We start from the raw sequence: 243931 nt of genomic DNA on the forward strand, positions 1-243931 counted from the left end.
ACCTGGCTGCACAAACCAGACGTTTACATTCACATGCTTTGTGTGGTCGCCACTTCCACCATTCTGTGTTTCAGAAATCTCCCACTGTGTATCAAGTGTCTGACATGTGGAGACCTCAAGTAATGGCTGAAGCTGTCATAAACAGAGGAAGCTGAGAGACAGACTGGCGGACAGCTGACAACGAATCCCTACACTAAGAATCTCAGTCAAGTGTAACCACTTTCATTTCCTTCCATCATATTGGCAAGTTACAAAAAATGACCACTGTGCTAGAGTCCTACAACGGTACCCTGCCGGTTGCGGGTAGAAGTTCAGGGTGTGGGTATAGACGTGGGTCGGCTGTTCTGCGGGTTTGTGGGTTGCGGGTCGCGCCGCTGGTCTTCTCAATATCAATTTTTACTCCTTTTTTTCTAATCACACCTACTTCTGTTGATGTCATTTCAGAAAACAAAGCGAGAAGGCACATAAACAGGCTGCCGTAGACATGGGATCCATAAGCCAAAATGGTTAAAAGTTCAAATTTTATTCAAAAATGTTGCAACAAAAACATAGTGCAAACACGAATACGTTGCAGGCAGGGTGAGAGCATGGTTTGACGCGTTTCGTGACTCAAACTAGTCACTTCCTCAAGAAGTCCTCTATGCCTTCTGGGTTTCTAGGCCACATCCCTTCTGGGTGTGGGTGAAGTGGCCCTTTTACAAGTCCGAATATAGAACTTTTATTTTACACTTATTAAACCTAGCAGAGCATCCCCTCAAAATATAGAAGGAATCATCCAGAAGCCCTTTGCCAGTCTAGTCTCAACATTTATAATTCATCCTTTCAATTCCTTTAATTGCTTTAAATAGTTAAAGGTTGTTACCCCCACTTTGGAGCGTGCAAGTCATTTATTGATCATAATCAACCCACGTGACATATACATAATCTATTGATGTGATTTATCGGCTAGATAATCGTGTGCATAGGCTGAGGGTGTACCTGATGGTCTGTTTGACATCCTATAGTTCTAAAGACACATCTCCATCAGCAACCACTGCTTGCACTGGGATCATCCTTACTGCGTGAGATGCTCTTCTCCCGACTAGATACAGATGGTGCCTTGGTTCTCGTCTTCTCTTTCCTTTGCTGCTGCTTTTCCAGCTTTTTAGGTTTCCAAGAAGACAAAGATAAAGATACACAAAGCGAGGTTAGAACACAGCAGCACAAGAATATGAAAACGAAAAAGTATTACCATGAATGAATATATACGGTCACGGAATGCCAGATATCAATTTGTCAAGGTGGAACATAAATATTCAGCAAAAATGCAGGTGCTTCTCACAATGTGCTTTTTTTTGTGATGCGACTAAGTAAAAACAATGTCATAAGTTAAAATGATATATAGGTGCAGTTGTTAACACATGTAATGGTAAATGAGACACGAGATGTGCTTAATATAGTATTGTTCAGAATATTTTGCATTACTGCTGCACAGAAGCACTTTTTCAAGGCTACATTGTCTTTGTACTGGGGGTGTTACAGTTCTTGAATAATCAGAGCTAAAATTGTAAATGGTTCCATAGCTAAGGACTGTTCAACTCAAGGGCCCACAGGAGGAATCTGCCCTCCAAGGGATTTTAGCAGCCTCCAGTCTGCTCTAGGGCTCCCTCAATTTACGTTACTTGTATGACACCATCATTGTAATGTAATAAATTACCTAAAAAAAATCTGGAAACCCATTATCTAGAAAGCTCAGAAATTATGGGAAGGCCATACCCCATAGAGTCAGTTTTAAAAGAAATTATTAAAAATTTTTTTAAAAAAAATGATTTCCTTTATTCTCTGCAATAATAAAGCAGTACCTTGCACTTGAACCCAACTAAGATATCATTAATACTTGGAGGCAAAACAATCCTATTCGGTTTTATTCATGTTTAAATGATTTTAGTAGATTTAGGGACAAATTTACTAGGGCGAAGTGACTAACGTTAGCAAAAATTCGCCAGCGTGACGTCATTTCGTTACTTCACCGATTTACTAACGGGTGCAGGCGTAACTTAGCTAGCCAAGGAGATAGACTCTAGCAGTAACTTCGCTTTGCTTGCCGCAGTAATGCTAGTGCAACTTCGTGTTTGGCGCCCTGGACGCAACTTCGGATTAACATTGTCCTGTCGAATCGGAGGTAAGTAAATTTGCCCCTTAAGGTACAGAGACCTAAATTACAGAAAACCTAAACATTCTGTATAACAACTACCATACCTGTACAGTAAATTACACAACAATGACTTCCAGCCAGCAGTCAACATCTCATTTTGAACTACAGGAGCACATGAACCTTCCTTGAATAAGACAGGATTCTTGTTTACATGGTGTCACAATGATAGAGCTCAGCCATCTTTATTCAGAAGCTATTGTATCTCTAGAAGATGATTGTCCTTTTGTGTTCTTTTATGTGCATATTCAGCTATAAAATTCTAAGCAGACAGAGATGATACTATGGGGTGAATATGGTGAAACAAAAAAAATAAAATAAAGTGGGAAAAATGCACACTTTTGCCTCTTGGAAATATAATTTACTTTATATGGATAAACCAGAGCAAAAAGAAATTTGGAAGCGTTCTGCTCCTTTTTGTGTAAGACCTGTTTACTGCTTGAGTTCAAAGCAAGCTGCTTTCTCTAATCTAAAGCAAAAACCCCTGCGTTCTATAAACATGTGGGCACAGCTACAGAATAACTGTAGAAATAAGATCTTCATCCTGTACATATAAAGAATGTTTATTTTAGCAGTGGCAATGCCTTTGAACAAAAAGACAGTTTTATGGCACTATTTTCCATTACTCGTTTTTTTCATCTGCTTTTTTTTATGCACACAAATTAAATTAAAAGCCAAAGCACATTGATTTATGAAATGATCCTAGTAACATGCTTTTATTATGTGTTTAAGTAATTACAATATTCATCAGCACTTTCCCTTCTGTACCGTCAACTGGAAAACATGGTGATATTTTAAACAAATATTTAAATCTCTAAAAGCATTTTAATTCAGCTAAATAAACATCTTGTTCAGCACATAAACATCTCCTGTATGAAACTAAAGCTAGACACACATTATAAGATCCACTCATCTTCCCATTATAGACCCTTGGTCAGCCAAATGAGTGGATTTTTCCCTCCATATGGCCAACTCGGGCTTATCTGATCAATGGCCCTAAGGCCAAACGATTGAATTAGAATAACATATACAAGCCATTGGAGCAATGACTGCATAAAACGTGGGTGAGCCTACTGGAGGGCCCCATACACTGGCAGAGAATATGGTGAATCGGTGTAAAGGGCTCAAACAGACAGTTTATATCTGCCTGTGTATGGCCACATTAAGAGCTAAACTACACTGGAGATTTTAAAGGATGTTTCAAATTGACTGACTGCATTCTTCAAGTCAGATGTAGTTATAGGAGTCAAACTATCATGGATAAAATAAGCAGATTTGTAAAATACATGATCCTACATAATCTGCCCGTTGAAAGGGAGCACTGAACACTGCGTCTGCATCTTATTCTTCATTAGGGATGTAGCGAACGGCGGAAAAAATGTTCGCGAACATATTCGCGAACTTGCGTCAAAAATGCGAACGGTTCGCGAACGTCGTGAACCCCATAGACTTCAATGGGAAGGCGAATTTTAAAAGCTAGAAAAGACATTTCTGGCCAGAAAAATGATTTTAAAGTTGTTTAAAGGGTGCAACGACCTGGACAGTGGCATGCCAGAGGGGGATCAAGGGCAAAAATGTATCTGAAAAATACATTGTTGACACAGCGCTGCGTTTTGTGCTGTAAAGGGCAGAAATCACACTACGTCACTCAGGTGATGTTTCTGGAAACGGAATGTGAAAAAGCTCACACAGCTAGGTGGCACTTGGTTAAAGACTGGGCAAACAATGCCTGCAAGGGCAACGTATACAGTAGTGGATACGGAATATATTATTGCTGCTGTAAAAACATCACTCAGGTGATGTTTACGGACACGGAATTATTATTGTTATTTAGACAGAATGTGAAAAAGCTCACACAGCTAGGTGGCACTTGCATACCTCCCAACTGTCCCTCTTTTGACCACTCAACCCCCTGTCCCTCTTTTGTACTGGAAAGTCCCTCTTTTCTCTGCACTGAACAGCCAGAAAAAAAACAGTTTCTAACTTAATTAGCTTTTGGCAGAGAGCTCAGAACAGCTAACAGGTGCAAATAAGATACTTTGTAACAATTTTGACTCTGGTTGGTGCTGGTAGTGGTGAACTACTAGGAGGAGCAGCACACCAGTCCCTCTTTTCTCTGAACTGAACAGCCAGAAAAAAAACAGTATATAACTTAATTAGCTTTTGGCAGAGAGCTCAGAACAGCTAACAGGTGCAAATAAGATACTTTGTAACAATTTTGACTCTGGTTGGTGCTGGTGGTGGTGAACTACTAGGAGGAGCAGCACACCAGTCCCACTCCCCAACACAGCTAGACTAATAGCACTGGGCTCTTACAGTAGCAAAGTAAAAAAAAACAAAAAAGAAAATAAAAGCAGTCCTTACAAGGACTATTGGGTTACAGGCAGCAGTCAGCAGATGAGAGATCAGCAGCAGGACAGCTGCCCACAGCAGCTACATACAGAGCACTGCAGTAGAAGGTAGATTACTAGTCAGCAAAGCTAACTAACCTAAACTCACTGTCCCTCAAATCCCTGCAGAGTTCTGTCCCTACAATACAGAGCAGTATCAAGTAGATTACTAGCCAGCAAAGTTACTATCAACTGTCCCTCAAATCACTAAACAGCTCTCTCCCTACACTAGCTCTTCCAAGCACACACAGGCAGAATGAAAAAACGCTGCAGGGCTTCAGTTTATATATGGAAGGGGAGTGGTCCAGGGGGTGTGGGGGTGGTCCAGGAGGGAGAGCTTCCTGATTGGCTGCCATGTATCTGCTGGTCTGGGGTGAGAGGTCAAAAATAAGCGCCAGCTAAGGCGAACCCAAATTGGCAAACGTCGCGCGACGTTCGCGAACATTCGGCGGACGCGAACAGCCGATGTTCGCGCGAATTAGTTCGCGGGCGAACAGTCCGCGACATCCCTATTCTTCATATTAAAATGTAAGCCTGGCATTAATTCCAGGGTTACACCTGTCCAGTTTTGAACCGGACAGTAAGGTTTTTACACCTGCTGGTTCGAAAAATACCTGCCCGGTTTTCAGAAGTCTGAAAACCGGGCAAGCTTGATACCTGCTTCCCGGGTGTTGTGGCCAATCACAGACTGCCATGTCACAGGCCCACCCCTTCACATCACCGGCCCGCCCCTTCACGTTACTGACCCCGCCTCTGACATCACGGGTACTGCCCCCTGCACAGATTCCAAAAGTAGGAAAGGTGGAACCCTAGGTTACATCCATGGATGCAACTGACTTGCATCATGTAAACTGGACACATCATTTTTAACACCATGGAAGAAGAGATAACACCCCCAACGCATCTGCTTTTTGGTTGCTGGGTGTTGCTGAACCCGGTATCCAGTGGCATCCTAATTTGTATATGGCAACTAATTCTAGTCCCACAATATGCAAAATATCAATGCCTGAACTTCACTAATGTGGAAGGGAATACAACTGAGATTAGCATGTGTGACATACAGTAAATCGTGCAATAATAACAAAAATAATCCACCAAAGATTTGAATGATCTACACAATCTGTCTCAGTGCAGTCATTTATAATTTAACAGATACAGAGTTATGTAATTCCAGCAAGATATTGGCCATAAATCACTAGATAGCTATAAAATGTAAGAAATGACAGAGAAGCCTTATTTGGAGAGGCAGAAGAAAGGAGAAGTGCAGAGAAAGATAAGCAGCCAGTGGATGAGAGATTTAATAAGGCTCTGATAAGATAAGTTGTATTTAGACTGAATCCTACTCATTTGTGAGAAACAGAAGAAAGATGTGTAATAAATCCCCATTAGTGGCTGAGAGATGGCAGACAAGATTCTTGCAAAGGAAGGTGTAGATGCAGTAGACCCATTACACCAGACCCTCACACTGTGATATGTTTCCCATATGTACAGATAGATCAGCAATGGAACAATCAAATTGCCAGCAAGCTTGGTTATAGTGAGAGAGAGCGTCCTCAGTTAAAAACATCTATGTATGTTCTATGTCATTTTTAATGTTCTGCACAGAGTAGGACACCTATTTGATGGGAAGTTCACCTCTCAAATTCTCTGCCATATTTGTCAGAAGAAACAGCCAATCACAAGACAGGACCCCTTTTATAACTATTTATGGCAATTTATGATGACAGATCTAGTGATGTGCGTGTCGACAAAACCCACCGGCGTCCAACATGTTCCCAACCCTAACCATCTCGGCACTTCTACTTATAGACCCATGCCCAAACTCCCCATCTCTTAGGTCACAAAAGGGGGCAGGCATGGGCCTATAAATACACATGTTGGTAGAAGAAGCCAGCACAGGAAGGTCGCAGGAAGTGGAAGGAAGAGCTCAACCTGAATTCGCCTGCAAACTGTGTGTGGAAGTCATCCAGAACCCGCTCAACCTTGGGCTCCTGTGACAGCCTGCACATCAGTTTAAAAGGGATCTAGTTTGTTACTGGCTAGTGTGAGAAGCTGATTGCCTGTACATGCAATTTTTGGGGAAAATTAGCGATGGTAGACAGGAAAGCATAGTATAAGGAGCATAAAGACAGGGACACCGGGTCTTCAGGCAAGAACACAGGTTTATTTTAGCAAACTCTTTCCAACATAATGGTAGAAGGAACACAGTTCATTGGCTTTTCAACAGCAGCATTCACAACTTTTCCCCACAATGGGGTTCTCACCATACAGGATGGCTTCAACACTCTCGAATATTCTGGGTTTCTCACTAAAGGTCGCCATACACGGGCAGATAAAGCTGCCGATATCAGTCGTTTGGACCGATTTGACAGCTTATCTGCCCGTGTATGGGGGCTTCCGACGGGTCTTCCCGATCGATATCTGGCCACGATATCGAGGAAGGTTTGATTTTTAACCGACTGACCCTTCGGAGCCCCTTGGCGCATTGTAATTCGAACGTTCGGCCATAAGCCGAACGTTTGAATTACCCCCGATATAGCCATGCCGTTAGTGGCATATCGGGGAAAGGTCCGCTAGTTTGGCGATGTCGCCAAACGAGCGGATCTTTGAGTCTATGGCCACCTTAAGCCCTGCTGACTGTCCCCTCCAGGGATACAAATTCCCCAGCCTCTAACCTGGCTCACCTTTTGGCTTTCCTCAACCACTTTAGAGTCAGTCACATGGTCACGTTTCCCTCTGCTCCTTGCAGTGCCAGGCAGCACCCGCAGGTATCCTTCCTGTTCTGTGCCCTGGTCAGAGAGACCTTCCTAACACTCTCATTAGAATTAAATACCATTTCACAGGACAGTCTTTCTGTGGAAAGTGAGCTCCAACATGTAAACTAGACCACGGAATGGATTATATGGCTCACCTGTCCCTTCCAGAACACTACAGCTTCCAGGTCCAGTCACATCTCCCTTGCAGCTTACACCTTCCACTTTGGAGAAATTAAAGGCAAAACACAGCTTTTTACACATTTCGGAACACGGTACATGGTCGGCTCTACCAAGTGCGACTGGGAGCATAGACCCATACTGTTCAGTTATAGTACTTACTGTGTAAGGGTGTCCTTTTATAGGGAGCATTCTGTACATGTCCCCTGGACTGAATAAGAGCTCAAACTAAAAGGGAGCACACTATAGTCACACACTGTACAAAAACACAGCACTGTAACCCCATCAGTAGGAGAAAATGTCAGAGAGCACACTTATCAGGGCTCAACCAATTGAAGTAGTACTGAATGCTTAATTCTGCCTTGACATGTTATGCCAACGTTTTCCACCTGGGAGCACTCTACAAGAGGGCTCAAATAGGGAAGAGAGCTGTAAAATGTATTAGTAGCAGGAGAAAAGAGAGTTGCAGTATCCTAGGTAGGAAAAACTGAAAAGTGGTGGAAGACTCTGGGAAGGAAGGAGATTGGAGAAGTTGAGCAACTCAATCCACAGTCGACCTACACTGACCTGTAGAGCCTCCATAGAAATATCATTCCATAAAGCATACTATTAAAAAATGTGTTACTATATGGTTAGTCATAGTGTTCAGGCAAGAGTCAAAGGGTTCAGGCAAGAGTCAAAGTCCAGGAATACAATCAGGAACACTCAGAAACCAAGGTAGCAATTCCTATAATCGGGCATTGAACCCCTGACCTGGAAGTCCTTGTATTTTCAATTTTTGCACCGGCCGCATGAGATCATCACGCCAGTGTTGGCCCATGTGGGTCATGGGCCTGCCATTTTGGAAGCGGTGCCGCCGGAGACGGGACCACCATTGTGTGCTCCTGACAGCTTTCTCACTATCACTCCATAAGCTGCTTAATGGCCCATGATAATGTTTAACATAATAATTACATGCCACTTTTTATCCGACATTCTCTTGTCTACTTAAACAATTGCTTAAGGAAAGAAGAATAAGAGCATTAGATTGCTTTTCATACATATTTGGTATTTTGCCATTATAACTTCAGCATTGGTAGAAATGGAAATAATACAAAGGACTAACAGGTATCTATCGTCCCAAATGTGAAGTCATAACACAGCACCATAGCTATAAACTAGTTTTCAGGAATATTGTTATCTATCCATGATTAATTTTCCTGCTTTTAAGAAGTAAAGTTTCTTATGGAGCAGTAGCAAACATAGAGCAGTGCAGGGGGGGCTTAGCCCAAAAGCCTATTAGGTTGAAATTTGGGTATAATAGTTATTTGTGCCCCTAGACACACCTGAAATCCAAATATTGTTGGAACAGGGCTTCATCATTGGTGTGTCATTTTCAAGGTTTATAATGGTATAACAGCTATAAACTTACCAGGCCAACCTCCATATCCAAGATTGTTTCAGGGCTGTAAGCAAAGCAAAATATATATACACCAAAGGATTTTTGTCTGTAATGGCTCTTACACACTAGCATTTTTGTGAATCTAAAAATACATATTACAACCATAAGTTTGTGGCACTGTCCCCCCTCCCAAAAAATCTATTTATCACTTGGGAGCAATCAAAAGGGTATCTATACTTAACAGTTCCCAAAAAGGAGGCACAATAGGTTTGTCCAGGGCCAAAGTGCTTAATTTTAAAGTAGAATTGTTGAGAGGCATGGGTATCAACTGGGTATCTGTGGCTGGAACACAGCACACCATGAACGGTTGTGGGTCCAAAGCTCAGAGTACTGAATAGTACACATTGGCAGATACCAGCTCCTACCTCTGCTTCTGCTTTAATCCAGGGATTTTGTTGTACAATAATACACAGCATGCGGCACATTTGTCAGGTCCCAAGACAATTATAACGCCGCTGGGAGAACAAACAACAGATGAAGAGGGAAAAATAAATAGTGTAAAATGAGCATCTTTAATTACTTGGATCTGTACATCTAATGCCATTCTCTGGTAAATCAATATTTACTAGCCTTTAATGATAATAACTGACATTCAGGGATGTCCAGCAGTGACTGTTGATGATGCTTTGCAGCATTTGTTCCTCTCTGTGTTTGAGTCATAAAACCCTGAGCAAATACAAGTTCCTGTAATGTATATTAAAGGGTTAGTTGATTTTCCTTTTATATGCAAAAGAACTCAAAATAATGCAGAGTCCCCAATCTTTTTTACTTGTGAGCCACATTTAGATGTAAAAAGACATGGAGAGCAACAGAAGCATGAAAAAGTCCATGGGGTGCCAAAATATAAGGCTGTCATTGGCTGTTTGGTAGCCTCTATATGGACTGGCAGTCTACAGGAGGCTCTGTTTGGCAGTACATCTGGTTTTTATACAACCAAAACTTGCCTCTAAGCCAGGAATTCAAAAATAAACACCTGCTTTGAGGCCACTGGGAGCAACATCCAAAGTGTTGGTGAGCAACATGCTGCTCGCAAGTTACTGATTGGAGACCACTGCTATAGAGCATCTCATCCGGCAACGCTGCTGATGATCTACAGTTCCTTTTCCTCTGGAGTGTCTTCACTCTGATACCATGTCCATTCAGAGACATACCTGAGATCTGACAATCTGTAAAGCTGGCCACAGACGCAAAGATCCGATCGTACGAATCAATGTATGATCGGCTTTCCCATCTCCCGACCTGCCACTAACCATTCAGATCAAAGTCTTACCATTCCGATCAAATAAAGCAGTTAAAGAACAGATTAGCCGATGTTCTGCCCATGACAGCAATCGTACGATAGTTATGTCTGATAAAGCTAGTGACAGTCTCCCACTGAAAATCGTACGATCGGCAATACATGCAGAGATATTATCGGCAGCCGACAGAAATTTTCTAACCTGTCCGATCGACCAAACGACCGATCTCCACCAGACAAAATTTCCGGGACTCTCCACAGACGTTACGAAAATCGCACGAATCTTCGATTCGTACGATGAGATCTTTGCGTCTATGGCCAGCTTAAAGGGGAAGGAAACCTCCTCGGCGCTAACCCCCCACCCCCCCTCCCGTGTATTGCCCCCCCTCCCTCCTCCCCCCTGGCCTACCCCTCCCGCTGGGCAAATGCCCCTAACTTGTTACTTACCCTTCTGCGCAGGTCCAGTCCAGGGAGTTCACAGACGACATCTTCTTCCACGCGATCTTCTTCCTGCTTTGAACGGCGCATGCGCAGTAGAATCATTTCGCCGGTACGATCTACTGCGCATGCGCGTGACTTTTGGCACATGCGCAGTAGATCCGTACCGGCGAAATGCTCCTACTGCGCATGCGCCAAAACGCCGGTTGGTTGCTATTGGACTGGCAGCCTACAGGAGGCTCTGTTTGGCAGGACCCCTGGTTTTTATACAACCAAAGCTTGCCTCCAAGCCAGGAATTCAAAAATAAGCACCTGATTTGAGGCCACTGGGAGCAACATCGAAGGGGTTGGGGAGCAACATGTTGCTCACAAGCTACTGGTTGGGGATCACTGATGTAGAGAATGATATTCTAAGACAATTTGCAAATGGCTTTTATGTTTTAGTATTTTTGGTTTTCAAGTTATTAAGCTTTTTATTCATCAACTCTCTAATTTTTTAACAATATGAACTCGAGAGGCCCTAAATAGACAGATGAGTAATGAAAATAGATGTGTAGCCTTACAGAACATTTGGTTTTTAGATGGGGGTCAGTGGCCCCCATTTGAAAGCTGGAAAGATCCAGAAGAAGGCAAAAAAAATAAAAAAAAGCTATTAAAAAATGAAGACCAACTGAAAAGCTGCTTAGAATTAGCCATTCTATAAAATAATAAAAGTTGACTTGAACGTGAGCCACCGAATTTCTTAGGCATCTCCAAGTGATTATAAAGTTAACCTCTGGCCTTGGACTGGTGGAGGTACGCTTAAGCTATTATAATTACTAAGGTGTGCCAAACAATTTGGCATTTTCATTGATTCAGCCTTTCCTTGTCTTTTAATTTCTTTAAAAAATAGCATTTAAAACAAAGAACAATGAATCAAATATTGACAGAGCTGTAAGGATTCTCATTGGGGAAGGAGGACACACACAACAATTTGACTATGCATTGTTGCTTTAAGAATAACTTTCGTTGTTGGACTACAGCTTCCAATGATGATAATATGCTGAAGAATTCTGGGAATTGTAGTCCATCAGGTTTTCTGGAGCAGGTCTACTGAGGATGTACATGTCCCCTGTAAGTATCTTCTTTTTAGGAGTTCTTGTGCAGGCAAAATGTGTCATTTAGTTCACACGAGGAGATTCAGGGAGATTTTGTCGCCTGGCGACTAATCGCCTCATCTTCCGAGCGACAATCTCCCTGAACTGCCTCAGCGTGTTTTCCCATAGGCTATAATTAAAAGTCGGCAACTTTGGGCGACTTCAGAAAACGTATCGCTGCGTGTGAACTAACCCTAACTGTCCCCTGTATCTAGAAGGCAAAATGGACCCTACTGCCCAGCTTGCGCTGCAATATGCTAAAGATTAGACATGTGTGAATAAACTCTGTTGGTTTATTTCCACAGATGGCAAAAATCTTCGTTATCCGAAGCTAAGCACCCCCTAAAACTGTCTTGTTAAAATGTTAATGTATTGGCGCTGGCTGACAGTCTGCAAGGGAAAGTAAAGTATGCAAAACTGAAAGAGCAGATTGAAACATCAAAGTACATTAGGTAGAGGATTTGTAAGTCAAGTCTCACTGCTTTGATAATATCAGTGTAAAATGTATATGTGCGACGAATTACATAAAGTAAAGGGCAAGTGACTAACGCTAACGAAAATTCACCAGCGTGACGTCATTTGCCCTAACGGGTGCAGGTGTAACTTCGCTAGCGCTCTATTGCCAGGTGAATTTTTGCTCTGGCGAAGGGACATAACTCTGCAAATTCAGAATGCGTATTTTACTGAACGATACCTCTTGTGCCAGAATTGCCTTCGCCATCTCAGATCAGACGAAGTGCAATGGAGTGGATAGGACTTCCTCAATTTTTTGTTGAAAATTTTTGTAAGTCCCAAAAAACACTGGCGTCTTTTACTTTTTTCAGGGTAATAGCCTGCAAAAGACCGTAAATTTTTTTTTGGGTACCCGGGTTCCCCCCTACATTTCCTAACATATGGCAGATATACACTATACACTGGTCTCATGTATAGGGCATTATAATAACTCTATTTTATTTTATTAAGGTTCCCTGGGCTTCTGTAATGTAATGTATTTGCTGCAACATAAACATCCATTAAACTTTTACTAAACACCGTATGCAAATCAGCCAATGCTAGCACAACTTCGCTTTGCTTGCCGAAGTAACGCTAGCGCAACTTCACCAGCATTCGGTACCCTGGCTAACGCTAGCGACTTTTCTCCAGGGTTACCATCCACAGTGACATTCACTAACAGGCAGGTGCCAATTCACTAGCGAAAGAGACTGTCCCTAGCGTTCGTTTGCACCTTTTTGCTCTGGCGAAAGGTCGTTACTCCGCAAATAAAAGTAAAGTGCAGATTTTACTGAACGTTACCTCTTTTGCCAGAGTTGACTTTGCCACCTCAGTCCAGGCAAAGTGCTAAAAAGAAGCTACATCTTCCTCAAGCTTCTGTCACTTACATCATATCCTGTGAGCTGACAATGCATTAAAGTGGAAAAAAACGCTGGTGACTTTTCATTTTTTTAAGCGGAATTGCCTGCAAAAGTCCTAGCTTAACCTTTTTTTGGGCAACCGGTTTTCTCCAGACATTTCATAACATATGGAACATTCATTTTACAGTGGGCTCATGTTTAGGGCATTATACGAACTCTCTTGTCTTTATTAAAGGGCATGTAAAGTCTAAAATAGAATAAGGCTAGAAATGATGTATTTTGTATACTAAATATAAACATGAACTTACTGCACCACAAGCCTATACAAATAATTTATGGTTTCAAAGTTGGCTACAGGGGGTCACCATCTTGTAACTTTGTGATACATCATTGCAAGACTAAGACTGTGCACATGCTCAGTGTGGTCTGGGCTGCTTAGGGATCGTCATAAACAAAGCTGCTTGAGTTTTGCATGGCTGGGAAGCAAGGCGGGGGCTCCCCCTGCTGTTTCACTGCTCAGCAGTTAGGGACCGTCTCACAATTCATATCCACAGCAGTAAATGAAGGGAGAATTTCACTGCATACAGTCAGGTTTCTTATAAAAACGGTACACATTTTTTAATTAAAGTATATTGGAGATAGGGTTCTTTTTCATCAAAGAAAGTGAAAATGGGATTTTATTTTTTTGCCTTTACATGCCCTTTAAGGTTCCCTGGACATTTATAATAAAAAGTGGTAACTTCAAGCATTTGCACCAAAATTTGTAATAAAGACCTCCAAACAACTTTAAATTACCCGCCATATGCAAATTGACCTAAGCGCAATTTTCAATAGGCACAAACGAACGCTAGTGCATCTTCGTTATGAAATGCTCGCAGTGCCGAAGTAATGCCAGCGAAAAGTCGTCAACGTTCGGCGCCTGCAAATTAGTGTAGTGGTAGCAAATTTGCACCTGGAAAAGTGGTGCGATGTGTGCGAAGCTGTTGCAGGCGACAATTGGCCCTTTAGTAAATCTGCCCCTAAGGCTGCAAGGTCCTAGCAACTGCAGCAAATATTTTAAAATGCTTAAAGAAAACCACTGCACATAAAAAAATTTGCTTTTAAAAAAATAAATTACCAGTGTTATAGCCACTTACAAAAAGATAACACAGCAGAAACAAGATGGTTGTGTGTGCATTTATTATACTTGAGTAAACATTGTCTTAAAAGAGCACTGAGATATAAAGGGGACATCCTGATGCATTTTCCTTAGCAAGATAAATGGAACACAGCTGCTGCAAATAAGGATCATTAGCGGTCAGGGGTATCCTGCAGAGCTAGTAAATATGTGGATGTAATGTAATGCATCCCAGAAATGCTTTCTAGCATCTTGCTGTGCATTAAACATACAGTAAGCCTGCTCCATCAATAATACATGTGCTATCAACCTGATGAGAGCAATGAAGAACAAAGTTTAAGCAGCAACAGAAACACATCACTGTGACCGGAACTTGGACACAAGGACAAATGAATTATAAAGCACAGACCGAAAATTATAAAATATTCACTGGTCGCATATGTGCTGAGCTAAATGTAATAGCAATCCCAGCTACTAGGAAATAATATTAAAGCACAGTTGTTTCCTAAATATAGTTGCATACACCGGGTTACCGTAGGTAAACCAAAATGCAGATCACAACAGGGCTAGGCCATCCGGCAACAGAGTGCGGCTTAGAGCAGGTAGGACTGGAGGAGTCAAGGGCCAGGACTAGGGGTATACAGGCAAGAGGTACATGCCCCGTGCCCCCTCCCCCCAGCGTTGTGCCTCTTCTGTCTACCTCTAGTTCCGGCCCTGGATCAGAGATGGGTCCAGGAGAAGTCAATTGTACAGCTGCAGAATATGTTGGCACATTAGAAAAACACTTTTTAACTTTTTAAATAATAATAAATGACCCCTAACTATGATGTAGATAATGAATCAGTTACAGTTTATTACCATTATTATTCATTTTTAATTTCCCTGTGGACTTGACTTGTAAAATGCAATCTGGTTGTCAGCAACAACAAAAAATAACAAATTCCAGGACTTCATTTTTTATTATTTAATAAGCCTGTCTCTGTTTATTTAAATTAATATGCTCTCCTATTCATCTTACAGTTTGCCAACCTGCCAAGTTGCAATGGTACTTGGGACCATAGCTATATAAATCCCAAACAGGGGAGATGCAGAACAAGTAGTTAACTATGTCAACTACTCGAAGAAGAAAATTCTACTGAAAAAAAACTACTGTCCAAACCACTGCAAAAGTTAATTTCATGATGAACTGTCTTTTAACAATATAGTATGTACTTTCCCTTTAAATTATAGTTTTTTATTTCATGATAAAATACTCTAAAAATTAAAGTACATTACCAGTGTAATATTTCAACAAAATAACCAGGAATCCAGACAATTGGGGCTATATTTATAAAACTGTTTAAATATGTTAAAGGGATACTGTCATGGGAAAAAAAAAATTCAAAATGAATCAGTTAATAGTGCTGCTCCAGCAGAATTCTGCACTGAAATCCATTTCTCAAAAGAGCAAACAGATTTTTTTATATTCAATTTTGAAATCTGACATGGGGCTAGACATTTTGTCAATTTCCCAGCTGCCCCTGGTCATGTGACTTGTGCCTGCACTTCAGGAGAGAAATGCTTTCTGGCAGGCTGCTGTTTTTCCTTCTCAATGTAACTGAATGTGTCTCAGTGGGACATGGGTTTTTACTATTGAGTGTTGTTCTTAGATCTACCAGGCAGCTGTTATCTTGTGTTAGGGAGCTGTTATCTGGTTACCTTCCCATTGTTCTGTTGTTTGGCTGCTGGGGAAGGAAAGGGAGAGGGTGATATCACTCCAACTTGCAGTACAGCAGTAAAGAGTTATTGAAGTTTATCAGAGCACAAGTCACATGACTTGGGGCAGCTGGGAAATTGACAATATGTCTAGCCCCATGTCAGATTTCAAAATTGAATATAAAAAAATCTGTTTGCTCTTTTGAGAAATGGATTTCAGTGCAGAATTCTGCTGGACTAGCACTATTAACTGATTCATTTTGAAAAAAAATGTTTTTTCCCATGACAGTATCCCTTTAATGGGAAAAAGGTGTGAAAGCTGTAATTATATGGCATGGTTGCACAGCTCTGTGGTATGCTTTGTAATCATGCAATATGCTTTGTAACCAACCCTTAAACAGAGTTCAAGAGGTGTTCTTAAAAAAAAAAAAAAAGTATTATTACCCCCAACTGGAGTGGGAAAGATTTTCAGGGGACAGGTGCTGATACAGTAGAACCCCCAATTTATGTTTTTCAGGGGACAAGAAAAAAAATGGTGTTAAATCCAGTAAAATGTAAAATCAGGGAAATGTATTATGCATAATATATAGGTGGAACCACAAAACAACAATATAAAATGAGGGAAAACTTGAAATCAGAGGATGTAATTTTTTTTTTTTGTTTGTAACTTTACTTGACTTGCAGTACACATGACCCACCTCCACCTTACTGACTTGATGCTCATGTACCAGAGCACTCTAGAAATATAACTAAACTGAACCATATACAGGTATGGGACCTGTTATCCAGAATGCTCAGGACCTGGGTTTGTCTGGATAACGGATCTTTATGTAATTTGGATCTTCATACCTTAAGTCTACTAGAAAATCATGAAAATATGAAATAATAACCTTTAAAAACAATAGGCTGGCTTTGCTTGAAATAAGGATTAATTATATCTTAGTTGGGATCAAGTGCAAGCTACTGGTTCATTATTATTATTACAGAGAAAAAGGAAATTATTTTTAAAAATTTGGATTATTTGGATAAAATGGAGTCTATGGAAGATGGATAAAGGATCCTATACCTGTACTAGCAACAAGGACAGGCGGCAATACAACTAGGCATAGGCCATCTAATAATAATAAAAGGCCTATTTCACAGCACATAAAAACCTCACTATAGGGTAGGACTCCACGAGCATTTTTCGGCGCAATCCGACGAGCTGTGACAAAACGCATGCGACAAAAATAAGGTAAGTAATAGAATTGTTGCATGGCATCGCAGCATTGATCTGACGCGACGCGACTGTCGGATGCAAACGCAGCGTCTGCATCCTACAGTAGTGCCGCGTCGGATCAACGCTGCGACACCATGCAACAATTCTATTACTTACCTTAGCTTTGACGCAGCGCGTTGTATCGCGCCGGAATCGTTCATGTAGTCCTACCCTTAAACTTACAATGTGACCTCCATGATTTAGGTTACACATAAATTATACATTTAGGCATATTATTTTAATTTCTAAGGATAGGGCCACACAATACAGATCTTGGACTGCAGAGAAATGCAGACAGATAATCCTGCTGCCCCACTGCTCCTCTTCTGCTGCGCTGCTTGGGTGCAGGAAAATTCAGTGGATTTTGTAACTGACATGCAACATTTTGCACCTTAATCCACCTTGCCTGAAAAAGAGAAGGGGAGCAGTGAGGCAGTGGATTTTCCACCTGCAGAGTAAAGTACATTGTCATAATAGTCCCAAAGTATATTTAGGTTTAGTACCCATAGCAAACAGCAGATCGTATTTACTTGTCATCAGATTAAAAGTAGAAGTCTGGTTGTTGTGGGTTACTAATCCTAGCACAAATATTGTATTATATTACCATAATAAGTTAGAGTCTCTAGAGTGCTAGAGGAATCAGATTTTTATCAGAAATGAAAACACTCCCAATAAAAGGAAAAATGCTAAGAGTAGATTAACATGACAAATTTTATAGCTCAATCAGAATGTTTTATGTCTGAACAGAGAATACTTGAGCTAATGTTTTCTGGCAAGTGTGGATGCTGTTTTATGTTTCCTTTCCCCAAATGTTTAGAACATGGTAATCTGGTGCTTAGCAATCATATTACTAACATAAATCCTCTTCATGATGTTTGTGTACTAATGGGATTGCTTGCTTGTATCCTCTGTGCCCATGATCTAGTAAAACGAGTGTTGCACGTGGCTGCAGAACTATTCCCATAGATACAGTAAATCTTTTTCTTTTTAATCCCTTCATTACATAGGAGGTAGATTTCACTGCATTTAGAGAAGGTTATTTTTAACCACTGTAGAAATGAGCACACACTCCTGAGGCACACCGATATGGTAAAACTCGATTTTATTCCATGAATTAAAACAACCTTGTCCTAATGTGCCTATGATTAGGTATCTCTAGATACGAACGCATTAGGACGAGGTTGTTTTAATTCATGGAATAAGTTTTTCCATATCGGTGTGCCTCAGGAGTGCATGCTCATTTCTACAGTTGTCTGCATCTTCACCCCAAGCTACGGGTTCAGGGCGGTGCACCCAAGACACCATTTGATACCGGTGAGTGAGAATCACACATAGTTACATAGTTAAATTGGGTTGAAAAAAGACAAAAGAAACTGATTAGAGTCAGCTCAAATAAACCCTGAATTTTCCAAAAACAGGTGCACGTACCATCAGTGGTCCATCATCCACCAGGAGCAGCCAAACAAAGAAATCTTCGTACAGCACCTTATCGTTAAAAATACCTTTATTCAAAATTTCATGGAAAACCTGGTCAGCAAACCTGCTGACCAGGTTTGCCATGAAATTTTGAATAAAGGTATTTTTAACGATAAGGTGCTGTACGAAGATTTCTTTGAAAAAAGACAAAGTCCATCAAGTTCAACCCCTCCAAATGAAAACCCAGCATCCATACACACACCCCTCCCTACTTTTAATTAAATTCTATATACCCATACCTATACTAACTATAGAGCTTAGTATCAGAATAGCCTTTGATATTATGTCTGTCCAAGAAATCATCCAAGCCATTCTTATAGTCATTAACTGAATCAGCCATCACAACATCACCCAGCAGTGCATTCCACAACCTCACTGTCCTGACTGTGAAGAACCCTCTACGTTGCTTCAAATGAAAGTTCTTTTCTTCTAGTCTAAAGGGGAGGCCTCTGGCACATGTTTCACTTTTTTTTGTGCCCAAAGGAGATGGACCTGGGGGTTATGCCGGTCAAAAATTTGCCAGCGTCAAAAAAAATGGACACCGGCATCCGATTTTTGGACGCCGGTGCATTTTCGCCAGCGTCAAAAACGAGATGCCGGCGCTGTGTCGCGAATTCGCCCATCACTAGAAGCTGTAGCTTGTTGCTCTGCAATTTCATACCCGCTCAAATATGGTCAAAAGTAATAAAAATCAACATGATTTTAGCACATTTTTTAATATTCAGATTTTAGGTGCAAAAATTACTTTTTCAAACTGTCCTTGTCAATTAAACGACTAGTTACACAATAATGTACATTTATTGATGTAACTGGATATATTTTTTTATATCCTGGGTAGGTATTTGATTGAAATGCTCTCAAAAACAGCACACCATTGAGCCCATAACCTGCCTGCTCCCAAATATATCAAAATCAACTCCAAAATAGTTTTTCTGGATTTAGGAATAGGCTGTCCATGTCCCTTCCCATTGTGAGAGGAGGAAAGTTTCAAAACTCTGGCCTGATAGGTCAACACTTTTCTAAAACACATTCTAATAATATTGTGAAAACCTCTTTTGAGACAAGTTGTAGGTCCTGAAGATCTCCACTAAGAGGTCTCATGTCCATACCTCCAAACATTTTGGGAATTGAAAGAGGGACAAAAAAAAATTGCCATGCAGAGTTCTGCAAATTTCCGTGGCCAGACCCTATTTACCATGTTCATTTTACACATTTTGGCAGGTTATGAAAGTTTGAACACATTTCTGCGGTTGTTATGTGTTGTTACAGTTTTGCTAATAAAGGTGAATTGCCCTTTAAAGGAGAATTCAATCTGTAGGAAAAAACCCCAAACCCTCCACCCCAGGTAGACCACCACCCTCCTCCCCCCAGGCTAACTACCACCTCGGTAAGCTGACTGGGAGATCTGCAATTTCTGTGTAATTCTGAGGGGTAAGTATAACATAGTAACATAGTAACATAGTAAGTAAGGTTGAAAAAAGACACATGTCCATCGAGTTCAACCTTTTTTTTTTTTTTTTTGTTTATTAACTACCTATCTGCCAGTTGATCCAGAGGAAGGCAAAAAAAACCCATCTGAAGCCTCTCCACTTTGCCTTAGAGGGGGACAAATTCCTTCCTGACTCCAAAATGGCAATCGGACTAGTCCCTGGATCAACTTGGACTGTGAGCTATTTCCCATAACCCTGTATTCCCTTACTTGCTAAAAAGCCATCCAACCCCTTCTTAAAGCTATCTAATGTATCAGCCTGTACAACTGATTCAGGGAGAGAATTCCACATCTTCACAGCTCTCACTGTAAAAAACCCCTTCCGAATATTTAGGCGGAACCTCTTTTCTTCTAATCGGAATGGGTGACCTTGTGTCAGCTGGAAAGACCTACTGGTAAATAAAGCATTAGAGAGATTGTTATATGATCCCCTTATATATTTATACATAGTCGTCATATCACCCCTTAAGCGCCTCTTCTCCAGCGTGAACATCTCCAATTTGGCCAGTCTTTCCTCATAGCTAAGATTTTCAATACCTTTTACCAGCTTAGTTGCCCTTCTCTGTACCCTCTCTAATACAATAATGTCCTGTTTGAGTGATGGAGACCAAAACTGTACGGCATATTCTAGATGGGGCCTTACAAGTGCTCTATACAGTGGAAGAATGACCCCCTCCTCCCGTGACTCTATGCCCCTTTTAATACAGCTCAAGACCTTATTTGCCCTTGATGCTGCTGACTGGCATTGCTTGCTACAGCCAAGTTTATCATCAACAAGGACTCCAAGGTCCTTTTCCATAATGGATTTGCCTAGTGCAGTCCCATTAAGGGTATAAGTGGCTTGGATATTTTTACATCCCAGGTGCATGACTTTACATTTATCAACATTGAATCTCATTTGCCACTTAGCTGCCCAGATTGCCAGTTTGTCAAGATCCTGTTGCAAGGATGCCACATCCTGGATGGAATTAATTGGGCTGGATAATTTTGTGTCATCTGCAAACACTGATACATTACTTACAACACCCTCCCCTAAGTCATTAATGAACAAGTTAAATAAAAGTAGACCCAATACTGAGCCCTGGGGGACCCCACTAAGAACCTTACTCCAAGTAGAGAATGTCCCATTAACAACCACCCTCTGTACCCGATCCTGTAGCCAGTTTCCTATCCACGTGCAAACGACTTCATTAAGCCCAACAGACCTTAGTTTAGAAAGCAGTCGTTTGTGGGGCACAGTATCAAACGCTTTGGCAAAATCCAAATAGATCACATCTACTGCCCCCCCACTATCCAGAATCTTACTTACCACATCATAAAATGCAATCAAATTCGTCTGACATGACCTATCCTTCATAAAGCCATGCTGATTGTTGCTCATAATGCCATTCATTAGGACAAAATTTTGAATGTGATCCCTTAACAAGCCTTCAAATAATTTGCCCACCACAGATGTCAAGCTTACTGGCCTATAATTGCCAAGCTGAGATCGTAATCCCTTTTTAAATATTGGAATAACATCAGCTTTTCTCCAATCCATAGGCACCATACCAGATGACAGTGAATCTGAGAAAATCAGAAATAAGGGCTGGTCTAAAACTGAACTAAGCTCTCTTAGAACCCGGGGGTGTATGCCATCAGGCCCTGGAGCCTTGTTTACATTAATTTGTATTAAAGCTTTTTGAATCATATCCTGAGTCAGCCACTGACTAGATTGAGCTGAACCATTCGTGCAGTTATTAAGTGAGCCTGTGAACCCAGACTCCTCTATTGTATACACTGAAGAAAAGAACTGATTTAACACATTTGCCTTATCTGTATCTGTTACAACCATACTGGTACCATTATTTAATGGAGCAACACTCTCAACCTGCATCTTTTTACTATTAATATATTTAAAAAACTTTTTAGGGTTAGTTTTCACCTCCACCGCAATTAACTCTTCATTTCTTTTTTTAGCCTTCCGGATTGCTGATTTACAACATTTATTACAGTGTTTATATTCATTAAATGCAGCTTCTGTCCCTACAGATTTGTAGTTTTTAAATGCCTTTCTCTTCTTTCCCATTAACATCTTTACCTCTGTATTAAGCCACACAGGATGATTCTTAGAGCTTCTACGTTTAGTCCTTAAGGGAATAAATTGAGAACAGTAACGATTTAATATCATTTTAAAGGACAACCATTTCTGTTCTGTGTTTTTAGCTGAAAACCTAATGCCCCAATCAATGCTCTGTAGGGCAGCCCTCAAGGCACTAAAATTAGCTTTGGCAAAATTCATGGTTTTTGTTGCCCCAGTATATTTTTGTTTTTTGCACCAGACATTAAATGATATAACATTATGGTCACTATTACCCAGAGGTTCAATGACTTGCACATTTGCTATAAGTTCTGGGTCATTTGAGATCACTAAATCAAGAATAGCATTTTTTCTGGTAGGCTCCTCAACAACCTGTGCTAAAAAATTGTCGTGCAATAAGTTTATAAACTTGTTCCCATTAACTGATCTAGCAGTACCGTTGCTCCAGTCAATATCTGGGTAATTAAAATCCCCCATTATCATTACTCTACCTAAACTAGCAGCCTTTTCTATTTGCATTAGGAGCTTTGTCTCTTCCTCCTCACTTACATTAGGGGGTCTATATAGTCTATATAAAGTGTGGGGCATTTCCCCCGGGGGGGCGTTAGTCTGGGGGAGGAGGGGGGTCTACCTGGGGTGGGGGGGTATGGGTTTTTTTCCCACAGGTTGAATTCTCCTTTAAGCTACAAGTCACAGTTTCCCCAAGAGACCTGCTTATCTTAAATAGTTACAAATATTTCTTTGCTTATCTTAAATTGTTATTTATCAATGCTAGAATTTATGTGATTTTTTTTCTCTCATAAATTTGAATGTAATCCCAACTCAAATGGGAGGTTATTAATGAAAGAACTGGAACGTCTAATATTCGGTCAAATTCAAATCGAGTTTTCCTCCAAAAAAATGTCCAGAATGTCAGGAAGGCAAATAACATATTCAAATGGTTCAGCAGACCTTTGCCATTGACTTGGAAATGAACTCGGCAGGTTTTAGGTGGAGAATATTCGAGTTAGAACTGTTTACATGGTCATCAAGATGTGATAAATCTCACATTCGAAATTGCTGCTTTTAAATTCAAAAAAATCGAAGGATTTTAATACATCGATCAAACGATTTTCCTTCGATCTCAAATTGGCTAGAAAGCCTATGGGGACCTTCCCCATAGGCTTACATTGATGCTCTGTAGGTTTTAGGTGGCCAAGTAGGTGTTCGAAGTTTTTTTTAAAGAGACAGAACTTCGACTATGGAATGGTCGAATATTCGAGCGATTTTTAGTTCGAATCGTTCGATTAGAAGTCGAAGTCGTAGTCAAAGGTCGAAGTAGCCAATTCGATGGTCGAAGTAGCCAAAAAAAACTTTGATTTTCAAAGTATTTTTTATTCTATTCCTTCACTCGAGCTAAGTAAATGTGCCCCCAAAAGTTCGAATTTCTGTGACAAAACATATGCTAAAGGTTTAGTATGATTATTCAAAATCAGCACATTTGTGAGCTTACTAACATTTAAAAATTGTGTCTTACAACCATAGTCTTGACAAAAGAGCCCATTGGTTTTGTTCTTTGCTTGCTTAATCAATTAAAAAAACTTGTAAATTTTTATAGTTTGGTAGTTAAAAAGCAGTTAAGCATGGTGCAGCTGGTCTTTGCACGCAAACTGAAGCTGCTTCTGCTATATAATAAAGGAAAATCCAACAAGCGTATTTCCTCCACTATTTATACCAAGGACCTTGGCAGAGAGAACCAACAGAACATAATCATGTGCTATTGTGCAAAACCATCTCAGAAATATTCATACAGCATGCTTCTCAAATACATACTGTGTACTCCAAATTATTGCTTATAAATGTAGATCCTGAGATAATAGTCATATATCTTACAGTATACGTCACTATATTTGGGCTTTTTTAAACTACAGCTAGGCTAAATATCAACCCTGGTAGTTCAAGCCAAGGATAACATGGGACTTCCATACCTTCGAATATCGAAGTTGAAGGATTTACCGCAAATGGTTCGATCGAACGATCAAACGAAAAATCGTTCGATCGAACGATTAAATCCTTAGAATCGTACGTTTCGAAGGATTTTAACCCATCGATCGAACAATTTTTCTTCAACCTAAAAATTGTTAGAAAGCCTATGGGGACCTTCCCCCTAGGCTAACATTGCACCTCGGTAGGTTTTAGGTGGCGAAGTAGGGAGTCAAAGTTTTTTTTAAAGAGACAGTACTTCAATTATCGAATGATCGAATATTGGAACGATCGTTTTGAAGTCGAAGTCGTAGTCGAAGGCCGAAGTAGCCAATTCGATGGTCGAAGTAGCCAAAAAAAAACATTCGAAATTCAACGTTTTTTTTATTCTATTCCTTCATCGAACTAAGTAAATGGGCCCCTTAGTGATAACTGTTAATACAGCTCCCAACTATACAAGTTAGTCCTTTCTCCTGCCAGAGGGCTTCAGGCTCGACAAGTTAAATTTCAATACTTAGTTACATAGATACATAGTTAAATTGGGTTGAAAAAAGACAAAGTCCATCAAGTCCAACCCCTCCAAATGAAAACCCAGCAGCCATACACACACCCCTCACTACTTTTAATTAAATTCTATATACCCATACCTATACTAACTATAGAGTTTATTATCACAATAGCCTTTGATATTATGTCTGTCCAAAAAATCATCCAAGCCATTCTTAAAGTCATTAACTGAATCAGCATCACAACATCACCCGGCAGTGCATTCCACAACCTCACTGTCCTGACTGTGAAGAACCACCTACGTTGCTTCAAATACTTGACATCCCCCTGCATTTCATTATGTTGCTAGATCTCTTTTCCATTTCTAGTCTAAGGATGCCAGGCTTATGACTTCTTTGGCCTTGTTTTAGATAATCAATAATGCATAGTTATTGCTCCTTTTTCTGTGAAATTACAAAATGGGATCCTTTAAAGTCAACCTGAAATCTTTGTTTAGGTAAAAGAATATATTGAGTGGTATTACGAACATAATGAGATATAGTGCCAAAAGGTCATTAACCATTGTGCAGTTACCAACTAAAACTAATGGGATCTTTTGCGCTCTTGAGAATGGGGTTGTTAATTGAGGTTGCTGAGTGGTCATAAATGCTGCATTCACAATTTATTCTTGTAGTGCAAACAAATTAATATCTGGTGCACAGCTAAATTAAACTATGTCTATTTTTTAAGTCTTTAACCGCTACCTACAAACACTTAGGGGGTTATTTATCAAAAATCAAATTTATCTCATTATTTTCTGAAATATAATCTGACCAATTCCGCACCGGTTATTTCCCCTTATTTATCAATACATTTTCTGGAAAAATTCTAGTTCTGGAAAAAATTGTGGAAAATTCGGATTTTTGGCCAAAACCAGGAAATCTTTGAATTAGTGCACGAAACCTAGCGCAGATCAGAATATCTTTGGAACTTCTCCCACTGACTTTTATAAAACCTTGGCAGGTCTGAGATTCCAGATTTTCAGATTAAGACTTTTTCCATCCTCAGGGTATAATAAATCCCAAAAAATGTGGATTTTATATTATTTTTTTTTTGGCATTTGGACCTTAATAAATATCCCCCTTAAAATCACTCCAAATGTTTTTCTGAACGTGGAAAAAAACACAGAACCCTGCAACCTAGAATTCTGACTTCAGCACAGTTGCATAGGGTCCCCTGTCCTTACTCCAATTGCATCCCATTTGGTTTCTAGCTCCCTGGTTGCAATTGGAAGCTTATCTGTACCTGGCTTCTAGTGTCAGTGGCTTCCTGGTCAGTGGTTATTGTATAATGACTTCCTGTCACATTTCACAGCAGAAAGGGTTTCAAAGCATTCTTCCAAAAAAAATTTTATGTTATTGGTGATGGACATTATAATAAAGAAATCATTTAGTTGCGACATTTTTATTCTGAGGGTCGGACTGGGCTGACGGGACAAAACACAGTGGGCTCCTCCGCCCCAAACCCAATCCTCGCCTGCCCTCTCCTGCCCCTTCCTGATGCCCTGCCTTCCCCAATCGCTGTATAAGTAAGCATAAAGTGCATACAGGGAATGGGGAAGGGGCTGGCAGTGGGTGAGTCCACCAGTCCAACCCTGTTACCATTATATTTTAGTTACATTAGTTGCACTTATTTCCAGTCCATGGTAGCAAATTACTTCCTATTGTTCACTCATGTTTCTTTTAATTGGGCCATCCAAAATACTAATATTAAGTGACCTTTTTGCTTCATATTATAAAAGGCATAAAACATGTAAAGGCAAGATTTGGCATTTCGAAGGTCTGGGTTTAGAGGGCAATAAAGTCCTTGCAAAAAGAGTAGAGTGCTTCATATGACATTTGCAAATCCAAAGAATCTTAGAGCTTAGATATTTAAAAAAAAATGGCCAGTAATTGCTTGATGTCAAAGTCTGAACATTCTGAGTTGCTTAACATGGTCTCAACTGTCTAGGTTGCATTTGCCCTTTGTCTATGTAAAGCGTTGAGACGGAAAAAGAGATGTTATACTTGAGAAAGGCATGTATTCGATTCTCAGCATAGCAGTAGTAAAAACTATTTTTACAGTGACCTAATGCTATCAAACAAGGTAATAAAAGCCTTTTCTTCATACCCCCATGATGTTCTATTTCATGTGACTATATCTGTAACTGCTGCTATAGAATTCAGTCTCCACAACGACTTCAACCTTGTCAAATACAATAAAATCTACCAAGTGGGTATTTCACCATCTGGCTGTGGTTATTTCCATACTTCACTGTCTACAAAGACATTTCATTTTCATCTCAACATCTGGTATAATCGATCTGATTTTTACATGAGACAACCTAGTCTGGCGAGGGAATTCTGTAAATAGTCCAAATCAAAAAACTTTTTTGCACAAAACATGGGGAATCTTTGTAGAATAACTCACTACGATAAACCAGTGGCCCAGGTGCTCCTGCCCCAGGCCTTCAGCTCAAGGGAGAGGACAATCCGTGTGCAAGCAAACAAGTATAGGTGCAAGGCACTCTGGTAAACCACCTGTAGATCAGACCAAAAATCGATGGATAAAAATGGATAACCTTTATTTATACAAACATCTCTCGCCTAACGCATTTCGTGTCAGTGGGACACTGGGGGGCAGATTTACTAAGGGTCGAATATCGAGGGTTAATTAACCCTCGATATTCGACCAGGAACTAAAATCGTTCGACTTCGAATATCGAAGTCGAACGATTTAGCGCAAATCCTGCGATCGAACGATCGAAGGATTTTAATACAACGATCGAAGGAATATCCTTCGATCAAAAAATCACAGGCAAGCCTATGGGGACCTTCCCCATAGGCTAACATTGAGTTCGGTAGCTTTTAGCTGCCGAACTAGGGGGTCGAAGTTCTTCTTAAAGAGACAGTACTTCAATTATCGAATGGTCGAATAGTCGAACGATTTTTAGTTCGAATCGTTCGATTCGTAGTCGAAGTCGTAGTCGAAGGTCGAAGTAGCCCATTCGATGGTCGAAGTAGCCAAAAAAACACTTCGAAATTCGAAGTTTTTTTAATTCGAATCCTTCACTCGAGCTTTGTAAATGTGCCCCTTAGTCATAGGCTTGGACACATACAAAGGAGAGTCACTATAACCAAGAATTTTGTGTTTAGCAATACAGTTTCTCAGTATGTTCTAAACTAACAATGGTACATTCATCTCTCCTTGGTATATAATTTTCTTCAGAATACTGATGGTTGAGATAAACATCTGGAGGGACATTCATGATTTTTTTTGTGAAATTCCCATTAAACTGGATTGTGAGGGAGCAAATACTGCAAAATAGAGGTGGCAACCCAAAAAATGTCTTTTACAGGTATGGGATCAGGAAGCTCATCTCCCACAGACTGAATTTTAATGAAATAATTCAGAATTTGGAAATATATTTTACTTTACTTTAATAATAAAACAGTAACTTGTACTTAATCCCAATTTAGATATAATTAATCCTTATTGGAGGCAAACCAATTCCATTGGGTTTATTTAAATGTTTAAACAATTTTTCTGTAGAATTAGAGGCTTATTTGTAAAATTCTCATTTTAGTGGTCTTAGAGGTTTTTGAAACTAAGACTAAATTTACTTTCTCTAAAACCACAAATGTCATGAAATATAATAAAAGATCTCAATTTTATAAACACAAAAAAAACAATCCGAAAAACATTGAAAAACCTATATAAATCTGAATTGATTTAAATATCCAATAAGATCAGCACAGCTCTTATTGACTTCTATAGGAGCTCAACAACTTCTACTTGGTGAATCTTTGTTATACAGGTTTACACTTAATAAATCTGGACATTTTAGGGATTTTTAGAAATATTAAAAATGCACAAATTTTTCAAGATTTGTGGAAAAAATAGAAATTAGCTTTTTGGTAAATTGGCCCCCTTTATGTGTGGAGATCCAAATCACGGAAAGACTCCGTCTATTGAAAACCCCAGGTCCAAAGCATTCTGGAAACCACGTCCCATACCTGTTCTCCCATAAATAAAAGTTTTATCTGCAAGACAAGTTGAACAAGTTCCCCAATCTATAGAGCTGTAGGGATAATCAAAAATCACCGAAATTATTTTCCCCCACCCAAATGCTAATCAGTTTTCTGAACCCCCAGTTTATAGTTTTTTGGGGGCTCTACAGTTATAAATGGTATTAATGACGTTCCACAAAATGCAGTGCATTTTATGACATTTTATGACATTAGAAAACATACATTTTCTTCTGACATGGATTCATCAAATAGCTTCAATTTCTCAAACACTGACAAAAGTTATGTCCCACAAAAAGATGGAGCATGTATGGTTGGACCTTTGAAACAAAGTGCAAATGTGATAACATATAATATATTTGATGTATGACATAATTGCCATACACATCTGCCCATACAGGCAAGTGTTCCTTCCAAAGTAAAGGTGGCCATACACGGGCCGATAAAAGCTGCCGACAGACTGAGTCGGCAGCTTATTGGCCCATGTATGGGGCCCTCCGACGGGCTTCCTCGATCGAGATCTGGCCGATAGTCGGGCAGATATCGATCGGACGGGACTAAAAATCCAGTCGGATCGAGACCGCATCTGTTCGTTGATGCAGTCCCGCGATCCACCCGTTAGCCATCATTAGGATCCAATCGTTGGGCCCTAGGGCCCACGATCGGATCAGCCCGATATTGCCCACCTCAAGGTGGGCATATCGGGGAGAGATCCGCTCATTTGTCGACAATGCCAAACGAGCGGATCTCTCCGTGTATGGCCACCTTAACAGTAGCTAAATCAACGTGGAAGAATATGGTCAACTCTAATTTTGAGTGAAGAAGGCAGTGCTAAAATGTTCTTATTCCCAGGTCATTCATTAACAATATAATGTCTTGGATTTTATCTTAACATTCATTAAGACATTCCACAAATTACTGAATGCACCAAGATATATTAATTTGGAGTTAGTCAACTGACTTGACAAGGAGGATGACAGTCAGAAATCAAAGCCGTTTTAATAGCTTTATAAGGATGAAGAGAAATCCTTGCATACCTAAAAGCTGACAAAGTGATAAACTAACACTGTAAGAGAATGGCTCATTATTAATAAGCAGGCTCTGATGCTTGTTACATTAATATCAAGAACTGAGTGTTCCAAAAGTAAAAGGTGAGTCAGTAGTTCAAATAAACCAGTGAGGCTTCAAGTTGCTTTCCAGATGAACATTAGGCCAGAGCTATGATGGAGTAATGAGGTTAGTCATTACATCTAAGTTATTTAAAGCACCCACTTTGTCTCGTTCAGCTATGAAAGCGCTGTAAGCAGTGTCTTAATTTGTCTGTCACAGCAGAAAAGTAATAAAGCACTAACACAGGCGGAACTTTGCCAGACATAAAGCACAAATAAATGCACTGGCTGACAAGTACAATACGGTTAGATTTATTTTGATGGCCTCCTTGGAAAATGACACTTCCAGCCCTCCATCCAAACACAGTGCTGGGATTGTTCAGGAAACACAATTAACTCTGAAGCGGAGTATCTTGTTGCTAAATTCAATAATTAATTGGATTATGATAACATTGACCATTAGAGTAACAGGGACCATACTCCAGAATTGTCTTCAACTTTACATACCATTGTGCAGAAAAGAAAATTGAGCAACTTTGCTGACTCAAATGTGGGAAAATGATCTACTTAACTATTTGCCTATTAAAATTATTTTTGTTTTAAATTAACATAACTCCCATAACATAACTAAAGTGCAATGCAACAAATTTTTCTAATGATATCCAGCATTATTCATCTAATTGTAAGAGTCCATTGTAGCATTATTTTTTGTCATTGCAAGGTTTTTGGTGCTCATTTAGGCCATCTGAATAATCTGCTATAAATCTTATGGATTTATTTTAGCACCATTGCGTACGGAGAGCGCACTAATGAACAGTTTATATAAAATATTAATTATTAGTCATTTCTGAAAGTATCTTATATTGTAATTATGGTCAGCGGATTAAAATCAGAATGAATTATGTTTAAAGTATGTTAAATATCATCAATATATTCACTTTTATTAAATATTTAAGTATTATTCTTTCTTTACTATTGTCACTGCTTGTTTTGGTAACAAAATATATATATATATATATCTCACATCTCACCTACTATAACATATCTTGTTTTTCCACATAACACTGCTCTCCAGGTGGTGAAAAGATTTGTAAAAAAAATCTGTCTCTAGTTTTTAGCAAACCATGTAAAATAGCTTATGTAGCATGAGATAAGTTAAAACATTTATCAAAAAAAATCTACAATGACAGAAGTGATCTTAAATTCAAATTTCAAAAACCTCGAATGTATGCTGATTTATGAAAAAACTTGAATATAAAAACTTGATCAAATAAAAATTCAAAAAAAATCAAATGCAGCAAATTTGTATTCTACTCATCATATCCGAAAACTCAAATTGAAAACAAACTGCTTAAATTTTCATTCCCAGTTGATTCTACATGAACTTACCAGCTTTTAGCTGACAAATTGTTAAATTTAAGGTTTTTTTGCGGTTTGTATATCACAAAATTCATGAAAAATAGCTTAAATAGTGTGGATGAGATAATAGCCAATAACATATACTTGATATACGTATGGAATCCAATATATGAAAATCCATTATCCATAAAGTTCCACAAAACGGACATAGACTCCATTTTATCCAAATATGTAAAAATGATTTACTTTTTCTTCTGTAATAAAAAAAAACAGAACCTTGTACTTGACCCAAATTAAGATATAATTAATCTTTATTGGAAGCAAAACCAGCCTATTGGGTTTATATAAGGTGTACATGATTTTCTAGTAGACTAAGGGGGTTATTTACTAAACTCTGAATGCAAAAATCCCGAAAAATTTGATGTTTTTTTTCTAAAATCAAGCTTTAAAAAAATCACAAATTTTTCATAATTTATTACCCAGAAGATGGAAAAGTCTGAATCAGAAACTCCGGCATCTCAGACCTGTCGAGGTTGCATATAAGTCGATGGCAGAAGTCCCAATGATTTTTTTTTTTTTTAACTTCTTTATTGTTATCAATCAAATATGTTTACAGCAACACAGAATGTAGTATTGTACAGACATTGTACCTTTTACACTATAATCAAGGTCACCATAGTAGCTGAACGAAGCATTCTGTCAAACAGCATTTTCAAGAATAAACATGTGCAATAACACATATCCGAAATACAGCCAAACTGTAAGAAGGAGAAACAGAGAAAGAAAAAAACAAACATACGGAAGGTTTCCCAAGAAAAAAAAACAAAAAAGGGGGGGGGAAGGGAAAGGGATCAACCACACCATGTAGTTGAATCTGCTTCAACTTTATGTGAGATTCTTGTTATGATGCAAGTTGAGAGAGAGGGCCATAAAAAAGCAAATAGAAAAGTGTCCAGACTGTGGGTCCTCCAAGCCTATTGAGTACTTTTTCCTCTGTAAGTTACCCACGGTTCCCAATGATTTTTTGATGTGCAATACCCCGAAGTTTTCAGAATTTTCGGACAAAAAAGAATGAGAAATCGGAGTTTTCGGGTGAAAAATCTGAAAAAAATCATGAAAATCAAATTTTTCCCCACAAAGCAAATTTTCAGGGAAAATGTAATAATAATAAGTGCAAAAAATCCGAGCAGATTTGATCAGAGTTTTGTAGCAGAGTTTGTAAAATTGCAACTTTGTGCGACTGCAACATGAAACTTGATAAAATTGATGGTGCCAAATATCAGGAATGTTAAAGGAAAACTATACCTCCAAAATGAACACTTAAGTAACAGATAGTTCATATCATATTAAGTGGCATATTAAAGAATCTTACCAAACTGGAATATATATTTAAGTAAATATTGCCCTTTTACATCTCTTGCCTTGAGCCACCATTTCGTGATGGTCTGTGTACTGCCTCAGAGATCACCTGACCAGAAATACTTCAACTTTAACTGTAACAGGAAGAAGTGAGGAAGCAAAAGACACAACTCTGTCTGTTAATTGGCTCATGTGACCTAACATGTATGGTTTGTTGGTATGTTTCTGAGTACAGTGAATCGTACGATCCCAGGGGGCGGCCCTTATTTTTTAAAATGGCAATTTTCTATTTATGATTACCCAATGGCACATACTACTATAAAAGTATATTATTATGAAAATGGTTTATTTACATGAAGCAGGATTTTACATATGAGCTGTTTTATGCAATATCTTTTTATAGAGACCTATATTGTTTGGGGGGGTATAGTTTTCCTTTAAGTCGTTTATCCATCATGACTGCAACCTGATTGCCCCAAACACATCAAGTGAAGGCAACTACGGTTCCTCTAGTGTAAGATTTCCTGTATTTGCCAAGTTTTCATGATTTATAATTTCCCCCTTGACTGATAAAATAATTTAGCAATTCATGTGAACTATGCACCAGTTATTTCGACACAGACTAGTTGACCTTTTTGAAACTCTGAGTTGCTTTGAAAATTCTTCCATCAAATGCCGATTGTCAGACCTCTTATAGCTGACACACACTGCTAATTGGCAATCAGCCCAATATGATTCACTACTTTTGTAGTTGCAATTTACGTACTTGAATTCTTTTTGGCATTAAAACTTTCAGTATGATTTTATACGAGCTTTATGGCTCTTAAACTCCAGTTAATGGACCCCATTCTTTTCTATAGGACCATTCCCGTGAATTGTTACATCTGCATTCAAAATGTCAGTGTTCTCCTGTGGGTACAGTCACCGGAGGGAAGAATTAGGTCAATTAAGTTTCACATTCAGTAAAATTCACAAGAAAGCCACCACACAGGAAATTGTCATAAAAAGTTAGACTGACGTTTTTAATGACTTGTATGTCTGTATGAAGGTAAAATAATATTGATTTCCAGTGACCTATAGAAATAAATATTTGGAAAGCAACCTTTATCATTTTCACAACAATCCCTTTTCAAGCAACAGACAGCAAATGTCCTTTGCTAGAAATCATTGATGTGGCTTTCAAAATATTTGTTTCTTCCTAGGCACCATAAGAAAAAAAAAACACACAAGACAATGCCATCTAATGTTGCATGCTTCAAAGAACAGCAATCTTCTGTTATATAGAGTTTGGCAATGTTCAGTTGGCTAGAGAAGGCTAGTGAAAAGTGTCAGAAGCCATTTATGACGAAAAAATCACCAACTACATTGGGAGGCCTGAAATTTGAATTTGTGAACAGTAACGTAACTAGAGCAAGCCACGGCCCGCACCCTGAGGAGGTGCGGGCCGTGGCCCAATCGCACCCCCTGCTCATGCGGTAGTTACGCCACTGTTTGTGAATTTTTTTTTTACATTTTAATGAGCTCGGAAATTTACCAAACTCGAATGTGTGCTTATTCAAGAATAAACTTGAGTAGAAAAAACTTGACTAAATAAATACGTAAAAGAAAAATTAAATGCAGTGAATGAGTAGCCTACTAATCATTTTTAATATATCTACCAACTCCCACTGACATTTACATGAACTCGGCAGCTTTTGTGTTTTTTTGCATTTGCAGCATCTCTTTATTTTGTTTTTGTTTTTTAATGCTAATTCATTAATGAGTTTTAGCTTAAAAAAACGTAAGAATAAAAACTCAAATTTGAATGTTTATAAATGTGCCCCAGTTTATTGCCAATAGACAATAGTGCAAGCTAGAAAGCTATATTCATTCTGTAGAATGCTTTACCATACCTGAGTAAACAGCTCTAGAAGCTCTCCATTTGTTTAGGAAAGCAGCTGCCATATTAGCTTGATGTGGCATAATTTCCTGCCTATGTCTCTCCCTGCTGCTCATAGATCTGGGCTCAGATTACAGCAGAGAGGGGAGGAGGGGGAAATGGAGGGGGAGAAGGAGAGATGGTCAAGCCCGTACCCTGGAAGTTTAAAGAGTTGAAAGAAGGAAGTCTGATACAGAAGCCCATGAGTACACAATAGAAGGAAAGAAATGCTGTGTTTCTTTTGACATAGAACTCAGAGCAACATTACTTTGAGGGTATTTAGATCTTTCTGATAAAGTTTACATTTACTTCTCCTTTAACTTCTACTTAAGACTGCTCCTTACAGTCAACAATGGAGACTGGCACCACATCAATTACATTACAGCAACAATCAAGCTCCCAGGGTATATTCTACCTGCAGTATTCACAAGGGAAAGTCTGTGCTGCCCCTTACTGGTCCTTTTAACTGAGTGGTAAGAGGAGGTCCAATCGAGAATTTTAAAACCTGAAAGTTACTTATCTCCTCACAATCTACAGTTAATTAATACTTTAGTGTTTACTGAAATATGTGGTATTTAAATAAAAAAAATAGTAATTCAAAAGTTTGGTGTAACATTCTAAAATATGTCACAAATGATTCAGCATGCTAAACAGCACTGTGAGGCTTGTTCCCTTAAACAGTTGTGTCCCTTAGCTGAGAAGGGATTAAAATAGAATATCATTTATTTCCGACTGGACAGTAATGGAATAGATGGTAACACAGAGATCAGTTCAATCTTCCATTACAGAAGGCCCATTAAACATTAAAGCCGCTCTGTTCCTTTCTGTGATAGAAATATTAAGCATTCCCATTACACATCAAATGTAAAATCCCCATCATTATCTATAATGCTTTCAGAGGTTTTTAATTATTTATTTCCCCATTAGTACCCACTACCCTGTATTCGTTGCTGCAGTGGCTTCTGTTATTGTCTTCTGGGATGCTGCTGAATTTTGATCTTCAACTGGTGCCTCCTCCACTTGTGTTTTGGAAGATAATGGAGTTGCAGTGGAAGCAACAGCAATCAGTGGACATACACTTTCACAGTCCTTATTACATAGCAATAGGGGTGACAGTCCGGTTTTGTGGGGGCCACGAGTGTTAGGGACCCATTGGGGTCCGGACTGATGTACAGTTTAAATGTACTGTCCCAAAGTTTTTTAGGGGCTGTAACTGTGGGGCCCAGCAATTTTATGTTATTCCAATCTTTTACCCCTTTGCCTAATGATTTTTTTAAAGGGGATCTCTACCCAAAAAACGTTTTAGAAAAATTAATGAAAATTGAATTCTAAGCAATAATATGCATTTCCAATGTTTTAAAAACTATTTTTGTAACATGTAAATATTTATTATTGCCCATAGTCTTCTCTGGATTTGGCCACTCCTTCCTTTCAGGGTCTTTTGGAATTTTTAGTAGGTTTGGACAATGCTAATTAGCAATTTTTTATCAATTTAATCAAACTGGCCATTTAGTTCATTATACGTGATTGTCCAGTTGAAGAAAAAGATGAAAAGGCTGGGGATCAAATAGGAAACTGTCAGAATTCATAATTAGATCATTAATTAATCTACTGCTATGTTTTTTTTAAATACATTTATGGGACCTGTTATCTAAAATGCTTGGGACCTGGAAGTTTCGGAAACCAGGCTTTCTATAATTTGGATCTCCATACCTTAAGTCTGCTAAAAATAATTTAAACATTAAATAAACACAAAAGGATTGGTTTGCTTTAATAAGCAGTAATGATATGTTAGTTGGAGGAATGGTGTACAACAGTGATCCCCAGCCTGTGTCTCGTGAGTAACATGTTGCTCACCAACCTCTTGGATCTTCCTTTCAGTGGCCTCGGAACAGGTTCTTGTTTTTGGATTATTGATTTGAGGGCAAGTTTTTGTTGCATAAACCTATGTGTATTGCCAAACAGAGCCATCTTTTGTGGTACCCAGGAATTTTTTCCATGCTTGTGTTGCTCCCCAGCTCCTTTTACATTTGAATGTGGCTCACATGTAAAAAAGGCTGGGGACCCCTGGTGTACAAGGTATGGTCTTATTTTTACAGAGAAAAAGGGAAAAAAATTTAGTGATGGCCTTCCTGTAATTCAGAGTTTTCTGGATTTCTAAATAACAGATCCCATACCTGTAACAGCTAAAAACATTACCCATTACCTTATTTATTTGGTTCATTCTCAATACAAATTATACTGCTTCTTTAATGAGACCTAATCATAGGGAGTTAATGTAAAAGTATTGTCTTTCCAGCTAATGGAATTGGTAAAGGAATGGTAAAAATCTATATGTCATGCATGTCTATTATTTGACCCCCTTTTCTTAGAATTTGAAATGTGATAATGTTAAAAAGGTATGGAGACAGTAGAACAAGTGAATTACAACGACTAATTACAATACTATTTAGAAGCAGATAAATGTGCGACCTCCATTAAATATATCCTTGACCCCCCCTAGGGAGTCTTGGCCCACCGAGACATTGCCCTACCACGTCATCCATTGAGAATATCTGTAATTAACCTTCATTTGTTAGTATCATCCCCCCCCCTTCAGTATGAGATCTGATGAACATGCCATTGCTGCATTTAAGATGGGGAAATGGTTTCATAGGATATACAGTATGGGCAGTTTTGTTACTAGAGAACAAAAGAAGTTTCAGAGGCCAAAAAATAGAAAATGCTGCAGTCTGAGATTAGCATGCCAATTATAGAACATAAATATATATATACACCAGTCCCCTGAAGGTAGAACCCCATGTCCTGAGAACAATGTTTTGGCCCCTGGTTCCTGATTATGTTATGTCTTCGGTCTCCTTAAAGTGGACCTGTCACCCAGACACACAAATCTGTATAATAAAAGTCCTTTTCAAATTAAACATGAAATCCAAATTCTATTTTTATTAAAGCATTGATAGCTGTTCATTTAAACATTTCAGCTGTCAATCAAATATTGCTTGCCCCTCCTCTATGCCTTAGGCATAGGGGCGGGGCAGACAATTACTTTCACTTTCCATTCAGCACTTCCTAGATGTCACTGCTCTCCACACATTCCCTGTTCTCTTCACAGTTTAATTGTGTAACCAGTGCATCAGGTCCCCCATTCTGGTGCACAAACAAGATTTTGAGATGATGCAAGTCTTGCCTTAATAACAGTGTCCACAAAATGGCCGCTGCTTGTTTGCTATAATTATGAATTCCCAGACTGAAGGAAACAAGATTCAAATAATGTATGTAGTGTAATTAAAGTTCATTTCACTTGACTAATGTGATAAAATAGGATTTTGAATATTTTTTTTTTGGGTGACGGGTCCCCTTTAATTCCAGAGCAAATTATAAGATTAGGCTGCTGTATGGGTGTTTTTGCTTTCTTCAAGAAAACTAAGATGCAGGATTGAGATATATGTCCTGTTGCTAACTTGTTCTTCAAAACAACGTTTAAAACTTGTTTGGAGATTTTGCTGTTCAGAAAAAGATGTAAAACTTTGGTTGTGGCTACTTTCTATAAGACATCTTGTTGTTTGTGTGAAATACTAAATGGGCAACTGTGAAGTGATCTAAACCTAAGTTGTCTCTGAGCTGTGCAAGTGCAGATAATTGCTAGCAACCCAACTCACTGTAAAGTGCATAAAATGTGCAAGCATAATTAACTAAATAGATGATTGGCTGGGCTGTATTCTAATCCTATGTTACAATTACTTAAAATGTGTGCTATATGTGATACAACTGAATGTTACATTCACAAGTAGCTATTTATTAACTCGGGTATATTTATGTGGGTCAAAACAGTCTGTAAAGTACAAAAATAGACTGTAGCCATTGGATTTATCTTTATCACCCCTGACACCATGTCAGCAACCGGATTCCACTCTCATAATTCATCAGTGACATGTGAGGAGAAGCTCATTACATATCCGGCCGGTATCTCACCAGTGTCCTGTTCTGTGTCCAAATTACTTAAGTCCTATGGGCATAGAGTATGTACTAGGGCAACAATGGAAAATGAATAGGACAAAAATTTCTTAAGATAAAAAAGAAAATTATTCGATAAACCCTTGCAATCAATGAAATAAGTTTACTCTTTCTTATAGGCACTTGTGCAGAAGAATAGCAATGCTGCTGTGAAACACAAGAGAAAATTCTTTGTATGTAATTTCCGTGCTTTATTTATACCTAGCTTGTAACAAAAAGAAAAAAGTCATATCACAGAAGCAAGATCCAAGCCAGTATGTATGTGCAATCATTTAGTGTGGTGCAGGTAGAGAGGGCTAGACATATTAAGAAATAAGCAGGTATAAATAATACTGAATAATGATTTATAGAGTGGTAGATGTACACACACATAGGGACCTATTTAGAACATTTTTATAGTCGAGTTTTAAAGGGGAAAAACTCAAATTTTTAAAGGAACAAAACTCATATTTTTCAAGGGAAAAAACTAAAATTTTTAGAGATTTATCATGCTCCAAAGGTGATAAAAATCCAAGTCCGAAAATACTCCGGCTAAAACCTGTCAGAATCATGTAAAAGCCAATGGCAGATGTCTCTAACTATTTGAAGATGTTTCTTGCCTTCATGGTCTTCGGAGGGTTTCGGGCTTTTTTTCGTTCAATAATCCAAAAAAGTTGCAATTTTTCCAGCCTCAAATCGAAAAAATTGAGTTTTTGAGAATCAAATAAAAAAAGCCACAGGATTCCATTTGATGCACAATTTTGTTGCAACTTTAAATAATGTGCCCTGGACAAGCCTTAAGTGAATAGATTGCAACACATGAGAATGTGCATTTGTTTCTTGAGTTTGGGTGCCAGTCAACACAACTTGCTGCCTCCTGTGATAGTATTTTGGTATTTTGGGAAAGCAGATAAGAATGGCTTGGTAAGTTACAGGTTAATCATGATATGCACTTCCTAACTTTTTTTAATACAAAATCAGATCTTTCTTATACCACTCTCAAAAAAACATATAACGCAAGCATTCTATGTAGGTCAATAGAAATAAGATGTTATATGCAGCTGACAAAAACACCCAGGAGACTGCTATGACCTTATAGTAAATATTTTGGTAAATACCTAATAACAAAGCCACAGAACATATTGAGTTACTAAGGTAGCTGTTTACTTACTATATAGCAAAATCAATTTTATAGTACTCACACAAGTACCAGGAACACATACAAACTCCTTGTAGATAGGGCAGTGGCTGGAATAGAACCTAGGACCCCAGTACTGCATGGCAGCAATGCTTACCACTGTGCCTCTGTACTGTCCATTACATTATTTTTTTGCAAAGGCAAAATAACATGAATACGTACACTATTTTCTTTTCTTTTAACTGCTGCTAAAACAGCTAAAGATAAAACAACATTTAGTAGAAATTTTAGGAAAGAAAACTTGCCACAGTTTAACATTGTTCATAGCCTATTACACTGTGAGTTTTTACTGTGCAGATAGGGTTTCCACCTTCCCCATCCCCCGACGAACTCCGGGGGAGGCAGGGCTGTGATGCAGTGGGGGTGGGTCATGAGATAAAGGGGCGAGACCGTGCCATGGTGTGGCGGGACTGTGACGTTGGTGGCGGTTGGCCGATCACATTGTCAATCTCATGAAATCCTTCAAAAAAACGGGCTGTCCAGGTGGCAACCCTATGTGCAGAGCCCTACTTGTCGTTTATCTATGCAGCAGGCTACCCATAAACCACAGCCCCTTCTATTGTGTTAAAATTGCCTTCAAGGATTCACAGTAGTTAAATAATTGTTTCCCCTTAATTATCAAAACTTTCCAGGAAGTCAGCAAATTTTATAACAAAACAGCACCATTATCAAAGCTGATAAATGTGTCAGTCCAGCAGAATATGTTCCACTGCTCTATGTTAGTGCTCAGTGCACCTCAGCAGTAGTGCCAAGCACTAATACCCATCCAAATCCTTAATTGCATGCGGGAGAAAAAATTCTAACAACTATCATATCTTTATTATTATAGTTTTTTTCTCTGACTATACCCACAAAAGTATCCTTTAGCTGTAAGAGTTATGAAAGCAAAATTCTGGTTGGTTTTAGGATCCTACTACTTTGCTAGAAGTGACCTTTGGAGTACATTTAATACTTTTATAAAGTGTATGTATTGCTCAGTTCTGTGCAACCTCTCCAAATTTTGTGGATTTACCATAATCTTTTCAGCTGTGGTTAAAGGAGAAGGAAAGGTCTTTTTACTAAGGGGTGTCAAAAGTTAGGCACCCCCAAGTGATAGCATGTACTTACCTGAAATCCCAGGCCGGTGCACTTATTGGGAGAAAACTACACCGGCCTGGGATTCTTCCAGCGAGCACCACGGAACTGTTGTCATCCGGCCTCTCGTAGCTTCAAATTTCCTGGGGCAGACAAATGCACAGTAGAATGAAATAGAAAGCCTTTTGTTCAACTTTGGCGTTTCACTTGACTGTGCATGCGCAGCCGCGAGAAAAAAGAAGAAGCCAGAAGACGATCACTCCGTGATGCTTGCTGGAAGAATCCCAGGCTGGTGCAGTTTTCTCCAAATAGATGCACCGGGTCGGGAGTTTTAGGTAGGGATGCACCGAATCCACTATTTTGGATTCGGCCAAACCCACGAGTCCTTCGTGAAAGATTTGGATGAATATGCATATTTGCATATGCAAATTAAGGGTTGGAAGGGGAAAATATTTTTTCTTCCTTGTTTTGTGACAAAAAGTCACGCGATTTCCTACCCTGACCCTAATTTGCATATGCAAATTAGGATTCCGTTCGGCCGGGCAGAAGGATTTGGCCTAATCCGAATTCTGCTGAAAAAGACATCCCTAGTTTGAGGTAAGTACATGCGATCACTTAGGGGTGCCTAATTTTTGGCAACCCCAAGCAAAAAAGTCCTTTACTTCTCATTTAAACTACAGCTACCTGCATCTACCATCAGTCAACATCCCTGATGTTACTTTTCCCACTCCTGGACAGAAATGTAAAGGCCTGAGAAACCAGTTCCAGGACTGCAATGTAAAAAAACATCTGCATTGGTTTGGTTTCTATTCATTGATTTAGTGTAAAATTCAGCAATATTTGGTTCCTCAAAGCGAATTTCCTCTGCACAGTAAGTATAATTATTTTAACAAGATAATTAATACTGAGGCAGTATTAAAAAGCAAGAGGTAATACATTTTTTTGTCTGTACGTAGCACAGAGGAAAGTAGGTCGTGACAAGCCTGCAATTTAGGTTTAGAGAAAAAAGGGGGAGCATTCAGCCTGGCAGTGTAATCATCTCTAAGGATAAAACTGAACAGCTGGGACATTTGGGGAAAAAGAAGTATAATCCTGCCAGTTTCTATACCAATAACTTGGCACAGATATAATGCACTGCCGTCCCCTGCGAATGTCAGAGAAATGACTCTCTAAAGGTCCCCTTATGTTACAATCTGGGGGTCTGCTTTAGTGTTCTGCTGTATATTTTGAAATTCTATATTCATTTCTTTGAGTATCTTTGGCATGTTTTTATTAAACAGAGATTACATGGATTGTTCATCTTTACATCTCTAAATATCTTTGGAAATTGCTAATCTATTTGAAATGATGATGATGATGATGAAATCGCCTACAATAATTCTTGTTTTTCCCCCCATTGATATCCTACAAATCTAAATAAGGAAACCAACACTGTAAATGTAACTATATACACTGTAAAAAAAAACATGTAGAGTATCCCCAGTGTCAGAATAGTGATTAACCACTAAAGGATAAGTAAACCTTTAAAATAAGTGAATGTAAAATTGACAAGGGTGCTGTTCTAAGCACTTTTGCAATGTACATTCATTATTTATTTTTTTTAAATTCCAAGATATTAAAAGATTCATGTACTGTTAAAGGGATACTGTCATGGGGAAAAAAAAATCAAAATGAATTAGTTAATAGTGCTGCTCCAGCAGAATTCTGCACTGAAATCCATTTCTCAAAAGAGCAAACAGATTTTTTATATTCAATTTTGAAATCTGACATGGAGCTAGACATATTGTCAATTTCCCAGCTGCCCCAAGTCATGTGACTTGTGCTCTGATAAACTTCAATCACTCTTTACTGCTGTACTGCAAGTTGGAGTGATATCATCCCCTCCCTTCCCCCCCCCCCAGCAGCCAAACAAAAGAACAATGGGAAGGTAACCAGATAACAGCTCCCTAACACAAGATAACAGCTGCCTGGTAGATCTAAGAACAACACTCAATAGTAAAAACCCATGTCTCACTGAGACACATTCAGTTACATTGAGAAGAAAAAAACAACAGCCTGCCAGAAAGCATTTCTCTCCTAAAGTGCAGAGCACAAGTCACATGACCAGGGGCAGCTGGGAAATTGACAAAATGTCTAGCCCCATGTCAGATTTCAAAACTTAATATAAAAAAATCTGTTTGCTCTTTTGAGAAATGGATTTCAGTGCAGAATTCTGCTGGAGTAGCACTATTAACTGATGCGTTTTGAAAAAAACATGTTTTCAGGATCAGGATCCCTTTAAGATATGAAGATCCAAATTATGGAAAGATCCTTTATCCAGAAAACCCCAGGTCCAGAGCATTCTGGATAACAGGTCCCATACCTGTACTTATGTACCAGTCTGTGGCATACAGGCTTCTGCACAGCAACAAGCTGTATATACAGGACTCTCAGCAATTTCCAAGTGTGGGAATGGCGAAGGTACCTGGATTGTGTTCTTTGGTATGCTAAACATATTTTGGATAGAAATACATTATTGGTAATCCTGGATACTGCTCTTATATTTACCCAAAATACTAATCCGTGAAATTCTCATTTCCTTCGCTTTTTTTGTGCATTTACAAGTGACAAAGCCGTTACGTTACTAAATATGTAGCAATTTGTTAACGACTGCTGCCGTTGACTTCTACATAACCTCGGCGGCTTCTAGATGGTGCATGTTGCAGTTTGTTGTGGTTTATTCGCTTAATAAATAGCAAAAATGTTTTTAAAATCATTCTTCACATGCAATTCGAATTTGGGGGAAAAAATGCAAACGCTAATACATTGGCCCCTTATAGTCCCTTTCCCACTGGAAATACAATGTAAAGTGCTGGGTTCATTTGGATATACAGAAACCTCTTTATTGCAAGACACACAGGGGTCTAAAAGGAGCAATCCACTGCCTTCTCCCTTCCCCATCTCACTCTTTTATTATTCAGTCATTTGTTCTCCCTTGTGCTTTTTCCTTTTAGAAATGTAATAACAAACACGAACTGTTGGATTTGAAGTAATCATGTTACATAAGCAGCATACATGAGTATAACACTATGTGACAATCTTTATTATACATGCGCTGCTGCTGAACATGACAGTGTTCAACTACATAACAATCCATATGCTAGAACAGTTAAGATCCTGCTGTTAACCGCTAAAAATGTAACAAAGCATTTAAATAAAGAAACACAGATACTACACTTGATACTATGGGTATGCAATCCGTTATCTGGAAACCTGTTATCTAGCCCACAATTACGGTAAGCCTATCTCCCATAAACTCCATTTTTTCCAAATAATAATAACCTTTTTCTCTGTAATAATAAAACAATACCTTGTTATTGATCCCAACTAAGATATAATTAATCCTTACTGGAAGCAAAACCAGTTTATTGGGTTTATTTTATGTTTACATGATTTTCTAGTATCCGTTATCTGGAAAACTCCAGGTCCCGAGTATTTTGGATAACATGTCCCATACTTGTAATATCATTTTTGACCTTGAAGAAATTATCTTTAAAAAATGGAGAAGTGGGTCTATGATCCAGTTTTTTTTTAATACAATTTGCTTGTATAAGGTAGTGTCTTATTACATGGATCCCATACTTCAGGTATATAAATTACAAATAGATATACATTAACAATAAAATAAAAACTGTAGTGATGTACTAAATGCCTATGGGAGCTACAGGCACTCGCTTAGACAGATGGATAAATCAGCAGTTCAGTCACTCAGATACTGTAAATTATAGGACTCAATAAGCTCAGTAAATCATTATTAAAAAAGTGCCTGATTAGGACCAACAATGAGGACCTCTCACCTGATCAGAAAGTGATTGATGATCCCCTAATTTTAGGTTTCCTTATCATGACTACGAAGAAGAACCCTTTGATGTGTGGGGGATATACAGTATAAGTGGCATGTCATCATTTAAAGGAGAAATACCAGTCACTTTTAGCAAAAAGGTAAATTTTTTAAGGCATGTTCCTCTAAGTGTGTTGTGTACCGATTAAATGTTGCTCCTAGACCTTCTATGGAAGAGATATAAAATGCTTTTATATATCTAACAGTTTTTGGAATTACCATCTGAATATTAAATATTGCAACATCTGCTTTCTTCTTTTTTTTTATCAAAGAGAGTTTGCATATAGAATACATCTGAAGAGCCAAAGGGAAAACAAAACAATAAGAACAAAAAAAACAAAATCTGCTGCACATTTTTAATCTCCAGATATTGTTCATGCGAATGCTTCTGTTTTATCAATCTTGAAAATGTTAGCAAGTAGGCTTTTCTAAATCAAAATGTATTGTAGCGTGATTAGGAAATAATTTTTTTTTTTTCAATCTAGCACATGTATTTTATGCATCAGAACACACAAAGAACTCGTTTAGTGCCTTACTCAGCCTGTTCATAGCAGTCATACGGAATCCGAGTAAGATAAGGACAGCAAGCTGCTTCAAAACTGGGAAGATAAAAGGCACCTGTAATGAAATGGAAAACCTTCAATTTTTCACACCAAATTTGTTAGATGACAACACCTTAGGTTCATCGAATTTGCCCCTTAAAGAGATTCTGACATCAGAAAATAACCTTTTTTATTATCTATCATAACATGTCTTTAAATGCTATTTATAATTTTGGCATAAAAGTATTTGCCTGATGCTTTTACATTTTCTGTTGATGTATGGCCACAAGCAATCGACTCTGTCTCTCTCTAGTGACGGGCGAATTTGCGCCATTTCGCTTCACCGAAAAATTCACGAATTTCCTGCAAAATTTGCAAAACGGCGATAAATTTGCGAAGCAGCGCTGGCGTCTCATTTTTGACAACAGCGTAAGTTTTTTGACGCCGGTGTCAGTTTTTTACGACAGCATCCGTTTTTTTGGATGCCTGGCACATTTTTTTTTTTGACAACGGCGAATTTTCACGGCCATTTCGCGAATCACCCAAATTCGCGCCTGGCGAATAAATTTGCCCATCACTATCTCTCTCTATATTCATGTGTGTGTTTTTATTTGCTCTGTGAGTTTGCATGGCTGCACTTTAGCAGTCTTAGTGGATTTCTTTTCCCTATTTGTACATTTTATTGGTAGTATATATTTAGGGCAGAGACATGTGTAGATTTGGGGAGATTTAGTCGCCCGTCGACAAATCGCCTCTTCTTCGGGCGACTAATCTCTCCGAACTGCCTTCCCGCTGGCTAGAATAGAAAATCGCCGGAGGAATGGCACTTGGAATGCTTAGTTTTCCGGGGGCGACTTCAGAAAACGAAGCAATCCGAGTGCCATCCTGCCATCGATTTAGATTCGTGCATGCGGGAAGGCAGTTCGGGGATTCCTATGATTACGTATGTTAGCACACGAAACGCGTTAGGACGAGATATGTTTGTGTAATAAAGTAAAGTGAATTTTACCGCTGCATGGAGTCCTGCTGAGTGCGTACCAAACTGCCGATTTCAAGATTTATCGCCGGGCGACTAAATCTCCCCGAATCTCCACGTGTGTCTTTGCTCTAAAGGTTGAAGACTCATGAATTGTTAGTGTATCAATATTACATGCTTTGGTCAATGTAGAAAATTGCCAGTGAACCAAATAATTCAGCTCATATAACAATTCATGTTGCACCACCTTCATTATTGTCCCCATGTGAGATCAGTCAGGATAGCTTTGACGTCTCAGATCACATATCTACATGTTTATTAACTTTATTAAGGCACACATCAATTATAACTAGGGAATTAGTATGACCTATTAGCTTTGTCTGAGAAATAAAGGGATTGTTCCAGACATACAATAAATGATACTGTGTGTTCTGCACTATAACTGTTTCTGCTTACAGTATTGTTGTGTGTATGCAAGTGGCAGGAATATACTGGCAGGAACACGTGGCTTGACCTATATTACACTGGATGATTTAGCAGATTCATTTCTAGCCACCAATGACACAGTACCTAGTATATAAGCCTCCTAGATAGATTACCAGCTCATTGAACAGCAGATGGCAGCTAAGCAGTCACTGGGTCTGTGAAGGCTTCTTGTGAGTCTAATGACTGCAGGCCATCCAGCTGAAAATTTTCAAGAAAGCGGGAATATTTCAGCACTACCTCTGTCAAAAATGCAAAAATAAGCAAAAACACTACATCAACGTTCAGCTCTTTCCAGCTGTGGGACCCAGTTTATATCCTCTACTCTACTTTATCTGGCATAAAGGAGTCATAAATCCAACAAATGCCAAAAGTTAAAATTCAAGAGTTGCCATAATCAATGAGAACTTTTAGCTGACTTTTCTTGGTTTTCCATGGGAGTGGAGAATAACCTACAAATGATTATGTCCGTGTTTTGGGTCTGACATCCCGTGAGATTGGTTGGCTGGTAATGACTATGTACATTTATTTTAAAAAATTATTGGATAATATTAAACTACAGTGGACATTTAAAAAAAAATGGTCTTCAGAACTTTGGTACATGTCCCCATTTGCAGTTCAACATTTTTCAGGCCTCCTTCATTTCATAATAAAGTCTAATAAAGACTAATAAAGTCACTTGGGGGGACAGACTCAAGGTTACCTTACTGGTGCTGACCTAGGGTATGTTTAGATTTTTTTACCCATCACAGGTTACAACTTGAACTTTGCATAAGCTGAATAGGGATTTAGAATAATGGATAAGAAACAATCCTACAACCTGTAATAATGATAAACAAAGGTATATTCCGGAATAGTGGAGGGACACCACAGTATCAATACATATGTACACTAGGGGGCAGATTTATCAAGGGTCAAAATGAATTAGAGGGAATTTTCAAAGTAAAAAAGTTCTAAATTCAAAGTAAATTTTTTGATACTTCGACCATCGAATAGGATACTACGACTTCGAATTTACTTTGATTCAAAGTAAAAATAGTTCGAATATTTGACCATTCGATAATCGAAGTACTGTCTCTTTAAAAAAACTTTGACTTCAATACTTCGCCAAATTAAACCTGCTAGTGTCTATGTTAGCCGATGGGGACCTTCTACAACCATTTTTTAAGTCTTCACACATCGAAGTAAAACCGATCGATCGTACACTAAAATTGTTCGAATCGCTCGATCCGAACAATTTAATCGTTTGATCGAACGATTTTACTTAGATCGTTCGATGGCCAAATTCGGTGAAAAATACTTCGACTTCGATATTCGAAGTCGAAGTATTTCAATTCGAGGGTTGAATTTCGAACCCTTGATAAATCTGCCCCTATGCATTCAACTGACCAGATTCATCTCTCAGTGACTAGTAGATGAACATTGCAGTTTCTTTCCAATTAATTATATTTAAGCCAACCAGATGCTTGTCATTCCTACATCTAAAGCTCTTTGCAGAAATATCTCATCTACAAGCAGCCGAGTACAGAGCAAATGCATTTATTAATAAATCTTACTGACGATTAGCATAATGGCAATACAAATACTGACATTTTCAGGAATCCACCATAATTATTTTCATTACACAAAGTAGCAGGCAGGAGCTTTTAGCTAAAAATACACATGTAAACACAGTTTGCCTATGGAAATTGCTCAGAAGATCGTCACATACATAGACAGGTTTCAGAATTCTGTCACACTGGAAGAAACAAACATCTTAATGATCAAGATGCCGGAAACATGGGGTAATATCTTGTATACAAAACAACCACAATGTTCCAGTCACTAACTAGGGCAGTACAAAACAAGTAAGGCTTTTCAAGTGGCAGACCCACTGCATCAGATTCACTTCAGACAAAATGGTTAATTTCGTAAAATTCAACATAAATATAGGATTTTTTCCAGATTAAATTGAATCTGTCTGTTTATCAAACAAAAGGAATGAATAGGCAATGCCAGAATTCTTGTTCTTCTTGATCTCTCCATTATTATTTTACAACACATTGGTGTCTGTTTACTAAAGTTCAGAGAATTTGTCTGTAAAGCAGGCCATAGACTCATGTCGCCAAACGAGCGGATCTTTCCCCGATATGCCACTAACAGCATGGCTATATCGGGGGTAATCCAAACATTCGGCCATATGGTCGAACTATAGGATCACAATACGTCAAGGGGCTCCGATGGGTCGGTCGAGTAAAAATCAAACCTTCCCGATCGATATCGTGGCCAGATATCGATCAGGAAGACCCATCGGAAGCCCCCATACACGGGCAGATTAGCTGTCAAATTGGTCTAAACAACGAAAATAGTAATTACAGGTGTGGGGTCTATTAAACAGATTAAGGGTTTCCAGATAAGGGGGAAGATGTGTATAAAGCAAACACAACTGTAGTCAGCAGAATTACAAAATAATTAACAGAATTGGTACCCAAAGTAGTGCATAAGAGAATATATCCCAACAGAAATAAAGAAATATTAAATTCCAAAAACATGTCACCCACAACCGATATTTAAAAGATCCCATTGCAATTAAAACACTGCAACACAATTTACTTCAAGTAATAATTTTTCATCAAATATTAATAATATTTATATATTTATATAATATTAATAAAAATTTTTATCAAATATTTACAAAAACTCATATCAACACAAAAGTAAGATATGCAGCAATATATTTCCCATATACTCTTGGGTATATCGGGAGTCTTGCAAGATTCCTAACCATTCAATCTTCAATGGATTTTTGATACAATCATTCAAATTAGCCTACAGATTTTAATCCATTCAATCAACGGGTATATGTAAACCTTAAGGGTTAGGCCACACTGGGCATTTTGGGGAGATATGGTCGACTGGTGACTAATTGCCTCGTCTTTGCGGCGACTAATCTCCACAAATGCCTTCCCTCACTCTGCGACGGCTAAAATAATAAAATGGCGGCACTAATCACACGCGGCGATTGGAAACTTCAGGCTACTTTGGAAAACGAATCGCCGCGTGTGATTAGTGTCGGCGTTTTTTCATTTTAGCCGGCGCAGTGTCAGGGAAGGCGTTTGGGGAGATTGGTCGCTGCAAAGACGAGGCGATTAGTCGCCAGGCGACCAAATCTTCCCAAAACGCTCAGTGTGGCCTTACCCTAAAGGAAGGAAACTTCTAAACTGATAATGCAGATTTGTAGGATACAAAAATGTGACTTTTAGAATTCAGAAAATTGACTGAAATTTTGCAATTAAAGCTGGCAATAGACGCAAAGATCTGATCATACGAATCCAGGATCCGTAAGATTTTTGGATCCGTACGATTTTCGGACCGTGTGTGGAGAGTCCCGACATTTTTCGTCTGGCGGAGATCAGTCGTTTGGTCGATCGGACAGGTTAAAAGATTTCTGTCGGCTGCCGATAATATCTCTGCGTGTATTGCCGATCGTACGATTTTCAGAGGGAGACTGTCACTAGCTTTGGTCGGACATAACTTTTGTATGATTGCTGTCAGGGGCAGAACATCAGCTGATCTGTTCTTTTCTACTTTATTTGGTTAGTGGCAGGTCGGGAGATAGGGGAGATTCGTACGATCGGATCTTTGCGTCTATGGCCAGCTTTACAGCATTTTACCTACCACATTCTCAAAAAAAAAAAGGAAAACATCAAAAATAATAGTACACTATGTGGATAAAATACCCCTATCAGTAAGGTAACCCCATAATATCATATATTGGTTTTTTTTTTAGAAAACACAGCTTGTGAACAATTCACCATGACTGAATAAGTCTTAATACGCAAGAATACTGAACGCTAAGTGATTTTGACAACTTTTTGCAAAGTTGCAAAGAAGCGGCCTTTCCGTAATTCTGAGCTTTCTGGATAACGGATACCAAACCTGTATTTAAATTGCTGTATTTACACATTTTTCCACCATGACAACTGCCAGATGCTTTATTTTGTAACATTCCAACACACACACAGGTTTTTGCTATTTGAAGATACTGTTTAAAAAAGTAGACCTATATTAAAAAAAATGATCCTTAGTATGACATTTTGTTTATCTGTGTTTGAATAACAAATGAAAATATTTAAAAAGCAATAAACATAAAAGAAAAACAAGCAATCTAGATTTGTGTGTCATACACACTTGTTTAAAGTCCTTGTTACCATGTATTGGAGTTTTGCTTGCCAAATGGCCGGTATTTTATCGGCCTGGCCGGTAAAAATGATGGCTGATCCCAATGTTATTAATAGGGAAAAAAGATAAATATATAGGAAAGCCGGTATTTTTTTCCAGAAAAGGTAGCAACCCAAATTGGAGTGGAGTTTTGGGTGTATTTATATTTACTCTTGAGGGTCACCGAAAAGATCCCCTTGGCACCTTAAGCCGTGGCTTTTTGTGTGTCTTGAGTAGAAGACTATTATCCCACTACTGGAACCATTCTCCATAACACATTACTGTCATTTGTTCCTGCTGCTCAGGATCAGCGTCTGAACTTCTAAAGTCTCTTGGTTGTTTCATTATTTATGTCATTGACAGATGACTGCTAAAGCAGCAGCAAACCTGACAAAGTATCTTCTGTCCATGAAATATGTCAACCAGCTCTATCAAAAAGCCTGGGGCATTGTGGGTAAATATCTGTTCTGCCCCAACACCTACATATTGAGTTTCTGAAATGTATGTCCATAGTTGACATATTAGGTACAGCTTTCAGAATCAATAATAAGAAGGAATAAGATGTTGTGAAACTAATTTCATTTTTTATTGTAAAATAAACAACAGTATCGTCCCTTCAAACTTTCTATATGCACATAATATGGAATGTTGTACAAATAATTTTTTTTGCTAATACAGTACTTTTGCATATATTGAAAGTGCCTTCCTCTATGTAGGTGGGCATCTACCTGAAAGAAAAAGATAGAGAAAAATCTATGAATGTTTATTATTTGTACTGTATGTCTGATCAATAAAAAAATGTTGAAAAGATGTTGTGAAACTGTCAAACACAAGGAAGAAAATGGTAAAGCAGAGCAGAAATCTCCTATAATGAGCCCTGGGTGCTTTACTTCTTACCTCTACTAAATCCTTCCCAGTTCTTCTCTATTTTCCTTGCAATTGCTCATCCAAAAATTAAAAAAGCAGGAAGAAAAAAAACATTCATTGGACGCAGGCAGGTTTAAGGTGGTGAAGTGTCAAAGTTTTTTAAAGAGACGGTACTTCGAATTTCGAATGGTCGAATTTGTGAAGTTTTTTCAATTCGAAACGAATTTTGGCCTATTCGATGGTTGAAGTACCCAAAAATTACTTTGAAATTTTGAGTTTTTGCATTCGAAAATTCACTTTGACCATTATTAAATGGGCCCCCTATAGTCAAGAAGAAACTTAAAGGTATTATTTAGCTATATTATCAGTACATCTCACACAAATCCTATGTATAAGGTGTGTGGGGGAAGAACTGCAAACAGGCTGCACATACTTTGCATTTGGGGGGATGGTCTGGAATGTGGGACTCCAGGTCACCCCTGTCTAATCCCTCACTGCATTATATAATCCCTAGTTGATCAAATGGAAGGCCGAAGTGCCCATAATCCATGGGGAACAGCCTGCCATTAACTGCTATTGGGTTTTACATTAATTAACCCTCGATATTCGACTGGGAATTAAAATCCTTCGAATTCGAATATTGAAGTTGAAGGATTTTAGCGCAAATAGTGCGATCGAACGATCGAAGGATTATTCCTTCGATCGAACGATAAAATCCTTCAAATCGAACGATTCGAAGGATTTTAATCCAATGATCGAAGGAATATCCTTCGATCAAAGGCTAACATTGACTTCGGTATCTTTTAGATGGCGAACTAGGGGGTCAAAGTTTTTTCTTAAAGAGACAGTACTTCGACTATCGAATGGTTGAATGGTCGAACGATTTTTAGTTCGAATAGTTCGATTCGAAGTCGTAGTCGAAGGTCGTAGTAGCCCATTCAATGGTCGAAGTATCCCAAAAAACACTTCGAAATTCGAAGTTTTTTTAATTAGAATCCTTCACTCGAAGTTATTGAATCGGCCCCCAAATGTTATTGCCTGTTTATTCCTATAAATTTTGTTTTACTGTAGTGTCTAAACAAAAAAGGATTGGCCTGACTGCACACACAGCTAATAGAAATAATGGACTCTTTTACTGAAGTCCGGTGCATGCTAAATGATGTTTTGAGATTGGGCCTCTGACATATAAATAATAGTAACCTTTCCAGAGCAGTCTTGAGGCAAAATGCTATATGTAAATGGGAAAGAAAGATTTACGGCTTTCTGGCATTTATTACAGAAGCCCCTTTGGTATAAGTGCTTTGGTAGGCTGTAATGACACAATTTTGATTTCTCAATGAGTTTAACTCCCGTTCCTAAGAGGCCTATATGCAAAGGAGTTGTAAGGCCCCCGTTCAGCTCAATGGCTCCATAGACTGTTTGTATGACATCATCATCACAAATATAATCCAGCCCTCATTCAGTATAATATTTGGCCTACTACATGCAAAGGGGTGGCAAGTACAATCCCACAGATACACAGTTAAAAAGTTCATTGTTTATTAAAGCCAATAAGGATTACACTATACAATAACTAGAAATTTTGTTTTACCATGGTAGGGAATTCAGTAAGTATGTTAAAGGGCATGTAAAGGCAAAAAAATAAAATCCAATTTTTACTTTCTTTAATGAAAAAGAAACCTGTCTCTAATATACTTTAATTAAACAATGTGTACTGTTTTTATAAGAAACCTGACTGTATGCAGTGAAATTCTCCCTTCATTTACTGCTGGGGATAGGAATTGTCAGACGGTCCCTAACTGCTGAACAGGGAAACAATCATACTTATGAACAGCAGGGAGAGCCCCCGCCTTGCTTCCCAGCCATGCAGAACTCAAGCAGCTTTGTTTATGATGATCCCTAAGCAGCCCAGACCACACTGAGCATGTGCACAGTCTTAGTCTTGCAAAGATATTTAACAAAGGTACAAGATGGTGACCCCCTGTAGCCAACTTTGAAACCATAAATTATTTGTTTGATTAGGCTTGTGGTGCAGTAAGTTCATGTTTATATTTAGTATACAAAATACAGCATTTCTAGCCTTATTCTATTTTAGACTTTACATGCCCTTTAAGTATGATTACATGGTCATAATATAGTAAAAGTAAGCTACGTGTTTATTAAGATAAAACCGGGGTACTGCTCCAATGAGGTGAGTTGGCAGCAAAAATGCAGCTACTGAAAACTTTAGGACCTGAATTGTCGGCGCAATTGTGCTTCTCAGCACTAGCATTGTGGACCTCCTCCGGAACAAAAAAGGTGATCGCAAGGGGGAGGGGTGTGGCAGCAGCAAGCCATCTCAGGGTAGCAGAGGGGACAGGATCACCCCTGGATAAAACAAATGTTACAAAGCATTGTGGGGATAAAAATTTACGCAAACAAGAATAGTCAGCACAACCTTGTTAAATCTTCTTACTTTTCTTTAGATGGGTGCAGGTTCTCCAGTGGCCACTCTCCACCAGCAAATGTAGTCAAAGTATGATATGAACAGCACCACAAATTGTATTTGAAGTTTAAAATCCCTTTATTGCTCAAGTGACGGGCATTACCGCAACGTTTCAGGCCTCATTTGGCCCTTTTTCAAGCTAAACTGACAACCATTACACCAGTATTTAAACATTTAGTGCCCTCTAGTGGACAATTAGCAACAAATTACAATCATGTGAAACACATTGTTACATTCAATAAAAATAGGTAACATTACATAAAAAGTATCCATCCGGTGAGCAGTGCAACAAGTATAGGTGAAGAAAGTTCATTTGTAATAATACTGCAGGAAACCTGCAAGAATACAAGATAAAAACAGTATATAAGAAAAAAGTTTTTTTATAAGAAGGGAAATATTTTTAATTTAAAATAGTTTTATCTAAAAATAGGCTTGAGATCATACTCTTTATTCAAACCCAATGGACATAATGTCTCCAGTCTCCTGATCCAGAAGGCCTCTCGGTATAGGAGTGTTTTAATCCTATTCCCCCCTCGGCGTTTTGGGGTAACCACTTCAATCACCTGGAATCTTAACTGGTTGACATTATGTCCTGCTTCAATAAAATGTCCTGCAACTGCTTGCTCCTTCTTACCAGTTTTAATGGCTGACTTATGTTCACGGATACGTTCTCGGACGGTTCTCGACGTCTGCCCCACATATGCTAAGCCACAAGGGCATTTGATGACATACACAGCATAGGAGGAAATACATGAGAACCGTCCGAAAATCCGTATGGGTGTCCCTTTTCTGGGATGGTATAAAAATTCACCCCGTTGAATGTTGGAGCAGCAGTTGCAGTTTAAACAAGGAAAAGTACCATTTTTACCTTTTTCTTTTAACCTTACACTATTTGCCCCTATATCTGTCTTCACTAGGGTTGAACCAATAGTTTTTCCTTTTTTGTAGGCAATCATGGGGGGTCTTTCAAATGCTTTAATATTCGGTAAGTTGTCTTTTACTAGAGCCCAATGGGATTTCAATATTTTTGTAATATGTTTACTTAAAACATTATATTGGGTAACAAAAGTAACATGTTCACCAGATTTTTTCTCTTTTTTCTCCAGTAGCATTGTTCTCTCTTTTGTTCTCAATTCATTATTCTGCCTATGTAGTAAACCTTCTGGATAACCCCTTGCCTGAAATTTGTCACACATTTCAGTCAATCTCACTTCCGCAACCTCATCCGAGGCAACTATACGTTTCACTCTCATTAATTGAGACTTAGGCAATGCCCTTTTTAGTTGGGGTGGGTGAAATGACTGAAAGTGTAAAAGTGTATTACGATCAGTTGGCTTTATGTATAAATCAGTTAACAATCTGTCGCCTTGTTTATACACCCTGGTGTCCAGAAATGCAATATCGGAAAAACTATAGTTCAAAGTAAAGCGAATATAGGGGAGTGCACCATTAATTTCCTGAACAAATGCCTCAAGGGTCTCCTGTGGCCCCGTCCATAACGCAAATACATCATCGATATAGCGAATCCACTTGTTGCAATATCTTAAATATAGATCATTAGTGTAAATAATGTTTTTTTCAAAGTAGTTCATAAAAATATTTGCGTATGATGGGGCCACATTTGACCCCATTGCTGTGCCCCTGATTTGCATAAAATATTCGTCTTGGAACTGAAAGTAACTATTGTACAGTAAAAATGTAAGGCACTGCACAATAAACTTTTTTTGGGTACCATCCATAGAACCATCCTCGAGCACCTCCGACGTGACTGCCTCCACACCCCCATCATGAGGGATGGAGGTGTAGAGGCTCTCAACGTCAAGAGTAACCAGAATCCAATTTTCAACATTGTCAGATATTTCATTCAGTTTAGTCAAAAAATCACTTGTATCTTGTATATACGATTGGTGTGTTTCCACATACGGTCTAATTATTTTGTCTACAAAAATAGCAATAGGGGAAAAAACTGAATCTACATTTGAGACAATCGGTCTGCCTGGAGGATGTTGAAGATTTTTGTGGATTTTAGGTAAAACATAAAAAAGTGGGGTTAAAGGACACAGTTGTTGTAGATAAAGAGCCAACTTGCTATCAATTACCTTTAAATTAAGAGCCTCGTCAACGAGCTCCTTTATTTGTTTTTGTATCCTAAACAAAGGATTACTATTCAATTTTTGGTATGTGGATGTATCAGCAAGTTGGCGTTTTACCTCAGCAATATAATCAACTTTATTCATCACCACCAACGCACCGCCCTTATCGGCAGATTTAATAATTATGTCTGGATTTTTTACCAAATTATTCAGTGTTTGTAATTCAGCCTTGGACATATTGTTGGGAATGAGATGTGTGTCACCCCTGCGGAATTTCTCTTCCAATTGCTTTACCTCTCTAACAACATGTCCAATATAGGCCTCCACAAATACATTATCACATTTTGGCATAAATTCACTAACAGGTTTTAGTCCCAATGTGTCCCCACAAAAATATTGCTGTAGACATTTCGTTGTTCAACATTTATGGTGTTAGCAAATTGTGCTTTAAGTCTCAATGTTCTAAATAATCTGAACAGTTCCAAATCCAATGTGAAAAAATCAGGATTTTTAACAAGACCAAATGATAAGCCTTTATGCAATACCTGTAACTCCATGTGAGAGAGGATGGTGCTGGAGATGTTTACCACCGCATCCGGCGCCGCTTGGTTTGTTTCTGTGCTTTGTTTCCTCTTGTGCTTACGTCCCCCTCGTTTCCTTCGTCTGGGGCTAGTGATCCCTGTGATCCACTTAAAAAAGCCAGTGAGGAATCCTGTGAGTCGGAGCGTTCTGTCGACGTGCGGGTCTTGGCAGTTGCCGCATCCTTGTGTCCCCATTCCTTCGGACCGCGACCTCCTTTCGGTCTTTGGAACCTCTGTGGAGTGATCCAGGTGTAGACTGTGCCATTAGCGTAGTCCGAAGCATCGCGCTGAAACTTACTGCGCTTCCGTGCCTGTATCTCTGAGCGGAAGTGCTGGAGGTGTTCCGTCAGCTTCTTCCCTCCCTCAGAAACAACCGCTGTAGTAGCATGGTTCCGGAGTCCCGCTTCCAATGCCTCACTCTCCCGCTGGAATACAGGTAATTCTTTATGTATTTCCTCCACTATCGCCACCATTAGATCCAATGAGCACTTATTTAGTATTGCTTCCCATTTTTGACAGAAGCTCTCATTCTTGGCGAACATTGTGGGTCTCAAGTGGGAACGAAGGCCACGTGGAATGCGGTTACATTTTATGTATTCTCCCAATGTTTGTTGATGCAATTCATAAGCAACACATTTACGTTTGAGCTTTCCCAGCTCCTTAAATTCGGTCGCAGCATCGGGCATGCTCAGGAAATTATCCGTTTGTTTAATCATGCCAGTAATTCTAGTAATGTCCGCTTCAGAGTATACAAAAGTCATTATGATATGGTTGTGCACGACTTACGTGGAAAAACAGTATGCAAACAAGAATAGTCAGCACAACCTTGTTAAATCTTCTTACTTTTCTTTAGATGGGTGCAGGTTCTCCAGTGGCCACTCTCCACCAGCAAATGTAGTCAAAGTATGATATGAACAGCACCACAAATTGTATTTGAAGTTTAAAATGCCTTTATTGCTCAAGTGACGGGCATTACCGCAACGTTTCAGGCCTCATTTGGCCCTTTTTCAAGCTAAACTGACAACCATTACACCAGTATTTAAACATTTAGTGCCCTCTAGTGGACAATTAGCAACAAATTACAATCATGTGAAACACATTGTTACATTCAATAAAAATAGGTAACATTACATAAAAAGTATCCATCCGGTGAGCAGTGCAACAAGTATAGGTGAAGAAAGTTCATTTGTAATAATACTGCAGGAAACCTGCAAGAATACAAGATAAATGCCCTTGTGGCTTAGCATATGTGGGGCAGACGTCGAGAACCGTCCGAGAACGTATCCGTGAACATAAGTCAGCCATTAAAACTGGTAAGAAGGAGCAAGCAGTTGCAGGACATTTTATTGAAGCAGGACATAATGTCAACCAGTTAAGATTCCAGGTGATTGAAGTGGTTACCCCAAAACGCCGAGGGGGGAATAGGATTAAAACACTCCTATACCGAGAGGCCTTCTGGATCAGGAGACTGGAGACATTATGTCCATTGGGTTTGAATAAAGAGTATGATCTCAAGCCTATTTTTAGATAAAACTATTTTAAATTAAAAATATTTCCCTTCTTATAAAAAAACTTTTTTCTTATATACTGTTTTTATCTTGTATTCTTGCAGGTTTCCTGCAGTATTATTACAAATGAACTTTCTTCACCTATACTTGTTGCACTGCTCACCGGATGGATACTTTTTATGTAATGTTACCTATTTTTATTGAATGTAACAATGTGTTTCACATGATTGTAATTTGTTGCTAATTGTCCACTAGAGGGCACTAAATGTTTAAATACTGGTGTAATGGTTGTCAGTTTAGCTTGAAAAGGGCCAAATGAGGCCTGAAACGTTGCGGTAATGCCCGTCACTTGAGCAATAAAGGGATTTTAAACTTCAAATACAATTTGTGGTGCTGTTCATATCATACTTTGACTACATTTGCTGGTGGAGAGTGGCCACTGGAGAACCTGCACCCATCTAAAGAAAAGTAAGAAGATTTAACAAGGTTGTGCTGACTATTCTTGTTTGCATACTGTTTTTCCACGTAAGTCGTGCACAACCATATCATAATGACTTTTGTATACTCTGAAGCGGACATTACTAGAATTACTGGCATGATTAAACAAACGGATAATTTCCTGAGCATGCCCGATGCTGCGACCGAATTTAAGGAGCTGGGAAAGCTCAAACGTAAATGTGTTGCTTATGAATTGCATCAACAAACATTGGGAGAATACATAAAATGTAACCGCATTCCACGTGGCCTTCGTTCCCACTTGAGACCCACAATGTTCGCCAAGAATGAGAGCTTCTGTCAAAAATGGGAAGCAATACTAAATAAGTGCTCATTGGATCTAATGGTGGCGATAGTGGAGGAAATACATAAAGAATTACCTGTATTCCAGCGGGAGAGTGAGGCATTGGAAGCGGGACTCCGGAACCATGCTACTACAGCGGTTGTTTCTGAGGGAGGGAAGAAGCTGACGGAACACCTCCAGCACTTCCGCTCAGAGATACAGGCACGGAAGCGCAGTAAGTTTCAGCGCGATGCTTCGGACTACGCTAATGGCACAGTCTACACCTGGATCACTCCACAGAGGTTCCAAAGACCGAAAGGAGGTCGCGGTCCGAAGGAATGGGGACACAAGGATGCGGCAACTGCCAAGACCCGCACGTCGACAGAACGCTCCGACTCACAGGATTCCTCACTGGCTTTTTTAAGTGGATCACAGGGATCACTAGCCCCAGACGAAGGAAACGAGGGGGACGTAAGCACAAGAGGAAACAAAGCACAGAAACAAACCAAGCGGCGCCGGATGCGGTGGTAAACATCTCCAGCACCATCCTCTCTCACATGGAGTTACAGGTATTGCATAAAGGCTTATCATTTGGTCTTGTTAAAAATCCTGATTTTTTCACATTGGATTTGGAACTGTTCAGATTATTTAGAACATTGAGACTTAAAGCACAATTTGCTAACACCATAAATGTTGAACAACGAAATGTCTACAGCAATATTTTTTGTGGGGACACATTGGGACTAAAACCTGTTAGTGAATTTATGCCAAAATGTGATAATGTATTTGTGGAGGCCTATATTGGACATGTTGTTAGAGAGGTAAAGCAATTGGAAGAGAAATTCCGCAGGGGTGACACACATCTCATTCCCAACAATATGCCCAAGGCTGAATTACAAACACTGAATAATTTGGTAAAAAATCCAGACATAATTATTAAATCTGCCGATAAGGGCGGTGCGTTGGTGGTGATGAATAAAGTTGATTATATTGCTGAGGTAAAACGCCAACTTGCTGATACATCCACATACCAAAAATTGAATAGTAATCCTTTGTTTAGGATACAAAAACAAATAAAGGAGCTCGTTGACGAGGCTCTTAATTTAAAGGTAATTGATAGCAAGTTGGCTCTTTATCTACAACAACTGTGTCCTTTAACCCACTTTTTTATGTTTTACCTAAAATCCACAAAAATCTTCAACATCCTCCAGGCAGACCGATTGTCTCAAATGTAGATTCAGTTTTTTCCCCTATTGCTATTTTTGTAGACAAAATAATTAGACCGTATGTGGAAACACACCAATCGTATATACAAGATACAAGTGATTTTTTGACTAAACTGAATGAAATATCTGACAATGTTGAAAATTGGATTCTGGTTACTCTTGACGTTGAGAGCCTCTACACCTCCATCCCTCATGATGGGGGTGTGGAGGCAGTCACGTCGGAGGTGCTCGAGGATGGTTCTATGGATGGTACCCAAAAAAAGTTTATTGTGCAGTGCCTTACATTTTTACTGTACAATAGTTACTTTCAGTTCCAAGACGAATATTTTATGCAAATCAGGGGCACAGCAATGGGGTCAAATGTGGCCCCATCATACGCAAATATTTTTATGAACTACTTTGAAAAAAACATTATTTACACTAATGATCTATATTTAAGATATTGCAACAAGTGGATTCGCTATATCGATGATGTATTTGCGTTATGGACGGGGCCACAGGAGACCCTTGAGGCATTTGTTCAGGAAATTAATGGTGCACTCCCCTATATTCGCTTTACTTTGAACTATAGTTTTTCCGATATTGCATTTCTGGACACCAGGGTGTATAAACAAGGCGACAGATTGTTAACTGATTTATACATAAAGCCAACTGATCGTAATACACTTTTACACTTTCAGTCATTTCACCCACCCCAACTAAAAAGGGCATTGCCTAAGTCTCAATTAATGAGAGTGAAACGTATAGTTGCCTCGGATGAGGTTGCGGAAGTGAGATTGACTGAAATGTGTGACAAATTTCAGGCAAGGGGTTATCCAGAAGGTTTACTACATAGGCAGAATAATGAATTGAGAACAAAAGAGAGAACAATGCTACTGGAGAAAAAAGAGAAAAAATCTGGTGAACATGTTACTTTTGTTACCCAATATAATGTTTTAAGTAAACATATTACAAAAATATTGAAATCCCATTGGGCTCTAGTAAAAGACAACTTACCGAATATTAAAGCATTTGAAAGACCCCCCATGATTGCCTACAAAAAAGGAAAAAACTATTGGTTCAACCCTAGTGAAGACAGATATAGGGGCAAATAGTGTAAGGTTAAAAGAAAAAGGTAAAAATGGTACTTTTCCTTGTTTAAACTGCAACTGCTGCTCCAACATTCAACGGGGTGAATTTTTATACCATCCCAGAAAAGGGACACCCATACGGATTTTCGGACGGTTCTCATGTATTTCCTCCTATGCTGTGTATGTCATCAAATGCCCTTGTGGCTTAGCATATGTGGGGCAGACGTCGAGAACCGTCCGAGAACGTATCCGTGAACATAAGTCAGCCATTAAAACTGGTAAGAAGGAGCAAGCAGTTGCAGGACATTTTATTGAAGCAGGACATAATGTCAACCAGTTAAGATTCCAGGTGATTGAAGTGGTTACCCCAAAACGCCGAGGGGGGAATAGGATTAAAACACTCCTATACCGAGAGGCCTTCTGGATCAGGAGACTGGAGACATTATGTCCATTGGGTTTGAATAAAGAGTATGATCTCAAGCCTATTTTTAGATAAAACTATTTTAAATTAAAAATATTTCCCTTCTTATAAAAAAACTTTTTTCTTATATACTGTTTTTATCTTGTATTCTTGCAGGTTTCCTGCAGTATTATTACAAATGAACTTTCTTCACCTATACTTGTTGCACTGCTCACCGGATGGATACTTTTTATGTAATGTTACCTATTTTTATTGAATGTAACAATGTGTTTCACATGATTGTAATTTGTTGCTAATTGTCCACTAGAGGGCACTAAATGTTTAAATACTGGTGTAATGGTTGTCAGTTTAGCTTGAAAAAGGGCCAAATGAGGCCTGAAACGTTGCGGTAATGCCCGTCACTTGAGCAATAAAGGCATTTTAAACTTCAAATACAATTTGTGGTGCTGTTCATATCATACTTGGGATAAAAATTTACAAAAGCTTTTATTAAATGGGACCTGTACCCAAACATAAAAAGCTGTAGAATAAAAGTCCTTTTCAAATTAGACATGAAAACCAAAATCGTTTGTTTTTATTAAAACACCCATAAAGGCATTTAATATACTTAGCTGTCAATCATACAATACCTGCTCCACCTCTATGCCTCAGGCTCTAAATAATTGATAGCATTTTGGTCAATGGATAATATTACTTAAACATTATATTGATTTATGGGAAAAGTTATATTGCTATATTGAGGAAACAGCAATTTCTTATGTAACCTTAACAGAATAAATATCTGAATGAAAAAAATTAAACAGGAGGGTGATTTAGTCAAGCCATTTGTTGACAGTGTATTGAGATCTACTGATCACCAGCTAAAGGTCTACTGGCAGATCCCGATTTGGCACCCCTGATGTAGCCTGTGTAAGAGTGTGGGCATCAGGTGCTCCATTCTGGCGCATAAACAAGATAGTGTTGGTAAAGTTTATTTTGCTTAACAAGCACAATAGAAAAGATTTGAAATTATTTCCTAGAGTGACAGATCAAGTGCTTTTGTCTACTAGCACACTTTACTATCATCCTAAGCCAGTTGCTCCTACATCGGTGCATAAAGCATAACAGAAACCTTTACCAAAACCTGCCTTGATGTTGCAATTGCTGAATTGAATGCAACTAAAACCCGATTATGTCTGCACTCTGCCCGTACCATGCCGAGACATGAAAATTTACTAGCTGGTGTTAATCTTTAAGCACAATTGCTGGGAAAGAATAATTTATTGTAAAAAAAACAAAAACAAAAAAAAAACAGTGAATTACATATGTTTTTGTACATTGCTGCTGATTAAAAAACAAGGGCCTATAATGTTGTGGCACCTTTTAACAGGGACGATCCTAGATTCTCATGGACTTTAGTGTGAATTTCCATATACCGCATTGAGACAAAGAAGCCAAACCTGCAGAGAGTGTGCCAGCATTTCCGAGCAACCACTTTACCTTATTACTTACATGTCAGACACGTGTGCATACCATCAGTATCATGCCAGATGTTGATTACTATGCTCTTGGAGGATAACTGCCTACTGATATAAAGGTTCAAGATAGACGGGTTCCTTCCCATGCAAATAAAGTCAAGTGCCTTCATGTTTTTATACAGGTATTGAAACGGTTATCCAGAATGCTCGGGATATGGGGTTTCCCAGATAAAGGATCTTTCCTTAATTTGGAACTTCATACCTTCAGTCTATTTGGAAAATCATTTAAACATTAAATCAACCAAATAGGCTGGTTTTGCTTCCAATAAGGATTAATTATATCTTAGTTTGAATCAAGTACAATGTTCTTTTGTATTATTACAGAAAAAATTAAAATAATTCTTTGACCTGTTCTACCTATATGTATTGAACTTGTACATGAATTAGGGCCTCCTGGCCCCCCCTGCAGCCGCAGGCTCTGCTTCCTCTGCAGTTATGCCCCTGCATTGCTCCTTGATATGAAATTAAAGTGAGCAGCAGTTTGCCTGAAGGTATGGTGATCCAAATTACAGAAACATCCATGAACCAGGTTCCCTTCAGGTGAATGACATTGTACTCACAACTGGTCATGAGCCTTGTGGATACTAGATCCCATGCCTGTTTTCAGTGGCCAGCAATAGATATTAATGTAGGTACAGAAAGGATTAAATTGTGCAGTGCAACTGTTTCATGCAGCCTAATACTTTGTATAGATCAAAAATTGTAATTGTAAAATTGTATTAAGACTTGGTGATTGCAGGTTTCTCATTCCTTCCTCCATTACTAGGCCAATGGCATGCTGAGAAGTGAATCCAAGAAAAAAATTGCCAATACCTGTGCTTGCTTTCAAAAGGGGTGCTCCCACATTTATTCAAGGTGCTTCCAGACACTTTACAATTGATCAAAAAAAAATTTGATCAATTGTAAAGTGTCTGGAAGCACCTTGAATAAATGTGGGAGCACCCCTTTTGAAAGCAAGCACAGGTATTGGCAATTTTTTTCTTGGATTTGCTACTGGCGAGTGGCTAGGCCAGAGCCATATATACCTGTATCCCCTGCATCGTTGTTTCATGCTGAGAAGTGAAGATTAGCAAGGGTTGTCATCCTTGAACTGTAGAGTTGAACTTGGACCCAATGAAAAAGAAATATTCTTCATCATTATGGAACAGTTAAGCAGCATCCTTCAGATGCACGGGCTGTCATGCAACCGTGTGCCAAACCCCACTGCAGCTGGAACTACAGTCATTTTTATTTAATATGAGTCAAATCGATTGCTTTACAGCAGCAGGGGAAACAAATAAAGCACACAGAGAAATCCCTTCATTATTTATCTTAATATTTCAGAGAACTTGGCTGCTTAGCCATTCTCAATTTATAGGAAGTGGGGAAGACATCTTTATTTTGACTTGCAGCTGCACATAAAAGTAGAAGCTCTGTATGTGTGTATAAATCAACATTGCAGTGAAAAACTCAAGGCAGCTGGGAGAGTTATTTTAAGTACAATGCATTACTTATATCACACAGTGTCGGCACAAGCCAACATAGCGTGAAACACCGGATTGGTGATCACCAAATTCACCGTAACATTAATAGGCTGCGGCAAACTGCACTGTAACTGTAAATAGCAGCCTTTGAGTAGCTGAATACAATTCAATGCAAGCAGGTGATTAAGGGTAGGACTACACAGAAGTTTTAGGCGCAATCCGACGTGCTGCGACAAAACGCCTGCGACAAAATGGTGCGTCTGCATCCGACAGTTGTGTCGCCTCGGATCTCTTACCTTGTTTCCGCCGCATGTGATTTGTCTCAGACGTTTTGTCGCAGCGCTTCCAATTGCGCCGAAAACGTCCTTGTAGTCCTACCCTTATGTTACTGCATTGGAACCTATAAAATCATATATTATATTCTCTCTTTCTCTTCTTAATACATCCATTCTAGAAACCCAAAATTCCACTTGTTGCAGACCCCAGAAAGTTAAAGTGATAGCAGTTCTCTTAATATTGTTTCCATCTATCAGTTTGAAGATCATGTTTTGTTCTGAGCAAATTGCCATAAATACAATGCTATCTCCTGAGTATTACAGATATGGGACCTGTTATCCAGAAAGCTCAGGACCTGTGGTTTTCCGGACAAGGGATCTTCAATAATTCAGATCACCATACCTTAAGTCTACTAAAAAAAAATTAAACATTAATTAAACCCAATAGGATTCTTTTGCCAACATTAAAGATTAATTATATCATAGTTTGGTATTAAGCAGAAAGTACTGTAATTACAGAGACAAGGGAAACAGTTTTTAAAACTTGAATTATTTGAATTAAGCGGAGTCTATGGGTGATGAGCTAATTCTGAGCTTTCTGAATAAAGTGTCTCATATCCCATACCTGCATCAGCGTACATTATTTGAACACACACATACGATGGTGTATGGAAAACTCTTATACAGGTATGGGATCCGTTATCTGGTAAACCATTATCCAGAAAGCTCTGAATTACAGAAAGGCTGTCTCCTATTGACTCCATTATAATCAAATAATCCATATTTTTAAAATTGATTACCTTTTTCTCTGTATTAATAAAACCGAAGGTTCTTCTTAATCCCAACTAAGATATGATTGATCCTTATTAGAAGCAGAACCAGCCTGGTGGGTTTATTTAATGTTTACATGACTTTCTGGTAGATTTGAGGTATAAAGATCCAAATTGCAGAAAGATCCATTATCGGAATACCTCAGGTCCCAAGCATTCTGGATAACAGCTCTTTTACCTCTACAAAGAGATCTGATATGCGTTTAAAGCTGTGCATTTTTTCTGGTACCACAACACAATATGCATTCTGAAAGGATATTTAAATGCTGTCATTTCACAGTGTTCCCTTATATATACAGTGCCCAGTGGCATCATGACAGCATAAATCTTGTCAAGGATGGAAACCCTGATCATGAGGCAGATGGGCCAAATACCAAAGCACATTAATAAGGAGATTATGCAAAACTCATGGAGCTGCAGAACATGTTTGTGACCAGACACATTCCTATTCTCTGGTTACACAAATGCTATGCAGGTATGGGACCTGTTATCCAGAATGCTCTGGACCTGGGGTTTTCTGGATAACGGGTCTTTCCATAATTTGGATCTTCATACTTTAAGGGGCAGATTTATCATAGGTCGAGGTGAATTTTGAAATGAAAAAAATTAGAATTTCAAGCTATTTTTTGTGTACTTCGACTAGGGCAGGGGTGCCCAAAAGGTCTACCAGTAGACCTTTAGCTGTGATCAGTAGATCTCAAGACACTGTCAACAAAAAGCTTGTCGAAATCACCCTCCTGTTTCATGCTTTTCATTCAGATATTTATTACGTTAAGATTACATTACATTACAAAAATAGCAATATAAATCAATATAATATTTAAGTAATATTTTCCATGGAATATAATGCTAACAATGCTTTTCTGGATGTAGATCATAATGGGACAATATCACTAAAAGTAGATCTTTCATTAGTAAAGTATGGGCACTCCTGGACTAGGGAATAGTCCAAATTTTATTCGAATTTTAAAAAAATTGAAAATTCGAATTGACTTCAACCATTCGCCATCTAAAACCTGCTGAATTGCTGTTTTAGCCTATGGGGAACCTCCTAGAACTTATTTGGAGTCAATTGGTGGACTTTGAAAAATCAAAGTTTTCCCAAATTTGGCTGAATACGAACCTATTCGATCGAAAACGGACCTATTCGACCCAAAAAAACCTTTGACTTAATTTCGGTTGGTCTTTTTGAATCCGAATTTTGAAGTTTTTTCAAATCGAAATTCAACCCTTGATAAATATGCCCCTAAATCTACTAGAAAATCATGTAAACATTAAAGGGATTTTGTCATGATTTTTATGAAATAGTTTTTATGTCTAAGTTACAATGCAAATAATTCACTATACAATATAACATTTAATTACTTAACCAGAAAATGTATTATTTTTTAGTTGTTATTATTATTATTGGTGTGTAGGCAGCCATCTCAGGTCATTTTGCCTGGTCATGTGGTTTCAGAAAGAGCCAGCACTTTAGGATGGAACTGCTTTCTGGCAGTCTGTTATTTCTCCTACTCAATGTAACTGAATGTGTCGCAGTGGGATCTGGATTTTACTATTGAGTGCTGTTCTTATATCTGCTAAGAGGCTATCTGGTTACCTTCCCATTGTTCTGTTGTGCAGCTGGAGGGAAAGGGAGGAGTAATATCACTCCAACTTGCAGTAAAGAGTGACTGAATTTTATCAGAGCACAAGTCACATGACTGGGGACACCTGGGAAACAGACAATATGTCTAGCCCCAAAAGAGTCCTACCTGGATATTCAACTCTGGTTCCATTTATAGAAATGGGAAAATTATGTGGGAAATGGGAAAATTATGGGGACCTTCTACAAACTTTTTCTAAGTCTTAACACATCGAATAAAAATTGTTCGATCGATCTCTGAAATCGTTCTATTGAACGATTTTTATTCGATCGTAGGATTGCCAAATTCGGCGAAAAAACTTCGAATTCGATATTCGAAGTTTTTCAATTCGATGGTCGAATTTCAAAGTTTTTTGTACTTCAAAATTCGACCCTTGATAAATCTGCCCCCAAATTCAAGATCCTCGGCCTAACGCGTTTCGTCATTCGATCACTTCATTAAAGGCCTGCCTTACGTTACATACTGGGATATCCAAGGGACTGCTTAGGATACAAGTAAAACCGTCTTGGGGTTAAAGGGCATGTAAAGTCTAAAATAGAATAAGGCTAGAAATGCTGTATTTTGTATACTAAATATAAACATGGACTTACTGCACCACAAGCCTAATCAAACAAATAATTTATGCTTTCAAAATTGGCTACAGGGGGTCACCATCTTGTACCTTTGTTAAACATCTTTGCAAGACTAAGACTGTGGACATGCTCAGTGTGGTCTGGGCTGCTTAGGAATCATCATAAACAAAGCTGCTTGAGTTCTGCATGGCTGGGAAGAAAGGTGGGGGCTCCCCCTGCTGTTCATAAGTATAATTGTTTCCCTGCTCAGCAGTTAGAGACCATCTGACAATTCCTATCCACAGCAGTAAATGAAGGGAGAATTTCACTGCATACAGTCAGGTTTCTTTTAAAAACAGTAGACATTTTTAATTAAAGTATATTGGAGATAGGTTTCTTTTTCATTAAACAAAGTAAAAATGGGATTTAATTTTTTTGCCTTTACAGGCCCTTTTATGCAATTGTTGATGGTGGGATAGCGTTTATTGCAGGAAGCGCACACAAACCATACTGACTGACATAAATCACCAAAGGGCTGCAGTATGCAAATTTAGCATATAGAAATAATTTAACGCTGGACATTTTCTTTTCTACGAGGAACAGGCCATTTTCAGAACTATGACTACTCTTATCTGATTGTAAAAGTGCCAATGTCATTTACACAGCAAACAAGATTGGGTGTAGGCTGTTTTGTGCCTTTTTAAATTTCAAGGTGACAGCTTTCTAGTTATAAAACACTACACAATTGTATGTTAGACACACACTTCACATGTCCCATTATTATTTATAGCAGCGGAAGGGAAAGGAAATAACAGACGTGTTCCTCTGCTGCCTTCATGTGGCAGTCTACATCTCTGCCCTTCAGATGAGCATCAGTTATAATGTCTGTAGTTCATTTGTACAGCAAACAGAAGCGCAAGGCTGTTTACACAGTACAATATGAATAAATCAGGAGATAAATCCTATATGTTGCACATGAATAAACTATAATGTGTCTGGAACTGAATGAAAACATAAAGTGCTTTTCCAATATTATGTCAGTGCTCATTCACAAATTCATTTATTTTAAAATGTAAAGCTCAAGTTCCAGACTTTGTGCAGCCAAAAGGGCTTTGAATTCATTAATAATTATACAGATATGGGACCTGTTATCTAGAGTGCTCAGGACCTGGGGGTTTCCGGATAACAGATCTTTCCGTAATCTGGATCTTCATACATTAAGTCTAATAGAAAATCATTTAAATATTAAATAAACCCAATAGACTGGTTTTGTTTCCAATAATGATTAATTATATCTTAGTTTGGATCAAGTACAAGCTACTGTTTTATTATTTCTGAGAAAAAGGAAATTGATTCGAAAAATCTGGATTATTTGATTATAATGAAGTCTATGGGAGACGGCCTTTCCATAATTCTAAAATGGATAACAGATTTCCTGTTAACAGGTCCTGTAGTTATCGTGAACCTAACATTATTGTTTAAGACACTCTATTTCTATTAATAACACTCACTGCAGAAGTGGATGTTACCATGCCAAAGTTATATAGAGCTTTAGGATCTATACAGTATCTGTTATCTGGAAGCCTATTACACAGAAAGCTTCTAACAGACTCAATATTAAGCAAATAATCAACATTTTAAAAATGTATTTCCTTTTTCTCTGTAATAAGAAAGCAATACCTTGTCCTTGAGCCTAACTAAGATAAAATGAATCTTTAATGGAGATAAAACAATCCTATTGTGTTGGTTTAATGTTTCAATGATTTTTTTTAGTATACTTAAGGTGTGGAGATCTAGATTACGGAAAGATCTAGCATTCTGGATAACAAGTCCCATACCTGTACAATACAGTGCTTGAATCACAATTGACTCAAACTTTATTCATGGATATCAATATATAACAAAAAATACAATTTAAAAATGTTGCTATTAAAAATAGAACAGTTGATAAATCTTGTATAAGTACATCCTTGATCAAACCCAAGTATTACTGTCCCCTTAATTAGGGCCCAAACAAGTCTGCATGTAAAGTAACAAATTAACTAACGTTTAGCTTGTCTCTAAGGCTTGTGTTTGTAAGCAACCACAAAAAGTACAGGTATGGGACCCGTTATCCAAAATGCTCTGGACCTGGGGTTTTCCGGTCTTTCTACCTTAAGGGCTCTTACACATGAGCGTTCCGACCTGCGCTCCCCTGCGTTCGGTTTTTTGAAATGGGGCTGTACTCACTCAGGCGCGTGTAGGCGACGAACGCAGGAAAAATGCAGCATTTTGCGTCTGAACCTGCGTTCGGCGCGTACACGCGCCTGAGTGAGTACAGCCCCATTTCAAATAATGACTTGCGTCTATTCCTGCGCTCCCCTGCGGCTGAACGCCAAAAAACGGAACGCAGGGGAGAGCAGGTCGGAACGCTCATGTGTAAGAGCCCTTAGTCTACTAGAAAATCATTTAAACATTAAATAAACCAAAATAGGCTGGCTTTGCTTCCCATTAGGATTAATTATATGTTAGTCTGGATCAAGTACAAGGAACTGTTTTAACATTACAGAGAAAAATTAGTAATTCTGAGCTTTGTGGATAGCTGGTTTCCGGATAACAGACCCCATACCTTTAGCTTCCTGTGTGGCATTTGGCTGGGTCTTAGGAAAATAACTAGTGGGGAAAAAAATATAAATCACATATCATAGCCTCTCCAGGGCATTCAGGTTTCCAGAGTACTGTAACTGGCACACAGTATTGCCCTAACATATAAATAGCCAAAGCAATGTGCTGATGGTAACTTGTAATGCATTTAGATTTATTATTTCATTAAAGGGGTTGTTCATCTTTCAACACTTTTTTTTCAGTTCAGTTGGTTTCAGATAGTTCACCAGTAATAAGGACTTTTTCCAATAAATTTCTATTTTCGACGTGTGACCGTTTTTCTAATATTGAAGTGTAAAGTGTCATTTTTCACCTTCTAAATCAGGGGTGTCCAACCTTTTGGCTTCCCTGGGCCACATTGGAAGAAGAAAGATATTCTGGGGCCACACTCGAAATACACACAAACACTAACGCTAACTTTTCATTTATTTTATTGTAAAAGAAAAGAGGGCATCATAAACCTAGTGGGATTTTTGACATTGTGTTTGAGAAACGAATGTATCAATATCTGGTTGAATGGAAGTAGTTGCAATTCTCAGTGAATTCTCAAGGTGCTCATCAGATAATTTGGTTCTAATTCATTCTTGAAAAAAGTTGCTCACAAATGTAGGCGCTGCATATATCCCTAGCATAGCGGGCGATGCTGCTGAAGAATTATTACCTGCCTTTGTAAGTAACCGAATGCTCACTTGTTAACTGCTTTTCCCATTTGAAATAATTAAATGCGTCTATTCCTGCGCTCCCCTGCGGCTGAACGCCGAAAAACGGAACGCAGGGGAGTGCAGGTAAAAACGCTCATGTGTAAGAGCCCTTAGAAAGCACACACCGCACACCCATGTAAAATTTAAACCACACATGCACACAATTAGAGTCACAATTACCAATTTGCTGGATGCCTATTCCACAATGGCTTGGGTGCATCCTATCCAACCCCACAGCATACTGTGCATGCTTAAATGGGTTGTTCAACTTTTAGTATGATGTAGAGAGTGATATTCTGAGACAATTTGCAATTGGTTTTATTTAGCTTTTTATTCAGAAGCTCTTCAGTTGCCGTTTCAGCAATCTGGTTGCTAGGGTCCAAAGTACCCTAGCAACCATGCATCAATATAAAAGGCCTAAATGGAAAGATGAGTAATAAAAAGTAACAATACATTTGTAGCCTTACAGAACATTTGTTTTTTAGATGGGGTCAGCGACGCCCATTTGAAAGCCGGAAAGAGTCAGAAAAAGAAGGCAAATAATTCAAAAGCTGTAAAAATTAAATAATGAAGACCAATTGAAATGTTGCTTAGAATTGGACATTCTATAACATACTATAAGTTAACTTAAAGATGAACCACCCCTTTAGTACCTTCCCACTCAAGCGTAGAACTCAGTTGCCAGGTATCAACTGGTGTAGAATGAATACCTTAAATAGGAATGGAGAATACATTCATAGAAACAACTACCTTGTACAGGTTAAGAATTAAGAAATAATTTGTTTATGCAGAAGAAACAAAACCATGGTGTTGCAAAAGTAAATGTAACTATATAAAATGTATTTAAACACTGAAATGGAATTGTTGGAAAGAGGAATGCAAAGTATTTATTGAAAATCAGTGGCAGCAACATGGAATAAAAACCGAGGCTGGCGTGTGCAGTTATTAGTTTGTGCAATTACTGTGAATGATGGGAAGGTGATAGAATACGGACAGCAATTTGGTGAAGGGCCCTTACAGGGACAATCCATTCCATCCCTCAGGTAACAAGTGTTTTACAAGGAAGGAATGGGTTCCGCAACAGCAGTCACATAATGTATATCAGCCATGTAAGGGCTGTGATAACACAGATAGATTCTACTGAAAGAGAGGAATGTTATAAAATAATAAGAGAAAAAAAAAACCTCAGAAATATGACATGGGCTCTGTAAGGGGGTTATTTATCAAGGTCCAAATTTATCTCAATATCGGCTGCTACAAACTCCGATCTAACCCGCTCGGGTTTTTAACATTTATTTATTATTACATTTTCCCTAAAATTTGCTATGCGGGAAAAGCTCTGATTTTCGTGAATTTTCCTCCGAAATCGCAGAATTTTTCATAGTTTTCACCCGAAAGCTCTGAAAACATTTTGAAATTGCCCAAAACCCCCGACCCAAGCAAAAATCAATGGGACTGTTCCCATTGACTTTCATGCAACCTCGACAGGTTTGAGATGCCGTGTTTTTATATTCGGGCTTTTTAGCCCTCGGGGTTTAATAAATTCCGAAAAATTCATGATTTTTTTAAAAGTTCAATTTTATTTAAAAAAAATCACGAATTTTTCAGATTTCGGGTATTTGGAGCTTAGTAAATAACCCCCTCAGTGTATATGTCAAAATCATTATTGCTGAATACAAGTGTTAATTTCCCCTTTTAACCAAAAGAAATAACACTGATCAGCGGAGCAGCTCATTATAAACCATTACCATCAGCAATCACCTAGAAACGTTGGTATTCATTTCAACAGGAAAGAAGAAAAAAAATAACCGTGTTTGGTACAGATACAGCTCTCACCGAGAAAACAGCAATCAGTGAAGAACGAGATACAGCCGAGCAATATCATGATCTCTCAGAATTGAGTGCACTGGCTTTTGGATTGTGTCTGGAATCCGCGTAAGGAGAGATGTCATTAGAGCTAATCACCCTGTCTGTGTCTGAGGAAATCATTTAGAGAGCATCTAAAATGTAAGCTTTTTATTAAAATAAAAAAATGTTGGTGCGTCAGACTATGAGCCTACAATGCTCATCTGGATGGTCTCCGTTAAAGAGCCACATCTGGCCTGGCCAATATATTATATTGGACCACTACTGCCTGCTTTGCTTTGAGATGCCCACTTACACATATGTGCTGTCTATTGTTTATCCTCCTGTAACTCCCCTTGGGTAGTATATCATCACCAACTACTGTGCCCTTGTTACCATGATGGTGAATCCTATTGGGTACTATATATAGTGGTTGTGTCACATTTAAAAGAGAACTAAACCCTAAAAATTAATGTGGCTGAATTGCCATATTTTATATACTGAACTTATTGCACCAGCCTCAGCATCTCAATAGCAGCAATGATCCAGGACGTCTAACTTGTCACAGGGTGGGGTCACCATCTTGGAAAGTGTTTGTGACCCTCACATGCTCAGTGGGCTCTGAGCAGCTGCAAATTATAAATTTTAATGCTTATTGTGCTGGTTTCTGGTATTAATTACTAATCAGCCTTATATTTTGACATTTCTTTTCTATATGTACTTTACATTGTGAGTGGGTCCCTAAGCTCAGTAAGTGACAGCACAGAGCATGAGCAGTGAATCAGTAGAAAAGAAGATGGGGAGCTACTAGGGCATCTTTGGAGACACAGATCTTTACTGCTAAATGGCTGTGGTTGCCTTGGGCTGGTACAGAAGCCCAAAACATAATGTACATATCTAGCTACTTCTTTAGTTAAGCTTTAGTTCGCCTTTAAAGTTCAAAGGCATGTCTTTAAGGCCTGTGTGCCATTCATATATTCTGATGGAGGGTATGCAAGGCTAGCATTACCCTAGGTACAGGTATGGATCCCTTACCTGGAAACCCGTTATCCAGAAGGCTCCGAATTATGGGAAGGCTATCTCCAATCTCTAAATAATTCAAAATGTTAAAAATGTTTTTCTTTTTCTTTGTAATAATAAAATAGCGTTGAGGTTGAAAAGTCCTATCTAGATGATTTAATGTTTAATTATTTTTTTAAATAGATTTAAGGTATGAAGATCCAATTTATAGAAAGACCCCTTATCCAGAAAACCCCAGGTCCCGAGCATTCTGGATAATACATGCCATACCTGTATCATGACACACTCGTGACACTGTGTATATGGCAAAATCTGGTATGTCTCCCTGTACCCTCCACCTTTAGCCTCTGCATCTTTTGCAGACATGTAAAAACATAATTTTCCAGGAATCACCCTTTGGCCCCATCCCCTGGTCACAAATGGCCTAAAAACCATCTCCGCTACAAGTGGCATTGGGCAGAGCAGTTTATTTCAACATTGTGCCTTTATTTGGTCACTCTAAGGGGGTTTTACAGCAAGTTCAATTGTGAGAGCAATCACCCTGTTTTATCAATAATGTAGCATTTCCCCATGTTTCCACCATAACTGCAGTCATCAGGAGACATGCATCTGGCGCATCAAAACTGATAGTTGCACTTGCGCTGCAATGAAAAATTGGATGCAATTGTACTCATAGGGGTCATTATGTTGCTCTTACACACTTTAGTAAGTAGACTCCTTAAACTGTTGCATTATTTTCCTGTTACAAATGTGCTACAGTCTGTATCCCAATAAATCAGCGATTCTGCAACTGCTGTGAATTATTCAGCAATAGAAACAATGTCCTAGAAATGTAAAATATTGCTCCATTTTGCTGAAATGAAGTGTTCATTATCAGGAAGAATTTCTGCACACAAAATAGCAACTGACTTTTATTCCTGCTTTTCTGAGGAACTTTATTTTTATAGGCAGTATAACAGATGGGAGACCTTTACATCAGAGGAGAAACGGCACACATAAATCAACTGACTATTTTTATAGTAGGGCTGTTATAGATGAGGGAAAAAAACCTATAAAAGTACTCGGAGCTGACAGTTGACAAATAAGCTTTTAACGGATTAGTTCAGTGTAAAAATAAAAACTGGGTAAATAGATAGGATGTGCAAAATAAAAAATGTTTCTAACATAGTTAGTTAGCCAAAAATGTAATGTATAAAGGCTGGAGTGACTGGATGTCTAACAGAACAGAACACTACTTCCTGCTTTGCAGCTCTTTTGGTTATCACTGATTGGTTACCAGGCAGTAACCAATCAGTGACTTGAGGGGGGCACATAGGTCATAACCGTTTGCTTTTGAATCAAAATATATTAGAAACAAGCTTTATTTTGCACAGTTTTCTCTTCTATTCAGGCTCCAAATGCTCAAGCAGAAATGTCAGTATGGCTTAGCCTGGTGCAACCCAGGGGGTATCAGGTAAGTGAAAGTAGTCACTCGAGGGTGCCTAACTTTTGGCACCCCAAGTAGAAAATGGTATTCCTTCTCATTTAAGAACAGTATGCCACTAATCCAAGTGAATGGTACAAGGTTGATCATATATTATATGGCCCAAAGTATGTGGACAACATGCCACTCCAAAACCAAGCGTATTATTATATGAAGTTGGTCCTCTCCTTGCTGTTAAAACAGATTTGTAACCCCAACTCTTCTAGAAAGGCTTCTCACTTTGCTTCCATTTCATATGTAACACCTATTTGGGCCACTCGGGGTTAATTCACCAGCTAGAACACTAGAGCATGGGTTACACGCGACTTACACCCAGGGCAGGGCCTTCGCTAAGTGGAAGTGTTCCCTCTATGGTGTAGTGCAACTACATCCCCCCCAGGCTACTGTGCACACAAAAACAACTTGGGCGCCAGGAGGTTCTTAACAATCAGGAACAGTTTATTATGCCAAAAAGGGCAAATGACCACAGGTTTAATACTCACGCAGGAGTTGAGGAAAACAGCATATTGAGAGTTCACACAGATCAAAGGCAGGCTCACACAGAGAGTACACAGGCAATTGCAGTACAACCTTTCCCTCCTGGAAGTTGTCAGGAAAGCAGCTTCTACCCTACAGTCCCTCTTCACTGAGGTCCCTGACTGGAGGCAACACACAGTGCCTCTGGGAAGACCCAATTATCCAGAAAGCTCAGAATTACAGAAAAATCATCTCCCATTTTATCCAAATTTTTAAATATGTTAAATACTTTCTTTTTTCTGTAATAATAAAACAGTACCTTATACTAGATCCAAAATAAGATATCATTAATCCTTATTGGAAGCAAAACCAGCATATTGGGTTAATTTAATGCTTAATGGTTTTCTACAAGACTTAAAGGAGACATTTTGTGTAAAAAATAAGAATGTACCAGTGCATTATACTCATTTAGATATAGAAGAATTGTGCTTAAAAAAGTAGTGTTTCAGACTGATTTATTGAATATTTCTGCAAAAACCCTAATAATCCCTCCCTTCTCTTCCACTTCTTGCTCTCTGAATTCCCAGGCTGTACAGGGGAGCCGGCAGCTCTCAGCTCACTGTACTGTAGGACAGGAACCAATCAGCAGATAGCAGGACCTGATAGGGAACTGAAGCCTGTCTGTGCTTGTGTGACTGCATGGCTGTGATTGGCTGTCTCCCCCCTACTGTGCTTCTGGCAGGGACCGTTAGGACACACCCACCCCTCATTTGAAACACAAACAGGGACAAGAGAACATCTATAGGGAGCTCTAATAACGGGGCTATTTTTAAAGATAATATAAATTTTTAGCACCATGTAAAAGCAACACCATATATCACTCATAATTGCCTACAAAATAAGGTTTTTTTTCATTTATCCTATATGTCTCCTTTAAAGGGATACTGTCATGGGGAAAAAACTGTTTTTCAAAATGAATCAGTTAATAGTGCTGCTCCAGCAGAATTCTGCACTGAAATCCATTTCTCAAAAGAGCAAACAGATTTTTTTATATTCAATTTTGAAATCTGACATGGGGCTAGACATATTGTCAATTTCCCAGCTGCCCCAAGTCATGTGACTTGTGCTCTAATAAATTTCAGTCACTCTTTACTGCTGTACTGCAAGTTGGAGTGATATCACCCCCTCCCCCCCCCCCCAGCAGCCAAACAAAAGAACAATGGGAAGGTAACCAGATAGCAGCTCCCTAACACAAGATAACAGCTGCCTGGTAGATCTAAGAACACCACTCAATAATAAAAACCCATGTCCCACTGAGACACATTCAGTTACATTGAAAAGGAAAAACAGCAGCCTGCCAGAAAGCATTTCTCTCCTAAAGTGCAGGCACAAGTCACATGACTAGGGGCAGCTGGGAAATTTCTAGCCCCATGTCAGATTTAAAAATTAAATATAAAAAAAATCTGTTTGCTCTTTTGAGAAATGGATTTCTGTGCAGAATTCTGCTAGAGTAGCATTATTAACTGATGCATTTTGAAAAAAACATGTTTTCCAATGACAGGATCCCTTTAAGGTATGAAGATTCAAATTACGGAAAGATCCATTCCCCAAGTCCCTAGCATTCTGGTAAACAGGTCCCATATCTGTATATACAATATTTTTTATTTAATATTAATAGATAACACCCAACTACATGTTCTTTAAGAATATCAATGTCTACTGCATAATATTTAAAATAACATTTTCTTTCCTTACATAAACTGAGCTCAATCCTACATACGCTGAGGACCCAAATGTCCTATGTAGAACCCTGTGTGGTGGACATCCATTGTTCATATATGTGTGTTATGTATAAGGTTTATTACGGATGAGCAGATACTTGTCAAGACAACTCATTTACCAACCTCAACATTGTTTTTAACATATTGTCTTAATGTATTTTATTTTACATTTTGGCAAATGTTTTGTGCCTTTTATGTTTTAAAACCAATAATACATTACGTATAAAAAGTTACCTTCTCTTTAATGTAAGTAGTGTAGTGTGAGTAGATCTACTTCAAACCTAGATGTTTCTTAGTTGTATGGGTATGTTTGAGAGGTGTGGCCTTGCAGCAGTAAAGTATTACAAATAATTATCACCACACAGTTATGAAATGCAGGATAGTTTATTAAGGAGAGAGAATTTATTTAAATTTTGTTAAGAATATTGACTCACAACAGTCCCACATTTTCCCAAGTCCCACAATTTTTCCATAGACAGAGTAGTGTAAACTACAAGAAAGAACATGAGTTGGGCAGAGACATAAAGGCGTAACCAGGGCATCCTAAGAGTGATGTCACAAGCGTGTTTTGTCTCAGCAGCTTATAAGAAACAAACGTTCTGATTGTGTTTCCTTAGTTTGCTAAAAACCACACCTCAAAGTGCCGTCCAATTAGGAGAATTGGATCATGATAGATAGCTAATATGAAGAATGATCTATCAAAACCCTTGTGCTGGGAATTAAGTACTTCTGCCAGTTTTTTCGCATGTGCAGATCCATCACTGAAGTCAGTAAAAGTCCTGCAGAAAAGCATATTTTTTAATATCTTTTTTATATCTTGGTTGCACAAGAAAAACATTAGCTTTCTCTGCACATTCTCTATAGGTAATAGTACTTGTTCATCATGTAGCTCAGGGGTCCCCATCTTTTTATCCCTGTTAGCCACATTCAAATGTAAGAGTTGGGGAGAAATACAAGCATGAAAAATGTTCCTGGGGGTGCCAAATAAGGGCTGTGATTGGCTATTTGGTAGTCCCTATGTGGACTGGCAGCCTACAGGCTGTGTTTGGCAGTACACATGGTTTTTATGCAACTAAAACTTGCCTCAAAGCCAATGATTTAAAAAAAAAAGCACCTGCTTCGTGAGCACTGGTTGGGGATCACTGATGTAGCTCATAGTGCTGGCCAGGTCTGGACTAAATTTAAAAACAGGCCCTGAGCTCAAAATTGTTGGAGTGGAGATTGTGTCATTTTCAGTGCTTTGTATTAAAATGACATCTGCATATAATTCTTTAAGCATAAGTCCACTGTGCCAATGTATGTAGTCTGCAGTAGGAACCCTGTAATTACTACTCGCTTCAGGGTAGTGGTAGCTCAAGGGTTCTTTACATTAATAGGCACTCTTGTGCTCCATCCATTACACAGACTGGCCCGGGCACAATGAGCGCTTGATGCAAATACACTAAAGAGCAAGCAGCGAGTTCTGGAGCAAGTACCTTTAATGTACTGTGTCAATATTTGAAACAGTTGCATCTACTCTTTCACAACGGTACTTGCATCTGTGATTGTAATTGAGCCATAGAGAGAGGGAACAATCAGACCAATGGCGCACTTACCTAAGGTAAACAGATGTTGCTTTAAAGTTTTGAAATGAAATGTCAGCATCTGCGGGTGCCGGGGGATTCTCAATTTCCGTTGGCAGAAGGAACATCATGGTTCTATTGACAGGTGATTTACCGACTGGAATAATTACTAAGATAGGGACAGCCATCTCCATTAGGATTCCTTAAAGAACATATAATGTTTTAGAATTTGACATCTCTAAGTTCATAAATATATCTATAATAATCCGAATGAAATGGGATCTTTGGCTTTTAGTGTGAATTGAAGGTGGGACATCTCTATCCCCCAGTCTTATTATCTACAACTGCTGCTTAGTCCGGCCCAATATGTGTTTTTTTTTTTTTTGCCCACTCCCATAAGAGCAGCTCCAATCATATGCAGCCACAAAGAAATGGAAACCATTTGGTACTAAAAGTCCTTCATGTTACTCCAAATCATTGTGTTGATTTGTGGCACACCATACTCCACTCTACACATACTCCCCAAAACATGATTTGATGCTATTTTTGCTACTGCAGAGAAAATGCTCAGTGTAGACTTTATTGTTAATCTGCACTTTGCAGATTCTGTTTTCCACCTTTTTTATGTAGACCGATTTGTTGAGCATATTATTTTGTTTAGAAAAGCTTGGTCTTGGTCTCCCAGAGTGCTGGGAGTTGTGTCATGCAGAGTAAAGGGGGTGTTGTTCTCGCACTATGGATAGTCTTGGAAGCTGTACCCTGAAGATTAAAGAAAGCTTTGTGTGCTTGGCTGGAGGATTGAGTCAATGTGGATGCCTGACGCATTTGTGTGCGTTCCAGGTGAATGCTCCTGCAACCCCCCAATTGTATTGTAGCCTGAAGCTGTGGCTGAGCTTCATAAGTGGTTTGTAATAGCACCCCATACCCACCCCTTTGAACTAATGGCGCTCCTATGCTTTTAAAAATGGCCGTTGGTTTGGGCATTCTCTCCCTCACTGGTGGGGGATGATCTAGCCCTTAGACTGAAACCAAGAGACACTGATTACATGTAATGCTACTATGCAGAGAAGTAAAAGACTTTTTATACTATGACCAGAGGTAAACAGGTTAGGGACCACCGTATGGGGTTTACCTTGACCTTATGGTGGCTTTTCAACTTTATGATCATAACTTTGTAACTTAAAACCCCTGTTTTGTAAACACATGCACTTGCATTTATACTGAATTGCATATGAGATAGGGGACCAGGGAATGTGCATCAAAAAGTAGCACTTCCATTATACTTAAAGGAGAACTAAACCCTAAAAATGAATAATATATAATATTTATATAGTGAACTTATTGCACCAGCCGAAAGTTTCAGCTTCTCAATAGCAGCAATGATCCAGGACTTCAAACTTGTCACAGGGGGTCACCATCTTGGAAAGTGTCTGTGACACTCACATTCTCAGTGGACTCTGAGCAGCTGTTGAGAAGCTAAGCTTAGGGGTTGTGGCAAATTATCAAGCAGAAAATGAGTTTTGTATGTAATATAAGCTGATGTTACAAGGCTGATTATTAAATTCTGGTGCTAGTTGCACTTGTTTCTGTGCTGCCATGTAGTAATTATCAGTATTAATTACTAATCAGCCTTATATTGTGACATATATATGTGTACTGTATATTGTGAGTGGGTATCTAAGCTCAGTAAGTGACAGCAGCACAGAGCATATGCAGTGAATCAGCAGAAAAGAAGATGGGGAGCTACTGGGGCATCTTAGCTGCTAAATGACTGTGGGTGCCTTGGGCTGATACAGAAGTTCCAAACGTAATATACAACATTTCTACCCTACTTATTTAGTTAGGCTTTAGTTCTCCTTTAAATATACTTAAACTTAGCCTTTTGAGTGCTCCCACAACCCCCTTTTCGAGTTCCAGGTGAGTTGTGCCTGAGGGAGGGTAAAGGATCCAGCGTGTCCCCTGTTTGAGAACAGGCATTGTGCATGTGCCTGCAATGTGGGAGCAACTACCTCTGTCCAGCAGGAGAGGTATTTGGGCAGGTAGCACTACCTGGGGAAAGTTTAAGAGCTCTTGGGCGGGGAAGGGACTGTGCCAGGGTTGGACTGCCACACAGGTTCCCCAGGGTAGTGGGTTATTGATATGTAAGTTGCCTATTTGCTCTGTACTTTACATTAATATAAAGTTATATTTGTTTTACTGCAAATGCTGTGGTTATTCATTTATTCCTAGTGGTGCCACCCGTATCCCACTAGGTGGAGGCACTGCCATGAGAGGTAAATTCCCAGTACCCTTTCACTTAGCAAAGGGGATTCAGGACCTGTGAATGGTAATGTAATGACTCAACCTGGTGATCTAGTTGGGGTGCGACGGGGACTGCCACCGCATCCATCTCCTTCTGCACCATATCATAAATGCGCCTATTTAAAGGGCTCTCTGTGTTAAAGTCATTGCCCAATGTAAATGTCTATTTACTTAGTTCCTGGGTGCCATTTTCTAGTGATTCCTGTACTGTTTTGACTCTGCCTGTCTCTGATCTTATCCTGGCCCCTGCCTGCCCTGATTTTGCCTATGCCTTGACTATTCTGGATTCAGATTTTGTACTGTGTTTTGGTGTTTGACCTTGACTCCACTTTGTCTATGATTCTGTACTGCACTACCTGATTGGTAATGACCCAGCCTGTACCTTGACACGCTTCTAGTTCTCCACTTCAGTACCACGTTCGGTTCCCTTGTCTGCCTACAGCTTTTTCCCTGGTTCTCTCACATTAAGACCTGGCGGCACCAGAGTAGCGGAGGACTCCTCCTGAAGCCAAGGGTGGTTGCTAAAGGCGTGAGAGTGATGCGTGACCAGAACCTTGGAGTTTGCTCTAGGTTTGGGACTCCGTTCGTAACAGGTAAGATATTAATGGTGGATATCCTATGGCACAGGGGGGTGGCCAAGATAGGATTATTATATATACTTGTTTATTCCTATAAGGACATACTGGGAACTGTAGTTAAGAAATGCTGTTGGGGTATGTCTTACATATGTAGAAATATAGACAGAAGTGAAGAAGCACATCATACCGTCTGAATTGTTTCCATTCATGTACATAGTCAAGTGAAAAATACTGTTTAGAAAACCTTCATGAGTTTTATCTAAAGAAGTTGTCACCCAGCTTGTGGGTTGATAGGTACGCAATTCAAAATTCTGAAAAACAGCACAGAAAGATTAAGCATTAGACATATAAATGAACTAGTCTCCACTAATAAAATCACCTAATTGATTTTATATATATATATATATATATATATATATATATATATATATATATATATATATATATATATATATATACATTCTGCAAATATTGACAGCACTCCAAGGATATTCACAACTCATTGATAATCACAAGCAGGTGAAGGTTTATTGAAAAGCCAATGTTTCGGCTCCTTACTGGAACCTTAGTCAGGGATAAGGTTCCAGTACCGAGCCAAAACGTTGGATTTTCAATAAACCTTTACCTGCTTGTGATTATCAATGAGTTTTGAATATCCTTGGAGTGCTGTCAATATTTGCAGAATGTATTTCTATGTTTTGGACTAGCACCCAGGTTTTTTGTTTTCTCTTATGGTTGTGCAGGTTATGGATGTGTGTGTGTGTGTGTGGTCGTCAGGATGAACCGAAATGTGTTGATGTGGGTAGATTTTGTAAAAATTCAGTAAATTCACTTTATTATATCCGTGAGTGTTCCTGGTGCTCCTATTACATGTTCTTAATAAGGAGCACCCGGGAATTTTTTTTATTGTATGTACAACTGAAAATTCGATCTGGTTGTTTGGCTCGCTGACCCAGGCAATCAAAATACAGATTGATTGTGAGGCTTTAATAATTTCGCTATTCTTATTTTTTATTTGTCATTTTTCTATGCTGGCTGTTAATTTTCCTAACCGCTGCCTAGTTGCTAGGGTAGTTAATGCATAGCATCCACATGTAACATCCATAAAGTGAAATTCACAAGACAAAAAGACTCATTTACAAACACATGTGCAAAGAGCAAAACTGGGTGCTGTCTTGCTTACATGTATGTACTATTGACAAATATATTTGAGAGAAAGAAGGAGACGGGCATTTGAATGGGGGCCCTGATGTCACAAGGGGAGCCCTATAAATTACAGCCCCATTGGGCTCAGTAGACACCCTGTTGAAGTTCAAGGAGTTGTCCACAAGGTGTAAACGACAGGGAGACACATGCAATTAACTTGCATCTACTGAATCACAGACTAATGTCACTATTATACCTCCCAAAGTTCCCGCTTTTACTGTCCCAAATTGTCCTTTGAATGTCCTGCACTGCCTCTTCATGTCTTCTCTACTCCCTGCACCTCATAATCCAAAGTGGCCATATTGGACTTTTTCACAAGAGTTTAATACAGGCTGTGAGAGAGCCAAGCATTGTGGGAGTGCAAGGAAAGAAGAAAATATTGGTGTTGGTATTCTACTTGAGCAAGTGTAGGTGAGGGAATGCTTTCAATCAGTCAATTTCTGCCTTGTTCTTACTTGCATTGGCCATTTTTCTGTGATCTTACTGGCTTTTCTGGGGTTAATTGAGTTCTAAATGGTTATTTTTCAGTGATCTTACAGGCTTGCCTAGGGTTAATGAAGTGCTTATTTCTACATTGATTTTACTGACACAGCTGCTTTTCGGTAGTATTATACTGGCATGTCTAGAGTTAATATGCCCATTATCCATTTTATTTAGTGATTATATTGGAAATTCTAAGGTTAATATGCTTATTTTCTTTTTTATGTAGTAATTACTGTATACTGACACATCTATAATATGTCGTTATCCATTTTATTTAGTGATTATACTGGCACATCAGTGGTTAGTAGGCTCATTATCCATTGTTGCTGCACTTTGTGAACACACCCATAAATACCATACTCATTTAACCTAAACACACCCCATATGTGCCAGTTTCACTACTATTGAAAATGGACAACGAGCATATTAACCACAGACGAGCCAGTATCATCCCTAAATAAAATAGGCATTTTAACCCCAGTCGTGCCAGTATAATTACTACAATAAATGGACAATCTGCCCAAGACATGTTAGTATAATTTGTACAGAAAATTAAAAACAATCGGCATATTAATTTTGGATGTGTCAGTATAATTGCTACAAGAAATGGGTAATCTGCATATTAACCTGAGATGTGCTAGTATAATGATTGTAGAAATGGCCAATGAGCGCTCCATTAACTCCAGACATTATAGTAAAAGAAATGCATAAATGGGCATTCCCTCACATATACTTGCACAGGCAGAATACAAACAGCTATGTTCTTCTTTCCTGTTGCTCCCATGCTCGTCTCTGTCTCTCCTCCCTCTGCCAGGTTCATGTAAAAAATTCAATATGGCTGTGCATTCCACAGTGGAACACACAGCCATCCTGGATTTTTTTCTTGAGAAGCAGGATACTGAAAAGAAGACAAGCAGGTCAACATGGGACGTTAAAAAAGAGATCTAGGATAGCGAGGTGTGAGCTGTGAGGTATGCAAAATTCCAAGGGGGGGGTCAAGTGCATTCCCCCATTTGCCAATGCTACAAGCATCCTTCTGCCTCCCAAGTAGGGGTTTTTATGGGAGTGTGCATCTATTAGGTTGCTGGAAGCTGCTTATCCATACATCGTGTTTCTCATGATACATGAAACCCTGTAGAACATATGACAGCAGTAACTTCATTATAATTTCAGTTTAACTTAAGTGATGGAAATGTTTATTTTCAAGTATTAAGGGGTACTTGCATAGAAGAAGAGGCATACGACTGATAAGCTACAAAACCATTTAGCAAAGATAGTGGTCCCATAACAGCTGGTAATACTGAGACCCATGGGATACTGTAGCACACAGAAAGTATTACTTACTTTATTTTTTTCCACCAATGTATACTTTGGGCAGGTAATTCCTCGACAAAAAGCAGGAAGCTTGTCCTCATCACAATCACAGGCAGTTTGTTTTGCCTCCACCACATTTTCAAACAGGAAAAACCCGATCAGCATCATTCCCAGGAACCTCACGTTCATATTTGCACCAGAGATGCAAACACATTAAAAGATCTGGTTTATTTGTTTTATATATGTAGGAAGCACTAAGGGGCGTAACATTTTTAATGGTAGGTACTTACCAGGAGCAATGTTGATTAATATCAGTTAGCATTTTCTTGGCTCAAATGTCTTGTTCACAAAGGTCAATATTAGACAATAGTATCAGTTGTATTTGATAAGATTTTTCTTTAATCTGGTAAAGGGGTGAGGGCTACTTTGCACTTTTGCTGGAAAACATCTAGGTTATACTAAGAACCAGATTTTTTTCTAATTCTAGCTTAAGGGGATACTGTCATGAGAAAACATGTTTTATTCAAAATGCATCAGTCAATAGTCCTGCTCCAGCAGAATTCTGCACTGAAATCCATTTCTCAAAAGAGCAAAAATATTTTTTTATATTCAATTTTGAAATCTGACACGGGGCTAGACATATTGTCAGTTTACCAGCTGCCCCAGTCATGTGACTTGTGCAAACACTTTAGGATGGAACTACTTTCTGGCAGGCTGTTATATCTCCTACTTAATGTAACTGAATCAGTCTCAGTGGGACTTGGCTTTTACTATTGACTGCTGTTCTTATATCTACCAGGCAGCTGTTATCTTGTGTTAGGGAGCGGTTATCTGGTTACCTTCCCATTGTACTGTTGTTAGGCTACTGGGGGGGGAGGGAGGGAGGTTATATCACTCCAACTTGCAGTGCAGCAGTAAAGAGTGACTGAAGTTTATCAGAGCACAAGTCACATGACTGGAGGCAGCCGGGAAACTGACAATATGTCTAGCCCTATGTCAGATTTCAAAATTAAATATAAAAAAATCTGTTTGCTCTTTTGAAAAATGGATTCCAGTACAGAATTCTGCTGGAGCAGCACTATTAACGTGTGCTGAATTCTGCTGCATTACAAAAAAACAGTATCTGTTTTATTATCCAAAACCATAGCAATGTAGGAAACAGCAATTCATAAAAAGAGGGTCACCACTATTAGTGACATTAGTAAGTTAGGTTGAATACAGACACACGACCATCAAGTTAAACCTTTTATGTCTTTATAAAACCTGCCTAACTGCTAGCTGAAAAAGTGATACAGTGTGCCTTAGTAGGCCTAGCGAATTAAGGTGAGCACAGAATACAAATTCAAATTTCATTCATCATGTCACATCATATTAAGAATTCTGATAAAATGCACAAGAAAATGGACAGTAGTCAGATTAAAGCGCACCTGTCAAATTGTTTCCACAATAAAGCCAACACTCCAGTTGGGGGGATTTTTTTTTTTTTAATTGCCCCAACCGGGAGGGAGCTCCTAGTGCGGGTGGTCATTTGTAGCACAGAAATTTTGTGCTACAACTTTTGCTCTCTATGTCCATGCGTGTGATATCATGCACACAACAAGCTCGTTGGCAGAAGCTCTCAATATGTGTGCCATACAACAGGACCTTGTCCCTCTCATCTAAACTGCTCTTTTCAGACCCCTTTTATTTTGTTCTGCTGTCTTTTTTGTGTGTTAGTTAAGGTTGCTAATTGATCCAGGTTCTGGATCCAGGTTGTGGCTTTTGTGTATTATATCCTTATAAATGGTGCTTAGTGATGTCATCAGTTGTATTTGGTGCTTACTGATATAATTTGCATCACAGTTACATAGTTATATAGTTACATAATCAGGATGAAAAAAGTCCATCAAGTTCAGCCCCTCCAAATGAAAACCCAGCATCCATACAAACACCCCTCCCTACTTTCACATAAATTATATATACCCATATCTATACTAACTATAGATTTTAGTCATGGTTTACAGAAACTTGTATATTACAATAATGTACCTAATTAGGGGATACGGTTAGGTTAGCCATTCTTTGATGACGTAGATCCTGCCTGCAAGTCTCTAAATGCCTGTTTTTACTAATGGAGTAGGGGGGGTGAGATTGCAAGACTACAGAATGCTTTTTAGTAGGGCCGGAACTAGGGGTAGGCAGAAGAGGCATGTGCCTAGGGCGCAACAAAGTGGGGGCATCAAGCACGTACCTCTTCCTTCAACCTACAACTGGTCCAGACCCTTTCTCTCCAACCGGCACTGTCTTCCCCCTCCAGGCCTCCACAAATTTAAATATTGAGCGCAGATGCACACTCTAGGGCGCACGTGCATGCGCACTCCGGAACTGCGTACTCCGTGACTCGCGCACTCCCAGACACGCGCTTGCATGGCCACTCACAGACCTTTCCGTAATGTGGATCTTCATACATTAAGTCTACTAGAAATCATGTTAACATTAAATTAATCCAATGGGCTGGTTTTGCTTCCAATAAAGATTAATTATATCTTAATTTGGATCTACAAACTGCGGTTGTATTATTACAGGGGAAAAAGTAAATTCAAAGTTTTAGATTATTTGGATAAAATGAATTCTCTGAGAGAAGGCCTTTTCCATAATTCTGAGCTTTCTGGATAACGAGTAAATTAAAGGGCACCTGTCAAATTGTTTCCACAATAAAGCCAACACTCCAGTTGGGGGGATTTTTTTTTTTAATTGCCCCAACCGGGAGGGAGCTCCTAGTGCGGGTGGTCATTTGTAGCACAGAAATTTTGTGCTACAACTTTTGCTCTCTATGTCTATGCGTGTGATATCATGCACACAACAAGCTCGCTGGCAGAAGCTCTCAATATGTGTGCCATACAACATGACCTTGTCCCTCTCATCTAAACTGCCCTTTTCGGACCCCTTTTATTTTGTTCTGCTGTCTTTTTTGTGTGTTAGTTAAGGTTGCTAATTGATCCAGGTTATTGGTGCAGTTGATACCTGCTAGAAGTAGAAAAGCATGATCAGTTGAATAGTTGGCATATAAAAGAAATTCCTGCAACGTCACATCTCATCATGGCAAGTGTGTCTCATTTTTCGTACTGCCAGTCTTCTCCACCCTTACTTTCAATAAATCGTTGTGCCTCTTTCACTCTCTGTCACACAGAAAAAATTCCACAGAAAACTAATGCACCTGGACCAACAAAACTACTGGGAATTGTTGGAAAAGTTAATGCAGGCATAATGGGCCCTAGAATCAATAGCTCCTTGGCAAACGTCGCTTTTGCACTTTTATTAAAACGGCCCTGCTTGTATGAGTAGTGTCGGACTGGCCCACCACCGGGATACCAGCCAAGTGGGCCCACTTGCTTCAACGATTTAGCCTATTTTATGATCATTCCCTATTTCTTTATGGGAAAAAAATGCTTAATAGCGGAAGACTATAGTAAGTAGATATAAAAGACTAAGAGAATAAAGAGGTTGAGTGAGGAGAGGAGGAATAATAATTTGGAAAGTGGTCCCACATTCCAAAGTTTTCTGGTGGGCCCCTAGCATGCCAGTCCGACACTGTGTATTAGAGTCCTGCGCGGGTCCATTTTTCGGAACATGTACCTGCAAACCGCAACCCGATCCCGCAACCTGCATTCTTACCCACTTGGACCCGATACCCAAACAGCAAGTAGCTTATCCGCTACCCGCTGACCATCAAGAATCAGGAAGTGCTGTCATTGTAAACCGGACGTGACATCATTGGAAGTAGGCGTGATCAGGGGAAAAGCAGTAAAACAGGAAGTGCTGCCGTTGTAAAAAGGAAGTGACATCATCGGAAGTAGGTGTGATCAGAAAAAAAGAGTAAAGATCGATATTGAGAAGACCCGCGACCCGCAAATCCGCAGAACCGCTGACCCGCGTCTATACCCGCACCCGGAACTTCTACCCGCAGGGTACCGCAGGTTTTTGCGGATAACCTGCGGGTACCCGAACCGCTGCAGGACTTGTATTAGGGCTATAGCTACCTCTCATACTTACCCTTGTAAAACATGGCAGTGCTCAGGAAAACACGTCATTATGAATGAACACTAGGATCTTTGTTGATATCAGTACTAATACTGCTTTCAAACCTCAGCATTATCAACTGATAAGCACAGGAATAAAAACAACCCTGGTGTACATGTTTCTTTGTGCTTAGATTTGCTAAAATGTCATGCACTGTGTTAAAGGCATGAAGAAATGACAACCAAACAATTGTATTGATAATCCAATAATTGCAGCTCTGTGATTGCAAAAGGTTATTTCATTAAAGGGATACTGTCATGGGAAAAAAAATTTTTTCAAAATGAAGCAGTTAATAGTGCTGCTCCAGTAGAATTCTGCACAGAAATCCATTTCTCAAAAGAGCAAACAGATTTTCTTATATTCAATTTTGAAATCTGACATGGGGCTGGACATTTTGTCAATTTCCCAGCTGCCCCATGTCATGTGACTTGTGCCTGCACTTTAGGAGAGAAATGCTTTCTGGCAGGCTGCTGTTTTTCCTTCTCAATGTAACTGAATGTGTCTCAGTGGGACATGGGTTTTTACTATTGAGTGTTGTTCTTAGATCTACCAGGCAGCTGTTATCTTGTGTTAGGGAGCTGTTATCTGTTTACCTTCCCATTGTTCTTTTGTTTGGCTGCTGGGGGGAAAAGGGAGGAGGTGATATCACTCCAACTTGCAGAACAGCAGTAAAGAGTGATTGAAGTTTATCAGAGCACAAGTCACATGACTTGGGGCAGCTGGGAAATTGACAAAATGTCTAGCCCCAGCTCTTTTGAGAAATTAATTTCAGTGCAGAATTCTGCTGGAGCAGCACTATTAACTGATTAATTTTGAAAAAAATTTTTTTTCCCATGACAGTATCCCTTTAAGGCTATGGGCACACAGGCTGTTGTCTCTGGCTGTTGCCAGCCTGCATATTATATCAGGCAGATCTGCTCCGTGTCCCTGCTCCATTAATTTGAATCCGATTAGTCTGTGTATGCCATGGTCACACAGGCTAAGGTAAACCCAAAAACTGATCTCAGCTTTAGCTCAGCTGTGCATAACCGCACACAGGCTGATCAGACTCAAATCAATGGAGTAGTGGCACGGAGCAGATTTAGTGAGTCATGTGACAAAAATGACATCACTAAGCTCCGTTTATAACTGATGACATCACTAAGAGCCGTTTATAAGTATGTCATTTACAGGATATTTGTGGCTTTTGTGTATTATATCCTTATAAATGGTGCTTAGTGATGTCATCAGTTGTATTTGGTGCTTACTGATATAATTTGCATCACAGTTACATAGTTATATAGTTACATAATCAGGATGAAAAAAGTCCATCAAGTTCAACCCCTCCAAATGAAAACCCAGCATCCATACAAACACCCCTCCCTACTTTCACATAAATTATATATACCCATATCTATACTAACTATAGATTTTAGTCATGGTTTACAGAAACTTGTATATTACAATAATGTACCGAATTAGGGGATAAGGTTAGGTTAGCCATTCTTTGATGACGTAGATCCTGCCTGCAAGTCTCTAAATGCCTTTTTTACTAATGGAGTAGGGGGGGTGAGATTGCAAGACTACAGAATGCTTTTTAGTAGGGCCGGAACTAGGGGTAGGCAGAAGAGGCACGTGCCTAGGGCGCAACGAAGTGGGGGCATACAACTGGTCCAGACCCTTTCTCTCCAACCGGCACTGTCTTCCCCCTCCATGACTCCACAAATTTAAATATTGAGCGCAGATGCGCACTCCAGGGCGCACGTGCATGCACACTCCGGAACTGCGTACTCCGTGACTCGCGCACTCCCAGACACGCGCTTGCATGGCCACTCACAGACCTTTCCATAATGTGGATCTTCATACATTAAGTCTACTAGAAATCATGTTAACATTAAATTAATCCAATGGGTTGGTTTTGCTTCCAATAAAGATTAATTATATCTTAATTTGGATCTACAAACTGCGGTTGTATTATTACAGGGGAAAAAGTAAATTCAAAGTTTTAGATTATTTGGATAAAATGAATTCTCTGAGAGAAGGCCTTTTCCATAATTCTGAGCTTTCTGGATAACGAGTTTCCAGACAACACATCCCATACCTGTACCTTCATGGTGTGCATTAAGGGATTCTTAACATTGAAATATATTAAACAAAACCTATTTATATAACTTTGGCCCCTTCCACCCACCCCTTGAAATGTACCACACACTGCCCTTTTTGCCCTGTTAATACTATGCAGGGTTGGCTGCCATCATCTATGGCTGCTAGAAATCATTTCCCCAGCTGTCTGGAGCATGCCAGTGTTTGCCACCACTGAGCTGCAAAAATGACATCAAGCAGCCACAAATGGCAGCCACCAGACCCACAGTGCTACTCTTCATTTTATTGACAGATACAGGCAAACTGGGCAGTATTGGGTGTCATGTGTTGTGCAGAAGGGGGAGGGGAAGGAGGACACTGCAGGGAGCCCACTTGCTATTGATATTGTCGGTCCTTTTACAGATGCTCCTATAGACTGTAGATTTGCTATAACCTTGATAGACTATCAAAGTTAATGGCCCGAAATTGCATTTGTTTCTCATATAACATCAGCTACAGTTATAACATTTCTGTCTACAGCAGAGAAGGTAATCCAAAGGAGTTAATATCAGACAACGGACCACAGTTTGTCTCATATGAGTCTGAATCCTTTCTGAGAGAGAGGAATATTGTGCATAGGAAATCTTCAGTGTATTACCTACGAGCAAATGGAGAAATCGAGCGATTCAACAGAAGTCTGAAAGAAGCACTACAGACAGCAAATCTAACTGGGAAATCTTGGAAAGTATTTACAACAGAGTTCCTACATAACTACAGAGCAACGTGCCATGCAACAACCCAATCATCTCCAGCTGAATTATTACATGGCAGACAGATGCGTACTAAGTTACATGTTGCAGACATCAAAATTCCACAAAATACTGTGCCTACAAAATCATCTACTGCTGACTTTGTGAAACGTCACCAAGCCAAATGCAAGGCTTATACTGACAGAAAACATTCTGCCAGAGAAGTACACTTTCAGCCTGGATCTTTAGTCAGAATTAAGAAATCAGGAATACTGAAACAAGGACAATCTAAATTTACGACACCTCTTGAAGTGAGACGCCAGCGAGGACCATACACATATGAACTGTCTGATGGATGCATATGGAATGCAAGTCGTCTTGATCCTATTAGATATGACTTTGGAGAAGCTCCATTTGATGAACGACATTTTCCTACTCCTGATGTCAACTGCAATAGGCCTGAAGAAAGTGAACCTATAAGGCGTACTGAGAGAATCAGAAAACTACCTGCATGGACCAAGGACTTAATGATGTGAAGAATGTATATTATTGTTTTAAAATGCATACAGTTTAATTGTTGCTGTTTATTATAGTTGTCCAAATGCTTTCTTACTATAGGGAGAATATGTGGTGTTTATATAAATGGCCTGTAGATGTCACTGTGCTCAAGACTTATACTGTGTATACTTACTATACAGCTTGTGGTGTTAGAGTTGCTTCGTGTTGTGTAATGGCTACATGAGCCTGCTAATAAAGCACTGTGCTCTCTCCCTTTAGGGGCATTTTAGTTTACCTAGGAAAATTATACATTTTTTTCAGGAGAACCTGAGCTTTCTAAATCTGAGTCTGAGTTTTTGTGTATTTCCACTTCTGAACAAGATTTAGCACTATAAAAATGAATTGCTTTTTTTTCATGATATAGGGATTTATACCAGAAAAATATTTTATTTTATGCACAAAAATGTAACTGATTTGGAAAGCCTTATGTCTTTAAAATGTGTATACCAGATATGTATAGTTTAATGGAGATTTTTGACTTCTATGGATCAAAAAAGCAGTAAATTACCAAAATTTCAAATCACTACCAAGAACATGGAATACTTTAGATTCCAAATACAAAAACAGTAGATTTACCCCCAAGAAACCATATATTTTTTGAAAAGTAACCATTTTGCCAAATCTAAAAATGGGAAGCCACGTATATCTACTCAAAAATACCAATATCAAAGCTTTTCTGAACTTAGAGATTTCTATAAAAATTTATGAAAATTCAGAAAAATCTATTCAAACTTTCATTTCTGAAGTGCATATCTTCCACATAGCATTAGTAACCAAGAAAAAAACATCCTAAATATGAATGCCAGGGGTTACAATTATTGCATTTTCTGTGTGGTAATAGCACAAAAAAATACAACCCCCCCAAATCATGGGTGGGTGGCACCATTCAGATGGAGACAAGGCAAGTGTTAAGTACAGCAACAAAATATTTGGCTTTGATATGAACGACTGTGATGTTTTTAAGTGTAGAACTACACAGGCATTTTGTCATCCGATACCTTCCGTTCTGATGCAAAGAATCTCAGATGTCACGTCGAATGCGCCTGTCGGATGCAAACGCTGCTGTTGCGTCATGTCGGATGCACGCAGTGACGCAGCGACAACTTCCGACATTCCTATTACTTAACTTAGATTCGGCGCAGTGCGAAAACAAATATACATATAAAAACAGTGACAATGAAATTCTGCTATGTGAAATGTATAAAAAGTTAGGTGCTTTTTCCCCTTGTTCATAGCCATCAGCAGACGACTTTGGTGAATACCAGCTAGAATTCTAGAGTTCCAATGAAGAAGCCACTTTGAAGGATTTCTCTGAAGTGGATCCCAACTGGAATTGGCAGGAGTAAGGCATTACCTAACATGGGTTACCCTTCACATTCTGCCATCTATGGCAAGCTGCACCCAAGCAACCAACCCACTTGTATTGCCAAACCTCAACCATCTCATGTAATTGTCACCTGGTTCTACCATCAACACCAGCACCAGACAGGATCTCTGATTGTAACTTCCAAAGGATGGAAAATAAAAAGGGAACGCTGGTTATCATCTTGGATAAAGAGATTGCAAAATAAAAACCTCTTTACCCCCCCCCAAACTTATATCTATTTTCTATTCCCTACCTGAGATCCCCCCCCCCTTCTTAACCGCTACCCCACTCACCCCAAACTTCTTCCTTCCTCTTAATTCCTTACCATGATTAACCGATTTCCTAACCATCAACATAACTATGAAGGAAGCACACCTTGTGGCTGCAGGGGGCCTGGGTTTACTTCCTCTATACCTTCCCTCTATACCTGTTATTAACCTGTTTCCAAAGTGACCTACACCAGCAACATAACTATAAAGGAAACAGACCCTGAGGCCACGGGGGGCCCTGGTCTACTTTCTCTATATTGTTTCCCTTCTACTCCCTTACCCCTGATTCCCTCTTTCCTAATCACTACTCAACACCCCTAACTTCTGTCTTTCTCTCTCTTATTCCTTTACCTGTAATTAACCTGTTTCCAAAGTGATCTACACCAGCGACATAACTATAAAAGAAGCAGACCCAGTGTTCACCAGTATCAGGATATTTTTATATCCTGGTACTTTAGGAAATGAACTGTATGCCAATACTGAACCAACCCATACACTACTGTTATTAGTATAATGAGGCACCATTGATCCAGGGATTATACCGATTGCCATTATGGAGTCAGGCTTAAAAAAGCTGATCTGCTCCCATTTACTCCAGGGTATAAGTACACTGACAGACACAGAGACACATACTTATGCACTTTTGCACTCAAATCTGCTGTGTGGGTCAATGCCTTGCCTTCAGTGCACTTACAATATGGAGCAGATGGGAGCATAGCTGCTTTTTCACAGCCTGGTGTGACATTAACCTTACTAGTAAATTACTATGTCATTACAGATGAGACCATTAAGATCACTTTAGAATATCAATAAAACCATTGAAAAGAATATCCCTCAAAAAACAAGAGCTGGTAAAATTAATCAAATAGAAGGGGGTTCAGTGCTGGCTTTTTTAAGATGGCGATTGGCAACATAATAAAATAAGATTAGGGACTATTACAGCAAACCACAGCAATAATGTACAGTAAGGGGCACATTTCCTAAGGGTCGAACATCGAGGGTTAATAAACACTTGAATTCGACCCTCGAGGTAAAATCCTACGATCGAAGGAAAAATCATTTCCAACGATTCAAAGGATTTCAATTGATCGATCAAAGGATTTCCCTTCGATCACAAAAACCATAGAAAAGTGATGGGGAAGGTCCCCATAGGCTAACATTGTACCTCGGTGGGTTTAAACTGCTGAAGTATGTAGTTGAAGTATTTTTTAAAGAGACAGTACTTCGACTATCGAATGGTCGAATAGTCGAACGATTTTTAGTTCGAATCGTTCGAATCGAAGTTGTAGTCGAAGGTCGTAGTAGCCTATTCGATGGTTGAAGTACCCAAAAAAAACTTCGAAGTTTTTTTACTTCGAATCCTTCGCTCGAGCTTAGTAAATGTGCCCCTTAGTGTTCATATACCAATTGCTTACTATGTGATTGCCTCAATACATATGAATGATGTATGTCTATGTGTGAATGTGACAACAGACCACTTTGTAAAAATAAACCCAAAATAGCTCAGGAGAGGTTTGGCATAAAATGTAGGAACCCTTAGGGATTGCAGAGTTTGATTAACCAAAACACTACTTAGACAACCACCTGCTTCTTAACCCTCCAAGTTTATTTGATCAGCTAAATAGGGCCAATATTAGTAGTTTAGTGGTATTTATAATCTAAAAGCCTATCTGGTTAGGGGAGTACTGCAGCAAATCCTTTAGTTAGCCAAGTAGAAATCCAAAATATGCCAGGCTCTCAATGTGATTTGCTCAAACACAGTAAAATTGCCAGTGTATGTGTGAGTGAAAGTCTGTGCTATGTCTGAATATTTACCTAAAATCCCAATGAAGAGCATTAGGCTAAGGGCACATGGTAAGATTCAGGGAGATTCTAGCCAGTTGGAAGGCTTTTTGTGTGATTATTAGTCGCTGGACTACTAAATCTCCCCGAATCTTAGTGAGTGCCCTTACTCTTAGGGTGCAAATAGGGATTGAATGCAGCAAATCATATGGTTAACAAAACAGTGGGATTTAATCCTCCTTACTCCTATGATCACCAGCTGATTTGCTCCAATAAAATAAAACTAGCTAGCTATGTGTGAATGAAATGTAATTCTATGTGTGTGTATGAATGTTTAGCTCCTTGTACCTCTCAGTCATTACTGAAGAGGAAAGGTCCCATGACGGTTTGTCACTCAGTGCTGGACCAGCTAGGGAACTATTGCAGTAAATGAGAGGGTGAGCCATTTGCTGCAATAGGTGTGTGAATGGACAGTAACAAGAGTTGAAGCCTTGACGTGGCGTTACTGCTCATATGGGTAACCATGTGCCAATTCAACCATTTGTGACACTGGAATTGTGGAATGTCTGAGTGACTTGTAAATGTATTTAGACTCTTGAACTAGTCTCTCATTTTACTGAAAGACTAACCTTACATGTATATTCCATTTTCTCTCTGCTTATTTCCTTTTCAAACACTGAACCCCAAACTATCATCATTATTTATATATATAGCGCCAACAAGATACGCAATGCTTTACAAGCTATGTAGGAAAAAAATAAATGACTTGTTTTTATAAGTATTCTGTCCCCACGCTATAAAATTTTCTAAAAGGTAATCTGTTTCTTTTGTAAATGTTTTTGCTGATATTTTATCTCCACCTGTTGGCCAAAAATGTTATAACTTTTATTTCCTGTGGTTACATTGCCTGATACAAGTCATGAGCAATGCTACCGTTTGTTGCAAGGTTTACAGAGAAAAACAATACCGCATACATTTAAGAACATATCAAGTGTCAGCAGGGCCGCCATTAGAAATCACGGGGCCCTGTACAACAAAATTTTTGGGGCCCCCTGGGCCCCGCCCACACTGCCGCCCAAGCTCCACCCCATATATCGACAACTCCATATCGCAGTTAAAAGATCACACAGACATCAGCGCTAAAAAACTAACTCCCCCCACACAAGTTATAAAAAGCTATTGATGGTCAGGGCCCCCTTATAAAAAATTGGGGCCCCAATTTATATATTTAAAAAAACATTGGTGGCAGGGGCCCCCTTATAAGTTAAAAACAAATTGGGGCCCCAGAAAAAATTTAAAAAAAAAAACATTGGTGGCAGGGGCCCCCTTACTAGTTAAAAAAATTGGGGCTCCAAAAACAAAATTAATTTTTTTTTTTTTTTTTTAAAACATTGGTGGCAAGAGCCCCCTTACATGTTAAAAAAAATTGGGGCCCCAAAATATAATTTTTAAAAAAAGATTGGTAGTAGGGGCCTATAGAATATTAAAATAATACATTGGTGGCCAGGAGATTTAAAAAAAACAAAAAAACACACAAACTGGTGTTCAGGAGAATTGAGCTCATGGCTTCAGTACTTCAACTTCGCCTCCTTTCGTAACTTCGGGTCTTTTCACCGCTTCAGGACTTCAATTTCGGCTGTTTTCGTGACTTTGGGTCTTTGCGCTGCTTCAGGACTTTGGCTTCGGCTGTTTTCGTGACTTCGGGTCTTTTCGGCGCTTCGTGACTTTGGCTTTTTTCGTGACTTCGGGTCTTTTCGGCGCATCTGCTTCGACTTTTCGGCACTTCCGCATTCGGCAACACAGAAGCAAGACGTACGGCTCGGGCGCTCGGAAGGGGGGCCTGGATCTTCAAAAAATGCAGCGCTGCTGGGCCCCCCTTCATGCCCGGGCCTGGTACGCTTGTCCCCCCCTGATGGCGGCCCTGAGTGTCAGGATCAAACCCCAGACTGCAATTCGCTGAAAATGGCAATATATGCCAACACTGAACTTGATATTCTGATCCCAAAACCTCATCCCTGATACTGATCCTGATATCTGCAGTAAGTCATTATAACATGGCAAATTCATGTTGAAGATGTGTATAAGGATGTAGCACATACATTTATCAGCAATCTTGCTTGGTCACATTTATTTGCACACTCTCTCTCACACACACACTCCCTCTCACACACACACTCTCTCTCTCTCTCTCACACACACACACACACACACACTCTCTCTCTCACACACACACACACTCCCTCTCTCTCACACACACACACACACACTCTCTCACACACACACACACTCCCTCTCTCTCTCTCACACACACTCACACACATACTCCCTCTCTCACACACACACACTCTCACAAACACACACACACTCACACACATACTCCCTCTCTCACACACACACACTCTCACAAACACACACACGCACTTCATAATAGAGGATATTCTCTTGCCATATGTAAAAAAATGGACCAGAGAAATGGTGTAAAGTCAGTGAAATGTATTATGCATTAAATATTGGTGGGGCCACAAAAAGTTTTATACCATATGGAAATACTTAAAATGAAGGTAAGTAAAATGGAGGCTTCACTGTATGTATCTAGTTGTAACTAGAACTCTAGAGGGAATAACATTCTACAAACCTCTGGCTAGTAATTTTGTTAAGAAAGTAGAAATTGCCAAATGTTGTCCTGGCAAACAAGGAGTTTGTGTCACTAATGGAATGGAAATGCTATACATGTGCAACAGTTACTACTCTATATATTTATGGAAAAGCTGTTGTTAGGTTTGTGTGGAAACCAAAATATGGGTACAAGTAATTTGTATAATATATTTTCTTTCTTGCCCCAACCCTGGAAAATTTTCTGTGGACACCCATGTTGTGGGAGCACTCAAAGTAAAAATATATACAATGGAAGTACGACTGAACTGGCCAAATTAGCTATAAGCAAACAAAAGAGAGGAGATTGATCAATGCATATTCCCTGGTTCCCTGTTTTATATGTAATTTAGTGTCTATATAAGAGGGTGTATTTTCAAAAACAGGGGTTTTATACCAAATGTACTTGTAGTTGATACAAGTGATATTATAGGAGAACTAAACCCAAAATCTGTGGTGTCAATTTGTCAGGCACCCCCTAGTGACTATAATAATTATCCACCTATTGTACATCAGGCTGGCACTACTCTGCTTTCAAAAAAACATCACTGGTCCATAGGGATGTCGCGGACTGTTCGGCGGCGAACTTGTTCGCGCGAACATCGGCTGTTCGCGTCCGCCGCAAGTTCGCGAACGTCGCGCGACGTTCGCCAATAGGCGTTTGCGTCAAAATCGTTCGACAATTCGATCGCTAAAATCGAACGATTTTCGTTCGATTCGAACGAAAATCGTTCGATCGAACGATTAAAATCCTTCGATCGTTCAAATCGAACGATTTTCGGATGTTCGAAGTTCGCGAACTGTTTGCGAACTGTTCGCATTTTTTGCCGGTGTTCGCGAATGGCGTTCGCGAACACATTATCGGCGGTTCGCTACATCCCTACTGGTCCAGGGTACTTTAATGAAGGGATTGGCACTGTCTGCTCAAATCACTATCCCAGGCCTGGACTGACAATTTGTGGATTCTGGCAAATGCCAGAGGGGCTGCTATAAGATGTCATAGACAGTCACCATGTAGTGGGCTGGTTGGGTTGGGTGTTTATGTTTCTGTGTATGAAATGCCAGGACCTGTTCTGAATTCCAGTCCAGGCCTGTACTGTACTGTTTATACATCTTTGGGGTATATTTATCAAAAAGTGAAGTAAGAGATCACTACAGTCCGTGAAATACTGCCTCTCTCCATTCATTTCTATGGGATTTTTAAAAGTGTATTTATCAAAAGGTGAAAGTGAAAGTTCATCCTTTGATAAATTTGCCTTTAAAAATCCCATAGAAATCAATGGAGAGGCAGTATTTCACTTTAGCGGACTGCGGTGATCTCTAACTTCACTCTTTGATAAATATACCTCAAAGATGGGGATTCTCCAAGTTTAACATTAGCTTGAGTAAAATGACTTTGGCCTTGCCAGGAAAGTGTAAAGATACATTAGCACTGATCATGATTGAGACCAAACATTTTTGTGATTTATAATATGAAAACACATTAAATTCTGGGATGACTGACCACCAATAGTCACAATCGGAATACATATTATTTTGGACATTTTTCCAAAATATTGATACATGATCCACCTCTCCATCATATTACTGTTTATGCTGAGGTGTGATATATATTATAATTGTATTTCTACTAACGAACGTTGCACATGGACATTTTGTTTGCCAAAAACCAGCATGTGTCTCCTCATTTACATCGCCATGTACCAAACTTCATTGTGACGATTGAAAAAAGTTAGAGGATCATTGTAGCCTGCAGCTGTCCCATATGAATTATCAAAAGGCAGTTCCAGGGCCACCAGTTCCTTCACAAGTATTTTAGCTTGCTTCTCATACTCTGAGTTCAGAGCATAGCCACCAAATGACCTAGAAGGAAATGAAAGGGAAAAGGTTGTAATTCTGATAACTTCCCAAGGTGAAACAGAAATCAACAAAGATACCCGATATCCAGATAGTTCCGAGTTACGGAAAGGCCGTCTCCCATAGATTACATTTTATTCGAAGAATCCAAATTTGTAAAAATTATTTCCTTTTTCTCTGTAATAATAAAACAGTACCTTGTAATTGATCCCAACTAAGATATAATTAATCCTCATTGGAATCAAAACCAGCCTATTGGGTTTATTTTATGTTTTTATGATTTTCTAGTGGACTTATGGTATGAAGATCTAAAATATGGAAAGATCCGCTATCTGTAAAACCTCAGGTCCTGAGCATTCTGAATAACATACATGTAACACCTACTGTTTATTATGCCCATCTGGCTACAGTCAATTAAAACTAAATTTCTTGAGAAAAGGAACATCATGATGTTGCTCTGCTTACCAGAGAAACAACGTGTGACTTTTCTCTGCTCACTAACTTCATGTCCTAAGCAGAGTTGAAATGAACAGCAGGTAGAGACATTGGAGCAAATTTACTAAAGGGCGAAGCGATTACCGCGGTTAAGCGGGCGAACATTCACCAGCGTGATGTAATTTCGGTACTTCACCGATTTACTAACGGTCGCCAGCGTAACTTCGCTAGCGAAGGAGATAGACTCTAGCGGTACTTCGCTTCCTAATGCCTGCCGAATTTACGCTCTGGCGAATGGATGTAACTATGCACATTCACTAAGATGCGGATTTTACTGAACGTTACCTCTTGCACCAGACTTGCCTTCGCTACCTCAGACCAGGCGAAGTGCAATAGAGTAGATAGGACTTCCTCAAACATATAACTTCCTAACATATGGCACATAAACTATACACTGGGCTCATGTGTAGGGCAATATAATAACTTTATTTTATTAAGGTTTCCCGGGCTGTAATGTATTTGCTGCAACATATACGTTCATTGTACTTTAACTTCCTGCCATATGCAAATTAGGCATAGCCAGCACAACTTTGCTTCGCTTGACGCAGAAACACTAGTGCAACTTCGCCAGCGTTTGGCGCCCTGGACGCAACTTCGGATTTTAGTGAATTAGTGTTGTCCTGGCGAATCTATGCCTGGCAAAGTGAGAAAAGCCGTCGCCGGCATCAAGGCGGCAAGGACCCCTGAAACACCCCTGGATGTTTTTTCAGATTCATTATTGTTTTAAATTAATTATATTCGTTGATGAACACAATGTCATTGAATATTGGACACTAGAAAAATATTGCTAAAGTGCTTAGAAAGAGTGCTCTGGACAAGGTTATATATATATATATATATATATATATATATATATATATATATATATATATATATATATATATATATATATATATAAATTAAATAACATAGTAGCATAGTAACATAGTAAGTAAGGTTGAAAAAAGACATGTCCATCGAGTTCAACCTTTTAGTTTTTTTTATTTTTATTAACTACCTATCTGCCAGTTGATCCAGAGGAAGGCCAAAAACCCATCTGAAGCCTCTCCAATTTGCCTTAGAGAGGGAAAAATTCCTTCCTGACTCCAAAATGGCAATCGGACTAGTCCCTGGATCAACTTGTACTATGAGCTATTTCCCATAGCCCTGTATTCCCTCACTTGCTAAAAAGCCATCCAACCCCTTCTTAAAGCTATCTAATGTATCAGCCTGTACAACTGATTCAGGGAGAGAATTCCACATCTTCACAGCTCTCACTGTAAAAAACCCCTTCCCAATATTTAGGCGGAACCTCTTTTCTTCTAATCGGAATGGGTGACCTCGTGTCAGCTGGAAAGACCTACTGGTTAATAAAGCATTAGAGAGATTATTATATGATCCCCTTATATATTTATACATAGTCATCATATCACCCCTTAAGCGCCTCTTCTCCAGCGTGAACATCCCCAATTTGGCCAGTCTTTCCTCATAGCTAAGATTTTCAATACCTTTTACCAGCTTAGTTGCCCTTCTCTGTACCCTCTCTAATACAATAATGTCCTGTTTGAGCACTGGAGACCAAAACTGTACGGCATATTCTAGATGGGGCCTTACAAGTGCTCTATACAGTGGAAGAATGATCCCCTCCTCCAGTGACTCTATGCCCCTTTTAATACAGCTCAAGACCTTATTTGCCCTTGATGCTGCCAACTGGCATTGCTTGCTACAGCCAAGTTTATTATCTACAAGGACTCCAAGGTCCTTTTCCATAATGGATTTGCCTAGTGCAGTCCCTTTAAGGGTATAAGTGGCTTGGATATTTTTACATCCCAGGTGTATGACTTTACATTTATCAACATTGAATCTCATTTGCCACTTAGCTGCCCAGATTGCCAGTTTGTCAAGATCATGTTGCAAGGATGCCACATCCTGGATGGAATTAATTGGGCTGGATAATTTTGTGTCATCTGCAAACACTGATACATTACTTACAATACCCTCCCCTAAGTCATTAATGAACAAGTTAAATAAAAGTGGACCCAATACTGAGCCCTGGGGGACCCCACTAAGAACCTTACTCCAAGTAGAGAATGTCCCATTAACAACCACCCTCTGTACCCAACAGACCTTAGTTTAGGAAGCATTAGTTTGTGGGGCACAGTATCAAACGCTTTGGCAAAATCCAAATAGATCACATCTACTGCCCCCCCACTGTCCAGAATCTTACTTACCACATCATAAAATGCAATCAAATTCGTCTGACATGACCTATCCTTCATAAAGCCATGCTGATTGTTGCTCACAATGCCATTCATTAGGACAAAATTTTGAATGTGATCCCTTAACAAGCCTTCAAATAATTTGCCCACCACAGATGTCAAGCTTACTGGCCTATAATTGCCAGGCTGAGATTGTAATCCCTTTTAAAATATTGGAATAACATCAGCTTTTCTCCAATCCATAGGCACCGTACCAGATGACAGTGAATCTGAGAAAATCAGAAATAAGGGCTGGTCTAAAACTGAACTAAGCTCCCACTGACTAGATTGAGCTGAACCATTTGTGCAGTTATAAACTGAGCCTATAGATGCAACATATTTGAACTGTACTGTACTAGAAGGTTTAGTTCACAAGAGTCATATTAGTATTGTCAATACTGAACATAATGTTCCAATGGTGATGATTATTTATTAGGGATGTAGCGAACGTCGGAAAAAAAGTTCGCGAACATATTCGCGAACTTGCGCAAAAATGCGAGCGGTTCGCGAACGGTTCGCGAACCCCATAGACTTCAATGGGAAGGCGAACTTTAACATCTAGAAAAGACATTTCTGGCCAGAAAAATGATTTTAAAGTTGTTTAAAGGGTGCAACGACCTGGACAGTGGCATGCCAGAGGGGGATCAAGGGCAAAAATGTATCTGAAAAATCTGCCTGTGTGTGCTTGGAAGAGATAGTGTAGGGGGAGAGCTGTTAGTGATTTCAGGGACAGATGATAGTAAGTTTGCTGGCTAGTAATCTGCTTGATACTGCTCTGTATTGGAGGGACAGAAGTCTGCAGGGATTTGAGGGACATTTTAGCTTAGGTAGCTTTGCTGGCTAGTAATCTACTGTTCTCTTTAAACAACTGCCATACGTTGACCTTGTAGGCATTGTTTGCCCAGTTTTTTTGGACGCAGCCACTGAAGCACAGTTGCCAGAAAAAATATGCCATATAAATGCTGAAAATAGTCATTTTTCGCCATACGTTGACCTTGTAGACATTGTTTGCCCAGTTTTTTTGGACGCAGCCACTGAAGCACAGTTGCCAGAAAAAATATGCCATATAAATGCTGAAAATAGTAATTTTTCGCCATACGTTGACCTTGTAGACATTGTTTGCCCAGTTTTTTTGGTTGCAGCCACTGAAGCACAGTTGCCAGAAAAAATATGCCACATAAATGCTGAAAATAGTCATTTTTTTGCCATATACGTTGAGTCAACGTATGGCAAAAAAATGACTATTTTCAGCATTTATATGGCATATTTTTTCTGGCCTCTGTGCTTCAGTGGCTGTGGCCAAAAAAACTGGGCAAACAATGCCTACAAGGTCAACGTCGTTGACCTTGTAGGCATTGTTTGCCCAGTTTTTTTGGCCACAGCCACTGAAGCACAGAGGCCAGAAAAAATATGCCATATAAATGCTGAAAATAGTCATTTTTTTGGTCGCAGCCACTGAAGCACAGTTGCCAGAAAAATTATGCCATATAAATGCTGAAAATATAAATTTTTTTGGTTGCAGCCACTGAAGCACAGAGGCCAGAAAAATTATGCCATATAAATGCAGAAAATATGCATTTTTTTGGTCGCAGCCACTGAAGCACAGTTGACAGAAAAATTATGCCATATAAATGCTGAAAATATAAATTTTTTTGGTTGCAGCCACTGAAGCACAGAGGCCAGAAAAATTATGCCATATAAATGCAGAAAATATGCATTTTTTTGGTCGCAGCCACTGAAGCACAGTTGCCAGAAAAATTATGCCATATAAATGCTGAAAATAGTAATTTTTTTGGTTGCAGCCACTGAAGCACAGAGGCCAGAAAAATTATGCCATATAAATGCAGAAAATATGCATTTTTTTGGTCGCAGCCACTGAAGCACAGTTGACAGAAAAATTATGCCATATAAATGCTGAAAATATAAATTTTTTTGGTTGCAGCCACTGAAGCACAGAGGCCAGAAAAATTATGTCATATAAATGCAGAAAATAGGCATTTTTTTGGTCGCAGCCACTGAAGCACAGAGGCCAGAAAAATTAAACCAGTAGGGTTTGCACCCTAGTTTGTAACGGTGGCGGAGGGAGGAGGAGGACGCTAAAGGACAGCTGTGTGTGGAGTCATGAGGCTTGAAGAGAAGGACAGCTGCATAGAAGTCAGAACAAGTCTTCCGGCGTGCAGTAACCCTCCGAGATCCACCCCTCATTCATTTTAATAAAGGTCAGGTAATCGACACTTTTGTGACCTAGGCGAGTTCTCTTCTCAGTTACAATCCCTCCTGCTGCACTGAAGGTCCTTTCTGAGAGCACACTTGAGGCTGGGCAAGACAAGAGGTTCATGGCAAATTGTGACAGCTCTGGCCACAGATCAAGCCTGCGCACCCAGTAGTCCAGGGGTTCATCGCTCCTCAGAGTGTCGATATCTGCAGTTAATGCCAGGTAGTCCGCTACCTGCCGGTCGAGGCGTTCTTTGAGGGTGGATCCAGAAGGGTTGTGGCGCTGCCTTGGACAGAAAAACATTTGCATGTCTGACGTTACAGACTGGCCAAAGGGCTTTGTCCTTGCAGGTGTGCTCGTGGCAGGATTACTGGCACCTCTGCCCCTGGAATGTTGATGAGTTCCTGAAGTGACATCACCCTTAAAAGCATTGTACAACATGTTTTGCAGGCTGGTTTGTAAATGCCGCATCTTTTCGGACTTGTGGTATGTTGGTAACATTTCTGACACTTTATGCTTGTACCGAGGGTCTAGTAGCGTTGCGACCCAGTACAGGTCCTTCTCCTTAAGCCTCTTGATACGGGGGTCCTTCAACAGGCATGACAGCATGAAAGACCCCATTCTCACAAGGTTGGATGCAGAGCTATCCATCTCCGCTTCCTCATTATCAAGGACTGCATCATCCACGGTCTCCTCCCCCCAGCCACGTACAAGACCAGGGGTCCCCAAAAGGTCACCACTAGCCCCTGGGAAGCCTGCTCCTGTTGGTCCTCCTCCTCCTCCTCCACAAAGCCACCTTCCTCCTCTGACTCCACTTCTGGCACCTCTCCCTGCGTTGCAGCATGTGCCTGGGTTCGTTCTGGTGATTCCGACCAGAAATCGTGCGCTTCCAGCTCCTCGTCACGCTGGTCTACAGCCTCATCTGTCACTCGTCGCACGGCACGCTCCAGGAATAAAGCGAAGGGTATTAGGTCGCTGATGGTGCCTTCGGTGCGACTGACCATATTTGTCACCTCTTCAAAAGGTCGCATGAGCCTGCAGGCATCGCGCATAAGCACCCAGTAACGGGGGAAAAAAATCCCCAGCTGTGCAGATCCAGTCCTACCACCCAGTTCAAAAAGGTACTCGTTGACGGCCCTTTGTTGTTGCAGCAGACGTTCCAACATAAGGAGCGTTGAATTCCAGCGAGTCTGGCTGTCAGAAATCAAACGCCTGACTGGCATGTTGTAGCGCTGCTGAATGTCAGCAAGGCGTGCCATGGCTGTGTAGGAACGTCTGAAATGGGCCGACACCTTTCTGGACTGGGTGAGAACGTCCTGGAATCCTGGGTACTTGGAGACAAAACGTTGGACTATTAAATTTAACACATGTGCCATGCAGGGCACATGTGTTAAATTGCCTAGTCTCAACGCTGCCAACAGATTGCTTCCATTGTCACACACCACTTTTCCGATCTGCAGTTGGTGTGGGGTCAGCCACCGATCGGCCTGTGACTGCAGAGATGACAGGAGTACAGATCCGGTATGGTTTTTGCTTTCCAGGCACGTCATCCCCAAGACAGCGTGACAACGGCGTACCTGGCACGTCGAATAGCCTAGGGGGAGCTGGGGGTGCACAGGTGTGGAGGAGGAGAAGGAGGACCCAGCAGCAGAGTAAGAAGAAGAAGAAGACGAGGTAGAGAGCGATGGAGGAGTAGAGGTGGTGGCAGAACCGCGTGCAATCCGTGGCGGTGACACCAACTCCACTGTTGTTGTTGAGCTACCCATTCCCTGCTTCCCAGCCATTACCAAGTTCACCCAGTGGGCAGTGTAGGTGACATACCTGCCCTGACCATGCTTGGAGGACCATGCGTCAGTAGTCATATGGACCTTTGGCCCAACACTAAGTGACAGAGATGCGGTAACTTGGCTCTGCACATGTTGGTACAGGTGTGGTATTCCCTTTTTAGAAAAAAAATTGCGGCTGGGTACCTTCCACTGCGGTGTCCCAATTGCTACAAATTTGCGGAAGGCCTCAGAGTCCACCAGCTGGTATGGTAAAAGCTGGCGGGCTAAGAGTGCAGACAAGCCAGCTGTCAGACGCCGGGCAAGGGGGTGACAGTCAGACATTGGCTTCTTACGCTCAAACATGGCCTTCACAGAAACTTGGCTGGTGGCAGATGACTGGGAATGGGAACAGGTGGTCAAGGTGGAAGGCGGAGTGGAGGGTGGTTCAGACGGGTCAAGGAGAGCAGAGGTAGAGCAGTAAGATGCTGGACCAGAAGGAGTGTGGCTTTTAGTTTGCCTGTTGCCTTTGAGGTGTTGCTCCCAAAGTGCTTTGTGCTTGCCGCTCATGTGCCTTCGCATAGAAGTTGTACCTATGTGGCTGTTGGGCTTACCAAGGCTCAGTTTCTGACTGCACTCATTGCAAATTACAATGCTTTTGTCAGAGGCACACACATTAAAAAAATCCCACACTGCTGACTTTTTGGAAGTGTGCGATCTGGCGGTAACAGTAGAAGTTGGCGGAGTTGGCGGTATTGGCGGCAATGGCGGGTGCGTTGGCCGGCTGAACACAGGTGCCGATACATGTTGTTGCCCTACTGATCCCTGCGGGCTGTCCTCCCTGCTTCTTCTAAGTCTTATTCTCCTACTGCCTCTCTGACTCTCCGTCTCTCCATCTGAACTACCCTCCTCTTGCTCTCTTCTACTAGGCACCCACAAAACATCAATCTCCTCATCATCATTCTCCTCAGATGCATCAATTTCTTCTGACACATCACAGAAGGAAGCAGCAGCGGGGACCTCCTCCTCATCACTCATTATGTCCATCTCTATCGTGTTCTCTGCCAGAATTAAATCTGGTGTAAGGTCCTCATCTCCTTCATCTTCTTCTGGCAATAATGGTTGCGCATTACTCAGTTCAAGAAACTCATTGGAAAATAACTCCTCTGACCCAGTGAAGAAGGGGCACCGGTGGTGGAGGAAGTGTTACGTGGGGTGGCCATAGCAGTGGAGGATGAGGAGGATGTTGTGGTAAAGTTAGAAACGGTAGAGGATGGGGTGTGCTGTGTAAGCCAGTCAACTACCTCTTCAGCATTTTGGGAGTTCAGGGTCATTGGCTTTTTAAAACTGGGCAATTTGCTAGGGCCACAGGATTGCATAGCAGCACGGCCCCTAGCACGGCCTCTGCGTGGCGGCCTGCCTTTGCCTGGCATTATTTTTAAAAAACAACAACAACAACAACAAAACTCAGTTGGTTTTTCTGGAAACGATAATACACACAGCTAGATGGCGGGTTGAAGAAAACACTGTGCAAATAATGCCTACAAAGTCAACGTATACACTACTACAGCGGTGGATACGGATTACGTAAAATATATGAATGCTGCTTGAAAAAAAGTAACTCAAGTGGTTTTTCTAGAGACGATAATATTATCAATATTTAGACAAAATGTGAACAAGGTCACACAGCTCGATGGCGGGTTGAAGAAAACAGTGTGCAAATAATGCCTACAAGGTCAACGTATACACTACTACAGCGGTGGATACGGATTACGTAAAATATATGAATGCTGCTTGAAAAAAGTAACTCAAGTGGTTTTTCTAGAGACGATAATATTATCAATATTTAGACAAAATGTGAACAAGGTCACACAGCTCGATGGCGGGTTGAAGAAAACAGTGTGCAAATAATGCCTACAAGGTCAACGTATACACTACTACAGCGGTGGATACGGATTACGTAAAATATATGAATGCTGCTTGAAAAAAGTAACTCAAGTGGTTTTTCTAGAGACGATAATATTATCAATATTTAGACAAATGTGAACAAGCTCACACAGCTCGATGGCGGGTTGAAGAAAACACTGTGCAAATAATGCCTACAAGGTCAACGTATACACTACTACAGCGGTGGATACGGATTACGTAAAATATATGAATGCTGCTTGAAAAAAAGTAACTCAAGTGGTTTTTCTAGAGACGATAATATTATCAATATTTAGACAAAATGTGAACAAGCTCACACAGCTCGATGGCGGGTTGAAGAAAACACTGTGCAAATAATGCCTACAAGGTCAACGTATACACTACTACAGCGGTGGATACGGATTACGTAAAATATATGAATGCTGCTTGAAAAAAAGTAACTCAAGTGGTTTTTCTAGAGACGATAATATTATCAATATTTAGACAAAATGTGAACAAGGTCACACAGCTCGATGGCGGGTTGAAGAAAACAGTGTGCAAATAATGCCTACAAGGCCAACGTATACACTACTACAGCGGTGGATACGGATTACGTAAAATATATGAATGCTGCTTGAAAAAAGTGACTCCGGTGTTTTTTCTGGAGACGGTAATATTATGGATATTTAGACAGAATGTGAACAAGGTCACACAGCTCGATGGCGGGTTGAAGAAAACAGTGTGCAAATAATGCCTACAAGGCCAACGTATACACTACTACAGCGGTGGATACGGATTACGTAAAATATATGAATGCTGCTTGAAAAAAGTGACTCCGGTGTTTTTTCTGGAGACGGTAATATTATGGATATTTAGACAGAATGTGAACAAGGTCACACAGCTCGATGGCGGGTTGAAGAAAACAGTGTGCAAATAATGCCTACAAGGCCAACGTATACACTACTACAGCGGTGGATACGGATTACGTAAAATATATGAATGCTGCTTGAAAAAAGTGACTCCGGTGTTTTTTCTGGAGACGGTAATATTATGGATATTTAGACAGAATGGGAACAAGGTCACACAGCTCGATGGCGGGTTGAAGAAAACAGTGTGCAAATAATGCCTACAAGGCCAACGTATACACTACTACAGCGGTGGATACGGATTACGTAAAATATATTATGGCTGCTTGAAAAAAGTGACTCCGGTGTTTTTTCTGGAGACGGTAATATTATGGATATTTAGACAGAATGTGAACAAGGTCACACAGCTCGATGGCGGGTTGAAGAAAACAGTGTGCAAATAATGCCTACAAGGCCAACGTATACACTACTACAGCGGTGGATACGGATTACGTAAAATATATGAATGCTGCTTGAAAAAAGTGACTCCGGTGTTTTTTCTGGAGACGGTAATATTATGGATATTTAGACAGAATGGGAACAAGGTCACACAGCTCGATGGCGGGTTGAAGAAAACAGTGTGCAAATAATGCCTACAAGGCCAACGTATACACTACTACAGCGGTGGATACGGATTACGTAAAATATATTATGGCTGCTTGAAAAAAGTGACTCCGGTGTTTTTTCTGGAGACGGTAATATTATGGATATTTAGACAGAATGTGAACAAGGTCACACAGCTCGATGGCGGGTTGAAGAAAACAGTGTGCAAATAATGCCTACAAGGCCAACGTATACACTACTACAGCGGTGGATACGGATTACGTAAAATATATGAATGCTGCTTGAAAAAAGTGACTCCGGTGTTTTTTCTGGAGACGGTAATATTATGGATATTTAGACAGAATGTGAACAAGGTCACACAGCTCGATGGCGGGTTGAAGAAAACAGTGTGCAAATAATGCCTACAAGGCCAACGTATACACTACTACAGCGGTGGATACGGATTACGTAAAATATATGAATGCTGCTTGAAAAAAGTGACTCCGGTGTTTTTTCTGGAGACGGTAATATTATGGATATTTAGACAGAATGGGAACAAGGTCACACAGCTCGATGGCGGGTTGAAGAAAACAGTGTGCAAATAATGCCTACAAGGCCAACGTATACACTACTACAGCGGTGGATACGGATTACGTAAAATATATTATGGCTGCTTGAAAAAAGTGACTCCGGTGTTTTTTCTGGAGACGGTAATATTATGGATATTTAGACAGAATGTGAACAAGGTCACACAGCTCGATGGCGGGTTGAAGAAAACAGTGTGCAAATAATGCCTACAGGGCAAATAATGCCTAAAAGGTCAACTTATACACTACTACAGCGGTAGTAAAATAAAAAAAGTAAAATAAAAAAAAATGAATATTAAAAAAAAAAATTAAAGTTGGTGCTGCTGAACTACTAGGAGCAGCAGATTAGCACACCAGTCCCACTCCCCAACACTGCTAGACTAATAGCACTGGGCTCTTATAGTAGTAGTAGTAGTAGTAGTAGTAAAACAACAAAAAAATAAATAAAAGCAGTCCTTACAAGGACTACTGTTATTGCAGCAGTCAGCAGATGAGATCAGAAGCAGGACAGCTGCCCACTGGCAGCTACATACAGAGCACTGCAGTAGAAGGTAGATTACTAGCCAGCAAAGCTACCTAAGCTTAAATGTCCCTCAAACCCCTGCAGACTTCTGTCCCTCCAATAACAGAGCAGTATCAAAACGATTACTAGCCAGCAAACTTTCAACTGTCCCTGAAATCACTAACAGGCAGCAGCTCTCTCCCTACACTATCTCTTCAGCACACACAGGCAGAGTGAAAAAACGCTGCAGGGCTTCGGTTTTTATAGGGAAGGGGAGTGGTCCAGGGGAGAGCTTCCTGATTGGCTGCCATGTACCTGCTGGTCTGGGGTGAGAGGGCAAAAAAAAGCGCCAACAATGGCGAACCCAAAATGGCGAACGTCGCGCGACGTTCGCGAACTTCCGGCGAGCGCGAACACCCGATGTTCGCGCGAACAAGTTCGCCGGCGAACAGTTCGCGACATCTCTATTATTTATGTGAAAAAATGGATATACCTGTATAGATGTACTTGTACTATGTAAATTCACTGTGACATTGCCAAGCATGCGTGATCTTGGTCGAAAACACTGAGAATCCCAGGAGAAAAAAAACGTATTTCCCTATCTCCTCTCTTGTTACTAATGAGCAAAGTAGTATCCCTCACTATGGGGAATTAACTCTCACTATAGGGAAAGTCATGAGTAATTTCAGGATAAAACTGACCACAGTGTGCGTGTGTGAATGTGATTTTACATTACAAGCTCCACTGGGCCAGGGACTGATGTGATAATTTCTATAGCTATATAAGTAAAAGCTAACATTTCTTTTTGTTTGTAGAAATATACACACCTTAATCAGAGACTAGAAATTATATCTATGACCCAGTTAACCTGATAACTGAAGCTAATGCTGGCAGTAGTTTGGAGATCCATAGTACAAAACACATTCTGCAAATGAGTCTTGTTATATGTGAGGCCACTATTTCAACGTCAATGTGTATAATGCATGATATATTTTATGCTGCAAACATAATTTCCATTGCATAAATAAGGCCTCATTTACTGGTGCTAAATATCTACCAATACGCCATTAGGTTGGAGCAGTTTACTACAAGTTAGAAGATGAAAGGAAAGAAGTGCAAGAGCACTAGGGGATGTAAAAGCTCATTCAAAGCGCTTAGGTCTGACTGTGGTCTGCCTTCAATGCAGGCCCGGACTGGCAATCTGTGGGGCTGCTGAGGGGCTGCTGTAAGGTGCCATAGAAAGTGACTACTAAGTGGGCTGGTGTAGGGTGTTTGGGCTTCTGTGTACTAGGAATGGCAGGGCCTATTTTGAATCCCAGTCCAGTCCTGCTTCAATGCATTGCAGGTTTGCACGCACGATAAAACCAAAATCCTTTATTTCATTTTAAATAAATGGCCCATTTGGATGAAGTGGATCACTAAAAGCATATGAATACCAGTTTCAGGTGTCAGAACCCATTATCAGTCAACAAGATTTTTGGTTTGATGATGGGTCAAGAGAAGACCCTGCTATATATTCTAAACTATAGAAACCAGAGCCGGCCAACCCGGCCAGGCGCCCTAGGCAACCTGGCCGGGCACGGCGCCGGCTTAGTGTGCGCCGACGCGCATGCGCGAAAATACGCGCATGCGCGCAAGCGCATTTGAAACAGAAAATAACCGACGCCAGTCAGGCAGACACAGGACCGGACACGGGGTAGGCGACAGAGCAGGTACGTGCTTGGCGCCCCCTCAGCTTTGCGCCCTAGGCACGTGCCTACTCTGCCTACCCCTAGTTCCGGCCCTGATAGAAACTATTTCACTTCTATACTTTTTATATATGGCCAGGCATAGCTTTCTTCTATGGTTGCCCACCATCCAACTGGCCCTTTTTATTTCATTCTGCATTTCATGTGCAAACACTGCCTGTCTTTACTGATACTATGATCACACAGCTCAGTGATGGACTTAAGGAAAAACGTGGGCACCCCTGGCACTTACCTGACATATACTGATATTTCAGGGAGTTTTTCAACATAAACAGCAGGGTTCAGGGGAGTAGGAGGAGTCACCACAGCTGGTGGCACAAAGAATGACATGGTAGCGTTAGTAGATAAAATATCACTCATTGGAACCTTTATACGCACTGGTACAGTCATCTTCATCTCTAGACCTGGAAAGGCAAGGAAAAGCAGGAATAAGAAAGTCTTAATCTGATGTCTGAGTAGATAGCAATTCAAGTTTATTCAGGGTGACAGTTATTGGCGAGATATGGTGGTGTCCTAGAAATTAGGAAAGGAAAGTTGCTATCAAAAGCAGTCTAACTGTGTATAGTCTCTGCACTTCTGGTTCTGACTCGTGAAATAATGTACAAGTAGCAAAAGCCAGCTGATCTGGAGGAACAAGAGGTCAGAAGGAAATAAACATAGATTACTTAACATTTCAATAACATTTACAAATAACTTTAAACCACCTTTGGTTTAATTTATATTGGAAAAAATGGACAAATGATTTATTGAAGTACCCAAAAAAAACTTCGAAATTCTAAGTTTTTTTACTTCGAATCCTTCGCTCGAGCTTAGTAAATGTGCCCCTTAGTGTTCATATACCAATTGCTTAAAAAAATGGACAAATGATTTATTACCTTCAGAATTTTGCCCATTGATATAATCCAGCAGGCGTTTGAAGCTTTTCACTAGTCCAATGCCAAGGAAGTCCAGCTCTAAAGATGTGGTTACCCAATTAGTTGCATTATAAATTCTGTGCTCAAATTTCTAAAAAGAAATAAAAACAAGAAAGGAGCATGTGTGAGGTCACCTATTACTTTTTCACAATCACACAGGCTGATCCCCAATTCACTATATGCTGCCATCCCTGCTATACCATTTGCCAAGGAATCACATGGCATATTGAATAAATCAGCACTGCACATGACCTGGAATTTAAATGTCAGCACACAGTGTACAACCCAAATGGCCAGGGACACGGAAGGTGCCAATTGCATAGTCAATGAACATACGTTATGATCGGACCAACCTACCGGCTGTATATCCCCCTCCCGAAAACATGGGGCAAAATCAGAGTGTGCAAAAATGTAATCGATACGGGAAAACGAATCATGGTGTGCTGAAAAATATGTATATTGAGATGAGGTCGGGTGCAGGTATCGCCACGAATCTAGTAACAAATGTTTTTCGAGGAGGCGTCGCGCTTGCTTAGAAATTTCCCGAGAGTATGGGGTTAAGCTAGACCTATCTTTGGAAGTCTGCATCACTGTATTAAAGTCACCCGCTAATAGAATTTGCCCTTCCGTATGCCTCTCCAGTAAACCCATAAATTCTACCAGAAAAGGATTAGGGGACTCGGTGGGTGCATAAATATTAGCCATGGAAATCTTTTTCCCAGCAAACGTAGCGACTAATATTATATAGCGACTCTCCTGATCCTTGATAACATGGCCAATGGTTAAAGGGAAGCCTTTCCTAATAAAGATGCCAACACCTCTGGTTTTAGAGTCAAAAGTGGCATAAACTGCCTGTGCATACTGTTTATCAAAAAAGTTAGGTGTTCGTCCAGTGGAAAAATGAGTCTCCTGCAGCATGACAATATCAACCCGCACCTTCCGATAATAGATAAAGGCCGCTTTACGTTTGGCCGGTGAGTTAAAGCCTTTAACGTTGTGTGAAACTAAGGTAACAGAAGCCATTATCATTTTACAAACTGAGACGCTCTGGCTAAAATATTCGGCTGCAGGGGACTCATCTCACCAACAACACCCAATACATCCATACATAAGCGAGGGACCCAAGATAGAGAAAGAGAGAAAGGAACAGCCAGAAAAAGAGAAAAAGACAAGAGAAAAAATTAGAAAAACAGAACTAACAAAACCCACAATTTGCCTTCAGTGGTAGTATGTCGAAACCATGATGTTGGTAATGGGCAGTGGGAGATAAAATTGCTCAGTCCAGCCCAGAGCCAACCTGGGCACTGACAACTGTCGGATATGGGGGTTTCCATGAGTGTCCACAATCGCTGTGCTCCATCCAGGGGGCAACCCCTCAACGCGGTGAAGAAAATGTAGTATAATAATAGAAAAGTTTGAACTTAAACTCACATAACTTTTACGACAACCGGTAGCCTATAGCAGAAAGATCAGGGAGGTTCAGACTTGCAGACTTTCTTTGGAGTTTGCCATTCTGGTTCCACAGTACTTGAAGTCGAAGCCATGGCCTCTCGAGTAGAAGTGCGCCGGTCGAAATCGCCCTCCAGGCCTAACTTCTTTGCAAACGGAATCAGATCTTCCGGGTCGTGTAAGAGAAATGTTTTGTCCAAATGGGTAACAATCAGCTTAAATGGAAATCCCCACTTGTAGCGAATTCCTCTCTCAATTGAGTGGTAAGACCCTTTGACGCCTGTCTTTTAGAGAGAGTGGAGGGCGCTAGATCAGAGAATATCTGTAATTCATGCTCCTTAAACGAGACTGAAGCCATATTGCGGGTGGCCTGTACAACGGCTTCCTTGCTGGTATAATAGTGCAAGCGAAGAACCACATCTTTAGGTCGATCCGAGAACTCCCTGTTGCGGCCTAAGGCCCTGTGCGCCCGGTCAAGCCTCCATTCCCCTTCAGGAATAGAAGGTACAATCAACTGGAACAACTCCAATAAGTAAGCAGGTAACTCTGCTGCAACAACACTATTTGGGATACCTCGGATCCGCAAGTTCTGTCTGCGATCCCTGTTTTCAATATCCTTAATATGATTTTGTGCCATGGCAAAATCGTTTGCCAAGCGCTCAAATTCGTCAACCAGAATGTTATGGCGACGCACCGACTCATTTTGTTTTCCAAATGTGACGTTCTTTGGCCCAACTCAGTAATATTCGCTTGTAGCGTAGTAACAGCTTTGTTAACTGAGTCCGAAATAACTCCAGAGATCTTGGTGTAAAGCTGGTCCAATTGGGTCTGTAATTCCTGCGAAGTCACAGCCGTGGCCCAGTCACCGGAAACTTCAGACTGCGTAGGTGAAGAAGCTGCCACGCCATCTTGAGAATGGGCCTCGCTCCGCCTTGGCTAAGAGCGCTACAAATAGCTGGAGAGGCTCTGCTGATCCTTTTTTTTAAATTTTGATGGCATCTTCGGCTGCTTACCAACTGTCCAGTAGTGTTGTAGCAAAATTCAATGCCCGTCTGTTAGCTGAACAGTGAGTTTGGCACCCCCTTAGGACGGAGCTCACAGCAAACACGTCCGCACTCTACATAGCGCGCATTCGCCCCCAAAATGTTTTCATTTTTAATGCTTTCTCCTGTCCATCTTGGATAGTCTAAAACATGGGGTGCTAACAAGGACAAGTGCTTGCCCAGGACAACTTATAAAGGGCAGTTAACATCTATAAAACGTATTGCTTGCTTCACTTGCTTTTCCAGTATCAGCTCAGTCTATAAAGGTATAACTCTCTAAACCAGTGGTTGTTGGATTTTCCCCTTTAGAGGTCCAACCTTAGGTCAGTGCCACCCTTGGTCAATAACAAGGTTATAGGTACAGATAAACATTGCTTTATCAGTTATTCATCCACAGATCTAAGAACATCTAGGACAGCAAATATATTTTCAATCCAATTATCATCCTAACTGACCTTCAAGCTGGGCTTTTGGATAAATCTAGGAGAGCTAATAAGAATCTTCCAACGTGCACCCCCTACCTCTGCTTCCGGATTTGATAGAAAAATATCCAGCAGCAGGGGAAGTGTGTGTGGGGGGGTTTGGAAAGTTTCATTTTTTTTACCATATAGACATTTGAGGGCTACACCCTTAAAGCTGCCACCCTAGGCTCACGCCCTCAAATGCCTATATGGTAAATACTCCTCTGCTTCTAAGGTGCATTGAATGTAACACCTATATATTTCAGGCAGTAACTAGCCCTTACCTCATATTTTCTCACTAGCTGATATCTGGGACACTTATAACTGGTACAAAACGCAGGTAACTTTTCTGGATCTAAGTTGATGTCTTCAGCCTGTGCTGCAGTGCAATGCAGAGAAAGAAGGCTCAGTACTATCAGGGCCACCAGGTTCTTCATGGTTTCAGAGTCGCTCGGAACGGAATAGTATTGACACTGGCTAAAATATGACATGCTGTGTGTGAAGGAATGTCAAAGGATTTATACTGTTCTATCCCTTCACGTAATTGGTCATACTAATAAAGCCAGTCCCCTTGTACGCCAGACCAGCTGTATCATTGTTAGGCTAATAGGATTATATAGATTGGTCACTGTCTCCCTCCCTCACTCTCTCTTGCAGCTATCTGGCTTGTTAGCTTGAGCTGTTGCATTCCTATGTATCCTTTGTAGAGGGACAAGGCCCGTGTCAGGAAAATCTCAATGCAATCAATCTAAATAAATTTAAAGAGATAACAATCTGGACATAAACAGACACAGCAAGATAATAGGTTTGTGATTCAGGGTATGGAGTTCAACCTTGGGTAAGAAAATAATTTTATTAGGAGGTTGGACAATATGTGTGGCCGGTTTGGTGTATTTGTTAATCTTGATCTGACAGTTAAGATGACTTTTTAGGGTCTGGCCACACAGAGCGCTTTGTTTTCCGAAGTCGCCCACAATTGCCTCGCGAGGAACCTTCGGAAAACGAAGCATTCCGTGTGGCTTCCCCCAGGCGATTTTAATTTTAGCTGGTGGAAGGCAGATCGGGGAAGATTAGTCGACACGATTAAGAGGAGATTTGTCGCCTGGCGAATCTGCCATGTGGCCAGACCCTTAGGGCAGAGACACATGTTGCTATTTCAGGAGATTGCTATTTCTTCTTCGGGCGACTAATCTCCACTAACTGCCTTCCCGCTGGCTAGAATGTAAATCGATGGCACTAAGATCGCTTCGGCTTTCTGAAGTCGCCTGAAGTTTCCTTGTGAGGCAACTTCAGAAAACAAAGTGTTCCGAGTGCCATCCCGCCAGCGATTTACATTCAGGGTTCATTCTCATAATCAGGGCCGGATTTACATAGTGGGCGCCCCTAGGCCCACTACCATTCATCGCCCCTGTCCCCTCCAGGGGGACAGGAGCAATGGGGATTGGTGCATGGGAAATTAAAAAAAAATTAATGTATCTATAGTGCATCCCCAGTGTTTTTTTTTTAACCAATGTGGGTGTGGTTGGGCAGCATGCCGCCCCCCTAAAATCTTGCCGCCTTAAGCCCAGGCCTAGGTGGCCTTTCCACAAATCCGGGCCTGCTCATAATAATTACCTGGGTTGTAACTAATAGCAACAAACCACTCATTTGGTTTTTAGCCCATCTGCATGTTAAACATTAAAAGCAACCATTTGGTTATTATGGTTTACTGCCCAGGTGCAAATTTGCCAGTGTTTATGTTAAGATATGTATTAATGGGTTTGCTCTTATACAGATCCCATATTGATCTGATACTGACACAGTGTCATGTGACATGATATTTGTCTGCTAATGCAGAAGTGTTAATAAAGTTATGTCTTCTTAAGCAAGGGAAGCAACTATAATAAAATACTACATAAACATTTATAAGAAACAGTTAATTACACAAGGGTGTTGGAAGCAGCACACAGATAGTAGCATATTGTTTTACAAGTGTTTTATTATATATAGTACTATTAAGCAGAGCAGTCTTTTTGGTGGTGTAAATAGCAAAGTCTGTCCTGGACCCCCTTTTACTGTATAGTGAGGCCCAGCACCAAAGGAATTGTAATAAGTAGCAGAGGGAGAAGGTATAGCACATCAAGATGGCTACAGTAGAGCAAGATGGTGCAGGAAGGTGACAGTAACATAAAATGTCACTATCTTGCTATTACTGTAGTCTTCTTGTTATGTTATACCTTCTGTCCCCCAATTGCTACCAACAACTGCTGCAGTGCTAGGAGGTAGGCGCAAAATCCCATTGTATATAAATAATAATCTTCAAAATATCAAAAACAAATGTATATACAAAAGCCATGAAAAAATACATTTGCTCCTGCCGAGCTAGAACTACGTTTTTATTTGGTTTGACAGGTTATAAGGCTCTTAATAAGGAGCAACAGAGGGAAATTCAGATAAAAGCAAAATGCCAAGCAGCATTCCTCATCATAGCACTGTGTAAGCCTTGGCAATACATGAGTCTCTATAGGTTGCATACACATTAGTACTGTTCAGAACTATTTTTCTGTGTTTCACTTTGCTTTGTACCAGACTTCATTGTGCCGATTAAGCAGCGTAAATGGATCATTGTAGCCTGCAGTTGTGCGGACGGAATCATCGAAAGACAGTCCCTGGTTTCCCAGCTTTTCTGCAAGTGCTTTGGCTTTCTTCTTATAGTCATAGTCCAATGCATAGCCTCCGAAGGACCTGAAGGAAGAATTAATAGATATTGTTTTTATCAATGTGCATGTCTTCCTGATATTCCTACACTTTGATGTGCCCGGAAAATGCCTGGATTTGTCTCCCACCACTTTCAGTAACAGTACACAAATTCTGGGCCCTAATTAAATGTTAGGCAGATTTAAGCAGGGATTTGGTTATCCTTCCTATTAGGAGTGCAGTTCCAAACACAGGAATTAGTACATTCTGAGAAATCCATTGATAAAATAATGATTTTTATGTTGTTTAAAAAAGCTATATCTATTTCATACTGAAAGCTAATATAAAGGTGAACATCTACTTTAATATTAAAGGTTGGATTACAGTAGGAATAGAATTTCACACAATGAAATGATAAATTAAAATATAGTGTGCCCAAAGCATCCACTTACAAGACATATACAGATAATGGGGGAGAGTTTTCAAGATAAACAGCGGGGTCCAATGGTTGAGGAGGATTCACCAGGGAAGGTGACAAGAAGAAGGACATAGTAGCATTGCGGCCTGTGTCTTTTGATGGGTATTGCATGAGTACCGGCACAGTCATTTCAATCTTTATTCCTGTAAAAGAAGCAAAAACATAACAATTAGGGCCTTAATATTTTGCAGCACAGCTAATGACTTTACACTGAGGCATAAAAAGAGTTTGAAGTAGAAAGAATTTGGGACCCAAGCCCAAAAAAGTTTAATTTGGCTTGGTCAATAAAGTTTTAGTCCAAATTCCAGAACCCACCAGCACACCCTGGCCTCTCAAGCACAAGCTGGCCTGGTGCACAAGTTGCAAGGGATCGGCAACGCTTAATGGAGTAAGTTTAACAGAAGAAAACCGGCACTCAAAGCTCAATGCATGCGGGCAAAGCCCTGCGTGTTTATTACAACGTATTTGTCCAGTGTCTATACATGACCACCCTCAGAGTGCACATCAATAGGGTTAGCCGACTATACAGGAAGTGCATATATAAAAAAAAAAAAAAAAGCATAGACAGTGAGGGTCACTGACCGAAGTGTAAAAGGTCTGCTATTAGCAGTCTAAAACTGCCAATATCTCAGGAACCACCAAAAATAGAAAAACAATGCAAAGTTGCTTAGAGGACTAAGTCTTTAGTTCTCCTTTAACTGTGTCTCTACTATCTCTATTATCTGGTGCCTACTGCGTTCACATTGCTGTCATTGCACTTGATCTGTATCTCTTATGTGTCTCATCAGCCCTTCATGTGATACAGATTAGAGCGGTGATCCCCAACCAGTGGCGCATGAGCAACATGTTGCTCTCCAACCCCTTGGATGTTGCTCCCAGTGGTCTCAAAGCAGGTGTAAAATTTTTGAATTCCTGGCTTGGAGGCAAGTTTTAGTTGCATAAAACACAGATGTAGGCGGCCAGTAGACATGATAGGGGCTACCAATAGTCAAAAAGTTCATGGGGGTGCCAGTTATGGGCTATGATTTTCATGCTTGTGTTGCTCTCCCAACTTTTTTTACATTTGAATTTGGCTCATGGGTAAAAAGGTTGGGAATCCTGGATTTAGAGCATGTGAGTGGCCACACTAAATAAGGGCCCTGTGGTGGATTTCTCCTATGTTCTACTGCAGGTCCACAGTACTGACACAGGTGTATCTAAGCACCAAACACAGGTGGAATGCAACGTGATGGGGCAGATTTATTAAGGTAGAATTAAAGATGCAAATGCGAAATTTTTTCAAATTTTTTTTATGGTCAAAAATGTCAAATTCGACTAGGGAGTTATTAAAATTTGATTAGAGTTTTTTTTTAAAAAAAAAAAAAAAAAAAAATTAGATTTTCGAGATTTATCATACTCTGGCCCTTTAATAACTCAAATTCGACTATTGGCCACCTAAAACCTGCCAAATTGCTATTTAAGTCAATTTGGAGTTGTTCGCAGCCTTTCTGACATTGAAGGGTTTTTTCGATTTGAGTTTGAGTAGATTTAATTCATCAGAGTTTAAAAAAATTTGATTTTATTAATAAATTTCGATTGGTCCAATTTCGAATTTATGGGAGTTTAGGGGAGTTTTAAAAAAAAAAAAAAAAAAAAAACCACCACATGAATTCGAAATTCGACCTTTGATAAATGTGCCTTGATATGTCAATATGATAAGGAGGAATGGGCTGCGTTTTGTCCTGCACTCCCCTACGGTGGAACACCAGAGGAACGCAGAAGAAAGCCATCACAGGGGAATGCAGGGCTACAAATGTCTATGTGTGAGAGCCCTTAAAGCAAATAATAGTCAAAACAGTCTGTCTTAAAATTCCAGGCTAAAAAGACCCACCACCAGCCTCTGAGCTTAAGTGCCAGGGTACCTGATAGTTCTAATATACACAACCACCGCTTGGAGTGGTATTAAAGGAGAACTAAACCCAAAAAATTAATATGGCTAAAAATGCCATATTTTAAACTGAACTTATTGCACCAGGCTGATTATTAAATTCTGATGCTAGTTGCACTGGTTTCTGTGCTGCCATGTAGTAATTATCTGTATTAATTACTAATCAGTCTTATATTGTGACATTTCTATTCTATGTGTACTGTATATTGCGAGTAGGTCCCTAAGTTCAGTAAGTGACAGCAGCACAGAGCATGTGCAGTGAAAAGAAGATGGGGAGCTACTGGGGCATCTTTTGAAACATCTCTGCTAAGGGCTTGGTTGCCTTGGGCTGGTACAGAAGCCCAAAACATAATGTACAACATTTCTAGCCTACTCCTTTAAAAATGAAATTGATTTTAGAATAAGCAGTCTAGTATGATTATAAACATCAATTTTAAACAATTCAGAACTGATGTTTTGTTCTTAATGTATATGTTTGTGTGTGATTTGTGCTTCTGAACTCTGACGTTTTAGGTAGGGATGCACCGAATCCGCTATTTTGGATTCGGCCGAACCCCATCATGAAAGATTCGGCCGAATACCGAACCGAATCCAAATCCTAATTTGCAAATGCAAATTTGTGTTCGTAAGGGGGGGGGGAACATTTTTTACTTCCTTGTTTTGTGACAAAAAGTCACGCGATTTCCCTCCCGCTCCTCATTTGCATATGCAAATTCGGATCCGGTTCGGCCGGACAGAAGGATTCGGCCGAACCATGCTGAAAAAGGCCGAATCCTAAACCGAATCCTGGATTCGGTGCATCCCTAGTTTTAGGATTCTGCTATCAAGGCCAGAATTACCTTAGATAAATAAGTAAGGAGAGTGCAGACGAAGTAGAACTAAATCCAAGTAAATGAGGTTTTATGTGTTGGAATGTATTTGTTTAAATAATTTAATGAGGTTACCTGCACATTATACACAAACTCATCTGGATTAAGAGCACTTAGCTATTGTGCCTATCATATATACCCAAAGAATTGATCACTACCAGCTAGATGTGAGCAGGGAAACAAATGGTACCATCTGCAGGGGGCATGAAATCAGCATTACCGTCTGGCCATGTTGCTTTGTTTTCAATTCACAGTGTAAATTTGCAGGTAACATTTTACAACTATGTACAAGTACATTGCATTTTGAGAGAGAGACTACTAGAAATGTGGAAGTTACATGATATTATGGAGATGTAGAAAACTCACCTTGGGAGTTCTTGCCAGAGATATAATTAAATAAGCGCCTGAAGCTTGTGACCATACCAAAGCCTAGGAATCCATCATCCAGTTCTGTTGTGACCCACTGGGTTCCTTCATAAGCTCGGAGCTCAAAAGACTACAAATTAAATGAATAACATATCCATTAGTTATAAGTCATATACTGTCAGAGGAAATCTTTATAAGGGCTCTTTGAGGTGTTTGAAGCTGCGCTCCCCTGGGTTCCGTTTTTATGCGTTCAGCTGCAGGGGAGCGCAGGAGTAGATGCATTCAGTTTTTTTCAATGGGGCTGTACAAAAGCACATGTAGGCGACGAACGCAGGGAAAATGCAGCATGTTGCGTCTCAACCTGCGTTAGGCGCCTACATGCGCCTGTGTGAGTACAGCCCCATTTAAAAAACTGAATGCATCTACTCCTGCACTCCCCTGCGACTGAACGCATAAAAACGGAACGCAGCTTCAAACGCTGCTCGGTAAGAGCCCTTAATAAGTTACTCAGTTTGCTACTTGAAGACATTTCTGACTTCTGATGAGTTGCTAAATCCACTCAGTCTAATTGCCTTTAAGCTCTTATGACCCATCAGGGGGAAGGTGGGTGACCCGATTTTTTTTTTTTAAACCTTTGGGTGAGGTACCTGCCCATGTAAAAAAGAACAAGTAGCCATAATGTGATAGAAATATTGTTATTGTCATATTCTCGGTGTTCAAATGTTATGGGTGTGATATACAGGGCCGCCATCAGGGGGGGGGGGCAACAAGTGTCCCGGGCATGAAGGGGGGCCCGGCAGTGCTGCAATTTTTTTTGGGCCCCATTTTTTTTTTTTTTAACTTGTAAGGGGGGCACTGGAGCCAATGTTTTTTTTTTAAAAAAAAATATATTTTTTTGGGGCCCCAATTTTTTTTTTTTTTTTGTAAGGGGGGCCCTGGCACCAATTTTTTTTGGGCCCCATTTTTTTTTAACTTGTAAGGGGGGCCCTGGTGCCAATGTTTTTTTAAAAAATATTTTTTTGGGGCCCCAATTGTTTTTACTTGTAATGGGGACCCTGGCACCAATGCTTTTTAAAAAAAAAAAACCTTTATGGGCGGCTCTGGCGCCAATGTTTTTCTTTTAAACTTATAAGGGGGCCCTGACCATCAATAGCTTTTTACAACTTGTGTGTGTGGGGGGGGTTACTTTTTTAGCACTGATGTCTGTGTGGTCTTTTAACTTTGATGTTGAGTGGGTGGGTGGGGCCCAGGGCCCCCCCCCCGAAACAGGGGGCCCGAAAATGTTGTTGTACGGGGCCCCGTGATTTCTAATGGCGGCCCTGGTGACATAGGTACCTGCCAGTGAAGAATGCGCCATTTGTAAGGTACAGCATCAAAATAATTCTACATATAGTAAGCCCAAGAACAAACAAGTACTACCTCATGTCTGAACCCACAGGGATTGAGACATGCTGAACACAAGAAACAAATACAAAACCTCATTCTTTCTGCATGCAGTTCTACAGACCCACCATTTGGTAAACACACAAACAATTCCTATTCTGAATGGCTAATTAAAATATATTTTGATGCACACAGCCAAAATACAAGTGCATCTGCAGCAATGAAGTAAATAATTTCTAATTAGAACGGAGGCTGCCCTTGGATATCCTGGACTGGATTGAAGGCTTTGAAACACAATACAGATTGGGAGCTCAATATTTGTATTCATATCCCTGCAGTTCCCCCTTTTCCTTAAAATCATATCCCTGCAGTTCCTCCCTTTTCCTTAAAGGAACAGTAACATCAGAAAATAAAAGGGTTTTAAAGTAATGAATATATAATGCAGTCTTGCCCTGCACTGGTAAAACTGCTGTGTTTGCTTCTGAAAAACTACTATTGTTTATATAAATAAGCTGCTGTGTAGCAATGGGGTCATCCATTCAAAGGAGAAAAGGCTCAGATTACACAGCAGATAGCAAATAAGCTCTGTCTGTCTAATGGTGTTATCTGTTATCCATAAGTTAACCTGTGCCATATAGTCGTTTTTCAATTTCCGCCATTGCTCCACAGCAGCTTGTTTATATGAACTATAGTAGTGTTTCTGAAGCAAACAGATCAGTTTTACCAGTGCAATGCAACAGTACATGATATTTTCATTACTTTAAAACACTTACATTTTTTGGTGTTACTGTTCCTTTAAACCATATCCCTGCAGTTCCTCCCTTTTCCTTTCCTCGTATGTTTGCATTGCCCCTTTACCTCACAACATATACATTCAGTGCCCTTTTTCATATCCATCATCTTCCTTACATGATATCCCTGCAGTGCCAACCTTTCCTTACATCAAATTACTGCAGTGCACCCCCATTTCTTAAATCTTATCTCTGCAGTGCCTCCCTTTTCCTTATATCATATCTGTTCGGGGCCCTCTATTCCTTACAATATATACATTAAATGCCCCTTTTTACTTCCTTTATGTACATGTAGTGCCCCATTTTCCTTACATCAAATTCCTGAATTGCCCCCCTTTTCCTTACATCATATATCTGCAGTGCCCTTTTACCTTACATCAAGTCTCTGCAGTGCCCTTTTACCTTACATCAAATCCCTGCTGCACCCCTTGTTCCTTACATCATATTGCTGCACCAGATGAAATTTTGGACATTCTCGATCGCCACAGAATTCAGGAAACTTGCCATCAGTAGAAGCCCCTTCTTCAGCCCTCACTGCAGTGCCACAGAGAGAGAGCAGGCTCAGCAGTAACAGGGTCCCCATGTTGTTCATTCTGCAGGGCAGAGATTTAAGTGAGCAGCAAGTGCAGCCAAGTGCTCTGATGCATATACTGCATGCTGCGTTATATATATATTGTGCTTGGGGGCGTGGCACTGGGCTATGGAAATGTGAGCTCTCCTTTACAAAAAGTCCTTAGCTCATGCTTCCCCCTCCCCCCACACGTGCAGCTCAGACTGACTGAGGCGTTTCCCCTTGTGTAACACTGGAGTTGTGTAACGGCAAATACAATAGGAAAGCACTGATTGGTTTGCCCCCCTCCTCACAGCTCTGCTATAGTGATGCTGGCTTGGGACACTGACTTCACTGGAAATACACAAATACCGATGTTAAATAAGAGCTGAGTAATTCCCACATCTCAGTCATCCCACTCACTAGTTGTGTTAATGCTTTATGTAACATGCTGCATTGTCATATCATTGAATAACACTGTTGTGTACAGAGAATCTGTATCAGGCAATTATTTTAGGTTGCCATGCTATGTATAATGAGGGTTGCCACCTTTTCTGGAAAAAAATACCGGCCTTCCTATATTCTTGCCGTTTTTTCTATTAATAACATTGGCATCAAGCATCATTTTTACCTGCCAGGCCGGTAAAATACCGGCCAGGTGGCAACCCTAGATGGAGCTAGCAGTCATTTCTTACTATACAAAGTACAGTATTGTAGTTAGTAACAAGTCTCTCAACTACTTTTTGCTATTAGACAGCTCTTTGCCAGAGCCACAGTTAGGGAAGAAGGCAGGGTTGCCAGGTTGGCAGTTTTCCAGCTAAATTGGGCTGGCCAGGCTGTTTTTGAAAGTACAAACTAGCCAAGGTACGGCTTTAGGATACTTTTTGGGCCTTTGGCTGGTTTGTACTTTGGAAACAAGCCAAAGTTTTTTCTTGCCCTGATGTGCCAAACCTGTGTCTCCCAATGCATGTTGGGTAATGTAGTTTTTGTTTAACAATTTGCCAACTGCAAAGTTTAATGTAAGACTACAATACCCAGCATGCAATGGGACTGACTTGTGTAGAAGTCGGGAGTTACCAGATTTTGGGCTCTCTTCCCCAGTTTCCCGTCACTCTTAACCATTCTCGCATTTTCCGATGACTTTCCTCAATTTCAGACAATTTTGGGGCACAAATCTGCCGGCTACCAAAATGTGTACAGGTTGAGCTGTTTTAGCAATATTTATTAAAATTGCATATGTATTAGGCCTTATGGGGCCCCGATACCTCCTGGGCCCCGCTCTGTAGTTACACCCTGGTGACGGGCTGACTTTTACACAACCTTGGCAGGTCTGAGATCCTGAATTTTCAGATTGGGACTTTTTTGCAGCATCGAATTCAGATTTTATAGTAAAAAAACTAAAATGTTTGACTTTTTTTCCATTCAGACTTAAATAAACCCCTAAGAGTCACTAGGGTTAAACCTAATCACTTACCTCTTGTTTAAAAAGTGCATCAGCCTGGGGTGTTTTTCTCCAGAAAAGGTCGATATTACCCCAGCTTCCTAGGGATCCCGTGCCTTAGATAAACTTTCAATACTCAAAGTAATGGATAGCACACCCAATTTCAAAAACTAATAGAAACATTTATTACAAAAAAGTAAAGAAAATACAAAAAAATTATACAAAAATAATAAATAATATAACAGTGAGCCCAATGCGTTTCGACCTTAAGGGTCTTCCTCAGGGGCACAAATAGACAAAAAAACAAAAAGGCTATTGTCTATTTGTGCTCCTGAGGAAGACCCTTAAAGGGGAAGGAAACCTCCTCGGCGCTAACCCCCCACCCCCCCTCCCGTGTATTGCCCCCCTCCCTCCTCCCCCCTGGCCTACCCCTCCCGCTGGGCAAATGCCCCTAACTTGTTACTTACCCTTCTGCGCAGGTCCAGTCCAGGGAGTTCACAGGCGACATCTTCTTCCACGCGATCTTCTTCCTCCTTTGACCGGCGTTTTGGCGCATGCGCAGTAGGAGCATTTCGCCGGTACGGATCTACTGCGCATGCGCCAAAAGTCACGCGCATGCGCAGTAGATCGTACCGGCGAAACGATCCTACTGCGCATGTGCCGGTCAAAGCAGGAAGAAGATCGCGTGGAAGAAGATGTCGCCTGTGAACTCCCTGGACTGGACCTGCGCAGAAGGGTAAGTAACAAGTTAGGGGCATTTGCCCAGCGGGAGGGGTAGGCCAGGGGGGAGGAGGGAGGGGGGGCAATACACGGGAGGGGGGGGTGGGGGGTTAGCGCCGAGGAGGTTTCCTTCTCCTTTAAGGTCGAAACGCGTTGGGCTCACTGTTATATTATTTATTATTTTTGCATAATTTTTTGTATTTTCTTTACTTTTTTGTAATAAATTTTTCTATTATTTTTTGAAATTGGGTGTGCTATCCATTACTTTGAGTATAGTCTTGTCTGGAGACCCTTATGGGGAGTCCCCTATGGATTAGCACCCCTCACTTTACTTTAATGGGTGTGCGCCTTCTCTCTATATTTTGTTAAGATAAACTTTGAAACTTGGTGCATGCACAGTACAGCGCTTTTTTGAAGAGTTCTGTACTTTGCATATGTCAAGACTGAAGTAGTGCAGGGGATACATGAGAAAAGGCCTTCCTTGGAGAAATCATCTTTCCTAAAAAAAACTTTTTTTACCTACTTACTTTTGTAACCTTGTAATTTAACCACCGTTTTCTGCCTGACTACAATGTTGATCAGGACACACCCTGGGCGAAAACAGAAGGCCAAAGGTAACTAAGTTCATATTACGTCAACCTAAGAACCAAAGAGCTATAACAGCTTTAAAGTCTTATCTGTACCAGACAGTGTTTATCCTTGAGATAAAGCAGGGGTGCCCAAAAGGTAGTTTGGGATGTACCAGTAGACCTTTAGCCGGTGATCAGTTGATCTCAAGACACTGTCAACAAACAGCTTGTCGAAATCACCCTACTATTTCATGCTTTTCATTCAGATAATTATTATGTTAAGGTTACAAGAAATAATTGTGTTTGTATAGCTATATACATTTTCTCATATAAGTAATATTTTCAATGAAATAGAATGCGAACAATGCTTTTATGGATGAAGATCATAATGGGTCAACATCACTAAAAGTAGACCTCGCATTAGTAAAGTATGGGCACTCCTGATATAAAGGGTTAGTCTCCCACATACTCCTGATAATAAATTATATCAGCCACGAAGAGCACTAAAGCCTTATAGCCAGACAGGGGGTTGCATGTGTTTCCTTTATACTCATCTGCCGTTCCCATGCTTGGAGGCCTAAAAAGGCAATATTTGTCTGCTGTTTGCACAGATTTTATGGATTGCTCAAAAGTGTTTCTATGCAAGCAGGTGATGTAATATATGTTACATATTATGTCTATATTTGCTCAAAAGTCAAAAAATAACTACTATAGTTACGTAGTTAAATTGGGTTAAAAATAACCAAGTTCAAACCCTCCAATGAAGAAAAGCATAAAAATACAGTACTGACTGACAAAACATTTGGCCGAAAAAAGTGGTTACTGAAACTGTGGATTTGGCCCAGACTCCTGGGTGAGATTTAGGGAAACTGCCTATTGCGTGATTTTGAAGTGTTTACTTATTTGCTGTCCTAGATATTCTTGAAACTGTTGTTAAATGCAGAATACAGCAGATTAATCTTTCCTACATAAAACAATAAACCACCAACATGACAACTATTATTTTGGAAATATGATTGCTCACTGGAAAGGCCGGTAGCATATTGGCCAAGAATGGAAAGATGTCAGCTGAAACAGTCAGGAATATCAGTCTTTTTAGTCAGGTTGATCACACAAACAGATTTTTTTTTATTTTTGCCAAACCAATAAAAATGTTCACACTTGGCCCATAATGGAAACAAAAGGGGGATCCAGCATGAAGTCTCTCATGCCCCTCCTCCCCAGTCTCCCGTCCTGGCCCGCTTGTACTGCACCTTGCAATGATGTGCTGTTAATTAAAGGTTTCGAGAGGGGCTGGGAAAGGGGATTATGATGCAGCAAATTTCATGGTAAAGCAGCGGTTGTATATTTATAGATATAGATAAACAAGAGTAATAGAGAAACAAGAAAAATTGAGCCTTAACTGCAAGACTTTAATTTGACGCTCTCACAGAAATTGTACTTTGTAAATACTCCATTAAAACATGGCCAATTGAAAGCAAAGTCAATGGCAATTGTACACATTTGTCAGACTTTGCTGAGAACGTTAAATCTGCCATTCACTATGAGACGGAGTGTCCAGAAGCAGCCTGCTGGTTTATTGTACATATACAGTCTTTGTGCAACTCAACTGTCACATCTCCTGGAGAACATCTTTAGAAATCCAGCAATGCTCGCTGGAAAATTAAGATTCACACTCCAAGCCCGAGGGCTTATTTCTCCGATGAATCACTTCCAGTTGTGGCAGGGGAAGAAGGGAGGAGCGGACTTACTAAATTGTAAATTCTTCTAGAAAAAGGAACAAAATTGTCTTTGAAGACAACAGAATTCTTTATATGGAGACCAGGTGTTCTTTCTTCTGACTGCATAGGTATCGCTGCAGTGTCTTGAATTTCCTCCTCTAAATCTGTTAAAATAGGAATTAGCATTATTTATTAGTGCTGATATATAGCAAGTCATCTTGAATATCACACCCATGAAGTTCCTCAGTTAATTAAATTCCCATTATGCTTAGGGTCGAGTTTACAAATTCTGGGAACACTTAGTTTTAAAAAAATGATCAGTCCTGGGGCAGAAGAAGAAAACTGACAAGTGTATTCCCAGCTATAGACGTTTAAAGGGTGAACTGTCTGTTCACCCTTTGAGAGAATAGTTTTTGCTGAAGTACATCTGGCAGCAGATAGACTGCATAAACGTTGTATTTGTGGTGCTGCTCACTAAAGGGCTGTATAAGAAACTGATACTTTTTACCCCTGAAGTCTACATGTTTATTTCATGGGTGAGCAATACTATAGATTAAATTTTTATCACCTTCTGCCTGTGACGTCACAAATATAACCCAGAGGTTTGTTTCTGCACAAGAAAGTGTATCCCTGGCCGTATTGCCTGATGAAGGGAGGATGTCCCCCCCCCCCCGAAACGTTGAATGTTTGGTGGCTAAATAAAAGGGGATACTCCCCGACTGCGTTAACCAGAGTGTGTGCAGATCCGTTTTCTATACTCATACGTTGCTAAGGGACCCGGCCGGGTCAACGGAAGAAACGCACCACCAGTTGCAGGATTGGTGAATTACAGGTGTGCGGTAGGAGAGATTACATTGTATACAAATATTTGCAGTTACAGCTCTGGTGAGCTGGGCCCCTTTAAGGGCAGAGAAACATGCTGCTATTTCGGGCGACTAGTCACCCAGCGACGAATCACTTCTTTGGGCAACTAATCTCCCATAAATATAAATCGCCAGCGGGGTGGCAGTCGGGTCGATTCGGCTTTCTGAAGTCGCCATAAGTTTGCTCGTGAGGCAACTTTGGAAAATGAAGTGCTCCAAGTGACATCCCGTCGGCGATTTTGATTCTAGCCGGCTGAAAAGGCATTGCGGGGAGATTAGTCGCACGAAGAAGTCGCTGGCCGACTAATCTCCCCCAAATAGCATCGTGTGCCTCTAACCTAACTCCTATAAAACAAACAAGTGTTTGTGTGGTCGCGTTTAAACCCCTTAGTGTATGTTAGTGCTTTTTAAATGAGTTTTAAGCTTTTACTATGATGTCATGAGTGAATTTCTGAGAAAATTGGTTTTCAGTTTTCATTATTTGTGGTTTTTGTGTTATTTAGCTTTTTCTTCAGCAGTTCTCCAGTTTGCAATTTCAGCAATCAGCTTGCTAGGGTCTAAATTAGGTACAAAAAAAGAAATATTGGGAGCACCTACCATGAGTCTAGAGAAACAGAAACTGGGTGCAAGGTCAAAACATTATATAAGTAAAGCCGAAGTGAAGAGAATCACCAAAAAGAATTAAAGGGGTTGTTCACCTTCAAACAACTAGTTAGTTTCAGGTAGATCACCAGAAATAACGATTTTTCCAATGACTTTCTATTTTCTATGTGTGACGGTTTTTCTAATATTGAAGTGTAAATTGTCATTTCTCACCGACCCTGTAAACTGTTCTAAATGGATACATTTAGTTGATACATTTCTTATCGTTGTCCCTGCTGAGCAGAATCTCTAGGTTTTACTACAGGCAGCTGTTAGAATTGATACAATAGTTGCTAATACTCCAGAGATGCTGCTGAGAAATGTATCAAGTAAATGTTGCAAAATTGTAACAGTTCAGAATCTGCACCTGAATTACTGAGCTGTCAGACTCAAACACCACAGACACGAACATTCACCTTTAAACTTAGATTTTGGTAAAAACGTAAAAAAATAAATAATGGAAAGTAATTGAAAAAAAGCCTTTATTTCTGGGGAACAATCTAAAAACAACAGAATTGAAAAAAGTGTTTGGAAGGTAAACAACCCCTTTAAGAATGAACGAAGTCAGATAGGCCCACACTCGAATATAAATTAAGATTTTTTTTTTTTATGTAAAATTAAAATTGTATATCCAAAACCCAAAAAAAGAGAGATGCGTTTATGCAAGATGACCAGTCCTCGCACAATCTCTAACCTTCCGTGACTGTTCTTAAAGGGCACCTGTTGGGTAAAAATGTTAGCAGACATTTCTTGTCACCCGCATGTGCATAATGAAAAGCTGCCCCAAATTGCTCATTTTACGCATGCGCGTGACGACACATGCACGTTATGCGCATGCAAGTGACATGGCTGTCGCACCAGGAGCTCCCTCCCGGTGCGGGTAGCCTAGCACTGGCGGGAGGCATTTTTTTTTTTTAAAAAAAAACTGTTATCCCCAACCGAAATGTGGGCTCTATTAGCGTGCATCTTTGGTAGGGGATAACATTTTTACCCAACAGGTGCCCTTTAAACTACTAATGGTATACCTAGTTCAGCTTTGCCTCTTAACCTTAATTTTAATTAAATTAATTTTTTTGGAGTTTTGGCTATACAATTTTAATTTTACATGAAAAAGCCGAGTATTCATTTATATCCGAGGGTGGGCCTATCAGACTTTATTGATGGGAAGGTGCAATTTAAAGGGGCATTTTTTTTGGTGATTGTCTTCACTTCAGCTTTACTCATACCCTAGCAACCGTGCATTGATTTAAATAAGAAACCGGAATACAAATAGGAGAGGGCCTGAATAGAGACATAAGTGATAAAAAGTAGCAATAACAGTAAATGTGTAGCCTTAAAGATTATTTCTTTTTTTTTTTTTTTTTAGACGGGTCAGTGACCCCTATTTGAAAACTAGAAAAGTCAGAAAAAGAAAAAGGCAAATAATTCAAAAACCAAGAAAAAAGCAAAGACCAACTTGAAAAGGTGCTTACAATTAGCCATTCTATAACATACTAAAAGTCACTAAACTTAAAGGCAAACATAATAGTAACGCATTAGAGGTAGCCAAACAAAATGTAACCTGAAATTCAGGACGTAGAGCCTTAAGCTGGCCATAGACGCAAAGATCTGATTGTACGAATCGAGGATTCGTACGATTTATGGACCGTGTGTGGAGAGTCCCGACATTTTTCGTCCGGCAATGATCGGTTGTTTGGTCGGATTTGTACGATTGGATCTTTGCGTTTATGGCCAGCTTTAAAGGAGAAACAAACCCCTTATTAAAAGACCATCCCCCCTCCAGCCTAGCTGCTACCCCAGGCAAATGCCCCTAACTTTTTTACTTACCCCCTCGGTGCCGATTCAGGGATTGGAGTTCACGGCAGCCATCTTCTGGGTCTTCGGTAATATGACAACGAGACCGGTGTGGTGGCGCATGCACAGTTGGAGCAATTTCCCGGTTCGCGACAACTACGTATGTGCTGAAATTGACAGAAAGTGCTGACATGCTGGAAGAAGACACGAAGACCCGTCAGATGGCTGCCGTGAACTCTGATCCGTGAATCTGCAGCAAGGGGTAAGTAAAAAGTTAGGAGCATTTTCGGGGTGGGGGGAGAGAGAGGAGTCTAGGTGGGGTACGGTTTTTTTTTTTAATAAGGGGTATGTTTATCCTTTAAAAAAAAATCGACTGAACTACAATCCTCTGGCTTTTAGCATTTCTACCACTAGAGAACTACATGCTCGGCCTCATTCACATCAGCCATCAAGGATGCTAATAGCTCTGGATACAGATTTTTAATTGGAAGCTCTTGGGGCAGTGAGGAACGAACACAAGGCAGGGGCCACACATTCACCTTGCTGCAGTGGGTGACTCGTCGTTACTGCGTCCTTCTGCTTTACGTGAAAGTAGGCGTAACCGGTGATCATTACCCAGATCCCAACTGCGTACACTACCGAGAACCTGATATTCCAGCGGCTAAAATCCTTTAATTTCATATCTAAGCCTTCAGCTATCCAAAGCTCTGTAGAATTGCTTGCCCTTTCTGCTCCTCTTTTACCAGTCGTCGCGTTGCGTATGACGTCTTCCAATGGCCTCTTGCGTGTGATGCAAACGCTGCGACAAAGCGTCTAGGTTCCCGGAAGTCTTAGCTTGATAGCTTTGAGGCGTTCCTCTTGACATTGTTATTCTTAAATGAAACCGCTTATCGGCCGCTGTCACTTTGGGCATTTTGCGTCCAAGGGCGACTAAAAAAAGATGTAAACCTAAAACGTATATGTTACCTGAAGAGCCAAGAGGCACTTCAAAAGTAGCTGAAAAAATAGCACAAAGCACTATATGCACTGAAAAAAGTCTGAAAAATAAATGAATATATGTGAAAATACGCCTTTTTCAAATATCCACAGTTTTGCATATTTTTCCTTGAAGCAAAATGGCATACCTCCCAACTGTCCCTTTTTCGGAGGGACAGTCCCTCTTTTGACAGCTCAACCCGCAGTCCCTCATTTGTACTGGAAAGTCCCTATTTTCTCTGCACTGAACAGCCAGAAAAAGAAACAAAGTTTCTCACTTAATTGGCTTTTAGCAAAGAGCCCAGAACAGCTCACAGGTGCAAATTAGATACTTTGTAACAATTTTGAGACACAAAAACACAGTTTAGATAAGGAGAAATATTTTCTTTTTTTTTCTGCCTATGACTAAGTGCTGGGTAAGCATGAAACGCGTTAGGCGTTAGAGGGATTACTATACATGTTTTTTAACTACTGATGTGAATAAAATATATATTTTTTTATTGAATAGCATGTTTTGGAGAAATTATTGAGATTGTGTTTTTTTTTTTTATAACTTAAAATTTTTATTGGATAAAGGTGCATACATATCGTAGTTATACAAACAATATGAATTGAAAATGAACACTGCATAACAGTTTAGTATATTTCAAGGAGATAAATTACATTCAGAAACAAAAGGAGAAGTTATCCATTTTTCTTTTAGAGCAGAGAATCATACATTAAGTAGTGGAAGGTGTAGAATATAGGCAATTCCTACATATCCTCAAGTTAACCAACAATTGTGTAATGATGGGAAGAAGCATGGGAAGAAGCCAAAGAACAATCAAATCCGGGTGTGTCTATATAAGCAGGTCAAAGTCTACTGTTTAGGTTTAGGCCCTTTTTTCAGAATGCCCGACAGTGTACACATCCCATTTTGACCACACTTTCTCCCATTTATATCTGTTACCCCTAATGTTGGCCGTCATATATTCCATCTCTCTCATATCTTTCACCCTATAGATAACATCCTCTATTTTTGGTGGGGAGGCCGATTTCCAAAGGGCTGTAATAGCCAATCTGGTAGCAGTTAGAATAAAATTTGTAAGTCTTTGTTCTGCAAAAGTGATATCTGGGAATGGCCTGCCCACCAAAGTAGTATAGATGTCAAGATGGACGTTTTTAGAAAGAACATTCGTTAGTAGCTCCTCTACTTTGTGCCATAATGATGTTAATTTGGGGCACTCCCACATTATATGTTGCTGCGTTCCTCTAAGACCACAACCTCTCCAACACAACGGGGAAGTGCCTGGAAAAATACGGCTAAGTTTAGCTGGAGTGTCGTACCAAAAGAACAATGATTTATAGATGCTTTCTTTCTGTCTGACACATGTTGCACTTCTGTTTGCATTTTCCCAAATTTCGGACCAAACTTCCATAGGGAGAGGATCGGAAGTGATTTCCTCCCATTTTAACATATAAGGATGCTTGGGGAAAGGGCTGGCTGAAATAGTCATAATATTATTGTATAAAGTAGAGATCAAGGCTTTCCTAGGTAGACCTTTTAAGCATATCCTCTCAAATTGGGTTAGGGAGGGGGATGATGTGCCTCGGGGAAGGCCTTGACCGATGAAATAAAGTATTTGTACCAATTCATACATCCTATTTGGTGGGATAGAGAACTTAATCTTAAGTTCCTCAAGAGTTCGTTGCTTGAGAGTTAGGGGATTTAAAAAATCATAAGTTCTGGATAGATCTTGTGCACCCCAGTAGTTTCTAAAGTGCATCGAAAGACCAGGAGGGAAGGCAGCATTTCCTAAGAAAGGAGTGACCAGTGAGTGGGGGTTGGCTAGACGATATTTTGCCTTGCATAGCTTCCATATCCTCAGAGTAAATGACATTGGAGAGAGGAGTGGACCAAGTTTTCTATCCTTTGGGACCCAGAGAAGAGAGCCAGGATGTATTGGAGTAATCCATAGTGTCTCTATATAAGCCCATTTACTCGTGTGATTATATGTGGTCCACCCAGGTATATGTCTTAAGTGAGACGCCTCATAGTAGGCCCTCAAGGATGGGACCGAAAGACCCCCTTGTGATTTACTAGTGGTCATAAGAGTGCCAGCTAATCTATGTCTGCGTTTGCCCCATATAAACTTAAAGATAGACGTCTGAAGATCTCTAAGAACTAAACGGGGAACCGCTATCGGGAGGGTCTCAAACAGGTATAAGAGCTTGGGAAGAATCGACATCTTGATCACTGTTATGCGACCCAACCATGATATAGTATATGAATTCCACTTAAGGAGGGATGCCTTGATCGTTTGTATCAATGGGGGAAAGTTGACCTGATACAATTGACTATATGTTTTAGTTAGGTGAACGCCTAAATATTTTAATGAGTGAGTTTTCCATTTGTACGGGAACGAAGCTTCTAAAGCCTCTTTGATCGGTCTGGGTATATTCAATGGGAGCGCTTCTGTTTTATCTATGTTTAATTTATATCCTGAAAGTTGGCCGTATTGTACCAGAAGTTTATGTAGGTTTGGCAAGGAGACAACTGGGTTTGTCAGGGTAAGGAGGATGTCATCTGCGAATAGGGAGATAACAAATTCCTGTTGTTGGATGACAGGCCCAGTTATATCTGTATGGTTTCTAATGGCCGAGGCTAGAGGTTCAATGCTCAAGGCATATAACAATGGCGACAAGGGGCACCCCTGCCTAGTCCCATTGCGGATAGGTATCTGTTTATGAGAAGCTTCCGGTAATTTAAGTGAGGCCGCAGGAAACGAATATAAACACTGAAGAGCTTTAAGAAAGGGGCCCCCCATGCCCATGTGCTCTAGTAGGTCAAACATAAAATCCCAATTGAGGCGATCAAAAGCCTTTTCGGCATCTAGGCTAAGCAATAATGTTGGTGTTTTGGTTTTGTTCACAACATCAATTAAATCAATTGCTCTACGAGTATTATCACCTGCTTGCCTACCATATATAAAACCAACTTGATCTGTGTTTATGAGTCTGGGCATGAGGGGTCCCAACCTGTTAGCCAAGAGTTTAGTAAAGATCTTAAGGTCTGAATTCAAAAGGGCTATAGGTCTGTAGCTACCACAGAGGCCAGGATCCTTACCCTCCTTGTGTAGTAGGGTGATGTAAGAAGACAGCATGGATTGGGGGATGGGTTGGTCTGACATAAAAGAGTTAAAAAGCTTAGTCAGGTGTGGGATCAAAAGTTCGCAAAATTTTTTATAATAGGCATATGAGTAGCCATCTGGGCCAGGCGCCTTTGAAGAAGGAAGAGACTTAATTGTGCTCTTGACTTCCTCCTCAGTGATTGGTTTGTTAAGAGTTTCAAGCTCTATTGGCGTGAGAACTGAGTGTACGTTGTCTGACAAAAAGGATTGTCTGAGAACTGGAACGCTAGTGCCTAATGGAAGTTGAGGAGAAGGAAGATTATAAAGTGAGGCGTAGTATTCCTCAAATGCCAAGGCAATCCCTTTTGGAGAGAACGTTCTTTCTCCATTTGATTTGTCTATGGAAACTATGGCGGAATGAGCAATCTGTTCTCTCAATTTCTTAGCCAATAAAGAGTGTGGTTTATCCCCTCTTTCATAATATTTTTGCTTGGTCCATTTTAACGCTTTCGAGATGTCCCCTGAGGCAAGTAAACTAAGTTCTTTTCGAACCCCAAGAATCTCCCTACGAAGTTCAGCTGTTGGAGTACGATGAGCTTTGTGTTCTAAATGGTTCAATTTGTGTAGTAAAGAGATCCTAGTATGTGATTTAGCTTTTTTCCGAGCTGTTGCTATAGCTATAAGTTTACCCCTCAATACTGCTTTATGGGCTTCCCATAAAGTTGAGATCTTATTCACTGAGTGAGCATTGTCTCTAAAATAATCTAGGATCGATTGGGATAAATCTTCGCAAATACGAGAGTTATTCAATAGATCTTCATTTAACCTCCAATGCGTAGATTTCCGCACTGAGGAGGTCAGATGAATGTCCAGTGTAATAGCATGATGGTCTGACCATGAAATAGGGATGATATCTGAGGAGGCTGGATATGCTAACAAGTCCCTGGAAGTCAAAAAAAAATCCAGTCTAGAATAAAGCAAATGGCGTGCTGAATAAAAGGAAAAGGCCCTCACATTGGGATGATGTACCCTCCAGATATCCCTCAAATCTAATCTATGAATTAGTTGGCGAAATCTTTGACATTGAGATTTATAGTGCTTGGAAAGAGGGGGGTGAGAACGATCCCTGTTTTCCGAGAGAACTAAATTGTAATCCCCTCCAATAATAATAGGATAATCGTAATCCCCTCTAGCTTTAGGAAGGGTGGTTTTCAAAAACCGCAGCTGATTCTTATTGGGGGAGTAGATATTGGCTAGCCTGAGAGGTTTGCCTTCCAAAAGGCCATCCAATATCAAATAGCGACCTTTAGGATCTGCCTGAATACCTTGAACCTCAAAGGGACAATTCCTATGTATTAATGTCATAAGGCCCGCTTTTTTAGACCTAGAGGTTGCTTGATAAGCAGTAGGATACAATTTAGTTATGAATGAGATATTGTCGGATGTCCTAAAGTGCGATTCTTGAATCATAGCAATATCGGGTCGCAATCTGTGTAGCTCCCTTCTGAGCATATATCGTTTCATAACACTGTTCAAACCATTCACATTTAATGTTAGACATTTAACCATGGTGACTTATAGGTAGGATAAGCTTCCTTGAACATTCATTATACCAACAGTTTTCCCAAAGCCCAATCTCAAACCGAAAATCTATAATGGGCTTTAGCAAATGTAATAATGAAAATAAGGCATGGTATAGAGAAAAAATCTCGGTAAACCATCCCCAAAGGTAAAATAGTGAAAATAAGATATGGTAAAGAAAACAAATCCCGGTGAACCATCCCCAAGGGTAAAATATAGAAAACAAACCAGAGAAAATAAACAAAAACAAACAAAGTATACTTATATAAAAGGAACTCTGTAAGTCGTATCCCATCTGAAGGGAGCCAGTAAGGAAAGATTCAGTTAGTCGCAGCTCTACCGCCAAATCAGGCAGGTATTGGGACCACAAGATAACCATATCTGTGTTGGGGGAGTCCCAGGTGTCAATGAGTAGGGTAGAACTAAACAAAGAAATCGTCAGAGACTCAGTATCCGGAGAGATCTATTCTCAGAGACCATAATACCAAAGGAGGATGCTCAGGGTGCATCTTTAGGGGGTGTCGATCGATGAGTGCTGGTCTTCACCTTTTCCCAAATGGGTGAAAGTCGGGTGGGTTGTAGCTCCGTCTTAGCCGGTGTCGGTATTTTTGGATCCAACGTAAGCAAGCCGAGATCATGTAGAAATTTAGATCCTTGAGTGTGATCCTGTAACGTATACTGGCGGTTCCCCTTTGACACAATCAACCGGAATGGGAAGCCCCATCGATAGGGGATATTATGTTCCCGTAATGTTTGAGTTGTGGGGCGAAGTTCCCTTCTTTTGTTCAGTGTAATTGGTGAGACATCATTGAAAATCTGCACTTTCTGACCTTGATGGTCCACATGTGAGCAATTTCTAGTTTTAGCTATAATGCTGTCCTTGCTCTCAAAATAGTGCAAGCATACAACAATGTCCCTAGGCGTTGTGACGTTGGGAGGTCTGGCTCCTAGGGCTCTATGGGCCCTATCGAACCGCCATGCTTCTACCGGGAGATCCGGATTAATGGCTGAAAAGAGTGAGCGAAGGAAGGGCCTAATGTCTTGAGGAGAAATGTTTTCAGAAACCCCTCTTACCCGTAGGTTTTGTCGTCTGGATCTGTTTTCCAGATCTTCCGTATGGGACTGTAGGGAATGGAGCTCATCACGTAGTGTGAAATTCTCCTCCTCCATTTGATTATAGCGTGTGATAAGATCGTCAACCTTGTTTTCAAGTTGATCAGTCCGGTCCCCAAGATTAGTTATATCCGCTTGTACATTTTTAAGAGCCAGGTGAAAACTTGCCGTAATCGAGTTTGTTAACCGCTCATGGAGGTCTGTAAGCTGTTGCGCAAGTACCTGTACCGTTACCAGGTCTGGGCCTTGTGCCTGCGGGAATGCGGTACGCGGTTGTATAGTGGACTCAGTGGTGAAGTGACCAGGAGAGGTAGCTATCGAGTCACTGTGTCCCGGAGAGCTAGACGGAGAGATATCAGCAAGTGCGCCATTGTCAGAGTCTCCGGCGCCATCTTGGACACGCTGTTTCTGAGATGCCGACTTCTGAAAATAAGGAGACATTGTGTCGGGTGAGACCTTAGTTCGGCGTTTCCCCAGCTCGACACGCTTTCCTTTGGTGCTCATATTCGCCCGATTAGCAAAAGTTTGCAATATAGAGGCTAAGATCGGGTAATATATCTCCCGTTGGGACGGAGCTCTCTGTCTGTGCGACCGTCCTACGTCATGGCACGCATGCGCCCCCCAAGGAGAAATATTTTCAAACTTTCATAACCTGCTGAATTTTGTAAAACAAACATGGTAATTAGGGGGTGTGGCCACAGAATGGGTTGTGGTCAAAAAAATTGCTGCGCTACGTGCGGGAAAAAAAAATTTGTCCCTCTTTTTACTTCCAAAATGTTGGGAGGTATGCAATATGCAGTGAAAAAAGTCTGAAAAATAAATGAATATATGTGAAAATACGCCTTTTTCAAATATCCACAGTTTTGCATATTTTTCCATGAAACAAAATGGGACAGATTCACCTGTCACCAGGGGTGTAACTACAGAGAGGGGCCCAGAGGTATAGGGGCCCCACCCAGCGGCGATTCTGGTGAAGAAGCTGCCTGAGGCAGCTCATCAAAATGCCACTCCCCCTCGCCCAGTGTCGGACTGGCCCGGCGGGACACCGGGAAAAAACCCGGTGGGCCCCGACCCTCGTGGGCCCCCGCCGGGCCAGGGCCCCGACCCTCGTGGGCCCCCGCCGGGCCAGGTCCCCTCCCCCGATGCTTGTTTTTTTAAAAAAGAAGGGATCTTCATTGATGCGCAGTGTGCGCACGCGTGCCGATGGAGCGCCGTGTGCGCAAACACACAGAGGCGGCACCATGTGCGCATACGCATTGAGGGGCGCCGCACGGGGGGCCTGTAAGGGGGGCCCTGGAATGGAGTCCCGGTGGGCCCCGGGCCCCCCAGTCCAACCCTGCCCTCGCCGGCTTACCCATCTGGTGGGGAGGCATCCGAGACAGGAACACTAGTGTGGAGAGCGCAACTGCACTCTCTCGCACTAGTAAAGCCGAATTTCCGGTTTCAAGACCTGTCACCCAGACACAAAAATCTATATATTAAAAGTCCTTTTCAAATTAAACATGAAATCCAATTTCTATTTTTTATTAAAGCATTCAGAGCTGTTGTAAGCTCATTTAAAAATCTCAGCTGTCAATCAAATATTGTCTGCCACTCCTCTATGCCATGGGCATAGGGGCGGGGCAGACAATTACTTTCACTTTCCATTCAGCACTTCCTAGATGTCACTGCTCTCCCCACATTCCCCCGTTCTCTTTTCCATTTAATTGTGTATCCAGGGCATAGGAATGGACATCGAGTCCCCCAATCTGTTGCACAAACAAGATTCTGAGATGATGCAAGGCTTGTCTTAATAACAGTGTCCCCTGCCTGCCTGTTATAATTATGAATCCCCAGACTGAAGGAAAGAAGATTCAAATAATTTATATAGTGTAATTAAAGTTAATTTTGCTTGACTAATGTGATAAAATAGGATTTTGAATAATTTTTTTGGGTGACGGGTCCCCTAAAAGTGCAGGAGCGCCGTTTTGCCGCCCCTGGAAATGTATCTGGCGCTGCTGCCTGAGGCGAGCACCCCTGGCCCCACCAGTCCCTAATACATTTACAATTTCAATAAATATTGGTAAAACAGGTCAACCTCTAGACATTTTGGTGGCAGCAGATATTTGCCCCCAAATTGTCAGAAATTGAGGAAAGTCATTGGAAAATATAAGAATGGGAAGGAGACTGGGGTACAGAGCCCAAAATCTGCTAACTCCCGACTTCTACAAAAGTCAGTCTCATTGCATGTTGGCTATTGTTAACAAAAACTACATTACCCAACATGCATTGGGATACACTGGCTTGGCACATTATGGCAAGAAAAAAAACTTTGGCTGGTTTCCAAACTACAAACCAGCCAAAGGCTCAAAAAGTAGCCCAAATCCATACCTTAGCTAGCATGTACTTTCAAAACCCCTCTAGGCTTTAAATTAGTAGCACAATTTGGCTGGAAAACCACCAGCCTGGCAACCCTGGCTGTAGGGTTGCCACCTTTTCTGGAAAAACCTGCCTGTGAAAAAGCTTGCAAAGCTGACTTCTGCTACATTGTTTCAAAAGGCACTGCAGCAGTGCAGTAGGCGAGTAAAGCACAGTTTTGGATTTCTATTGCGTTCATATATCACCTTTCAAAACCGCCGAACATCTGGAATTAGAATTACACTTTCATTAGGGTTCATTTAAATTTTGGGTTTGCATTTATCCGCCAGCTCCCCAAATTGCTCCTTGATCAACAATACAAACGTGCTTAAATATTAGCTGGTTTGGCTGCCGTAGAAACTGGGGGGTTTTCTGCCTTGTCAGCTTGAGAGCAGGAGGACAGGCTGAAAAAACTCACTAAATCCACACACTGGGAGTGATATAGAAAGGAAGGTTGCACAAACTTGTATTTGGAGGCCACAGCAACATTACATGTCAAGGGCATTGCTAATTACAGTACAGGTAAATGATCAGTTATCGGAAAACCTAAAAGTTCCGAATTACAGAATGGCTGTCTCCCATGGACTACATTATAATAAAATAATTTAAATTTTTAACAATTTTCATTTTCTCTGTAATAATAAAACAGTACCTTGTACTTGATCTCAACTACAATTTAACTAATCCTTATTGGAAACAAAACCAGCCTATTGGGGTTATTTAATGTTTACATGATTTTCAAGTAGAAGTAAGGTACTGTATGAAGATCCAAATTGCAGAAAGATCCATTATCCAGAAAGCCCCAGGTCCCAAATAATCCAGATTTTTATTTATTTCCTTTTTCTCTGTTATAATAATGGACTACATTATAATAAAATAATTAAAATTTTTAACAATTTTCATTTTCTCTGTAATAATAAAACAGTACCTTGTACTTGATCCAAACTAAGATATAATTAATCCTTATTGGAAGCAAAAACAGCCTATTGGGTTTATTTAACCTTTACATGATTTTCCAGTAGTCCTAAGGTATAAAGATCCATATTACAGAAAGATCCGTTATCCGAAAAACTCCAGGTACCGAGCATTCTTGATAATAGGTCCCAAACCTGTTTTTAAATTATTTCAGAAGTATGGACTTCTGGTTTCAAACACTTGGTACTCTTACACACTAACCTTCCCCAGTATATGCTTCATTGGCTACAAGAAAGAATAGATAGAAGTAGGATTTATGTTATTTTCAGGTAATAGTTCAATAAAATGACATTATTTTGCTCAGACAGCCATACTTATGTATTAGTTAGCTATAATTATCTATATATTAGTTCAGGTAGTTGGGAAAACCCCAAACATGGGGCTACCAGTAGAATGCCAACTTGATTTGGAAGGAATCGCTTTAAAGGGAATATTCATTAAACAGTGAAAATAGAGTTCACTATAGTGTAATCCTCAATTACTGCAATATGAATTTTAGGGGCATTAGGGGAAAGAGTGATTGTTGTATATTCTCCTATACAAATCTCTCTCAGCACAACCCACAAAGCACAATATGGAAATAACATTTAAAATGTAAAAAGGGATTAAGAGACTGAATTTGAGTTTTTTCCAAAACGCATCAGTTAATAGTGTTGCTCCAGCAGAATTCTGCACTGAAATCCATTTCTCAAAAGAGCAAACAGATTTTTTTTTTATATTTAATTTTGAAATCTGACATGGGGCTAGACATATTGTCAGTTTTCCAGCTGCCCAGTCATGTGACTTGTGCCTGCACTTTAGGATGGAACTACTTTCTGGCAGGCTATTTCTCCTACTTAAAGGAACAGTAACGCTAAAAAAAATTTTATTAAAAAATCCATTCTACCTACACTAATAATAGATCTACCATGCATAAAGTGTATTCATAGCAATGCTTTATTAAAAAAATACTGTTAGAAAACACTGCTTCCTGTCTACTGGAGAACGGTGATATGGCGACTCACTCTGCAGCTCTGCACTCCGCATCTTCTCCCTAACCCGACTTCTGCCAAAACCGGAAGTTATGAATCCGGAGCCCACAGGCTTGAGGCCAGTTACATAGGTGAGATCCTGGCAGCCTAAAGCCCCTGTCCGACCCATTATCTCCCTGGGCAGCAGCTCATCTGCCCTCCCTGGGGGCATCCCTTCATCCCCCTCCAGAAGAGAAGTGAGCAAGAGGAGCAGATCTGCAAGACTCTCTTGGATTTACCTGTACAGCTCTGCCTCGCGATGGGATCTCAGCTGCATATGGTGCAGCACTTACCCGACCCTTGCTGTATGTTTGTATGTATGTGTATGTATGTGTGTATGTAAATGTAATGTATTTATGTATATATGTATGTTTACCCTTACAACAGCAAGCGTGGGCAGCTGTGACTGCAGCCTCTTGGGATCAGTAAGTAAGAGGCGAGTTCTTCCCTAGCAGAGCGCACGCAGGAGCGTGTCTTCTGCTGAAGATGTCCTAAAATGCATCTCACCCCTAGGCTTATACTCGAGTCAATACGTTTTACAAGTTTTTTTAGGTAAAATTAGGTACCTCGGCTTATACTCGAGTATATGGCCATGCCCCCTAATTACCATGTGCATTTTATTAAATTTGGCAGGTTATGGAAAGTTTGAACACATTTCTGGGGGTTTTCTTTCAGGTTTCTGGGGGTGTGACTTTCAGATTTTATGTGTTATTAGTTTTGCTAAAGAAGGTGAATTGTAATTTAAGCTGCAAGTTACAGTTCCCCCTAGAGAACTGCTTATTTTATTTACAAGTGTTTCTTTGCTTATCTTAAATTGTAACAAATGTATCTAAGTGCACCTGCGATGTATATTGGTATATTGGGCTCTCTGCCAAAAGACAATTACATTTTAGAAACTTTGTATGTTTTTATGGCTGTTCAGTGCAGGAGTTCAAAAAGAATGTCGAGACGTTTCAGTAACAATTCGGGAATGCAGGCTGAACTGTCAAAACCGGTACTATCCTGCGAAAAACAGGACAATTGGGAGGTATACGAAACATGAAATGACTTGCATCAATCAAATGAACTGTGTTGATCACATGTATTATCCTTTAGCTGTTATGCTTCCCAGTACGTTTGCAGCTTTTTGATATCTGTCCTACTTGATGTTCCTATAAAAATGTAATTAGATATTTTATTTGTGATGCAGAACGTGAGACTGTGGAACATTTTGTCTGCTATTGCCTGTCATTTTTGTCCATAAGACACACAGCAAAGGGAGGGTAATCAGTTCTCCTTCCCATAATGTATTGTTTTTAAATAGTACACCACAAATAAAGACTGACCCTTTAAATTAATATCTAATGTACAAATAAGCATTTCTTCTAACCGTGCTGTGAAAACAAGTTCATGATGCAGGACAACTATTGGCTTGAAAGCAACATGTTGCTCACCGACTGATTGGCTGTTGCTTCCAGTTGCCTTAAAGGGCACCAATCATAACCAAAATCATTTACTAAGTAAATACACTATGTAAAAGTTCAAGAAATCAGATTTTTAAAACAGTTAGAATTGTTTGTATAATGTAAATGATCAGCTCACTATACCTTCTGCAAGATCTCCCCTATCTCCACTGCAGTTCTAACTGAGGCAGCCATCTTGGATTTCACTGGCTCCTCCTACCTATATCTTCCCAGCCAACTGCAGCTCTGAAAACTCGCACATGCTCAGTTAAAATTCCTTGTTGCTTATCAACCCTTCTAAGCTATTTTCAAATCAGCCAAACCTCTGTGTTAGCTGCTGTACAGTAGTACTGCCACCTGCTGGAAGTTAGTGTGTGCCCTTCATTTGCATAATGACATCACCAGCAAGGGACAAGATAGGGAAATCTCCTGCTACTTCTAGTGGAGGCGTTTACTTAAACAAGGCATTCTGGGTAGAATACTCAAAGCAGTGTTACAATCTGAGCATGCTCCTGAAATTTGCATATTAGAGTCTCTGTTATAGTCACAGTATGGCCTCCCTCAGTGAAAGAACCCATTTGACAAAGTAAGGGATTTTTTTAAAACCTGCAGTTTTTTCAAAAAACTATATATGTAGTTTGATTAAACGTGTTTAGCTTGTACTGCTCAGATTGTTAATATGTGTTTGATTTTGGCTGTGATAGGTGCCCTTTAAAGCAGGTGTTTATTTTTTAATTATTGGCTTGGAGGGAAGTTTTGGTTGTATGAACCAAGGTATAAAGCCAAACGATGCCTCCTGTAGGCTGCCAGTCCACATTAGGGGCTTGCAAACTGCCAATCAGAGCCCTTGTTTGGCACCCCAGCTTTTTGCGTTGCTCCCCAAATCTTTTACAATTGAATGTGGCTCATGGATCAAAAAAAGGTTGGGGAGCCCTGCAATAAGCTATGACTTCATTATTTGTTTATTTATTTAAGATGCAAGTTCCCTTCTACTGTGTAGATAAACAAATGTAAGGTTTGGGCAACTGTGGCAAATAGCCACTTCTGTTTTCTAGAACACAAGGAATCCCAGCTGTTGTAGAAGGATTTACTAGGAATGTGGATATTTTGTACAGCAAAGTAGATTTAGCAAGGCAATACTATATACAGTTGTTGTTTCATGTTTCATGTTATGCCTGCAAAACAACAACGACAAAATAAATTATGAACTAAGAATTGTTTACACTGAAAACACAGGAACAGCTTATTTCTTACAGTGTTAACTAAAATCTTGATTGGTTCCATGAAACTAGGTAGGGGAATGTTTGCTTCTTCATTAAAACTGCATATATTATAAGATCGAAATGCTTTCTATCCAAACGAATGTTAAAACTTATGAAGCAGTAGAAACAGCTAGTTTCTTCAAATGATCCATGAACACTTGTAAACTGACGTCATCCGTTAGGATTGGGGCTCCTGATTCCTGGAAAGAAAAAAAAACAATTCAGTCCAGAAAACATAAATTTTCAGATTTTCCACATATTCAGTCATTTTACAGGATTCCTGCTTTTATTTTTAAGTTCCCCTACGTAGTAAGGTGAATGCATACCAAGGGGCAGATTGATCAAAAAAAAATTTTATTCCAGGTTTCAATTTTTTTTCCCACCCAAACTCACACATTTGAGTTATATTTTCGAAAACTCGAATGTCTGAGTTAATAAGAAATTTTTCTGGAAATAAATCGATCATTACAGTTTTTTTCCCCCATTGTTTTTCATGCAAGTTTTTGACATTCAAATTTTTCCATAAACAGGCAAACATTCCTAATTCTAGTTTATCCTAGGTAAAAAACCCTTACACAACTCACAAATTTAATTCTTGATAAATCTGCCCCTTAATGTCATCTTGCTGCCTTTCCTCAAACTTGTGCCAGTCTTGAGCTCAGGTAAGAAGAACGTTCTGCCAAAATTTGTCCCTTAGGCCCAGAGGTACTTACTGATCAGTTTTTAAATAAGCTGGAATAGTTTTCATTTGAAATTCTAATTATGGAAGCAGCTCTAACAACTCTGTCCTTCAGGAACTGCATTTATTGCTGGGGTAATTTGGAGGATGGGTAAACTGAAAATTCCTGCCCTCAGCTGCTTTGGTAATACACATTTCATTGGAATGTGTCAGTATCACTTTTAGTCTTACTTTCCTGCTCAAATCCTACCCCCAGTCACCCTTTTATTTTAAAACCCATTTCACAGAATGCAGCAAGGTGTGTTTGGGGAAATTCATTATCAACAGTGTGGTGGCTCTAGTGATCCTCTGATGATAATAATATGGTCAGTACGGACATACCAAAAGGGTAATTTTGATTGGCTGCTTGCTGAATGAAACAAACCGTTACATTAAAGGGATACGGTCATGGGAATTTTTCTTTTTCAAAATGCATCAGTTAATAGTGCTGCTCCAGCAGAATTCTGCAGTGAATTCAGTTTCTCAAAAGAGCAAACTGATTTTTTTATATTTCATTTTGAAATCTGACATGGGGCTAGACATATTGTCAGTTTCCCAGCTGCCACAAGTCATGTGACTTGTGCTCTAATAAACTTTAATCACTCTTTACAGTTGTACTGCAAGTTGGAGTGATATCACCCCCCCCCCAGCAGCCTAGCAACAGAACAATGGGAAGGTAACCAGATAGCAGCTCCCTAACACAAGGTAACAGCTGCCTGGTAGATCTAAGAACAACACTCAATAGTAAAATCCAGGTTCCACTGAGACACATTCAGTTACATTAAGTAGGAGAAACAGCAGCCTGCCAGAAAGCAGTTCCATCCTAAAGTGCTGGCTCTTTCTGAAAGCACATGATCAGGCGAAATTACCTGAGATGTTACAATTAAAAAAAAAAAAAATACACTTGCTGGTTCAGGAATGAAAATGAAATGTAAACAGTGAGGGTCAAATTTGCCCATGGGCAGTAACCCATGGCAACCAATCAGATTGCTGCTTTCATTGTTCTACTTGCAGCTGGCTTTAAAAAGCTAATCACTGATTGGTTGCTATAGGTAACTGCCCATGGGAAAATTTGCCCAGTGTTGATAAATGAGCCCGTGTCATTTAGAAAAAAAAAAAATCTTAAAAATCAGAATTCCTTTTATTTCACAAGTATGTGTTGTCCCTGAAACTGGGCCATGTTTTGGGGGCTTCTTGTCACCTAGTATAGCCTTAATTGGGAACGCATGTAATAAGTTTGCCCAGACTCTCCCAACACGGACTATATGACATACCTTTCTCAAAATATTTGTAATTTTATCCATAGCCTTAGTGGGCTATGATTGTTGCAGTGATGGTAAATATATAACATTAAGGGGGCTATTTCTTTAAACTCAATTTATTATTATTTGTATAATAAAAATCCAACCAAACTCCCACCCACGATCTGGTAGAATCTAATAACAATTCAGATCAAAAATTGTCCATGCGAGCAAAGTCTCTACGAAATCGTGTGACAATTCAAATTGTGCAACTTATTCGAATTTATCAAATGAAAAACTCTGATTGATCACATTATCGAATAAAAACCAGCGTCAGCCTAAAAGTTTCGAAATTCATGATGGCAAAAAATATTTTCCAATTGTTAAAGGGAGCATCTGCCCTCGAATTTTACATGACTTCAACAGGTTTTAGCAGCTTTCGAGTATAATAAATCTTGAAAAATTTGCATCTCTTTCCCCTCTAAAAATTCGAGTTTTTATATATAAAGCCGCTTAGTGTTCTCAATGCAAAATCCAAATCTAATCAATTACATGTGCTGCCAAATGTAGTAAATAAAATCAGGTTGCTCTCCTTTATAAATATTCAGATAAGGTCTCATTAGCAATTTCTTTTTCGCTTCTTTTCCCCATTGAGACCCAATATCTAGCAGTGACTAATACTTCTTTATGAAAAAAATGTTAATATGCACAATTTTAAGACAGCTTGTCCTCATTAAAAAGAAACTCAATGCTTGGTATAAACCATTGCTACTTGTAACACTCCCAAATATTTTAGGTTCTTGGCTTTACCTGTCCCCAGTTGTAAAGGTTGTTGTGTGTCTGAGAAGGATTCACTTTGGAAAGAAGAAATCTTGCCTACAAAAAGGTAGAAGAAATCGGTTTCAAAATTCATAATTTCTCTTCACCATACAAGTGCCAAGTACTGTTATATAATTATGGATATCATCGAGCATTAAAAGACAAACCAACTATTGACAAGTTGGATCTAAATTCATGCTTCTTCCAATAAATATTGTTTGCTGCGACATTGCCCCTCATAAGTGTAGCCACTAAATTTATTCCAGACTCCAGTGAAACCTCTTGTGGCCAATATATAGTGAAACATCAATTTTACATCCTCTGTTTTCCCTCATTTTACATTGTTGGTTTGTGGTCGCACTTATATGTTATGCATAATACATTTCCCTGATTTTACACCATTTTTTTCTGGTTTCCTGAAAAACGTAAAATGGGATTTCTACTGTATACATGTACAGTGTAACGTCTGCTAAATGTCTTCTGAAATGTAGTTACTATTGAACAATGCATCTCCTTAAAACACAGGCTCTTTATTTTAATAGGCTCAATTTAATGCTACCGATTTGAACACTACTTTACAAGTAATTTGGCTGTATAGCTGTGGGGACATACCTGACTACCTCCGTGTTCTGTATTGATGTAGCGTGGCATTGGGAACCTGTTCTGTAAGATTTCCTGGGCATCGTCTAATGGAGCTTGCAGAAGTTGCTTGAAGTTTTCATACTCGGGCATGTCGTGGTAACCAGCATTACGCCACTGTGCAACAGTCTGTGAGAAACACAAAATAATGTTTAAAAAGAAAAAAGGCAGGAGATTAATTTAAAAAAAAAGTCAGAAACACTGGCGCTACACCCCCTCCAAGGAAAAAACACACGTCCCACAGTTAAAGTGACATAAAAAGGCAAAACAGGTCTAAAAAAAATGAGAAGTATTCAAAACCAACTGCGAACAGTTCTACCTACCTCACCAAGGTAGATAACGATCTGGAAGAAGGTGTCCATAAGCAGAATTCTATCAGCTAAAATGCTACTGCTGTCCAGCAGAACGGGCTGAGAAAGAAACGAAAAACTGTGAAGAACTGGTAGAGCATGAGATGAAGAATAATATTTTAGCGGAGTTCTCCAATTACCTCTGGAGGTCCATAGAAAGAGTAAGAATAAAGGATTGGCTGGATCATGATCAGTGACTGTGTCAAGTCTTGTCTGGCAAAGTGATGGCGATAGTACGAGGACTCATCTGGGCTGTTATTGAACACTTGCAAGAAAGGCGATCTTCTCAAATGGAACATGAACTGTACATGGATAATAGAAATGGTTAGGAGGAAAAACATCCCTAACACTGTATATCTCACAGCGCAGGTGTGGGAGTTATTATCTGGAAACGAGTTTATGACATATCTCAATAGAGATTTGTTCTGTTATGATCATCTGAAGAGCTACAGCTCTGGAAGACAACTCCCAGTATTCCCCACCAAAATCTATTGATAGCAGTGACCTATAGCTACTGCAGTGCATAATACTTTACCTTACCTGCTAAATATATTACAATCAGAAAATGTACATACATTTACAGAAAAACTATTCTGTTTTATGGACCTTGTGATCTTCTGATAAAGGGATTCTAGTGAGCTAGAAAAAATAAACACTTCATGCTCAAGAACTCTAGTTTACAAGCTTTCATGGTGCTACTAAACAATTCTTGATGTCATGTTGCCATTGCGGTGCTGGAAAACATCTGGAGTCATTTTTGCTGCAACTCCACTCCCAAATTGCTATAGCGCCAGATTCACTATACCCTTATGTTAAAGGACAGATTTACATCAAAATGTCATGAAGCAGTTTTCTTTTGTAAATTCCTCCATTGTTCTGTGGCATTAAGATCTGGGCTGGTGAATTTGCAAAACAATTAACGGGATACTGTCATGGGAAAACATTTTTTTTCAGAACGCATCAGTTAATAGTGCTACTCCAGCATAATTCTGCACTGAAATCCATTTTTCAAAAGAGCAAACAGATTTTTTTTATATTAAATTTTGAAATCGGACATGGGGCTAGATATATTGTCAGTTTACCAGCTGCCCCCAGTCATGTGACTTGTGCTCTGATAAACTTCAGTCACTCTTTACTGCTGTACTGCAAGTTGGAGTGATATCACCCCCCCCCCAGCAGCCTAACAAAAGAACAATGGGAAGGTAACCAGATAACAGCTCCCTAACACAAGATAACAGCTGCCTGGTAGATCTAAGAACAACACTCAATAGTAAAAACCCATGTCCCACTGAGACACATTCAGTTACATTGAGAAGGAAAAACAACAGCAGCCTGCCAGAAAGCATTTCTCTCCTGAAGTGCAGGCACAAGTCACATGACATGGGGCAGCTGGGAAATTGACAAAATGTCTAGCCCCATGTCAGATTTCAAAATTGAATTTAAAAAAAATCTGTTTGCTCTTTTGAGAAATGGATTCCAGTGCAGAATTCTGCTGGAGCAGCACTATTAACTGATTCATTTTGAAAAAATCTTTTTTTCCCATGACAGTATCCCTTTAAGTAGGAGAGATGACAGCCTGCCAGAAAGTAGTTTCATTCTAAATTGAAGGCACAAGTAACAGGACTGGGGCAGCTGGGAAATGGACAATATGTCTAGCCCCATGTCAGATTTCAAAATTGAATATAAAAAAAATCTGTTTGCTCTTTTGAGAATTGGATTTCAGTGCAGAATTCTGCTGGAGCAGCACTATTAACTGATGCGTTTTGAAAAAAACATGTTTTCCCATGACAGTATCCCTTTAAGTTGGATTGGACCCATGTTTTAGAGATGTGTAACTCAAGCCAGTCTCATTAAGGAACAATTCTAATTTACATTTTATAGAACTATTTCTGAAAAGATGATTGTCTGCATCGCCATGTGTTATCATTTTTACTATCCTTATATCATTGATCCGGAAATAAAACCAAATATATAACCACAAACAGTAAAGGAATTTTACCTGAGGATACAGGGAAAAGGAGTCTGAGAGTCTGAAGGATGAGGTGTCATCTTTATTATACTGGCCAAACTTCTGGCACTGTTAATTAATGGATGAGAACAAAAAAAGGTTATAAATAAATAGAATTAAAAGCACAACTCAATTGCTATTCATAGTCTTATTTCTAAATATGTCAAAGGCAAGTAAGTCTTAATAACCTTATTCATGGTTAGGGTGGAAGGTTTTTATTATACACAGCAATGAACTGGTCCAGCAAACAAGTATTATTTGGATACAGCTAACTCCTACAATTTACTTATTCTACTCATTTCAGCATTATTTCTTTGAATAAGGAAAATGAACTAGCCATTTATAAATTATGAAACAAACAGCCTTTAGTTCTGTCACTGTCAGATAGTCACAGGGTTTTGTGATGCCTTTTTCTTTGGCTTTAGTTCTAACAAAATTAAACTTTGCGGGGAAGGTCATGGTTGATGTTACTATTTTTTAGTGGTCCAATGTTTCAGAGAATGTGATGATGTATAATTAAATTATTTTAAAATAATGCTCTTTTATCAGGGCCAGGGTGAGGGGAAAGTGCATGGCCCTTGGGATAGCAGCACACAATACCTTTTAAAGGAATAGTTCAGTGTAAAAATAATAACTGGATAAATTGATAGGCTGTGCAAAATAAAAAATGTGTCTAATATAGTTAGGCAAAAATGTAATGTATAAAGGCTGGAGTGACTGGATGTCTAATATAATAGCCAGAACATTACTTCCTGCTTTTCAGCTCTCTAACTCTGAGTTAGTCAGCAACTTAAAGGAATTGTTCAGTGTGAAAATAAAAACTGGGTAAATAGATAGGCTGTGCAAAATAAAAAATGTTTTGAATATACTTAGTTAGCCAAAAATGTAATGTATAAAGGCCGTCGTGATTTTATGTATAACAAGTCAGTCAGAGCACTACTTCCTGCTTTTCAGCTCTCTTGGATTACACAGACTGGTTACCCTGGTTACTAGACAGTAACCAATCAGAGACTTGAGGGGGGGCCACATGGGTCATTTCTGTTGCTTTTGAATCTGAGCTGAATGCTGAGAATCAATTACAAACTCACTGAACAGAAATGTACCATATGGCCCCCCTTCAAGTCGCTGACTAACTCAGAGTTATAGAGCTGAAAAGCAGGAAGTTAGATTCTGGCTGTTTTATTAGACATCTGTTCACTCCAGCCTTTATACATTACATTTTTTCCTAACTAACTATATTAGAAACATTTTTTATTTTGCACAGCCTATTTATTTACCCAGTTTTTATTTTCACACTGAACTATTCCTTTAAAGTGGGACATAACTTCTCAGTAAGTTTGCAATTGATCATAAGCATGCAGCTCAGATTTAAAAACAACAATTATGATCCATGTGCCCCCCCCCCTCAAGTCACTGATTGATTACTGCCTGGTAAACCAAGAGAGCTGCAAAGCAGGAAGTAGTGTTCTGCCTATTATGTTAGATATCCAGTCACTTTAGCCTTAATACATTACATTTTTGCCTAACTATATTGGAAACATTTTTTATTTTGCACAGCCTATTTACCCAGTTTTTATTTCTATACTGAACAACTTCTTTAAGAAATACTTTTATTGCTTATGGTTTCCCAGTAATACTTTTAATTCACTTAAAATGTCCTTCCAAAACTTTGGAAAACTGCAAAGCTGAAAGATAAATTACTTGATTTCAAAAATCTAAGAGTAAACAAGTTACATATATAAAAGAGCAATACAAAATATTACATACATATATCATAACATCTAACATTTTCAAACTCTCTTTACAGCTACCCTTTGGATTCACAACATTAGTACTTATTTTTAAGTACTAATTATGTAGGTGAATTTAACAGGATGATTGATATATAGATATATTTTTTATGCAAATATTTATATATTTGTATACACTAGTATACATATTTCAATATAAATGGAAGATGTCTGCATTTTAAAAAGTAAGCAATCATTCTGTACAAGTTCAAAAGACCTTAATATCAAAGCACAAGAGTTCAGGCACTTACCAGTCGGATAAGCTGCCTATCTAACCATCTGAGAACATCTGGACCCTCTTCAGACTCTGCTCTGTAAACTCCTAGCCGGGCCATCAGCACTGCCGCTGCTTCTTGATCAAATGCTGCTTCGATGTGTTGAATCTGGCTCTGAGCATCTGCCCAACTTGGGGGAAAAAGCAGCTGTTGTAATTGCATGTTACTATTTCTAGGATTTGCTTTTTGATTATTGAAGTAAAGTACTTAAAGCTAAAAGAAAAAAAAAACCCAAACACTTACTTTCTAGCAATTGTGGTGACCCTGATCCGTTTCTGTGTACTAGAATGTTGGTAATGGGTAAGAAACTGTACTGCCCCACGTCCACCTTGAGGAATGGGTGCATTGTGCTGAAAAATAAATGCTTTAAATAAGGACTACAGATTGGGCATGCAAATATAGGATTTCAGTTACACTTTCTGCATAAGCCATATTCCACTGTAATTTATGTTCTTTATTCTCAATGCACATGAGCTTTGTCCAGCAGCAAATGCTTAGTGACAACACAATCTATATTGATGTCATGTGCTTCCTACATATAAAGCTCTCCAATCATTTTAAAACATTTACAAACATATTACAGATAATATTTATTTGCCCCACATCAGTCAGCCACCTAAAACAACCACAAACAATATCACCAAACGGCACGTCTAAAATGGAATTTACAACTTACTTGATTCACCACTTCAAAATAAATTGCAAGTGTGGTGGTTGGATCCAATCCACAAATTTTCCAGTGGCTCGTTCCTCCGACACCCAGTTCCTAGAATGAATGATAAATGGTTTTAGCATTACATTCCTGCTCCATTGCAACAATGTACATTTAAAAAAATTAAATCATTCACAGCAAATGATGTAATATTATCATTGTAATATGTATATACATTTTTTTAGGTAAGGTAAGCAGGCACTCTTTTCTTAAAGGAATTGTTCAGTATAAAAATAAAAATTAGGTAAATGGATAGGCTGTGCAAAATAAAAAATGTTTCTAATATAGTTAATTAGCCAAAAAAGTAATGTATAAAGACTGGAGTAACTGGATGTCTAACATAATAGCCAGAACACTACTTTCTGCTTTGCAGCTCTCTCTCTCAGTGGCAGTAACCAATCAGAGACTTGAAGGGAGGCCACATAGGTCATAACTGTTGCTTTTGAATCTGAGCTGCATGCTGAGGATCAATTGCAAACTCAATGAGCAGTTATGTCCCATGTGCCCCCCCCCTTATAGTCACTGACTAACTCAGAGTTAGAGAGCTGAAAAGCAGGAAGTAGTGTTATGTTATACATACAGTCACTCCAGCCTTTATTCATTAAATTTTTGGCTAACTATATTACATAGTTACATAGTTAAATTGGGTTGAAAAAAGACAAAGTCCATCAAGTTCAACCCCTCCAAATGAAAACCCAGCATCCATACACACACCCCTCTCTACTTTTAATTAAATTCTATATACCCATACTAACTATAGAGCTTAGTATCACAATAGCCTTTGATATTATGTCATTTTATATTTTACATAGCCTACCTGTTTACCCAGTTTTTATTTTTACACTGAACTGTTCCTTAAATACCAACTCTGTTTTGACAAACAACAGTGGTCTTGGAAAATGTGCTGATACTAAGGCAGCAGAAACTAGACTAGTGTTGTGATATATGCCTATATACTATTACAGTGTGCCAGGAATAGTATCTTTAAAGGTATTTGTGTGCCACGAATGGTATTGGCTACCAGCAGGTAAGAGTACTATGATTGCCATTTTTCTCTCCGAGGAAACCACAGCTATCAAAATGCAGTGTGCCACTGCTCCAACAGTAATTCGTTTGTCAGTATTATAACCATGTACCATCAGGCAAAAGACAATAAGCTTTTGGAGAGGTTTCGATTTTCTGCTACAGGCTTGAAGGGATTACACATATACTCAAGAAATACTTACATTTTCAGAAACACAAGGGCCTTTCACATTTAATGAGACACAGGGTCCAATGGCACCAGAAATTTTCAACTCTCTTGATGTCTGTTTAAAAAAACAAAAAAACAAACAAACCGAGTTTTGAGTGCAACAAATACACAGAAATAAATATACATTATAATAGAGGATAGCTTATCCAAGAACCAAAATGCATACAATTATGGGATCTTATCTGGTAACCTGTTATCCACCAGAAATTCTTCACATTTTATTGCTTTATCTATTCTCAGTACTTTTTACTTGATAAGCAAATAGGAATAAATTCAAAAACAATATTTTTGTTTTTGAATATTTAAATTGTATTAGAAGCTTCAACGTTTAGTGCTCCAAATTAGATAAAGACCCTGTGTCTAAAAAATCCCAAGTTCCAAGAATTCAGGAGAATAGATCCAGCACCTGTCCTTTTGTCAAACATTTCACATTTTCTTTAAATTATTATTATGTTGCCCCTGGAGCACCGTAACTTGCAGGCATGCTACTATTCGAGACACTGAGTAAGGAATTAAAGAAAAATAATGCATGTAGGAGAGAACAAGAGATAAATGGACTGGCTGACTCATTTCTTACTCACACATCAGTGAATGACAGCCATCTAGCCATCCTTCTTTTGTTCTATTTGACAGTTAAAATTTCTCAATAAAAGCATTGCTATAGCTACAAATCAAAACCTTACATGAGTTGCTGCATGATCCTTTAAAGCACCCTCAAAATAGTTTATCAGCACATATTTAGCACCTTTTTAACAACTAAAATTACATCTTACAGTTATACGATGATTAACTGTATACACCTATGTATTTTACTATAGGATATTTTTTGTCACATTATAAATACCAAGAAAGCGAGGTTTTAATTACATAATGGATGAACTGACCCAACGGTCTGTGCCACTTCTAAGTCTAGCAATGACTATGTCTCAAAATTAGCTTACCTTGACATCTAGATTTGCCCCAAAAGCCATTTTAAATGATCCATTTAGATCTTTAGTAAACACTCTCTGGAATGTTTGTTTAAAAAGGGACGTGTTAAAGGAATCTCCAATCACAATTTCTCCACTGGCAAGGAAAAAAAATAGAATTAAAAGGTAGAAAATCCACAAACAAAACAGAAATGATAACTTGCAATATCTATCTATCTATCTATCTATAAATATATGTGTATGTATATCATACCCAGTGAGGTTTGAACAGCATTTCATCTCCAAAAGACCAGTCTGATCCAAGGCACAAGCATAAATGTCAATGCAGTGACCATTTGCTGCACTGCGATTTGCCAAAGTTTCATAGTGCTGTAAAAAAATAATAAATTTTTACAATACAGATTAATCAATTACAGCCCCCCTCGAGGACTAAGACCCCACCACCAAGCATAGAAATGGGGAAGAAATTGAGTATCTGTACCTTAGTAGCTTTTTTCATAAAACGTGCATTGTCTTTCTCAATGTCATGCCAAGATCGGATGGGTGTCTTAAGTTCATCTCCAACTACCATGCCAGGCCCTTGTGTTGGGGGTCCCCCTGTAAACAACATTATTCTGGCCCCGGTGTTTGGAAGTGTCCCCTGCAGCAGGAGAGTATAATATAATATATATTTTATAATGCAGAGATACAAAATGTTTATAAAAAACAGCTTGTATGAAAATTATAGATATCTTTCTATGCATCATATATCTATCTATGATATTCATCTATCCGTCTGTCTATTGATCCATCCATCCGTCTGTCTAGCCGTCTATCTATCGATGTATGTGACTTTGCAACACATAAAATGTGGCATTACCTCCAATAATCCAACAGCTATAGACAAAGCTACACCAGTAGATCGAAGAGGCCTTTTCCCTTGAGGCACAGGCCAGGGATCACGTTGCAATTCCCCAAGCAAATCTGTTAGATTCATGTCAATTTTATGAACTGGCTGCAAGAACCTAAAAGGCATGGGAGGGGGAAATAAGTTATTAATGAACTTTATTCAAGATAATGTGCAAATTTGTAGTACAGAGGGAAAAAATGCCAGAGAGGCTTTTAATGTCCATAGAATAATGACATGTGGAGCTTTTTGATCATCATGGTGCCGTCAGGGAGAATCACAACTGCAAAAAGCTCTTTCCATGCAGCCACTTTCTATTCATATGAACAGATAAAGCCTGCCTATAGTAGAAGCTGGTGCTGTCAGGAAAAAAACCCAAAAAAGTACAATGCATAGATCTTACCGACTAGACAAAAAGGGCTGTTCCTGGGGCTGAAGTGGCCTTCCTTGCTGTGCTGGCGCTGCAGCCTTTGAAAGTCCCAACATATCCTGAATTCCAAGTAAGGAGCCAAATGTTAAAATTGTTGCAATACTTGTATTTTAAAGTTCAATTTTTTAAACCCCCAAGCTTTGCTACTTTAATGTCACATTTCCTTTTGAAATAAGCGCTTCATTACTTAAAAATTATAATACAATATAGTAGAGGTGAAGATATGAAAACAGTTAAAAATGCAGCATAATGGACACACAATGCTATGCTCTTTATTAAAGCTACAGAATACCCACAGGAGTAGTATTGCACTTCTTCCCAATGGATTAACCGCAATAACATATCTAACCTGTATTTGTTTAGCAGTCAGATCTTTTGTTCCTCTAAAGACGTAGCTCTTAGAGATCCCATCGCAGCTCAGTTCATGCACTTGTACCATTCTGCCAAAGGTGATCAGACCAACCAAAGCATCAGGGGGGAGCAGGCTCAGAGACATCTGCAGGGACTCCTTGAGAGCTTGCAGGTCTTCCTCCTCTAGACATGTATCCACCACATATAAAAATACCAATGGTGTTTGAAGCCCTCGCTGCAATTAAAGCAGTGAAATTTCAAGAGTTTATGAAAAAAAAAAAATGTTTTTCACAATTTATTATACAACTACACAATTATTTGTACTAAAGTGAAGCATATTATCTATTTGCATTTCATGAACAAAATCAACCATCAGTTATATTTTAACTAGACTTCTGCCATCCCCAAAGTTTTTTTTTTGGCAACCCTTGAAGATCAGGCATTCTGCTGAACAGGTACTCCGTGGCATTTACAAATATCCTGTTTAAATAGAATGTCTGCCACGTAATGGTTTGCCTTACATAATTAAAATTTCATGAGCGAGGCTAACCTATTAAATTATTTGCACACGTGGCTCTTATTCCATTTTATACAGCACTCAAGCAGGCTGTAGTTTTCCCTTAAACAACAACAACTGTATTGATAAAAAAGTCAAAACTGATTTTTTTTTTTTTGTAAAGATTAAATAAACGCAAGGCTTAAAATCACCAATATTGGACAATGTCATGTTTGCATCATACGTAAAGCCATACTATACCTGCACGATGTATTCAATTGTGGAAAACTGTGGCATTAGTTCTGCAGGCTGATTCACTTCTGATATTCCTGCATATGTTGGAGGGAACTGTGGAATATGCGACACAAAGTCAATATAATATATAATTGTAATATATGAATGTCATATTAAATCAAATATTATTTATAATTAATATATGGTGACATGCTATGTTGACTAAAATGTTCTTCACAGCACAGCTTGATAAACATTTAAAACACTGAAATTCTTCCATTGTAAATGGCAATAAATACAGCTGGATGACTTTTCTTCCATAGCTTCTGTAAAGGTTACCAGCTCTGCTTGTAGATTATGCCTTGCCTTTCATGAACCCCTATGTATTTCATGCTCTCATGATGAAGATTCTTCTCTTCTTACAATTTGGTCTGCTAAAAAGTATGGCGATACAGACTTCTCATTTCTACAATTTAGCATACAAGTTGTGTACCCTGGATTTGCTGAAATTACTACTGAAATGTAATAGTGGTGGTTGCAATGTATAGGGATGCATTTGTGATTTTGGACATAGACTAGTTGCTAGGGCTCTTATATTTATGTGAAAAGACGCTGAATATGTAACAATTAAAGCACAAAAGCAACCAATCACCTACATTTCTTCAGGCAAGTGGTTTAGGCAAGAGTAGACGAGTAACAATCTTTTCCTGATACATAGGGGCCAACTGATCAATGACACATTAACACAAGTGTCAAAAGAAGAAAAACTTTCCTGAAGCTTAGAAAGTTGTCATGAATGGAGAATATATTGAACTTCTGGGAACACAACAGAATAATAAGCAGGACCCTTTTTACCATGTATTAGCCAATATTTTATGTAATCTAGATAATTAATGTATACAGCCTCTCTTGTGTATGTTCCCATGTATTACTGGAATAATATGACTGAAAAAAACAAAAACAAAACACAAATACAACTAAAACTATCTTTATTTGCATGGTTCTTAACGGAATTCAATTACCTGGTTTCGCTGGAAACAGAAATTACATGCCCACAGTTTAGCTCTGTAGTCCACCTGGCTGTAAATAAAGAACATTGCTGTTTAATTAACCTGCCATATATGGAATTTATAATCTGTAATATTAGCATGTTTTGTCTGTGTGATACTTGAAATATGGGCCTTTTAACGAAGTTGAAATACTAATAACTGTTGCACATGTACAAAAATACAAAATCCATATTTATTACAAGGTGAAAAATATTTCATTGATGTTATTAGAAATGTTCACTGTATTTATGTGCATATCGTTGATCTGATTCACCCAAATCACATTGCTGAAATACAAATAAACATAGAAAGGAAATGGCATCCAAACTGGACCTTGATACTTGTACTTAACTTTTGGTAGATGACATAAGTAGAGTTTGCTTAAATATCAAGGAGTAAAGATACTAGGCATGAGACTGCTGTTAGGTACAAAGGGAATACATTTCAGCTTCCTAAGCAGTGGGCAAATTAGATAAAACAATAACAATAGACTATTTTTTATAATATTAGAGTAGTGGGGGAGATGATACTTACCAAAGTGGATTAAGTACTGCTTTGCAGGTTGGTCTGGTGCAGAGCACTGGCTCATACTGAACTGGTGGGAGATCCGGACGTTCCTTCAGAGGAGTAAAAAGGCAACCCAAAGGTACAACCATCCGTGTGGCTTCCAGTCGGCTGGAGGGCCACACGTTCCAGCTGAAGCGGACACCATCCCGCTCCTCATTTTGTTGAATAAACTCCAAGTAGGTAGCCATAGAAACACAACAGCTGAAAAAGGAAAAGATCTTCCATTTAACATAGTATTAAAAGCAACTTTATCCCATTTCTGTATTATATTAACTTCTCATCTTGCATTGTATGCGTGGTTTTTCTGACCAAATAGAATTCTTGTTTCATTCATTAAAGTGCAGTAACGTATTAAAGTGCAGTAAAGTATTAAAAGAAGTGAAGGAAAACTTGCAGCCCACCAATAGCATATTAAGACTATGTGCACCCACCTTTCCAACAGTGATTGCACAGAGTGCAGACAGTTCTACTAGAACCAGTACAGAACCATCTCCCCAAGGGGGGGTTCATGTTTAGGACCCTGAAGTGGAAAAGCTTCACAAAACCTTCCTGAAAGCACTCCAGTTATTATATTCATACCGCTCAAGTGAATGTAGCAGCTCAGGCAGTATTAGCCTGCTCAGTATTGGGATGGGGTAAGTGTTGATGGGCTGGGGGCAGCTCTCAGGAAACTCTGGGGGCAGCTCTGCAGAGCTATTTAACAAAATCAACAGCATTGTTAGTAATACCAAACAGTTTAAGGAACATGTTAGTATCACCTTAACATTCCAGAAAATACAACTGTAAGTTATTAATCAAACAGCACAGCTTTCTGTTTGTTTAAACAATTCACTCTTTTTCTCTCAGTTTCTCACAAGATGTATTATATATATATGGGACCTGTTATCCGGAAACCAGTTATCCAGAAAGCTCCAAATTATTGAAAGACAATCTCCCATAGACTCCATTAATCAAATAATCCAGATTTTTTTTTTAAAATGAGTTCCTTTTTCTCTGTAATAATAAAACAGCACCTTGTACTTGATCCAAACTACACTATGAAAATCCAGATTACAAAAAGATCAGTTATCCGGAAAACCCCAGGTCCAGAGCATTCTGTATAACAGGTCACATACCTGTAGTAGTATTCCATGACATGCTTATATCATGAAAGACCTTAAAGTCAGCCATTCCAATATACATCCAATGCAAATCTCCCATTGCTTTAAAGTTATTTGTATATGTAATCAACTAAAAGCAGAAAGCCAGAAACTGTCTGCTTATATTCTCTGATTCTTGAAACAATGTTGCAACTGATTAACAGACCTGGAGGAAAATGGCCATCACATTGACTTGAAGGTAATGTAAACCTTAGTTGGCACATCTGCACAGAATGCAAAATTAAAATGCAAAATTAAAATGCAAATTAAATTAAAAAAAAAAAAAGCATATGCAAGATACTTTCAAACATGCAGTGCTGACACAGGGAAAAGCTTAGGTTTGCACTTTGCTTCCTTACAAATTAACATCATTGACAAGTCACCATATCACAACAGATAAGAAGTCACTCCACTAAGAACATAATACTAAAGTACAAAGCTGATTTTTCACTGAAGTTGTATTTTTTCCCATACTCTAGTTCAGTGTTAGACAATGCTGGGTGATTGATTTTATTTAGTCACATTTCTCGCAAGCAAGTTGTTCAGCAAACAAAAGACTAACCTGAGAAGTTGCACTGAAAAGCTTAGGTCACCCAACAATACACCCTACATGCAATGATCCCTAGAGGCGGGGCCTAGGCATTAGCACAACAATGGCTGCTCCCCCAACAACTGCCTGTGTAACCATTTCATTTTCTCACAGGTCACCTGTCTTCCAACTGCCAACTGAGCAATTAACCATGGACATCTCCCAGCAGCTGTTGGATAGACAATTGTTTGTTGTCCAAAGAGAAGATGTGTGCCCAATTTGGTCTACCAGGCAGGGCACCAATCTGAAATGACACATATTTGGAGTAGAACTGTTGGGTGAAGAGCGTGGGCAAGGTCTTTTGCTAACAGGGTGTTCCAGGCACTTCTAATAAAATACTGTTCAAAGTGTATGACTAAGCAGAGTTGGAAGGCAATATCAGCCAGTTAATATATATAACATTACCGTGGTGTGTAGTTCTACCTTAAAGCAATGGTCATAAATGCAATTAAAGTCAAAGAAAAACTATTCCTCCGTTAAGTCCAAAATGATATACAGTGGTCATGTGATGTCCCAGAAAACCCCCAGTCCAAGGGTTAAACTTCATTTGGTAAAGCAAATCAAAAAAAAAAATCAAAAATGACCTACTGTTTGGTGAAAAAGTAGCCCAAATATTTCTTAAAAGTAAAAAAATCTTTATTAGGATATACATTAGCCTAACGCGCTTCGTGCCAACGCTACTTTTACACTAAACAGTGGGTTATTCTTGATTTTTTGTTTTTGATTTGCCAGTTCCCACCCAACCTTATTCCCTACCATATTGTGAAATATCTAAGATTCCAAGATAGTAGTTCTTGGGGGGGGTCCTTCCATCAGAGCAGGTAAATTGTATTGCTGGTGTGTGGGGTTGTCTCTGGCCTGTCATTTTATCAGCCCAGATGGTAGAAGTGAGGCCAGTGTTAATGAGAAAAAGAACAGACTGAAAGGCCAGTATTTACTTCCACAAAAATGGATATCCTTAGTGGCAAGAGAATTAGATTGTAAGCTCCGCTGGAACAGGGGATAAGATGTGCGATAAAGAATAAAGTATAACAGGCCCAGGATTTCATAGGATAAAGCCTATTTAAGCCTGGCAATGAGGGTGAATTCACGGCACAACATAAAGAGAAGCCTCACACATTTAGAAGTAAGGAATTCCCAGTCTATCAAGCTTCATAGGTAGGTGGGTGTCCTTCTAGTGGGGTTGTAAAGGGATCCTGGAGCTTGTAGTTCATAAACAAATTGAAACCCCAGATAATATCTCACCTTTATCTCATTCACTACAATCACCGCTCAGCCGCCCCTCTGGTTCCCTAGCCGCTGTTCTCCGGTATCCGGGTCGCGTTTCCTTCCTGCCACGGGAAGTACAGCTCAGCAATAGGCTGGCTCCGGTCAGTGACGCAAAAACAGGGCGGGGTGGAACGCTCCCCGCCACGTCAGTAGTCAGGCTCCAATAGGAGAGCAAGGCTGGTACGGTATGTCTCTGACGTCTCTTTTCGCCCTAAACCCTCAGGCTCTACAAAATGAACCTGGTTTACCTCAGGGACGGGCAATGAATGTTCTAGAACTACAAGTCCCAGAAGTCCTGAAAGCGGTGTAGCTGAGTGAGGGATGATGGGACTTGTGATTGTACGGCGTCTCGCAGTCTCCTAAACATGCTGTGTGTGCCCATAAGAAATATGGCGCACTCTGTGCTTAGTGTACGGAACGCATTTTAGGACATCCTGCTGCGAAATACCTGTCCTGCATGCGATGTCCTATGCCTTCGGAATGGCGCATCGGTTGCTTTTGCCATAAAACCATCACCCATCCTCCAATATCCATCACATATACTGAATTGTTTGATAGGACACTAACCGTTAAAACCCAGGAACCACATTCAAATATAAAAAGTGTTGGTGGAGCCACACAAACATGAAAAAAGTTCTTGCTAAATATGGTCTGTGAATGACTGTGATTGAATATTTGGTAGCTGTATGAAGCCCTGTTTGGCAGTACATCTGTGTCTTTATGCCTTCAAAACTTTTCTCCAAGCCAGGAATTAAAAAATGAGCACCGGTTTGAGGCCACTGGGAGCACAATAAAAGGGGTCTATGAACAACAGGTTGCCACCCGGCCGGTATTTTACCAGCCTGACCGGTAAAATACCTGCCGGGGCCGGTATTACAAATTTACCGGCAGTCAAAAGGAGCCCTCGGCCTGCCCCCAATCCCCTGCAACTTACTTTTTCTTTTGCCTCTTCTAGCGTCCATGGGTCTCCGTTGCGTGGACCCGCCCCCTTTGATGTCACGTCACGCCCCTTTCAGCCGGTAAATTTTTTTATAAAAGGTGGCAACTCTAGTTGCCACTAAACCACTAGCATAGCCACTAGTTCACTGGCATAGCCTATAGTGTATGCAGAATATTTCAGGATTCCTTTGTATTGGTTTCATTACTGGAAGCGTTGGGAAGCACCTGTCCAGCCATAGATATTTATTCTCTCTGGCCCTCCATTGTGATATACTAAATGAGTGGCAATAAACAGTGCCGGATTTACAAAGTGGGCGCCCCTAGGCCCACTGCCGTTTGTTGCCCCTGTCCCCTCCCCTTTATTCGTGCAAATTTTCATAATCTGGACCGGAGCAATGGGGATTGGTGCATGGGAAATTTAAAAAATGATTGTTTTTGAACAAATGTGGGTGTGGTTGAGCAGCTTGCCGCCCCCCTAAAATCCTGCCACCCTAGGCCCGGGCCTAGGTGGCCTTTCCACAAATCCGGGCCTGGCAATAAACATTATACATAGTCACATTCCGTTGTTCAGTTTGTTCAGGCCAACCGCCGTAATGATTGGACACGGAGTGAAGAGCGGCTGCAGCCCTTGTTTACTTCATGGAAATGCAGCCACCAACATGGAGCATCAACAGATTTGTTTTTGCAATAAATCATCCACAGTCTCACAGGATTGCTTGTCAACTGTCCTCAACCTGAATTACATTCCCACATAGTCAAAATCAGTCAAATAGCCCAATCAAATTTGGGCTTGTATAAACAGCTTAAAGCAGGCCCGGACTGGCAATCTGTGGGTTCTGGCAAATGCCAGAGGGACTGCTATAAGTTCCCATAGAAAGTCACTATTTAGTGGGCTGGTGGGGACTGTTTGGGCCTCTATGTGGGCTGATTGGGCCTCTGTGTACCTGAAATGCCAGGGCCTATTTTAATTCTCAGTCTGGACCTGGCTTAAAGATAAAAAAACCCTACCCTACATAGACCCCCTTCCCTCCTCCCCCCAGCCTAGCTGTAATCTTTACTTAGCCCTCCGTGCAGATTCAGTCCAGCGGAGTTCACAGGCACCATCTTCAGCCGCTTCTAGAGTTGCCACACCTGCTAAGGCCGGGGCCGGTATTACAAATTTACCGGCAATGCAGTTGCCGGTAATTTGTAATACCCTTTAAAAAAAGCCCCTGGCCTGCCCCCAAAGAACTTACCTTTTTCCAGCGCCGTGGACGTCTCTGCGATGTTGCTCAGCCCCTTTTGAGGCACGTCACATAGCTCCGCCCCCTTTTACATTACGGACCGCCCCTTTTTTGTGCCCGCCCCCCCCATTGGCTTTATAATCTTTTTGAGTAAAGGTGGCAACCCTAGCCGCTTCGGTAATCTTCGGAATGAGACCAGCACTTCAGCAATTTTCGTGCGTTTCGGCGCATGCACAGTTGTCACAAAACAGAAAATTGTTCCAACTGTGCATGCACTGCTATGCCTGTCTCATTCCGAAGATTACCGAAGAGAAGAAGATGGCTGTCGTGAACCCTGCTGGACAGAAACTGCACGGAGGTAAAGACTTAGGGGCATTTGCCCGGGGTAGCGAGGGTTTTTTTAACTTTAGGGTTTAGTTTTCCTTAAAGAAAGTAGATATGATAGCTCATTCATTTTATAAAAATGAAGACTTTTGGGGGCATATTTATCAAGGGTCGAATTTCGATTTGAAAAAACGTAGAAATTCTAATTCAAAAAGACCAACCGAAATTAAGCTAAAGTTTTTTTTGTCAAATAGGTCAGTTTTCGATCGAATAGGCCCATATTTGGCTGAATTCGAATCAAAGTTTTTCCCCAAAAAAACTTTCAAAGTCCACCAATTGACTCCAAATAGGTTCTAGGAGGTCCCCCATAGGCTAAAACAATTCTGCAGGTTTTAGATGGCGAATGGTCGAAGTTGAATTTTTAAAGAGACAGTACATGATAAATTTCGATATTCAAATTTTCATTTTTTTTTTCAAATTTAAATCAAATTTGGACTATTCCCTAGTCCAAGTACACAAAAATATCTTGAAATTTGCATTTTTTTCTTTCGAAAATTCACCTCGACCTTTGATAAATCTGCCCCTTAGTGTCCATATGTTGTATATAACATGTTTAGGGACAATAAAATGAACATAAACCTTTTTTCTCTTTATTTTTTACATTTATTGTGTTTAGAGAAATAAGATGGTAGTAGAAATGTCACTATGGCAGCACAGCATGCTCTTGAACAAAGCACAACTACAAAACTAAACAAGACCTGTGATACGTGCCTTTTTTCACAACTTCTTTTTATAAACCATGGATGTGGCACACCCAGCTCTTTGGTCATTAATAGAGTTCAGCGTTATGTGACTGTTATGGGGCAGGATGAGAGAATTGATCCTACAATTCTATATATAGCCCTTACATGTATTCTGGTGGTCAGCTAACCATTTTTGAGAAAAATAAAAAAGAGAAACTCTTTTACCACAAGAAAAGAAAAAAGATCTCAGTGGTTATCACCAGGGGCTGACACCCATCAGAAGGGCAGTACTTGAAAAATTCTAATAGAAAAGTACCCCGTTGGTAACCTCTAATTTTATATCTAGTAGTAAGTTACTTCACTGCTATATAAATAACAATAGCAATACTTAAGTTAAAGTGCAGTCAGTGCCGGTCTTTTAACTCATCAACAATTTTATATAACCCAATCAATTCCCAGGCCAATTCTTAAATTAATTATAATTATAAAGTGCTGTTTAGTGCATATATCAAATGAAAAATAGCCAAATTAAAAAGTTAAAAAAATTTTTTTAACAATCAATTAATTTGAAATTCATGATTAGGCTTAGGTGTAATAAAGGATGTCAACAATTCATTGGTAAATGCCAATTAATTATACAAAATAGGGTGAGTTTAAGAAGTTGATGTTGTAAAAAAAAATGATTCACATAGAATAAATATAAAGTGCAGTGCGATAAGAGTCAATTATTAAATAGATAATTGCGTAAAAATGAGATCTAATTTAAATTAAATTATGACCAGGAGTTAAGATCGGGATCAAACAAAGTGACCTCAAAGCAGGTGCTTATTTTTGACTTCCTGGCTTGAAGGCAAGTTTTAATTTCATAAAACCAGGTGTACTGCCAAATATAACCTCTTGTAGGCTACCAGTCTACATAGGGGCTACCAATTAGATGCTTAAAGCCCTCATTTGGAACCCACAGTGACTTTTTATCATGCTTGTGATGCTTCCCAACTCTTTTTATATTTGAATGTGTCTCATGGGTAGAAAAGGTTGGGGACCCCTGTTCTATACTATGGGGATAGCTGGTGCTAAAGCAAGTTTACTTAATGACCCCTTTCATACTTATATCAAGAGAGTATATCTTGTGTAGATAACCCCTCCACCCTAAAAATGCTGAAAATTGTGGCCGTCAGAAGTATAAACCAATGTGCCAGGCAAACTGTCCCCATGTAACAACTGTTTTACAACATAATTGCTTTTCTATATGTGGCCCCAGTCCTAGAAGATGCTTGTATGTTCTTCCTTTTTTTTTTTATACAAAAACACTAAAAAGATTCCAAATCCACTTGAGCCTACTTTACATAATTAAAAAAAAATACTTTTTCATCAAATCAGGCGAAGAAGCTCTGATGGCTAATAGTAGTACAGTTTGCAACTACGAAAATTTCTTTTTTTTTTCCAGTTCCCCGCCACAATTTGAAGCTTTGCGCAGAAATTACAAAGGACTTATGGGGCTCATTTATCAACACTGGGCAAATTTGCCCACGGGCAGTTACCTATAGCAACCAATCAGTGATTAGCTTTTTGTAACCAGCTGCAAGTAGAACAATGCAGCAATCTGATTGGTTGCCATGGGTTACTGCCCATGGGTAAATTTGCCCAGTGTTGATAAATGACCCCATTGAGAGCTGAGGTGGCGGTGGGTGAAGTCAGCAATTCTAACACGAAGAAAGCTATTTTTTTTTGTCTGTAACAAAAGTAAAAGTGGAAGCACGTATAAAGCGGATTGTACGTGGAACAACAGCCGCTTCTCACTACTGAATTACGCCGCCTCTGCTCATCGCACCTAAACAAGGCAGCGAAGCGTTGCGTCACTACGTTTACATGCAGACGTGACTCCGGTCTCGCGAGACGAGACTTGCGTTGTCGGGGAGTTCTGAAAGAGAGGAGGAAGCTTACAGTTTACAGCTTTGCAGAAGGTGTAAGTAGCAATGTGCGACTGAGAAATGAAAAAGCGGGAATATTAGGCGTGGAGGCTGCGCATCTCTGTAGATTACAGTGTAGAGTTTCAACTCCCCCGGCCTATGTAACCCTAGCCAATTCATTGCACATCTGTTTGGAGGCTTCTATATCTGCATGCATTTTATTTGCGCCGTGTTTGAGAGTTAGCGTGGGGAGTTTGACAGCTGGGATATAGGAGTGCTAAGTCTGGAGTGTGATCATTTTATGTATTCGTGTGACATCAGCGAGTCGAATTAGAATGGGACGTCTGAAAAATCAGACTGCTTGTGAATTGGAAACCAAGAATGAAACAAATGTTGCATGATACAGTCATGGTATAAGTCAAAGCAGTATGAGATCTATATAAAATTGTAATACAAATCAAAATCATATATTTTACCAATATGAGCCGTGTGTATCCTGAGCGCACCATCTAAATCTTGAAAATGGGGATGCACCGAATCCACTATTTCGGGTTCGGCCGAACCCCCGAATCCTTACCGAAAGATTCAGCCAAATCCTAAACCGAATCCTAATTTGCATATGCAAATTAGGGGTGGGAAGGGGAAAACCTTTTTTAATTCCTTGTTTTGTGAGAAAGTCGCCCCTAATCTGCGTTTGCAAATTCGGATTTGGTTCACCCGGCAGAAGGATTCGGCCGAATCCAAATCCTGCTGAAAAGCATGAATCCCAAACCAAATCCTGTATTCGGCGCGTCCCTACTTTATTGATAATAAAATCTGGTTTGCTGTCTTTTTAAAGGAGAACTAAAGAAGTAGCTAGAAATGTTGTTCATTATGTTTTGGGCTTCTGTACCAGTCCAAGGCATCCACAGCCCTTTAGCAGTAAAGATCTGTGTCTCCAAAGATGCCCCAGTAGCTCCCCATCTTCTTTTCTGCTGATTCACTGCACATGCTCTGTGCTGCTGTCACTTACTGAGCTTAGGGACCCACTCTATACAATATACAGTACACATGGAATATAAATGTCACAATATAAGGCTGATTAGTAATTAATACAGATAATTACTACATGGCAGCACAGAAACCAGTGCAACTAGCATCAGAATTTATATATAATAATAATCAGCCCTGTAGCATCAGTTTATATTACAGGACAACCTCATTTTCTGCTTGATAATTTGTGACGACCCCTAAGCTTAGCTTCTCAACAGCTGCTCAGAGCCCACTGAGCATGTGAGTGTCACAGACACTTTCCAAGATGGTGACCCCCTGTGACAAGTTTGAAGTCCTGGATCATTGCTGCTATTGACAAGCTGAAACTTTAGACTGATGCAATACATTCAGTATATAAAATCTGACATTTTTAGCCATATTCATTTTTAGGGTTTATTTCACCTTTAAACAAGTCATAGGGGCTCCTTTATAAAAACTGGGGTTTTAAAATCTGCGCCTGGGCAGTAACCAGTTACAGGTCGAGCAATAAATGCAAACATTTAATTTGTTGCCATAGGTTTCTGCCCAGGTGCAAGTTATAGGAACAGTAACACTAAGAAAATGAAAGTGTGACAAGTTAAACTAATGACAATATAACGCACTGTTGCCCTACACTGGTAAAACTGGTGTGTTTGTTTCAGAAACACAACTATAGTTTATATAAACAAGGTTCTATATAGCCATGGGAAGCAGCCATTCAAGCACAGGATACACAGTAGATAAGTTAAAAGAGACATTTTGTGTAAAAAATAAGAACGTACCAGTGCTTTATACTCATTTAGATATAGAAGAGTGGTGCTTAAAAAGTAGTGATTCAGGCTGATTTATTGAATATTTCTACAAAAACCCTAATAATCCCTCCCTTCTCTTCCACTTCCTGCTCCCTGAATTCTCAGGCTGTGAAGGGGAGCTGCGGCTCACTGCACTGTAGGACAGGAACCAATCAGCAGCTAGCAGGATCTGATAGTGAACCTGTCTGTGCTTGTGTGACTGCAGGGATGTGATTGGCTGTCGCCCTCCTACTGTGCTTCTGGCAAGGACCATTAGGACACGTCCACCCCTCATTTGAAACACAGACAAGGGGGAGCTCCAATAAATGGGCTTTTTTTTAAAGATAATATTCATTTTTAGCACCATGTAAAAGCAACACTATATATTACTTATAATTGCCTTCAAAATTAGTTTTTTTTTTTTAATTTATCCTATATGTCTCCTTTAAGTTCTGAAGAATCTCATTGTATACTACAGAGCTTATCTTTTATCTGCTCTGTATCCTGTGCCTTTTCTCCTTTCTCCGCTTCGAATGGCTGCCCCCATGGCTACACAGCATCTTGTTTGTATAAATCAGGGGTAGGCAACCCGCGGCTCCGGAGCCTCATGCAGCTCTTCATCCTGCTTGCTGCATCTCGGTCTTGCGGCTTTGCCTGTCACGTCGTCTATACAGCCTTCGCATTTGCTGGCGGCTTCTTGAGTGTGTGACTGCGGTAAGCTAATGTTTAGCTTACTGCGGTCGCACACTCAGGAAGCCGGCAGCCGGTGCGAGGGCTGTATAGACGTCCCAGGACAGGCAAGACCGAGCCGCAGCAAGATGATTCATTATGGTCCTTACTGCGGTCACACGCTCAATACAAGAGAGAAGCCTCCAGAGTCCAGCTGCAGCAGGTGTGAGGGCTATAGACGTGGATGTGATGCATATTTTAATGATGTCTATAGCCCTCGCCTTTAAACAGATGAGAGCACTAGCATTTAATAGGGCTGTTCAGTGTTTCATTTATTTCAAAGTAGGCCTACACATGCACACTGCACTTCTGTTTGTTGTTTTCTGTTGTTGTAACAGTTAAAATGAAAAAAGGCTAAAACTTTTAAAAGTTTATAAGCTGTGTTATGTTTTACGGCTCCAGACTATTTTTCTTTAGTGGAAGAGGGGGCAAAATGGCTCTTTTGATAGTAAAGGTTGCTGACCCCTGGCTATAGTTTTTGAAGAAAATACACCAGTTTTGCAGTGCAACAGTACATTCTATTTTCATTACTTTAAAGGAACAGTAACATCAAAAAATGAAAGTGTTTTTAAGTAATAAATAAATAATGTAGTGTCCCCCTGCACTGTTAAAACTGGGACGTTTGCTTTAGAAAGACTATTATATTTTATATAAATAAGCTTCTGTGTAGCCATCGGGGCAGACATTCAAGTGCAAGACAAATAGTAGCTAACATAAGCTATGTAGAATCCCATTGTATACTACAGAGCGTATGTTATCAGCTGTATAACCTGTGCCTTTTCTCCTTTTTCAGCTTTGAATGGCTGCCCCCATGGCTACAAAGCAGGTTGTGTATATAAATTATAGTAGAGTTGCTGAAGCAAATTCACCTGTTGTGCCAGTGCAGTCCAACAGTGTATTATATTTTAATTCATTTAATACACTTTCATTTGTTGGAGTTACTGTTCCTTTAAAACTAAAACACTTTAATTTTTTTTGGTGTTACTGTTCCTTTAATGCTCGGGATTTATAAATGAGCCCCAGTAAGATTAGGTGGCAGATAAATGAACGCATTCCCTTTAAACAGGGAAACTATGCTTTGTTGAAATCCATGTATCTAAACATTGACCATATATTGCTATAGAAAGTTTAAAGGGGTTGTTCACTTTTAAGTTGACTTTAAGTATGATGTAGATAGTGATATTCTTAGACACTTTGCAGTTGGTTTCCCTTTTTTTTTTATTATGTATGGTTTTTGAGTTATTTAGCTTTTATTCAGCTGCTCTCCAGTTTCAACAGTCTTGTTGCTAGGGTGCAAATTACCCTAGCAACCGTGCATTGATTTAAATGAGAGACTGGACTATGAATAAGAGAGGGCTTGAATAGAAGGGTGAGTAATATAAAGAAGCAATAACAATAAATGTGTAGCCTTACAGAGCATTTGCTTTATAGATGGGGTCAGTGATCCCATTTGAAAGCTTGAAAGTGTCAGAAGAAGTCAAATAATTAAAAAAAAAACTGTAAAAGAAAATGAAGACCAATTGAAAAGTTGCTTAGAATTCACCATTTTATAATATACAGGTATGGGATGCATTAACTGGAAACCTTTTATCCAGAAAGCTCTGAATTCTGAAAATGCCGTCTCCCATAGACTCCATTTTAATTCAAATAATCCAAATTTTTTAAAATGATTTCCTTTTTCCCTCTTATAATGAAACAGAACCTTGTACATGATTAAAACTAAGATATAATTAATCCTTATTTTAAGTAGAAACAGCTGTTAGGTTTATTTCATATGTTCATGATTTTTTAGTAGACTTAAGGTATGAAGATTACAGAAAGATCAATTTTCAGGTCCCAAGCATTCTGGATAACAGGTCCCATACCTTTACTAAAAGTCAGCTTAAAGGTGAACAACCCCTTTAAGGTTTCTTCTTGACTTTGTGATATTTCACTCTCACTGTGTATGGTTATTTCTAGAAATAATGTGGATATTTAGAACCCATGTCGAACATCTATGAAGAAAAACAAACAATGATTGCAGCAGGGGATTTGCAGGAGTTTGTTCCTTTAGGTCGTGACCACAGCAAGCGCCACCCCAATGCACTGAACCTTCAGTTACGGCAGCTACAGCCAGCCTCTGAACTGTGGTCCTCTGATGGGGCAGCAGGCTTGGTAGGATCACTTCGGGAGGTAACCATTCACGAAAAGAATAAGGTAATAATGTGTTACATAGCTAAGAATTTGTTTATATACAGATATCAGTCCCATTATCCAAAAAACCCAAACTATGGGCAAGTTATGCAAATAATTACAATTTTTAAAAGTAAAAATGAAACCGTAGCTTGTACTTGCTGGTAACTGGCTGCATGAATCCACTTTGGTGGCAAAACAATCCTATTGAGTTTTATTAATGTTTCATTGATTTTTGACAGTCTTAAAGGACAAGTAACACTAAAAATCTTTATTAATGCTGCCATCCTGGACAAATCTATCTTTACTATTTAAAACATAAATAATGCAATAAAATCTCACTTCTGGTCTGGTTTAAAAAGGCGATGTGGCGACCTGCACTTATGAGCATCTCCCGATGTCTTGCTAGCCGGATTCTTTTTAAAACCGAAAGTTACTTGCTGTGCTTTACAGATGATTTTCAGCCTACTTGTTCTCCCTTTTGGTTAGCAGGATTTATTTCCCTAAGAGCTGTGAGCAGTAAAGGAGCAAGAGCATGAACATACTGATTTTGTCCGGGGGTTTCTTTGGTTCTGACAGATTTATGGGTGAACTGTCTGCTGCATTAATTGCTCGTAGCTCCTAGAGAAATAAATGAAGCTGAGCAGATAAACACACAACCCCTCCCCAAACCTAAATGCGGCAGGAACGTAGAGGGAGAAGGCAGGCTGAAAATCATTCCTAAACAGGGCAAATAATTTTCCGGATTTAAAAAGAAACCGGCTAGGAGGACATTTGAGAGTGCACGTAAGTGCAGGTTGCCACATCACCTTTTTAAACTAGGGATGCACCCAATCCAGGATTCGGTTCGGGATTCGGCCAGGATTCAGCCTTTTTCAGCAGGATTCGGATTGGGCCGAATTCTTCTGCCTGGCCGAACCGAATCCTAATTTGCATATGCAAAGTAGAGCGGGAAATCGCGTGACTTTTTGTGACAAAACTGTAAAGTAAAAACTGTTTCCCCTTCCCACCCCTAATTTTCATATTCAAATTAGGATTTGGTTGGGTATTCAGCCGAATTCGGTGCATCCCTATTTTAAACCAGACCGAAAGTGAGATTTTATTGCATTATTTATGTTTTAAGTATTAAAGATAGATAGCTTTGTCCAGGATGGCAGTATTATTGGAGGGGAGGAATTCATTTTTTTCTTATACATTTTTAGTGTTACCATTAAGGTATGGTAATCCTCAGAAAAACCCCAGGTCCCAAGCATGCTGGATAATAGCTTCTATACCTGTATTGCAATCAAATGCGGGCAATGCTCATCTATAACTCACCGCTTGTTGTAGCGTCGGGTGCAAGCTGCACACGCGCTGTACCACTCTGAATCCTGGGAAAGTGGTTTATTGTGCCAACAAACTAGGTCTGTTCTTGTATTGCTTTCCTGTGGTATTGCATTTAAAAATAGCTGAACTGGTAGTGTCATGTATCATATTTTGTAATGTTTTATTTTGTAAATGGGCACTGGAAAATGTATGCTCTTTGGCTTTTCCTCTTTCTTAATCCAAATACTTTGCTGAATTTCTCAACAAGTAATAATTTACTACTATGTTGCTTTTTGAAGCATATTAAACACAATATGATTCAAAGACTTAATGCCCATTATATATTTTTAGGAAAGTTGGCAGCTAAGGAAAGGCGTTGGTGATCCTGGTGAAGATGCAGAGTATGATGAAGAACTATATGTAGCTGGAAACATGGTGATATGGAGTAAAGGGAGTAAAATCCAAGCCTCTACTGTATATAAGGCATTTACTGTTGACAGCCCAGTAGTACAGGTAATGTGGGTATCAGAGCTGCTAGAAAACATTTGCTTTTTTTTCTAAAAATGAAAGTGTTATTACGTAATTTACAAAAAAGAAATGTTTCTGTTCTTATAGATAATTAAAATTTGCTGCTTCTTGTACTCTCCAGAAAATGTTTGTTGTCTTTCACTTCATTCAGTGATATGTGAGATGTATAAATAGGTCTTGAAACTGGGGGAATATATATATATTCAGGTAGCTGACCTGTGTGTGTGGGACAGATACATTTATATTATTTTTCATTTATGACTCCCAGGGGGTGTTAATGCAAGAGCACAATGGGGTGCAAGAGCACACATCCCTCTACAATGCTCTCTGTAATTAGCGCTATATAAAAAAAAAAATATGCAGCCGTCTGTGAAGTGCTCAGTGTCAGGACACACAGCTAACCCTTTCCTTAAAGGGACAGTTTCAGTGTGAAAATTAAAAACTCGATAAATAGATACGCTGTGCAAAATAAAAAAAAAATTCTAATATAGTTAGTTAGCCAAAAATGTAATGTGTAAAGGCTGGAGTGACTGGGTTTGTAACATAATAGCCAGAACACTACTTCCTGCTTTTCAGCTCTATAACTCTGAGCTAGTCAGCGACTTGAAGGGGGGCCACATGGTACATATCTGTTCAGTGAGTTTGCAATTGAGCATCAGCATTCAGCTCAGATTCAAAAGCAACACATATGACCAATGTGGCCCACCCTCAAGTCTCTGATTACATTTTCGGCTAACTAACTATATTAGAAACATTTTTTTATTTTGCACAGCCTATCTATTTACCCGGTTTTTATTTTTACACTGAACAATTCCTTTAACACTTACTTTTAGGCAAGCGGTAATATCAGATCACTGATGCAGACTGTGTGCCCTGTTGCTCCCTACCTTGTACATTTGAATGACGCATGTAAAGGCAAGGGCATGTAAAGGCAAAACAACAAAATCCCATTTTTACTTTCTTTAATGAAAAAGAAACCTATCTCTATTATGCTTTAATTAAAAAATGTGTACTGTTATTATAAGAAACCTGTATGCAGTGAAATTCTACCTTGATTTACTGCTGGGGATAGGAATTGTCAGACGGTCCCTAACTGCTGAGCAGGGAAACAATTATACTTATAAACAGCAAGGGGAGCCCCCACCTTACTTACCAGCTATGCAGAACTCAAGCAGCTTTGTTTTTTCCCTGTAGAGCAGTTGCGACTGTGTAGAGATTTGTATTGGATTTTATTTTTGCTTTTATATCCCTTTTACTGTTTCCAACTCCAGCTGCAGGGACAAAGATCATGGAGCCAGATTAAAACAGATAAACTGGGATTCTATTTGGAGGATTGTTTTGCTTTAGCTACTGGTTCTGCAGAGGTGGAGAAAGTTTGTATTAAACAATACAAAAACTAAAAAATCCACATTAGATTACATGACAACACAGGACCCAGTGCAGTCTGCCTATTCTGATTATTAATCAGCCTTGCTGTATCAGCTTCTGGCAGATATTATTTTACTTGTTTTGATAATTAATGACAATCCCTAAGCAGCACAGACCACACTGAGCATGTGCACAGTCTTGGTCTTGCAAAGATGTTTAACAAGGTTACAAGATGGTGACCCCCTGTGGCCAACTTTGAAAGTATAAATCATTTATTTGATTAGGTTTGTGGTGCAGTAAGTTATAGTATAAAAAATACAGCATTTCTAGCCTTTTTCTTTTTTAGACTTTACTTCCCCTTTAAGGTAGGGGGCAGGAGGGGAGGATGTCTGCATACTGATGTCTACATACTGATTGTTTGTACTTTTCTAACTCTTTGTAGGATCTGTTTTTGATATCAGTAGCAATCGATCACTTCTTTGCTGGTTAAATCAATTGTTGAATGAATGTGACAAGCTTAGCTCCTAAATTTGGAAATGAACCTAGAGTGTACAATGCTGAACAAATACACTTTAACTGCCACCTTAAAGGGTACCAATCATAACTAAAATCATTTCCTAATAAATACACTATGTGAAAGCTCAAGAATTTTTAAAACAGTTAGAATTGTTCAAGATTTTTAAAACAGTTAGAATTGTTTGTATAATGTTAATCATCAGCTCACTATTCCTTCTGAAAGATCTCCCCTATCTCCACTGCAGTTCTAGCTGAGGCAGCCATCTTGGATTTCACCAGCTCCTCCTACCTAAATCTTCCCAGCCAACTGCAGCTCTGAAATCTCGCACATGCTCAGTTGAAATTCCTTGTTGCTTATCAACCCTTCTAAGCTATTTTCAAATCAGCCAAACCTCTGTGTTAGCTGCTGTACAGTAGTGCTGCCACCTGGTGGAAGTTAGTGTGTGTGCCCTTCATTTGCATAATGACATCACCAGCAGGGGACAAGATAGGAAAATCTCCTGATACTTCTAATGGAGGAGTTTACTAAAACAAAACATTCTGGGTAGAATACTCAAAGCAGTGTAACAATCTGAGCATGCTCCTGAAATTTGCATATTATAGTCTCTGTTATAGTCTCAGAATGGCCTCCCTCAGTGAAAGAACCCATTTGACAAAGTAAGGGATTTTTTAAAATCAAAAAACGCTTTTTCAAAAAACTATATATGTAGTTTGATTAAGTGTTTATGTTGTACTGGTCAGATTGTTAATATGTGTTTGATTTTGGCTGTGATAGGTGCCCTTTAAAGGAATTGTTCAGTGTAAAAATAAAAACTGGGTAAATAAATAGGCTGTGCAGAATAAAAAATGTTTCTAATATAGTTAGTTAGCCAAAAATGTAATGTATAAAGGCTGGAGTGATTTGATGTATAACATGTCAGTCTGAACACTACTTTTCAGCTCTCTTGGTTTACACTGACTGGTTGCCCTGGTTACCAGGCAGTAACCAATCAGAGACTTGAGGGGGGGCCACATGGGTCATATCTGTTGCTTTTGAATCTGAGCTGAATGCTGAGGATCAATTGCAAACTCACTGAACAGAAATGTACTATGTGGCCCCCCTTCAAGTCGCTGACTAGCTCAGAGTTTTAGAGCTGAAAAGCAGGAAGTTGGATTCTGGCTGTTTTATTAGACATCCAGTCACTCCAGCCTTTATATATTACATTTTTGGCTAACCAACTATATTAGAAACATTTTTTATTTTGCACAGCCTATCTATTTACACAGTTTTTATTTTCACACTGAACTGTTCCTTTAAAATATGATGCATTGATTAAAGGAAAACTATACCCCCCAAACAATGTAGGTCTCTATAAAAAGATATTGCATAAAACAGCTCATATGTAAAATCCTGCTTCATGTAAATAAACCATTTTCATAATAATATACTTTTCTAGTAGTATGTGCCATTGGGTAATCATAAATAGAAAATTGCCATTTTAAAAAATAAGGGCCACCCCCTGGGATCGTAGGATTCACTGTACTCACAAACATACCAACAAACCATACATGTTAGGTCACATGAGCCAATTAACAGACAGAGTTGTGTCTTTTGCTTCCACACTTCTTCCTGTTAGAGATGTAGTATTTCTGGTCAGGTGATCTCTGAGACAGCACAGAGACCAGTACGAAATGGTGGCTCAAGGCAAGAGATGTATAAGGCCAATATTTACTTAAATATATATTCCAGTTTGGTAAGATTCTTTAATATGCCACTTAATATGATATGAACTATCTGTTGCTTCAGTGTTCATTTTGGGGGTATAGTTTTCCTTTAAAGTAGAAGTTGCTATAACATTCAAATATGTGTTTGTGTAGTCCGTGTATTTTTTTCCCTTTAAGAACTGTTATTGATTCAATGGGGATAATTGTTCACGCTGTAAGAAACTGATATCTTAATACTTTTGGGAAAATAAAGCTATGTGCCCTATATATTAAAATGTTTTATTTTTTCTTTTGTTTGCAGGCTTTGTGGTGTGATTTTACCATATCTAATGATACAAATGATAATGAGAGTGGTAAGTTTGAAACAGTAAATTTTAATGAGAACTTTTTAAATGTATGCTACATTTTTCTTCTTAATGAAGCTTAATTAACTACATAGCTTTACAAGTAAACACAATAATTACTCTTTATCTCCCATTGATCAGAGATGAGGAAAATTATCTTTGAAAGCACTTAAAGGAGAAGAAAATATATGGAGGCATTTTAATGCCAATAGACTAGCTGCAATAGTGCAAGCTAGAATGCTGTATTTATTCTGTAGAATGTTTTACCATACCTGAGTAAAAAGCTCTAGAAGCTCTCTGTTTAGAATAGCAGCTGCAGTATTAGCTTGGCGTGACATCACTTCCTGCCTGAGTCTTTCCCTGCTCACTTATAGCTATGGGCTCAATTTACAGCAGAGAAGGAGGGGGGGGAGAAAACTAAGCATGCTCACGCCCGGGGCAAGGAGGTTTGACCTGAAGGCAGGAAATCTGATACAGAAGCCCATGTGTACACAATAGAAGGAAAGAAATGCTGTGTTTCTTTTGACAGAGGAGCAGCATTACTTTGAGGGTTTACTGGTGTATTTAGGAGGACCTTTTTGATAAGCTTACATTATATTTTAAAGGAAAAGGAGAGGTTAAAACTAAGTAAGCCTTATCAGAAAGTAAGAATGTGTGATTTTTTAACCAATTATAATATCTAGAGAAATTGCTTCATGAATAGGGGCCTGAAGCATTCCCATCAGTTAGATCTGTTTTTGATTTATAAAAACTTTCAGGAAATTTTTAACAAAATGACATTTGTCAAACTCGATACCTGTGTTTGGCCTATTATGTTTGTTTGATTTGTGCAGTCCAATGCCATTCTGCTCCATAGTGTTTTGATGCTGATGGCTAAGAAGCACTGTCTGCTGTCAAAATCCTGGCTTCTCCATTCCTATCATGTCATGGGAAGTCTGCAGACCATTATTTTCCATGCTAGAAAGAATCTTTCTACTGTGGAAAATAAATTGTTTAATCACGGATGTTAACTATACTTCCTAAAGCGATCATGATAGTTAATTTTGTCAGGATTTACTTTAGTCTGCAGGAATATTCATATTATTGTACAGATATACGATTTTTATGTTAATATATGCTTTTTATTATAATATATGTTTTGTGTTTGTACTACCACATGGAACTTAAAGGTATATAAGTCTAATAAGGGTTTTAATGTGCTTGTGTCTCTGCTTTACCCTTATAACTAGATTCTGGTTTGAATTGCTTCTAGCAGACTTGCAGATGAATATTATTTTATGGATTAAATTTCTTTGGAAATCATTAGATGTTGATACTCTGAATGAGTTACATTTATTTGGGATCTTGTTTAAAGGACAACAGCTTATATGCCATTACTAAAAGACTTAAGGAGCCAATTACTTACCTCGGTGCAAAGTGCAGTTTCAGATGCAATTGACATGGTTTTATCCACAATGCAGCATTTTCTCCATAATTCCAATGTAATTGCACCTGCAAGGGGGCGATGCTCCTGATGCAGTTGTGTGCACTGTGCAGTTTAAAATAAGTGCATTTGCACATGAGCTTTTTGCTCAGTTGAAATTTTTAACGATTGGGTGGGTTCGATTCCAGCTCTCTGCATCAAAAGTACATCTGCATGCAATTTTTTAGCCGAAAATGCACTTTTTATTGATGCAGGCCACTGTGGGATTTACCACCAGCTTCAGAGGTGGTGGTAGCTCCTTGGTAACCCTGCATGAATAGACGCACTTACACAAAATTCTAAATAGCAGGCAGAACAAAGTCAAGGAGCACAACTTTTTGGAAGTGCAAGGAGTAGCTTTGGCTGCAAATACCTTTTAATGAGTGAAATGTTGTAATGCAACAACTGCAGCGAACTTTCTGTGAATGCAACTGCACTTGCAGTAAGTAAATTACCCCTTTAGACTATAAAGAATTAGTCGTTTTTTTTTTTAAAGGAGAACTAAACCCCCTTTAGCCAAAAGTCCCCACAGCCCCCTCCCCCTACAGTGGGACATTTGGCTAAAGGGGGGTTTAGTTCTCCTTTAATGCCAATAGAGGCTTGTAATGTTCCATGTGTGTTCACTCATGTATTTGTATCTGCTTTCTATTTGATTTTTAGATGAAGGCAAACTGGAGAAGTGTGTATGTGTGCTGCAGAGCTCCTGTATAAATGTGCATAACACTGATGGGAAGGATTACATTGCGCCTTTACCTTTCCAGGTAAAGTGGAACATTCATTATGTGTTGCTATAAAATGAGTGTAATTTATCCACCTGTCTTTATATTTTAAGCCGAGTTATAGATGAGCAATGTTTATAGTTTATAAATGAGCTTCAGAGTGTTGCAGTGATAGAAACAAGCTGCAGTAACTGGCAAAGAGGAAGTTGTGTTTAAGGCATAGGTGTTGAAGCTGGGGGGAACCTGGGGCCATTACTAATACTAATTTAACAATTGTGTTTTTTTTATAGTTAAACATTGGCAGTCAGTCGCCTGTGTGATAGCAGACATTCCTATATTCCCTTGCCTGTCTCTTCCCATATACTTGTTCTGCAGGGTATAGTTGAATGCAAATGTGACCCACCTGCAAACCTTCCCCAAATCTTTCCACAACAATTAGCAGCGTACGCTTCTCTTAAAGTAGTTCACCTTTAAGTCAACTTTTAGTATGTTTTAGTTTGTCCTATTCTTCAATTAGTTTTCAGTTTTTTATTTATTTTTCAACATTATTTAATTTTTCTTTAACCTTGTTCCAAATTTCAAATGGCAGCAGGCAAAAATCTATTGCTATTTGAGGGTAAAGTGTTATTGTTACTCTTTATTAATTATCCTTCCATTCAGGCCCTCTCCAAATCATCTTCCAGTTTCTTATTCATACCACTGTGTGTTTGGACCCAAACAACCAGATAGCTGGTGAAATTCCAGCTGCTAAATAAAAAAAATAAAAAAAAGCCAACGAAAATATAAAAAATTAATACCAATTTCAAAGTGTATCACAATATCACACGTTGTATTACACTTAAAGATAAATCAAAGGCACACTTCTTCTTTAAAGGGGTGGTTCACCTTTAAGTTAACTTTTAATACTTTATAGAATGGCCAATTCTAAACAACTTTTCAATTGGCTTTAATTTTTTCTTATAGTTTTTAAATGATTTGCCTTCTGACTCTTTCCAACTTTCAAATGGGGGGGTCACTGACCCATCTAAAAAGCAATTGTATTATTATTGGGACTTTTTACTACTTATCTTTCTATTCAGGGCCTCTCTTATTCATATTCCAGTCTCTTATTCAGGTCAGTACATGGTTTCTATGGCTATTTGGACCCTAGCAACCAGATTGCTGAAACTGGAGAACTGCTGAATAAAAAGCTACATAATTAAAAAAAAACACAAATTATAAAAAAAATAAAGACTTTTTCCAATAAATTTTATGTGTTACCATTCTTCTAATATTGACATGTAAAGTCAATTTTTTCAACTTCCTAAAGCAGCTTTGGGGGGGGGGACCCTCTAAACTATTCTAAATTGATACATTTAGTTGCTACATTTCTTATCTTTATTCCTGCTGAGCAGAATCTCCGGGTTTCATTAAAGGCATCTGTTAGAATTGATACAATAGTTGCTAATACTCCAGAGATGTTGCTGAAACAAGTATCAACTAAATGTTGCAAAATTGTAACAGTTCAGAATCTGCACCTGAATTACTGAGCTGCCAGACTCAAACACCAGAGACAGGGACATTAAACTTTAAACTTAGATTTTGGTAAAAGCAGTAAAAAGTTAAAGATGGAAAGTAATTGAAAAAAGTCTTTATTTCTGGTCAAACAATAGAAAACAATAGAGCTGAAAAAAGTATGAACAACCTGTGACTAATCCAGTGAGCTTCTTGCTATAGGAGTATTTCATTCGTATCATATCAATTCCTCTCTTAGGTTGATTTATCATTTCAAAAATCAACCAATGCACTTGTGACTGATTATTTCTCAAGTCATGGATATGTCTAGAAACGGGTATCACTGGATATCCCCTTAGGGACTTTTTTTTCTGTTTCTCCACACGTTTGAGCCATGTACATTTAGTCACAAGGACATTCGTTTATTCATATAGGTGTCTGATCTTCTACCCTTTAGTTTGGTGTTTTATTTTGTCTCTACTGAGCAGAATACACAAGTCAGACAGGGACTACCATATTTATGGGGCTCTAAATGACATCTGGTAACCTGTTCATCTCATTCTGTTACAATTTGATGTGATTATTCCCTACATTTTTACATCTATCTTTTTACATGTATCTGTGTCTGACATAAAGTAATTTTCCCCTCACCATTGTTTAAGCTTCACTATTTGACAACATTGTGCTTCTCCTGTTTTTTTTTGTTTCTTACTATATATATGTTTTATGTCTTTAAGGTTGCTAACGTTTGGCCTACCAAATATGGCCTACTTTTTGAGCGTAGCAGTAACAGTACCTTGCATGAAGTTCCCCAAAGTCCACCCAGGTATGTATATGTGCACTATTCTAAAAGTCATACTGTGATTTGTGCAGTACTTTCCTATCTAGTAAAGTGCACTTGTGGTTCCGGCTTTTACTTTGAAGGGAATGTAAATCTTCAAAGCATTCATATAAAAGTGTTTTTCTTATAAATGTTTTTTTTTTTACCCAGTTGGTGGAGAAGCATCTGACAAACGGGTATATTTATCTAAGAGTGAAATTAGAGATTGCCACAGTCCTCTAGAGTCAAATTCCGCCACTCTGCATTCATTTCTATGGGATTTTTAAAAGAGTATTTATCAATGGGTGAAAGTTCACCCTTTGATAAATTTGTCTTTCAAAATCCCATAGAAATGAACGGAGAGTGGCAGAAATTTCATTCAAGCAGACTGGCAATCTCTAACTTCACTCTTTGATAAATATACCCCATAGACTGTAAGTTCCCAATCATTTGAATGGAAGACACAATCAGGTCAGAAAGTGCATTTTTACCACTGTCATTCGCCTTGAGAGCACACTGGCAAATTAAAGGCAAATAATTATTGTATGCCTTTACCTTATACAACCATTTATTTTTTAAAAATGAACATAAGTGAATTTTAACAGTTCTAATTAACTAAACCTTAAATGTTCCTTTCATGGGTAACTGCATTCTTCCTTTTATTCATTTTTATCAGTTAAAATTCAAAATTCATGTCCATTATCCTTCTTTGAACTCATTCATTTACAATCTAACTATAGTTTACTGTTGTCTTTCTTGCCATTGCAGAGAACCTCTTCCAACCATCTTTAGCATGTTGCATCCGTTAGATGAAATAACTCCATTGGTTTCCAGATCGGGAGGTAAGTTTCTTCAACCTAATCCTTTAAGGAATATTTTGTTTCTTCCTAAGAATTTTTTCACAAGTGAGTCAAGGAACAAGTTAACATCCTGGTTATATACTTTTCTTGCTTTTTAACCAGTGTTTTTCTTCCTCCAGGAATATTTGGCAGCTCAAGAGTGCATTATGTTTCAGATCCCACACTGAGGATTGTTTTCACCCATTCTGATCCTTCTATGGTAATGACATATGATAATGTGCAAGGCTCACATACTGTTTGGGCACTACGGAAAGTAAAAGCTGAGGTGAGAACTATATAATATCCTATATTCATGGTGGAGTAACTGGAACTTGAAAGTGGATATATGCATGAATAATTAAGAAATTTAACTAAGCTTTTTGGATGTTATCCTTTATTTACATAAGTAATTTTCAAGCAATACACAGCAAATTCTAAGCTAGTTTCCCGGGAGTCAGAAGGGGAACAATTTGATCCGGCTGCTGTGGTGAGCTATCCCTCTGTTTGCTGCTGAGTAGTGTTCACCTTTTCTTCTGTGGAATTTAAACGAATGCTCCTCTCGGTGATAAAATGCAGCTCCCCTTCCTGTAGTTTGATCATTGACTGTCAGCACGAACAAATAAAGAAATTTGACTTGTATGGTATCCTGTCCTTTCAGCCTATGGAAATGTTTAACTTAAAGAAGAAGGAAATGTTTAATCACTGGGGGTGCCAATGGTTCGGTACCTCCAATAATTATAATCGCTTGCCTCAGACCTGGGCCAGAATCCTTCTTTGTTGAAAAATGGGCCAGTCCAGTAGGTTGACAAAAAGTCAACCTGAGTCTGACCCGTCCATCTCTGGTGTCACGAAAGGGTGTGGGGCAGGTGTGCCTATAAATAGAGGCGGTCGGAGGACGCAGTGTAAGGTCACAGGCAGGAATAGCGCAACCTGAACCTGCGACCCGGAAATCTCGTGTGAAAGTAGACCTGAATTGCCAGCTTTGGGCCTGCCTGTACATCACTTCAGTCTAGGGAACTGTTTTATTGGACACTCACTTGTCACAGGGATCCCTTGTTGCTGGTCTGGGCTATGCATATGTGCAGTAGAGTAAAATTTAAATCAAGACATGGAAACTTATGTTCTAATACACTGGTATAGTTCCACAGTCTGCCATTTTTGAGCGAAGAGGAGGGCTGAACTCTCGACTGTGTAAAGCGATGCCTAAGGATTGAAATCCCATATTGATTAACCTTTTACATCACATACATTTTGCATAACCGTGCATTATATTAATACATACGAAACCCTTTTAATTTTTGCGTCATAATAGACTGAAATGAATTTAGTCAGTGACAGGTAGTAAGTCCAAACCAGACTAGCAAACCATAGAACCTGGTATGAAAAATAGGGCAACGATCAATGTAAGAAGTACTGGGTGGTGCATCAGGTCTGAATTTATTTGTCTGGAGCTTCAGCTGCCAGAAAATACAGACATGACTCTTTACAGAGCACTAAGGGGTTAGGCTGCTGTAACCTCCTATAGTTAATTATGAACAGCAACTTGACCTTCTATTATACCCACACCATGCATTCTCAGCCAAGCAGTGCTAACCGTTTTTGGGGGCACATCATGGCCATTCAGTCATGACATTCAGTCATGGCCTCTGCCTTATTGGAACGAGAACAGTTACTTTTTAGACAAGGTTTTTTCTTTAAACAAGAACACTTTAGAAAGCATACACACACAATATAACCAGCACTTGTTATCCCTTCACAACCATTATGATGTTACCTGTTTATTTTTTTTTCAAACACAGGAACAGAATGCAGTATTAAATCTTGACCAACTTGGTACCCCCCAGCATGGAATGACCACGAGCTCTTTAACGGCTCATCTTAGAAGTGTCTCGAAAGTAGATTCTCCAACAGCGTCTCCTTTTCAGAACTTTTCCTCCCTTCACAGCCAGAGTCGCTCTGTGTCCTCTCCTAGTATTCACTCCCGATCACACTCCCCTTCTATCTCTAACATGGCTGCTTTGAGGTGAGTAAGAAAGTCAGTGTGTGTATCTACCCCATCCCCAAAGCTAACCCTCTTGGTTACAGTAACAGTATACTCACTGTTAATAGAGAGAGAGCCTAAGCAACTTTGCAGTGTGTCTGTCTGTACACTGAAATGTTTGAACTTTTTTTTCCTTTTGCATTTTAAACTTTAACAGCAGTGGTGAAAAGGAAGGGAGATGAAGAAAGATAGAAACGTATGGAGAGGGGAGAGGGAACAAAGTAAATGTTGGGAATATGTGGTGTGGGCCCTTTAACAGAGGTTGCTGAAGCTTGCTTGACAAAGAAAAATGTAGCTTTATTTCTTTAAAGCAGAAGGTAAAGTGTTACACCGCTCAATTTAGCATGGCATCAGAACAGCAGAGCAGTCTTTTTCCCTAGGCCTTTTTTTGAAGAGAGCCAAAACCAGACTAACTCTTGCTAACTGGGAGTGGCCTTTTATACCAAGGCTCCAAGCATGCTTTGTGGTTCTGTGACATCATACATTTTAAATTAAACAAATATTAAATTTTACCAATAATTACAATTTATACAAGTAAATTTACATATTAGTCTGCGCAGAGTATAACATAAAAAGGTAAAAAAGAAAACTAATTTAAACAAAGTTTAAATTCCAAGATATGCAAATGCCTGTGCACAGCTGACAATCATTAGGAAACCCCTTGTGTTTCACCAAACCCTGAGCAGACTGAACAACTTGGGAAACTCAGGTAAAAAGTATTTTAAGCAAAAGACTGTATACAAAAGGGAAGTATGCTCTTTGAACCGGCTAGGTAATGATCAAATATTTGGATCAATATGTATATAAATAAAAGGCAATATTTATTAACCACCGTGCCAATAAATCACAGTACATATAAAAACACTTAAAAACTAAATAATGCTGTGATGTAAAAGAGGCCCCTCCTCTATTAATTATAGCACTCTATAAACCTTGATTACCATAATACCAACATTTAGATGTATTATGATGCAGTGAAAGAACAAAAGATCATAAGGTCAGCAATAATAATGTCGGAATTCCAACATATGTGACCATAAATCCAAACTGCAGATAGTATCCAAAGGTGCTGGGGCTATGCAGATAAACTATAAATTAATATAGGAGGGGCCCCTTCTTTTTGTAAAGAACAAGGATTGCAGCAGCGGTGGTGTCTTGTCATGACATATCCCACAGGGAGCAGTGTAGCACTTGCAAGAATATTTTGGTAAAAGAGCCTGGGCCTGCCCACCCTACCCTGGCATTGCAGTAATGAGACTGAGGGGCTGACATGAGCTTTGATATGGTGTGGTATGCATCCCGGTACAGCAAATGCAGGTGTAGGTGTAGGGTTAAGCCCCTGGTAGGTTAGATTGGAAGGATGACCAGATGTCCCCTTTCCAGATGCCATAAATGCTGTATGTGATAGGGCTGCAGGTGCATAGAGCCCTCCTAACATTCCCAGAGTGCAATTAGTGGAGTAACGTTGTGGCCTTATATGGGGTCAGCGATGGTAGGATCTCTCAGGAAAAAGAGTGACCAACATTATAGATGCTACATAGATGAAAGAGCCAAAGCATTTCCTCCTAAAGTTGCAGCACCATCTGGTTTGTATTGAATAGTAGAATGCTGGTTTTAAGCTGGAACTCCATACAAGTAGTGCCATGGAATTAGTTTGTAGGGGAGCAAGAGTTTGTTTGCCTCTTTGACCCATAAAGACTGTGGTCGGCCTAGCCCTGGTAGGGTGAGTAGTCTCTCAGGGGTCAAATACTCGCAGGCTGCAATGAGAGCAGTTCTCCCTGGGTCTGCTCTCCAGCCACTCCAGCGTGTCTTCAGGTCCGTCAAAGAAGAGAAGTCATCGACATTTTTGATCCAGAGTAGTGTAGCACCCTCGTGACCAGGCCTAATGAGGACCCAATGTGCCCTTTCTGCCACAAATTGTGTGAAGAATATTTCAGGGTTTAATATTTCCTTGAGCCCAAATTCTGTGAGTGTCTCTGGGGATGTTCCTTCACCACGCTCAGGGAGCCCAACAACCCTAAATATTTGAGCGCCTTCACCTGTTCTTCCTGTCTCAAGCCAGTCAGTAGTGGCCTGTAGCTGACTATGGATTCTTGTGATCCTCCAGGTCAATTATCCTGCTTTCCATGCGGCCAGTTCTCTTGAGGACATTTAGTAGTTCTTATTTGATCAGCGAGAGGTCTATTCTCAGTTCTTCAATCTTGCTGGTAAAGGTGGCTGTCAGAATAAATTGACTCTGAAGAAGAGCAGCCATTAGATTAGTTGGTGTTGCTACTGATTGTGGCTTTGCACCAGTGGTGATTACTACATCAGGCTGGTCGGGTTGGGGATGGTGTAGGGGCTTGGTGGTGTGCCACTCCCATCTTGAATCAGCTGGCATGCAAAACTGTTCCAGCCTGGCAGTTGCCTCCGATCTCACTCTGTTAGCTGATGCTGCTAGGCTGAATTTTTAATTGTGCTGTTTTCTGTGCTGTTATGTAGTAATTATCTGTATTAATTACCAATCAGTCTTATGCTATTTCATTTATATTCTATGTGTACTGTATACTGTCAGTCCCTAAGCTCAGTAAGTGACAGCAGCACAGAGCATGTGCAGTAAAATCAGCAGAAAAGAAGATGGGGAGCTACTGGGGCATCTCTGCAGGTAGAGATCTTCCCTGATAAAGGGCTGGTACAGAAGCCTAGAACATAATGTACAACATGTCTAGCCTATTTCACAAATAATAATTAAAAAAGGCATAGTGTTGGATTTTCCTGTAATCCTTTAATTGTCATGCTTGAATTTTTCTAATATTTCTTAAACCTCTTTTTTACCAGCCGTTCCCACTCACCTGCGTTAGGGGTTCATTCATTTGCTGGTGTACAGAGGTTTAACTTCTCAAGCAATACCCCATCGCCAAAGAGATTAGGTACTTCTGGTTCCCCTAACAGCACCTCCAGTGACTTCCTTTCTATAGAAACTGAGCCAATTGTTCCAGAACTATGCATTGACCACCTGTGGACAGAAACCATTGCAAACATAAGGTATGTTATATAAACATCTATAGGTCTCTCTGTTTTGATTTTTACATTTTGAGATTCTGTTTCCAAGACTGCTCTGTGCAGAGACAGCAGGGTTATTAGCAGTTTGCATAGATTGTTTCATACTGGAATGCCTGGAATACTGGAAGGAAAGGCTAAAATTAAGTAAGCTTTATCAGAAAGGTCTTTATAAATACACCAGTAAACCCTCAAAGTAATTCTGTTCGGAGTCCTCTGTCAAAAAAAACACTGCATTTCTTTCCTTCTATTGTTTACTCATGGGCTTCTGTATCAGACTTCCGGTTTTCAGCATACACCTCCACGGCTAGGGCTTGAGCATGCTCAGTTTGCTCCTCTCTCCCCCTCCCTCCTTCACTCTCTGCTGTTATCTGAGCCCAGAGACTCAGGCAGGAAGTGATGTCACATGAAGCTAATATGGCAGGTGCTATACTAAACAAACAGGGAGAGTTTCTAGAGCTGTTTACTCATGTATGGTAAAGCATTCTGCAGAATAAATAGGCTTATAGCTTGCCCTATTGTGGCTAATCTATTGGCAATAAACTGCTTTGGTAGCTTTCCTTCTCCATTAAAGGAGTAATTTGCCTTATTGGTTCTTATGGTATAATGTAGGCAGTGTCATTCTAAGACATTTGCAATTGGCCTTTTATTTTCAGTGGATTTTTAAAATGTTTGTTCTTGTGGACCTTGGAATTCAGAAAGCCATCTAATTGCTAGGGCTTAGTTTCTATAGCAGCGAAGTTGTGGTTTGGAACTCCGAATGCAAGATAAATAGGAGAGGGTCTAAACAGAATCTGATAATCCCAGAAACCAGATATTTAAACGGCAAGCTGGAGAGAGGCAGAAAAAGTCAAATAATTATTTCAAATCAAAATGACATTGAAAGACCAATTGAAAGGTTGCTAAGGATAGGTCAGCATACTTGAATTTCATTTATGTTTCAATTCTCGCTATTTCAACTTTAATTAGTAGTGGATCTCTTAGTTTAATAGTTTCTATATCGAAATACAAATGATCAATTTTGGTTTTTTTGGAGATTAGTTTTCTTTTTCAAAATAGATTAAATGAAGGTCATAATATTTCAACTTCTGTATTTTTGTGTTTTGGCTTTTTTCCTCCCCGCAGAGAGAAGAATTCTCAAGCCACAAAAGTATTCATTACAACTGATCTTTGTGGACAGAAGTTTTTGTGCTTTCTTTTAGAATCTTTACATCAACTTCGGTAAGTTGTTTTTTTGTAAGCCTTTTAAATCCCCTGATATAGAGTCTGCATGCTTTTTGGCTATTGGGTACTAATAATAAATAGAGAAAAAAATCATAAGACAAGGAATTTGCAATTGGTTGTTAGTCTTCTGAGCCCAACATTTCGTCCAAGTCTTAGTCTAGTAATATTCTGCAGTTTTCACAGGAAACCCCCTTTGATGTCAAAATGTTAACCAGGGTCCCCTTTAGCTTAAAAGTAATTTACTTGGAACAGTTATCCTAAAACTCGTTATCCAGAAGGCTCTTGATTTACAGGGAGGCCATCCCCCATAGACTCTGTTTATTGCTCCATATTAAAAAGAAAAACCTTTTTTAAATAGTTCCCCATTTTTCTGTGTAATAATAAAACCATACAGGTACAGGACCTATTGTTCAGAATGCTTGGGACCTGGGGTTTTCTGAATAATGGATCTTTCTGTAATTTGGATCTTCATACATTAAGTCTACTAGAAAATAATTTAAACATTAAATAAACACATTAGTCTGGTTTTGATTCCCAGAAGGATCAATGATATCTTAGTTGGGATCAGGTACAGGGTACTGATGGAAGTTTTTTTACAAATTTGAATCATTTGGATAAAATGGAGTCTATGGTAGATGACCTTTCTGTAATTTGGAGCTTTCTGGAAAGAGGGTTCCCAGATAACTGATTCAATACCTGTACCTTGCACTTGATCCCAACTAAGATCTAATTATACCTTATTGAAAGTAAAACAATCCTACTGGTTGTATTTAATACATGAAACACAGAAAAAAAAATCGCCAGTGATCGGTCTAACCCACATTCTGCAGTCGACCAACTACTATAAACTAGGGATGCACCAAATCCACTATTTTGGATATGGCCGAACCCCTGAATCCTTCTCGAAAGATTCGGGCGAATACCAATCCGAATCGTAATTTGCATATGCAAATTAGTGGTGGGAAGGGGAACCATTTCTACTTCCTTGTTTTCTGACAAAAAGTCAAGGGATTTCCCACCCGTCCCTAATTTGCATATGCAAATTAGGATTAGGTTCGGCCGGGCAGAAGGACTTGGCCACATCCGAATCCTGCTTATGTCTCTCCAGCAGGCTTCACCCCCACTGGGAGAATGTCCCTACCCAGTTCTTTTAGTGTCATTATCGGAGAAGGACTCCATTCCCCCTCATTTTTTATATTTATTTTATATCACTTATATAGAAATGAATTGAAAAAAATGAAAAACAATTGTCTCAGAAAATCACTCTCTACTTCATACTAAAAGTTAATTTAAAGGTGAACAACCCTTTTAATATACTCTTGTATTTAAGCTTAAGATACTGGCAGTTTTCCTAATAAGGAAATGCTTTATCTGTAGGGATTTTGGTGGCATATTCATAAATTTGTATTTTCTAATACTCCAATAAAAGCAGTAGATAGGGTTTTGTATTGCACCAGATTGCACAACATTTGTCTGAACACTGCAGAGCTGATCACAAATTCACAGCAACAAGTTTATGTACAGGATAGATACAACTACAGGTATGGGATCCGTTATCTGGAAACCCGTTATCCAGAAAGTTCCGAATTACGGAAAGGCCATCTCCCATAGACTCCATTATAATCAAATAATTCAAAATTCTAAAATTGATTTCCTTTTTCTCTGTAGTAAGAAAACAGTTGGTTGTACTTGATCCCAACTAAGATATAATTAATCCTTATTGGAAGTAAAACCAGCCTATTGGGTTTATTTAATGTTTACATGACTTTCTAGTAGTCTTAAGGTGTGAAGATCCAAATTACAGAAAGACCCGTTATCCGGAAAGCCCCAGGTCCCGATGATTCCGGATAATAGGCCCAATACCTGTATTATGTCAAGCCAAACAAATATTTTTCTTTCTGTGTGTTAATGTAGTCAACTTTACTTGCATCGGTACAATGATACATAATTTGGGTTACCTACAAACTGAAACTGGAGAAACTGGGTGCTGGTCCTACTGTGAGTGTGTGTGTATGTGTTTTTATTTATTTATTCTTGGCATGTTTTTTTTTCTTCAGCTTGGTGAAGTTTGAAGAAAGTAATGATAAGTCTCAGCTAATCTTTGGTTCGGTCAGTAATATCTCTGCAAAGGATGCTGCTCCGGTAGAGGTAAATTACCTTGAGTTCATCTACACTATAGGTTGATAAACTTGACTTCTATCATTTTCAGTAATACGTTCCCATTACCCCCCTAAAAGGGCAGCCATGACTTTTCTCATAATTGTCTCCTTTTGCATTTAGACTACTGACACTATGGTGGTGCTGGAGAACAATGGGAACTTGGTCCTGTATACTGGAGTAGTTCGTGTAAGTGTTTATAGTTGAGTCATGTCAATTGAGATCCAAGGGAGGTACCAGCACATCTAGTTCATATTATATATAGATATAGTGATATATCTATATATACCCCCTTTATTTTTATGATCCCCTAAAGTGTTTCAGTATTATGTTGCTTTGAGGTTATTCTGGCTGCTGTAACACATAACCTGGGGCACCAATAATTCCTTAAAGGGGACCCGTCACCAAAACAAATTATTCCAAATCCTATTTTATCATGTTAGTCAAGCAAAATTAACTTTAATTACACTGTGTAAATTATTTGAATCTTGTTTCCATCAGTTATTAAGGCAAGCCTTGTATCATCTCAGAATCTTTTTTGTGCACCAGAATGGGGGACCTAATGTCCATCCCCATGCACTGGCTACACAATTAAATGGTTAAGAGAACTGGGGGACTGTGGGGAGAGCAGTGACATCTAGGAAATGCTGAATAGAAAGAGAAAGTAACTGCTTGCTCTGCCTCTATGCCTAAGGCATAGAGGAGGGGCAGGCAATATTTGATTGACAGGTGAGATTTTTAAACCAGTTTGCAACAGCTATGAATGCTTTAATAAAAAAAAATTTTGTATTTCATGTTTAATTTGAAAACTTAAATGCATTCATAGAACTTAGGGTGAATGGAATTGAAATTAAGCCCGTAACGTAACATCAATGTTTTTTTATTTTGTTCCTCACTTACTGAAGGTTGGAAAGATTTTTATTCAAGGGTTAGCTGCTCCTTCACTTGGCATGTCCAATCCAATGCCTCGTCCCAGCACTCCTCTGGAAAGCATCAGCACCCCTGCAAAGCCAATAAATAAACACCTGGCTCCTATGGATGAGGTGAAGCTATTTGCATTTTACTGCATTACTAACTTTACCCCTTTCACATAAACTATATTTAGATTAATAAATATTGACTTATTATATGGGTATCATGAATATGGAATGTATATGTTATAATATATGTTGGTTCATAATTCATGATCTTTTTGTAGGCCGGTATGCTGTCGCCTGTGGCAGAGTTGCGGGATTCCACCAGGCTACACGAGTCTACTTATCTTGATGACTGTACATTCCACCAGTTCGGGACATACATTCATTCTGTGCGAGACCCTGTGCATAACAGGTTAACTTTGGTAGGTAGTCATTCCTCTGAACCATTTTAGCATTGTTTAACTCTTTGTGTATATATATATATATATATATATATATATATATATATATACATACATACATACATACATACATACATACATACATACACATTTACAGCTAAAATAAACAGTTTCCTTGCATATATTTGCATAATAGTTGGGATTACCCATGCTAAACATAGTTTTAGCGATCTCTCTCTGTGTCCAGCCCCCACCACACACTCTGTATTAGAAATTTTTATTACAAAGTTGGACTGCCCTCTTTATTTTGCAAGTGCCCAGTCCTATTAGCACGTATTTCTTGTATTTTTCTCCTGCCAGCTCAATTTATGGCCCAATTTATGGGAGAACACTGCTTGTTAATACAAAGGAGAATCTACATGTGCTATTTGATACATCAGTTATCAGCAAGGAGATTTGTCTTTCACTGTTCAATATAATTTCTCCAACCTGTAGTTCACCAATCCTGCAACTGGTGGTGCGTTTCTTCCGTTGACCCGGCCGGGTGCCTTAGCAACGTATGTGTATAGAAAACGGATCCGCACACACTCTGATTAATGCAGTCGGGGAGTATCCCCTTCTATTTAGCCACCAAACATCAACGTTTCGGGGGGGAGGAAACACCCACCCTTCATCAGGATACAATTCTTAGTGCAGTAGCCCCACACTAAGAATTGTATCCTGATGAATGGTGGGTGTCAGGGCCGGAACTAGGGGTAGGCAGAAGAGGCACCTGCCTAGGGCACAACGAAAGGGGTGCGTTGGGCAGGTACCTGACTTTTGCCTACCCCTAGTTATGTTCCCTGCTCTCCCGCCTTCCACCCCTCCGCCGTTCCTCCCTGCCTCCCTCCCCTCAGTCACTTTCCCCGCCTCTCCCCTCCGGCGATCTTCTTCGATTCTGCGCATGCAGGTTCGCGCGTGTGCAAGTTCGCACAGGCGCTGCTATTGCCCAGCTTGCCTAGGGCGCCTGGACAGCGTGGCCCGCCTCTGGTGGGTGTTTCCCCCCCCCCCGAAACGTTGATGTTTGGTGGCTAAATAAAAGGGGATACTCTCCGACTGCATTAATCAGAGTGTGTGCGGATCCGTTTTCTTTTACTGTTCAGACACTACTGGTGGTACATCTTTATAGAGGGCGAGGCTAAGAAAAACTCTGAAACTGGAATGTAACAATGTAAAGTTTCCCCTCATTTTACCTTGTTGTTTTGTGGTCCCACCTTTATATTATGCAGAATACATTTCCCTGATTTTGCACGTCGTAAAATGGTATCTTGCTTTTAAAGATCCAGGATTCAAGAAGCCTATATTGTAAAGCAATGTAATGAATGTTGCGTTTATTAAATTAAATCAGTTGCAATATTACAGATTATAAACACTTTTTTGTCTGATAATTTCATTTTGTAATCTCTGTTGATTTATGTATTTTCCCATTGCTTTAGGAAATGAGCAACGGATCCATGGTTAGGATCAGTATCCCAGACATAGCAACATCAGAACTGGGTAAGTTAAATATCAGTGGCTGGGTTTCTTGTTCTTTGCTGTCTGTTTTATGATGTGCCCTGATAGGGATAAAATACCATTTTTAACTATGACAAAAAATTAATGAATATGTAAATGTCTTTGTGACTCTACAAGCCTTTATCACACATCTATAATATTGCATGGCCAACTGGATGTCTTTTTTTTTTTCTCTCCTTTTTATTGAACTCTAGGGAGTCTGTGTTTGTCTCTTTTGTTTTATGGACTGGCTTTAATACCAATACTTTTCTGTAAAATAAAAATGTATGAATATATCAGTCAGTAAATTAAGTTACTGAACAATACAGTTGGGGGATTGATAAGGGGAAAGTGCTGCAACTAGTGCAACAATGGCGAGTAACACAAAATCTCCTTTTATATATAGTGGCACAATCATGCCTGCAATTTTTAATGAACACTTCTCTAGAATTTGCTCTATGAATATGCAGCATGTGCCAAGAATATCTGTATTTTAGGAGTCAAGGGGTACAGTCACTGCTCCAGGGTGTGCTCAAGTAGTTTGTTTTTTGGGGAGGCATTTCTCAAACTACAGGTATAGCATCTGTTATCTGTTAAGACCACCATTAAAGTGAGCACTCTAATTCTAATTGCAGCACAAGGTTAATTAAGTTAAAGTACCATAATTTTGTCAAGGTCAGTCACATTTCCATTATTATTTGCGTATACTTTAATTAGTCCTGGCTAACCCCCAAATCATTTTTTTAGCAAAGTATTTCCTCAGAAAGGCAGGACAAACATCATGTTGTAGGTACCTCAAGCCTGTCCCTTTAATTGTGGTCTTATCCGTTTAAAAATTGGTATTGTTCTTAGACCCGATAGTTAAATAGCTGAAAAGAAGAGGGGGTACTGAATGCAATAAGTTCAATTGAGGTTAAAAACCTCTTGTCCTTTAATAAAGTTTAAATGTTTTAGGTAAGCTGGAGTAAACCTGCCTCTCCTTTCAATAAAATCCCAGTACAGGTATGGGACCTGTTATCCAGAATGCTCGGGACCTGGGGTTTTCCGGATAACGGATCTTTCCGTAATTTGGGTCTTCATGCCTTAAGTCTACTAGAAATTCATTTAAACATTATATAAACCCAATAGGCTGGTTTTGCTTCCAATAAGGATTAATTATATCTTAGTTGGGATCAAGTACAAGCTACTGTTTTATTATTACAGAGAAAAAGGAAATCATTTTTAAAAATTTGGATTTGGATATAATGGAGTCTATGGGAGATGGCCATTCCGTAAATTCAGAGCTTTCTGGATATCGGGTTTCCGGATAAGGGATCCTATACCTGTATTGGGTATTTTGCAAACTCCTACAATACTCACAAAGTTGTTTTATGTACATGGGGATCCCATTTAAAGTGGATTTATTTATTTCTCATTCTCTTCAACAGTTAAAAAATGTCTGCAAGCCATTAAGTACATCCTGCCAAAAGAAATAGCTGTTCAAATGCTTGTCAAATGGTACAACTGTCATAATGCACCCGGAGGGCCGACAAACCACTCTGAATGGAATATGTTTGTTACTTGCCTTATGAACATGATGGGCTACAACACAGACAAGCTTTCCTGGACTCGCAATGTAAGCAGAATTCATAAGAATATTTAATAGAGAAAGGGCTGCCTCAAGAAACTTTGCTTACTGTTGCTCATTCAACAATGATTTTCTTTTATTATCCTTATGTATGTTCACAAAAGTTTTCAAATATTCCCATTTACAATGTAACTGCTAGCCCTATAGGAGTTATAGATAGTGTAATGTTATACTCATTTGCAAAATATTTGTCAGTAACAGCAGACATGGGTGCTGGATCTTGGGCCAGGCTTTGTATGATGGGCTGCTCAGCTGCAAAATGTTCCTGGACTTTTTTTAAATACACACTATATGGGGAAATTTTATCACAATTCAAAAAAGTAACATTAGTGTAGTTTGTATTTATCATTAATTAGCATTCTGGGTGGTTTGTTGCATGTTTCTTTAAAGGAGAACTAAAGCTTAACTAAAGAAGTAGCTAGAAATGTTGTACATTATGTTTTGTGCTTCTGTATCAGCCCAAGGCAACCACAGCCTTTTAGCAGTAAAGATCTGTGTCTTCAAAGATGCCCCAGTAGCTCTTTTCTGCTGATTCACTGCACATGTTCTGTCCTGGTCCAAGTCCTGGATCATTGCTGCTATTGAGAAGCTGAAACTTTAGGCTGGTGCAATAAGTTCAGTATATAAAATATGGTAGCTTTATCCACATTCATTTTTAGGGGTTAGTTCTCCTTTAAATGTTTTAATTAAGTCTTTTACTTCATGTTGTAATTAAGATTAATTATTGCCCATAATTGGAGTGTGCATATATACAGGATCTTGGCTACATTGATGCATTTCTGGATTGTCGCTAACTTTTTCCATTGTGTGTATTTTTCTTTGTTTGCACCTCCCTGTTACTTATTTGAGTAACAGGGAGTTGATCGTTTACACACTACACACTATAAGGGGCAACTGTATCACAAAATTTCTATTTCAGAAAATAGTAGTGTCGTTTCTATTCATCATTAATTGCTCAAATTTTCTAAATCGTGAAAATGCTAAGAACATTTTTTGATCGTTGCATAAGGTTCACGTGAACTGTAATAGAAAAGAAACAGTTGTATTTTGAACTGGCAAATTATTGGGAATGTGGAGTGACGGCAATATTTCATATAACATGCACTGACATAGTCACTGGTTTTAAGGAGACATGTTATGTAAAAAACAAGAATGTACCAGTGCATTAAACTTTCTTAGATATAGTAGGAATGTGCTTTAAAATGGTTACTTAATTGAAAATTTCTGCAAAAACCTTACTAGTCCTGCCGGTCAGCAGCTAGGTTGACCTGATAGGGAACTGAAGCCTGTCCTTGCTTGTGTGACTGCAGTGCTGTGATTGGATGTCCCCATCCTACTGTGCTTCTGGCATGGACACGCCCACCCCTCATTTGAAACACGGACAGGGGCCGTAGCAGATCTATAAAGCAGCCATTTTTAAAAATAATATGAATTTTTATCTTGGAGTAAAACCAGCAATATTATTGCCTAAAACATCAGGGGGGGGGGTTATTTAAACGATATGTCTCCTTTAACTGCATCTGAGCAGATTTCAGTTTATAGCTTATATGGCCCATGATATGGCATGCCAAAATCTTAATAAGTAGTAAAGTGATTTTATATTGAGCATGAGTTTGTTTATCCATTTCAAACTCTTATATTATCCTCAATATGTACAATAGCATATACATATCTGACTTTTTTTAACTGCCTTAGTGCCATCTTTTTCTTGCCTGTTTGAGTTTTCACTGTTTGAGGCTGTTCATTCTGTATTTTTTTTTCTTTTTTGCAGTGTGATTTTGAAGGATCACTATCACCTGTGATTGCTCCTAAAAAGGCAAGACCTTCAGAAACTGGATCAGATGAGGTAAATTGTCCAGATACAAATCATACTCTCAGTGATAAGGGTTGTTCTATAGCAAAATCAAAATCCTCATTTGCAGCTTTTAATTAACATATGTATATCCCATCTGTGTTGCTTCTACTCCCTGCAATCTATAGAAAAAAATCAACCAGTACTCTGTTTATTTAAAAGGGTAAGGTCACACCTGGAGATTCTGCGCTTTGTTTTCGGAAACGAAGCGCAGTGAGTGCCATGCCGCAGGCAATTTCTCATTCTAGCAGGTGGAAGCTGTTTGGGGAGATTAGTTGCCCCAAAGAAGAGGTGATTAGTTGTCGGGCGACTAAATCTCCCCGAATCTCAAGGTGTGACCTTACCCTTAGTGGTGCTCTTTGTGTTTTGCTAGATATTGCAATAGCAATAGGAACTGCATTTCCTAACATTAAAGGCTTAGAATGAAGGATTATCCCCTAAATTTGAGCATCAGTACAAGCCAGTCTATGGCTCAATTTAATTGGTAGAGTGGGTTTCTTCTTGTTAAACAAGATACTCTCACTCTTTGCAAAACATTGCCAAATTCTTCTTAAATCTAGAAAATTTTGAATTTTCTTCAAAATATTTTATGTTTTTATTTCCCCTGAGGGACTGGCAATGTCATTTTTGCAGCTTTGGGGAGAAAAAATGTGTGTTCACGATCATTAAAGGGATACCGTCATGGGAAAAAACATTTTTTTCAAAACATGACATGGGGCTAGACATTTTGTCAATTTCCCAGCTGCCCCTGGTCATGTGACTTGTGCCTGCACTTCAGGAGAGAAATGCTTTCTGGCAGGCTGCTGTTTTTCCTTCTTAGGGCTATTCCACACGGGGAGATAGCCTTGCGTTTGCGGTCGCGGCGACAAAGCGCCGCGCCAGTCGCCGCGACCGGCGCAGGCGACAGTTTTGTATGGGCGCCTATGTAAAAACGCCTGTGCTAACCACACGAGGCGATGCGCTTTTCAACAGTCGCCTGAAAATGCCTCGCCAGGCTTTTTCAGGCGACTGTTGAAAAGCGCATCGCCTCGTGTGGTTAGCACAGGCGTTTTTACATAGGCGCCCATACAAAACTGTCGCCTGCGCCGGTCGCGGCGACTGGCGCGGCGCTTTGTCGCCGCGACCGCAAACGCAGGGCTATCTCCCCGTGTGGACTAGCCCTCAATGTAACTGAATGTGTCTTAGTGAGACATGGGTTTTTACTATTGAGTGCTGTTCTTAGATCTACCAGGCAGCTGTTATCTTGTGTTAGGGAGCTGTTATCTGGTTACCTTCCCATTGTTCTTTTGTTTGGCTTCTGGGGGGGGAAAAAGGGAGGGGGGTGATATCACTCCAATTTGCAGTACAGCAGTAAAGAGTGATTGAAGTTTATCAGAGCACAAGTCACATGAATTTGGGCTGCTGGGAAATTGACAATATGTCTAGCCCCATGTCAGATTTCAAAATTGAATATAAAAAAATCTGTTTGCTCTTTTGAGAAATGTATTAGTGTAGAATTCTGCTGGAGCAGCACTATTAACTGATTCATTTTGAAAAAAAATTTTTTCCCCATGACAGTATCCCTTTAAGTATTTTTTTATGTAAGTGATATTATGTTTAATTACTATAAATGTATGATCAGCCAAGTTTAAAACCATTTTTTTCTTGTATTAGGACTGGGAATATTTAATTAATTCTGACTATCACCAGAATGTTGAAACCCACATTTTGGCCAGAGCTCTGCAATTGGATCCTTTAGATGCGCTGGTAGCAAAGGATGACATCCAACATGTAGTTAGCTTGGACTCCTCTGCTCTTCTCTTCAGCCACATTCCTGCCATTTTCTATGTCCTCCATCTGACATATGAAGAACTAAAACTGAATACATTAATGAGAGAAGCGATTCATTCTTTAGTAATGCTGCTGCTGCAGTTGGCAAGGTGTGGTTCGTTTTATTTTGATTTTCTTGCATTTATGTTCTGTTAGGGTGGCTGGGGATAATGGGATTGTTTTCTATAAAAGTTGGATCCCTTTAAAGGGAACTTGTCACCCTTCATTCCAAATTCTTTTCTATCATGTTAGTTGAGCAAAATAAACTTAAACCATATTATTTAAAAAAAAATTTCCTTCAGTCTTGGAATTACACAATCACAGCAAGCAGGCAGATGCCATTTTGTGAACACTATTATTAAAACAAAATGTGTATCACCCTAAAATCTTGTGTATACCCCAGAATTGGTTACCTAATGCCCATGTGCAGTGCCCTATGCAATTATAGAGAGTGAGGGAGGAAAGGGGAAATGTGAGACGTGCAGTGACATCTAGGATTTGCTGAATGTAAAGTGAAAGTAATTGACTGCCCCACCTCAATGCATCAGTATGAATAGGACAGGCCTGAATAGAAAGACGAGTAATAATAAGTATCAGTAGCAATACATGTGTAGCCTTACGGAGCATTTGTTTTTAGATGGGGTCATTGACCCCCATTTGAAAGCTGGAAAGAGTCAGAAGGAGGCGGCAAATAATTCAAAAACTGTACAAAATAAAAAATGACGGCCAAATGAAAAGTTACTAAGAATTAGCCATTCTATAACATACTAAACGTTAACTTAAAGGTGAACCTCCCCTTTAATGAAGAAAATAATTTAGGTCCCATGTTTAATTGGCAGGAAAATTAATTTCATTATACAGCTTTATGTGTAGGTGACGGGTCCATTTTAAGATAAATCCTCATTTGTTACTAAAATCTGAGGATTATCTGCTTATCTACTAAAATGTTTTCCCAAGACTTCTTTAAGAAAAAACACAACCAAAAAAACCCTCCTTTTTATGTAATAAACTTTGAGCCTACCGATCCCAGGGGTATGAGTTATTTTAATGACTTGTGTTTGGCTTTTTTGTCAGTTCTCTGGTAGGGACCTGGCTTTCAAAACTAGAATTTTTGTAGCTAAACTAAAAAAAAACGATTTTTTTCCATTTTAATTTCAGCCATTCTGGTTGCCTCTGGTCAAGGTTATAAACTGAAACATGATTAAAGACTTTTGATGCTGAGGTTATAAGTGTTATTTAGGAGCTTTTAAGGCTACTGTATATACTAAATGTTCTATAACACAATGTTCCATATTACAGTATATTCTATATATTTTTAGGGATTTGAATTTGGACACTTACTTGGACTTCTACTTCAGAGACTTTCCAACTCTTGTCAAAACCACAAGCCAGACATGTCGCATTGAACCAAGTACGTCTTATGTTGAAGTTTTATATTATGCAATATTTTTTTGTATTGTCTGTTTATACAAGTTTCAGATGATTAGGAATGCATATTCTGTTAGAGCAGTTCTGCATTTGAAGGCCCACTTTATGGCATATATTTAATGTATTTCTTTGTGTGTGCTCCTATAAATCCTATGATTGTCTGTTTGGAATACATTGCTTGACTGGCCACTGCATTAATAGCTGGATTCTTCAAAGGTCTTGGAACACAATATAAGGACTATGGAGTTTAAGGGGCTGATTCATTAAGGGTCGAATATCGAGGGTTAATTAACCCTCGATATTCGACTAGGAATTGAAATCCTTCGACTTCGAATATCGAAGTCGAAGGATTTAGCGCAAATACTGTTAGCCTATGGGGACCTTCCCCATAGGCTAACATTGACTTCGGTAGCTTTTAGCTGCCGAACTAGGGGGTCGAAGTTTTTTTTAAAGAGACAGTACTTCGACTATCGAATGGTCGAATAGTCGAACGATTTTTAGTTCGAATCCTTCGATTCGAAGTCGTAGTAGTAGTCGAAGGTCGAAGTAGCCCATTCGATGGTCGAAGTAGCCCAAAAAATACTTCGAAATTCGAAGTTTTTTTACTTCGAATCCTTCACTCGAATTTAGTGAATCGGCCCCTAAGAAAACTTGTGAATGTAAAGATTAATTCTGCACTGCAAAATTTAAAAATTGCAAAAATCTTTATTATAACACAATAGTTTCTGGAGTTTGAATGTTTTAAATGACTAAGATTTTTGAATTTTTTTAAAAAAAAATTGGACTGTAGAATTAGTCTTTACATTAGGAATCTGGACCCTTATTGATTAGGGGTTATCTGTGCTCCAGTGCATTTCTACAATATCCCTCAAGATGTTTTATAAGATTACTTGTGGCCATCTAGCCTGGCAGCTGAAGCAAAAGCAAAAAAGTGCCAAGTGAGTCAATAACGCCTTCATAGATGCTAGGTGTAACATCTCAATTAGACAGGTAAATGCCGGTGTAATGACCTGTACCATTGTTCAAATTTATTTTGATATGTAACCCTTTTCCAGCTACATCCCATAAATTCAGAGTGATTAAACTGAATGTGCAAAATGAAGGAAGATATAAATAACATTGCCCTGAAATGAAATTAATGTACAGATTGTAGGTGTATGGGTTTCTTATAAAGTAACCAGTGGCCCTAACCCAGATAATGGAAAACAGTCCCAGGCCATTATTCCTCCTCTACAAAACTTTAGTACAAGTATAACACATTCCATTAATTAGTGCTCTTTTGGTATCCTCCAAATCCAGAGCTTTCTTTCAGACTTCCAGATGGTGAAATGCCATTTATTACTCCGTAGAATACATTTCCAGCGTTTAGTGTTAGTGACCTTTATACCATTCCAGCCTTGGCCTTACACTTGGTAATGTGAGGTTTGTTTGCCTCTGATCAGCCATAAGAGCCTAGCAATCCCTTTAAATAATTTTTATGCTGATATTGCTTTTGGGGACAGTATGGAACTCTGAAATTTTAAATGTATTGTCCAGATGCTTTTGGCCAAGTGATATAACGCAGCAGCCACCCCCCTGTGAAATCACTTGTTACTTGGTTTACAAGGAACCAGACTTAATAATAATGCTGAAACCACTTAAAGGAGAACTAAATCCTTAAAAGGAATAGGGTTAAAAATGCCATGTTTATATACTGCATTTATTGCACCAGCCTAAAGTTTTAGCATCTCAATAGCAGCAATGATCCAGGACTTCAGACTTGTCACAGGGGTCACCATCTTGGAAAGTGTCTGTGACACTCAAATGCTCAGTGGGCTCTGAGCAGCTGTTGAGAAGCTAAGCTTAGGGGTCGTCACAAATTATCAAGCAGAAAATGAGCTTGGCCTATAATATAAGTTGATGCTACAGGGCTGATTATTACATTCTGATGCGAATTGCTTTAGTTTCTGTGCTGCCGTGTAGTAATTATCCATATTAATTACTAATCAGCCTTATACTGTGACATTTCTATTCTATGTGTACTGTATATTGTGAGTGGGTCCCTAAGCTCAGTAAGTGACAGAAGCACAGAGCATGTGCAGTGAATCAGCAGAAAAGAAGATGGGAAGCTACTGAGGCATCTTTGTAGGCACATATCTTTACTGCTAAAGGGCTGTGGTTGCCTGGGGCTGGTACATAAGATAAACCATAATGTACAACATTTCTAGCCTACTTCTTTAGTTTAACTTTCCTTGTCCTTTAAAAGAAAAGCTATATATATTGCAAACAAAAACTCATATGTAAGACCCTGCTTCATGTAAATAAACAATTTTCACAATAATGTACTTTTTTAGTAGTATGTGTCATTGCGTAATCCTAAATCCCGTTTAAAGGAATTAGGACTGCCCCCTGGGATGCTACGATTCACGGTGAACACAAACAAACCATACATGTTAGGTCACACAAGCCAGTTAACAGAGTTCTGTCTTTTGCTTCCACACTTCTTCCTGTTACAGTTACAGTATTTCTGGTCAGGTGATCTCTGAGGCAGCACAGAGAATATCATACAATGGGGGCTCAAAGGAAAAGATGTAAAAGGGCAATATTTACTTAAATATATATACCAGTTTCATACGATTCTTTAATATGCCACTTATTTTGATATAAATCTGTTGCTTAAGTATTCATTTTGGGGTAAAGGTTTCCATTAATGAAAATCATTTCTTATTTGGAAGAGAATTCAGATTGTATGTTAATTCCAGGAGCAATTAATGAAATGTTCCTAAACAAAATCAGCCTTATGTAAGAGATAAAATGTACAGCATATAGAAGATGACTGTTCTATATGCAGTAATATTGCACTGGGATGCAACTGTGTATAAGCAATGTACAAACTGATCCCTTTAGACCGTCAAAATAGCTAGAATTTGACCTGTGCTGTTGCAAAAGACTAAAAATCTCATAGCTGTTTATTGCTCAGGGCAGTTCAGCCTTAATACATTTTAGATAACATAACCACATCTGTGTTACCACCATTCTGCTTTATACATAATGTTATTACTTCAGCATGTTTTCACTTTATTTCACAGCCCAAATTGGTTTCATGAGTTATCCTTCCTTTTTCGCTGCTGAGCCACCCAGCATCTACCACTGGTTGAGCTCCCGTCTGAAAGGGGAAAAGGTGACCCCATACCCCTACCTTCCTGGAATCTGCGAGAGAAGCAAACTTGTAGTTCTGGTAATATTACTAAGATTGTGGGGTTTATCATTCACCCCTATTCCGATATCTTATTGCCTTGTCCATTAAATCATGCAGATCTTTTAGCACAAGAATGATTGGATCAGTCCCTAAAGTAGCTACATGTATATGTAGATTAATTAGCAGATCTTTATTTTGGGTAAATAAAGAGTTTAAAAGGAGGAGGAAAGATTCAGTCACTAGAGCAGGGGTCTCCAACCTTTTTACCCATGAGCCACACGCAAATGTAAAAAGAGTTGGGGAGCAACACAAGCATGAAAATGTTTCTGGCGTTGCCAAATACAGGATATGGTATTTATTAGCCCCTATGTGGACTGGCAGCCAACAGGATGCTCTTTTTGGCAGTACACTCTTTTTTTGCAACAAAAAACTTGCCTCCAAACCAAGAATTTCAAAATAAGCAGCTGTCTGAGGTCACTTAGAGCAACAACCAAGGGGTTAGTGAGCAACATGTTGCTCACCAGCCACTGGTTGGGGACCACTACACCAGAGGGTGCCAAATCTTAGGCACCCCACAGTGATTATAGTAAAAAAATAAAGCTGAAAGAATTATAAAGCTAAAGTATTTCTGGACATGAAAGCCACTTCATTATTAATCTACAGTGAAGACAATTACACAAGTGTGTGAGCTCCATGCTGTCCTTAAGAACATCTCATATAAGTAGTAGTTTAGATAAATTTGTATGCAATTCACACAGACCAGAGTAGTAGGGATATTATTTATTCGGTGCTTGTCTTTCATACCTTCTACAGGGTCAGAAGCAGAATATATTTGTGTGTATGGATTACATTCGAATAGGGGGGTGAGCAGGGTCTCAAAACCAACACATGGCTTATCATTTGCTGACTTGAATCCTAATTTATACAGAATGTACATTACATGTACCGGCTGATTAACTAAAAACGGTGCTTAATGGTAATGGTTTAGTTGCCAATAGGAAATGGTCAGATCAGGGGGACACTGCTGATTGGGGCAATTTAGCACCTATGTTAGTAAATGGACAGTTTCATTTATTAGGCTATGTTATGAGAACCATTACATATTTATTTGTGAATGATGCAATATGCCTTTTTATGGAAGATCATTATAAATATTTGTCCCTTTAAAATACATAGGTGCTGGGATTTGAAGTCCAGCTGGGTAAAAGACTGCTGCAGTGGATTTAATCTCATTCTTATGTTTTCACTCTTGTTTAGAGTGTTGCCTTGTACATACTTGGAGATGAGACTGCTGTGCTGCATGAGCCAAGGAAATACCTGTGCAAAATAACTGCAGGTGAAAACAACATACTTGTAAGTCCTTCCAGCACTGTGTGTTCAACATTAACCTGATTTACTGATTTTTTGTACAGGACAAAGAAAACAGCAGCTGGATGATGATAGAAGGTAATTATGTTACTGTTTTATAAAATACACTCATCTTGAGTCAATGGCTGCTTGGTAATAGTTGTCTTAAATCTGCTTTTCTTGTTATAACCTTCCTAGGTACAGCTTGAAGCCTGCTCCCTCTGTTTCAAGCCTATCTGAGAAACTAGTTGTCTGGATGACTAATATAGGTGAGCATGAAAGTAATATTTAAAGCGGACAATCATACAAGTTCTTGTAGTTTAGAAAACGTATCTATTCTTGCAGCAGCTGCAACCACGCAAGCAAGAGTCTGTTTGACACTTAACTAGTTAAATTACTTGTCCAACATTTAATTCATGTGAATATGATTATTGCTCTCCCTTTGCTGCTTCCTCAAAGACTGGTGGTTTCATTTTTAAGAAGACAGAGAAAAAATGCTTTCCATGGCGTAATCCATCACTACATTTCAATTTAAAATGTATATTCTGCAATATATATTCTGAAATATATTTATGCTCATAAAACTTTTCAGGCATGAGGACGCTTTTATCTTATCTTATCCATCCCTTTAACCAGTTCAGCCAGTAACAGCCAGATTGTGTAACATTATAGTAAGAAAGACAAAAGCCATTCCTAAAGTAAAGCGTGGCCCAAATACTAGTATTAAAGTGAAAAAAATTTACATTTAGTATCATATACATGGACACACTATAGATAGCTCTTCAACTGGTCTATACTTTAGGCAAAATATAAAGTGATATTTGACACATAGTTTTGTGCTTAGATCTCTACTTTGATGGCAATAATAACTATTAATCACTAAATTACTGATGTAAACCCACAAATTAGTAAAAATATATTGTTCACTTCCTTATATGGAGAAGGATACTATTCCTGTAAAGGTGAGTTCTGCTGCTTTCAGCCTTTCTTATTTCACACCCACTCCTGCAAAAAATAAAAGCTGCCTCTTTCTGAAAATCTCCTCTTCTGCACTGCTGAGGTTTGTTTTGTTTTTTTCAGATGGTGCCTTTAACTCATTCCCTCTTACTGGGTTATATATGCATGTCCCTTTTCCTGCCTGCTTGACTTTTCCTGCACAAACGATCTACTCCAGCTCTGGGGATTAAAAGGCTAATCTTGCAAGCAGTCCTGGCACAGATCATTATGTTGTGCAGGGAAGGTAGGCAGGCAAATGCCACATATAATCAAGTCAGGCCACTCTCTTAAAGGGCAACTAAAGTTTAAAATAGAATAATGTTAGAAATGCTGTATTTTGTATACTAAATATAAACATGAACTTACTTCACCAGAAGCCCAATTAAACAAATGATTTATGCTTTTAAAGTTGGCGCAGGGGGCTGTCATCTTGTAACATTGTTAAACATCTTTGCAAGACCAAGACCCTGCACATGCTCAATGTGGTCTGGGCTACAGTTGGGAGGTTGTGGTCTGGGCTTCAGTTGTGAGGTTATCATCATAAATGATCAAAACAGCACAAGTCAAATAATATCTGCTAGACGCCAATACAGCAAGACTGATTAATAATCAGACTATACAGACTGCACTGGGTCTGTTGATACAAATCTACACAGTTGTTATAGGGAAACAAACAAAGCTGCTCGAGTTCTGGGAAGTAAGGTGGGAGGTCCCCCTGTCGTTGGAAAGTATGATCGTTTCCCTGCACAGCAGTTAGGGACTGTCTGAAGTTTCCTAACTGCAGGTGTCAGAGCAAGTAAAACGAAGGGTGAATTTCACTGCATACAGTCAGGTTTCTTACAAAAACGGTACACATTTTTTAATAAAGTATATTGGAAATAGGTTTCTTTTTCATTAATGAAACTAAAAATGGGATTTTATTTTTTTGCCTTTGCATACCCTTTAAAGGAGAAGAGAGCTACAGTGGTGTGAAAAACTATTTGCCCCCTTCCTGATTTCTTATTCTTTTGCATGTTTGTCACACAAAATGTTTCTGATCATCAAACACATTTAACTATTAGTCAAAGATAACACAAGTAAACACAAAATACAGTTTTTAAATGAGGGTTTTTATTATTTAGGGAGAAAAGAAATCCAAACCTGTGTGAAAAAGTAATTGTTTGTGTATTGTCTAATTTGTTTTGTTTTTTTCTTTTTTGTGTGAAAAAAAAAAATAAAGAAAGAAATTTAAAAAAAAAAGTAATTGCCCCCTGAACCTAATAACTGGTTGGACCACCCTTAGCAGCAATAACTGCAATCAAGCGTTTGTGATAACTTGCAACGAGTCTTTTACAGCCTTCTGGAGGAATTTTGGCCCACTCATCTTTGCAGAATTGTTGTAATTCAGCTTTATTTGAGGGTTTTCTAGCATGAACCGACTTTTTAAGGTCATGCCACAACATCTCAATAGGATTCAGGTCAGGACTTTGACTAGGCCACTCCAAAGTCTTCATTTTGTTTTTCTTCAGCCATTCAGAGGTCGATTTGCTGGTGTGTTTTGGGTCATTGTCCTGCTGCAGCACCCAAGATCGCTTCAGCTTGAGTTGACGAACAGATGGCCGGACATTCTCCTTCAGGATTTTTTGGTAGACAGTAGAATTCATGGTTCCATCTATCACAGCAAGTCTTCCAGGTCCTGAAGCAGCAAAACAACCCCAGACCATCACACTACCACCACCATATTTTACTGTTGTTATGATGTTCTTTTTCTGAAATGCTGTGTTACTTTTACGCCAGATGTAACGGGACGCGCACTTTTGTCTCGTCGGTCCACAAGGTATTTTCCCAAAAGTCTTGGCAATCATTGAGATGTTTTTTAGCAAAATTGAGACGAGCCTTAATGTTCTTTTTTGCTTAAAAGTGGTTTGCGCCTTGGAAATCTGCCATGCAGGCTGTTTTTGCCCAGTCTCTTTCTTATGGTGGAGTCGTGAACACTGACCTTAATTGAGGCAAGTGAGGCCTGCAGTTAGATGATGTCCTGGGGTCTTTTGTGGCCTCTCGGGTGAGTTGTCTCTGCGCTCTTGGGGTAATTTTGGTCGGCCGGCCATTCCTGGGAAGGTTCACCACTGTTCCATGTTTTTGCCATTTGTGGATAATGGCTCTCACTGTGGTTCGCTGGAGTCCCAAAGCTTTAGAAATGGCTTTATAACCTTTGAAATTGACCTCAGGTGTGATAAACCACAGTTAAGTTATTTTTTAACAAGGGGGGCAATCACTTTTTCACACAGGCCCGTGTAGATTTGGAGTTTTTTTTCTCCCTTAATAACGTAAACCTTCATTTAAAAACTGCATTTTGTGTTCAATTATGTTATCTTTGACTAAAAGTTAACGGTTTTTGATGAGCAGAAACATTTAAGTGTGACAAACATGCAAAAGAATAAGAAATCAGGAAGGGGGCAAATAGTTTTTCACACCACTGTATGTCCAATTTACATAGAAAGAGGTCAACTTGATGAAAATGGTCTAAAGGACATATAGGCATATTTTGATGAATAATTCTGCTAAAACCTGACACTGTCACTATTCCTTTAAAATTCCGGTTGGACATTGGACATAAATGCCTAGTTTCTATAGGGTTGGTCATTTCGTAGTTTGAATTCCAAGTGGAGCTGTATAAAACAAATAAATCTCGAGCCAACTATCTAAGAATCGAAGAATTTACACCAAAATAATCATTTGTAATATCTAATGAATAAGAATGATTTTAATTGGAAATAATGAGTTTAATATTACAAATATATAATAAATATTAATGTGTTTGAGTTTGTCATGTCAACCTCTTTTGATTATCTCTTTAGCTAACATTTATATACGTTTTCCCTTTGCTTGATTTAATCCAGGATTTACTCTACAAGACTTGGAATCGTTGCCCTTTGGTGTGGCCCTTTCTATCAGACATGCTATCTATCAGTGCCGGCAGCAGCCTGCTTCGGACTGGCCACAAGCTGTCTGTGTTCTTATTGAGCGTCAGGATCTTTCCAAACAGGCTTGTGAAGGCAATCTACCCAAGGCAAAATCTGTACGTGTCAAATATCACGAGAAATCGAAAAGCTTTGGTTTCTGTCAGTTACTGTTACTACAGTTACAGATGATTTGGTTTTATAGATAAGTAAACCAAGCAGTTTAAGTGCGTGCCAGTGGATGAGAGAATTTCGTATTTTGCTTAATATCCATGGGCAAGAGTAATACTTTCATGTAAAAAACATTTTTATAGCTTATGTGTATAGACTGCTGGTGTGTTTGTTTAAGCCCTTGCTCTTTTTTGTAACACTGCTTACTCTTCTTTAGTCTGCAGGTCAGGTGCCCTCACCAGAAGTACCTCCTGCAGGAGAAGCTGAAGAGGAAGATGATGGAATGAATGATTTGAATCAGGAAGTGATGTCTTTGATTTGGAATGAAGACTTACGAGTGCAAGAAGTGCGCAGGCTTCTTCAGAGTTCCCACCCTGTTCGTGTGAATGTAGTCCAGATGCCTGAAGTCAGTGATCATGAGTTCATAGAGGAGAAGGAAAACAGGTAAGCAGAGAGGTTTCTGTAACCAGACTTTTGCAAGTCCTTTGTTTTTTTTTAATTGTACAGAGATATTCTACAGAATAGCCCCTAAAGACAAGCATTCATTTCTGTTCAGAAATCTCCATTAAAATAGAGCTGGAACATTAAAAGTATTCATTATGGCCAGTGTTTAAAATTGTCATTTCAAATCTTGTCCTTTGTATTGTAGCAGGGATCTGCAATAGTCTATGGATAGTGTGGCATCCTGTGAGTACTAGTTCAGCACCAGCTACACAGTTTGTATAGGATCAGATCCTTGTAATGCAGAATAATTACTGGCAAAACTTGATCATAGACTGTAAACCTTGTGCTTTATTCAATATTTTAAGAGCAAATGTACAATTAAAAAAATATATGTATTTTTAGATTGTTACAACTGTCTCAGAGGACAATGGCTCTCCCTGTTGGACGTGGAATGTTCACTTTGTTTTCTCACCACCCCGTTCCCACTGAACCATTACCTATTCCTAAACTGAATCTCACAGGTGAGTGCTTGGTCAACACTAGTTATTCCAACCATTTTCACAGTGAAAGAAAGTGACCCACAGCATTTCCTAATCATTGGAATGGGAAGCAATCCACAGCATGGTAGCAATAGCCACATATAGCAGAACTCTGGGTGTGCAATGGCCCTTAAAGCCACAGTGTAAATTTAAGCCTGGAGGCAGCTGCATTGCCACCATTATCATGTCAACTTACAACCAACTTTTTAGCCTTTGGTAGTCAGATATCTCCGTGTTAATATCAGTAGATGTTTGTCTCCTCTGATTTTTTTCTGCCCAGTTCGTTTTCTATCCTTCCTTAATAAACTGTAATGATATTTATTGTTCATGGTCAGGACGTGCTCCACCAAGAAATACAACTGTGGATCTCAACAGTGGAAACATTGATGTGCCCCCAAACATGGCTTGTTGGGCAAATTTCCACAATGGAGTTTCTGCAGGTCTGAAAATCGCTCCAGCTTCACAGATAGACTCTGCATGGATTGTGTACAATAAACCTAAAAATGCTGAGCTTGCCAATGAATATGCTGGGTTTCTAATGGCTCTGGGCTTAAATGGCCATCTCACAAAGTTAGCCACCCTCAATATACATGACTATCTTACTAAGGTGAGTTGGACTCTTGAAAAAACAATATGTAACTTAAATGAACATACATTTCAAGCTGGGCAATAAACTGAAATCAGCATAAACACATTTAGGTGGTACTTTATTATTGGTTGGTTGTACAGTGCACACCAGGGGGCAAATTCACTAAGCGCCGAACGCTAGCTTTAATTCGCTAGCGTTTGGCATTTTCGTTACTGCGCAAATTCACTAACGAACGCTGGCGTAGTTTCGCTAGTGTTACTTCGCACCCTTACGCCAGGCGAATTTTCGCTAGCGACGTAACTACGCAAATTCACTAACTGAACGCTACCTTTTACGCTAGACTTCCTTCGCCACCTCAGACCTGGCGAAGCGCAATAGAGTAGATAGAAATTTTTTTTACTTTTTTTGAAACAATCCCTAAGTCCCAAAAAACGCTGGCGTGTTTTCTACATTATGGGTGATAGGCTGAAAAAGATCTAAAATTTTTTTGGGGCTCCCCTCCTTCCCCCCTACATTTCCTAACTCATGGCAACTTACCTAGACAGTGGGCACGTGTAGGGCAAAATAAAATTTTTATTTGATGATTTGAAGGTTTTCTTGGCATTTGTAGTGCTGATACGTATTCCTCCATTGAAATTTGAATTTGGCGCCGTATGCAAATTAGCCTTCGCTAGCGTAACGTCGCTTTACATAGCGAATCAACGCTAGTGCAACTTCGCAACCCTACGCTACCCCTGAGCGCAACTTCGGATTTTAGTGAATTTGCGGAGCGCTGGCGAAACTACGCCTGGCGAAGTGCGGCGAAGTTGCGCCTGGCGCAACTTCGCATCTTAGTGAATTTGCCCCCAGGAGGGGTTCTCCCTTATATTGTTGGACTGGTAAATTGTCAGTGAGACATAAAGCTGTCACTCCTCTTGTTAACTGCTATTCTTGCCATTTTACATTGGAGAAGTGTTTCACTTTCTGTTCTTTTCTTTGTCAAAGGGGCACGAGATGACAAGCATTGGATTACTTCTTGGTGTTTCAGCTGCAAAGCTTGGTACTATGGATATTTCAATAACCCGGCTTCTCAGCATTCACGTTCCTGCTTTGTTGCCTCCCACTTCCACTGAGCTGGATGTCCCACACAATGTGCAGGTGGCTGCTGTGATTGGAATTGGTCTGGTTTACCAGGGTACAGCACACAGGCACATCGCAGAGGTCCTGCTCGCAGAAATAGGTACAGTTTGACTCTATACCAACAACTAATATTTGCTAATTGCAAGGGAGGGGATTATAATGCAAGGGGGGCATTTCACAGACAAACAGAAAAATGAATGTATATTCTTTATTTAAAAGAATGGAGTACTGAGATTAGAGGAAGTATATACCTAATGTGACATTATTTTTCAATGAGTTATAGGCATCAGGGACATAATTAGTAATTCTAGTTTTTCTTGATCTAAAAATAAAACCTACATTTTTTTCCCCGATGCCCAATTTTAGCTTAGTTATTAATAAAAAAACCATAATCGCGAGAAAACATGTTAAAATCAAGCTAAAACCCTAATCACTTGAATTATTTGAGCTATTTTCCAGAAATTGCTAGAATTGTTAAAATTTTTGCCTGAAAATCCAGAAAAAGTCTGATGAAAATTTCAAATTGAGATAGGTGCCTCTCCCATTGACTTATACAGGACCTCGACAGGTCTGAGATGGCAGATTTTTGGATTCGGGCTTTTTGCAGCATCGGGGTATATTAAATCTCAAAAAATTATTTTATCCTCTAAAAAAAATGTTTTCTATTAAAAAAATATATATTTTTTTTGAGATTTTAACATTCGGATTTTAATTACTAACCCCCTTAATTTTCTTTTACAATCCCATATAAAATAAGATATTACCCATTGTGCTGACAGGAATAAAACTTCTGGGGGGGGGAGGGAGTATGGGAATTATGCATAGGATATACATGATTTTGGGTGCGAAAGTTTGTATTTTTTTTGAGAAAATCCTTTGGTGTCCTGCCCCCTGAGCAGACACCAGTATTCCAGATGCAAGTGAAGAAGAAATTAGCATAGTGGTTGATTCTCATCCAGCTTTTTTACGCAGGCCGAGATCCGCTTCCATGTGGCATTACCCTTACCCATTAATCCCATCGAAGTGAATAGAGAGTGGTGGAGTTACACTTTGGTGAACTGGGCCCTCGTTTGATAAGCTGCATCAACTCTGCACATGTTTAGCAAAGCTTCTGATTCATGTCTGATTGATCCCTGCTGTTGTGCGAATATTCTAAAATCATACACTTTTGCTAAATCATGTGAACTGTACTAGATAGTTTGTAATATTGCCTAAACTTCCATTGAACTCCCTGTGTGTTCATTTAAACTTCATTTAATTTTATTTTGTTTCTAGGCCGACCACCGGGACCCGAAATGGAGTACTGCACCGATAGAGAATCCTACTCACTGGCAGCTGGACTTGCTCTCGGCATGGTTTGCCTTGGGGTAAGACTAGCTTTTATTGATATATTTAGTACTTCCACTTAAGCTGGTAATACCATAAACTGCTCTTCCTACCAAACTGCAGAGAGAACCTGCTAATCCCAAAACATTAGTTAAAAATCTGCTACCAGTTGTTTTCAAGACTATAAGGGTTAGTTCACACGAGGAGATTCGGGGAGATTTTGTCGCCTGGCGACTAATCGCCGCTTCTTCTTGGCAACAAACTCCCCGAACTGCCTCCTCGTGTCTTCCCATCCACTATAATGACAAGTCGTCTGCGCTAAAACACACGCGGCGCAGCATTTTCCGAAGTCGCCCGAAGTTTCTGATTGTCGCCCAGAAGAAGCGCCGATTAGTCGCCAGACGACAAAATCTCCCTAATTTCCCTGTGTGAACTAACCCTTAGGCTAATGTTGCACAAGGTGTTATGACCCTTTTTATGTCACTGCTCAATTAGTCTTAGAGAAACACTGCGCCTGAATCATTCAAAGTGAAAAGCAGACTTTCTGCTCAGAAATGGTGGCTTGAACTTTCTGATCTACATGTGCTTTAGGTGTTCTGTCCCAGATAAGCAAAGGGGCAGACAGATGCAGGGATATTTGTTCCATTAAGGTTTTGTGCATTACAGCTGCCGTGGTAGAAATGTTTTGTGTGCCATTAGCCTTAATGTGCTGTTTAGCTTTGGTAGGAAATCCCATAACACACTTAAGTATCTTTACTATGCACTTTTCACTGTCCATGACCATTTTGTTCTTTTCTTACAGCATGGAAGCAATCTTGTTGGCATGTCAGACTTAAATGTTCCAGAACAGCTGTACCAGTATATGGTAGGAGGTCACAAGCGCTCCCATGTTGGTGTGAGCAGAGAAAAACACAAGTCTCCCAGTTATCAGATAAAGGTTAAAAAAATCCTCAGGTTTTACACAATTGTTTTTTGTAAATATACCTTTTTTTAACTAAAAACAAGTGATTTTTATCCCTTTAGCGTATATCAATATATCAAACCGTGGGTGCCCAGCTGTTGTTTGACGAATACTCCCAGCATTCTTCAACATACAATAAAGAGTTAAGACATGTTGGACATTGTTGTCCAAAAAGATATGGCCACCCAAGTTTAAGTAACTGGTCTTTAAATACATTACCTTGTGGGTAGGGTTCTATTCCTGTTATGCTTATTCAGGTGATCATATAAATTCACCAGAGTTTTGACTGTGGCTTTCCATGGTGCCATTTTTTTGCTTTATAGGCTACAAGAAAGCTAAGTAGTCTATAATTATGTCTATTTTGTTTACATAATCTGCTAGTGGTGATCATGAGTAACTTTTCCCTTAATAAGAAAAATAGTAAGAATTGGTGCCTTAGCTATTCCTACAACAGTGTTTTTTTTTGGGGGGAGGTTATTTATTTGCCTACTTCTGCCTCTTTTTCTATTGTTTTTTTTTTTTTGGGTGGCAGCCAGAAATGATTGCTCTGGCAGGCTGCAGTTTTATTATTGTTACCTGCTAACATTTGTTTTTGACTATCTACATCATTTTACAGGAAGGAGATACTATAAATGTTGACGTGACGTGTCCTGGAGCCACTCTAGCATTAGCTATGATCTACTTAAAAACCAACAACAGGTAATGTTCAAACCAATAAACATCGTTTGAACAGGTATAAAGTACAGGGCTCCTGCTTGCACCTTGGTTTTTTTTTTTTGCTCTTGCCATTTTGACCTCCCTAAGTAAATGAATTCTGTGGATCCTATCATTTCTGCATAAAAAAATCTCAGCTATGAGGAAAGACTATCCAAGTTGGGGTTGTTCACGCTGGAGAAGAGGCACTTAAGGGGTGAGATGATAACTATGTATAAATATATAAGGAGATCATACAATAATCTCTCTAATGCCTTATTTACCAGTAGTTCTTTCCAGCTAACGCAAGGTCACCCATTCCGATTAGAAGAAAAGAGGTTCTGCCTAAATATTTGGAAGGGGTTTTTATTTTTACAGTGAGAGCTGTGAAGATGTGGAATTCTCTCCCTGAATCAGTGGTACAGGCTGATACATTAGATAGCTTTAAGAAGGATTGGATGGTGTTTAGCAAGTGAAGGAATACAGGGTTATGGAAGACATAGTACAGGTTCATCAAGGGAATAGTCCAATTGCCATCTTGGAGTCAGGAAGGATTTTTTCCCCCTCTGAGGCAAATTGCAGAGGCTTTCAATGTTTTTTTTTTAACTAGCATTTTGGCAGGTTATATATAGCCTTAAAAGGTTTAACTTGATGGACGTGTGTCTTTATTCAACCTAACTATGTAACTATGTATAATACTATTTTTGCAGATCCATTGCCGATTGGCTTCGGGCACCAGACACAATGTATTTACTTGATTTTGTGAAACCGGAATTCCTCTTATTAAGGGTATGAACTTATTTTATTACAAATTCACGGAAGGTAGACATTAGGGATATGCTGGACAATAGTTTCTTCATACTTTGAGTGTGAGCACCAGTGTACATTACAAAATCAATAGTTGTTATATGTACCTGAGCTCAGTTTGCACATGACTCCACCTCCCTCACAGTTAACCCCCATTATAATAAAGAACTCCTTTTCTATTTGGCTGAGACACAGAGTTAGTGGATGGAATGGGGTCATTATGCAGAGCTCTTTATTTAAATAGAATCATCTTTTAGAGAAGAACCTTTGTATTTTTGATAATTGGTGTGAAGAATGTAAATATGAAGAGGTGGGATCAAGTGTAAAATGTATTGTCCCTGTTCTGCACTGTAAAAAATAAATAGATATTTTTTAATTAAACAGTATGGAATCTAGTATTTGGTTCAGGAATTTGTCAGATCCCTGCACTTGTTTGCAGTATTCTGATTCGGCTGAATCCTTTGAAGCAAATCTGTTATGGAGGATTTCTTGTTTGGCCTATTTAAAAAATTCTAGGTTCTGTGCATGCTCCGTAAACAATAAGCAGTACACATATTCATTACACATCGTATTTATCAGGCTCCCGTTGAACAGAGGTTTTAACTGTCCCTATAAACATTGTATAGTAACCAGTCAATAGAAAAACTTTATAATAATTAAATACTGTCTTATTCTTTTCACTAACAAGCACAGTGATAAAATGTTGGCGCTTGATAGAGGATAAGAAGTTACATCTACAAATAAATAGTATTAGATTTTGTGTCACTTCATTTCAGACACTTGCAAGATGCCTAATATTATGGGATGACATTCTTCCGAATTCCCAGTGGGTAAACAGTAATGTTCCCCAGGTAAGTGGTCAATTAGGTATATAATCAATCATCTGAATTCGGGGAATTGAAATCTGCTCATAGTACATATTGATTTATACAAATTGAATAGAGTCCTTAATTTACTTCTTGTAAAAAATTGAATAGTAATGCAGTAGAACCCCCATTTTACATCCCTGATTTTAAGTTTTCCCTCATTTTACATTGTTGTTTTGTGGTCCCACCTATATATTATGCATAATAAATTTTCATGGATTTTACACCATTTTTATCTGGTCCCCTGAAAAATGTAACATGGGGGCTCTACCGTAATACTACTTCAAGGGGCAAATTTTATCAAGGGTCAATATTAAATTGGAATTATTTTTGTATTGAATTGTTTTTTTGGTCAAAACTCACAAATTCAAATTGGGAATAATCCAAATTCGATTCGGATTCAAATTCAAGATTTATCAAACCTTTACCCTGGAATAATTTGAATTCAACTATTCACCACCTAAAACCTGCTGAGTTCATGTAGGAGAGGTCCAGTGGCCCAATTAGAGAAAAAACTGTATTAGAATTTAGTTAAATTCAAATCGAATTTGAGTTTTCGAGTCGGTAATATTTGTTCGAGTTTTAGAATTTAGAATTTTTTCTTAAATAACCACCAAATTGAGTTTCGAGTATATTTGAATTTATTAGTAAAAAAAATTCACATGAATTCAAAATTCAACCTTTGATAAATGGGCCTCCAAGTGTTGGTGCTGAAAAACAATATTACTAGTATCAGTACTTATTTTGAGCTGCAAGCGTGATTCTAAGTTCTAAAGATTGCCTGTCCCTGTGAATTCTTTCTTACACATAACCAATTTCTTTTGCATTGAAGTTAATTTAAGCCCCTTTTTCAGACTTTGTTGACTTCCTTTTTTCCAGATAATAACAGACAATAGCATATCACTAAATGCTACAGAACAACCTTCATCAGAGGACTTAAATTTGGAAACACTAGCGTGAGTAATATTAACTCTTATCAAATAAACGTCTGCTTTGTTGTCTAGGAGTTGAGAGCATATGACTAATGTTGCAAAGAGTAGAACAATATTGTCCCACATGCATAGTGACCAATGTCATTGATGTTATTGCCTACAGACAGGGGGGTGGTACTAGGGTTGTCACCTTTCCCAGTTTAAAATGGGAAGATGACAACTGGGTAACGGAAAAGCCAGAAATTCATAAAATCGGCTGCCAGCATAAATGCAGTTTAATAGTAGGGTCACATTGAGCACTTTTCAATCGATTTAAAAGAAACCCCTGACAACCTTCTATTATTTCCCCTAATGGAAACCACACTTAAGTGCAGATGTGATAGCTTCTCTTTCTGTAAATGCTCTGGCGAGTATTCAAGTTTACGCTTTTCAGAGGGCTGAAATAAGCTGCTGTGTGTGTGTGACAGCCTTCACATGCATGAATTTATATTTTAACTACAGAACATATCACTGGAATTACATATAGAATAACTTGTCCTTATATAATCATTTTTGAGTTTTTCCTACCGGTAATTGAGCATTATGTTGGCATTCTCAAATTCCAAGAATTCCATATCCATTCCCCTTGTATGTTATTTTTCTACAGGTATAAGGACCTGTTCCCCAGAATGCTTGGGACCTGGGTTTTCTGGATAAGGGGCCTTTCTGTAGTTTTGGTGCCTTAAGTCTACTAAAAATCACTTAGACATTTCAAGCCCAATAGGATTGATTTGCCTCCTATAAGGATTGTTATAGGTTAGTTAGGTTCAAGTACAAGGTACTGAGTTTTAATTACAGAGAAAAAAAAAGAAATCATTTTAAAACGTTTGAATTATTTGACTAAAATGTAGAGATCCATCACTCTCTCTCCAAAGCCTTCGCATTTCTAAATCAAGCTTATTGTAGGCCTTTTTTACAACAATGCCTTATTTTATGAACAGAAAAGTGCAGGGTAGGTTTAGTTCTTTGCGATCAGAAATAAACTTTGCTTCCTATGAAGAGCTAAAAAACCTTTTATATAGGAGATGTAAATACACACCCAAAACAACTCCTCTGATGCAGGAGGTGAGACAGGCTTGGCAGACGGCTCTTCATTTAATTATTACACTTACCAATCACCTCTCTCCCCATGCCCAACTTTAGCACAACCCGAATATCCCACACCTGCAGAATGTCCCAGACCTTCAACTTTGGGCCAGATACAACATAAAATATATCAAAAATGTTTGCGAGGGAAACTCAATATCTGGTTTCCAGGGCCTAAAGATGAAGTTTTAGTTGCCTGACAATATGCGATTTAGATATTTTCAACTGAGACATGCACTAACTACACAAATACAGTGACATGTAATAGATACAATACCCAGGTGTTTAGAAGACATGGCACATAACCCACTGCTTACCAAACCACTCTCAAAATTCTACGTCCAATTGATTTTAGTTAACTCTCCTCTGGGCCGTACACCTCTATGGAGTTGGTCCCAGGAATCACGGTAGATGACTTGACCTATATAGTAGATTCACAATTCGAAATACATGGTTGGGACCAGAGATAAGTTGCTCCAATTTAAATGCCTACATAGAACCTATCTCACCCCAATCGCTTACATAGGATTTCAGAACAACACTCTGATGCCAACATTCACCCCAGATTACATAACACATGATATGGTTCTGCTCAAAAATAAGCAAATTTTGGTTATACATCTCTAAATCTCACGAACATCATAGGGATTCATATACAACCTGATCCTCTGGTGATACTAAATCATTCCTCCACTGTGGCTCACACCGGAGCAGCTAGGACCCTGCTTGCCATAGTAATAATGGTCGCCATGAAATGTATTGTTATGCACTGGAAAGCTGGCAATCCCCCTTCACTATCACTATGGAAGAACCAGGTTAACCAGGCGATCCCGCTATACAAACATCCGTGCAAGAAGGGGCTGCCCGGATAAACATGGTAAAATGTAGGGCCATTGTCTAGTTGTGTACCAATCATAAAATACCTCATTACTCAATGTAGAGTAAACTACAGGACTGTTCAACCCCTGTACCCAGTACAACTCAAGAAATGTGACAATCTATAACTAGTCTCCCCTGATTGCCCCTGTGCATAAGAGTATATTACCAGACATGATAAAAAAATACTGGTAAAAACAGACACAGGTTTGATTGAATATTTCAACTTTAATGTCATATTGTATCAACCTATTGTATAATGTAATGGGAATCTTAATCCCTGGATATGATCTGTTTGCCCATGTATCACTTCAATAGAATTTTAATTGTTAAAAAAAAAGAAATACACTTTGCTTACAAATCTTTCTTTTTCAGGCAAGCTCATGTTTACATAATAGCTGGGGCTTGTTTGGCTTTAGGTTTTCGATTTGCAGGATCTGCAAACTTTGCTGCATTTAACTGCTTGGTAAGAAAACGGTTTTCATTCACCAAACAATAAAAGCTACTGGTTTGCTTTACACTCCTTTTGGATTTTATTAATTACTTGCTGTTTTGTTTTGTTTTTTTCAGTGCAAATTTGCAAAAGACTTTGAATGTTTATCTGCTCAAGCTGCTGGAATAGTAAGTGTTGGATTAGGACATAGCTGTGTTTTTGAGGATGTTGTACAGATTGCCTGCTAAAGACTGTTAATAGAATGTGATAAGCCAGTAAATTAGTCCTCTGTTCATAGACCTATGGGGGGGTTGTGGATGCACACCTGAGGCCAATTTCAAAAAGTATAAAGCCCTGTCTAAGTAATTCAAGTAAATATGCAAGTGCATGTAATTTTGAAACAGGGTTTTTTTGTTACAAAGTTATGATCATAATATTGATACCATACCACGTCAAGGTAAAACCCCACATGGTGGTCCCTAACTTATTTATCTTAAGTCATAGTAAAAAAGGAATATTACCTCTCTGTAGTAACAATTCTTTATGTAAACATCTCCTGTGCTTTGGTTTCAAACTCTGTGCTAAATCCTCCCCCGCCAACTGCTAAGCGGCTTTTAAGAGGGAGAGACTGCCTTAACCAACGCCCATTTTAGAAAAGTAGAAGTCAAGTGTTGTAATTAAAAACAAAGTAGAGTGATATGTGCAGTTGCAGTGTGTATATGTGTAAGTGAAATGTGAAGGTGTGTATGGTAGTGATGAGGGAAAGTGTATGTGTATTTGGGAGTATATATGAAAGTAAGCATAAAATGAAAGGAGAACTAAATGAAAAACACAATAAGTGTGTGTGTAAATAGAGAAGTGTCTAATGGGACGTTGGTTTTTTCACGGCTAGATCCTCCCATGCCGCTAGCATTTATGGCTTTTAAGAGAGAGCGATTGCACAAACCAAAGCACAACAAGTGAGGGGGACCACCAAAAATATAAAGGGGTGGGTATGAGGGTGCAATAACCACATGAGCTTAGCCAAAGCTTCCGGCAAATACATAACTATGGGGGGGTTGTGGATGCACACCTGAGGCCAATTTCAAAAAGTATAAAGCCCTGTCTAAGTAATTCAAGTAAATATGCAAGTGCATGTAATTTTGAAACAGGGTTTTTTTTGTTACAAAGTTATGATCATAATATTGATAAGCCACCATACCACGTCAAGGTAAAACCCCACTGTTTCATAGACCCACAACTATCTGAAGATCAGTTTCTGTGTGGACTGAGAAGAGGTCAGATTGCTTGTTTGCCTGAGATTTAGCATCTAGAGGCTTTATGACCTTCCTTTCCCTAGCTTGTATTATATATTCTTGCCAGCTTGTCATGCTTCTAGCACAGTTTAGGAATACGTGGTCTGTCAAGGCCCAAAGAAGTCCCTAAATGGGTTCCATGTGGCTTGTGGCAATGTACACAAATCCCTAATTACATGAGTGCTCACTGGAGTCTTAAATGCATATATTAAAGGAGAAGGAAAGTCTTTTTCCACTTGGGGGTGCCAAATGTTAGGCACCCCCAAGTGAATGTATATACTTACTTGAAACCCCGGGGCAGAAAAATGCACTGACCTTCTTCCAGCGAGCACCATGAAGTGATCCTCTTCCGGCTTCTTCTCCCCGCTGCGCATGCGCAGTAGAGCAAAATGCCGAACTTTAACTAAAAAGTTGGCTATTTCGTTCTACTGCGCATGCGTCTGCCCCGGGAAATTTGATGAAAGAAGAAGACGGAAGAGCATCACTCCGTGGTGTTTGCTGGAAGAACTCCAGCCAGTGCAGTTTTCTCCTGATAGGTCACCGGCCCAGGGTGTCAGGTAAGTACATACAATCACCCCCAAGTGGAAGAAGACTTTCGTCCTCCTTTAATGTTCCTAATTAAATGAACTGTGCAAGTATATTCTGCTCTAAAGTTAACATAGTTGCCAACTGAACCAGGGTTTATATACTTGGCCATAGATGAATTGATTCTTTGTTTCCTTAAATCATTGATTTTTCTTCACCTCTGCTCATGTGTCACCCAAGGGTGGAAAGAATGCTCAAGAGAAGAATACAAGAATTTGTTTTATACCTAAGGGCGAAGACACACAGAGCTACTAGTAGCAGCTAAGGCTACAAAATAGAACACACATAGACACCTAGGGGTATATTTATCAAAAAGTGAAGTTAGAGATTGCCACAGTCCTCTAGAGTGAAATTCCGCCACTCTCCATTCATTTCTATAGGATTTTTAAAAGAATATTTATCGATGGGTGAAAGTTCATCCCTTGATAAAAATGCCTTTCAAAATCCCATGAATGGAGAGTGGCGGAATTTCACTCTAGAGGACTGTGGCGACCTCTAACTTCACTTTTTGATAATTATACCCCCCTAGTGTCTTGGCAAAGCCAATTATCACTACTGTCTATTTTGTAGCCGCGACTAGTAGCTCTGTGTGTCACCCTAAAATATTGGGATTGAGTTGCAATAACAATGGATTTGCTGTTTCTCTTAGACAGGTCACTATAACCTGGAGACTTGCCTGAGTGTTGTGCTACTGTCCCTATCCATGGTTATGGCTGGCTCTGGGAATCTAAAAGTACTTCAGCTGTGTCGCTTCATGCATAAGAAAACTGGTGGGGAAATGAATTATGGCTTCCATTTGGCTCATCACATGGCCTTGGGACTTCTGTTCCTGGGTGGTGGGAGGCAAGTATTCAGAACATGTTCTGTTTTTGTATATACCTGTATACTGCAAAAACACATTTTTTTCTATATATATATTTATATATATTTTTGTTAACTTATAATATGCCTTGCCACACAACTTTACTTATAAACTGCTAGACATACTGGCAGCAAAAACGCGATAGACTTGATAATTTTAGCACATATGATGCGGATGCGGAACAACATGGCCCAATTGCGTGTTAATTTAGTTTATGTTGTTCCTTCAAGTATTTTTTTCAGTATACTGTGAATTTTTACTTTCATTTTCCAGGTATTCTCTGAGTACATCCAATTCATCAATTGCAGCCCTTCTTTGTGCCCTTTATCCTCACTTTCCAGTTCACAGCACAGATAACAGGTACATTTCAGTATACGTGTTTTTATATGTGTACAGTTTCGCTTCAGCTTTACGATAATGGAAATCTGTCTGATGCCGCAGATACAGCTATAAAACTGTTGTGTGCCATGAGCATTGGGGGTTTTGTTGGTTAATAGCTGAAATGTTAACCACATTTTAGATGCATTATTTAATCCAGGTTCATGTCTGCAATATCAGAGGAGTCCAAGAAGGATTAAGCAAAACAAATCTACAGTTTAGTAGACCAAAGACCTTTAGCCTTTTAGCCTAAGAAACCTTTTCTAGTCTAATGGCTGTAATACACTGCTAATATCACTTGTGATGGGTATGGGATTTGTTATCCAGAAACCTGTTATCCAGAAAGATCTGAATTACGGAAAGGCCATCTCTCATGGACTCAATTTTATCCAAATAATCAAAATGTTTAAAAATGATTCCCTTTGTTTCTGTAATAACTGTTCCTTGTACATGTTCCAAACTAAGATATTAATCCTTGTTGGAAGCAAAACCAGCTATTGATTTTATTTAATGCTTACTAGATTTTCTAGTAGATGAAAGGTATGAGGTTCCAAATTATGAAAAAAATCCATTACAGGGAAAGCACAGGGCCCTGAGCTTTCTGGATAACAGGTCCCATACCTGTACTACTTAGCAGTTCTAATAATGGCATTTTTTAGCCTTAAAGGTACCATGAGCGTTTTTAGGTGAAAAATGGCAGAAGCAGCATATAATATGACTTGTGTCATCGGCCTTAACAGCCAAACTGAACAGCTCCATGTTCCTTCTGAGTCAGAGCAACAAAATCACATATATTTTTTTTTCCCCCTGGATTTAATGTTGTTATGCATTTGCAAGCCTAAGTCTAACCGTGGCACTGAAATGTGATAGAAACTTCCCCAGGCTGGTTCATTTATATACTTTTTTTTTTTTCTTACGTATCTTTAGAAAAGTCATCAAGTTCCTCATGTTAAAAAAAAAAATGAAATCTCTGAAATGTGTTGCATATGAATTTACAGTTGTGAATGTAAGGTAGTGGAAAGGAATAGCTTCCTCAAATGTATTCTGTACAAAGACCACACACTTTTTGTCTGAGCCAATATTTAATTAAAAAGGTCCTCTTCATATTTATGCATTTTGTTTAACCAGATATCACCTGCAAGCTCTACGTCACCTGTATGTGCTCGCGTCAGAACCCAGGCTCCTTGTGCCAGTCGATGTAGATACAAATGTGCCGTGTTATGTGCTGCTGGAGGTTACATACAAGGTAAGGATGTTGCAGCCAATCACACATACGTGGCTTAGTAACTGCCCACTTGTGAGTTTTCATTGTGTAGAAAGGATTTATCATACTCATACTGTTAGTGATCCGATGCTGATGTTTCGTGTTAGCAAATTTTCAACAAGATCTGTGCTCACGGCTGCCCTCATTGAGCTATGCATCGGGGAGTATACCCAGTATAAATACACATGGGCACTGTGAACATATATATACCCATATGAATTCTTGGTCCCTGATGCATTGCTCAGGAGGGGAGAAAGATACAGACAATTGCATCCAAAAGATCAAAAACATTTCTCCAGCCAGATTTGTAAAGTCTTTATGGGGCAAATTCACTAAAAATTTCGAAAATTCGCCAGCAATGGCTTCGCGCACATCGCAACACTTCTCCAGGTGTAAATTCGCCTGGACAACGCTAATTCACGAAGATCCGAAGTTGCGCACAGGATACCGAACGCTGGCGAAATTACGCTCAGCAGTTCGAAGTTACGCTAGCGCTGGCTAATTAGCATACGGCGTGCAGTTAAAGTACAATGGCCGTATATGCTGCAGCGAATACATTACACTACACAAGGCCAGGGAACCTTAATAAAATAAAATAAAGTTGTTATATTGCCCTACACATGTGCCCACAGTATAGTTTAGGTGCCATATGTTAGCAAATGTAGGGGGGGGAAGGAGGGTACCCAAAAAAAAAATGTATGATCTTTTTCAGTCTATCACCCTTTAAATAGGAAAAAACACCAGCGTTTGTTTTCAAACTTTTTTTTGAGGAACTCCTATCTACTCTATTGCACTTCGCCTGGTCTGAGGTGGCGAAGGCAAGTCTGGCGATAGAGGTAACGGTCAGTAAAATCAAAAACTTAGTGAATTTGCGCTCTTTCGCCAGACCGTAAATTCACCTGGCGTTAGAGTGCGAAGTTGTGCCAGAATCTATCTCCTTGGCGAAATTACACCAGCGAATTTACACCAGCTACCGTTAGTAAATTGGCGAAGTGCCGAAATGACGTCACGCTGACGAATTTTCGCCAGCGTTTAGTCACTTCGCCCTTTAGTGAATCTGCCCCTATGACTTTTGGTAATTTGAACCCCAGCTTTTCAATAGCTAAATCAACTGATAGTCTATAGTTGTGCTTAAGTATCTTCCAGCTTCTGTGCATCTTGGCTCCACTTGGCTGCTTTGTATTTAACATTTATTCAGTGTATAGTTTTCTTTTCATTTTCAGGTTTGGTCACACTAAGCTTTTTATTTATTTGTTAGGGCACCCAGTGGTATGAAGAAACAACTGAAGACCTTATGGCACCTACTTTGCTCCCAGAGCTCCATCTCCTCAAACAGGTAATGAAGTTGCTTTATTGAAAGCAGGGCCTTAACAGTTCAATCCATCATATGGCAGCTCTCTCTGAATTTATTCTGATAGTTTAACAGGTGAATGAGAGAAATGATTTCTATTACTGTATAGTATCGTGGAAAATACTTAAGACCCGTACGCATGTAACATGACATGAGATAATTTGAGCCTTGTTTAAAAATGATGGGTTTTCTTCCATGTATGATCATGTAAAAGTTGCTCTAACTTGACAGGTGCAATAAAACTCCTAGTTTGAGTTTTTCAAGGGACCAGAAAGAAAACTGTAAAATCGGGAAAATGTATTATGTATAATATATAGGTGGGACCACAAAAAACAATATAAAATAAAGGAAAACTTGATATCAGGGAATGTAAAACTGAGGTTTCACTGGAATTGTGCATTTGTTGATTCTCATGCTAAAACAGGAGGGACCCTTCCCCAACTCTTGTCAGGAAGTTGGAAACACAGAATTTTCTATTGAGAATGTCATTGTATGATGTATATTAAGGATTGCTTGCAGGGTCTAGTCTAAACCACAGCATCAAGCCATTATTCTTCATCCTCCAAATGTTGTGCCCTATTGTGCATGGAGATGCTAGGCTTGCATGTTTCTGCTTTATTGTGGAAAAACACATTTAACTCCTTTATCTACCACCAGCTTAAAACACAGGAAGATCCCTCTACTCTTGTCCCTTATTGTATCCATGGATAATAGTCTGGTGCTCCTTTTCTTTGAAATTAGGACATGTGATCTTTTGTTATATATTAACATCCTTCCACACTTAGTGACACCTTTCTGTCACTTGTCTGTCTGTCTGATGAACCACATATATGACTAAATTGACAGATCTATCAGGGTAGAAATTATACTCGCTTGTTAGAAAGGTGACATCCCGTGGTGGTACCACATTATTAACCACAGGTGCTCGTTAAACCATGCACAACTTTGCTCATTTCCACCAATCAGTGATTTTCTTTTTCAAGCGGCTATGAAATAATAGTGAAAGAATATTGTATTTTGTTGCCATAGGTTACTGGCAAGGTGCAAATTTGCCCAGTGTTACTAAATGAGCCCCATTGTAGTCTGCAGTACAACTTATACTTCTGGAATAAAGCCCCTAGTAGTGTCCACTCCACATAGATTAGGCATCCAGTTGGTTCAGAATATGCTTTTGTTGTTATTGCTCCTGCATCTCTCCAGTAACATTAAATATGATTTTGCACCTTTTTTTTATCTAACAGATTAAAGTTAAAGGACCACGATACTGGGAAATCATCATTGATTTGCACAAAGGAACTGAACGTCTCCAGTAAGTGTCTCCCTGCAATTAGCATCATTTATCTGGTCTCTGAATACTTTCTCCATGCTCCTTCCTCTGTCTGTTCTCAGTCCTCCACCTTCCTTACCCCGATAATACTCTTAAGAATACTTGTTTACTTTTGCCTGCTTGTGTAATATTGTGTAGTTTTTGACAATTGGTAAGACATGTGACCTTGCTGACAGACCAATACAATTTGTTTCTCCAATTTTAGATCAATTCTTTCAAAGGACGGTGTCTTGTATGTAAAACTACGCGCCGGGCAGTTGTCCTACAAAGAAGACCCTATGGGCTGGAGAAGTTTGCTGGCACAGGCTGTCTCCCGCAGAAACGCTGAAGTCCTCCCATTTAAGGTAGTGCTAACTTAAACTGAATTTTTTTCAAGACTTTTGTAGGTGCGATATTTCAACTACGGGTCTTTTCATCCACTGTGTAAAAGTAATTTATGTTTAGCAGACTTGTGTTTAGTTGCCCTTAAAAATTGTCAAAGAAGGAGAAGTGGTTTCACACTTCATGCAGCAATCCTTGCTAAGATTAAGTTAAAGGGGACCCGTCACCCCAATAAAATATTCCAAATCCTATTTTATCACATTAGTCAAGCAAAATGAACTTTAATTACACTATATAAATTATATGAATCTTGTTTCCTTCAGACTGGGATTTCAAAATTATAGCAAGCAGGCAGGAGCCATTTTGTGGACACTGTTATTAAGACAAGCCTTGCATCATCTCAGAATCTTGTTTGTGCACCAGAATGGGGGACCTGATGTCCATCCCCATGCCCTGGTTACACAATTAAACAGTGAAGAGAACGGGGGAATGTGTGGAGAGCAGTGACATCTAGGAAGTGCTGAATGGAAAGTGAAAGTAATTGCCCAGGGCATAGAGGAGAGGCAAGCAATATTTGATTGACAGCTGAGATTTTTAAATGAGTTTACAACAGCTATGAATGCTTTAAAAAAATGTTTAATTTGAAAAGGATTTTTATTATACAGATTTTTATGTCTGGGTGGTGTGTGTTTGGCTTTTTAAAAAAACATTTCTTTTGCCTAATTCACCTAATTTTTGCCTTTAGCCCGAGGCCATTTCTGAATTTACGTCTGATCCTGCCCTCCTGTCATTTGCTGACTACTTCTGCAAGCCAACAACAGATATGGGACAGGTACAAATACTCCCTGATATGGTTTCCTGTGTGTTTGCCATTTTTGTTTTCATTAAAAAAATTACTTATTGTACAGGTATATGTATATCTTTATATATTGGGGGAGTTTAGTACCTTTGTTAGTCAGTTATCCCCTTGTTGTTTTACAAACTCTCCACCTCTCTCTTTATCCCCTGCCCACACCACAGGGCGCTAGTTTTTAAGTGTCCTTCACCAAAGAGGTTAGGAATGGCCTCTAGGCAGGCCCAACCAATGACTCTGCACAATAAGAAGGACCCACTAGCCGAGGGAGTGGACACATGGCGATGCCCTGGAACTTTCTGCTGGCCTATGTATCCCCCCCTTGTCATGCATATTATGGAAAATCTGCAGAAATTCTTGTCGTACCACGTTGGCCCAAGAGGTCATGGTATTTAGTCTCGAACTGTCATTGGAACCGCCAGTGTGTCTTTCTCTGACCCCACACCTTCTGGAGCAAGGGCCAGTGTTCCATCGCAATTGCCAAACTTTCACCTTAACGGCATAGCTCTTCAAGTGTCCCTTCTGAGGAAGAAATTGTTCTGGGAAGATGTCTGTACTTTCCTTCAGCCTGTCGCATAGCTCCTCTATTCAGGCAGCCGACACCATCCTAGGACCTGAACGTAAAACCTCTCAATGAGGTAGGACTGGCCGTGCTTCCTACAGTACCAGGTTTTCTGTCCATGGTGGTGTATTTTTTTCATATTAATACGGAGATTGTCCTTTCACCTTTATACAATAACCCAAAGAACGTAAAGGAGGCTAGGCTGCATCGCCTAGACGTGATCAAAACCATTAAACCCTATGTTTCTCGTACACGGTCTTTTCGAAAGACGGACACCCTATTGGTCCTGCCCTCAGGGCTCACAAGGGCTATCCTTCCACTAAAACTACCATTGCATGCTGGATTACACAGAAAGTGAGACAGGCTTATCTGGAGCAGCAGAAGACTCCTTATATCAGGCTCAGGGCTTATTCCACCAGGGCTCTCGGGTGGGCCTTTGGTGGAGCAAGTTTGCAGGGTAGCTACTTGATCCTCCTTACATACCTTCACAAATTTCTACCAATTCAATACTTACATGTCTGCAAAGGCGGCCTTCGCACCGATTTTGCTTCAGGCTGTGGTTACCTAAATGTTTCTTTTATCACTATTGTGGGGTTGCTTTGTTGCATCCCCACAGTTCGTGTGTCCCCAGACATGGGAGAAAAGAAGATTTATGTACTTACTGTTAAATCCTTTTCTCCAGTCGTAAAGTGGACACAGGGCTTCCCTCTCCAAACTCTTACTACTTGCCTTCAGTTATGATAAGCCATGTTGTTGGTTCAGTTACTCGTTTACTTTGTTACAAACTGGCACCCTGTGAGGTAAGCAGGGGATAAAGGAATAGGGGGAGATTCTTTAACTCTGATGTCATCAGTGTCTTGCCTCCTGGTGGGAGGAGCCCTTAACTCCACGGTCCCATGTGTCCCTCTAATGACGAGAGAGAAGGATTTATCAGTAAGTACATAAATCTCCTTTTCTGTGCTGCTAAAGCAGTGTGCTGGTAAATCCTAATGCTGTCCTGAATGCCTCGCCTCCTGAGTTCCCATTATCTCAGCTGACGTGTTATTTTCAGAAACAAGACATCCTGGATCTGTTTTCCTCCATTTTGTACGAGTGTGTGTCACAAGAAAACCCAGAGATGCTCCCAGCCTACATTGCAATTGACCAGGTAAATGGACACTACTCCAATCCCAAAGGTTTATTTTTATGTATTCTAGTATTGTATTATAGTGTCATTTTTATATCGATGTAACAAGATGTTGCCTCTGCTTTTTCAAAGGCCGTGAGGAGATTGGAAAGGAGAGAAACATCAGAGACCTTTGAACTGTGGCAGATTAAGCTGGTTCTAGAGTTCTTCAGCTCTGTGGGCCTCCAAGAACGAATGAAGAGGAATCCAAACCGAGGGCTTTTCATGAACTCTGAATTTCTCCCCATTATGAAATGCACCGTTGATAATACTCTAGACCAGTGGCTTCAAGGTAAGACATTTAACTATCAGGGTCACAAGGACGGTATTGTCAGATGCCCCTCAGTACAGCACATCTAATTTTGTCCTCTCAAATCTGTGCCACATGTTTGGGGATACCCTCACCATCTTATTTGAGTTTAATATGGCCTGAAGGCTTAGCTTATGCTCAAATAACCAACAGTCTGGCATCTTGGGGGTCACATACAATCCCCTCATCTGTAGAAATCTTTCATCATCCCATGTTTAAGGGTGTTCTCATTTTATATAACAGTTTGTATAATTTCTTTTTGTATCATGTAGCATTTCTTCCCTAGAATATATGTGGATCCCTAGAGTTTGTGCAGTTTTATAGGAGGCAGTGTAAAACAAGTGCCACATTTGCTCAAACCAATAAACGGTTTAGTTGCTATGGGCGACCACAACTGGAGCACATTGAATTAAACTGGTATTTACATTCCACGTCCACTGGGTTTGTCATTCGCATTTGACCTGCAAATTACTGATAACTTCTGCTAACTGTAATTTTTCAGTTCCAATACATTTTATTCGCAAGTGTCATGTTGTTTACAATCAATAGTCACCGCATCACAAAGAATGGAGAAGCAAGGAATACAGTAAGCTTAATTTCCAGCATCATATAAAGATCTTTCCCATCAGATATGACACCATGTCAAGTGTAAAATTTTATATGCGCTGAAACATCAAAAATAAAATGACATTTTAAGGAAGGGAGAAAAGATAAACGTAAGGAAAACCATAAGCCAATGAATTAAAAGAAAAACTGGTATTGCCTGGACGCACCCTTCCTAATTGAACTCTATTTTACCAATATGTGAATTGTAGTCTGAGGTTGCAATAGTAATGCTGCTCTTATGTCTGTGTCTTTCCTAGAAAATGGTGATGTGGCCCTGCATTCCTATTTAGCTGGCCAGACTGTCGAAGAGTCTCAGCTGAGTATGTTGGCATGCTTTCTGGTGTACCACACTGTGCCAGAGCCCAAGCAGCTGTCTGAAGGAGGATTACAAGGTAACAAAACAAACAACATTATTGTACATTGTTTCAATGATCGTAAATATGCCACTGGAAATCTGTACCAGAAACGGAGTTTAAAAACTGATCAACTGATATGTAACCTGGATGTGCTTATATGATCCTTAGTGGTGACAAGGTGAACTGATGTTAGTTGTGCCAGTAACCCTGTATGCAGAGAAAGTTAGTTGTGTAACCCTGTATGCAGAGAAATGTGCAGGTGCTGCAGAGGTGACACTGTGGGGGAAAAGGGCCGGATTGAGAGAAAATAAAAGGAGCAGATCTTGGGCATCATGGACAGGGCAGACCAGCGACGGGGCCTAATTTGTCCGTATTATTGGGGAACTCTAATGTTCGATATACTTATTTTCTTTCAGAACAAATCGTGCTAACGGACATCAATAGTAACACTTTCTGTATTACATTTTTGTAGTCACAGAAATGAAATTTAAATGGTTTGTTTTAGGAGCTCTTTACTTGGGAGTGACAAAAGTTAGGCAGCACTAAGTGATTGTATTTACTTACCTGACACCCTGGGCCAGTGCTCCTATCAGCAGAAAACTGCACCAGCCTTCTATTCTTCCAGAGAGCACCACAGAGTGATCTTCTTCCTGCTTCTTCTTTCTTTGTGCCGGTGTTCATGCGCAGTAGCACAAACACCTGAACTTTAAAGAAGAAGTCTCTTATATCATTCTACTGCGCATGCGTCTGCCCCCGGAAATTTAAAAGGAAGCCGAGCGCTCCCTGGTACTCACTTTATGAAGCCCCGGACCGGTGCAGTTTTCTGCTGATCGGAGCACCAGCCCAGGTTGTGAGGTAAGTATATATCTATATATATATATATATATATATATATATATATATATATATATATATATATATATATATATATATATATATCACTTGAGGGTGCCTAACGTTTGGCACCCCCAATTAAATGTGCCTTTCCTTCTCCTTTAAGGTCTCTGTCCTCTACTTTTACATTGCAGCATCTTTTAGTTGACAAACCATATGAAAAATTCAAGATTATAAGGTTGTGAAGGTAATGGTACATCAAAGTTTGGAGGAGCTACACTGCGCTCAAAGTGCAAAAGGCACGCTGTTTGCCAGCAAGTTAAAGGGGTTGCTCACCTTTAAATTAACTTTTAGTAAGACAATTATTGATTGATTTTGTTCATTTTTTGCAGTTTTTTCAGTTCAACTTTTTGTCAGCGGCTCTCCAGTTTGGAATTTCAAAACGGTATCTGGTTGCTAGGGTATTATTTACCTTAGCAACCTGACAGTAGTTTGAATAAGTGACTGAAATATGTATAGGTGAGGGCTGGAATAAAAGCTCACAGAGCAATTAGTTTATTGGCTGCTGGGGTCAGTCGCCCTCATTTGAGAGCTGAAAAGAGCCAGAAGAGGAAGGCAAATAACTCAAAAACTGAAATAAATGACCAATTGCAAAGTTGGTAGGAATAGGACATTCTATAACATGTTAAATAACTTGAAGGTTAACCACCGCTTCAAGTTAAAAGCAAAGCTTGTCTCTACAATCATTGCAAACTGGAAGGGATATGTACTTTGTGTCAGTAGCTGGGAAGTGTGCATTCACACATGGATGTAACACACTAATCACATACAGTAAAATTGATTTACATACAGTTATTTCTTTTGTTAAGGGAGTGAAAGTTTTTCGGAGTTGCTGCTGAAATTTAAAGACCTGAAGATGCCAGTGAGGGCGTTACTGAGGCTGGCCCCGATACTTCTCGGCAATCCACAATCAATGGTACTATAATATCCTAAGAACAAACCGAAAGCAACAGAAATAACGCCTGTAACAATGTCTGGGAATACTTGAAAGTGGCAGTCGGCATTCCAGCTCCATGGTGACCGGCTGATCAGGGTTGTCCAACTTAAGCCGAGACATACAGCTCCCATCATGCCAGTAGCCCATGGAATTGTTCATTTCAGGAAGCAGAACCCTGAGCCTCTTCAGGCTGGATTATGTATACAATTATTTTAGCTAACATTACAATATGTCGTTATGGTATAAATGCGCTTGATGTATATACTGCGATCAACTGCAGCGACACTTGGGAAATATTAACATTGTGAGCCAAAATTAGTCACAAGGGAAAACACAAATAAGAATTTTGTATCAAGCGCTTGGAGTGTGTTTTTCTTGTAATGTAAAACGAGAAATGGATTTTGTACATAGAGTTTTGTTACAATAAATCTGTTCTGAAACCCTGCCTTTGTTTTCCTGTTGGTTTGCTTATTTCCTACAAGGAACAAATAAATAGTGTGGCTACTGTTTATCTGCATCTGATTGGCAGATATTAATTTGCCTTTATTATAATACAGAATAAGCAATGAAATCGTATCTAGAAACATTGGCTTCATTCACATTGGTCTCTTTATCAGGGCGATCGGCTGCCAGAAACAGACACAACCCAAGATTTCAACACCAGCTGTTTTTCTAACAATGGGCAATGCTACAAATCCCAAAAGCCCCTTAAATACCATTGAATAATAGGGGTATTAAAGGAGAACTAAACCCCCCTACCAAAATCCCTCCTAAAATGTCATTGCCCCCCCTCCATTATCCCTCCCCGAAATGTGCATTAGTTTAAAAATAAAACTCTTAAAAAATCTGACCCTTAAATGAACTCCGTATTTTCTACGCGTCTCTTCTCTGATGGAAAGCCTGCGGGAGCATGTGCATTTGGTCCAAGTCAGGAATCTGCTTCAACTGCGCATGAGCAAATCGGCGTTGTGACCCGATGACAATACGAAACACCGGAAGATGGTGACTGGGAGCTCCACTGCGCTTCTTTGCATTTAATGGTCCAATTTTTTTAAAGGTTTTTTTTTTTAACTAATGCACATCACCGGGGGGGGGTTAGTTCTTCTTTTAGGATTTGTAGTCCAAATGTTTGTCATATTAAGACACCCTTAAACCCACATGCCTCCTCCCCTGTGATAGAACATGAACTCCCTTTCACAGTTAACAGAATCAGCTCCAATCTCATTCAATGATATCTGGTGCACGTACAATTGATGGCCACAGTCCAATCCAATATTGAAAAAGATTGACGTACAGCCCCTTATTTAATATAATAAAATGCCTTTATTTGGTGCACATGGCAGGACTTGGATAACAGCAATGTTTGACAGAACATAAACTCCCAACACATGATTAAACAACTTGAGGACCCCCTAAAAGTATTTCAATATACTAACAACCCCCCCCCCCCTGTAGGGCAGGCAGAGTTTGACACACACATACAGAAGTAGAATTCCCGCACCTTCCTTGCCTTTCCTATGTAAGGGCAGGCAGAGTATGATGCACACAGAGTAGGGCAAGCAGAGTATGACACACATGCAGAGTATGATACACACACACACACACACACACACACACACACACACCCCCGAGTATGATACACGCAGAGTAGGGCAGGCAGAGTTGGACAGGTAGATTATGGCAAACACAGGTAGGGCAGGGTAAGAGACAGGGGAACACATCAGGACCACTCTAATATGAACAGTATTTAAGGTACTATGTACAGTGACACAAAGCCAGTGCTGCTCGTCTGTCTGAGTGTGAACAGGTGAACAATGTGGTTACTGACAGAGGTGTGATCAACACAGGGTCTTTTTGGTGGGTACAATGAATTTCCTTACAAGTGTGAACAATACAGGGTCTTAAAGGTGTGGAAATACACAGGGTTACAAGTGTGAACAATGCAAAGCTTTTGCAGCCTGAATCTGATTTTTGAACAATGCAGGGGCCATTGATCTCAGTTCTGATACCTTTAATGGGGTTGGATGTCAGTTAGACAACAGTGTCCTGATCTATTTGTAGACACCCCACAACCCTCACTGAATGTAATCATCAAAGAGAAACCCTATAAAATCTACTATAATTACTAATAATATCTACTATAATCTCCAGCACCAATACAAAATGGGATCCATGCTACCAGGGGCTGTCTGGCTGAAAAACCCTATTTTGCATCACAATCAAAACTGTGTGTCCCCTGCACATGTTCACATATTGTACATATTAGTAGCTATTTTATGAGAGACACATGAGACATACATTGCACATATAACACAATCCTGTACACTTCTTACTTACAGGATCATTATGAGCTGACAATAGAAACTGTGTACAGGACATATATTTAGGGCTTGATATTCCTGGTTTATTTATGTGGCTGCTATGCCCTAGTCAAATACTTTTTTGACAGTGTAGGGACTGCAGATAATTTAGTTTCTCTGCAATAAATGGATATAGTGCAGTGAAGAGGAGCTGGCCAAGGTGTTGAGCAGGAAGAACAGAGACAGATGAAAAGGCAGGAATAGTGTATACGATGTCAATGAGACCTAAAACAACGGAGAATTAGATTTGATGCAACAAAGCTCTCAAGCTCTTTTACATATATATAATAAATATATTATATAATGAGCCACAGAAGGAGCACAGACCAGGAGCAATGACAGATGCTAATAGGTTGAGACAATGACAAACGCATGATCTTCTCTCACGCTTTCAATGTTAAAGGGCATGTAAAGGCAAAAAAATAAAATCCCATTTTTACTTTCTTTAATGAAAAAGAAACCTATCTACAATATACTTTAATTAAAAAATGTGTACTGTTTTTATAAGAAACCTGACTATATGCAGTGAAATTCTCCTTTCATTTACTGCTGTGGATAGGAATTGTCAGACGGTCCCTAACTGCTGAGCAGGGAAACAATCATACTTATGAACAGCAGGGGGAGCCCCACCTTATTTCCCAGCCATGCAGAACTCAAGCAACTTTGTTTATGACGATCCCTAAGCAGCCCAGACCACACTGAGCATGTGCACAGTCTTAGTCTTGCAAAGATGTTTAACAAAGGTACAAGATGGTGACCCCCTGTAGCCAACTTTAAAAGCATAAATTATTTGTTTGATTAGGCTTGTGGTGCAGTAAGTTCATGGTTTATATTTAGTATACAAAATATAGCATTTCTAGCCTTATTCTATTTTAGACTTTACATGCCCTTTAAGATGTTAGATGTAAAAGTTGAGGAACTGTAGGATGGAGAGGCTAAACAGGATCTTTTAATGAGAGACAGTGCCCAATTCTTACATTAGACCAAGCTAAATTTAACAGGGTGGGTGAGGGAAGGCACGTAGTCATCTGAATGAAGCACAAGGTTGGGAGCAGCAGGGCGCGCCGCCTCATAGCTGTGTGTCCTGACTCATTGACCAACAGAATTTCCATCCGGTGCTCAGTTCAGAGAGCAGTATAGAGGGGCTCTTGTATGTCATTGTGCTCTTGCGTCCCCTAATATAATGTATCTGCCCCCACTCATGGGCCAGCTTTATATTGCCAATCAATAGTAATAGCCTTTTTTTTAAATATGCAATATATAGAAAGAGCTAAGGATTAAGGGTTTGAGTTTACTCCTTCCAGCAACAATTCAGATTATCATTTTCAAGAGCCCCTTCCATTTCTTTTATGCTGATAATGCTTTCAGGCACCGTACAGAAAAAATAAGCTGGGAGAGTGGTAGAACTGTTTGACTCCACATTCACACAGGCTCTTTATAAGCTGGGAGAATAAAAACCTGAGTCGGAGCGGGTCAAAGGTTGGCATCATCGCTAGTGGGAGGAGTGCAATAACGCTCTCTGCACTAGCAATTTCACATTCTCTTCTGCACATCCAAAACGTCACCAGCGTGTCATCACATGACAACATGTCTGATGTAAGCACGCCGTGGAGTTCAGCCCTAATATATACTGTAGGAAAATCCTAAACAGCTGCAAAATTCACTGCACTTAGGAAGCCATGTGCAAATCAATCACTTTTGGTAGAAATTCTATTCTACACGGCAAATAATTTACTAGTAGGTGTAGTAGAGCAATAGAAAACCAAGAGACTCAACGGTCATGACCTGCATGCTGCTGATTTTGTGTAATTGACTCATTAATTGTATATTTGTATGTATTTTAAACTCTTACGAGTAGGACCCTCTAATCCTGTCGTACTCTGTAAACCCTTGTTTGCCATTTGTTCCCTGTTCGTTATAAACAAATGTAAAGCGCTGCATAATTTGTTGGTGCTGTATAAATAATTTATGATGATGATTTTTCTATAGGGGGGACTTTTTAGAAGTTTCTCCACTGCTTATCAGGTACTCTGCTTGTTCCAAACTTTGTTTTGAAATATATTATTCGTAATGTAGAATTGCAGATATCTCATTGGGGCTCATTTATTAAAGCAGCGCAGCGCATAAGTGGACGCAAAAGGTTGTCTGCGCCATCACAAGCGTGATCGCTAATATATTTGCGTGATATTGCGCATAACACAGAGCTTTTGCGATGGTTTTGTTTATGCGCATTGCGCAAAAGATTGGGCATTTATGTCGCAAACGATGCCGTGGTTGTTAGGGGCGTGGCTGTGGGCGTGGCTACAATGCGCTTGCACTGCGGCCGTCGCAGATTTGCGTCTGTATATGTGCAAAACTGCACCCGGGCAACAGCACCACAATTTTTACGCCTGCCTCTTCGTGGCGTAATAGTAACGCTCTTCAAAATGCGCATTCCTGCCCAGCTGCGCTAGTATATTCAAGATGAACAACCCTTGTAAAGTGCATATTAACCACGCCTTCCACCCAACATGTTTATATTGACCAAGGTTCCTTTAAGGGTATCAGGTAGGCTAAACACCTTTGCAACCAAACAAATATTAGCACAGAAACAAATGCAGATGCGTCTAAGTCAGGGGTGTCCAAACTACGGCCCGCGGGCCAAATGCGGCCCGCGATCCAATTTTAATTGGCCCGCAGCAAAAAGCAGAAGAGGAGCCGAAGTCACAGCAGCACGTCGCAGTGATTTTTTAAACATTCTGTCACTCCCCCTCCCTCCCAGAAACCAGGCATGAAAAAAAGCTACACTGCTAAAAAAAAACCCGTTCTATCCTCTGGCTCAACTCCCCCTTCAATAGTTTTACAACTACGGTCTCCGTTACATACCAGCTGCCAGCTCCCCCCTCCCTGCCAGAAACTAAAGGTGGACTCCGACTGTGACTTACATTTCCTGCTGCCGCACATTCATTTCTATGGGATCACTGAGAGACGCGAGTGTTGAATGTGCTGCAGCTTGATCCTGCTTATCAGCGATCACATGTGGCAGGAGGGAAGTAAGTTACAGTTGGAGTCCACCTTTAGTTTCTGGCAGGGAGGGGGAGCTCCAGAGGGAGTGCTTGTGTGCAAAGGAGGAGACAGAGTTTTAAGCTTTTTTTTCATGCCTGTTTCTGAGAGGGAGGGGGAGTTACAGGTGAGTGTCTAACTGAGAAAGAATAAACAATTGAAATAAAAGTTATTATAGACTACAGAGGCTGGATGTGGGGGTGGGTAAGGGCTGTCTATGGGGACAGAAGAAGATCAGTGCAGTAGGGCACTAACATACCATCAGGGTAAGGCCACACTAAGCGATAGCGCGGCGATTTGACTCGCGGCGACTTTTCGCCGCGACTTTTAATCCGCCTAGCGAGGCGATTTCGAGCGACAATAGAAAAAAGATCGCCGCGTGTGTTTTTACGCAGCGATTCCCCATAGACGCCAGCGCCAAAGTTTCGCCAGCGATTGCCGTTTAAAAGTCGCGGCGAAAAGTCGCGGCGAGTCAAATCGCCGCGCTATCGCTTAGTGTGGCCTTACCCTAATGGCTTCACATTTAATTTTGCCTGGATCCAGCAGCTTCATGAATATATACTTAATGGTTCGAATCAAACAATGTCAGGCTGATTGGTCGGCCCCCACACATTTTCATCTCACCAAATCTGGCCCCCGTTGTAAAAAGTTTGGACACCCCTGGTCTAAGTGAACGCAATATGCGCAATATGTGACGCAACTAATTAAAGCAGCGCATTCATACATGAGCACAACTAATCCTTACCTTTGCGGTATCTTCCTGTGCGCACAATTTATTATAAGCACTGCGACAGCTGATACGCAGTTTCACACATCGCACCTGTCTTGTGTCTACATTAGCGCACAAATCGCATTGTTAAGGTATCGTGCGCTACATTATTAAATACTCGCATGCGCTGGGCAAATGTCTGGCCACTGCGCTCTTTTTAGCGCTGCGCTGCGTTAATAAATGAGCCCCATTGTTTTCACCCCTTCATGGATTCTCTTTCCTTGGCTGTCTTTGCTTTGCTTTTTTTGTTCTTATATCCTATATATTGTATTACTATTGTACTTTTGCCCTATTTATATTTAAAAATCTTGAAATAAACATACTTTGACAGATTCAGTCGCAG

General features: G+C 39.5%; 6 protein-coding genes across 8 annotated transcripts; 1 reads left to right on the forward strand and 5 right to left on the reverse strand.

Annotated features, from left to right (window-relative positions):
- Window positions 1-78603: 78603 nt before the first annotated feature.
- LOC121394063 (heme-binding protein 2-like) lies at window positions 78604-85719 on the reverse strand. Its single transcript, XM_041564085.1, has 4 exons — window positions 85554-85719; window positions 82708-82831; window positions 79675-79843; window positions 78604-78858 (listed from the first exon to the last, which is right to left on the reverse strand). The coding sequence occupies exons 1-4, from the start codon at window positions 85710-85712 to the stop codon at window positions 78693-78695; spliced, it is 618 nt and encodes a 205-aa protein (XP_041420019.1). The 5' UTR covers window positions 85713-85719; the 3' UTR covers window positions 78604-78692.
- Window positions 85720-100300: 14581 nt separating this feature from the next.
- Window positions 100301-118628, reverse strand: LOC121394173 (heme-binding protein 2-like). The gene is made up of 4 exons (XM_041564355.1): window positions 117928-118628; window positions 114652-114781; window positions 114009-114180; window positions 100301-100882 (listed from the first exon to the last, which is right to left on the reverse strand). The coding sequence occupies exons 1-4, from the start codon at window positions 118132-118134 to the stop codon at window positions 100708-100710; spliced, it is 684 nt and encodes a 227-aa protein (XP_041420289.1). The 5' UTR covers window positions 118135-118628; the 3' UTR covers window positions 100301-100707.
- Window positions 118629-120002: 1374 nt separating this feature from the next.
- hebp2.S (heme binding protein 2 S homeolog) lies at window positions 120003-126746 on the reverse strand. Its single transcript, NM_001095668.1, is given in 4 exon segments — window positions 120003-120367; window positions 120772-120940; window positions 123960-124089; window positions 126573-126746. Coding segments are annotated over 4 exon segments (627 nt in total). The 5' UTR covers window positions 126726-126746; the 3' UTR covers window positions 120003-120192.
- A 4058-nt stretch (window positions 126747-130804) lies between these two features.
- On the reverse strand, window positions 130805-135288 carry LOC108717770. Of its 2 annotated transcripts, none has more exons than XM_018265110.2 (2): window positions 134949-135288; window positions 130805-131298 (listed from the first exon to the last, which is right to left on the reverse strand). In XM_018265110.2, exons 1-2 carry the CDS (start codon window positions 135112-135114, stop codon window positions 131105-131107), a joined length of 360 nt encoding a protein of 119 aa, XP_018120599.1. In that variant the 5' UTR covers window positions 135115-135288; the 3' UTR covers window positions 130805-131104. The 2 variants fall into 2 exon arrangements, with proteins under 2 accessions (XP_018120599.1, XP_018120601.1); XM_018265112.2 differs by having other exon boundaries at window positions 134973-135276.
- Window positions 135289-148109: 12821 nt separating this feature from the next.
- sec23a.S (Sec23 homolog A, COPII coat complex component S homeolog) lies at window positions 148110-166254 on the reverse strand. The gene is made up of 20 exons (XM_018265113.2): window positions 166018-166254; window positions 163012-163245; window positions 162451-162508; window positions 161456-161542; window positions 160697-160933; window positions 160321-160406; window positions 159891-160035; window positions 159513-159671; window positions 159285-159400; window positions 159044-159167; window positions 158077-158157; window positions 156815-156904; window positions 156382-156488; window positions 156115-156268; window positions 154065-154142; window positions 152206-152367; window positions 152039-152125; window positions 151689-151844; window positions 151068-151133; window positions 148110-148498 (listed from the first exon to the last, which is right to left on the reverse strand). The coding sequence occupies exons 2-20, from the start codon at window positions 163230-163232 to the stop codon at window positions 148409-148411; spliced, it is 2304 nt and encodes a 767-aa protein (XP_018120602.1). The 5' UTR covers window positions 163233-163245; window positions 166018-166254; the 3' UTR covers window positions 148110-148408.
- Window positions 166255-170938: 4684 nt separating this feature from the next.
- anapc1.S (anaphase promoting complex subunit 1 S homeolog) lies at window positions 170939-237862 on the forward strand. 2 transcript variants are annotated; one of them, XM_018265114.2, is made up of 48 exons: window positions 170939-171236; window positions 175671-175907; window positions 177540-177701; window positions 181606-181657; window positions 183771-183871; window positions 186061-186149; window positions 186912-186985; window positions 187123-187268; window positions 188782-189005; window positions 191841-192047; window positions 193188-193283; window positions 195344-195434; window positions 195567-195632; window positions 196349-196486; window positions 196642-196782; window positions 198237-198297; window positions 199722-199909; window positions 201693-201767; window positions 203427-203692; window positions 204902-204993; window positions 208079-208227; window positions 209446-209524; window positions 209601-209634; window positions 209734-209804; window positions 213411-213589; window positions 213859-214085; window positions 214488-214606; window positions 214960-215231; window positions 216198-216432; window positions 217608-217699; window positions 218461-218595; window positions 219236-219318; window positions 220023-220101; window positions 220896-220970; window positions 221865-221941; window positions 224294-224384; window positions 224489-224539; window positions 226881-227074; window positions 227367-227453; window positions 228600-228717; window positions 229994-230071; window positions 231328-231395; window positions 231619-231757; window positions 232480-232566; window positions 234201-234296; window positions 234408-234606; window positions 235488-235622; window positions 237290-237862. In XM_018265114.2, the coding sequence occupies exons 2-48, from the start codon at window positions 175695-175697 to the stop codon at window positions 237403-237405; spliced, it is 5847 nt and encodes a 1948-aa protein (XP_018120603.1). In that variant the 5' UTR covers window positions 170939-171236; window positions 175671-175694; the 3' UTR covers window positions 237406-237862. The 2 variants fall into 2 exon arrangements, with proteins under 2 accessions (XP_018120603.1, XP_018120604.1); XM_018265115.2 differs by lacking the exon at window positions 175671-175907.
- Window positions 237863-243931: the final 6069 nt, after the last annotated feature.

This window comes from Xenopus laevis, chromosome 5S, assembly GCF_017654675.1.
Source record: "Xenopus laevis strain J_2021 chromosome 5S, Xenopus_laevis_v10.1, whole genome shotgun sequence".
In the NCBI taxonomy this organism is placed as follows: Eukaryota; Metazoa; Chordata; class Amphibia; order Anura; family Pipidae; genus Xenopus; species Xenopus laevis.

Bases quoted from the DNA above. Each gene is read 5' to 3' on its own strand.
- LOC121394063 (XM_041564085.1), bottom strand. From the start codon at position 85,712: ATGAACGTGAGGTTCCTGGGAATGATGCTGATCGGGTTTTTCCTGTTT. The intron at 82,832-85,553 runs GTAAGTAATACT...GCTGTTTTTCAG, and splicing joins CATTGGTGGAAAAAAATAAA to AATTTTGAATTGCGTACCTA. The intron at 79,844-82,707 runs GTATGATGTGCT...ATGTTCTTTAAG, and splicing joins GAATGGAAACAATTCAGACG to GAATCCTAATGGAGATGGCT.
- LOC121394173 (XM_041564355.1), bottom strand. From the start codon at position 118,134: ATGTCATATTTTAGCCAGTGTCAATACTATTCCGTTCCGAGCGACTCT. The intron at 114,181-114,651 runs GTAATAAATCAT...TTGCCTTTCCAG, and splicing joins CAATGGGCAAAATTCTGAAG to GTCTAGAGATGAAGATGACT. The intron at 100,883-114,008 runs GTAAGTGCCAGG...ATTTCCTTCTAG, and splicing joins GAAATATCAGTATATGTCAG to GTCATTTGGTGGCTATGCTC.
- sec23a.S (XM_018265113.2), bottom strand. From the start codon at position 163,232: ATGGCTACCTACTTGGAGTTTATTCAACAAAATGAGGAGCGGGATGGT. The intron at 160,407-160,696 runs GTTAGATATGTT...CTTGGAATTCAG, and splicing joins TGACTGCTAAACAAATACAG to GATATGTTGGGACTTTCAAA. The intron at 158,158-159,043 runs GTAAGCTAATTT...TTTTTTAAACAG, and splicing joins GGGCAAATCTAGATGTCAAG to ACATCAAGAGAGTTGAAAAT.
- LOC108717770 (XM_018265110.2), bottom strand. From the start codon at position 135,114: ATGAAATTAAAGGATTTTAGCCGCTGGAATATCAGGTTCTCGGTAGTG. The intron at 131,299-134,948 runs GTTCGTTCCTCA...CTATTTTAACAG, and splicing joins ATGTGTGGCCCCTGCCTTGT to ATTTAGAGGAGGAAATTCAA.
- anapc1.S (XM_018265114.2), top strand. From the start codon at position 175,695: ATGTCGAACATCTATGAAGAAAAACAAACAATGATTGCAGCAGGGGAT. The intron at 208,228-209,445 runs GTAATATTACTA...ACTCTTGTTTAG, and splicing joins GAAGCAAACTTGTAGTTCTG to AGTGTTGCCTTGTACATACT. The intron at 230,072-231,327 runs GTAATGAAGTTG...TTTATCTAACAG, and splicing joins AGCTCCATCTCCTCAAACAG to ATTAAAGTTAAAGGACCACG.